The sequence below is a fragment of the Haemaphysalis longicornis genome, unplaced genomic scaffold (genome assembly GCF_048455015.1).
Source record: "Haemaphysalis longicornis isolate Haplotype H1 unplaced genomic scaffold, Haemaphysalis longicornis Haplotype H1 scaffold_1, whole genome shotgun sequence".
Lineage (NCBI taxonomy): Eukaryota > Metazoa > Arthropoda > Arachnida > Ixodida > Ixodidae > Haemaphysalis > Haemaphysalis longicornis.
Window position 1 is genome coordinate 102,197,116 of NW_027526203.1, and position 285,630 is coordinate 102,482,745.

At 48.1% G+C, this 285,630-nt stretch overlaps 1 protein-coding gene and 1 non-coding gene across 4 annotated transcripts; one reads left to right on the plus strand and one right to left on the minus strand.

Annotated features, from left to right (window-relative positions):
• The first annotated feature begins 24,144 nt into the window (after nt 1-24,144).
• LOC144165157 (kunitz-type serine protease inhibitor bitisilin-3-like) lies at nt 24,145-193,835 on the plus strand. Of its 3 annotated transcripts, none has more exons than XM_077695265.1 (6): nt 24,145-24,265; nt 72,423-72,489; nt 73,260-73,424; nt 123,455-123,619; nt 139,847-140,086; nt 193,722-193,835. In XM_077695265.1, exons 1-5 carry the CDS (start codon nt 24,263-24,265, stop codon nt 140,083-140,085), a joined length of 639 nt encoding a protein of 212 aa, XP_077551391.1. In that variant the 5' UTR covers nt 24,145-24,262; the 3' UTR covers nt 140,086; nt 193,722-193,835. The 3 variants fall into 3 exon arrangements, 2 of the variants coding, with proteins under 2 accessions (XP_077551391.1, XP_077551396.1); XM_077695270.1 differs by having other exon boundaries at nt 73,260-73,415; XR_013321394.1 differs by lacking the exon at nt 24,145-24,265 and adding an exon at nt 51,995-52,266 and having other exon boundaries at nt 73,260-73,415.
• Nucleotides 189,436-189,508, minus strand: Trnat-agu (transfer RNA threonine (anticodon AGU)). The gene has a single exon. It is a non-coding gene; the product is annotated as a tRNA-Thr (tRNA).
• Nucleotides 193,836-285,630: the final 91,795 nt, after the last annotated feature.

Genomic DNA, 285,630 nt, shown 5'->3' on the forward strand with positions numbered 1-285,630 from the left:
TTCTGAAGGGGCCAGAGTGCAGCCTTGGGGAGTGATTCCTTCTTCTGTGGGGCCCATATGCAGTCCGCGCGGCCTGTGTTCTGTCCACCCGCTGAAGCTGGGTAGCTAGAGAGGGCCTGGATAGCAGCATCTCCCATTGCTCTTGTTGGCTAGTTGACGGAAAGAGAGGAGGGTGCTCAGGGCTAAAGTCGCACACCCCGATTACGGGGCGGAGTGTTCCTACTTCTGAGAAAAATTTACATTACGTGAAGACGCGTAGGCTGTGGAAAGGAGCCCGGATTGTATGAGCCGTAGGGTAGTTTGTGGTTCTCTGGAAAGGTCAGGGTAACGCGAAGGTACGGTCTGTCTCAGAAGGCGATAATACTGGATTATCTCCCTGGACGTGACACGCGGGTGACTGCCCTCCATTGAAGCGTGTGGGGGTTCCAGATGAGCTGAATAGAACCGTTTGGGGAGGGGTTTTTGAGCACGCGCCGTACAGGTCAGGACACCCAACGCGACTGGTAATTCCAGCAGGCTTGCTGGGAATCGGGGACTACCCTCCGAACCCCTGGTTGAGTAAGAGCCAAGGTGATGGCTGCCTCTTCTGCTGCCGTCATTTGTTGGGTCCTAAGCGAGGTACACGCAAAGAGGTTGGTTCTGGAGGTAGCCACGATGATGGCGTGTTTCTGCCCTCGATGTTAGAAGTCTGTGTAGATAACTGCATGAGCCCCACCGAGGGTGGTGTTTAGCGCTTGAGCCCGTGATTTTCGTTGACTCTCGTCATGTGAGGGGTTCATATTTCTAAGCAAAGGGAGCATCTTTAGTTTTAGTCGTCAAGAGTCTGGGAGTACGTCAAGCTGAGTGACATTCTGGGCTGCCCAGCCAATCTGGTGAAGCATTCGGTTACCCACCGCAGTTCTGAGTCGGACCTTGTGGTTAGAAAGATGGCCTTCTATCAGCTCTTCCACGTGTTGTGGAGCCCGTGCTAAGCAGCCTCAGTGTGGACGCACTCATGAGAAGACCAATGGCCTGCTCGACCGCCTTTCTAATCATTATAAAAAACATCTTAGTCCTCCTCGTCGAGAAGAAGATAGGGGTTTATCGTAAGTAACTCTCGAGAGAACAAAAGCTTCAAATACTCGAAAGGTACCGGATTCTTTTAGGCCTCGCTTCTTGGTGGCAACTCGCCTGATCATGATTAGATAAATGCTGTTTTTGAGGCGCTGCAAGGAGACGTCACTCTTGGTGTTGGCCTGGAAATGTAGGCCCAGGATCTTGATGCTGGGGTTTGGAGTGATGGTCTGGTCATCAAGGAGTATTTGAATGTATTCCTTGATTTGGCGTGAGGGCGGACGACAAGGAGCTGTGATTTTTTACGTGAGCACTGGAGGCCACAGGCTTTAGCACATTGGCGTACTAAAAGTGAGATTCCATGGATTGGTGTGAGCTTCCTTTAATTTTTGTAACTCTTAGCACATGAGCAAGGGGCGCACAGGGCCGCTAGATGGGCGTGAGTGGTCATGTGACGCTTTCACGTGGCATTCAGCGAGAAGGCAGGGGGTAAACCCGTAGATGTGCTTGGTGAGTACACCATTTGTCTTCTCGTGTTCGCGTGGGCTCGTAGCTGAATCGGTAAGACAACGGGCTCTCGCTTTGTTAGTCTATTAGTTCCAGGTTCGATTCCCGGCGGTGCGAGTAAATTCTTTTAGTTGTTCGCTGGAGTTTTCTGGTGACACCAACGGTCGCGAAAGAACCCTTGGGGGGTAGAGGTAGAAAGCTTTGCTTTAAAAACTCTCGTAGTCGGGCAGTCCCATATAAAATTGCCCATCCTCATCGCTATGTCAGAATGTTTCAATGCCGAATGGCTCGTCCTCGTCCTTGGGCAGTAACGAGCTCATCTTGAAGCATGCTGAGCTCCAGATTCTTTGCTTTGAGGGTGTCCCTCACTACAGCTAGCTCTGTCTGAGCAATAGTGAGTTCAGCACGAGCCTGGCTTAGGAGGATGGCCTTTGCTGCCAGTGCCTGCTCAGTACCTGCTACCTCCGCCCTCAGCTTCGACTCTCTGTCTCTGGTTGCGGCGAGCTGAGCCTCAAGTTCAGCGATTATTTTTCTGCACTCGCAGTGGCTGTCAGAAGTGTGTGACTGAGACAGGTTCTCGTCTTCAACAACAACCTCTTGTAGCGGAAGCTGGTTCTCATCAGGAGTGCTGAACAACTCCCGACATTCGACGTCGATTGGCGGCTGGCCGTCTGCTTGTGCATGAACCCGTTTCTTTGGCTTGGGGGAAGGAATAGTTGAGTCTGCTCGCTGGCGAGGCAATTTTCTTGGAGGCTTGGTCTTCTGGAAGGGAAAAATCGACAGCACGGCTGACTCTAGCAGTAGGCGATGGCCACTTCCCACATTTGTACAAAAGTCTGTGGCTAGGAAATGCAAGGAGCACACTTTGGTTGCCTTGGAGGCTCGAAACAGCGGCCCCTCATCCCTCTTGATGGCTGCAATCCATTTTTTCTTGAGGCCCACTTTGCTTGGAAACCTGTGGTATGACACATGAAAATAAAGAGCACTTATCACGATTAGTCTTGTTTTTTGTGCCGCAAGGCGCCCTGCCAACACAACTTTTGCCTAAGAAAGCTTCCTCCAAATGAACTACTGCAAGGTAGCATAAATAAAACATTACAATCTTCAATCTTAACAGCGCACGACAGCGGCCCGTGAAAGCTGCTGAAAAGCAGTAAACGTTCGCCGCATTGATGGGTAAATCTGACGCTCGTCTAGGCTCGTTGGTTATTCCCCAGCTAGATTAACTTGCGGGAACAGTGAAATAACGAGCGGAAATACAGAACTTGTGAAGCAAATGACTGCGCGCTCGGGACATCGTGCAATGTATGCCGACTGGCCACGGATGCACTGAACGTCCGCCAAGCAACACCAAAGGGCAAACGCGCGATAAAATACTGCAATCGAGAATACCTCCAAGCCAACATATATTAAACCCGCGAATAAACCGCTTGCGACAATCGTGCGAAATGCGCCGTCTGATGTACTGCACGTACGTACCTTTTGTCCGGATTTGTCAGTGCATCCGTACAGCTTGCAGACGGGAACACACAGTGCGTTGGCATATTCACTCACTCGTCTCGAGCGCATGTATGGTTGTAAAAACGCCGATGAAAGTTGTACCGACCAGCGCACAGCTTTCACAACCAGGAGCGGCGAGCTTTTCCTGCGTGGCTTATATTCTAGATTGATTGCTACTCTAGCAGGAAACCCAATAAAAGCCTCTAGAACCTCGGATGCCGTTCCATTAGTAAGCGACGACGACGCAGCGTTCTAGCAGCTCTAGGTTCTAGCACGCTGTACTGCACGGCAGCGGCGTTCTTTCCTTCACCATGGCCGCCACACAAAACTCGGCGGCGATGGCGATGGCGATAGCCAGGCGGAGCGCAGTGTTGCCTGTGTTTTTGCAAGGGGTCTATTGTACCGACAATCTTGATTACGGCATTTAAGGCAATTTCATGGTCTATGGTAGAAATACAGCTGGCGTGGGGTTGTGGGCGCCGTAATTTTAGGGTTTTTTCTGAGGCCGCAACCGCATGCAACGTATTTTCGGCGCTTTCACACGTCGACATCATCCCGCGTTGACGGCCTCGGCAAAATGCATGGCGACGTTAGCTGGCGCGCGAGCTACGCCGATGTCTATGCCCGCCAGATATCAGCGTCGACGCAGCGCCAGAAAGCATCCGAAAGCAGGCTGCATCGTCCGGATTCCGTTCCGTCTCCTGGTTTGGGGTCATTACTTTTGCAGAAAACAATCAATTTCTTTGTAACCTGCGGTAATCGGGTGCCTTGAGGCAAATCACAAGCTATTTCTGCTCAAAAGTGCGCATTCCTTCGTGGCTAGCTTGGCTTTCATCGGGGAGATCGGGGGTTTGGGATAGGTTTTTTTAGTTAAATACGGGAGCTCTGGCTACATCGCTTGTAGTGTTAGCATTATGGGCTTGTCTGCAAGATGGGTGCGTAACGAACAAAGTTTATCAACGCCAGAAGTTTAGCGGCGCATTCAATTTCATTCGCTGCTACCGTGCTTGCATAGGGGGATCGATAATGCGCGATAGCTTTTCTCGACTCAAATAAGGGAGCTTTGGTTGCATCACTTGCAGTATTAGCACAATTGGCCTCGCCTTCAAGATCAGTGCGGAAGAAACAAGCGTTATCACTGCCCAAATTTGTTAAATACGCAAAAAAAACCTTACAATGCTCGTTGGCAACCTCGCTTAGTATACCAAGTTCTGCACTAACTCCTTTCCTCCTTCCGTGGCCGAGAGGTTCGGTATTCGACTACTGTTTTGAAGGTCAATAGTTTGAATCTTCACACAAAATCCCTGTTTTTTTCGGTGATAGTTAGATCACCCTTTTTTTAACGGGTGTAAACAAAGGGTACCAGGACACATTTCCTTTAATTCTACAAGCGAAGTCCGACTCTAATCTCAGTAGCAAGGTAGCGCTGAAAATTTGTTTTGCTCACGCTTTGAATTCATGAAGCAGTCCGTACATTACACCAAGGTAGAACATCAAGTTGTGAGAAAATAAGTTGCTTGAAGTGCGTTTTACTGCAAAGCAATATATGTCTAACCCCCCCAGTTTTCATTCCGGTGTCATCGAATTTACTCGACGCCGCTACGGGGCTCTTCCTCACCACCGCTGACAACTCTTTCAGAACTGTTTTACCCCTCGCCTCCCCCGATGCCCGTTTGGCAAGTTGCGCAGTCGGCAGCTAACGGCGGTAGTGCCGTTATCAGATCATTGCGAAAAATAAAAAGAAGCACGGATCGGCCAAACAAAAAAATCGCGCCAATCCACCCCGTGAATGTGGTTGGAAAGCAAAGCTGTAAACGGCACCCAGAACGGTTACTCATGAGACGTCACTTAAAATCACTCACATCGCTCTACAAATAGTAAAACCAGAGAGAAGTGAAATGCTCTTAACCACACCATTTATTACTTCAAAGAGATATTCTTGGTAAGGTTAAATTAATGCATCATGCATGAACGGTGCTTGGTTGAGTTGTATTGGTGTAGCAAGAGTGGAAACTTTTTTTTATAAAATCAAAGTAAGCTCCAACCCGGTGTTAGACGATCTGACTTCTCCATCTCTGCGGCGCCGCGGACGGAGGCGACGAGACTTGCGGCTGAGAAGGAGGAGGAAGAAATACTACTGTTCAGATTTCTGAAGGGGCCAGAGTGCAGCCTTGGGGAGTGATTCCTTCTTCTGTGGGGCCCATATGCAGTCCGCGCGGCCTGTGTTCTGTCCACCCGCTGAAGCTGGGTAGCTAGAGAGGGCCTGGATAGCAGCATCTCCCATTGCTCTTGTTGGCTAGTTGACGGAAAGAGAGGAGGGTGCTCAGGGCTAAAGTCGCACACCCCGATTACGGGGCGGAGTGTTCCTACTTCTGAGAAAAATTTACATTACGTGAAGACGCGTAGGCTGTGGAAAGGAGCCCGGATTGTATGAGCCGTAGGGTAGTTTGTGGTTCTCTGGAAAGGTCAGGGTAACGCGAAGGTACGGTCTGTCTCAGAAGGCGATAATACTGGATTATCTCCCTGGACGTGACACGCGGGTGACTGCCCTCCATTGAAGCGTGTGGGGGTTCCAGATGAGCTGAATAGAACCGTTTGGGGAGGGGTTTTTGAGCACGCGCCGTACAGGTCAGGACACCCAACGCGACTGGTAATTCCAGCAGGCTTGCTGGGAATCGGGGACTACCCTCCGAACCCCTGGTTGAGTAAGAGCCAAGGTGATGGCTGCCTCTTCTGCTGCCGTCATTTGTTGGGTCCTAAGCGAGGTACACGCAAAGAGGTTGGTTCTGGAGGTAGCCACGATGATGGCGTGTTTCTGCCCTCGATGTTAGAAGTCTGTGTAGATAACTGCATGAGCCCCACCGAGGGTGGTGTTTAGCGCTTGAGCCCGTGATTTTCGTTGACTCTCGTCATGTGAGGGGTTCATATTTCTAAGCAAAGGGAGCATCTTTAGTTTTAGTCGTCAAGAGTCTGGGAGTACGTCAAGCTGAGTGACATTCTGGGCTGCCCAGCCAATCTGGTGAAGCATTCGGTTACCCACCGCAGTTCTGAGTCGGACCTTGTGGTTAGAAAGATGGCCTTCTATCAGCTCTTCCACGTGTTGTGGAGCCCGTGCTAAGCAGCCTCAGTGTGGACGCACTCATGAGAAGACCAATGGCCTGCTCGACCGCCTTTCTAATCATTATAAAAAACATCTTAGTCCTCCTCGTCGAGAAGAAGATAGGGGTTTATCGTAAGTAACTCTCGAGAGAACAAAAGCTTCAAATACTCGAAAGGTACCGGATTCTTTTAGGCCTCGCTTCTTGGTGGCAACTCGCCTGATCATGATTAGATAAATGCTGTTTTTGAGGCGCTGCAAGGAGACGTCACTCTTGGTGTTGGCCTGGAAATGTAGGCCCAGGATCTTGATGCTGGGGTTTGGAGTGATGGTCTGGTCATCAAGGAGTATTTGAATGTATTCCTTGATTTGGCGTGAGGGCGGACGACAAGGAGCTGTGATTTTTTACGTGAGCACTGGAGGCCACAGGCTTTAGCACATTGGCGTACTAAAAGTGAGATTCCATGGATTGGTGTGAGCTTCCTTTAATTTTTGTAACTCTTAGCACATGAGCAAGGGGCGCACAGGGCCGCTAGATGGGCGTGAGTGGTCATGTGACGCTTTCACGTGGCATTCAGCGAGAAGGCAGGGGGTAAACCCGTAGATGTGCTTGGTGAGTACACCATTTGTCTTCTCGTGTTCGCGTGGGCTCGTAGCTGAATCGGTAAGACAACGGGCTCTCGCTTTGTTAGTCTATTAGTTCCAGGTTCGATTCCCGGCGGTGCGAGTAAATTCTTTTAGTTGTTCGCTGGAGTTTTCTGGTGACACCAACGGTCGCGAAAGAACCCTTGGAGGGTAGAGGTAGAAAGCTTTGCTTTAAAAATCCACTGACGATTGCTACAGTCCCTAATATAAAATTTGTGCGCAGCGCGAGCTGCAGTCTTTTCGGTCACGGCGCATTTCTGCTGCGTCTCAGAAAGTGTTCGCGTGATCAGCGAACGCACGGCGGCCTCCGCTACTCTGCTGCTACCTCGCAGTGCGCTTCCGCCGCCGGCCAGCATGTTGCAAATCGTGTTTGAACCACCCGCGCAAACGTCACGTGGTTTGGATTAGCGGAAAATGAAACAGCGTCTGGGGAAAGTGTCAGAAGGAGGGCGCTCCTTGGTGGCGACACATAAAACGCGTGTTGGCAAGGATGAATCAGAGATGGCGCTGCAGCCGCACGTGCCGTACCATCGCCTCCTGTATTTTTACAGGAGGCGATGGTCGTACTCCACTTCACCCTTCGCTAGACGCTGCTCTCCGTTTTTTTCTTTCGTCGCTGCTGCGTTCGCTCACTCAGTTCGGTCTATGAACGGGCGTCAAAAAATGCCATATCATGCCGTTCGGTTGGGTGAGACGTGAAATGAGGTTATTCTTTAAAGTATTATGACAGTTGCGGCTTTACACAAACAGTGAGATGCTTACGACGCGGGAGGGACACAGGCAGTACCATGTATATCGACAAGAACAAAGCTTGGAACCGCCAGATAGTTGGCTAGGAAATAGTTGGCAAATAGTTGGCTAGGAAATATGCCGCATCGCCAATTACGATAAACGTGTTTTGTTTTGTGCACTCCGTGGACTGCATCCAGCTTTGCAGGTCATCCTGCTTCACAGAGTGGAAGGGCAATAATTTTTTGTTCATGAGCTGCGTTGTTTTGTTCAGATTTGACTGTGATAACTTGAAATATATTTTGCAGCATTTCAAAAGTGGCCCGTAAGCATAATTACCAATGAGTAGCGTAAGGCAAGTGCATTTTGTATGGCAAATCTAGAGTGCTAACTACGGCATATAAACAATCAAAAATAACTGCTCATCAACGATCAAAAATACTTAAAAATGGTGGCAGACGAGTTCATTGAAACGTGCCCAGCCAACGCTCGTCGACGCAGCAGTTGACGCGTGACTTCGCCTGTTCCATGCGTTTGCATGGGGTTGCGGCTTCTCGCCTCTCCTGCGTGATGGTGCGGCGCCGCCGAACAACGCCGACGCTCGCGCGACGCGTGAATCGCGTGTATGTGTGTGCGCGCACGTGTATCGTATTGCCTGGATGGAAGGACGGCCGCTGGTACACACATGAGTTATGGTGGGAAACGGTAGAAGTTCTGTGGAGCTGGCTTGTAATTGAGTTAAAGATCACAGAGTTTCTATGGAGAACTAACTGTAGAAATTCTATAGTCTTTTTGTAGGCTTTGATCAGTGGAAGCCTAACGAACCTTTATGGTGAAGTCACAATAAAAATTCTAAAGAGCCTTCATAGAGGCCTTGAGTTGTTTAGGTTCAAAGAGCTTCTATGTAGAAGTGACGGTAGAAATTCTACAGAACATTTATAGAGATGATGAAGAGTTCGCTGTTAAGTAACTTTTATGGTGAAGCCACAACAAAAATTCTACAGTGTTTATAGAGCCTTTGAGTTGTTTAAGTTCACAGAGTTTCTATGGAGAAGTGACGGTAGAGATTCTACAGAATACTTATTGAGGTGTTGAAGAGTTAGCTCTTAATGAATTTCTGTGGTGAAGTATCTATAAAAATTTTGTAGATTTTTTATGGGGCAACTTCATAAGCTCAGAGTTCCTGATGAGTTTCTGTCGTGTTTCCTGTGGCTCCATCATAAGATCTCCATAAAACTCCTCAGAAATTCGCAATCCATTTTTGTGAGGGATACGCGCCTCTTACAATACCATCTCAAAGGTACTAGTCCTTTTGGAATTCTAAAACGCAAACTTTGGCGCACCTTGCAATGGCGCTGCAAGGCTGGAGAAACAGCATAGCTAAGGGTCGACCTCGCTTGTTTCCCCCTCCCGCTGTAAGTGTGGGGGCACACTGGAGCAGCCGTGTAAAATCTGGTTAATCTTGGCCTCACCCCTCAGCGCTTATCCTAGCTTACCAAGAACAACGCAAATCTTTGCAAACGTAGCGGAACTTAGCAACACAGGAAGACACTCATTGGACCCACAACTGCGCTGTTTTTTTTTTGCAACGGAACAACTATTTCACGCCGTTTCAAGACCCTACACAAAGCAAAGCATGTTGCAGTCATTCAACGCCGCCCTTTTCGCCACACTATATATATATATATATATATATATATATATATATATATAGCGAATCAGAAAATGGGAAATGAGGGGCTCCGTGAAATAAGACAGAAAATAAGGGTTGGCAGTCAAGAAAACCTCGGAAAGCAAAGGGGAGGTTATGGTGGGTCATAGAAAGAGATGAAGAATTTTTTGAGTCGAAAAGAAAGTGGTGAAAAAATGCCCGCCGGGTGGGATCCGAACCCACGACCTCCAGAATACCGGTCTGGTGCGATAACCACTACGCTACCGGCGGGGCTGTTTCCCCACCACTTTCTCGGGTATTTATGTTAAGGTATTTTTGTTTCCTGCACTTGGGGGTGGTAGCCGGTTCCACTCGGACTACTCGGGGTGAAGGTAAGGTTAGTAGAGACAGAGACACACGAGAAGGACATTAAAAATAAAAATAAAAGTTTACTGACGTTTCACAGTGACGTTTCAGGGAGTCCTCTCCCTGAAACGTCAGTAAACTTTTATTTTTATTTTTAATGCCCTTCTCGTGTGTCTCTGTCTCTACTAACCTTATTTTTTCGCGCTCTGTGTGAGTTTTTGTTTCCAGACTATATATGTATATATATATATATATATATATATATATATATATATATATATATATATATATATATATATATATATATATATAAAAAGTTCACAATGATATTTCACGCGCCAACCCTGAACTTGGGACATGGGGCATGCCGCACATGCAAACGAGTGATCATTGCAGACGAACACTTTTGTTGCTTTCGAGCATTTCTTACGAGTAGAGCAGGCTATGAGGGGATGTCTTGTTCTTTGTTGTCTTGTTCTTTGCAGTGCAATTACACGTGCATGCATGGACTTATTCAATGAGTAGCTGAACACCTTTCCAACACCCTTTCAACACTCTAAGAAAAAACAAGGGTGTTGAAGTTCATCAACACCCCTTTTTTCGCACAAAAATGGTGTAGAGCTAGGAAAAGGGTGTTTAGATTCAATAAAAAAGGGTGTAATGAGCCCGCAACACCCTTTTTCTGCTTATGGTACACCATTTTTTGCCTAAAATGGTGTAACAAAATTTAGTGTGTACCATCATATGCGCAGGTTGTTAACATCAACCCCTGATTTGTATTATGTATTTTTTATCGGGAAAAGATGTCTGTTGATGCACTAGATTCCATTGCACAGTCTCTTAAGATGCTCATTACACTGGGCTGTGTATTTTCGCCTCGCTTGACGGATTTTAGTGGGCAGTTCCAATCATGCGCCCATTACGCGGCCTGACCACTTCAGAAGGAATTAAACATAATTTTTTACTGTAACCCCGTTTATTTTAGAAGCAGACAGGCAAGAAGTTCCTGAAGGCAGCGTCCGTTTTAATTAGAAAGGGTTATTATTTTCCAAGGAATGCCTACATGGGCATGCAGGCCCGAGTGGGCCTGTAAGCGGTTAATCGCATGCGCTCTCTCTATAGCCTCCGTGGTGCTTCACATGTTACTTAGCGTCGCGACGCACAAAATACGCTACATACTGGGGGACTTTACACTGAAGGGGAACGCAGTAGTTTCCGGCCAAACGTTCCCACAGGAGACGGAGAGCAATAGGGCTTCTTACGGGCTCCATGGGTAAACCAACGCAACGGGCAATATATAACTTGCTGCAGCAGGGGCGACCATAGCGACTCTTTTAGAAGTGGCTTTCAATAAGTTACTAAGGGCGGTGCGGTAGTTGTTGCCGTCCTTGATACCTTAACAGTATCCTGTAAACTCGTATCTCTTTTAGGTTCCACCGCTCAGCCACATCCTAGTAATCACCAGGTCCGCGCGCTTCTCGGTTGCAGCAGTTTCTGATGTGCGCTGCTAATTGAAGACGTTCTCGCTCATGGCAGGACATTGGACACCACAAACACTGAAACAGGAAGTGTCTCACGGCACCCAGAATACATCGTCTGGGTGCCGTGAACACAGAAAAAGTACATCGTCTCGAAATATCCCACATTTGTAGGAGTGGAGCCGGAATGAAAGTATAAAGCAACGACAGGATACGCGGCCGAAAGAAATTCAGCAGAAGAAAAAAAACTACCCTTCCTGTAGCATTAAAAATGGCCAATTACTTGCATTCTTGCCTATTCACCCTGGAATCTACCGAGGTTGCATGTGGATTATGAGGCGTTCGGCGACTACGCACGACTTCATGAGTGCATTCCCCACATGCCTGAGGGTGTTGATAGTAGTACACCTCTGTGCTGGAGAGTTTCGTTAATGTAAAACTGCCCTGTGGTGAGTTATAAAACAGCGCGGGAAACAGGACAACAGAAAGGGGACACAGACAGGGCGATGACTAACTGAGTTTATCGTCGCTGAACGGGCCAGAAATACGAAAAGAAAGAGACACGCGAAGAAAGAAATAACAACTAAACAATACAAAAAAATCAGTACAGTAATCTTCATTACGAACACAATCGTAGCAACTAGCACGCCTTGTACCACCGCCCAACTTATCTACAGTATCACCAAGAAAATAAATTTCTTTCCCCCTGAGAGCAACAGAGGGAGCGCTGACGCAATCATGTTTCCGGGGATGCATTTTCCAGGCTTCTCTAATCTCTCGTCGCATCCGGTCCCGGTATCGCGCCAGCACGTGGCTTTTCTCAAACATACGCGAGCAGCCTGGGCATTTCGCAACGTGTACAGCGACTGTGCTACCTGTGGCGTTTCTTACATCGCACGCGTGCTCCCGAAGACGATCGTTGAGGCAGCGCCCCGTTTGTCCCACGTATGACCGCTTACAAGACAGTGGTATCTCTATTATACCCTCCCCCTGGCATTGGACGTAGGGCTTCGCATGTTTCTTCGCGCATTTTTTTCGTCGCTGGTCTCTCACTGTTCACTTTTCGGCAAAGGCTACTTAATTTGTCAGGAGCAGAAAACACGAGATCAACACCCGACCGCCCTACTATTTTCTGGAGCCTGTGGCTCACCATGTGAATGTAAGGGATCACGGCTATCTTCTTTCTCTCCCTGGATGGAGGCTCCTGTTCTTGGGGTGGTTTTTTCAGCCCTTTCAAGATTTTGTAGCCCACGCCCCAAAGTAGCGAATCAGGAAAGCCAGCCCTACGCAGACGGCTTGTTTGCGGGTCAAGGCTGCTCTGGACTCTATGTAGGCAGGACCTTGACAGCGAGTTTTGTAATGCTGAAGTAGCAACTCCTCGCTTTACAAGCTTCGAGTGCGCCGACGTGAATGGCATGAAACCCTTTTCATTTCGCGGTGCATAGCTCCGACAAAGGTGGTTTGCATTCAGGAACAACCTCATATCTAAAAACCGAAGTTCGTCATCAGTGGGCACCTCCTTTGTTAGCACAGGACGTTTCCACATTCCTAGAAATGGAGCAACCAAAAGCGGTGAGCGCCTTTTCAGTTGATCTAAAGGATCTATACTAATCGCTGCCGCACGCCTCCTTTGTCAAGCTGTTGAAGAAGGCATAGACTGCGTAGGTGCCACTCGATTCCAAAATGAATGCGGCATTAGTGTGGGCAGCTTCATTGAGTTGCTTTCTTTTTACCTCAACTCCCCGTTCGTAGAATGCGAGGACCACCTGTACATTCAGAAAAATGGTGTGTGCATCGGCACTCTTACCGCTCCTACACTGAGTGACCTTGTGCACGCCCAAGGCTTTGGATGCGGCTTTGGAAAAGGCTTAGGATGCGACTTTGAAGGACAGCGGGGCACTAAACGTGTTTCTCTTTGTCTACGACTTCCTCATCCTGTACAGGGTGTCTGCGAAAGAACAGGCCAGCGATGCTGTTGCCATTATGAGATTGTTTGCCCACAACCTTAGCCACTTCGTGCTAACAAAGGAGGTGCCCAGTGGTGACGAACTTCTGTTTCTAGATATGAGGTTGCTAAAAATACAGGAGGCGATGGGCTGTTCCTGAATGCAAGCCACCTTTCTTGGAGCTATGCACCGCGAAATCAAAAGGGTTTCTTGCCATTCACGTTGGCGCACTCGAAGCTTGTAAAGCGAGGAGTTGCTACTTCAGCATTACAAAACTCGCTGTCAAGGTCTTGCCTTACATAGAGTCCAGAGCAGCCTTGACGCGCAAACAAGCCGTCTGCGTAGGGCTGGCTTTCCTCATTCGCTACTTTGGGGCGTGGGCTACAAAATCTTGAAAGGACTGAAAAAACCACCCCAGGAACAGGAGCCTTCATTCAGGGAGAGAAAGAAGTTAGCCGTGATCTCTTACATTCACGGGGTGAGCCACAGGCTCAAGAAAATAGTAGGGCGGTCGGGTGTTGATCTCGTGTTTTCTGCTCCTGACAAATTAAGTAGCCTTTGCCGCAAAGTGAACAGTGGGAGACCAGCGACGAAAAAAATGCGCGAAGAAACATGCGAAGCCCTACGTCCAATGCCAGGGGGAGGTTATCATAGAGATACCACTGTCTTGTAAGCGGTCATACGTGGGGCAAACGGGGCGTTGCCTCAACGATCGTCTTCGGGAGCACGCGTGCGACGTACACGTTGCCAAATGCCCTGGCTGCGCGCCTCTGTTTGAGAAAAGGCACGTGCTGGCGTGATACCGGGACCGGATGCGACGAGAAATTAGAGAAGCCTCGAAAATGGACACCCGGAAACCGGATTCTCCCTCCGTTGCTCTCACGGGGAAAGAGAGAGAGAAATAACTTTATTGCGTGGTAGCCAGCTATCCCAGACGTCGGCCAAGAGCCCTTGGGCTCTGGCAGCGTCTTCGGCCAGCTGAATGGCCCAGACTTGATCCGCTGGGTCCGAGCTGAGCTATACGGTCTCCTATTGCTCTACACTAGCGATTTTTCAACCTAACGTTGAAGCCTGTGGACAGGCCCAAAACATGTGTGCTAGGTCTGCCGTCTCCTTACACTGGTGACACTTTTCAGAATATTGCCCGGGGTAGCAGTGTCTGTACGCTACCGGGTTGGGTTACGAGTTTGTTTGCAAATATCGCCACGCCACGGATTGAAATTTGCTGAGTGTAGGGTGAACTGAGGGGGAAGCGAGCCCGCTCTAGCCTCTAGTGATGAGTGATGTCTCTAAAGGACACGAGCCAATCCCTGCCCGAACAGCGAAGCGAATGAGCGCTGTGGTCATCACCAGCTCGGATTGAAAATCCTCGAGCGGCGTCGTGCGCGTATTAGTCTCCGGCCAAGCCGGAGTGTGCACGTGCCCATATTAGATATATCTTGCCGGACCGCTGAACATTGTGAAGTCCAGTCCTGAGTATTGCGGACGCCTCTGGGGAGATGCGCCCCTTTGTGTAATTTATAATAGCAGACTTTGAGTCGCTCACCACGTATTTGATTTTTGCGGAGGCCGTCATTGCCAAGGCAAAGGCCGCCTCTTCGCCCACCTCCGGTTCGCTCGTGCGGACCGACCCGGAGATTAAGGAATTACCCTGCCGATTGACTACCCCTAGGGTCATGGCATCGCGACCAGGGTAATCGGCGGCGTCCACATACATCATATCCTCCAAATTGCCGTAACGTTTGTGTAGGGCTTCCGCCCTTGCCTGTCTGCGCTCCAGGATGTGGACCGGGAGCATATTTTTCGAGATTGGTGGAATGTGAATTTCTTCCCTCACTTCAGGAGCCAAAAGTACCTTGTGTGTGCCGGTTTGAGGGTACGTGATCCCCAGGGAGCCGAGAATATGCCGACCCGTCTGGCTGTAACTGAGCCGCTCCCGTTGAGCTAGCCTTTGTGCCTCTATTAGTTCACTGAGGGTGTTGTGAATCCTCAGTGCCTCGAAACGTTCTGTCGACGCAGTGATCGGGATTCCTTGGGCCTGCTTGTAGGCCCGTCTAATGAGGGCGTCAATTCTGACTTCTTCGTCTTTTTTTAGGTGTAGGAAAGCGGTGACGTACGTTATCCTACTGAGGACGAAGGTTTCAACTAATCGCAAGAGATTGCGCTCCTTCATACCGTGATATCGGCCAGCGATTTGCGATATGAGTCGGATAGTCTGATAGAGGCTTTTTTCTAGTGCGAGGATGGTCTCCGAGTTATACCCATTGGCCTGTATTCGGAGACCGAGAACCCGTGTACTAGACACCGTGGGGATGGGTTGCGTTCCATTCGCGAAGATCTTCACAGCAGGAGGGTTTGGGTCTGTTCGTCTCCCCCTAGCAGTAGGCCTGTATAGCAACAGTTACGATTTTTGCGAGTAGCAGCTGAGGCCCCGGGGACCTCACTGCCCCGTTGCAAGATTTCCTGAATGTGCCCGTCACTGCCTCCGCTGACCCAAAGCGTGACATCGTCCGCATAGAGGCTGTGTTGCAGACCATGGATCCGTTCTAGTATTTCTGGAAGCCCCATCATGCCTACATTAAACAGAAATGGGGACAGGACTGAACCCTGCGGAGTCCCCCTCCTCCCAAGCTCGATCACATGCGAGTGGAGTCCCCCTGCGGCCAGAGTAGCTGTGCGTTCACAGAGAAAGTTACTGACGTAGTTGTATACGCGTTTACCAAGGCCAAGCCGGCCCAGTTTGTCGAGGATTTCCGAGTGCTTAACGTTGTTAAATGCCTTAGTTAAATCAAATCCTACTATGGCTCTGGTATCTAAGGTAGAGCAGCGTTCCCCATCGATGACGTCATGTTAGAGACGGACCATGATGTCCTGTGTTGAGAGTTTTGGGCGGAACCCGGTCATGGAGTCAGTAAAGAGACCATTTTCTTCCATTTAGTTGGTGATTCGATTTAGGATAACGTGTTCTAATAGTTTCCCTAGGCATTAAGTGAGGAAAATACGTCTAAGGTTTTCGATCTGTAGTTTTTTGCCTGGCTTAGGTATCATAACCACCTTGGTTGTTTTCCACTGAGCCGGTAGTCGCCCAGTCTCCCAGCATACCTTCATGTATCGTGTGAGGGCTTCAACGGACTCGTCATCTAGGTTTCTCAGCATTTTATTTGTAATACCGTCCGGTCTAGGAGCAGAGCGAGTGCGCAGTGCCAAGATAGCACCCCTAACTTCACTTACAGGGATGGGTTGGTCAAGGAGAGCATTGTAATTACCCACGTAGGAAGGAAGTGTCTCGCGGGTGCAGTCGCCAATGTATATGTCCTGAATGGCTTTGAGAAATTCCGTGTTTGTTCCCTGAAATTTGTGGAGAAGTATGCTGCGGTTGTTTCTTTGTGCAGTTTTATTATTTTCAGGGTCAATGAGACAGCGCAGAATGTTCCAGGTCTTGGGAAGACCTATTTCGTAGTCCATGCGATCGCATGTGCTATGCCAATTTTGACGCGTTAGTTGGTGGGCGTACGTTTCTATATCGCGGTTGAGGCCTGCTAGTCGTCGCCGAAGGTTTCGGTTAAGCTTTTGCTTTTGAAGTCATGTGTGCAAGCTGTGTTTAGCTTCCCACGTGTGTAGAAACTTTGCGTCGGCCTGTTGGAGCGCAGCTTCTTCCGCTACAACCCTAGTGGCCCGTTTAGCGTCTGCGCGAAGTTGTTCTGCACAGCTTTCAATGTTGGTAATGTCGGCCCCAGAAGTACCGTCCTCCGCGCTTACTGGGCCTCGTTCTTCGGCTCTAAGCGTGCGGAATACATCCCAGTCAATTAGATGTAGTTTTTTCCCGGACTTTCGTTTGGCTACGTCTGATTCGAGCCCAATAGCGACGATGTAGTGGTCGCTGCCAAGGTTTTCCTGAGTGTTTAGCCATGTTACTTCCGTACGCGTGTTTTTTGCAAAGGTCAAGTCAGGGGTCGTGTCCCCAGTGACACTGTTTCCAATACGGGTGGGCTGCTGCGGATCATTCAGCAAACTGAGACACTCTCTTTACGCATCAAGCCAGAGATTGCGTCCCTTTATTGTGCCCCGCTTGTAGCCCCATTCCGTGTGGTGCGCGTTAATATCTCCGATAATAAGCAACGACCTCCCTCTCGCTATCTCGGCCGTTTTTCGGAGTAGTTTACTGAATTTATGCGTATTTCTTAGAGAACTGTAAACATTGAGTATAAACGTGCTCTGGGCCTTGAGTTTCTTGTTCTGGAATATTTCTACAAGGACGTGAGCCGCGGACGCAGCGTTTACCCCGGTTTCGCGCGCCACAGGACCGGGAGGTTTCGCCTAATCAGGGTGGTGTCTGCGGGTTTTTGTTTATTTGCTACACCCGAGGCGTCACCTTCGAGGTCCCTGAACGATCTGTAGTTAGACAAGCGAGCAAAAACCCCTGTCTCTTGCAGACAGACCACATCGGGTATTTCGTCCGAATTTTTGTTTTTGATAAACTGTTCTAGGTGAGCTCGTTTTCTTTTGAATCTTCGACAATTCCATTGCAATACTTTCAAAGTGTTGACTTTGCTTTTTCGGTTGGATGAGCTAATAGACGTCGTTCGCAATTTTGGGGCTGTCCGCCGTCGGAGGGCGGGAGTAAGGTTTAATGGACTTGATGGGGCCTGGTCCCACTTCCCGTCCTGCTCGTGGGACTTCATTTTCTAGCACTGTTACTCGGGCGTTGAGGCTGGCAATTTGGGCATTGTTACGATCGGCGTATTGGCAATTTCCACGACCGTCTGCAAAATTATCGGGTTCAATCACCCAACTCTCCCGTCGTCTGGTTTTCGCCGGTTCCTCCCCCCCCCCCTCATCAACGGGGAGCGACCAGGCTTTGTGCGCAAGGATGCGAAGCGACTAATTCTGCTACTGAACACAAGCCGCTTTTCGCGGCTTCACGGGAACCCAAGCGCCCGCCGGCAAGGCAAGTCACAATAAGCGATAATGGTGCAGGGAGGGATGAACAATGGCGCGCTGCGTTGCTCCTCCGGCGGCAATCGTCAGCTGCGAGCCGAGCATCGTGGGGCCGCTTTGTAGTGGATCCGAGATGGCAATTTCAAGGAATGTTGCACCACCGAAGCCAACCGACTGACCTGTGAGAGAGAAAGTGCCTTCTTTTTGTGAGTGTGTGGACATCCGTTTCAGTGCCCCGGATTGGTGCGTCCTGACGTCAGCCGAGAAAAAGGGGAAAAAGGGGGCGGACCCAACATGGTTATTTAATCTCGTGCGCGCAGGAGCGCAGCCGCAGAACCCTGTTCACTCAATCAAACGCCATGTAAATATCTGTACATAAAGTCTCTTTCTTCGCCCTACGCGGCCCCAATGTTTGCCCCAACTCCGGATCAACGAACACCATCACCGGTCACGCTACCAGATCGTCTCCACCACGGCGAGATCATCTCCACTGCGGACGGGATCGTCTCCATGAGGCATGAGTCGACTCCAGAACATCGGAACCGACTTCACGGAAGCATGACTGCAAAGTTTGGTGAGTGCGAGGCCATTCTGTTTGAGGGATTACCAGGCTCTGCTTACAGAGTGTAGCGAGTGAGGTAAAGTGTATTACTCTTTTGACGCGAAGTTTCTTTGGTGCGTCGGGGTAAGGGATTTTTTGTGTGTATTACTCTTTTGATGCGAGGTTTCTTTGGTGCTTGGGGGTAAAGGATTTTTTTGTTGTAACAGTTGCCAGAACTCGATACAGACATGAACCTGAAGTCGCTATAAAAGCCGCAACTCCTAGAGTTGGCAAAAATGTTGGGGTTAAGCTTGGGCGAAGAGAAAAGAAAGCCAGAAATCATCGAGGCTATCGCAGCAGTGGGGGCAGACGACGATGAGCTCTCAGAGTGGCTGGTGCTTATGAAAGAACAGAAGCAAGATGAGAAAAAGAAAGCAGAGGAGGAGCTAGAGAGAAAAAAAGCGGAAGCAGAAGCACAGCGTCGTGCAAATGAGCTAGAGATGAAGCCGCTCGAAGTTGAAATACTGAACGCCGGATGCGGCAGTGGTCTTGGCGAGGCCTGTAGTGGAGGAGGAGTAAAGCTGTTCAAAATGAAGGACCTCATGCAACCGTTTAAGGTGGGAGAGGACATGGGTTTATTTTTGGTAAATTTTAAACGCACATGAGAGAAAGTAGATTTCCCTAGAGACACTTGGCCGCAACGTCGGCTGACTTTCTTACCGTGTGAAGCCGCGGATGTGGTAGCCCGCTTGACTAGGCAAGAGGCAGAAGATTACAACAATGTGAAAGCATGTCGTCTAAAGAAGTACAGGTTGTCAGCGGAGGCCTAAAGGCAGCGGCTTCGGGAAGGTGAAAGAGGGAGAAATGAGTCTTACTCGGAGTTCGCGTATAAATTAATGGCGAATTTCCAGGAGTGGCTAAAGGAGGAGGGCGCGTTTGGCGACCACGATAAAGTGGTGCAACGCCTAGGTTTGGAGCAGTTCTACCACCTGCTCCCCGCAAGCATGCGTAGATGGGTAGTGGACAAATCAGGTGTCACAACGGCGACACGAGCCGCCGAGCTCGGGGACGAGTTCTTGTCGCGTCATGCTAGTGAAATGAGGAAGGGTCCGAAGCGGGAGTTCAAACCCAAATGGCAAAAAGACAGCGTCTCCCGAGATGCCGAGGGCGCTAGCGACAAAGGTTTGAAGCACCGTGACGGTGAGAAAGCGGAGACAAAAGAGGACCAGGCAAAGCATCAGAAAAGGGTTTTCGAAAAGAGACAACCACTGATTTGCTTCAATTGTCAGCAGCCAGGTTCACGTGGCAGCCGGGTGTAGGAATTGCAGGGTAGCTTTTCTGGCGGCCGGTGAAGGCGATGTAAATAGGAAGCTGCTGGAACCGTACATTCAGGAGATTACGGTGAACGGTAAATGCTGCCGAGTACTCCGTGATTCCGCGTCAACGATGGATGTGGTGCATCCATCCTACGTAGCACCACAGCAGATTTCCGGCGAGTGTGCATGGATCAGGCAGGTGGTTCAGGCAAACAGCGTGCGTCTTCCGATCGGGTGAATACGTATCGAGGGTCCATTCGGGAGACTTGACACGGAGGCTGCGTTGCCGCCTAGTTTGCCGCCCGAATATCCGTACCTATTTTCAAACCGTTCGGATGAAATATTGCGTCAAAGTGGCTTGACATTTGGTGTAGTCGTTCCAGCAGTGACATTCTCAAAAGCCGAGGAGTTGGCGGCAAGAGCGCCTAGTTCAGACGAAGTGGCACCCCATAGTCAGTGCGTGGGAGAGAGCAGCACTCCAAGCGTAGAGGTGCCCCCGCGTGCTACGGGAATTGGGGTGACATCGCAAGACTCTAAACTCGAGGAAAACCCCGGAGACGAAGATGAGTTTTCAGACTTAGGTCAGGTGTTTGTCCCACCCACTTCCGAGTTTGCCCCAACTCCGGATAAACGAACGCCATCACCGGTCACGCTACCAGATCCGCAACAGCATCGATGTTTTCGCGGAACTTATCCAGCATAGCTCCGAACTTGACGCTTAGGGTTTCCGTTAGTGTTCGGGTGACGGTTTCTCCGAAATGGCGGAGCATGTCGTCATCAAAGTGTTTTACCGAGTTTGTGGCTGCGGCCTGACTAGGGCTGTCAGAGTTTATCGCCTGGGCTCGACGTTTCGAAGGAGGGGAATCCTGCTGCGAAGTCTGCATCTCTGCTGCAGAGTCACACGCATGCGGCGTTTGGGAGTAGGCAGCAGTGAGCTGCGCTGCCAGGCTGACCGGGCCCGTCGTTTCGGCACCGGGACGTGTGCTACTCTGATCTGCAGAACTGTTCTTTGTTTCTTCAAATTCAGCGAGTTTGGCTTTCAGCATGGCATTTTCAGCCATTAGCACTTCGAGCATCTGCTTGATTTTCGCTGTCCCGGAAGAATGATCAGACTGCTCGGATTTTAAGGTATGCGGTGTGGGAGCACTACGTTTCTGATTGTGTTTGCTTTTGGCGACCGTATTCGCCCAGCTCACCTTGTTTAATGTAGAATGGCCGGTTGCTTGACGTCGGTTTCGCGACGTTGATCGCGACAGTCATCCTTGGTTGTTGAGCCCCAGGTGTCTGGGGGTCCTCCGCCGTGATGTGGATCGGGAGCGGTGTCGGCTGCTGGAAGAGTCACTGCAGTATCCTGTCCCACAGTTCCGTCCCGTCGGCTCTGATGCTGACGGTGCGGCAGTTCAGGGCAAGAGTCAGCGTGACCGCATTTATGAGCTGCGCTCCCGTTCTTGAGTATGGACGACGAAGTAGAGTTGAAGAGCTGCTGTTGTCGGTGACGGTGGGGTTTCTGGTCTTGCTGCATTTGGTGCTGTTGCCTTTTCTCCCATTTTCGTTTCTTTAGAAGGTATGCGGTTTGGAAACACAGGCGGCCCGTCTTATCTCCCGTAAGATGATCGCGGCCACACAGTGCACACTTAGGTACACAATGGTATTGGTCCGTCGGGGCTTCGGTGCCGCAGAATTTGCACACTTTGTTGTCAGTGGCTGGGCAAACGTCCTATCGATACCCAACCGGCCACAGCTGTCACATAGTTCGTGTTTCTCCTTATGAATGAAGCAACGGTATCCCGCACCTCTATAGTAGACATAGTGCGGTACCTTGGAGCCTTGGAAGACGATGAGGACCGAGTGAGTACGGCCCATGCGTCTCGCATGGAGAATCGTAGGTTTTTTCTTGTAGAGTAAGCTGCGGGAGATGTCTTCAGCGCCGTCATATTCGGCGATGTTTTGGATGACCCCTTTGACGGTGTCCTCCGGCGGCGCTGCGTAAGCGCTGCCTTTGTAGGTGTTGTCTGTGAAGCGGAGCTCTTGTATGGCCGTGTACTTTCTGGCCCGTGCCATACTTGGAGTACTGGCGACAATGACATTCTTTACGGTGTTGGTGCGAAGTATATCGTCCGCTGCCTCGTCGTAACTAATTCCTGCGGCACGTAGGACTCCGTCACGAAGGCTGGCATGGCTTATCTGTGTGATATCCAGCCCTTCTAGAGGCCGCAGCCCGATTTTAATGTCCTCGCTACGTAGCGGCGGCTGGCGAAGCAAGCGCTGCAACCGGCGGGCTTGCGTATTTAGGCGCGCGGCGTCTTGCTGCTTGGTTGGGAGTCATTGGTGGGCTTGCCGGGGAAGACACCCGAAGTTAGGCCTAGCGTGGCTAGGGCACGGGCGCTCCGTCTCCGGTGACTCGTAAGCCACCCAGCCTCTTCATTTATGTCTTCCGGCGAGATCGACTCACCGTCCACCTCGATTCGTTGCATTTCGCAGCTCCGAGCGAAGTTGGAAGGCGCCGAGAGCCGCAAGGAGTGCCGAGGGCGGAGTTAGAAGGGTTAGGCTTAGGCCAGGTCGGCCCCGCCTGTGAAGGGTTCCCCGTCCACTGCAAGCCGGACGAGGTCCAGACTCCCAAAAAGCGAAGTCCACCGAAAGCGGGATTCGGTGGACACTTGATGCCGTGGTTATCTCCAAGGAATTATAGGAAATTGCGCCACAAGAGCCGTGGAAAGTCAGAGCTAACGTGGAACACGTCCATTCGGCTCGGCCCCCTCTTAGAAAAAAGAAATTCATTATCTTGGTGATACTGCAGATAAGTAGGGCTGTGGTACACGGCGTGCTAGTTGCTACGATTGTGTTCGTAATGAATATTACTGCACTGATTTTTTGCTGTATTCTAATTGTTATTTCTTTTTTCACGTGTCTCTTCCTTTTCGTATTTATTGCCCGTTCAGCGACAATAAACTCACTTGTGAGTCAGCGTGCCCTTTAGTCTGTGTGCCATTTCTGTAGTCCTGTTTTCCGCGCTGTTTCATAACTCAGTTATGTACCTACTGGCCCGCCGTCAATCTGTGTTGCCCTATGGTATAAAAACTTCCGTCTTCTACTGCTACACATTCCATGGCGGGAATGCATTTGTGTGGGTGTGAATCAGCATTACAATCGCGGTAATGGATGTTTCTTCGCCGCCGTAGGTGCTCAAATAGCGTGTCCAAGGATGTCGACTTGGGATTCTTCTGAAGATGTTTCGACCCAGTCTGTGTAAGCGGTGCACAGCATTAGAAAGAGTGCATTTCAAGTTTCTTCTGCCTGGCCACTGAAACCTCTCAAGACATCAGTGACAGCGGAGTGCGCGTCGCCCCGTACGAGAAAAATAACCCTGCAGTATTTTACGAGACTGACTGACAACTGGCGGAAATCGTCTCCAACTTCAAAACATCGATGTCTGTCCGGCCGCCCCTTCCCCGTTCATATGCTCTGGGCTACTAAGGTAGCTCCTTTCGCAGCGAAGTCAAAAACGAGAGAATAAAGAGAACCTCATGAGGAGGTCATTGCCACAACGCCCAATTTTTCAAAATAACGACAGCATTCAAGGCTTTCTCAAGGCATACAATGCAGCCGCGGCCCGACATGTCTGGCATTAAAAAAAACCGTGGGAGCTTAGGTGTGGGTGAGTAAAGGTGTTTTCAACACTACTTTCATCATAGGCTCTCACTTTATTTTTGCAGAGGACTACACATGTTAGCGCTCTCGTAGAAATTTATTTTTGTGTCTTTTTAACCGTTGGAGATTTAAGCCTTGTTCATCGCGCATGAATCAAAGAGCCAAATGATCTTGCGAAATGAGCAGTGATCCATTGTCACTAATCTTTATTTTGTCCTATTCAAACCGTAACTCCTATGTTCTCAACAAAAAATAGTACGTATGTTGCACGTGTATTCTGCATCGTAACTATTCCGCATCGCCAACTATTATTATAACAACTTTCGCAGCGGAACTGACTTTCCGGTTGCTTTGGAGCGGCCCTCAAATCTATGAATGTGAATTTTATTCATTATTTGTATCCGACACCTTCAAACAAAACGGAGTGTTGTGTTGGTTGTTGCTTCCTCAAGTTTAAAATATATGAATTGGCGACCTGCCCACATGGAGCATTGGTATTGCAGTTCTACGACGCGAGTATCAATACAAGACGATTTCTAGGGACGCGCCGGCAAAGGATCCCGGATGGAAACGGGATGCGACGCCCTGTTGTATTTACTTTCTGTAAAGAGCTCAGTTCCTTGTTGAGCCCCCGGCCACGTGCCGGAAGCTGGCGCGCCTTCGACCTCTGGAGAAACTGGCAAAGATAAAGTCGCTGAGGACAAAATTGCAAGACAAAAAGGAACATGCCCACAATTACGTTCGAGGAAACCCCGCCTGGTGTCAGCAGATATAGCACTGCTTCTAGGCAAGCTAGGTGGCCGTTGCCCTATTCGTTTTCAGTCAAGTAAACTCAGGCCCGCTTGAAATGGTGAGTACCTTTATTGAACCTCTTCACACACTTCTGAAGTTTAAAATGGGGCACAAAGTAAAAAGCCTCGATTGTGACGCGTGCCGTTGAGTATGGCTTCGGATTAAATTTTATTGTGTTCTGTTTTCAATACGAGCCCTAACTGAGTACGCACATGCCCAGGAGCGTTCCATCCCCATTGAGAAATGAAACCTTCGCATTGCGGTGTCCATTCCATAAATTCTTCTGTATACCAAAGACGCACTACAGCGGCTTCGGTTCGAGATAGCACCAACAGATGTTTATAGCGGAAAGTTTCAGACGAAAAACTGGGCTTTGTGTCTAAAAAAAATTGGGGCTGTGAAAAATTTAATTTTGCGTATTGGTTCGTCAGGTTAGCCTTCCGTTCAATCCCCGGTCGTGGCGGCCGCTTTTTTGATGGAGGAAAAAGCAAAAACGCCCGTGTGTTCGAGCTTCTGGCGTTCATTAAAGACCCAAGGTGACCAAAAGTAGGCCGACGCCCTCCACCACGACGAAACTCATCACCCGTGCGCGGCGCATTAAACCTCATATATCCATCAAATCAATCTGTTTGCCCTTCCGGTTGAAGCATTATGTATCGGTTGGTTTTAAGGTGGTAAAATATGTCTACACGTATATACTCTGTTTTATCTAAATGTGTCAATTTATTCTGCGTGCGTTACAAATTCATCATGTCGAATAACGGCAAATATCCCGATTGCCTAGTTGGCGCTCGTGGTAGTCTTACCGCATTATTAAACAGTGCGGAAATACCAAAACGAACACGGGAATATCTTTATTTTGATTACCCTGCCCACTTGCAAAGTTTAAGGGAATTCAGATATGCAAGTCAGCTTAACATTAGAGGTTAATTCCGAGCACAGGGAAAGCGTCAACAAACTTTTTGAAGCGTGGAAAGTAGTGTTTTTAATTATAAGGCGTCAGGCTCGAACAACCTGCCGGCAAGGGAACAGGAAGCGTCGAGTAAAAGTATTCGGGGTGGCTAGTTCGTTGATTGCTCACCTCTAAGCGGCACCGGGAAACTGACTAGAAGAAACCTATGTACATATACGCAGCGGGTGTCCTGCATACCTTTCTGCTATTAAGCATTGCGCTACAACTTCGAATTAACAGCGAACGTTTGTCAGACCAAAACTGACTTTTGATAATGCCGCAAGGGGGAGGTGTAATGGCGATACACTTTGGCTACCTTTATCATTATGCACACCTCTCCACACTCTTAGGCAGAATGGACTAAAAGTTCGTCTTCTGACCTTTGAACAGCCTTTACGACAATCATTGCTCGCTTTGGGGACTAAACGTGAGCGGCCGAACGGTTTTTCCGCCACCCGATTGCTCCCTTCCGATACTCCCCAAGGACGAACTGCTGAAAGGGAGCCGCGGAACAACCTGCCGCGGTGGATCAGTGGCCAAGGCGTTGCGCTGTTCAGTACGAGGACGCGGGTTCGATTCCCGGCCGCGGTGTCCGCTTTTCTGATGGAGGCGAAAAGCAAAAACGGCCGTGTGTTCCAGATTTCGGCGCACGTTAAAGGTCCCCAGGTTGTCAAAATTAATCCCGAGCCCTCCACTACGGCGCGCCTCATTGCCTGCGTTGCGTCGGCGCGTTAAACCCTACAATCAATCATCATTCGAGTAGCGGAAAAGAAAAAAACTTGCGCCAGCAGGGATCGAGCTACCGACACACGCAAGAGTACCCAAAGAATCTATAATGCTACTACTAGGCCGCGCCGCCGGACGGGCGTTTTTGTAGAAAATATTTATTGAAGTATACAGCGTGCAGTACTGTGCACAATGCGACAGATTCATTGCAACTGGTGTCCGAAATTCTATCCGTGCGAGCGAACGTGACCGCTCTTTGCGCTTTGCTAACGGTAGGGATTACTGCTGACTGCGGTTTAAGTAGAGCCTCACAACCATAGTTTTGTCTGGTAAAGAGCAATCAACTCTTCGTCTAGTTGAGACAAGTGTCTGGGTGATCGGACGACTTTTCTGTTTCCGCAAAAAATTAGCGCCAAGTAGTTATATTCTTAGTGTTCGCTACATATGTTAAGTGCTCTAGGTATCGTATGTGAAAGCGTGCGTCTGTGTGAGTGTCAGAATAGGGGAACAGACCGTATTATCCCGCATAGGCGAAACCAAATTCGGTGTTGCTAAGTTATGGGTTCATGCGCGTTGCTAGACGATCGGGAGTGGGAATTGCAGCCGGGTGTTACAGCCGTTGCAGCATTTTCATAGCTTTGGTGCACAAGATAATGACGTAGCGAATGTGATAGATAACTTCAAGACGTTAAAGGAGCCATGAAGAGAAAACAAAAAGTTTGTTTTATTCCAAATATTAGGTGTTTCATAGTACCCTAAGCGCTTTCCCGGAAGCAAATGATGCTTTTTTCACTGAGAAATAAGCCAATTTAAGCCAAAATTTTATATATCCCGCTAAATTGCACATTTCGTGACTTGAGCAATGCCGTCATACGAGCCGGTCCATGAAACAGATAATTAGTATGTCGACTTCATATAGCACCGATACGCGGGAATCAAACAGGAACCGGAACTCGTGCCGACACCGAGACGGCGGCCATTTTAAAAATACTAGTAAAACCTAGTGCACCCGCAGCCCTAGTTATGGAATCGCCTGATCCGGAGAACAAAACTATCGCCGAGAAGCTCGGGCTTGCATTTAACAACCTCACACCACTTGAACGCTCAATGCTTCTAAGTGCACGAGCGCCAGGAGTTGTGGGATACGCGGATGGACCGGAAAGCGACCATTCCGTGATAGCCACAACATACGAACGCCCAGCCGTCGGCACCGCTGCCTCGTCCGCCCCGTCGCGACGGACGAATACAGACTGGTACGTATGTGCCGTAATCCCTGCCGTAATCACTTCCTCGGAAATGAAGCGAGCACACTCGTACTTCCTTTAGCTCTCTTTCTCCTCCGTTTGCAATGTTCACAAAACGTAGGCACTTGCTTCGCCGAGGTTCGTCGTTGGGCAGCACATTTATTTTATTTATTTATTTCTGATACCCTCAGGGCCAAAGGCATTACAGAGGGGAGTGGTGTGAGAGCAAAGAAATAAAAAACAACAAAAAAAAACAGCACAAAGACGTTAAGATACAACATACAATGAAATAATTAAGACAATGTAATCAAAAATTGCAACTGCGACTCATCAAAAGCAAACATTAGAAGAACTGATTATACAATGTTAGCTAAAACATTTCGAAACTGGTGGACGTCATTAATAGATGCAGTGTCAAAAGGAAGGCGATTCCAGTCACGACTTGTCCGGGGCAAGAAGGAATGATAACAATGCATTGTTTTGCATATATCAATTCCAACAGGCGGGGATGTCGCACTCCCTCGACGATTTGCCCGTACTACATGGGCATTCCAAAACGCAGCAACGAAATTTCACTGTAAAGTACTCGAACAAACTGAAGTTTTCAGTGGTTGTAAACTGTAAACGAGCTCGTAACGACAGCAGCAAGCCAACACCCTTCCGAAACTTCTGCGACAAGTGGCACTATCTCGTGGCTGCTTGCTGTTCCTTACTCCCCTCGTTTCTATTTTTACCTTTGATGGTTGGCGATATGACGGCCAACCTTCTGTCAAGGGATTACGATACCAAGCAAGGTCGCGGCTGTACGTGCTGGTTGGGTTCGTTAGCTTCGAAGAGCTTCGAACCCGAAAATTCGTCTGCGCGACGGCGAGATGTCGAGATCGGCCGGCGGCAGTTTCGCACGCATTGGCGTACACGTTTGCGTGCTTGTTCGGAACTTCAACCGTTTACTCCACCGTTCGTTGTGTCATAAAAGGAATATGCAGTATGCTTAACGGGCATATATCTCACTATGCAAACTGGTAAGCCCTGCCTAACTGCGTTTGCTTTTGCCGGCCTCCGCCAATCGCAGAGCATTCAGTGTGACATCATAGGTTCTGTTGCGGGAAATGAGCTGGTGGGTCGCATGGTCATTCCCTTTTTTCCTAATTATGTAGCTCATGTGAGCGAAGTTTGTGTTAAAAGTGGTGTCAGTATGGTTCTAACGAGGCAATCTTTCGAATGAACCAAACCTGTGTTTTCTCTTCATGGCTCCTTTAAGCTGTAGCGAGCATTTTTAATTTGCAGTTGTGTCATCAGCAACTAATGCGTTTTCCTCGTGTGCTAAACATATACATATTCGTTACGCTTAGGGATCAACAGTTGATATTGCCACTACTATTTGTGTTATTGTTAACGCGTTTGAAATATTTTATTGGTCGCTATTACCTTGCACGAATCGTGTGCAACACAGCGTGTTAACATAACCTCACCGAGAAGCGTATGTCCATCGTGCTTCGCCACTCCTTGCCATTACCGGCAGTTCGATTAACCCTAGGCGCTTTTCTTAGAACTAGCATCCATATTTTCTCCCCTGACACTGTGCTTTGGAAATCTAAAATTGTCCACAGACATATGCACGAAATTGCAACGACAACGTCATTACCTTCATCATTCACGACGCAGCAAAAAGGCGTAATGCAGGCGTTTCGTCTTCCCGTTACTCGGAGGCACTGTTCTGTAAGTTACTGTGTGCTCCTCGCCCAATTTTTGTTGGCTGTGTTTATCTCAGTCCCTTAACCGACCGTGATACCCTGCGATCTCTTTACGCCTATATGCACCAGCACGCTCTCGGGGCGAAACTTGTGCTACTTGGGGATTTTAATCTAGCTGATTTAAATTGACAGACCATGCAGCACCACTCCACGTGTTCCGACAGAGTTATCGACACGATGTTAACGTTTAATATTTCGTAAATTGTCACTCAACCTGCCCACGTACAAAAAAGCTGTTCAAGCACCCTTGATCTGGTATTTTTAAGTGAACATTTTGACAGTTGACAATTTGGATGGGATGTCAGATCACAGTATTATTTTGTGCACTGTTCCTATGTCAGACACCCATACCCAACTCAAATCTTTTGTTACTTATCGTAATTTTAACTATGCTGACGATACCAGCGTAACAGACCACCTTTCTTTTGAGCTTAGCGCTTTCTTTGAACACCTAGGCAACGACATAAACACAGATATAGAAACACTGTGGAAAAAAGTTAAGGCTATCGTATCACATTGCATTGATAACTATGTGCCGCCTAAAAAAATTGGCCGCGTATCTGCTCCTTTCGTTGCAAATGCCGTCAAAAGACGATAGTCTTTATCGGCTTTTGCGAAGTAAATGCCTCCTTTCGCTTTCCCGCTCACCTCTCATGTTGTTCCTCTTCCTTCGCGCTCCTCCCAAGGTAAAGACGCCAAAGGTTTGCTTAAATCATTTTACATTTCCCGCGTTCCACTGGACCAAACCGGGTGTCTCGATGCGAACGCTGCCGTACGGCGAAGACGCGCGTTAATCGAGGCGCCCTACTTCAACGTTTATAGAACCGCGTTTCCCTACTCAACGTGCGTTGCAAGCAGAACGTGGAACCTATCTAGTGGAACCTTGCGTAACTGTTGCCGGTTAATTTCTTAAAATGGCGCCAGAAGCTATAGTGGCGCGGGCGACAGCAGGCGACGGCGGAGTGAATTCTTTTTCTGGAGTTGATGAAGTATTTAATTTCCGAAAAGTCAAGCATGTTTGATTTCTTTATAAAGGAACACTGCAAATATCACTTCTGTATTGATTTGTTGTCTCATATTTGCGTAAATTCTTGTTCTACTTCAACAATGTTGACAAGTATGAACATTACACCGGACATAGACGGGTAGATTTAGCTGTGACTATATAAGACTATTGCGCAGGCATTGTTTTGCTTTGGCCGGGTGGCTGAATCAAGTCACAGACAGACGGACAGACGGACAGACAGACAGACAGACAGACATACAGACAGACCAAAATTTCTGGGTTTAAGTAGCCCAAGAAAGACTATCGTCTTTAAAAAAAACTGAAAAGCAGAATCCATGGATAACACGAGACATTATTCATGCGAAACGCAAAGTGAAGAGGCTTAGAAAACAGCTTAAGGCTAAACGTGACCCTGAACTTAGAAACAATATTAGCTTAGCGCTAACGAGTATCAAAATAAAAATAAAATCAGCGAATCAGCCAAATCAAAAATTTTGGAATTACCTTAATCCTAAAAAATGTGAGTCCAACATTTTTTCCCGTGATGATAATAAAATCAAAGCAAACTTGTTTAACGGCTATTTAAAGTCAGTCTTTACTGAAGATAACGGCATCTGTCCTGACATAAGCATTCCTTTGAACCGGCGAGTTCACCCACTTACAGTATCCGACGCCGGTGTTCTCAACCTTTTGTTAATGCTTGATACTAAAAAAGGGACTGGACCTGACAATATACCTAAAAGATACGCTGAATGGATGGCCAAGTATTTGTGCATAATTTTTACTAAATCTTTGTCAAGTAGCTCGCTACCCGCCGAATGGAAAATGGCAAAAGTAATCCACGCACACAAAAGCGGCAGCGAAGCAGATGCCTCCAACTTCAGACCGATTTCCCTGACAAGCACAGCCTTTAAACTGCTTGAACACATTATCCTGAAACACCTAACAACTTTTCCGGCCCATGAGCGCGTTTTATCACCACGTCAGCACGGTTTTCGTCAAGGTATGTCATCCATCACCCAACTTCTTGAATTGATTCGTGACGGCTCCTTAAGCGTTGACCACCAGAAACAGACGGACCTTATGCTCGATTTTTCGAAAGCCTTCGACCGGGTACCTCACACAAAACTATTGAAGAAACTAGAAGCAACCATAGGAAAAGGCCCAATCAGTGACTGGATTAAGGACTACTGCTCTAACCGATCACAATACGTTCACATTCATCAAGAAAGGTCCTCCATAGTCAAAGTCACATCGGGTGAACCCAAAGCTAGTGTTTTGGCACCTATTTTATATTTATTTTCATCAATGTCTTTCCTAAAAATATCCCAGTTGACATAAGACTATTTGCGGATGATTGTAATATTTACCAAGAAAGCAATCCCCCCCCCCCCCCCCCAAGACCATCTATTGCTTAATAGTGCTTTACAATCAGTGTCCGATTGGTGCTCCGACTGGCAAATGACCCTCAACACAACAAAGTCAGCTCTTCTAAGAATAACCAGAAAACATCAGATATAAAATTTTTCTATACCGTTAACAACATTCTCTTGACAGTCGTGCCTGAACAGAAATATCTGGGCGTAACTTTAACACATGACCTTAGATGGGACTCGCATGTCGCCAATGTAAAATCAGCTGCCTTACGCTGACTCTTTTTTCTGAGAAGAGGACTAAAGCAGGCACCACCAGAAACAACAATACTCGCCTATAATACATTCGTAAAACCAACTTTGGAATACGCAAATATCACCTGGTTTTCTTACACTAACACACTTATACAAAGACTTGAAAGGGTGCAGAGGAAGGCTGTTAGGTTTATTTATAACAAATACAGGACAAATGATTCGCCCACAGAACTTGTAAAAGAGCAGGAATATTAACTATTAAACAGCGAGCAAAACTTGCTGGGCCAAAAATATTATACCAATTAGTAAGCATGCAGTTAAACATAGATAGCTCCATGTATATATCAAAAGCAGAAACCAGATCAACACGACACACGCATTCACTAACACTTGGAGAATACCAATGCCGCACCGACTGTGCCGCACCGACTCCTTCTTTCCACTTGGCATACAGGAATGGAACAACTTGCCTCCCTCCGTAACAAGCAGTCCTACTTATGAAACTTTTTCGTGTTTGCTTGAAAATCACCTGCGCACATCGATGTAATTCAGTCATGGTAGCTGCTACTTATAACGCATCACGTTGTATTTTTGTGTGTTTTTTTTTTGTTTTGTTTTGTTTTTGGTATGTCAGACGCTGTATTCTTCTGCCCTTCCTGCAATAATCCCTTATGGGATTGGCAGTATGAATAAATAAATAAATAAATAAATAAATAAATAAATAAATAAATAAATCGGCGGGGACGAACATTTAGTACGCATTTGTGCACACGGCCCACACTCTGCTGCAGTTACTTCACTTAAAGACGAACAGTATCCGGCGAAGACTAACGGCTGTATTTTAGTCTCTACTTTGTTCCCGTTTGCCTAAGAGCGTACGATCTGAACCTGCGCGTCTGATTACAAATTTGTTTTTGCTTAATGAAATTGCTTTTGTAGTTTTATTTACTTCAGTGCGAAATATGCGTTAGTAAACGTCAGCCCCAGATTTTGCTAATTCCTCCCCGTGGTGGTACAATCAGCAAGGCGTGGCGCTGTGAGGTCAAGAACGAGGAATGATACCGCCCACATTGGCCATTCTCTTTGGGGAGGAGAAAAGCGACAACGCTCGTGTGTTGATACTTGGGCGGACGCTAATGATCTTATTAGGTTCAAACTAGCCTTTAGTGCTTCAACAGGGACACCTGGTTGCTCGTGTGTAGCGTGGGGGGAAGTCTTTTTTCTCGTTAATAATTTTAGTGTGTACGGCACGACTGATCTGCCAGGATAGAACTCAGTGGTAGCTTGGACAGCATGACACTGACTACGGTGAAGATGTTCATTGGAGCACAGACTTCCGGGTTTTCATTGCCATCTTTACAGTCGATATACCCCAATAAATGGGCAACTAATGTTATTCCGGTACTCTTCCTATGAAATTGTCTAAATTGTCCTTGATTACCTTTAGGAATTGTCCAGAGGTTTATGCTGAATTCATGTTACGTATAGGGACCCCAGATTTCGCTCCATCTCTCAGGTGTCATTTGAAAAACAAGAAAAAGCGCCCACACGAATTGTTAGATTAACTTTACGTGTGGTTTTGAGATTTTACGTGTGGTGCAAGAAATCAGGCGAATCACGAAAACCAGAAAGCTTAAAAGTCGTCTCTGCAGAAAATGTATGTAAACAAACAGGTATATTACGACGAAATATTTCATGTGTCCGACACCCCTGGTATAAACTTTACCGCAACCTAAATTGTAAATGGCAAAAGATGTTCATTGCATGATGATAGGGTAAGAGTTCATCGTCCGGGACAAATTGGAAAACATAAAAGAATTTATTCCACATTTAAAGGGAAGGTGAAGAGGTTTCAAAATTAAAAGAAACGTTTACTGGCAGCCAGTACACATTGAATAGTTCCAGTGTACGAAATATTTTCGCAATTCATGCAATAGAAGCGGCGCAATGCGCGAACAAAAGTGGCCCGATGCCCCGCCCCCATCTCGGCGCGCGATGCCGGAAGACCGAAGAGCGCAGGCGAAATCCGGCCGGAAAACGTCGTGCCTGGACTTCCCGCCGGATCGGCCGCCTCTGTCGGGCTCTTTTCGCCGTGCTTCCTGCAGATGCTCACACAGGAAGAACAATACTTGTTGTTGTTATTGTTGATAGCACTTAACTGTACAATTTTCGTGTTCAAAAAGTATGCGCGAAAGCCAAACGAGGCATGCGTTACCATGCCGTATTCCTAAGCAGGATAATACCACGCCGGGATGTTTTATAACATACGGAAGCGACAGCCGAGGTGGCTGTGCTTGATGACAGAGAATATACTACACTGCGTTCATACTTTGTAAAACGCTCCAATGCGTTTTTTCCTATTTTTCTTTCTTTCTTTGATGCGACGGACATGAATGTTCACATTAGACGCTAGATTTAAGAAGGATGGTAAATACTGCTGTACTTTGGCCCGGGATGTTTCGTTCCGTTCCAGAAACAAAGCCACATTTCTTCAGGAAATCCCTGTCACGTTAAACGCGTCGGTTTTCTTTCACTATGGGCTGAGAATAGTATTCAAAAACCAAATTTTTGGCAAAACTAAAACAAGGGTCCAATCCTGATAGAAGTTCTCTCCCGGATAATAGATAAAGAGTATTCCTACAAAGTAAAAGAACCAAGACCACCACATTACTTATTTTGCAAGTATACATGCCGCGATAAGGTAATATTTGTCTGGAATGAAAGAAACACCGCTTCGAATCACCGCCGTACCATAATTTGTGTAGACTGCGGGGGACTAATTCTTTGCCCAAGATTCCGTGTCCCTGCGTATTATAACCTGGCAAACACTTGTTGCCGCTGAACCTCAACTGTGCGCCACCGATAGTCGTTGATATTTGAAACGATGATACCAAAAAAAGTAGGAGCGAAGAGTAAATATACGGCCTTTGTCCGACTAGCGCGGTAAATGCTTCAATCGAGAAATGCTGAAACAGGCCAATGATTAATTATCACAAACGTTTGGTGATTGTTACCTAAAGTAACGTAACTACAACATAACTGCCTTGTCCGATTGGTCTGTTAATTATAACGAGGTGGCCGTAATATTGTAGCAGAATGCGCAACGCACACGCGAAAATCAAGCTCTACTAGAGCCGATAATGCTGCGGAGGCACCAGTATGCTACAGTATTTTAAGAATAAATGCAAGTCAAGCAGTAAGACGCCACTCATCGAAGTGCAGCTAGCGATCCCGGAGGCGCCTTAGCGCCGCTGCCCAAATGGCGCGCGCGCGCGCGTGTGGGTGTGTGTGTATGGGGATGGGTAAGGGGGGGGGGGGGGGGGGGGTCGACAACGAACAAAGGAAATTCGGAAGCAGAGTCCGCTTGTTGGTTTATGCGTTTACCGGCAACATATGTCTCACATATACGTTTACAGCGCATGAACGCTATATTTTCGCGCAGTGCACGTACGTGCTTTTCGCTGGTAGATTGTTTATTAAACGCCGCTTAATCTTGGGAATAAATGGTTTCGTATATAGTAACAAACATTTCAGGCAGTACCTAATATTAACATAAGGAATAGAAACCCCCTATGCTGGTTGCCTAATTCAGAAATATTTTGACGGAACCCTCTAGCCGACGTGACAGTCACTGCTTTGGGGTTCTCGGTCGTGTAAAGCAAATTCAAGCTCTAAGATACTTGAACCAACATCATGGAAAGTTGGAAAATAAACCGGCAGTCATGTGCGAACCCTAAACTGCAAGCCAAATTGCCGAAAATGCAAGCACCGCTGCCATGTGATCGTTCCCAATGCTTCTGCCAACGCGCGCGGCCGAAGGGTGTCCTCCTTTGACGTCATGACGGGCGCAACCAATCAGAGGCGTAAAAGACGAAAAGCGCGCGTCTTTCAACTGGGACCACGCGTTTTGCAATATAAATGCCGGTTGGACTTATGTACGATAAAATTGTGATATTCGGAGTCAGCGCGCCAGAAACTATTTAAACGTGCCTCTAACTCAATTTTTTTGGAAAGCGCTTCAGCTTCCCTTTAAGCTGCTTTTAAGGCTGTCTGCGAAGAACACTTGTAATTGGAGGGTGCCCGTTTCAGTGAGAGATTTGTAATTTTCAACTGCATTTTCCACTGCAAGTGAGGAGGAATGAAGTTTGTGGGTAGGTGAATTCCGCCCGCAAGGAAAGCGGCAACCGCGCTTTCTTCTGCCCCCAACGCCTGGTCCACTGCAAGCGAGGAGGAACGGCGCTTTGTGGCATGTGGATCCAGCGTGGAAGGAGAGCAGCAACGCTGCCCCTGCGCTTACTCTGCTCTTCCGAAGCGCAGCGCTTGGAGAGCGCTGCGGAGCAGAAGAAAGCGCGGGGGAGGCCGTTCACCTTGCGCGCTGTATGCACCTTCCGTGCCACGCCTCTAGAGCGTTGTACCAGGTTCGGAATGCTGCCTGGTCCGGTATATAACGCTGCCGGATACCAGGGGAGGCTGTATTAGTAGCTTCGACCATGGTAGGTGAGGCTCCCTGGGACACAAACCGCATTTCCTCACCAGACAAGGATTTAGCGGAGCTGGTTGAGTACATTTGCTAAAAAACCTCCCAATTATTATAAAATCACACTATCGGCCTTAAGGCACTCTGTGGAGGCAGGTCTTTGGGAGATGCCTTAATCCTGCAGTGGACATATCCAGGCTTAAGATAAAGTTAAAGATAATATGCTCATGCCATTGCAGATTCGTGCTAATGCGAACTCCAAGCTACTTATAAGGACCGACGGAAGATAACTGCACATATCAAGTTCGTACGAAAACATGAGTCGGCGTAATCACTCATGAGTACACTCATTTCAGCTCAAACTCACGAGTGAGTATGACGAGTGAGAACACGCACAGATTTAAAAAGTGAGTGCGATGACGGGTCAGCACAAACGTGAGCACATATTCGGATGTACAGTACTTATGAGTACTATTGAGTCATTGAGGTATTGTAGGGTTTAGCGCGCCGACGCAACGCAGACGATGAGGCGCGGCCGTAGTGGAGGGCTCCATATTGGTTTTCACCACCTGGAGATCTTTCACGTGCGCCGAAATATCGTACACACCGGCGTTTTCGGTTTTACCCTCCATCACAAAAGTGGCTGCCATGGCCGGGAATCGAACCCGCGACCTTGTGCTCAGCAGCGCAACGCCCTAGCCGCTGAGCTACCGCTTTTTTTTTCTTTTATTGCCGGGTTTGGACATAAAAAAAGGCATGAACAACAAGGGTAAAACCGCTAACGCTATGGTCGCTAGCGTAGCTCAAATTAAAAACGCGGGATGTTCAATACTTTTTCCACCTCCAAGAGCCAGTCCGGTACACACGGCTGTACCTTCCACACTTCTACTATCCGTCTGACGTTCTCGCAGAAGTACTGCCTCACTGGCCTGGCATCGATATCACTGTTGCGGAAAGCCATGCGAGACCTTCATATGCCGTGCAAGACCAAAAGCATTAACAAATCATAAGGTACACCATTACAGTCTTCTACACAAAGGAACCGTATACCGTGACAATCAAGAGGGGAATCCTTTTTCAGGGTACTCTGTAGCACATCCCACAGAAAGACCGCGTCGCAGCAATCCAGGAGCACATGTTCGATTGTTTCGGGCTTCTTACACAGGGTACAGTCCACACCCCACGGGACAAAGAGGCCCTTCTCCTGCATCCACGATTTCACAGGTGAAACACCGGCGTGCATTTTAAAGAAAAAGGATTTGACACCAGCTGGAACCGCCATTAGTTTGACCCGTTTCAGTATATCTTGGCCAGTTCCTGCACGCTACAACGTTCTATACATTGGAACTGGCAAACAAACATCAAGGAGATCTCTATACAACTTTTTCCTCGGTACATCGCCCAAGTATTCCATGAAAAATCGTGCCCACAAAAATTGAGCCGCTTGGACAACCTCACGCAAATAACCATGCATACCGCCGGCTAATGGTGGGGTTGAAATAACAACATACTGTGGTAAGACCCTGCCCAAGCGTACCGGAATAACGGTGCGTAAGAAAGGATCTTGCACCTCGCGCAGAAAAAAAAGGCGGTTTACAACTTGACGCAGAAAAAGTGTGCCAGTGACAGCCCCCCGACGGCTGAGCCACCGCGGCGGGTACTCATTAGTACTCACACGTGTTAGCTGAGTACTAATGAGTAATGTACTCGTAAGAAATATACCCATGAGTTCTGTGATCGCGAAAACAGCACTCGCGAGTACATCCACTCGTGCATAAAACAGTTCAAACAAGTTTGATCATAAACTCGAGTAGGGATGCGCATGTAGAGTCGTATAAATTTAGCCGTGCCGCTGCGCCACCTAACTCTCAAGGACCGTGAAATCAAGCAGAGAAAACGGCGGATCTCTCCGTTTTTGATTAGGTGGTGTTACCCTCTTTCGGCGGTCACCTGCTATGGTGTTGCAGCTGGAAAAAGGGAAAAAACTGCCGTTGATTCCTCTGTCACAGGAATCACTAAAACATGACAGTGAAATGTGCAGCGAAATCTGCAGCTGAGCATGATTTGCGGGTCGGCGGCGGTGGTGTGGGTGTCCTTGGCGAGCGACGTCCTGCTGGCGGGTCGCTTCGGTACTGGCGTCATTGCCGTGACGGACATGACTTCAAAGTAATCTTGGGATATCGCTACATAAAACACTTTCGTGTTAAAATATAAAAATCGAAAACGAACAACCCTAGGTATAACGTACTCTGTGCAATTACTTCCCCGAAAGAAGAACATTTGTGAAGGAGTGCAACCTTTACAGGCCGCTTGATTCGTTGTACTGGCGTCACTTCCGTGACGGATATGACGTCAGCGAAATATTCGTGTATCCGGGAATAAAACACTTCTGCGTTAAAACGGGGGGTGAGGGCAGGGCGGGCAACGTGAATCCCGGTGCTCTGCTCATAGAGGAATCTGGCTCTAGCATCTATGCGCAGAAGCGCCAACTACGGGGGGGGGCAGTGGCGCTCGTGCCCCCCCCCCCCCCCCCCGGACGTCTTTACGGAGGGGCAGAGCCCCCTCCGGCCCCGGCTGAAGATTTTTTGAAGGGCTTGGCTCGCCTCTGCGCCCGTCGACATCGTACTGTTGGCCGTCCTGTCTGCCAACTATTGTTTACAATAGGGGTTGGGATCTTGAAAGACAGTTCCGTCCTCCCGATGGGCAGGGGGAAACGCAGGGCCGTGTCGCTTTTCTTCACGGTGAGTTAGACGTGCTCAGTGTGCGGATTGTTGACAACAATGTAGCGCTGCGCTTGGCTATGGTGGCTAGAAGGGTGGCCCTTCTAGCCACCATAGCTTGGCTTCAGCAGCACGCCAGCAAAGCGACATTTAGTCGGGAGCATAGGTCGGCGCACTCACTCGCGAGTACACTCATGTGTACTAATTTGTACTCATTTGTACTCAAACTCACGAGTGAGCACGATGATGAATGAGTACACACCCAGATTAAAACGTGAGTATGATAACGATTGAGTACAGGGGTAAGTCCACTACTCGTGAGTACAGAACTCATGAGTACGCTACTCATGAGTATGAGTGCTCATGAGAATGAGTACTGGTGAGTATGGTACTCATGCGTACACAGTACTCATGATTACAATACTCATGAATACTGTTTTTTCGAGTGCTTGCACTCGTGAGTACATGCACTCGTGAGTACAGCAGTGCAAACAAGTTCTATCACAAGCTCAAGTCTGGACGCACGTGTACGAGTTTCAGACATTTAGCGGTGGCGCTGCGCTGCTTTACTCTCAAGGATGGTATAATCAGGCAACGAAAACTGCCCCTCCCTCCTTTGTCTGTCCTTGTTTGGCGCTGTTAGCGTTTTTCGGCGGTCGCTCGCTAAGGGGTCGCGGTGAAAAGGGAAAAACGAGGGGGTTGGGTCCCGGTGGGAGGCGCGGCCACAGTTGCTCTGTTTCTACGGCACCTGTTGATTGGAGCAGTTATTTTTGTTCACAAATGCGCGGCCTGGGAACGCGCAGCTGCTTCGCTCTGCTTGCTTCATTCAAATTGTTTTAGGAGAAGCGGTGGGGGCTGCTCACAATGCATGCACTACGTGCACCGAAGTCGCTCTTTTCGGGGCTTAAGCAGTTTCCATAGATGCATGTCATGCTCTGGAGTCGTTTCGTGAGCGGAACCGCTCATTTAAACAGTCGCAGTTAGTTTACGTGATTCGCGTCCAATTGACTGCATGGTTTGTGTCAACCACATGGTTTTATTAGGCTCCCGTTTTGAAACTTTTTGCTCAGGTTTGGTAGGACTATGTCCGCGTGCTGTCCATTTACAAGTGAGCATATAGCGCCACCGTGCAGGTTGTGGGTTGTTAATCGGACATCATAATGCCCAGTCGAACACGTGTGACGCCTTGTTTCGCCTCGCATATTTTGTCGAACAGCACTGGCATCTTGCTGCTGGAGGAGCGTTTTGCTTTCGAATGGCAACCCGATGCGCTGCTTCTTGTTTATGCCACCGTGTAATGATGAAGCTGACGACGACGGTGAATTTCGGTGGTTGTTCTTCCCCTACCTTCATCTGCTGTTTACTGGCGGGGCGACCACTCCTCGCTAGCAACTTGTGTCGAGTTTAAGCTCGCACTGTGGAAGGCCTCGTGAAAGGGCCGTTTTATATGATGAACGCCAACGCCAGTCGCTGGGTTTTTACCTTTAGCTCGCGTCTTGGAACGTCTCGTAAAATATGTTGCTTGCCCATAACGACGCCACCGCACTTTTTTATCGATAGCTCTCAGCTTCATCAGCGCTTTTCAAACCAAGAGCTGCAGATTTACACTGTGCAACCAACGCACCAACACGGGAATACAGTGACGTCAGTGCAAGCTATCAGCCTCCGAAAAGCCTGTGTGCAAACATTGTTTTCGAGGTCACAAAGCACGCCAGAGCAGTTGGACAGTGCTGTAACGGCTGCCAAGCACCGGCAGCAACTGGGTGCACTGCGGCCGTCGACTGCGAAAGATACCCGCTCCAAGCCTCCAAAACACATACACATGTATACACTGTTGGGACTGGGCCATACCAGCTCAGTCACTACTGTTGCGACGTTGCCCTGCCCAGTCCGCTATCGACGCGGCGCAGACCATAGCGACGAAGTAGCCGAGCTGACGGTTATTTGAAGCAGCATTTATATACAATATATACAAAGGTAGCAAGAGCGTTACATGGCTAAGACAAGCGGCACTTCTCAACTCAGGGCCTGCGATGAGATGCCGCCGCACCACCGCTGCTTCCGGGCTCGTTTTATACCCCCAGGGTTCCGTTGCAGTCGCGTGCAGTTCCAATGCCTCCAGTCGGAGCTATCACTGGCCGCATTATGAATCTGGCGAATGGAGGCGAAGCGATTGCGTCAGCAGAGCCGCCACGACCGGGAGAGGGAAGGCGACTCTGCTGCGGCGTCTTCAGGCGCTACTTGCTGCGTGTCTGCGGGGATTAGTTCGTCCCAAGCATGATTTGGTCCAGCCGTCACGATTAGAAAGGGAGAGCAGACTCGGCTGCGCCTTTCCCGCCAAGTCGCGGCACGTCTGACGCGGGCGGTTTGACCTAGGCGCGAATCAACCCCGCCATCGGCACGTCGCCAGGTGCAGCGAATTTGTGTGTGTCGGGCTTTCTGGCACAACCCACACACGGATACAAAAATGAGTGGTAAAAGTCAGATCCGTTTCGGGGGCTCTTAACGGAAATGAACATAGCAGCGCGTAGCGCCCCTGTCGTGTCCCTTTCTCGTGTCCCTTTCTTTATACCCCCGAACTTCCCATTAAAAACAAAAAAACAAATCGACTCGTTTTTTTGTGCTGATGGTTCAGTCATGCAATATTTTTGAATGAATGGGACCAGTAAAACACGTATTCAAAGAAATTTCTGCTGGATGCGTCAAACCGCTGAAGTTCACGGTTCATAGATTTGCGGGACGTCTTATTTGGGGACACATCGTAGTTAGCCGACACAGTGTAAAAGGCCCTCACTGCTGCAGGTGCCCCTTATGATGATGATGATTATTATTAGTGGTAGCCTCTTTGTAGCGGGGTGATGACGTGTCATCTCATTGGGACCCCTCACCCGCTTCCTCCCCCCCTCCCTTCGCCGCTTCGAGGCGCACTCCAGGTCTGCCCCCCCCCCCCCCCCCCCGGAAAAATAAGGTCTACGCCACTGTCTATGCGGCTCACAAAAAGGCCGTCTCTGTCGTCATGAACCGCCATTACGTCATGCGTTCGCCTAAATTTCAACATTGGCTTCGATTGAAACGTTTTAGTGACCGGAAATTTAAACAAACTTCAACAAAGCCGCAAAAAATAGTGTGCAATTATGTGAGTCGAAAATATAACAGGCTGTTATAAAACTGAGAAAAAAGGAGATAAAGCGTATTTTTTCCGTAACGTTTGTTCCCGATATTTTTCAGGCCAAGGTGGTAGTTACGAACAATGTTAATATTTGGGGGTAAACTCGTTAGAGACTCGGATTTTAGTAAGTTTACTATTATTTCAAATAATAAGTTGTTTGAAGAGTTTTGAAAGTTTCTTGAGCGTGCCTATGAAAACGTTGCCTTCGCGGTGAACCAGTACAACGACCGTCAGCTGCAGTTTAACAAGAAAAAAAAACTCCCAAGCATTTCCCCGAGGGTGAACATGGTTAAGTGCGAATGCACGCGGTGATGCTATGAGGGGGAGTACAGTTAAAATCCGTTGGCATTCGCCCGCGAGCGCGCGCGAGCCGCCCCACGGAGGTCTGGCAGTTTATCGCTGCATATATAGGGGGGTACGCCGCGCCGAGCGCGCCGAGCCAGGTGGCTGAGAGAGGAGGCGAGCGCAAGGGGAGAGGGACAGCGGCGCACGGCAGCTGCAGCCGAGCGAGGGGGAGAGGAGAGAGTGTGACGTCACGGTGGAGAGAGAGGCGCGCGACAGCTGCTGGGGAGAGGAGGCGCGCTGTGACGTCATACGATGACGTCACGGCGCGAGGAGCGGTGCGGGTAGCGGCGCGCACCCGCGCAGCCACGGCGAGGAGGCGGAGCGAGCGCGGTCACGTGGTGAAGTGACGTCACCGCGCCGTTGCTACCGACGCTCCTCTCCGCTCCACGCCGTTGCTAGGGAGAGGAGGACTGCGGACGCCGCCGCCGCCGCCGGCGGTGGAAGGTTTGGGGTCGCTTATAAAGTGCATTCGCACTTAAAAGAAAACGTGGCGTTAAACAGTCGTGGACGATGAAAAGATAGGACGCATACCGGCGCCCGTATCTGTCGTGTCTTCGTCGTGTCTTCGCCCGTGTCTTCGTCGAAGTACGTTTTGTTTCTCCTTTTCGTCGGTTACAAATTTCGCTGCGGCGATATAATGCTTCACAGTAAAATGAGAGAGCGAAACGTCGAAAAGGCGCTTTTTTAGATGCGAGGCAGCTTATGGCCGAGCTTGTTCCCTCCGCCGCTGTGTGGGCGCCGTTGTGCGGCGTCCACACCCCCACTGCGCATGCCTGGCCAGGCATCGCTGATGATGATTGTGGCGGGATGCCCCTAGGGATTAGCCAAATAAAGAATCCATCACGCGATACCTTCGCGTTCAACCACCGTCGTCATCTTCCCGTAGAGGAACCCTGAGAAGTATGCGAGGCATTACTCCTCTCCTCTCCGACGCTCCTCTCCTCGCCGGCATTCCACCTCTTCTCTCCGAAGCTCCTCTCCTCTCCGGGATTGCGCAACGAATGGCAACACTGCATACTCCGCTGGGGGCGCCACTGTAGCTCCGCAGTAAAAATGGCGCGCACGCGCGCTCCGCTCCCCTCATTCTCCTCCTGCAACGCCGCGATCGAACTGAAAATTAATGGGAACTTGACTCGACCCCATGGCTGCTTCGCATACTACTCAGGGTTCTCCTACGGAAAGATGGTGAAAATTTTTCGTTTTGCTGCACCGCCTTATTGCCACGCCGGCCCCGGAGCGCGAAAGCAAAAACAAAATCTACGACAACCGCCGGCCCAATGCACCAAATATGCGCTTGTTTCCTGGCGTCGACTAAAGGACGCATATTGCTGTTTGCCGTCACCGCCTATCCTAGCACCGTGCTAGCAGGGCACCAATGCTGGACAGAGAGAAAGGAGACGCGATGCTAGCCAACGCCGTGAAACTCAGAAGTTCGCACTGGGCCGGCGCGCCACGCGCGGTGTAGAACGGCAGTGCCAGCCAGCCCTTCCTCCCGCAATAAAACATCCTAAGCGTTAAGGTAGCGCCATCCAGAGAAGAAAGCCATTTTAGCGATTAAATGATAAAACAGCGCATTTTACATTGACTAGTGCGCGTTTCAAACCCAGCGCAGGAATCCCACCCATTAATAACGCACCGTAATTGTCTGAACCTTTCTTAATAATCCACTTCTTAGCGCAGCGAGTGCGCAATTTGTAGTCTTCGCACTTGTGTTTATTAGTAGGCACACTTTTGAATACAAGTAATTGTGAGCGCAGATTGAGCTTGAATGCTAGTGAGTACAGATTGAGTACGAGTAGTACTCGTGAGTACAGACAGAGTATGAGTATGAGTGAGTACAGATGAGCCAATTTAACCCGCCGCGGTGGCTCAGTGGCTGAGGCGTTGCGCTGCTGAGCACGAGGTCGCGGGTTCGATTCCCGACCGCGGCGGCCGCTTTTCTGATGGAGGCGAAAAGCAAAAACACCCGTGTGCACGAGATTTCGGCGCACGTTAAAGATCCCCAGGTGGTCAAAATTAATCCGGAGCCCTCCACTACGGCTCGCCTCATCGCCTGCGTTGCGTCGGCGCGTTAAACCCTACAATAAATCAATCAATCAATGAACCAATTTAAGCCCCCTTAAGACGAAGGCTTGTGTTCATTGTGTTACCGTGGAGATCCAGCGGTTTTCACTTCGGCTCACGGTAAAAATTGAGAGGTTAAGGGCTGCCTTAAATGCTGTCCTTGGTCATCATTTATTTGGTCATCTTCGGTGCTGGTCAGTTGGTGGTACTGTAGGCCTTGTTATATCCGGCTCACCATCAGTGACCGTGTGAGTCTAATCGTTACTTTTTCTCTCATTTCTGTTATGCTCTTGGTTAAGTGCTTTATATCATCAAATATTTCATTTTTTGGCGATCATGAATTCGGCTGATCCACTTGACTCCAGAGCCGCGCCGAGCATTCGCACGTGACTGTTCTTTGAGGGTACCTATTTTTAAGGTGATTTTAATGCGCAGAATTCTTTGCCGAGTACGCCCGCAGCCAGGACCGTGTAACGCCCTGCATTTCCACAAAAATGCTGATTTCGCAATAGTTTCACCTGGAATCGTTATAATAGCGTAAATGGTTGTATTTGATGGTATAAAATTTCGCAAACGTAATTTATTTATTTATTTATTTATTTATTTATTTATTTATTTATTTATTTAATATTTATTTAGGGCACGAATGGAGCTAAGCAGGAGTGCTGCTGTTACATAGTGTTAGGACTAACTACAAAATTTCTAGCGGGTAAAAATCGCGTGAACAAGGCAGTAGAAACTTATTTGGAACATGTCAACAAAATGTTTTTCCGAAATCGAAGCGCCAGCCGCCGGCGAGACAGGAGCAACAGCGCGAGGCGGGGAAGGAGCGCCAGCCGTCGGAGACGATCGCCGTCCCAGCCCCGGGAGAAGGTCGCGTGGGCCGACGCGGTCAAGATGGCGCCCACGACGAGACTCCAGTCCCAGAGGCAACAACAAGCTAAGACCAAGACCCAGGAGGAAAGCGGTGCCGTTACGGCTCTGCGCGCAGAAAACGAGAAGCTTAAGCAAAAGATCGTCGAGCAAGACGCCACCATCAAGGAGATCAACGAGAAGCTCGCCATGCTGATCTCGATGCACCAACAGCTGCAGCAGCAGGCCGTGCAGCCAACAACGCCGCAACCACAACCCCAACCGACACTAGCGCGACACCAAGAAATAATGAACGAAGACGAACCAGAGCCGGAAACTGACCCTAGGGCGGCCCGCCCGTCGGAGCCGAACCCCAAACGACGGGCGGTGGAGAGCGCCAGAGACCGCAGGATCAACGCAAGACTCGACAAGCAAGACGAGCGGCTGGATCGCCTAGAAGCCAATGCAAAGATCACCAACGAGCGACTCACGGCCCTCGAGCAAACGACTCACGCAACGAACGAGCGCCTCACGGCCCTCGAGCATGCAGTGCAGGGACTACAGAACGCGTTCACGCAATTACAAGCACACATTCAAGCCCAGATACAGGGACTGGAGAACGAGATCATTGCCAAACTGCAGCAACTATGGATGGGACAACCCGCCGTAGCGCAGCAACTTCCGCAATCGCAGCCCCAGTGCCAATAAAGGACCTCCTGGTCTGGCACTGGAACTGCAACGGGTTCTCACGACGAAAAGCGGTGCTACAACAACACTTAAGGCAGCTCAAGCGCAAGCCCGACGCAATACTACTGCAAGAAACCCACTGCGAAGGTCCCCCGCCGAAATTACAGGGGTACCGTACCCACGCAGAACCAACTACGGGACACAGCGTGGTGCTCAACGGCAAACGGCGCAGACACAGAGGTACGTGCATTCTGGTTCGGAGGGGGATCACCTTCGTCGAGCACACGCTTCTGACAAACAGCACGGCGGAGCACTGCATGGTCGAGCTCGTTACGGGTAAAAGGAAGAAGGAAAGCGCATTCGTGGTGAACGTATACAGTAACCCGCTCCACCACCAGCAGCGCTTCAAGGCCCTCATGCACAAGGCGGCCCGGCTAGGCGGCGGGAACACAGTAGTAGTATGCGGCGACTTCAACGCCCCAAACCAGGCTTGGGGACACGCCAGAACGACGGTCAAGGGAAGAGAACTACTACAGGATGCCATAGACGCGGGCTTCAACCTGGTGACGGACCCGTCGCAACCCACAAGAACCGGTACGTCGGTGGCGAGGGATACCACCCCGGACCTGACGTTCGTCAAGATGGGGACGCGTGCTCGCGTGAAGCGCAATGGCGCAACACGGGAGCAGACCTTGGCAGCGACCACATGATAGTGGAGGTCCGAATCCCGCTCGCCGGCCGCAACAACTACGGCAAGAAAACGCACAAGCTCACGGACTGGGAAGCGTTTCGCCGGGCGCTACCCGAAACGCACGACGACATACAAGACATAGAAGAGTGGACCACCGCCATCATGAAGACGGTGGACGACGCTACTCAAGAAATAGAAACGGACGAGGGCATCGACAAGATGGACAGCCGCTTGGCGCACCTTCTGGAAGCCAAGAGCTCACTGAAGGCCCGCTGGCTAAAACAACGCACCAACCGTCGGCTGAGGAAACGGATCGCCGAACTCAACAAACAGATCGAAAAGCACTGCAGGGTGCTGTGCGCCCAGCAATGGAACCAGGCGTGTAACGAGGCGGACGGCATGATGCACACGGGAAAGACGTGGAACATGCTACGACACCTCCTGGACGAGACCACGACCAAGAGTACCCAACACAACAACCTTGCCCGCACGCTCCATAGGGCCATCATGGAACTGGGAGAGGACGAGGTCAAGAAAGCACTGGATGCCAAGTACCTCCCGACCACCCCCACCGAGGACCATCCGGGTTACCTCGGAGAGGAGAATGCGGAGCTAGACAAGGACATAGAACCATGGGAAGTGCGCGACGCGCTGCAGAATCTCAACAGAAGATCGGCGGCGGGACCTGACAGGGTCACCAACAAGGCGCTCAGGAACCTAAACGACGCGGCAGTGGAGGCGCTGACGCGCTACTTCAACAAGTGCTGGCGCGCAGGCCAACTCCCCAAGCAGTGGAAGGCGGCCAAAACGATCCTTATCCCAAAACCCGGCAGGCCCCCGAGCATAGAGAACCTTCGACCAATTTCACTCACGTCGTGCGTGGGGAAGGTGCTGGAGCACGTCCTCATGAACCGGTGGCAACGCTACCTAGAAGACGCAGAGCTCTACCCCAACTCCCTCATAGGATTCAGAAATAAGCTGAGCACGCAGGACGCCATGATCCTGCTAAAACACGAGATCCTGGACGACGACACAATGACCAGAGACAATAGAGCGGTGCTTGGCCTGGATCTGCAGAGTGCGTTCGACAAGGTCCGACACTCGGCAATCCTAGGACAAGTCTCTAAACTCAACATGGGAGGGCGGACGTACTACTACATCAGGGACTTTTTGACGAACAGAACGACCAAGATCTGCGCGGGAGACCTGCAGCTGCCCGAAAAGAAGCTTGGCAGCGTCGCCACGCCGCAGGGTTCAGTCATTTCCCCGCTGCTGTTCAACCTGGTGATGATCGGCGTGGCAAATCGGTTGGAAAGGGTGGCGGCCGTCCGCCACACCATCTACGCCGACGACGTCACGCTGTGGGTCCCAGGAGGCAGCGACGGACATATCGAGACCACTTTGCAAGAAGCTATAGACGCAATCGAAGAACAGCTCGACGGATCGGGCCTCGTCTGCTCTCCGACCAAGTCGCAGTTGCTGATACTCCCACCGAAGGGCGTTAGGAAACGCAAAAGAGACGACCGGTCAAGCATCGTCTTACACACGGCAAACAGACAGGTCATCCCGGAGGTCGACCAAATCAGGGTGCTGGGCATGCTTCTCGAACGAACGAGGGTCAACGGCGCCACAGTAACCAAGCTGACCACGAAAGCCGACGCGGCCATGCGCCTTGTCCGCCGAGTCTCCAACAGAAGGGGGGGCATGAAGGAGGAGAACCTGATGAGGCTTGTACAGTCCTTCGTCATAAGCCACGTCGCGTACGTCGCCGCGTTTCACAACTGGAGGGCGTGCGAGAAAGCCAAGATCGAGGCGACAATACGTAAGGCGTACAAGACGGCTCTCGGCCTCATCAGAAGTACGAACACTGACAAACTCGCGGCGTTGGGGGTGCACAACACCCTCGACGAAATCGCGGAAGCACAGAAGACGGCGCAGTTTGAGCGCCTGTCGGGCACCAGAACGGGACGGTACATCCTCCGACGCCTGGGGTACGTGCCCAAGGATGGAGGACAACCAGCAGGGGAACCGCTGCCAGAGGGAACGCGGGCACGGCTCGTCGTCTGTCCTATCCCTCGCAATATGAACCCAGAACATAACAAGGAACGAAGGACCGCTCGGGCCAAGGCCCTGGTAGACCTATACGCAAGCGACAACGGGGCAGTGTATGTGGATGCTGCGAGACACCAAGATGAAGAAGACGTCTACGCGGCGGTGGTGGTGACAGCCATGACGGGAGACACGAAGACGGCGGCGAGCGTTCACGCCAAGAAAACACATCAGGCCGAGGAGGTAGCGGTGGCACTCGCCCTAGCAGACCCCGGGTGCACGACGGTCCTTTGCGACTCGAAAACGGCGATCCGCAACTATGCCAAGAACAGTGTGTGCGGTGAGGCCGCGCGCATTCTGCGCAAGGCCGAAGCCAACGGCTGCGTCAGTAGAGGCAGTGTGGTGCTCAAGTGGTTCCCGGCCCACATGGGTAGAACCGTGGCGGGCCAGGTGGGCAACGCGAACCACAACGAGACGGCCAACGCAGTCGCGCGAGGACTTGCACGCCGCGCGACGAACAGCGCCCAGGCCGCCTCGGACGACGTGGACGCAGGCGCCGAAGATTACGACGGAACCAAGGATACGATGACCAGCTACAACGACGTTGTGCGGTGGTACAGACTGTGTCGACGAACGATGCCGCCTCCCCACCCGAGGTTGACTCGGGAGGAGGCCGTATTATACAGACAATTACAGACGGACTCCGTGATCACCCCGGTGCTCGCGAAGTACATGTGCCCAATGGTGTACGACAGTGATGTGTGCAAACTCTGTGAGTGTGAGCGGGCCACGCTGACCCATATCATGTGGGACTGCAGAATCAGCGCGACGAAGGCAGCAGAAGAAACGACGCTTCCACCACCCTTAGAGGCGGCGAAGTGGACTTATGACTACGACGTGCAACTCCAGGCAGTCCAGCAGGTCTCGGCGGCCCTAGGTTTGCAGCGACCGAGCGACCCCACAGAGGGGAGGGGGAGTGGTGGCTCTCTCCGACCCGAGCGGGGAAGCAAGGGCGCAGGTCCTAGGGTCAAGCCGGGACGACGTCCAGGCCGCGTCACGGCTAGGATGAACCTCTCGTGAAAGGGTCGTCCGAAACCGCTCTGCAGGCGACTAAATAAAGTTGCTCTCTCTCTCTCTCTCTCCGAAATCAAACATTTCATCTATACATTTCAACATACTACTGCATGAAAAAATTCAGGGGGGGAGATAATTGATACAAATGAATACCTAAATGTTTTAGTGGGCACTGAGATAGGCGTGAGCTTATCGGAATGATAGTGTCTCGTGGGACGCAATGATAACGAGTGAGGAAGGCCGATGCGTCAAGTCGTAAATTCCTTGTGCTAAATAAGAAATAAAAAAGAAATACCGAAAATGGCGAACCATGTAACGCCCGCCATTCCCTCAATGACGCGTATTTCACGGATGTTTCATCTGTAATCGTTATAATAGCGTAAATGGGCCGGATTACTCGAACAAAAGTTTGAAAAGCTAAAAAATACGATAACGGTAAAAAAATTAAGGAAAATGTTGAATGGTGTAATGCGCCGCATTTACAAAATATTGCAGATTTTGCAAATGTTCCACCTGTAATCGGCATTAAAGCGTAAATGAAGAGAATTGGTCCAAAAGTCTGAAAATGTAAAAAAAGGCGAAAAAGAACAAAAGTCGCAAAATGGTGGAGCGTGTAACGCCTTTCCTTTCTACAGTAATGCATATTTCGCTCAAGTTCCACGTTTAATCGTTATAATAGCGCTAATTGAGATAATTGCTCGGAGAGGATGTAGACAAACCGAAAAAAAATTGCTGGAAAGAATTCACACTCTAAACAAGCGACATAAGAATGCCAGGCATTCGTAGACAATTCTCTAAATTTCTGTACATTTTTAACTCGGCTACTTGGCGCTATCTGTCGTTTGCGAAAAACAACGTACGGCGGATACAATCCCGCGGCAATTTTGAAAAGTAGTCCGCAAATTCGTGTAATTACGCTTCATTCCGAATTTTATTTTAGTTCGGTTGTGGTCATAATCTATGCCTTTCTACATTTTTGACACAACGGCGTTACCCCTTTGCCCTCTGTTTTAGATAGATGGGCAAATGGAGGTGCCGGCATCACTTCCAGTGTGGGTCAGGCTTTGAGCTGCTGAGCCCAAGAGCACGGGTTAGATTTCGGGCAGCGGCGATCGTATTTCTAATGGAAGCGGTAAACAAAAATTACGCCCACCTCCCCTCGCGGGAACCCGGGCCTCGTGTGATGCGACGCTAAAGGGGGTTCCATTGTGTGTTTCCGTTGGGTCGATTACTCGAATTGCGTGAGCAATCGTCGAGTAATGCGAGAGAGAGAGAGAGAGAGAGAGAGAGAGAGAGAGAGAGAGAGAGAGAGAGAGAGAGAGAGAGAGAGAGAGAGAGCAAGCATAGCGCGGAAGACCGTCGACTGAGAGACTTACCGGAGCGCGGCACTCCGGCAGCGCAGCGCGCTGCCGAGTGCAGCGCGCCCGAAGGAGAGGAGACCGCGGAGAGAGAGGGCGCTGCACATGCGCACAGCGCGCTTGCGCAGCGCGCAGCGCCACGCGCATCGCCGCGCGCATCGCCGCGCGCAGTTGTTGGGAGGGAGTGTTCGCTATCGGCGCTATCGGAGAGAGCAGAGGAGGCGAGCGGAGGGGAGACGCAGCTGTGCGGACGCGGATGACAACGACGCAGGAAGGACAGGGCCGCCGGCAAGAGCTGCTCCTCTCAGTGTCGCATCTAAAAATGACCCTGTGTCGAGATTTAACCCGGAACCCTCCACTACGGCGCACCTGATGGCCCAGACGGGTTTTGGCGCGTGATGTTACGGAAATTTTAATGTCTTTAACTATCGGTGGACGGGCGCTTGGGTGGAATGGCTTCAGTTGCGCGCACGGCTGGCGACGTTGTCGCCGAAAATGCGGCCACCGACAGGGCATGCAACGTACTTCACTGCGCAAGCGCGGGACCTGCTAAAAATGCCTATCCTTTCTGTCGTCTCCGCAGTAGTATCATCATTGTCCTTTCCTCGTTGCAGTTGCCACTGCATGATATTCCAAATACAGGCCAGCCCACGTATCTCGCTGCCTCAGTCGTAGCTTCCCGGCGGCAGCGATGACGTATTTCCGCGGACGCTTGATGAGCACGGCTGATAGCAGCCACGGGAAAATCGAAAAATCAGTCTAACAACGCTATCGCGTTCAAAATCTAAAGAATGCAAATTAACCGCCTTCAACCGATTCTGGTGGTTTGGGCGCCTCATCTTAAAAAAGATAAAAACGGTTTGAAATCTGACAAAAACAAGAAAAGACTATGTGTTCATTCTTAATCGCCACAATCGAGACTTATCACCATCTTCACATGTTCTTCGTTGTCACTTCGTGCACTAGAACAGCACCGTGCGCCGGAGTGCTATCTTGTTGCACAGGGCAGTACACTAAACTACCCACATTTACACGCCCTTAATTTGGCCACGCTTAAGTTCGAACAACATGTAGGGCAGATGCTTTGAGCATTGTGCCGTTCCCGGGTGCTATACCAGAAGGCCCGAGATTGAGTGGAACTCGGGAAACAGGAGCTGTCGCGACGCCAACGAAACGTATTGGAAATATTGGAAGGCGGAGTTCAAACGGTTTAAGGGCCCTATTCTCGACTGCACAAATTCCCAGGGAAACTAGGAATTTGCCGTAAGTATTTTCTGATTGAATTTCAGTTTTGGTCACGTGCTTCCGGTTGACTAAACGGTTGTTTGTGACTTCGTCATTTTGACGTTTTATGACGTTTACGGGCACCAGTTCTAAAGATTGATTGATTGCAGGATTTAACGCGCCAACGCAACGCAGGTGATGAGGCGCGCCGTAGAGGAGGGCTCCGGATGAACTTTGACCCCATGGGGATCTTTAACGTGCGCAGAAATCTCGAACACAAGGGCGTTTTTGCTTTTCGCCTCCATCAGAAAAGCAGCCACCGCAGCCGGGAATCGAACCCGCGTCCTCGTGCTCAGCCGCACAGCGCCTTAGCCACTGAGCCACCGCGGCGGGTAGTTCCAAAGTTTGGCTTACTTCTCTTTACTGAAAGCGCATAATTCTTGGCCGGCAATGAAAAGCTAGACTACATGCACCGGACATGACAACGTAGGCCTGTCTTTGCTATTCAACAACAATACAGCTTGTAATACACGCCCTATCTGTGATTTACTGAGAAGGCGTGACATAATTTAAACAAAACAGTTGGCGGCAACGATCACGTCACACTATGGCAACTTCAGCCCACGCTTCAGCCTGCGTAAAAGTGACGTAATGTTACGTAATAGCTTGAAAATGGCGGCTGCTTTTACCGCGAAATAGGGCAAAAAATTTCCCAGACCTTCGGCGCCGCGAAATATCGGTTAATTTGCAGCAGCCGCAGTTTCGCATGACGCGCGGTTTAAAGCATGTTTTCTAATAAAGAAATAACAGTTTCAACTGCTTCCATGTCTGCGATCACGGAGCATACAAATAACGGGCAGAAGTTTGCTTTCATGCTTGGCAATAAGCTAAAAATTATTTGTTTGGGTTAACTGGAACATAAGAGGGGAGTACAAGCCTAAAGAGAACCCAATGCATTGCATTTGTTCACACTCGTCCTAGTAAGCTGCTGGGCCACATGATCGAACTCAAGAGAAAAATAACAAATAAAAGTTACTTTTTTTTGTTCATTACAGCGGTACCCGCCGCGGTGGCTCAGTGGCTAAGGCGTTGCGCTGCTGAGCACGAGGTCGCGGGTTCGATTCGCGGTCGCGGCGGCCGCTTTTCTGATGGAGGCGAACAGCAAAAACGCCCGCGTGTACGAGATTTCGGCGCACGATAAAGATCCCCAGGTGGTCAAAATTAATCCGGAGCCCTCCACTACGGCGCGCCTCATCGCCTGCGTTGCGTCGGCGCGTTAAACCCTACAATCAAAATCAAATCTGTTCATTACAGCGCTGATTGAAGTTGAGCTTGACGAATGAACGAATCGGCGACATCGGTACGCTCGACGGTTATCAGGCGTAGCGCTTCGCTGCTCTTATGTGTCATACAAGTGATTGTCGCGGCCGTCTTTTAATATGATCCCGCCATAAACGTGTAACATGGCAGCACGCGATAGCGTGGCGGCGGTGGCGGTCCGGGAAGGTGATAACGCAACAAAGCTTGCATTGAAGAAGAGAGCATAACTATGTTACTAAAAGCATTTGATTGATTGTAGGGTTTAACGCGCCGACGCAACGCAGGCGATGAGGCGTGCCGTAGTGGAGGGCTCCGGATTAATTTTGACCACCTGGGGATCTTTATCGTGCGCCGAAATCTCGTACACACGGGCGTTTTTGCTTTTCGCCTCCATCAGAAAAGCGGCCGCCGCGGCCGGGAATCGAACCCGCGACCTTGTGCTCAGCAGCGCAACGCCTTAGCCACTGAGCCACCGCGGCGGGTACTAAAAGCATTTGAAATAAATAAATAGATACGGCAGAAAAGATTGCGTGATGTTCTTTAGCTCAACATCCCCGTTTCGCTCGATTTTGGATCAACGTTACTCGATCGCCTAGTGGTGTTGACGCCAATCTTGACCTGCAGACTTGTTTCCCTTGCCAACCTCAGCTACCGTCTAAATTTTTACAATACATGCCAAGGGTTTTTATATCTCTTATGGGTAATATCTGATGCCTTAGTTGTGATCTTTATAAGTGAAACGTCAAATTACACTGCATATTGTCAGATCTACACGTGTATGACGTCACGAATTGTATATGCTGTGCTCAAGCAAAAAACATGGCCAATTGCCTGGGAACTTGTGAAGTCGAGAATAGGGCCCTAAAAACGCGATTCATGCTATTTGCTGATTAGGTGACGTACCGGTCCAGGGCAGCGCGCTGCAAGGAGGAGTGATTGGGACTGGCGCGTTTTTCAGGGCGTTCTCTCGCTCCACTTCTGCACTGGTGGCTACTGGGGCCAAGCAAATCTAACTACTTTACTTTATCGAGCTTTTATTTTATTAGCGTGCAGTGTACTACAAAGTTAGCATGTTAGCGCATTTTAAAGCAAAGCTTTCTACCTCTACTCCCCAAGGGTTCTTTCGCGACCGTTGGTGTCACCAGAAAACTCCAGCCAACAAATAAAAGAATTTACTGGCACCGCCGGGAATGGAACCTGGAACTAATAGACTAACAAAGCGAGAGCCCGTTGTCTTACCGATTTAGCTACGAGCCCACGCGAACACGGGAATACAAATGGTGGACTCACCAAGCACATCTACGGGTTTACCCCCTGCCTTCTCGCTGAATGCCACGTGAAAGCGTCACACGACCACTCACGCCCGTCTAGCGGCCCTGTGCGCACCTTGGTCATGTGCTAAGAGTTACAAAAATTAAAGGAAACTCACACCAATCCATGGAATCTCACTTTTAGTACGCCAATGTGCTAAAGCCTGTGGCCTTCAGTGTTCACATAAAAAATCAGAGCTCCTTGTCGTCCGCCCTCACGCCAAATCAAGGAATACATTCAAATACTACTTGATGACCAGACCATCACTCCGAACCCCAGCATCAAGATCCTGGGCCTACATTTCCAGGCCAACACGAAGAGTGACGTCTCCTTGCAGCGCCTCAAAAACAGCATTAATCTAATCATACACATGATCAGGCTAGTTGCCACCAAGAAGCGAGGCCAGAAAGAATCCGGTACCTTTCGAATAATTGAAGCTTTTGTCCTCTCGAGAGTTACTTACGACAAACCCCTATCTTCTTCTCGACGAGGAAGACACACAGATGCTTTATATAATGATTAGAAAGGCGGTTGAGCAGGCCATTGGTCTTCTCATGAGTGCGTCCACACTGAGGCTGCTGAGCACGGGCTCCACAACACGGTGGAAGAGCTGATAGAAGGCCATCTTTCTAACCAGAAGGTCCGACTCAGAACTGCGGTGGGTAACCGCATGCTTCACCAGATTGGCTGGGCAGCCCAGCATGTCACTCGGCTTGACATACTCCCAGACTCTTGGCGACTAAAACTAAAGATGCTCCCTTTGCTTAGAAATATGAACCCGTCACATGACGAGGATCAACGAAAAGAACGGGCTCAAGCGCTAAACACCACCCTCGGTGGGGCTCATGCAGTTATCTACACAGACTTCTCCAAACATCGAGGGCAGCAACACGCCATCATCGTGGCTACCTCCAGAACCAACCTCCTTGCGTGTACCTCGCTTAGGACCCAACAAATGACGGCAGCAGAAGAGGCAGCCTTAACCTTGGCTCTCACTCAACCAGGGATTCAGAGGGTAGTCACCGATTCCCAGCAAGCCTACTGGAATTACCAGTCGGGTTGGGTGTCCTGACCGGCACTGTGCGTGCTAAAAAACCACTCCCCAAACGGTTCCATTCAGCTCATCTGGACACCGCCTCACGCTTCAATGGAGGGCAACAAATACGCCCACCCAACAAGTCTGCGCTTTTACCTCCCGTGCTATGGAGCTACATGAGGACAGTCACCCGCTTGTCACGTCCAGGGAGATAATCCAGCATTATCGCCTTCTGAGACAGACCGTACCTTCGCTTTACCCTGACCTTTCCAGAGAACAACAAACTACCCTACGGCTCATACATCCGGGCTCCTTCCCGCAGCATACGCGTCTTCACGTAATGCATCCGAATCGCTACGACGCTGGACGTAAATTTTTCTCAGAAGTAGGAATACTCCACCCCGTAATCGGGGTGTGCGACTTTAGCCCTGAGCACCCTCCTCTCTTTCCGTCAACTACCCAACACGAGCAATGGGAGATGCTGCTGTCCAGGCCTTCTCTACCTACCCAGCTTCAGCGGGTGGACAGAACACATGCCGCGCGGGACTGCATATGGGCCCCACAGAAGAAGGAATCGCTCCCCATGGCTGCACTCTGGGCCGTTCAGAAATCTGAACAGAAGTATTTCTTCCTCCTCCTTCTCAGCCGCAAGTCTCGTCGCCTTCGTGCGCGGCGCAGAGACGGAGAAGTCAGACCGTTTAACACCGGGTTGGAGCTTACTTTGATTTTATAAAAAAAAGTTTCCACTCTTGTGCTACACCAATGTAACTCAACCAAACACCGTTCATGCATCATGCATTGAGTTAACCTTACCAAGAATATCTCTTTGAAGTAATAAATGGTGTGGTTAAGTGCATTTCACTTCTCTCTGGTTTTACTATTTATAGAGCGATGTGAGTGATTTTAAGTGACGTCGCATGATTAATCGTTATGGGTGCCGTTTACAGCTTTCCTTTCCAACCACATTCACGGGGTGGATTGGCGCGATTTTTTTCCCTCGTGCATTCTTTGTCCTTCGTCTTTTTTAAAGCAAAGCTTTCTACCTCTACCCCCCAAGGGTTCTTTCGCGACCGTTGGTGTCACCAGAAAACTCCAGCGAACAAATAAAAGAATTTACTGGCACCACCGGGAATCGAACCTGGAACTAATAGCCTAACAAAGCGAGAGCCCGTTGTCTGACCGATTCAGCTACGAGCCCACGCGAACACGGGAAGACAAATGGTGTACTCACCAAGCACATCTACGGGTTTACCCCCTGCCTGCTCGTTGAATGCCACGTGAAAGCGTCACACGACCACTCACGCCCGTCTAGCGGCCCTGTGCGCACCTTGCTCATGTGCTAAGAGTTATAAAAATTAAAGGAAGCTCACACCAATCCAACGAATCTCACTTTTAGTACGCCAATGTGCTAAAGCCTGTGGCCTCCAGTGTTCACGTAAAAAATCGCAGCTCCTTGTCGTCCGCCCTAACGCCAAATCAAGGAATACATTCAAATACTCCTTGATGACCAGACCATCACTCCAAACCCCAGCATCAAGATCCTGGGCCTACATTTCCAGGCCAACACCAAGAGTGACGTCTCCTTGCAGCGCCTCAAAAACAGCAATAATGTAATATACACATGATCAGGCGAGTTGCCACCAAGAAGCGAGGCCTAAAAGAATCCCGTACCTTTCGGTTAATTGAAGCTTTTGTCCTCTCGAGAGTTCCTTACAACAAACCCCTATCTTCTTCTCGACGAGGAAGACATAGAGATGCTTTATATAATGATTAGAAAGGCGGTTGAGGAGGCCATTGGTCTTCTCATGAGTGCGTCCACACTGAGGCTGCTTAGCACGGGCTCCACAACACGGTGGAAGAGCTGATAGAAGGCTATCTTTCTAACCAGAAGGTCCGACTCAGAACTGCGGTGGGTAAACGCATGCTTCGCCAGATTGGCTGGGCAGCCCAGAATGTCACTCTGCTTGACGTACTGCCAGACTCTTGGCGACTAAAACTAAAGATGCTCCCTTTGCTTAGAAATATGAACCCCTCACATGACGAGCGTCAACGAAAAGCACGCTCTCAAGCGCTAAACACCACCCTCGGTGGGGCTCATGCAGTTATCTACACAGACTTCTCCTAACATCGAGGGCAGCAACACGCCATCATCGTGGATACCTCCAGAACCAACCTCCTTGCGTTTACCTCGCTTAGGACCCAACAAATGACGGCAGCAGAAGAGGCAGCCATCACCTTGGCTCTCACTCAACCAGAGGTTCGGAGGGTAGTCACCGATTCCCAGCAAGCCTACTGGAATTACCAGTCGGGTTGGGTGTCCTGGCCTGCACTGTGCGTGCTAAAAAACCACTCCCCAAACGGTTCCATTCAGCTCATCTGGACACCGCCTCACGCTTCAATGGAGGGCAACAAATACGCCCACCCAACAAGCCTGCGCTTTTACCTCCCGTGCTATGGAGCTGCACGAGGACAGTCACCCGCTTGTCACGTCCAGGGAGATAATCCAGCATTATCGCCTTCAGAGACAGACCGTACCTTCGCCTTACGCTGACCTTTCCAGAGAGAACCCTACGGCTCATACAATCCGGGCTACCCGCCGCGGTGGCTCAGTGGCTAGGGCGTTGCGCTGCTGAGCACGAGGTCGCGGGTTCGATTCCGGGCCGCGGCGGCCGCTTTTCTGATGGAGGCGAAAAGCAAAAACGCCCGTGTGTACGAGATTTCGGCGGACGTTAAAGATCCCCAGGTGGTCAAAATTAAACCGGAGCCCTCCACTACGGCGCGCCTCATCGCCTGCATTGCGTCGGCGCGTTAAACCCTACAATCAATCAATACAATCCGGGCTCTTTCCCACAGCCTACGCGTCTACACGTAATGCATCCGAATCGCTACGACGCTCAATGTAAACTTTTCTCAGAAGTAGGAATACTCCGCCCCGTAATCGTGGTGTGCGACTTTAGCCCTGAGCACCCTCCTCTCTTTCCGTCAACTACCCAACAAGAGCAATGGGAGATGCTGCTGTCCAGGCCCTCCCTACCTACCCAGCTTCAGCGGGTGGACAGAACACAGGCCGCGCGGACTGCATATGGGCCCCACAGAAGAAGGAATCATTCCCCAAGGCTGCATTCTGGGCCGTTCAGAAATCTAAACAGAAGTATTTCTTCCTCCTCCTTCTCAGCCGCAAGTCTCGTCGCCTCCGTCCGCGGCGCAGAGACGGAGAAGTCAGATCGTCTAACACCGGGTTGGCGCTTACTTTTATTTTATAACAAAAAGTTTCCACTCTTTCTACACCAATACAACTCAACAAAATACCGTTCATGCATCATGCATTGATGTAACATTACCAAGAATATCTCTTTGAAGTAATAAATGGTGTGGTTAAGTGCATTTCACCTCTCTCTGGTTTTACTATTTGTAGAGCGATGTGAGTGATTTTAAGTAACGCCGCATGAGTAATCGTTATGGGTGCCGTTTACAGCTTTGCTTTCCAACCACTTCACGGGGTGGATTGGCACGATTTTTTTGCGCTATACACCTCTTAAATATTATCGACCAACTATCCCAACAACGTACTTTACTAGAGTTTAGTGTACTATGAAGTTCATTTATTTTTTGTTTCAGGCGTTCATTTGAGCCTTTTTGTTTGAAATTTGTCGTACTAAGAAGCACTTTCTCCAATTTCTGCCGTCGGTGGCAGCCAGTGCAATCACGTGACTATGGCTGACTGGCAAACACAAGTGATGAAAATTCGCCACACTCAAAATATTTTCTGCTTGGTGTTACGTTATCGAAACCCTCTGTCCGCTTTTCGCTGCCCGTTTTTGGCTACGTTTGTGTAACCGCTGTTGTGCCTCAGGCGAAGCTTGGCGATACTTATTAACAACTTCTTTACTGACACATCGTACGTACGGCCTTTTCTTTGTCTGTTTTCATTTCGTTGTCTTTTGGCATGAATTACTTCGACCGGCTTCTTTTCTTTTATACGGTATTTGCGTCTGTTTCTTCTGATTCATATCATGGTGAAATAGGTCAGCAAGACAGGCACGCTTCACAGCCTCCCTAGAGTCTGGGTTCGGCACGGCTGGTGTGCACCTGTCCTTTTCACGTGTCATCACGTTCACGTGTGACGCGGTACGCAGTATTCTACAACTTTTACTCTCTCAAATCACAGTTTTGTGAATTTTAGCAACGGGGCCTGATCTCCTAAAAGCTCACAATTTTGGGCAAATCGCCAAAGTAGGCATGTGCTAAGAAGAAAGAAATAGCCTCTACCACAAGTTTTCAAAATTATTTGCTTTATTTCCCTTTACTCCTCACCGCTGTTGATCAACCAAGATGTCTACAGTCGTTAGTGTTTTATACACCTGAATCCCCTCCCCCCCTCCCTTCCTTCGCTTTCTTTCTGCTCTCACTCACACTCCTCCTCGCGCCGCTTTGTTTCTTTGGGCGCAAACTATCCCCTTCTCTTGGGTGGCCTTCGACAGGCCGGGGAGTATTCTGCATTTCTCCGCAACGTGGATGGGTCTGTTTCCCCTCTGATGCAACAAAAAGCAAGGGTACCTACCTCCTGGGTTATGCGCACTCAGGCAGGTGGGGCGTTTTCGAAGCATTCAACGTTTGTTGTCGAGCGGTCTGGTTGAAAGGGAAGTATTGAGGTGGTCACTCAAACTCCCCGCACACTAAAAAAATCGCGCCAATCCACCCCGTGAATGTGGTTGGAAAGCAAAGCTGTAAACGGCACCCATAACGATTACTCATGCGACGTCACTTAAAATCACTCACACCGCTCTACAAATAGTAAAACCAGAGAGAAGTGAAATGCACTTAACCACACCATTTATTACTTCAAAGAGATATTCTTGGTAAGGTTAAATCAATGCATGATGCATGAACGGTGTTTGGTTGAGTTGTATTGGTGTAGCACAAGAGTGGAAACTTTTTTTTTATATCAAAGTAAGCTCCAACCCGGTGTTAAACGGTCTGACTTCTCCGTCTCTGCGCCGCGCACGGAGGCGACGAGACTTGCGGCTGAGAAGGAGGAGGAAGAAATACTTCTGTTCAGATTTCTGAACGGCCCAGAGTGCAGCCATGGGGAGCGATTCCTTCTTCTGTGGGGCCCATATGCAGTCCCGCGCGGCATGTGTTCTGTCCACCCGCTGAAGCTGGGTAGGTAGAGAAGGCCTGGACAGCAGCATCTCCCATTGCTCGTGTTGGGTAGTTGACGGAAAGAGAGGAGGGTGCTCAGGGCTAAAGTCGCACACCCCGATTACGGGGTGGAGTATTCCTACTTCTGAGAAAAATTTACGTCCAGCGTCGTAGCGATTCGGATGCATTACGTGAAGACGCGTATGCCGCGGGAAGGAGCCCGGATTGTATGAGAGGTAGGGTAGTTTGTTGTTTTCTGGAAAGGTCAGGGTAAGGCGAAGGTACGGTCTGTCTCAGAGGGCGATAATGCTGGATTATCTCCCTGAACGTGACAAGCGGGTGTCTGTCCTCGTGCAGCTCCATAGCACGGGAGGTAAAAGCGCAGGCTTGTTGGGTGGGCGTATTTGTTGCCCTCCATTGAAGCGTGAGGGGGTGTCCAGATGAGCTGAACGGAACAGTTTGGGGAGTGGTTTTTTAGCACGCGCAGTGCAGGTCAGGACACACAACCCGACTGGTAATTCCAGTAGGCTTGCTGGGAATCGGTGACTACCCTCCGAACCCGTGGTTGAGTGAGAGCCAAGGTGATGGCTGCCTCTTCTGCTGCCGTCATTTGTTGGGTCCTAAGCGAGGTATACGCAAGGAGGTTGGTTCTGATGGTAGCCACGATGATGGCGTGTTGCTGTCCTCGATCTTTGGAGAAGTCTGTGTAGATAACTGCATGAGCCGCACCGAGGGTGGTGTTTAGCGCTTGAGCCCGTGCTTTTCGTTGACCCTCGTCATGTGAGGGGTTCATATTTCTATGCAAAGGGAGCATCTTTAGTTTTAGTCGCCAATAGTCTGGGAGTACGTCAAGCGGAGTGACATTCTGGGCTGCCCAGCCAATTTGGTGAAGCATGCGGTTACCCACGGCAGTTCTGAGTCGGACCTTCTGGTTAGAAAGATGGCCTTCTATCAGCTCTTCCACCGTGTTGTGGAGCCCGTGCTCAGCAGCCTCAGTGTGAACGCACTCATGAGAAGACCAATGGCCTGCTCAACCGCCTTTCTAATCATTATATAAAGCATCTGTGTGTCTTCCTCGTCGAGAAGAAGATAGGGGTTTGTCGTAACTCCCGAGAGGACAAAAGCTTCAATTATTCGAAAGGTACCGGATTCTTTCTGGCCTCGCTTCTTGGTGGCAACTAGCCTGATCATGTGTATGATTAGATTAATGCTGTTTTTGAGGCGCTGCAAGGAGACGTCACTCTTCGTGTTGGCCTGGAAATGTAGGCCCAGGATCTTGATGCTGGGGTTTGGAGTGATGGCCTGGTCCTCAAGGAGTATTTGAATGTATTCCTTGATTTGGCGTGAGGGCGGACGACAAGGAGCTGTGATTTTTTACGTGAACACTGAAGGCCACAGGCTTTAGCACATTGGCGTACTAAAAGTGAGATTCCATGGATTGGTGTGAGTTTCCTTTAATTTTTGTAACTCTTAGCACATGACCAAGGTGCGCATAGGGCCGCTAGACGGGCGTGAGTGGTCGTGTGACGCTTTCACGTGGCATTCAGCGAGAAGGCAGGGGGTAAACCCGTAGATGTGCTTGGTGAGTCCACCATTTGTATTCCCGTGTTCGCGTGGGCTCGTAGCTAAATCGGTAAGACAACGGGCTCTCGCTTTGTTAGTCTATTAGTTCCAGGTTCCATTCCCGGCGGTGCCAGTAAATTCTTTTATTTGTTGGCTGGAGTTTTGTGGTGACACCAACGGTCGCGAAAGAACCCTTGGGGGGTAGAGGTAGAAAGCTTTGCTTTAAAACACAAAAAGAACGCCAAAACAATGCGTACAGGCTGAGGCATAGAAGAGGTTGGTACACAGCGCAGACGACGACAGATCTTCACAGGAAATGCGAGAAATAAGCTGTGAAGTTGACCAGCCACAGCCAATAGGACAGGAACGACGTCATTTCGGCCGTGCCAGTGGTGCATAATGAGGAAAATTGGAGAGCGCGATTGCTTTTTCCGCGTCGTTCACAGCGATTAGCGCTCTCACCGCTTCACATGCACGTGTAATATTTGGCTCAGGTATTCCTGGCAGTTTTATCTAAACGTCGCGCAGGTTTATTTGCGCTGCTAAAAGAGTGTTGCAGGGTTGTTTCATTGTACTTTGCGTATTTGGGAACAATGCGTGCAGGCTCAGTCATAGAAGAGGTTGGACACAGCGCAGACGACGGCGGATCGTCACAAAAAATGCGAGAAATTTGGGTTTTATTGTACTTTGCGAATTTGGGAAGAATTTTGTGTTAGCCACAAGCTATCCTGCACTGTTGTTTGCTTTTGTGTTTATGTTTGATTTTCCTGTAGCCCCCTTTTCATTGTTTGAGTCATGGGATATTATTAATTGTAAATAAATAAATAAATAAATAAATAAATAAACATGCTCGTTGCCTTAAACGAAAATAAGGATGGTGCTCTTACTTTTTGAGGCATGACACTTCATCGTAATAAAACCGTATTCACCCGCACCACCGAAAATATTCCCCCCTTGAGTGTCAGTGTGCCAATTATTGCTCACCTGCTAATCGAAAGTCTTTAGTAGCTCAATTTAACAATTACAAGAAGCCCAATATGGCGGAATCATATATTTAACTTAGAGCTTCCGCTCGAAGAAGACCACAAATATCAACTTCACATTAGCTAAATTTAAAATTCCGCTTTGTATTAGCAATACATGAAACTTGTTTATATATGCAAAAACATAATTAGCACAAAATGCCGTTCATGTAGCAGTCTAACAAGGTCTGGCTCTCAATACGTTTCCATTGTCCGAAGTGCACAAGACATTAATCAGATTCAAAGGCAGGCTGTTCGGTTCATACATGCTGGCTATGAGACGTTGGCCTGGCCACCACCGAAATATAAATTCAACAACCCTGTAAGGCTCTGTAGAGTTGCGGATAAAAATCCACAGGAAGGAATGCGGATGGAGGAAAGTGTCAAAGAAAAATCATGGTTCGAGGTTCAACAAATTTAATTCGTGGAGAGCGTTTCGAAGTTTATGGTTCCGTGGAAATATAGTTTGTAGATTTCGTGAAGAGTCAGGTGCTCAAGAACGTTTTGGGCAGCATTCGGTTTAGGTTATCAGACCAGCTTGTATATACCACAGGCTAGTGAATATTCAAATATTTTCTCTTAAACCGAGGTGTCTGCTCGAACGCATTGTGAATTCGCTTCATCTGCAGGTCGAGAACGAAGTTCCAATAGCGGCTCGCGACCAGTCGTGAAGTGTGCACAGTGCCATATCAAATAATATAGCTTGGGCAGGCATGTATCGTCACAAAATGGGCAGCGTTGGATGTGTTAGTTGGCTTCGTGGAACCATCTGTGTACTACATGAGGAGTTAGTGTACTGTTGCCAAATATCTTATTAGTTTTTGCCTCCCCCGAGCGTGCGAACCTCTTGAGCGGGGCTAGTACACCAACTAGGGTGGAATCTTGCAGCCTCTTGCGGATCTCTGCCTTGAATTTCCTGTTGTAGAGTTGCCAGTCTGGTCGTGGTGGCTGTTGCAGTGGTACACTGGGAAGCACTGGAGGTATGTCAAGTCCCTCCCTGGTGGTGTTGTGACCCATGTGGTTGTCGTGTGCCCCAGGCGTGTGTCCAGGTGACCGAACGATGCGGATGGCGATACCTTCAAGTTTAAGGTCTCCGATGGCAAAAAGTATTTTTGTGCCCGTATAATTAGGCGTTCACTTTTTTAAGGGTGTCGGGAGAGTCCGTAATGATGCAAAATTTCCGAGAAATTGTCGCTGGTGGAGTGGACTGGGCCCAGGACAACCATGCGTTCGGCTTCTTTAGCAAGGCCATATGTATAAAACCATTTGTGTTAATTTTCAAGGGCTTTCTAACATAGCCAACATTGAACGAACGCTATACCTCAAACAAATTAAGCAATATCTGATTAGGAAAATGACAGTGTAGCCTACATTCCCCTAGCCTTGTACACATAAACAAAATGGTGCCATTCGTCACTTCACCACTCGAAGATGGCCCTGTGAATCGTCTGCACGTATGGGCTTCACCCAGATGTGTCAGTCACAGCCCTAGGGGATTAAGAGCTCATCGCTACAACATGCTAGAAGGTTTCGGAATGGATAAGTGACCGTGATGACATCAGTCCGGTGTAAGAACCGGCAGTTATGTCGCTTTGTGTAGGCAATTCACTTCCGGTTTTGATGACGTGATTAGTCCTTATTTCAGTGCGGTGCACTAAAGCAACTCTGAGCCCTGCCTTTATAAAGGGATGACACGTTCCGCGTAAGCTATATTGGCGCTAATTTGCAATGGCTGTCCCAAATGTGTTGCCTAGTGCTTCGAAAATAGGCAAACACCATATGTACTCTTATACACCCAGGACATATGGTGCAAATACAGTCAATTAATATAGGCCCTGCGGGGAAAAGCTACCTTCTGCCCTGAAGATGCAAGGTAACCGTGCTGCATCTAGATGGCTAGTTTAATTTGCCCTAACACAATAACAGACTCAAAACACGCTCCTCCTCTCTTCATAAACCATTGAATAGGCAACTTCTTATAGAAGTTACCATATTTGCACGCTTCTAACTCCCCCCCCCTTCCCCCCCGATTGTAACGCGCAGCGTTGTGATTTGTCGATTCTTTCGCTAGTGTCCGTGTTTAAGTGCGCTACCTTCAAGATGTCCCATATGCATTACCAACTAGCCCAGTTGTCACTTCTTCTACAGTAGAATTCAGCACCCGTAAAGCACAAAAACAACTTGGCGCCGATTCTACCGAGCACACTAAATAATGCCATTAGCAGATGCCACAAAATTGCCCAGAATAGTAAATTGAATATTAATCGGCACGTACGGCGAGCAGCTAAGCACTTCCGTGAAGCTTTGCACTTAAAAATGCTGTCCCTTTGTTTCCGCCCATCACGACCCAACGACTCCGGTTCTTTCACGTTTCTGCCAAGATTATTCACTTGCGTCCAAACGAAGCCCTGTCATTTATTGAGCAAATGAATACGCGTTTAAATACGAGAGGTATACGTTTTTAAAGCAAAGCTTTCTACCTCTACCCCCCCAAGGGTTCTTTCGCGACCGTTGGTGTCACCAGAAAACTCCAGCTAACAAATAAAAGAATTTATGGGCACCGCCGGGATTCGAACCTGGAACTAACAGACTAACAAAGCGAAAGCCCGTTATCTTACCGATTTAGCTACGTGCCCACACGAACACGAGAAGACAAATGGTGTACTGACCTTGCACATCTACGGGTTTACCCCCTGCCTTCTCGCTGAATGCCACGTGAAAGCGTCACACGACCACTCACGCCCGTCTAGCGGCCCTGTGCTCACCTTGCTCATGTGCTAAGAGTTACAAAAATTAAAGGAAGCTCACACCAATCCATGGAATGTCACTTTTAGTACGCCAATGAGCTAAAGCCTGTGGCCTCCAGCGTTCACGTAAAAAATCACAGCTCCTTGCCGTCCGCCCTCACGCCAAATCAAGGAATACATTAAAATAGTCCTTGATGACAAGGCCATCACTCCAAACCCCAGCATCAAGATTCTGGGCCTACATTTCCAGACCAACACCAAGAGTGACGTCTCCTTGCACCGCCTCAAAAACAATATTAATCTAATCATAGACATGGTCAGGCGAGTTGCCACCAAGAAGCGAGGCCTAAAAGAATCCGGTACCTTTCGATTAATTGAAGCTTTTGTCCTCTCGAGAGTTACTTACGACAAACCCCTATCTTCTTCTCGACGAGGAAGACATAGAGATGCTCTATATAATGATTAGAAAGGCGGTTGAGCAGGCCATTGGTGTTCTCATGAGTGCGTCCACACTGAGGCTGCTTATCACGGGCTCCACAACACGGTGGAAGAGCTGATAGAAGGCCATCTTTCTAACCAGGAGGTCCGACTCAGAACTGCCGTGGGTAACCGCATGCTTCACCAGATTGGCTGGGCAGCCCAGAATGTCACTCCGCTTGACGTACTCCCAGACTATCGGCGACTAAAACTAAAGATGCTCCCTTTGCATAGAAATATGAACCCCTCACATGACGAGGGTCAACGAAAAGCACGGTCTCAAGCGCTAAACACCACCCTCGGTGCGGCTCATGCAGTTATCTACACAGACTTCTCCAAAGATCGAGGACAGCAACACGCCATCATCGTGGCTACCATCAGAACCAACCTCCTTGCGTATACCTCGCTTAGGACCCAACAAATGACGGCAGCAGAAGAGGCAGCCATCACCTTGGCTCTCACTCAACCAGGGGTTCGGAGGGTAGTCACCGATTCCCAGCAAGCCTACTGGAATTACCAGTCGGGTTGGGTGTCCTGACATGCACTGTGCGTGCTAAAAAACCACTCCCCAAACGGTTCCCTTCAGCTCATCTGGACACCACCTCACGCTTCAATGGAGGGCAACAAATACGCCCACCCAACAAGCCTGCGCTTTTACCTCCCGTGCTATGGAGCTGCACGAGGACAGTCACCCGCTTGTCACGTCCAGGGAGATAATCCAGCATTATCGCCCTCTGAAACAGACCGTACCTTCGCCTTACCCTGACCTTTCCGTCTCGTCGCCTCCGTCCGTGGTGCAGAGACGGAGAAGTCAGATCGTCTAACACCGGGTTGGAGCTTACTTTGATTTTATAAAAAAAAGTTTCCACTGTTGTGCTATACCAATACAACTCAACCAAACACCGTTCATGCATCATGCATTGATTTAACCTCACCAAGAATACCTCTTTGAAGTAATAAATGGTGTGGTTAAGTGCATTTCACTTCTCTCTGGTTTTACTATTTGTAGAGCGATGTGAGTGATTTTAAGTGACGTCGCATGAGTAATCGTTATGGGTGCCGTTTACAGCTTTGCTTTCCAACCACATTCACGGGGTGGATTGGCGCGATTTTTTTCATCAGTTGTAGCATAAAATAAATCCTACGGCGGCTACTTAAACGCTACCCGTGAATTCGATTGTTTGGCCACCTCGGATAATTTGTTAGCAGTCTCGTTCTCGAGGATGTGAAAAGTTAGCTGTAGTTAACGGTCCGTCACTGTATATGTCTGTGATCAGTGGAATGGAATTTGAGTTGCTGGCGTCACCATGAATACGTCTCCGTTCCAGACCACCACCATATTTCCGTCTCTAAATTGTGGAGTCTTACAAACGATTATGCGATTGCCAGCTGGAAGGGTGAATATACGCGCGAATCACTAGATATAACTCTTTCGGGAAGGCGCTCTTTACCCCCACCTCTGCGGAACGACTAGCAGGAGCAATACAGTAGTGAAAATGCTTCTTCTAGAAATGAAGCAGCGGTGAAAGATACGCAAAAGCGGAACAAGCAGAAAGGATGAGCGCTGGACGAGTGGGACAGCACGGGAGGGGCCTGCCTGTGCGCATGTGTCCTCTACTTTTGTGCTGTTTTTTTCTTCCACAGCGCTCGCTTCCTCCGCAGTGATGACACGTTTGCTTCTGAATGGTCGGTCAAAATACGTAGTGCCTGCAACTTATGGGGAATACATTTCTTCCAGAATGATGAGGTGCCTTCGATACGCGAACAGTTTTCTGTGGTATATGTATGATGATTATTTGGATACGTAAAAAGGGAACGTTTCCGCTCCACGAGTCCTGAAACATTGACGATTATACCACACACCACAGCGCTCGCTGCTTCCGCAGTGATGACACGTTTGTTTCTGAAAGGTCGGACAAAGGAAGGAACGCCTAGAGTGAAATCTGTCTTTTGGTGTCTTGCTTATCCGATGGACGAATGCCGCAACAAGGAGTAGAAACATATCGCGTGGAAACTAGGCACGTAAAAATTCAAAACCATGTAGTGGGCCGTCTTTACTCTTTCCTCGTAGAAGCGCACTTCCCAAAAAATATTGGTGTTTTTGATGCCCGGAAGCTGCTTAGGACTCTACTATGAAGCACACAGCATTATGCCGGCCGATGTTACAATTAAAGCACCTGGGGATCTTTAACGTGCGTCAAAATCTCGACACAATGAAGTTTTTCTTTTTCGTGTACATCAGAAAAACGGCAGATTGGTGCCGTGACCGAACGCACGCCCTTGTGGTCAGCAACCAAAAACTCAGCCACCCAACAGTTATTGAGGGTAACACTTAACAAGTATTTACACTTGCCAGCCTCTTTAACATCCTTCACAGCTGGCTTGCCTTTTTGTGTTCACTAAACTAGGCCCTCATACTGCAATTATTTTGAGCTGTATGCACAATGGCGCTCCGGTTCTGGAAGTCTTGGCACCGCAGCTAACACAAAAGGGTTACCACTTATTCTACTCTCCCGACAGCTGTTAGACGCTTGAGCAACGGCCTGGGAGTCTGCAAATGTCACATTCCTCCTGAGTCGCCATACCGGCGGTGGCTTTTAAAGCTGGGCGCAGGATACCAGAACACACACTGAACTAAAGCAGAAATGGAAGAATACAGCCGCCCCGGCAGCTGTACTGGTACAGCATCGTAAACATTTTTGGAGAGTAGCGTGTTAAGGAACGAACTGCAGTGAGCTGTGCGTTTGTGTCCCTTTTATTTTGTCTCCAGCGTTTCGAAGTACCAATTTTTACACAAAGAATGGGACCAACTACTGTCTGTATGGCTTCCATGGCATTGTCCACAGGTTGTTTCATGTGTAATCCCTGTTAATTCTACCAGCATTTCAGATGGGTCCGTGCGTACGTGTGTGCATGCTGTGTGTGTGTGCGTGTGCCTGTGTGCGTGCGTGCGTGTGTGCGTGCGTGTGTGCCTGTGCATGTGTGTGTGTGCATGTGCGTGCGTGCGTGCGTGCGTGCGTGCGTGTGTGCGTGTGTGTGTGCGTGCGTGCATGCGTGTGCGTGTGCGTGCGCGTGCGCGTGTGTGCGTGTGTACGTGTGCGTGTGCGTGCTTGCATGTGCGTGCGCGTGTGTGCGTGCTTGCGTGCATGTTCGTGTGCGTGTGTGCGCGCAGGTGTGTGCGTGTGTGTGTGCGTGTGCGTGTCCGTGTGTGTGCTTGTGTGCGTGTGTTCGTGTGGGCGCGCGTGCGTGTGTGCGTGTGCGTGTGCGTGTGTTTGTTCGTGAGCGTGTGCGTATTTGTGTTTGCGTGTGCGTGTGCGTGCGTGCGCGCGTGTGTGTGTGCGCATTTGTACGTGTGCGTGCGTGTCTGTGTACCCGTGTGTGCGTGTGTGCGTGGGTGTGTGCGTGTGCGTGTACGTGTGCGTTTGCGTGTGTATGTGCGTGTGTGTGTGCGTGTGCGTGTGTGCGTATGTGCGCGCGTGTGCGTGTGTGCGTGTGCGTGTGCGTTTGCGTGTGTGTGTGTGCGGGTGCATGTGTGTGCATGTGCGTGTGTGTGTGTGTTCGAGAGCGTGTGCGTGACGCAACAGACTTGTTTATCAGCATTCGGAGCTTCCATGACACACATTCAAGTTCAATAAGAAGTAGTTGCCGTGGCAGCTTAGTTTATTTGATTTTACAATTTTATTTTTTCCCTAGTTTCAGTCCTGATTTTCCGCTGGCTAGCGTTTCGCATTTCTCGAGTGCTGGCCATTACGCATGTTGAGTAAGGCTGAGTGGGTTCATAATGCCTGCCCTGGGCAGACCGCTTATTTCACTCGGTGTTCAGCGTAGTTGCACGATTCTAACGCCCACATTTTTTCGATAAAAGTGGCCTTCAAATTTGTGTGCGTGTTGCAATCGGGCTGAAAACTGAAACCCTCTCAAAAGCGTCCAGCAGCATTGCCATGGACCACAACTCATTGCGAAATTTAACTCAATCCAATCAGTCGTGAACATGTGATCCCGAATTTCACAAATATCAATGCAGGTGGTGCACACAGCGAGTCAACCTCACTCTTATGATTTCGTCTTGTGAAGCTCTGCCATGAACTCTACTTTAACACTTCCGTATTACCAGCGCGGAGCACTGGGAGACGTGTTTGCTTAGCTCCGACCCCAACATTTAGATCAAGGTCGTCCAACTGGCCGAAGAGGCACCTCGCGCCCAAGGTGTACAGGCCGCTTATCTGAGGGGGAGGTATCCAGCAAGACCCCCACTTCTTTTTCTTCCCTTCATCCAGTTTTGGGCAAAATAAAGCTTTTATCATCATCACTACATCTCCCCGCACCCGTTTCTGGATGGTTGCACCTTTTTTTTTAGGCGAGGTATCCTTTATTTCAGTGCATCGTTAGTATATCGCAAGGCTGACGATAAAAGCTGCATAGAGCAGCTTGACAAGCCCGTCAGCCCAATTCAAAGGTCAAGTAGCAGACGGCAATATGCATGCTGTATATCTTCTACAGTAATCAATACAAAACACACCAAAGTATCGCAATCATACTGCGATAACAAAAATATTCAAAGGAAAAATATATGCACGCTAACATCTTAACAAAAAAAAAGATATTGCATTATAAAAATGTGAGAACGCTACACGAGAATCATGTTTTGCTGAGGGGAAAAAAGACAAAAAACGACAAAAAAACCACGAGGCACATACTGGAACGTACAAAATACGAATAGTGTCAGTTTACAAAGATGCACTCGCAAAAAAAAGTGATAATAAAAACGTATACATATGAGCTACTGCATACAACAGAGCAGAACCAAGCCCTTGAAACCCTTAGTGACATGTTGTGCATATTGCTGCTCTGAAATCAGCACGTTGTTTGAGTCGCTATGACTTCGAAGAGCGTTCTTCAAGCGCAAGGTAATTTCACTTGACCAGAGCAAGGGAAGCGAGCGACTTCACCGACACAGGATGTGCAGCAGACAGGAGTTGGCGTTGTGTGTAAGCAAAGCTGAGCCTTAATTTAAGGCACGCTCCACCAGCGCGAAAACGGCTGTTTTCAGGAACTTGACTCCTTGTCGGAATTCATAAAAAAGCAGCGGATGTACTAATAGCCCGTCACGTGGGAAGTTAAATTGTCACTTGAAGTAGCAAATGCCTTTAGTGTTCTGCGCTCCAGTCGTAATGACAGCGCAAACAGGATAAGGAAATTTACAAATTAGCGGCAGCAGTTGCGAGCGGCTAATCAAATGCCTTCTGCCAGGTACGTGGTGCCATGTCTTTTACAGGGTTGGGGTAGAATAGGCAACCATTTGTTTTTTTTCAAATTTTGTCAACTAAATTTACCTTCGCGTTACAATCGGAGGCGCGCAGGTATTGTGAAAATACCCTAGTCTACTTCTACCAATACGTTTCGCCCAACAAAAGATTCGTTAGTTTAGCGTTCCGTCTTAAATGCCCATATTTCACTGGGCTTCGTTGGCGCCGGAAAACGATAGTCAATATCCAGCTAGTGTTTTTGTGTACTGAAAACTTCTCTGCATCACAGTTGATACCCCTGCCCTTTCGAACTTTTTTTTTCTCCATGCAGGAAAAGTACGTCATCTGGCCGCTTTTTCTTCTGGCCTGCTCGGCGTGGGGTGGGATTCTAGGCTCCGGTACGTTTGCGGCGCGTAACACGAAACTATAGACAAACCTATAGCTTGAAACCAGCGTGAGCCAATTTGTGTATGCGGCACCTTGCTCCGATCATTCAGATCACTATTCAACCACTGGTTTTACAGCCGCCGTGCCAAAGTGGTTCATGGAACGAAACTTCTCTAATATGACCTTTTCAGATTTCTCTAGAGTCGCAGTTCTTAGAAAATCTAGTAATCGCTGAGCAAGGCGTTGTGCGGCTGTGCGCATGGTCTAAGCTTTAATCTGAATCATAATGCCACAGTTTTGCTGACAAAATTTACACTCCAGCATCCAACATTGTTTCGCGCATGGAACAAAGACCCTGGTATACTATAAAATTTACAGTATTTGCGAAACCGCTGCCATCCTTAGACACACATACTCCAAGATCTTGGAACGGCGCACTGCACGCAGCAGCTTCGGTAGCTGAGCTCATAAAGCGTTATGACGCGTTATGTGACTGTGAATATCTATCAAACTCGCTGTGTGCTTCACATTGTTATCTGCCTATTTCGATAACTGCTTTGTGTTGCTAGCATCTGCAAAATAATCCGCTTTCATGATGTCAGTCATAGCGCCCATTAAAAACGTGAAAAATAAATGTTTTGCTGACGCGAATTCTTGTGCAGCTCATACGTTTACACTGCCTTAGAAAATCTCCGTGAAGCGCTTCAAAGATGCGCCTGTCACTTTTGCTGTTGGTTTAATAGTTTTATTTGTGATGATACCTCAATATTTTTCTCTGCAGGGGTTTGCAGGCTTCCACTGAAAATGGTGCCCTGTGGCGATAACACGCGGCGTTACTTCTTCAATTTCACTTCCGGCTTTTGCGAAGGTTTCAATGGCTGCGCAGGCAACGAAAATAACTTCGCGGACTCTCGTGAATGTATCGACGAGTGCGAAGGTAAGAGAGGTAATAGGTCTGTTTAAATTATCCTGCATTAGAGCCTAACGCAAGCCTGCGCAAAGAATTTTGCCAAAACCGACACTGAGGAAAGATAGGGTGCCAGCCCTGTCTTTCATTGAAGGGGTTAGGGGTGGAAGGGAAGGAGAAAGAGCGGGCAACAGACGGTTACCTCGGGAAAGTTTAATAAGTAAAAATGACTATGCCTGTCTATTACGACCTTAGCAAACCCCACACAAACATGAGCAATAAAGTGATGCTGTCGGTCCTATCTATTTTATTGAAAAGGGTGGTGTTGACCTTTCTTTGCCGTCAACCTGTAAATTCAATCACAACGAAGAAACGTGTTCGTACAAGATACCTTCCAAAGCGCAATTCAAAAACGAATAAAAGTTTGGCGAACTAGTCATGACTAGTTAAAAAGGAATATGTGCATCGTTTAAAACTTTTTGTAACAAAGTAAACATTCTTGGATGAGAACGTACCGGTTTTTCGTTCGACATTTCCAGCGCTGAATTTTGAGTTCATTGACAAATCTGGTGTCAATCAAAGCAGCAAGTGTTAGCCAAAATTCGTTTAGCCAAAATTCAGGATTTTAAACATTTCTTTTCCCCATTTCGTATTTCTCGCGCATTTCCGTAAAGTCCTTCATTTACCATGCACAAACGTATATATGAGTGTACCTAAGTACGTGTGTTTGTATGTATATGCAAAAAGAGAGATTAACATTACAAAGCAATAGCATAAAGAAGTAAATTTGTCATACTGTGAAGTAAGACTCAAGTTGCAAGTGTATAGAAAAAATGCTGGACAAAATGTAGCGCCTGAGCTGGTGAGGATGCGGATAGCGGGGATGCAATCCAGCGTAGCCTCAGTGCAACAATCTCCGGATTATAGAGAAGAACGAGCATTAACCGGCTGCAGGCAGACTGTCTCACAGCAAACAGCAAGGAAGATAAAGTGAAGGAAGCTAAAATATGCTGTAGTAGCCTGGACGTATGCTACAGGGCACTTTAGAAGAGCAAGTTGCTCATTTACACTGATGGCTTGCGTTATGAATTGCAATTAGCTGTTGGCCTCTGTTATTAACGCGATAGTGTTATTAGGCTCATTCCTCCATTTTTCCGTGCCTGCCAGCCGCCTGCTATCAGCGGTGCTTATCAAGCGTGCGCGGAAGTACATAATCGATGCTATCACGAAACTAGAACTCAGACAGAAGTAGAATATTTAAATTGTGGCCCAAGCGGCACCGGCACGCCGAAGGCAGAAATCTAGAAATCCGCTAGGGGCGCTAGTGTGGAACACTGGAGGGGACGGGGGGTAGTGGAGATTGCTTTAGCTGCAAATCCCCGGAGACGATAGGCCATGTTTTTTTTTTTCATTGTTGCGAGGGCGTATATTTTTGGGATGTTTACTGCGGACACTTTGCAAAGACTTCCCGCTATCCACGGTATTCAATGGCGTGGAATGCATGCTGGCAACCATGCGAGTGCACCGCCATATCTGTGGCCAAGCGTCTGTTGCTAGGCGACGTTGTGCGCACAGCCCGAAGATCAGGCACCCCTCTTCTCCTCCATGCAACCCTGTGAGTGCGCCGTCACTCGTTACATCGGGCTCCGCGGGATGGCGGCACTTGTCTGTGCTAAGCACGACTGTGAAACACATGACTGTGTTTCACGTTACGAACTCTTCACCGAACACAAAGTATTGCGTCGAGTTCACTGTGAGTGCGATTAATAACATCTCTGTTGGCTCCACAGTTTAGAATTGGATTGGAACGGAGCAGATGACGCACGCCGGTGTCTTTTTTTTCTTCGGCGTGCGGCTGCAGTGGCCCAGGCTGCGCCGTGTCCGTGGCGCATCGGCAATGTCTGTGGCCGTTTCCGGTGTTGCCAAGCGAAGACATTGACCGCTAAACTTTTCAACGAGTACCGTCTATACCCTCATATCATAAGGTATCTCTCCGTAGACAACAAGGGTGGAGTGCCCTATGACTTAGTCATGGTGCTGGGCCTCCACAGCATACGGCGCTCACGCACAGCAAGGCTGTACAGCGACGTACATGCCCGTTTTGCAAAGCAGTATTAAAGAGAAAGTGTAGGTCGTTTTGTGGAGGTTATTAAATCTCAAGACGCCTCGCCTGTGTGGCTGCCAAAAATAGAGCAGCTGACGTCATTGAAGGAATTTAAAAGGACATCGCTAGCCCTCAGTCGGGTGGCCTCAACACGTTTTTGTTGTATGATCATTTACACTGTTAATCCGTGATGTGTTCTATATTGTCGAATCCAGGAAAGGCGTAGCGTAGTAACAAAACAAAGAAAAGATGTAGCGTAGTGCATAAAGTGTGCGTCATCCAATCGACAGTCGAGGGTTCGAATCTCGGCGCAGAAACTTTTTGTAATGCATGGAGCGAACGTAAAATTAGTTTTTAAACATACTCGATGTCAGTATAATACTATTGTGTTAGCTGTATTAAGCTAGGATTTCATACATTCTTTGATTCCCTTACATCAGAAAGCCTTGCCGCAAAGCCAACTTATCGGCGTCTTTTTAAAGTGCGAGGGGTCAAATAGAGCAAGGTTTTCGCGGCTGTGCGTTTATTTTTTGCTCGCGTGCGTGTTTAAACAGCTCCAGATGCACAAAATGCGTTTCAAGCACAGACAGTTTTAAAACACGTGCTTTAACCCGGCATTTTCAAGAAAAAAGAAGCGGTGTAAGGTGTAGGAGACTGAGCCGAATGCATTTGTAGGCGTAAGGCGGAAGGGGGATCTGGAAGCAAATTTCTAGAACTCGGGGTGGAAGAAATGTGGCCCATATAAAAGGGGATTTTGTATATGAGAAGAAATAGTAAACGAACATAAAACACAGAACTGAGCAAGAAATCAATTCGAAAGTGAAAAAAAAATTCAGTACGCAGTCGGCGTGCCCTTGAAGTCATCTAATCGCTTTACTTGTTGTTTTTCTTAACGAGCATTCTTTGAGAGCAGATGTCTTTGCACCGCTAACACGAACCCATTGTACAATGGCGCCCCGAATTGTGGTGAAATTAGAAGTCGAAGGCGTCGAAGCTTTTTGCATCGCTCTCGGAAGAAAAAAGTTGCAGAGACATCTATGTTTTGATCCTAAGATGTGATGTACGATAGCGATACTTCGACTCCCACGGAGTGTTTTCGTACTCAGTTGCTGCATTTCCTATCCACGTTCACTAGCACTAATGGTAATAGAAAAGAGAAATACTAGCAGCGAGGGATTTTAATCGCCGTCACCTAGGAGGAGCGAAGGCTTCCTGCGATTCTGTGGCTTAAAATGAGAGAGTAAAAGATTGCGGATGCGAGGTGTTGGTAAGTTTTAGCGAGGAGGCGTCAGTGTCAGTGTATCAAAATGTTGATTGTGTGATGTATAGCCCGGGCTGAACAGTTTTACTTTCTTTCGAAGAGAGAGAGAGAGAGAGAGAGAGAGAGAGAGAGAGAGAGAGAGAGAGAGAGAAGGTGTTTGTTCTGGAAGAAATAGTTGTAGTAGAAAAATGGGGCGAAGAGACGATTTGGAGCTCATAGGTGTAACCTGGGCTTACGGCACCAGATGCAGCAACTCCTTCCCCTGCTCTCCCCATCAGCTCGCGCTGATCTTGAGGAATAACGAGCTGGTCAAAGCTGCTTCCCATGTCTCGAAGTGGAATATATTATTTGCTTGAGTTGTTCTCCCTTACTTATAACCTTGGACACGGCTAGGTTGCGTCGAAAGGGTGGATATTTCCCCTATTTTAGCACAGTTTTAAGGCAATGTCTGATGTTCCCGAAGAACACATTAACGCACAGTGATTTTTAGATACTTGTGCTGGTTTTTCGTCCACAGAGTTCGTGATCCTTTGGCATTGGACCTCGGTTTTGCAAGGGGAAATATCGTGTTCCTAGCCATCGCATGAGGATTCGTTCTTAATGTTTTTCGAGTAGGGCAATGTCGTAGTCGTAGTCACAAGGAGCACGGTATGTGAGCTCATCAGGCTTTTGGTCAGTGCGTTGTTCTGTTCCATTCAATTGGGTCCGGGTGTCCAGGTGACGTTGTCAACTTTTCCTGTTGTGGGTGGGAACATGTTAGGCAGGCACTTAGGTATTCTGCCAGCAGGAAGCAGTATAATGTCCTTTGAGAGTCTGTAATGCTGTTACACTTCTATTTGGTACTTCCGCTATTAGGCTTGCCAAGAGGATGGCTTCAACTTCAACTTCTTTGTTCAAGTATGTCGGAGGGTCATACAGTCACAATGATTGCCAGATTAGACAACTACCATGATTGGGGCCTCGTGCTGTTTTACATGCCGTGGTCGGTGGATACAGTGGCCACATGATATTGGAACTTTCCCCGAATGAACTTGGTCCTGTCATATCGCCTATTCTTGTGTAGGATTGAACACATATTATTGGATCGGTGCCGCATATGTCTGTGATGGCGTGCAGTAGTTTCTTTTCAAATGGGGAAGGGGGTGTCGGTCAAAAGGTACAATGGCCCCTCCCAATTTCGTTTTTCCATCCGCTTTGTTGGTGCTCGGAGAGTGGTTTCTTCACCTTCTTGAAATGCGTTAGGAAGACACAAATTGAGGGCATATTCGCCGTCATTAGTAGCAACATCCTAGTTAGGAGGACTCCATGGCGAAAGACTCTCCCCTTGACCTTCACCCGCTCGTTTCCTGCGCTTCCCGAGTATATTCTTTGCTCCCAATATTGTAATTTTACCACTGCATCGAGAGTATGACATTACTCTTCTACTAGACCCGTATATGCCTGTCTGTTCTGTTAGCCTGGTGGTCCACCCTTTGTTAGTTCGTCTCACGGTCAAAATTGCGAGGCTGAGGAGTGCCTTATTATTTGCTGCCCCGATGATGGCGTTCCTAACCTTTTGTTTGGTGCGGGTAAATTTGGGGTATGGTAGGCGCTGCAGTATTAGGGTCATGATCAGTGGTTGCATTAGTCTTATCATTTCTTTTTATCTTTTTCTTGCTCTGCTCTCGGTTAGGCGTTTTGTTCGTGGGCAGTTGATTAAAGATTTTGCGTTTTTGGCGATTGTGAGTTTGGGCCTACCGCTTGTCTCTAGAGCAAGGCCGAGCCTTCTTACGCGACTGTTCTCTGGGAGGAACTAGCTTGCAGCGGACACGGAACCGTGGATATATTGAAAAATATTTAACAGAATGCCAAGTTTTCAAGATGGAAAGTATTTTAAAAACTTACGTGATTAGACGCTCGCTATAAAGTGGGCTTTATGCTTAGTTCTTTTATGCTTCGAATCTATGCCTTCCTTGATTTCTGAGAGACCGGCGTTAATAGAGAGTTTTACTATAGCGGAAGCTAGCGATTAGCGCGCGCTATTCCTTGTGCGCACGCGCCGTCCGCGAAAGGAGGGTTTGCGTTCTGCGGGCGCACGCAATTTTCCGGAGTTTGCGGGCGGTGCGTTGCGGGATTGCGTGCGGCGCGCGGCTGCCGCCAGTCACGCGAAACGTGTTTTCAGGAGAAGGCCAGTCCTCGCTTGCCGCTGCCGGCCGGAACGGTTCTGTGCGCGCGCGCCTCTCCTTAGAGGCCTATAAACGGTACCTCCAGCAAGGTCGTTACGTTCCGGCCAAAATAATTCTGGCGTGCGGAGAGGCCGCAATATGGAGTTACACGGACTTCAGTGGTATGAGAGCAGTCTGGCAAAACTAACCTGACCTGGGCAATGGCGGTGCTTGCGCCAGAAACGCGCAGCGCCCCGCGTAGTATGTTGCAACTGGGTGTCAATATTTGTGGAAAGCATAAAGCTAGATAACAAGCTTCCGGCCGTCCCCGCGCGACTGCACAAAGACAATCGTAGGTAAAAATTGTCGGCAGCTGATTTTAAGCAACGCACGTACATACCGCGGTTTCCTAGTGCAAGGGCATGTTTATGCCCTGTGTTTAGATAGTCTTATTTATCATCCCTAGGTAGCTACTCCAGGATACTGATTATTAAAACGAAACAAGCCGCGAATCTCGTTAGGGGCAAACGAAACTGATAGTACAGTGAAGCTAGAATAGTTCATATCGTAGTATCCCCCCGCTCCTCCGCCGACCTCCCGCCGGTCATATTCGACCTCCAGCCGTAGGACACCGCCGGACGCTGCCGTTTTCCATCATTTATTTAGGTTCCGCAGAAATTTCAATCAAGGGTCATAATATAGTTTTAAACCTCGAATTTAACTACCGAACAGCACTTGCGCGAGTTTATTCAGTTTAGATTTTAAGTGACCCCAGTTTGCGAACTGTAGTGAAGCATTCAGTCAACTGGGGTGGGCCGATCGCCATATCCTCCTCCCCCCCCTTACTAAGAACAAGAACCCATCTTCCAGCCTCTCCTCCACACAAACCCCTAGCAACTCCAGAATTCTGTAAATGTTTTTAATTTTTTTTATTTATTTCAAAATACTGCAGGCCAGAATGGCCCTAGCAGGAGGGGCAAGTCAAGAATACCAAGGTCACTACTCGGTATCAGCAGCAACAACAACAAAAAAACGCAACACTACCTGGAAACAACATAAAACAAAACAGCACATGAACAATATACACCATAAAGCCGGTCAGAATGCAATATCAATCGTACCAACACACTGATACACCATCACTGTATTGCGTCAATACCATCGGTTCAACATGACAAGTGCTGCTCCAATGTTCTAGCAAAATTGTCAGCTGCTAGAATTGACTCAGGAAGTAAATTCCAGTCTTCTATGGTACGCGGGAAAAAGCTATTTTTAAATGAACTAGTCCTTGCGAAAATAGGCTCTAGAGCATGCTCTCGTGTGTGACGCGTTCTTCTCGTGGTTAAGGGCTTAAAGGAGCCATGAAGAGAAAACACAAGTTTGGTTCATTCAAAAGATTGTCTCGTTAGAATCATACTGACACCACTTTTAACGTAAACTTCGCTCAAATAAGCTACATAATTAGGAAAAACGGAAATGGTCATGCGACCCACCAGCTCATTTCCCGCAACAGAACCTGTGATGTCACATGGGCTAAGCTCTGCGATTGGCGGAGGCTGGCAGAAGCAGACGCAAATTAGGTAGAGCTTACAAACTAGACGAACGAGCGATTTGCGCTTAAATTTAGGGCACATTCTTTACAAAGCAATAGGAATGATGGGACAAACAGTGGAAGTTACGAAAGCACATGTAAACATAGAAGTACTGATGCGTTCTGCTGTTCGTACTGCGCACAGCATGCTTTGGTTTAGCTGCACAGCACTACGGGGCTTGGGGTTGTCTCAGACGACACTGGCCGATTGACGCAAGCAACGGTGTCTTACGTGACCCCATTTGTCGAGCGAGCACTGTTTCAGGGAACGAATATTTTCTCCCAGAACAAAAACAAGCCAGGTTTAAATGCGGGCAAAAACAAACCAAACGCTTGCCACGGTATGGTGGCGCCATCTAGGTTACGGAACGTAAAGAAACGCGGACAAACCAACATCGCTATAGGGTGGAGACAACCTTTGAACGGTCCCGTGCCGCCGCAATTGGGCCAACGGGCTCAACGCGTTATTCTTTTCGTTTCCCACGAGACCTAGCAACGCGAAACAGACAATATGATTCAAACTTCTTCAGTAAACCGCGTTGCGGCGATAATTTTAGCACGGTTTTGACACAATGACTTGCTTCGGCGGCGAGCGAGCAACCGAACATGGCGGCGCCAGCGTTACGTGTCTCTACCCTGTACGGCGGATGCGTGAATGAAGGTATTCTAGGCTGCAGAGCGGTCGGTTCCCGTGATGTCACTTGGGACCACGAAAACGCACGATTGAGCGGGAAAATCAAAATTTTAACCTAAATTGTTTAATTTCTCAGTGAATAAAGCACCGTTTGTATCCGGACAAGCGCTGGGGGCACTATGAAACACGAAATCTTTCGAATAAAACCAACTTGCATTTTCTCTTCATGGCTCCTTTAAGGAATGTAGGTATAGGCAACGAAACTTTCTAGGTCAGTATATTGTGAAGAAGCAGTAGACGGTTTAGTTTCCTTCTTGTTTCTAGTGTCGGGATATTATTGTTGGTCATGAGCTGCAAGGGGGAGTCTTGTCGGCTGTATTTGCCATAAGTGAAACGAACGCATTTTCTTTGGAGCATCTCAAGTTGGTTGACATCTTTTTTAGTTTGCGGGTCCCACAGAACAGACGCATATTCAAGTTTTGACCTGATGAAAGTCTGATAGGCTAAGAGTTTAACATTACAAGGAGAATGCTGAAGCTTTCACCTTAACAAACATAGCTTTTTAAAGGCTGATGCGCATATGTCGGAAATATGTTGGGACCATGTCAAATTTTTAGTAAAAGTGACGCCTAAATACTTATAAGATAAAACTTCTGAAATTGCGAAGCCATAATGTTTGTACTGGAAAACGCTGGAATACTTTTTACGCGTTATTTTTAAAAAGACTGTTTTTTGTGAGTTAATTTCCATATCCCAACCTTTGCACCATTGTTCAACACTGTCAATAGCTTCCTGTAGTATAGCCTGATCACTTGCAGAACGAACGTTCATAAACAAATCACAATCATCAGCGAACAATTTCGAAGAAACAGGACCAGAAACCACTTCAGTCAAATCATTGACGTAAATTAGAAAAAGAAGAGGCCCCAGCACACTGCCCTGAGGCACTCCAGATGAGACAGACAGAGCATCAGAAACGCATTCCCCAACATCAACAAATTGCATCCTATTTTTTAAGTATTCACGAACCCAGTTAACCAAATACGCGGGAAGAGCGATCGCCGTAAGCTTAGACAGCAGCTTGGTATGGGACACCTTGTCAAACGCTTTACAAAAGTCAAGGAACACAGCATCTACTTGCCCAGCGTTGTCAATTACCTTAGAAAATTCATGAACAACTGTTACCAATTGAGTGATAGTAGAGAGACCTTTCCGAAAGCCATGTTGGAGGGAAGATAAGACGTTATTTTCGGCTACAAAGTTTTGAATGTAACCGGCTACTATATGCTCCAATAGCTTGCAACAGGCGCACGTAATGGATACTGGACGATAATTGGACACTTTTAACTTGTCTCCTTTCTTATAAACTGGCTTTATCCGCGCGCATTTCCATACTTCGGGAATTTGACTAGATAACAAGGAAGCCTGAAAAATCCTAGTTAAGAACTCGGCTAGCTGTAGCGCAAAGCGTCGTAAAAAGGCATTAGGAATGACGCCTGGCCCAGGGCTTTTTCTGATGTTAAGCTTACGAAGCATGGTTAACACTCCAGAGACGGGAATTTCTGGGACTGTGGTAATGTCAAAATCGTAAACAAGGTTCGTCGGAGTAGAAGCAAGAGTAAATACACTTTGAAAATACTGATTGAATTTTCGCGCTATTTGTTCACCCTCCGTAATAACAACGTCGTTCTTTTTAATTTTTCCAACCTTTTTCTTTTTCTCCTTAAGATGTTGCCAAAATCTAGAAGGATCGCTCCTTATAAACCCAGGGAGTGTTACATCAAAATAATGTGTCCTTGCTGCACTAACCATGTCAGCTAGAGATTGCTTTAATTAACACCCGAAACACCTGCGTGTTTGCACGATGTTGGCTTCTGAGTCGCTTCAACTTCCGTTTCATATGCAAAATTTCACGACTGATTCAAGGATTTTTTCAATTCGACGTCTTTTTGTTGAGGGGACACAATTTGTCACACAACATTTGATTGAAGTTTCAAATCTTGCCCACAAACAGGGTACGTTTTCACTAATTGGTTTAGCTAGTTCAATCTCTAGGTAGACTGTAATAGACACATCGTCAGCACGGTCGAAGTCTTTAACAGTAGAAGCAGACAGCGAAGTTCGACTTTGCACACTGCTCAAGTCGCAACAAAAATACAAGAGGCGATGATCCGATATACCAGTTTCAACAGTGAGCTCACCATTCGAAAGTTCTTGACTGGTAAAAAACAAGTCAAGAATACTATTCTCATGGGTTGGCTCAGGAACTAATTGGGTAAGGGTGAAAGCAAAAAGAATATTCAGAATGCCATTATTCGGCTGATATTGTTCATATAAAAGTATTTGCCAATTTATTGTGGGCAAGATAAAATGACCAGTGAGTATAATATTGCGGTCACGATAAGGAAGCATATAATCATACACTTGGGTAAGAAATGAATCAACTGCATCAGGAGGACGATAAACAGCACAAAGCAAAGGTGAATGGCCATTTAAAGAAACATTTAAAAATAAACTTTCATGATCCGGAATTTGATCAGCCATTGTCGCTTATAACATCCTTCACGACGACGGCTACTCCGCCACCCCTTGATCCTCGATCTGCTCTGAACAGGTTGTAGCCAGGTGGCAAAATTTCATCGTCAGTTCTGCGTCGTAAGAAAGAAGGAGTGCCTCTAATTTATCAATCTTGTTTACTATACTTCTGGCGTTCAGTGATATTATACGCAAGCACTGACCATTAATCGGCGATTGCTATGCAGTCGGTTCAGCGTTTATCTTCTGCGAAGCGATGCGCGATTTAGTTCCATCGTCCCATACATAATATCTTTTATCAACACACAGTTTATCGCTGACAAGGAAAACCTTCTTTCCACCGTCTCTTTCTGCCTTGGCACTTTCCCAAAGTAATTTTCGCTTTCTCAGCGTTTCGGAAGAATAGTCATTATCTAGAAAAATATCTGTTCCCTTCAGTTTTAACTTATTGCTAAGCACAGCTTGCTTCTCCAAGTAATCCTGAAAATACAAAATGACAGGACGGTTCTGGGACGATTTACCCAGGCGATGGATACGGCCAACGGATTTGCAGTCAATGCGGAGCTTATCCTTAAACACTTCCTGGATAAATTTGTGCCGCAGTTGCTCTTCCGTTTCGCCAGGTGCTTCCGGAATGCCGAATACAATTAAATTTGACCTTCGGCTCCTATCTTCAAGTTCGACTATTTTTTCTTGACACTTTTTCAGAGCATCATGAACGCTGATAACATCGCCACCAAGAGATACGAAAGAATACATTTTGACAGTCAGCTCCCTGACATTGTCCTCAAGTTTAATTAACTTTACGTTGAAGTCTTGTACCGCCGTCTCAGTTTTGGAAAGCCTCTCTTTAACTTCAGCCAAGTCGCCCCGTGTAGCCTGCTGGCCTGCCAGTAGCGACTGAAGCATTTCTTCAACAGTTGGGCCTGGATTAAGTTCAGTCGCCGCAAAGCAACAGTTTGCAAGCATGAAAGCAGTCACAGACTATTGCCATCAACGTACGTGGGCTCGGAACAACAACAAGACATCTTTCATCGCTCCTATAACAATAAACATGGCTAACCTGCAACAAGAAGACAGGCCTCATGTTGAGCATCCCGTTCGTTGCACTTTCGCCGAGCCCACTGACGATCCGATGTGCAGGGTACGAAGATATAGCAGTCTGGAAGCTTGACGTCACACCTCGGAAGGGGGGCGTCGCTCGCTCCGTGATTATCGCTGTTTCATACTGGGTTACACACGGAAACCAGCAAGTCCGTTCTTCGATAGTCGCTGACAATTCCAACACAGCGGCGGAAGGCAAAAGCAGGATCTGCAACAAGAAGACAGGCCTCATGTTGAGCATCCCGTTCGTTGCACTTTCGCCGAGCCCAAGACTCCAAACCAAGCAGCCTCATCAAAAAATGAGCATGACGAAGCCCTAAGAATACCCATGTACGCTCCAAACGAAAACTACGACGGGTTGGGTGCGCGCAACACTTTAGAAGAACTAATGAAGGCGCAAGCCGTGCAACACACTGCGCACCTAGAGCACCTCACCAAGATGGCCGCCGGCAGACACCTATTAGACAGCCTGCGCATTTTATATGAGAAGACCATCGGCGACAAGATCTCCACCCCTGCGGAGAGAGCTGTGAGTCCAGGAACTTGAGGAAATCCGCATGTTGTTTGCTTTGACAGTCACGTGAGCTATGGTTTCAGCCGCCACCGACTGCTCGAGCAAAGTTCTTGACCCCTGCTCCACCAAAACCAAATACCCAAGGAGGACAAAAACTGACCTTTGCCCTAGCCCTATATAGCAGCTACCCAAGTGCGGAAAATGATTAGCGATTCCCACCAAGCGATCTGCAAAAGGAAGAACTTCCATCGCAAGGCGCATGGTCTTTACCCACCACGACACTAACCAAAACACCAGAACGCCCTTCATGTGGACCCCCACACATGTGGCACTACAAGGCAACAAATGGGCCAACGAGGCTGCTCGAGATCTCACCCACCGAGAGCACCAGCGCACATTCCACAAACAACTCCAAAGATCGCGTCTGTACTTGCCGAGACGTGCTTGTTCACTACAAAGAGGAAATACGAAGCCACCTGGCGGCTGACCCCTCGCTCACCAAGAAGCAAGAAGTGGCGTGTAGACGTCTCCAGATGATCACTTATCCCAACCCTATTGGCCCTTCCATTTGGAAATACACAACGCTGGATGTAAACAGTGCCCTAAGCTTGCGACCTGGGCTCACGTGCTATGCGAACGCCCCAGTATACAGAGACATGGGTTCGAAAATTCCAAAGGAACATTTATTATCACTAGTAAGGAGCAATGGGAAACCGTGCCGTACAGTGAAAAGCCTGGAATCCAACAGTGGGCCATCCAAAGGCAGGCATCGCCAGGAGCCAAGGAATCTTGGCTGTCGTCTATAACGCTACAGGCCTCAATAGGCCTCCCCTTTTAACAGAATAGAGTTATTTTCTCCTCCTCCAGACCGACTGCAGTTCTAAATTTTCTAAACTAGGCACGGGATTTACTTGAAGTGTATTTAGTACTTAAAAATATAATGAGATAATTGATAATTGGGCATATTTCTGAAAACTTCAGTGGCAGAGAAGGATAATAGAACACTCGAAATATTCACCAAGAGAGAATCTACAAAACCCAAACTTAATGTCCATATGTGCCCAAATGCCCAGCTGTCAGTTGTACCACTGATGACGGCCTTTGAAGATAGGAATTCTACAAATGCACTTAGCATTGTTTGCGAAATAGGGACCAGAAGTTTATAGTGGTATGGGAGCACAAAGGGAAAGACACGCGAGCGTGGGGTTGCAAAAAGAAAACCTCTCTTGCTGAGGCATCATCCGCCCACCAGTTACGTATTTAGGATTTTATTTCTGTGGAGTATTGGGGCCAAAAAAGGTAATGGAAGAGCATGAAAGGATGAAAGTGCGGAAAAAATACAAGCCACAGCAAGGAATTCATTCCAAAGAAAAACGCCTTTGTTATCTAACTCAACACCCCGCACAAGCACCCTTTGAATTGCGTGCACAGGGGACGAGCAGATATCACCCCCATACAGAAGATCCACAAAATTCTAAGGACTACGACTGTGCTCCTTCTGTTGGCAAAATATTTGAACACGTGGTACATACACAAATCACCACGCACCTTGAACAAGCGGACAGTATTCCTATGCCATGTTTGGCTTTTGTACCGGACTGTTCACTCAACACGCGCTGTTAAAGCCAAAAAAAGGGGAAGAAAAAATTCTGGAGGCTCTGTTATATCACTTCTCTTTTGCACTCCACTCACCCATACGACTTCACCTAATCTTAGACCTTCATTGCACTTTCTATGCCGACAACATCATACTGTGGAAAAATCAAGTTCAGTTAGAGCCAACACGACACCCCACAGCAAGCTATAGATACTATCAACACATATCTCATTGCAAAAGGGCTACGCTGTCAAACCGAGAAGTCTGCACTACTGATACTTCGCTTACGCACGCGAGATAGACCTGCCGAAACCCCATCAAATTCTACTCTGGCGATTCAAGACACGCCTATCTCACAAGTTTCTGATCTGTGTAATCTTGGCGTCCCTTTGCATCATGATGGCCGGAGTGCTAGAGCAACTCACTAGAGCATGTTCGCAACTTACTTGTCTCACTCAACGTCTATGACACCAACACGCAGTACTCAGAGAGGATGAATCTTGCAAGCTAACACAGGCCCTCCTGCTTAGTCGCGTCACCTACGGGACGACTTATACTCCAGTCGAACCCCCTGAATTAAGAAAATTTGATACGCTAAGGGGGCACATGGGTCTTTGGGACCAAAAAAATGCCCAAAAAAGCATTTTTAGGTATCACTTTCGCTTAACTTCCACAGTTTTTCCTCCGAAAATATCGTATGTAGAACAGTGCCACGTACTTACAAAAGCCATATGGGCCTGATTTTAACAAAGAAATAATCATTTTCTTATAATTCCCCACTTTTAAGCCTCGAGGGGTATCGCAGTGATACAAAATTCTCGAGAGGTACATCACAGCATGTAGTGCAGGTAGATGTGATCATTTCTTTTCTACTGTGAAGCTTAATGTGTAAGCCATGCGATATGGGAAGCATATCTTGCATTTTGTGTTTCAGTAGTTGTTTAATTAGTAGTATTTTTAATTGGTTAGCAGGAGTACTTCGAACCTAGAAGTTAGAATTGGTGTTAGCTTGTCTGTGATTTAAAAAAAAAACTGCTTCTCATGTTTCAGTCTCCACAACTTCTGGTATCTATTCATGTCTTGCTGGTAATCTTTTGTTGAATAGTTTTTCTTCTACTGTTCTCAAAATCAAGGAATCTTTTTAATTAACACAGAAACTGGTTACCTCACATCAAACCTAATTAGATATTTGAAATCAGCTAGAAAAACTGAACAACCCTATGAAGTTTTATCAGCATTGGTTGGAAAGCAAAAAAATGAAGAGAAAATACAACTTCGTTAAATTTGAAAGAACTAGGATTCAGTGGACTCAGTGTAATGAGGATTCAGTGTAATGAGGACTCAGCCTCATTACAGCCACAAAAGATGTTTTTTAACGGAAAAAAAGCAAAAAGTATTTAAAAACTCAAATTTTGCGCCACAGTGACGTGTTATGAGCAAGAATGACGTCATACGGGCCAACAATAAAACATAATTTTCAGTGCGTTAACTGCACGTTAGCATTCAAGTGATGCGGTCAAATTGAACTAGAGGCCCCATTACAGACGTCCAGTCATGTGTCGTCGCCACAGGTCAGTTAGGCGGCCGCCAATCGCACAAACAAGGTTCCGTGACGTCATATAAAAGTTGCGGCAAATCGGCTAGGGGGTCGCGACTGCTTCCCACGTTTTCTTTAACATCTACGTTATTTTTCGTAGATTGCGATGATATTGGTATCATTGTTATCGGGACTAAGCAGTCTTTCTAATAAACCCAACTTGTATTTTGTCTTCATGGCTCCTTTAAATTGAAAGCCAACAGAACGGCCCTTCACCTGCCCACCTATACACCCTCACAAAAACTCTTTGGCACCCACAACACAAACTCACTTAAGTTCACCTTCAACTTGCTACTTAACATAATCAGAAGTTCCAAGCGGGAAAAATGACCCAGAATGCTATACTGCACCGGCTTAGGAAATAATTACACACATGGTAAAGGGACGTGTTGGCTATTGATATAAACTTTACATGAAGTTTTGTTCACAACGCATAAAATTAAAGGTAGAAACTAGCAGGAGGAGCCAAACCACTGTTCAAGACAACAATCAGTGTAAGTTCTACTGCTTTTCATTCAACTTAACAATTTTAGGCTTTCATATTTCCCAACATTTTAACATCTGAAGGTAGCAGGCAGACAAATGTTGATTTTCCTTGCACTTAAACTCCACATTAAATGCACATCTGTAGGTCTGTACATGCTTTAGGCCAGATTAAATTCTACCTATCACCCGAGACAAACTATGTTACTGCGATCGCTAATCAGCTATAGTGTCAGCTCTCAGATTTTTTAATTAAAATTTGAGATTGGATGGGAATAATAAACAAGTGTCTTGAATGTGATCCCATGTGCATCCCCGTCGCCACTGTGTTTTATGGTTCCAGGTGAAGGTGGGCCTTGTGAATGCGTTGGGGCTTTTTACTTAGAAAGTGTGGACTTGGCTGCAGCTTCACATACCCACCCACAATTGTCACGAACCCATTGACAGATGCAGAAGCACAGCATACACACCACAATGGAACTCTCTTGGCTATACCCATCACCTGGCAAGATGCTAACGCGGTACTCTACCGAGCACGTATACAAGACGCAGCCTTGCATTCGTCTGACCCGCAGAATCGACATGAACGGCTTCACAGGCTCGATTCAGAGCAAAAGTTCTAGCTCGCTTATGCTCCTCAGCTTCGTAGAAGTCAAGAGACATTGCTTCACCGGCAGCGTCTTGGAGTAGCATTGACCTGGAAGTATCTCCACACAATCGGACTCGAACTCAAGCACATGACATGCTTCATTCGAACAAGGCCAGTGTATGCATTATTTTACTCTTGAGTCCCAGATTGTATAGGAAGTGCAACGATGACAGAAGACGGAGTAACAATAAAGTACAGAAACACAGATGACAATTAATGCGCACACATATAGCAACTGCAAATTCAGCCACTCACTTGGGCCACGTTTGAAAAGAGGCACAACATGTGCAGCTGAAGCAACACTGTTCAGTCACTCTGCTTACCAACACTGCATCAACTCATAGGTGCAAGCTATGATGCGTGCAGTTAAAAGAAGCAACACTCTATTTATCTCGCCAGCAACCGCCTTTCCGCAAGGTGGCACTGCAGTTTGTTTTGGTTGGTGCTTGCGTAGAATGCAGACTTTGGCTCCCGACAGTACACATTTGGCCATGTAAAATGGTTATCGATTGATTTCAAAGACTGAGTCAGTTTCACACAAACACCAGTATACTCAGCAGGTGACGAGCCTATTGCATACAGTGGGTGTACCCTAGAAGCGACACAGAACAGTATATCTGCTTTACCCCAACACTCCTGACACAAAGAAGAGCACACTCAATCAGCCTAGCACACACCCAACCCAGACAAATGAGTAAACTGGGTCCCTCACTAATGCTTCAATATACGGCTCTCGAAGCTACTATTGTCAGCTGTTAAGAGAGGTTTTGTGTCTACTACAAAGCATACACCTGCCTATGAAAAGCACTGCACCACCAGCGCCCGCATGCAAACAGAACCCCACGTAGCGTCAAAAAAAGACTTCGGCGCAAGCGTGCTGTCGAGCACTGTTGCGCAGTGTACATGGCGCTGTCGGCGTAAATAAATGCTGCCGGCTGCTGTCTGCAGCAATCTTCGTGGATGTATAGCTTACTGCAATAAAATCTAAAATCTTGAGCGGGCTTACACAAATTGCCGCGGTCAATGCGGTGAACAGCATCACGGCAACACATCACATACTACGTCTCGCCGCAATGATTTCTTTGGCTCGCTTCAAGGTGTATCACGGTCGGAGCTTTTAGAAACCAATGGCACACAAAAGTCGCCCGTACACAGCACATCGGTGCGAGACCCTGGCCGTAGTCGTTGCTGCACCGTGAACTCTCACGGACGCACACAGAACTGTCCGCTTGCTGGTTTGTCACTCCTTTGTCTATTTTGGAAGATGGCGATCACAAATAACGCTGTCAATTTCTTCCAACACACTCACACACACTCAAAAACAACGACAGGCCAGCCGTCACTAACGTAAACATCGGGGTATGCTTGCTGCCGTAATATCGCGGAACTGCGGATCTCAAACTAAGCGCCGTGCAGGTATGCTTCGGTGGGCACAAACCAATGCTTCGTGGATTTATATATCGATTCAAACCGTCACAAAATAGTCGCGAGGTAATACAAGCCGGTGCGACTATTTTCCTCCGCATCGCTCCGCTTGAGCAACGCCGCCATGTTGTTTAGCCTGAAACCTTCTCATAACCATCTTGATTGGCAAGTAGGAGGTCGGTAGGAACCAGTCAGGGCGTCGAATGATGGCTGGCGAACACGTCATCCTCGCAGACCGGCAAAAAGGTGAAGTTGGCCAACTTCTGGCGGAAAGCAATTTTTTTGTAGGAAGGCGCCGCGTTCCGACCGCCGGAATGATTTTGGCCGGAACGGAACGACCTTACCCAACGTTACTAGATAGGTTCAGTTGTAAAACTCTCCCCACGCGCCGTGCATCGCCGGCGTCTCCGTTTCTCGGCGTGCCGCGAGAGGGCGCGACCGCCGCATTTTGCTCTACTCGGCCGCTGCTCGTCGCGTGCAACGGCGCCTCTGCCAACGCCCCTTCGGCCTTCTCATGACGTTAGCGCGCGTTAATATTAAAGACTACCCGCTACCCGTCAAGTTGTCCGCGTCCAGACTACATCTAGGCCAGAGTACTTTCCAGTAGCTTGGCAGGATCACCAAATGTGTGGCGTAAAAGCCGTTCGTTACGGCTCATTACTTTGCTTTCTTTAACAGGTCAGCCGAAGCGCATCGTACACGCTTGCATCCGCTGCTCGCTGGCAGTCAACCACGAGCGTGAACGGTCGGCAGCGAGTGGGTAGCATAGAAAAACCCTCCGTTAAAGCTTATTAGATGCGACGCTGAGAGCTTCTCTTGTCGGCGGCCCTGTCCTTCCTGCGTGCGTCCGTCGTCGTCGTCGGCATCCACACTCTCTTCCGCTCGCCCCCTCTCCTCTCCGATAGCGAATGCTCTCTCGCGAGGGGCATTGGATTGGATTCGATTTGATTGGCTTGGCTTGGCTTGGCTTGGATTGGATTGGATTGGATTAAAGTGGCTTGTGTTGGATTGTGTTGCGTCATAGCCGCGGCAGACGCACTGGCGCCGGCGCGTGCCCAGGTGAGAGCGAACACTCTCTCTCAACATCTGCGGGTGTGCGGCCCAGCGCGCTCTCACTCCGCCGGTTGGTGGCGCTGCGCGCGGTGCTGCGCATGTGCAGTACTCTCTCTCTCCGCAGTCTCCTTTCCTTCGGGCGCGCTGCGCATATAACCGGTGTGCCGCTCTCCGGCGGCCTTTCGGTCGACGGTTACTCTTCGCTTGCGTTTGAACCCCCTTCAGCGTCGCATCACACCAGGCTTCCCGCGAGGGGAGGTGGGCGTATTATTTTTGGTTGACTCGGCCGAATTTTATAAAAAATGATAAAACCGCGCATCTTCTTTCCAGCCAAAGGAGCAAGGTCACCATTGCAGCTGCGTCACTTAGTGGCTCTAGTAAAATCCACTCGAAGAAGAAACTTCCCACTGTTCTCGACGTCCTTTTCAGAATAGTATCTTTTCCATGTTTTGCCCTGACAACAGTTAGCTTTACCAAACGTCACTAAGAAGCGATTTTCTGCAAAAGGCTCCAATATCTCTAATTGAAAGAACTATTGAATCAATTACTGACGAAGTTAAGCCAGCTTACATGTCAATAAGCATAAAGTTCTTTTCAGCAATTTATTGGTTTTCACAGCGACACTTTACAGCAGACAGAAAGTTAAAAAATATATGCAACATTTTTCTATTTACAATCAACTCCGCATCTTTTTCGCTTAAGGTGAATAAGGCTACAATAAACCCTTTGCAAAAAAACGGACAACACTGAGAATTCAGCGGTGGTAACACTGGTGGTGAACGCGACGACGCCATTAGAAAGGAAGCAGGTCGTAGCAACGCCGTTGCGGTTGCACGTTTTCGCCCACGGCTTGACGAGTCTGTTGCCCCACGACGCGTATGCAATTCCGTGGACGGTGGACGGTAGCTACCCCATAGAAAATCTGTGCTCGCAGCCTTTTCGCTTCCTTTCTAATGGCGGCGCAGCGGGTGCACAGTGTTGCCAGAGTGGCTTGCTGCTTTTCCGCCAACGATTTGGCCATTTTGCAAAGGGTCTATATGGCCGGTATTCAATGGCGTGGAATGCATGCAGGCAACCATGCGAGTGCGCCGCCATATCTGTGGCCAAGCGTTTGTTGCTAGGCGACGCTGTGCGCACGGCCCCCAGACCACGTACCCCTCTTCTCCTCCGTACAACCGTGTGAGTGCGCCCGTGGCCTCCGCGATCGACTACCGGCGGCGCGCCGTTGCTCCGGCCGTTCCAATCGCCCGGAGAGAGCGTAATTCCGAAGAGGCTGTTCCGCCGTTTTCGGCCGCACCGCGGCGCGCGTAGCCTAAGGTAGTTTTCTCTGGCACGGGCGGGTGCAGAGGACGAAAACTCGGCCTTCGCAGCCTGTGTGTGACGTTTAATAAAAAAGTTACCGCACACCAATGCAGGTGAAAGGTAGAAGTAGTTACTGGTGCCATTAGGGTAGTTACTGGTGCTTTGAAATTTTGACGTAGACTGTGCCCGGGGTGATGCATAAGTGAATTCATTGCACAGCAGTATTCTTTTTTGTAGTCACGCATGGTTCCAAAACACAACACGTTTTCCGGTTTTGTTTCTAAATATCTCGTACATGTTGTTTGGAACGCACGGAACGCATATTCCGTGCGTTCGAAGCAAGAACCAAATTATGGGAATTCAACCGACCGAAATCCAACCGTTAGTAAACACGAAAATACCCACTATGTCGTTTTCGTTTTTCTCCTTTAAACGTGCGGTCTTTGACAGATAAAGTGGATGACATGGCAACACTACTTGAAACGTTTGGCGTAACTTTTACCGCGATACTATTAACAGAGACATCGTATACTTCAGCATCTGAAGTGCATACTGTCCAAATGGCTATCGGTATTTCTTCCGCAACAGGCAGGGTAAACGTGCTGCTGCTGTTTATTGGCATGCATGCTTGCATATACAAACGTACAGAGAGACTTCCAGTCTACCATAAATGGACGTGGTCTAAGTAATGTAATAAAAATCTTTACCCGAGTTAAGATTGGTATAGTTCTCAACTTGATGTGTTTATTCACTAATATCCCGAACGACTTACTTACAGCCGACGTTGTGCATATAGATATTAGTGATCAGCTGAACTGCTCACCGCAAAAAATAATGTCCTTAATATGTCATGACAACAAATTAGCAAATCTAGAAATTCAGAAACAGACTATCGAAAAAATACATATGTACAGTCTATAGCGATATGAAAGGCATCGCGGAATATCATGACTTTTTCACTCACTGCAAATCATTTGGTAGCGTGATTGCAGTAGGTACTTGAAATCCCTAAGCATATTAAATAAAACGCAAAAATATAATTGATTCGTACCCGTGGAAGCCTAACAGATTATTTGACTATCGTAGTCGCCTGCCTATAAACAATACACGAGAGCTTATCGGTATTACGTTGTTTTCACGCACGCACGCACACACGCACGCACACACGCACGCACACACGCACACACGCACACACCCACACAACAGATACCCAGAGCATTCGAAACAACTTAAAAGGCAAAAAAGGATATTTTCGCGCAGCGGTATCGTGCGAAAATGATGTAACAGCGAAAAACGAATTTAGCACGCTGGCATTCACTCTGCCCGAGATGACAGAACTCTTCTCGGTATTCGCTTTTCAAGCAAACGACCACTAAAGCTGCGTGCGAAGGCAATCGTGGGTGTTAAACAACGTACGTTAAACAACTTTGTACTTGTATGATCGAGTCAAAATACATAAACCATATATTCAAGTTTTCTATCCCGAAGACGCGACAACGAAGGCTGATTTACAACTCATAGCGCAGGCAGCGTCGGCCAGACGAGCCTCGCTTCAACCTTAGGCTCACGGCGCCACCTCGCGGCGTGTGTCGCAGTTAGCAAAATTACACCGCTCCCGTTGCTTCCGCGCCGAATGGGACGGCCGGAGCAACGGCGCGCCGCCGGCAGCAAATAGCGGAGGCCACGGTGCGCCGTCACTCGTTACGTCGGGCTCCGCGGGATGGCGGCACTTGTCCATGTCCGTAGCGCATCGGCCATGTTTGTGGCCGTTTCTAGAGTTGCCAAGCGAAGAAATTGACCGCTAAACTTTACAACTAATACCGTCTATACCAAAGCACATTAAGAGCAGGTTTTTATTTACAATCAACTCCACATCTTTTTTGATTAAAGGTGAATATGGCTACAAAATACCAAAACACGTTGAAAGAAAAAAAGTAATAAATATATACATGAAAGGTTTTTTTTTTTCATTTACAACAAACTCCACAACTTTTCCAACGTGCTTACAGTAGCTTAGCACGTTTGCGCGCCGACTTGCACATTCAAGGCACGTTCTCGCTGAAGGAATCTAGAATAGAAATGCATGCGCGCCATCAAATACAATTTGATTACGCCCGCAGAGAATTCCTGAGAGTTAACGTCGCACCCCACCCGCACGAGGGACCTTTTGCTCAGGTCTTCCAAAATGGACCAAAACGAATCCCCAAAGACCTGCGTTGCCTCTGTCTGCTCTTCGGTAACTCGCTGGATCAGTCCCCGAGAGCATGCAGGTTAGAGCATATCATGGGTGCTGAAGGGCACCTGGTACAAAACACCTCAATTCTGTGAAGATAGCTGCTGCTGGTACTACCGAGAACTACCGCGCGATCAAGAAATGCCGGAGACCGGGGCACTGAATGAGCTGGCTACTGCGAGTACTGCTCTTCGGCAAAAAAAGGACCCGGAAGAACCACACAAGAAGCTCTTTGTGTCTACTGTTTATTGTAGCTATTTTCTCTCGAGAATGTAAATATTTACCAGATGTGTGCGCCCACCCACGCGCCCGCGCACGCACGAGAAACGTACGCGCCGAACACTGAACTCGGAACGCGAACGGAGAAGAATAACCGAAACCGCCTGCAAGCGCCCCGGCTATCGAGTCGGTTGCGACTGTAGGGCCACAGACAGAAGGATCGGGGGTGGTTCCGTGCAGCGCTGCGCAGTTTTACCACTGAAAATAATCTAGTAACGTAACGTTGGACCTTACCGGAGCTACCGTTTATAGGCCTTAACCGACGATGTCGCGTTGGTGACAGTGACAGGTACCCGCAGTCGCACAGGATACTAGACTTACTTCACTGTATCGTTGTGCAAAGCCTTGCCGAACACAGTCGATGCGAGGGGTACCGCCGTTTACCTTGGCTGGCATTCGTATGGGCTGGTTGGCTTGCACGGTGGAGGAATATGAAAGGTGGCTCAACTGCGCCGCCGAAGCATACCGGTTTAGCATGCGCATCGAGCAGCTTCCGAAGGATGGCGCGCGCGCATGGGGGCCATTGGTTCAGCACAACACATAGGGCCCAACTCTGTGAATACTGCCTCCGTTAAGCAATGTAAGCTCATAAAATAATCTTCACATGCATTATTGCACGTCGTTTATAAATTTTAGTAACGTTTTTCTGTGCGCAAGCGTTCCAATTACTCATCTTTAGTGGCTTTGGTGACTTTGGGAGCCGACGCAACTATTACAGCAGCCGGCCGGTGCAATTCTAGACACGTCCACCTGTTGTAATTACTTTGAAATTTGATATCGAGAACCCCGTGTCGCATAATGAAAAAGCCTGTAGCGTATTAAACGACACCTCGACACTAGTGGACGGCACCTCTTGCTAGTGTTTACTTCGCTCCATGTATATAAAACAGCCCTTTTCTTGCACTGATTGACTTCGGCTGAAAGCAAGTCAGGTGGCTATTTGCTAGTTAATTGAAGTTTCAATTGGTCGCGTCTGCATTCCACCACTCAGTAAAGCAATGTAGCCACGAAATTCGTAGAATGAGTTTTCTTGTCGAGGAGCAATTTTACGGTTTGTCACTTATTGAGCGGCGCTTATTGATAGCTGCGTCGTAGTTATGGAATCCGCCAGATATAAATAGCTAATTGCCCCAGCTTCGTATACGCAGCATTGCAGGCACTCTTTGAGAGCAAGCAAAACTAGTCTCTCGCCTCCTGCCTCCCCCACCCTCCCCAAAGAAAAAAAAGCAGATCTGTTTCATCGAAAACTGTGTAGTAGAATGGTAAAGCGCAAACGTGATTCTGTGTGTCGCACCACAAAATAGCCGCGCATCTTTTTGCACACACCATGGTTAAAGCTGCAAATAATGTATAGGTAACTCGTACTGCCATACAACAAAGAAAATGGTCAAAGTTGAAAGGGTCACTTCACAATCGCAAGCAACAAAACTTGCACTTGACAATTTATTTGAAAAAAGTCACACACTGGCATGTAATATTAACAAAATGAAAATATCTCAACAAAATTAGACACAGACATGTAATAATAACACAATGACAACAGCCGCTTCCATCGATGCTCGGTTAGACAAGATCTGCAAGCTTCTTGAGCTCCTGCGTTCTGCTTTTCATTTGATTTTTCTTTTGCTTGCAGAGCTGCCTCATGCGCATTGATCAGTAATTGTGCAGGAGGCTGGCCATTACTTCCTCTTTGTGCTCCTGACAATGAAACTGGAATGTGTATTTTTCCAGAATTCTTTCCAATGCAAGCTCGTATGCATTTCTGCGCGTTGAGTGCTCCTGAAATTCTGACTCTGCTGCCCTCAACAACCTAAACGTGGCCCGTTTATAAGGGGTGCAGTAAGCCGCCTTTGTTTTCACTCTACAAGGGCACTTTAAACTTGCTGGTGAACTTGAGTTTCCTCCACTAGGCTCTCTCGACACTTCAAACATGTTGTGTTTTTAGCAGTTTTGCGGCCAACAAACCCGCACAAGTAATATATGATGCAGTGGGCAGCCTCGGGCATTCCGTATGCATGGTCGGAAACATCATCACATTCAATGTCAGCAGAAACAAGACCATCTAGTTTGTTCTTTAACTGCTGGAGCAATGTTTCTGCCTTGTCACCTTCCGTAAACACGAGCTTGAAGTCACTCAATGTAAGCACAGGTGGGCTTTCGGAGGCTTCAACTTCGCAGTTACCAAACCTCGGAGGCTTTATCAAGCTATACACCGACAACATGTTGTACAACTGTAAAAACATTGGCATTGAAGGGTGGTTGTTCTGGCCTCCTGCCTGTCGGATGATTCCAAGGAAACATTCGAGGACATCTTGCTTGAACTTGTAAGAGAGAACGTACTTAAAGTTGCACTCCTTCAAGAGGAACCTGCATAGTTCAAGTGTCGGCAACATTGTCACACGAAGGTCCGCTGCAGTTTGGGTCGTCAAAAAGTTGGAAGGAGAAATGGCTCCTGTAGTCACCTCTTTCTCCCACTTGTTGAGACAGTGCAACGATGACGCTAGAACCCTCAAGTCTCTGCTTCCCAGACGGATACCTTCCTTTGGGACTCTCCGATTGAGGGCACCAAACAGCTCATTAAATCTGAGGCTAAACGCCACTGTGGCCTAGACGTTCTCGAGTCCCTTTGTGCCTGTTTTGGAATAGAACTCGAGCCCTTTGGCAACACCATGGCTGAGCAACTGAGTAGCCAGTTTAACACGCATCCTTTCTGTGGGGGAAGGATTGACATGCGCAAATGTTATTTTTGGGCAAACACGCAAGTTCCCAGCCCGTTTCCTATCTTCAACAGACAACTTGTCGAAGTGTGCCCAGTGGACCCATTCACCGCCTACTCGCAACACTTTCTGTGCATGCAGTCGGTTTCGGACGCACTTATCAGATGCGGCGCATCACAAAAAAACGAACACGTTGCGCTTATCGTCAGCACGATGCTTGAAAAAGTACTTCGTATTCTGCAACGCTCCCATCACACCAAATTCTTTCCACGTGAGAGATTGGTGCTAGCCCCATCACACACAATCGCATCAACGAAATCACCAGCCTCCTCAAGCAGCAAAATAGCCTGTGGGATAAGCCACGCTAGGATTATTCCCTTCGTGGGCCGTTTGCTTGCAAAAACAGCAATAGGCTGAGAATAACGGTCGCCGAAGGAGCGGAAACTGAAAACCAGCCCGTGGTATGCAAGGTCATCAATCGCAGCTGCAGTGTCCCCAAAGTCAGCGAACCCGCTGTAAGTAATCGACTGGCCATGGACCCTCGTTTCTTTTCTCACTTTCATCTCATCGAAAACGAGCATGCCACGTCGCTGGAACTTATCTTTGTTGCCATATTTTTCTTGAAGGCTGAGAAGAACCTTGTGTCGAAGCCGCAGTTCACGCGCACCATGCTTAGGTTCTTTCGCAGAGTTGCAGCAAAAAGAGGGAGAACATTGTTGTCCCTAAGGAAGCAGTTCGCTGACGGGCTGCGTATATGTGGGAGAAGACACGTCAGAAGCCATTCTTCTGTGTACCGCCGGCCTTTTTTGTTCGCCACTTTGGCAGCGGCAATACACTTTTTGACAACAGTCAGCTCTGCGGCAGGGAAGTCAGCCCTGTTCAGAATTGTCTCAATTCCCTCTTCCGACACTTGCCGCAGCTTATCACGTGCTTGTTAAACCTCCTTTGAAAGTTCGCTGAATCGCTTCAGAAGGCGATTTTTGAATCGCTTCAGATCATTATTTGCATAATTAGTGCATAATTTGTTTTCGTCCGCAAGGTGTTTGCCAGGTTGACGCACTTTTCACATGATGGGGAATCCTCGCTGATAATCATGCAGCGCATTTTGTGGCGCCATTTGTGGCAAATATCAGTATAAGCACTTTCAGGCTCAACATGTAGGAATTCGAGAGGGCTGGGCCCGCCATTCCAGATGTTGACTTCATTCACGTAAAAGATGCTACAGCGCTAAATAAAACACGGACACAGAAAGACGACGGGACGAGCGCTGACTTCCAACTAAATTTAATACGATGAACCTTGCACATTTTATACACAATCTTCATGTCAACATAACTACACAAAATTCTAATCTCTAGTATTACGCAAGCTTGCAGTATCCACAAGATTTGCAATGCATGGCCAAGAACACATCGATCCTTTTTGACATTGTTGTCGTGCTCCCTCAATCGGTCGTTAAGGCATCTGCCAGTTTGACCAACGTACACAGACCCACATTTCCTCAGGGGAATGCGATACACCACACGATCCACGCAAGGGACGTACTGTGTACGATGCTTTACATGACACCCACGGTTGTTCGCACCTGTTTTTGTCGTTTCTTTGGCGAATGTCACCAGTTTGTGGGGAGCGCTAAGCGCTACGTTCACGTCTACATGGTTGGTGATTTTCTTTAAACCGTGAGACAAGCCGTGAATGTACGGGACAACGGCAACCTTTTTCCTCTCACTGTCGGGAGCAGGCCCGTCATGCGCATCCTTACGATGGCAAGATTTCAGGTTCCTGAGACGGCCTTCTGTCACCGATACGACCAGGTGGAGTGGGTAGCCAGCCACTTGAATCCGACTGACCTGCTCGTCAAAGGCAGTTTGCACGGCATGGGGGGCACGACTTACGTAAGGCGTCCGAGACGCACAGCCTAACTATTCCCCTTTTTACCAGTTTGGAATGTGCAGAATCATACGGTAGCAGCGGCTTATTGGCGCGAGGATTTTACCGCCAACACACATGTTTCGCATCTACTGCTAGAGTCAAATCCAAAAACCTTATTGCACCATTCTCTCCGGAACCTCAGGAGTAATAACCAGAGGGGCTAGGCCTACCTTAAAAATATTAAGTGTTTCAGCGATGCATGTATCAAATCTTTCCTTCCACACTCGTGAAACACAAGAAAATCGTCCACATAAGGAAACACCTTCGCACCCTTGCAGATTCCAAACGCGCCGACAACACCGTATCACACTTTGCAAGCACCATGGTACTGACTATAGGGGCTATATAGGATCCAATGCAAATGCCTTGTTTTTGTAAAAGACCTTGCCATTCCAGGTAGCAAAGGTGGACGTTATATACAAAGCTAAAAGTTCCAAAAAATTGCTAACACTCAACCCTCTGAAACGCAATAGCACCAAACTGGTCTATGCGCTCTTCAACACTACAAGGGATCAACTCATGTGGCAGCGAGTAGTACAAGTACTTGACATCTACTGAAAAGGCCTGGAAGCTTCGGTTGTCATTGGATTTAAGATAGGAAATAATTTGCTCAGAATTTTTTATTTGAAACGGATCCTCAAAACTCAGTTCATTTAAGTACTTCTGCAGAAAACAGCCTACTGCCTTTTTCCACGTGCCTTGTTCTGTGACTATCACACGAAGGGGACTTTCCGGCTTATGCGTTTTCACAGCAAAGAACATGGAAAGACTCAAACTCTTGCTGTTTCCAACGATCTTGGACAGCTGCCTCAGCTCAAGTTTCTCACACAATTTCACTGCTGCCAACTTTACTTTTGACAGCGTAACTTCATTCCGTTCATTACAGCAAGACAAAATCGCATCCCTCACCATGCTAATAAGCATTGCCCTGGGCATTACACAAAACCCACCTTCTTGGTCTGCAGCTAAGACGGACAAATCTTTCTCTTGTAAGTACGAAGATACACGGTTCAAGTGTAGCCCACTACTAGAAGACTTATAACGCCTAAGTAAATCAACTCCCTCAGACACGCAACGTTCATCTTCACCCTCAGGTGCCAGTCTTGACACTTGCCTGACGTATGTTAGCAACTCAGGGGCAGAACGTCGTGGCGGCACCGCAAACTTCGAACCCAGGTCCAAGACCTGGCGTAGACCAGGTCCAGAATTTATTGTAGTTATGTTAACATGAAGATTGTGTATAAAAGGTGCAAGGTTCATGGTATTAAATTTAGTTGGAAGTCAGCGTTCGTCCCCTCGTCTTTCGGTTTCCGTGTTTTATTTCACGCTGTAGAATCTTTTACCATGAACTACCAACTCGCCCAACAGTACACTTTCTTAATTTTTATTAACGTGTTTGAGAAGAGCTCTGACCTTAGTGGTCAAAAAACTGCTGTACTGCAGCTTTGTCAAGGGAATAAACTGGCCCATTAGAACATCATTCTCCTTCATTTCATCAATTTCGACGATCCATGGGTTGACAAACGTCGTAATGGCACGTGTTGTGGAAGGTTTTTCTGACGAGAAACAATGAAGTTTCTTCACGCGTTTCATTTGAGAAAACACAACGCTCTTCACACCATCAAGCTCAAGTTTATGGTGCCCCCATGAATCAAAAGGCAGAAATGACTGCGGTATTTCGCCACACAAGCTTTCGAACGGCAAACAACGAGCTTCCTCTGATCCTGATTGCGTTTTCGGAGATTCCATTTCGATGCCGGCCGGGACGGCAGACGTCTCATCGCAACTCAGGTAACGGTTCAGCGGGTTGTCGTTGCTGCTGACATTACACGGGGCGCCTTTCCGTTTCGCTGGTGCCAAAAGCTGCCTTACAGCGGGCCGCTTCCAAGTCGTTGATCTCTTCGAGAGGTAGGGCGGGCAATCTGGAAATATCGTGGGAACAGCGTCACACTCCAGTGATGCTCGTCGTGGCACGCTCATCAGTACATTACCGTTGTACTGAGCAGTCCATGTTTTTGTCACGAGATGAGGCTCGAAATGTTAGTCGCAAACATGGAGAAAGAAAAGGTTAGGAGAGGCCCTGACGTCACGTTTGTGAAGCCGCAGCCGCCATGACATGAGCCCATTGAGCCCCGCACTTGTTCCCACTGTCCTCTACTGTTTCCGGTTTCATTTGACTAACATGGCGTCGCCCTGCCCTCCCGCTTCGCAGCGAAAACAGCTTCGTCGCTAATTCCTCGGTGCGATATCATGTTCAAAGCTGTTGATTTCGCCTCCAATTTGCCCATTCTAACCCTCACCCAAAGGTTCAATCTAAAAACGGCCTTCGTTTTTGAGATAGAAGGACGATTTTTCAGCTCTTAGGCCTGGCAAAGTAGCGTTTGTCGTCGTCATAGCAACAGGCTCGCGGGATCAAAAGTGGCTACTGCAGTGTCTGTTCGTAGATGGCGCTACCATTCCAGGCACCCTACGCGCGGTGAGCGTCGCGCACGAGTTGCAAACTACATGCGCGTGGACTACGTACTCTTTTCACGTTTGCGTACATGAACTCTGTACACTTGTGAAACTAAAACTGTCTAACCTCACTTCACGTGAATAACTTCCTTTTTTGAATGCGAGAACAGAGGCAAGTTAGGCATATCCGGGAAAGTGTAGGAAATGACGAATGACAAGTGTCAGACGAGGTCTTCATGGCATTTCCCCCCCTGCGCAACTTTGAGAAGCAAAAGCATTCTGAATGCTGCTCGGGTACATTAAACTGAAATATTACATTTCACTCTTACAGGTACGCGGCTTTTGTTAGGAAAACAGAGGGATTGGTTATTGGGACAGCGTAAAACCGTCATACCTCGCATACGCCCCATTTTTCTGCTTTGCCGAAAGCAAGACCTACGCGACGTTCTATGTGGAAAATGTTTGCTGCCAATAACCATAGAACGCATTCAATATGACTGTGTTTGAAACACAGCAGTTGCTTTTATTCATGTTCATGTGCTTGCAAAAAAATGGAAAAAACGGTATACGTCATGATTAGAACACCGGGACAAAGAGTGCCAGGCGGTGACTGTATCCGCTACACTATTTCCCCTCTAGTACTCCACAGCAGTGCCTTTCGCGGATTTTCGTTTTTCTGGATTCAGTGCCTGCAATGAAAAATGCCTTTGCTTTTGCCAATAATACCATATTCTAGTTCACTCTAACTCAGGCATTCAGATACGATTGTTTTCACAAATCGGAAGTGCAGAGAGCAGCAACTAGATAGTGGAAAGGAGAACAATGATAAAAAGATCGCGCCAATCCACCCCGTGAATGTGGTTGGAAAGCAAAGCTGTAAACGGCACCCATAACGATTACTCATGCGACGTCACTTAAAATCTCACATCGCTCTACAAATAGTAAAACCAGAGAGAAGTGAAATGCACTTAACCACACCATTTATTACTTCACAGAGATATTCTTGGTAAGGTTAAATCAATGCATGATGCATGAACGGTGTTTGGTTCAGTAGTATTGGTGTAGCAAGAGTGGAAACTTTTTTTTTATAAAATCAAAGTAAGCTCCAACCCGGTGTTAGACGATCTGACTTCTCCGTCTCTAACTACTTCTTAAGCGCCAAAAACTACAGTGACATAGAATGAGATAGGGACACCGGATAGCGCGTGTCCCTGTCTCATTCTATGTCCCTGTAGTTTTTGGCGCTTAAGAAGTAGTTATGGAACACCAACTAGCCCGAACGCAAGCCCTTCTTCTCCGTCTCTGCGCCGCGGACGGAGGCGACGAGACTTGCGACTGAGAAGGAGGAGGAAGAAATACTTCTGTTCAGATTTCTGAACGGCCCAGAGTGAAGCCTTGGGGAGTGGTTCCTTCTTCTGTGGAGCCCATATGCAGTCCGCGCAGCCTGTGTTCTGTCCACCCGCTGAAGCTGGGTATGTAGAGAGGGCCTGGACAGCAGCATCTCCCATTGCTCTTGTTGCGTAGTTGACGGAAAGAGAGGAGAGTGCTCAGGGCTAAAGTCGCACACCCCGATTACGGGGCGGAGTATTCCTACTTCTGAGAAAAATTTACATTCAGCGTCGTAGCAATTCGGATGCATTACGTGAAGACACGTAGGCTGTGGGAAGGAGCCCCGATTGTATGAGCCGTAGGGTAGTTTGTTGTTCTGTGGAAAGGTCAGGGTAAGGCGAAGGTACGGTCTGTCTCAGAAGGCGATAATGCTGGATTATCTCCCTGGACGTGACAAGCGGGTGACTGCCCTCGTGCAGCTCCATAGCACGGGAGGTAAAAGCGCAGGCTTGTTGGGTGGGCGTATTTGTTGCCCTCCATTGAAGCGTGAGGCGGTGTCCAGATGAGCTGAATGGAACCGTTTGGGGAGTGGTTTTTTACCACGCACAGTGCAGGTCAGGACACCCAACCCGACTGGTAATTCCAGTAGGCTTGCTGGGAATCGGTGACTATCATCTGAACACCTGGTTGAGTAAGAGCCAAGGTGATGGCTGCCTCTTCTGCTGCCGTAATTTGTTGGGTCCTAAGCGAGGTACACGCAAGGAGGTTGGTTCTGGAGGTAGCCACGATGATGGCGTGTTGCTGCCCTCGATCTTAGGAGAAGTCTGTGTAGATAACTGCATGAGCCCCACCGAGGGTGGTGTTTAGCGCTTGAGCCCATGCTTTTTGTTGACCCTCGTCATGTGAGGGGTTCATATTTCTAAGCAAAGGGAGCATCTTTAGTTTTAGTCGCCAAGAATCTGGGAGTACGTCAAGTGGAGTGACATTTTGGGCTGCCCAGCCAATCTGGTGAAGCATGCGGTTACCCACCGCAGTTCTGAGTCGGACCTTCTGGTTAGAAAGATGGCCTTCTATCAGCTCTTCCACCGTGTTGTGGAGCCCGTGCTAAGCAGCCTCAGTGAGGACGCACTCATGAGAAGACCAATGGCCTGCTCAACCGCCTTTCTAATCATTATATAAAGCATCTCTATGTCCTCCTCGTCGAGAAGAAGATAGGGGTTTGTCGTAAGTAACTCTCGAGAGAACAAAAGCTTCAATTAATCGAAAGGTACGGGATTCTTTTAGGCCTCGCTTCTTGGTGGCAACTCGCCTGATCATGTGTATGATTAGATTATTGCTGTTTTTGAGGCGCTGCAAGGAGACGTCACTCTTGGTGTTGGCCTGGAAATGTAGGCCCAGGATCTTGATGCTGGTGTTTGGAGTGATGGCCTGGTCATCAAGAAGTATTTGAATGTATTCCTTGATTTGGCGTGAGGGCGGACGACAAGGAGCTGTCATTTTTTACGTGAACACTGAAGGCCACAGGCTTTAGCACATTGGCGTACTAAAAGTGAGATTTCATAAATTGGTGTGACCTTCCTTTAATTTTTGTAACTCTTAGCACATGAGCAAGGTGCGCACAGGGCCGCGAGGTGGGCGTGAGTGGTCGTGTGACGCTTTCACGTGGCATTCAGCGAGAAGGCAAGGGGTAAACCCGTAGATGCGCTTGGTCAGTACCCCATTTGTCTTTTCGTGTTCCCGTGGGCTCGTAGCTGAATCGGTAAGTCAACGGGCTCTCGCTTTGTTAGTATATTAGTTCCAGGTTCGATTCCCGGCGGTTCCGGTATATTCTTTTACTTGTTCGCTGGAGTTTTCTGGTGACACCAACGGTCGCGAAAGAACCCTTGGGGGGTAGAGGTAGAAAGCTTTGCTTTAAAAGCAGTGCAAAAAGACACGTGATATAAGAGGCACCGCGTCTGCGCAATGAAGTTCGTCCAACGCGCCCTTGGCAGTCGAATGCTCGGCAGACACGGTCGCCAGCCGTTCCCTCAACTTACGCCGCCATTAAAGCGCTTCTCCAAAGGATACTAAGCACCGCGCGAGCTAATATTGGGCCACCTACATAAAAATGGTGCACGAAATGAAGAACAGGCCCTCTAAAATCTGGACTAAAACTAGAAAGAAAATAAGATGTGTCCTACTAAAAATAATACGCCGTGCTACATGGATTTAAGTTTAAAATGATTTTTCGCATTTTTAGCGGCCCTGTCACCGCCGCAAGCTCCATCCAGCAAACAGTAAATGGCGCCCGATGCCAATTTAGAAAACCTAAAAATACGTCAGCATGTAATTTCAGAAAACCGTCCCCTATGAATCATTGGGAGGTGCCTACAGACAAACGGCGGATTCAATTACAGCACTACCAAAATATTGGGAATATTTGAACATTTCAGCCACATTGTAACCATAGAGATATTATACTGACTCTAGAGTGAAAGCGATGCAGTGGCTAACGCGATACAAGGATTTGAAGGCTGCCAGCTGAGTTTTTGCTCACTAAAAACGGCGAAAGCGATGGGTATTAATCTTGCAACGGGCTGCTGTAGCGTTTCCTCATCCGGCTAGCGAAGCATGCCGGGATAAATTGTAACATGGCGGCCCGCTGCCCAAGCGGAGTTTGTGTTGGCGGCGTTGACAGCATTGGGTAGTTTATTTCCTGTGGGTAGCCAAACAACGTGCTTTCGGTTTAGTGTGGGACATATGTAGTGGGACTATTTGAGCAACACGAGGCAACGCTCACACAACACTTGCGCGCCGGCTCGAGTGCTACTGGTCGCATGCGCAAGGACGCCAAAGGATCAGCTGATCCGTACCGATGCGCACAGAAAATGCACCTCCGTCATGATCTAAGGGCATTTTTGCACCGAGTCACTTTATTTGCCATTCTGTGACATGCGATGCGCTCAATGCTTTTCAAACGAAGCAAAGTGATCTGTGGCTTTATCTGAATGTGAAACCTTTATTAACACCAACAAAACGTTATCGCATGGGCTAACGCTGTTAAATGGCGGTGAGTCGCGGTCCCTTTGAAGCAAAGTACGACAGAGCATGGTCGTTCGCAGGCCAACTGAGTTGCAGAATGCATGCCGAGGACAGTATGCAAAATACAGTCAGTGGCGGGTCCCGTTTTCTTTTGTGTGTATATTCGTCAAGTTCTAGCTGCTTTCCTCCACTTCCAATGAAAAGCTTGTGGTACTGAAAGGGGGAGTAATTTGCCGCACAAAGCGAGTAGACAACATTCTTTTATTGTCACTGATGAAAAAAAAGAAACCGCATTTTGTTATATATTTTTTCGTTGTAGCTTCACGAACCTTTCACGAACCTTTCTAAGTTCTAAGCACGCAGACCTGTACGAAGTTCCCTGCATAAAACAACCTAAACGGAACGATTATGAAGCTGCCTTTATTTCTTTTCCAACGGGGACGATGGCTGGCTGCCCCTTCATAGGCTGTAGTGAACTTACGGTAGTCAAGTTGAGATCGTAATCGCTGTTCTCGAGTCAGTTCAGGGGAAATAGATAAGGTGCTTAACGTGAAGAAACAAATGACGGCCTCGAAAGTACCCAGGGAGGCAGTTGCTAAGCGCGTGCAGCCGAGTTGCCCACGTTTTTCATGCCACGTACATCTGAACTGGAGACTGCACACACGCACTGTGCAAGCCAGGCGCAAGAGCATTGCCACTTGCTAGGGCACTTAACGGAAATAGAAACCAAAACTGAACTACACATTTACTCTTTGTTCAGTAATTAGAGCTTCATTGTACTGAAAGTTGATAAAGAGCTAGTATTAGTTACTCAGGCAAATATTTTTAACTATTTTTCTTCTGTTTTTTCTTTTAGTTAAATAATTGCTGAAGACCTTTTTACCGGGATGAATGCAATTGCTCTGGCAACGATGGGAATTGTCTCATTTCTGCGCCCACGTTTGTACGGTCTCAGAGCTCACTTTACTGCCCTGACTGTAACACGCCTACACGAGGGAAGAGCATGAATAAAAGAGCGAACGACCAAACGTATGAGGCACTGATCATGACCCAGATATCGGTACCAGAAAGTAAGCCGCACAAAAGACAGCCAAGTATGCACCGTTATTGCAACACCATATAGGGCAACCCTACCTCCAAATTTCGGCATCACCCTGCAGGTCCTAAATTTTGTTTTACAATATCTTTGAATATATCTACAAGCTACTCTCCTAGCTCAAAAGGAGTCTCAAGGGCAAAAAATGGGACCGGCCATACTATGGAATATATGCGGCACCTCCAGAGAGAAAACGTCTGGACGCCATGAAAAGGAACAAAAAAGCCGAAATCATACGTCTAGCGGAACTATCAAATAGATGCCTAAACATCGTTACACGAGCTCAATAGGTCATTAGTCTCTTGGCTGGAGGCCTAAACGCTTGATGAGGGTTGTTAAAATCCGCAATGATGCAAGTGCACATTACATCAACACCCGGAGAAAAGGGTCTGAAAGGGAACGACGCAGCCAATGAAGATTCACGAAAACTCGCAAACCATGCTCTCTTCCACAACGACTGCCCCACTTCCATACCCAAAAAATATTGAGAACGTCTAGCATACCTACGAACACCATTGCTAGCAGCACCATTACTCCCCGCGCCACACGGGGATCTTAACGCAGAAGAATCGCCAATCCTGCGCGGGATACAAACCATTACATATATTCACAAGTCTAGATGAGCGAAGATGTTAAAAAGGAAACGTGCGACATTAACCTTAAACTGTACTGAAAAGAGGGAAGCACCAATTTTCTTTAGCAACCTCGTCATATTGAGGGACGTGCTCGGGGGTGAACAATTCAAATATCCCCTTTACACTTGCATCGATACATATGAGAGTGTCCTTACCCATACAGTTTCATACAATAATAAGCATTATTCTATGAATCTCTATGTCCCGGCCAGCTTTTAACCTCAAGATTAGCATCAGCTGGTTATGGGGCCCTGGACTTCAAGTTCCTGACCTGGAGTCAACCTTGTCTTTACCCCCTGCTCCTAAACGTGCATAAAATCTTGCTCAATAAAGATCTTCCGCTCAATATATCTCTCTCTGTGCATGTGTGTTATAAAGAACAAAATGTTGAGTCGGGCCACGACGCTATAGAATAAACACTTCGAAACACTGGCACTGACAACTTCTTGCTCAAACTGACCAATACTCCACAGCGACAAGCTTTCGCGCCCACATCTTAAGTTCGTTCATTGTAGGGTTTAACGAGCGGACGCAACGCAGGCGATGAGGCGCGCCGTAGTTGAGGGCTCCGGATTAATTTCAACCACCTGAGGACCTTTAACGTGCGCCGAAATCTCGTACATACGGGCGTTTTGCTTTTCGCCTCCATCAGAAAAGCGGCCGCCGCGGCCGGGAATCAAACCCGTGACCTCGTGCTCAGCAGCACAACGCCTTAGCCACTGAGTCACCGCGGCGGATCCACATCTCAAGTCATGAAAGCGTAAATGGCCTCTGTCTTTCTTGTGCCGCAGTGATTAAAGATCGTTGCAGCTGCTCTAGCTCTCGTCATTAAAGTGCAGTTTATGGAAATCATCAATAGTAAATTCACGAAGTACAATCCAGAACGCTCCCTCCAAGCCGAAGTAACGCTATCGCGCCCCACATCTCCAAGAACTAAACGTAGGTGTCACCTGCAATTTTTAATTTTCTCGGTTCAAGTTTTTTTTTTCATTTAGATTGGCGGATTACACTCCCATACGTTAGGCAGAACTTGTAGCCATCCATGGCTGTGGCCATAAAAAAATCCTAATCTGTACTGCATGTAATTTTGTAACTGACTCATCGCTTTCAATTCGTTTGGCAGATCTGAAGATTCTATTTATCTAAAAATACTTCGGCACTTCTTCCCAAATCACACCCTATCTGTACATGTTGTATGGGTGCCTGGACATGCAGCTAGCCGGCTCAATGAGAGCGGGTACTCTTTAGCGGGTTTTGCCTTAAGTGGCCCTGTACTACATAAATTCGACAAGCATAACTGTGACCCGTCTTCGGAGATATCTCTTACTCTGGGGGTGATTTAACTTTATCCGGAACCTATCACATTGTTCACACTTAAAAATTCATATCAATTTCATTGTTTTGTGTTTCGCGCCAACGTGAAGTGACCCTAACAGCCATGAGGTGCAGCGTCCCAAAATTAAACTTATATTTGAGCCGGTGAGGATTCCTTATCAGACATATGCCCGTTTTGTATTAAACACGAATCTCATGTTTTAATGTCCCGGTTTCTCAAAGCAAAAAAAAAAAAAAATAAACCTAACTGTCCCCTTTGAACGCCTTCGACTTGAGCTTAAACTTCTGTAGCCTAGGCAAAGCAAGGAGAGATTTATTCCCCCCTTCATAAATAAACCATGGCCATCGGAAGAGTCATATGCTGATTCGTACAATCATTGGCCGTCCCGCGCCCCTGCGGAGCGTATATGCGTTTTTTTAACAATGATCGTTTTTCCAATTGTAAAAACACACGTTTTAAATAATTACACCAATGGCAAACATTGACCCCCCCCAGTGGGTATGTACCCTACAGGAGTAGAGGAAGTAGTTGTATGTAAGCAACCTTAGGCCGGGAAACACCTCTGGCAGCACTCTAGGTAAAATTGTAGAAGTGTCAAAGGATGATGTCGTAATGTTCTGCAGGGCATGAAAACAGGCTTTGGGATACAATAAAAAATCTGCAGAAATTCAATGAATTGCCTACTACTGCATAACATTCCTATGACGCTTGGGATGAGTGGAATTTCTTTGCGGCCAAATGTTTTTGTTTTTCTAGATCCTGTTCGGCCAAGTATCTCCATTTGCGCTATTATAAGGCTTAAACGTGGAAGTTTTTTTGTTCAAATTCAGGCCGTTACACAGTTCGCCATTTTCGCTATTTTTTTAAATCTTCCTTATTTTTGGCTTTTCCCAATTCTGTTCGACCATGTATTTCCTCTTACAACGATTACAACGATTACAAGTGGAACGTCCGCCAAATCTGTAATGTTGTGAAAATGCAGGGCGTTAAACGGTCTTGGCTGCGGGCGAGGAATGCTACGCATTAAATACCACGGGTGTTTCACACACAATATTGTGCTCGTCGTGCTTGCACATTCTACTGATGATTACCCAGGACCTTACAGCTACCACTATTCCGAAAAATAGGTCGTCGTTATTCTATCTAAACTAAGGACGAGATAGAAAGATTAGCGGGTACCATACACCAGTGGGAATCCACCTAAAGCGCGGCGTTATACTTATGATTTACACTGGCATCATGACCTGAGTGGTTTTACGTCAGAGGTACATTTCCTCGTCTTCGTGACTGTTGCGAGGAGGGCCGTAACCACGTGGTTCACCTCGATCGTTCCGTTTACATTCGCGGTTTCGAAGGCGTTGTTGCTGACCAGCACGCTTTTCAGACGACACCAGCTGTCAGCGCAGACAAAGTGATGAATGCATGTACTGGGACTTCCTCGCCACCAGTCGCTTCCCGGCCCCGCGGGCGTGATACAGGGTGGCTAGCCTTATCTCGCTACCCGAATTCCGCTCCGACACAGCCATTCCCTCGGCTGCACCGGCGTGATTCTCAGAGGCCAGTGTTATCTGGGGAAAGATAAAACCCAGAGGGGATGAAGTTTACTGTTTACACATTGTTCCCAGTCTATTACACGTATTTCGAGTAGTAAATAGCTGAGCTCAACTAACGCCGCCTGTATAAACATTGCCTAACGCGTCGCCCGCTTTCCAATGGGAGTGGTAAGGACGCTTAGTTCAGGCACTCATACGGTATGTGGCGCGCGCCGGCGGACGTCCCGCCTTACGTCACTGCTCCCAAATCGCGAACAATGCACCCACTTCTACAGCGTGTGTCTGCCAGCTCGCCTCGAAAGCGTCGGAGCGCCGCCTGGGGAGAGCTAGAGAAACTGTCAACTATTTTGCATAGATTCCGAGAAGCGGCGCTGGCTGGCGGACATGAAAGCACGTACGAAGGCTACGGAGAGGGAAAGGGTAGCAGAGAGCAACAGGAGAGTGGCTGTTTGGCCATTTTTCGCTCACGCGTTAGGCAAGGATTATACAGGCGGCGCTGGCTCAACTGTGGCTGCACACAGCTGTTAAAAAGTACATCATGACTAGAGACCGGAACTTTCGTCACGAAAAATCCAGGTTTTAGGCGCCTATAATAGACACTTAGAAATGTCATTCAGGCATATATAGGCACCAAATACTCTCGATTAGGCATATATAGGCTCAATTCCTATTTACTTCAGAAGCCTACTTTGCACAAATTTTTGACTTGCAGTGAAACCGCCGACAAATAATGTGCAGCGGGAAAGTAGTTTTATTTTCTTCCGGTAAATTAGCAGAACAAAAGTTCATATTTAAAAATTTACGCAAAATTTATGGTGATTCAGCACCAAAAAACAAGATTGAAAGCCAAGGAAAACCACACCTATTTCAATGGTTTGCATTTTGAAGTTGTACCCCCTTTCCGTCAATAATTTTGTGTGAAAAAACAATGCTCAACGTCCATTGAAGTTGGCGGAGCGTTCTTGTACTTCGGGACGCTCCATGATCTAATTCCATCTGGAATATCACAATTTCGGCTGCTCAGAACATTCGGAAGTTATTTAAGCACGTGGAATCCAGAAATGTTTTATGTCAGGCAGATTTATTCAACCGATCCTTCGGGGATGGTGGCAGATCTGCCCTGAACCTTTCAAAAGAACTTAGCAGTCTTAGAGTGGCGCCAATTCTCTCTGCTTCTTAAATGCTTTCTGCTAAGAGTGCGAAATAAGCACACGAATGTGCCCTGTCACGTTGAACTGTAGCGTGGGGCAAATACTTTAGGCTGCGACGGTTTTGTCCGTTGCAAAGCTATTGATAGGGACTGGAGTGTTTTCGGTGTAGTTTTCTGCCCTCAGCCGAGTAACTGGAGGTGTAACAACGAGCTCTGGTGGAAGAGGCACAATCGGTAACTGCCCCATGAAGACATAACTGTGAAGACAAAGAAAGATCTTTACTGGAACTTATTATTCACTGACGGAGTAGAACGACCTCCTAAGCTCTTCACAACATCGATTTATCCCATGGATAGTACAGGGAAGTGCAATAATTTTGCTTAAATTACTGAGCTATTCTGTTCCGCAGAAGCGTATTACTAGCAAAGCTGCCGGAATAACACCATTCAGTAACTATGCACTTATACACCGATTATCATATTAGACAGCGCGCAAGATTCTTCGGAACTAACTCTCGGAAAACTAGGTTTTCAGAACCCCGTAAAGATTACCCGGCCGCGGCAGATGACGGTTGTCACGACTAGACTACTTGTAAAGTGTTGAGATCTCCTTCCTTAGATCCGTTTCGCTTTCCTTCTTTGTGATACGCGTAGTGCATCTTGCCAGCCGTCCGGGCACACATTATCGGCGGCTGACAGTGCACGTGTTCGTGGCATTACCTTAAAACTTTAGTGTCTAATATTTGTACGTGCTTTCCCCAAGCAGGTGTCTTTGAGCTTCAGCAGCATGTACGCGGCTGTGTCGCGTTCATTTTTTGTTTGCTGTCTTTTTATTCTCGTTACTATAAATAGGGCACGCCGGCAGAAGTTTTCCCTGTTAGGTTACGTTAGTCCGTGGACACAGCACGTCCGAGGGACATAGAACAAAACAGGTCACGCGCACCGGGGTGTCGTCGGAAAGCTTGGCTCCGGTGTCGCGGCGCACGGGTTTCTGGCGGCTCGGCCAAGGTGGCAAGTTCCAGGTGGTGGTGGCTTGGGTACGTTTTGAGCTTTTTGCGTGTTTGGCACGGTGCGTGAATTTTTCTTACAAATGGCGTGAAGCAAACCCCTCGTTTCGGGCTGCTGAAGCGAGAGCAGTCTCTGCAGAACATCGACTCAAAAAATAAAAAAAGGCCATATATAACACAAAAAATGAATTTTTTAGGCTCCAAAAAGCCCACATAGTCAAAATAGGCACGATAAAGCCTATATAGTCAAAATAGGCACTATAGGCACAATAAAATATTGCTTAAAATGCTCCCCTTCCCTTAGGTCATGCTTATATCTTAAATAGAAAGATCCGGTCTCTAATCATGACATAAGCGGGACATGAAAACAAAAGACAACTTTGGGTCAATAAAGACCCTGCTTTTTCATGAAAACTATGACAACAATTTTGTCGCAAGTTGCAGATAAATAATCGAGATACAACTTTTGGTGATTTCTCAATGACGTCACAGAATCTTGCTCGTGTGATCGGTGGGCGCGGACGTAAGTCACCGCTAAAAAAACGTGACAGGGTGATTGTAGCGCGGCCACTAGTTCCATTTCATCGTAAAACTTCAATGCTGAATTAACACACCGATAACTATGTTCTATTAGCGGTGCTGTGTAAGCATTTACTTCCACCACGGAGCGTTACCAGAAAACTATAATCATCGGTTAAGAGGAGAGGGTGAAAATGCTAGGCCAAGAGGTGCGAGGGAAAGTGGTTAGAATGCAAGGAGACAACGAACAGGTATTGAGAGCGCCTCAAGAGAAAGAAATGTTAGGGAGGTCCGTAGGATCGAACCTGGGACGTTTGCGACTTGAAACCGGCATCGTAACCACCGGGCCACCGCTAATTCGTTTTCTTTGTTGCCTGAGAGAAACACCAGAACAAACCTCTGACAATGATACGTTAACAACCACTGACCATGCTTTGGTTGGCGGAAGGATTTAAAATGAATATCAAAAGTGCACAAATCCTCCAGAATGGGTGACCATTCAAGTTCGAAACCCTGGGTTGTAGCAAAATCGAACATCGAAGTTATGCTCTGTGCGAAATTCTTGCTCACGGTTTGGACGTCTACGTCAGCATGGCGTACAGCCATTCCTGACATCCCACTTGAATGCAATGCTACCGCCATTATGAGATCATACGGCAAAACATCAGAACTCTCAACGGGAAGATACTGTATGACCTGCGGTGTTACACGCAATTCCTCTTTCGGGGCTCTTTGACGGATATCCCAAAAGAAGATTGCACCCCAGCCCTCTATGAAAACATGCTCCACGGTCTCCTGTTTATTGCATAAAGAACACGTGCTAGACCAATGGGCCACCCTTCAGGCCCGAGGGGTACGCTGGTAGCAGTGGCGGTTGTAGCGGAAGCCGCTCGGCAGCGCCGCGCAAGCGGCGTCCCCCGACGCGGACTTTTCCTTTCTCTCCGGTCTGCCCCCGGATTGTCGACAGTACGCCTTTTGTGGAAGACGCGTATTGGCGACGACGCCGCCTTCTTACTACGGGGGTCATTCGCCAGTCCTCTTCAGCGGTCGCCTTTCGGGGGAAAGCTTAACTTGTTGTCGGGCCGACTCCTGGCATTATTCCTGGCGCCGTTGCCGTCCGCTCGCTTGGGGGCCTTTTTCCTCTATCTTTTGAAGGACGCCGGGGTTCCCCTTCTTTCCTTCGTCGGGGGACGCTCTCGGCGTACGCGATTTAGAAAATAAACAGTCTTGTCTTGAAACTGCAAACCAGCTCTCCGTCCACTTTGTCGCCTCCTTCCGGAGCCGACATTCCGGGCTGCTACAAAATTGGTGACCCGAGCAACGCTCCGACGAGAACACTGCTGCCTCCGCGCCCGCAGTCTTCGCCCCAGAACTGAAGCCACCAAATTTTTGGCCTAAAAATCCAAGAGCTTGGTTCAGCCAAGTGGAGGCCCGTTTTCAGGTCCGGCACATCACCTCGCAGTCGACGAAATACGTTCACGTCATTGCAGCCCTGTCCCCCGAAATCGCCCACGCTATCGACAACATTTTGGTTTCACCCCCAACACAACTAAAAAAGACGGTGCCGGACCGCCTCGAGGCGCCTGAAGAAAGCAGACTGCAGCAGCTCTAATGTCGGGAAGAGCTGGGCGACCATTGACTTTCCCAACTGCTGCACCGGATGCGGCAACTATTAGGTGCGCACGCCCGTCAGGACGGCCAGCTCCCGCGTCTTCGTGAACTTTTTCTGCAACGGCTGCCCTAGTCGGTGCGCGTGGTTCTCGCAGATTCAGATGAGACGTCCCTTGATCGACTGGCGTAACTTGCCGATCGCATCACAGAATACTCTACTCCAAACTTCGCGCCCATAGCTGCTGCAAGAACACATGAACAACCAGATCATCTGTCACGCCTTGAGGAAAAAGTGCAACGACTTACCGAGACCATGCAGCAACGTTTGCTGTCTGGCGCTCCCAAACAAGGGTGAGCCACGACGCAACCGATCCCCTTCAAGACAGCCAAGCTCTTCCCAGAGATGCTAGTCAAGAGATAGACAGGACGGAGTTTGCTGGCACCACCGTCGTTTCGGCACGGGTGCCAGCCGTTGCACACAACCTTACTCATTTCCGGGAAACGCAACGGCCAGTCGTTAATGGTGGCTTACGACATCGGCCCTCCAACTAGCCGCCTGTTCTTCGTAGTCGACCGTGTAAGCAACTCGCGCCTGCTAGTCGGCACGGGAGACGAAGTCTCTATTGTCCCGGCAACCCCCGAGACTCACCGACGTAGCAAGAACATATCGTCGCTGCAGGCGGTGAACAACACTGTCATCGCTACGCACGGCTTTCGCTCGCTGACAATAGACGTCGGGCTCAGGCGCCGGTTTTGCTGGGTCTTCGTGGTAGCGAACGTTAATCGCCGTACTCGGAGCAGACTTTCTGAGCCACTTCAACCTGGATGTGAGCGTACGTGATTGTTGCCTGAAGGATAACAACACATCCCTCAAAGTACGTGGTTTGGAATCAAACATGTGCTCATCTCGTATCTGCGCCTTCCAGCCAGTATCTCCCTACCACCACGTCCTTGCCGAATTCCCTTCTCTCACCAAGCCCCGCAATACGGAACAGCCAGTGAAACATAACGTGACTCACCAAATCGTCACGGTTGCTGCAACCGTCGTGGTCACTCACCACCTGGCCACGACGGTTGTCCAGCAACAGGCTTCAAGCTGCACGCAGTCAGTTTGCCCATATGCTGCAGCTGGGAATTATTCGCCCTTCGTCAGGCAACCATTCATCGCCGCTGCACATGCTGCCTAAAGACAATGGGGACGACTGGCGCCCGTGGGGTGACTACAGAGCCTTGAACGCATCGACAACGCCGGACCAGTATCCCCTGCCACACATTCACGATTTTAGTGCTCGGCTGGCCGGTACAAAAATATACAGCAAGTATATATATACTTGGTATATATAAAATATATACCACCTAATCCCTGTCGAATAGAGGACATACCAAAAATAGTCATGACAACTCCATTCGGCCTGTTTGAGTTTGTCCGTATGCCCTACGTCTTGAAAATGCAGCACAGACCTTTCAAAGGTTCATGGGTGAGGTAAACCGGGGTCTTCCTTTCGTCTTTGTCTACCGGGATGGCATTTTGGTGGCCAGCAGAACTCCTACCGAGCTCGAACAGCGCCTTCGCCAGCTCTTTCAGGATCTCGATGAGCACGGTGTGGTGTTGAAACCTCCAATGTGCGTGTGTGGTGTCGAGGCTCTCAACTTCCTCGGCCACCACATCACCGCTGAAGGCATTACGCCATTGAATCGAGCGTGGAATCCGTCACGAAGTTTCCTGCTCCAACATCTTTCCGCAAGCTGAGAAAGTTCCTCGGGCTCTTAAACTTCCACCGGCGGTTCATTCCGTTTTATGCTCGAGTACTCCAGCCATTGGCTGACCTGCTGCGCCGAGACGACCAAAAGGCACCAGAATTTTGTAGGTCTGACGAACACAACAACGCTTTCCAAAAAGCTCAGGACGAGCTGGCCGCGGCTACTCTTCTCATTCATCCACTGCCTGACGCTCCTACACGCCTCATGGTGGACGCCTCCTCCACATTGGTCGGGGCCGTGCTGCAGCAGGAGGAGAGTGCACAATGGAAGCCACTGTGCTTCTTTTCGAAACTCCTGAAGCCTGCAGAAGTACGGTACAGCACGTTTGGAAGGGAGATGCTCGCAATGTATTGTTTCATTAAGCATTTCCGCTACTTCCTCGAATGTCCTAAGTTCTACATCTTGACAGACCACAAGCCCCTCACCTACGAATTCAACAACAGTTCCTCCTACTTAGTAAGGGAAATCGGTCAGCTCTCATTCATCTCTGAGTTTTCTACAGACATCCGCCACGTTCCCGGGGTCGAAACGAAGCAGCCGACGCCTTGTCTCGCGTCAACGCTTCCGGCACAAAATTCCTGGATTTCGAGGCGATGGCCGGGGCTCAGCGGGAGGACACTGAGGTGACGAGACTGAAGGGTGGGGGATCTTCACTCGTGTTTTCGGATGTTGCACTTCCCTACGTCCAGGGCACGATAACCTGCGACACCTTCCAGGCAACCCCACGACCTTTCGTGTCTCTGAATTTTCGCCGAGTGGTATTCAACACTTTCCACTCCATCAGCCACCCAGGTGTCCGCGCCACCCAGCGGCTGATAACAGAACCGTTCGTTTGGCACGGAGTCAACGCTGACGTGCGACTTTGGGCTAGGACATGTGAAACGTGTCAGCAATTAAAGGTGACTCACCACACTCGGGCTGCATTACAGAAATTTGGGACTCCTGAGTCGCGGTTTGACCACGTTCACCTCGACCTGGTTGGACCGCTACCGCTCTGCCAAGGTTTCAGGTACCTGCTCACATGCGTCGACAAATACAGCCGTTGGCCGGAAGCTATACCAATTGCGGACATATCACCCGAGACCGTCGAGCAGGCCGTTATTCAGACATGGGTGTCCCGCTTTGGCTGCCCTGCCCGCATAACAACTGACCGGGGACGGCGATTCCAGAGCAACCTTTTTTTCCGCACTTCCACCCTCCTCGGCATGAGGCTGCAGCATACAACCGTCTACCACCCCGCCAGCAGTGGAATGTTTGAGAAATGGCAAAGGCAACTCAAAGCTGCACTCACAGCGAAACTCGTTCGCCAACACTGGGTGGAAAAGCTCCCGCTCGAAAAGCTCGAAAAACTCAAGACTGGCGCCCCCAGTCTTGGATTTTTTGGCTTGGATACGCTTGGGCTAATTCCTTTAGAATGGCGGCTTGTTTCACTCGGCCGAATGCCTTGCGGATGTTGACGGCTAAAACGTAGTCTGGTAAGCCACGACTCCTAGCTGAGCGATTGATAACACGTCTAAGAAGCTACAGTGAGTCGTGTGTACAGAGATGAGGGCTAACGCCGGTTTGGGATGGGTCAAACCAGGGTTGTGCGTATTGAAGATAGTAATTAGTCCGGTATAGATCACACAAAATAGGACAAAGTGAAATTGGCCGCAAGTTAGTAATGACATTTGGGTCTTTGTTGGATTTGGGAATGCGGCAGATGAGGGTGGGTTTCAGGTAATCAGGGACCTCGATATTTCCGATAGTTTGTTCACGTGGGATAGTAGTCAAGACAGGGCAAGGTAGTCCATGTTGTAAATGTGTTTCCAGGTAATGCCGTCATGGCCAGGTGCAGAATGTAGTTTTCTCTGCTTTATGGCCACCCCGAGCTTTGCCAGTGTGAGCGGATAGTCTAGGTTCTCGCGTAAATCGCGGACCTGGATCATCGGTAGTGCCGGGGTCTGGGTTAGTGATACCGTGGGGAAGAAGGTAGTGATAATTTGGTGCTCTACTGTGGCTGAATCGTGCGTCAGTGCAAGGATAGAGAGGAATGGTTGGCGCTTTTCCGACACCTCTGTAAATTCGCCACAGCTTAGAGAGGCCATGTGACTTGCTAAGTAATGAGCACAAGTCATTCTAATGGTCATTCATTATATGCTTCCTATACGAGTTAATCAGTTTGTACTGATGGCTGATCCAGATCAGGCCCCGGCGGCGATGATCACTATAATGGTGCCGTTGGGTGAGCTGCTCGATTTGCTTCCACAAATTAGGTCAATGGCAGTGACATCCTCATGACCTCATACTTAGCCGTTTTGTTCGTAATGTAATAGATATAGGATAGTGGTCCCTAGCCCACGTTGTGCTACACGTAGACCAAATACGGATGAGGCCTACAGTGCCCAAAGTAAGATCAGGGATGGTGTCTCGTTGAGTCGGAGAGGGCCCATTCTTGATGCATAGGCGAGGTGGTTAAGGAGTTGTACATTGCAAAGTTCACCAGCTTCCTCAATATCCGCCCCTCCCATGTCTGTATTGGAATAGCCCCAAGTGTCGCTTTTTGCATTAAAGTCGCCCTTAATAACCATATTTGTGCAGGGAAATTCAGAAGTCAGGTGACTTGATAAAACTAACATGGCAGAGAGACCCTGTAGTTGGTCAAGTAGGCCGACACAACCACTTTGGGCTTCCCACCAGGTAGTCTGGCATGCGAGACCCCGACTTCATGCTAAATAGACTCCAGGGCCGCACAATTACTTACTTGTCGGCTACCGAGGGCTCCACGGGCCAGTACGGCCGCATAGCCTGGTCTGACGGTCGGTCCGTTTAAGTTACGGTTCGGTTTTCAGGTAATGCCAGGGCTGGTGTATGTCGCGCCGCCGCGAACGCTAGGAGTTGTGCGAGTTACTTGGAACGGTATAAATAGCAGTTGCATTTGTTGGATGCGCTGTAACAATGTGGAGTGACTCTGGTGGTAACTGCCGCAATTACTGTGTAGAATAGTGGAAGTGGCCATTAATGCTGAATGAGGACTTCACGCGGGGGTTCCTCCGCAGCCTCTGGCAGGGTTAACCCCAAGGAAAAACGTTGGAGTAAGGCCGTTGTTTGTTGCACGTGACTTTCCTGAAGACTTCGGAATTTACCGATGTCATCGTGCCATATGTTGTATGTTCCCTCGGGATGTCGGTTCGGATAGCGTGGAGAGCCTGAGTGAGTTCCAAAAAGGTTGTGTGGGCACGCAGTGCGCAACACCTACAAGGAAAAAAGGCAGGATGGGAGTTTTAAGCAGCAATATATTCAAATGGGTTGATTTTGAAGCGAAAAAGAAACACCTAGAGACATATTTAGCGGCCCATTGCGTGCAAAAGCCGTTCCATCTGGCCTCCCCAGGTCACCCCGTTCTGAGACGGCAAGGCAGATGCAAACATGCGTTCGGGAGGTTGGAAATAAATAATAAAAGCACAAAAAAGAGATAACCAAGCCCCCCAAAGTCGGCACAACAGAAAAAATTAAAAGGCCGCCGCCTCACGAAGCAAAAATTTGGCCGCACCGCACATCTGCTACTTCATTGCAAATGTCGTATAAGGAGTATACCCCGTTTGCCGCCCCTGCCACGTAAATACATTCAATTTTACCGCGTACTACCCCACGCCAAGCCACTTGCGCGCAATGTATGCAGTAAGGGGACGACTGAATATAATTTGAGCACAATACGACTACAATGCGAACCGCGGAACGCTCCCGCGAACACTGGCGACGGCCTGGTGGCGAAACTGGCATTTGCCATGGGAAACACACTATCTTGCGTACCCAGGGCCACTGCCAGTGTGCGCCAGCTGTGCCGCAGCGGTGCGCTCGGTGCTGCGTTTCTTTTGCACGGGCAACTCCAGGGGCGATTTTAAAGACGGTAGTCTTTCTTGGGCTACTTAAACCAGGAAAGTTTGGTACGTCTGTCTGTCTGTGATTCGATTCAGCCACCAGGCCAGAGTAAAAAAATGCGTGCGCAATAGTCTTATATAGTCACAGCTAAATCTACCCGTCTAAGTCGGGTGTAATGTTCATACTTGTCAACATTGTTGAACAGCAACAAGACATTACGCAAACATGAGACAACAAATAATTACAGAAGTGATATTTGCAGTGTTCCTTTATACAAAATCATACATGCTTGACTTTTCCGAAATTAAATACTTCCTCAACTGCAGAAAAAAAAATCACTCCGCCGTCGCCTGCTGCCGCCCGCGCCACTATAGCTTCTGGCGCCATTTTAAAAAATCAACCGGCAACAGTAACGAAAAGTTCCACTAGATACGTTCCACGTTCTGCTTGCAACGCCGTGGAGTAGGGAAACGCGGTTCTATAAACGTTGAAGTAGGGCGCCTCGATTCACGCGCGTCTTCGCCGTACGGCAGCGTTGTCTTCGAGACACCCGGTTTGGAGCAGTGGAACGCGGGAAATTTAAAATGATTTAAGCAAACCTTTGGCGGCCTTACCTTGGGAGGAGCGCGACGCAAGAGGACCAACATGAGAGGTGAGCGGGAAAGCGAAGGGGGGCATTTACTTCGCAAAAGTCGATAAAGACTATCGCCTTTTGACATTTGCAACGAAAGGAGCAGATATGTGGCCAAATTTTTTGTGCAGTAGCTGTATTGGTTAATTTGCAAACATCAGGCGTCAGTGTTTTTTTATTAAGTAACGCTGCCAATGACACTTTTGTGTTGGTGTTTGCCTCAAATATTCGTAATGTTTTGTTTTTCTCAACAGTGTTGACAAGTACGAACATTGCCAATAAACGTAGGTGTTTAGAAATGGCTGTGGCAATATAATCGTATCGCCCAACCTCTACAATAACTTCGGCGGCGTGGATGAATCGAGGGACAGAGAGACAGACATACAGACGGACCAAACTTTCCGCGTCAAAGTAGCCCAAGAAGACACTATCGTCTTAAATGGTAGAAACGAGGCGGAAAAACCCTTCCCGGGGTCAGAATTTAACCTGGGTGCGTCGCGCTGTGCAACCGGCTTCTATGCGTATACTCGTGTAAGAGAAGCAGAGATGGGATGACATTAGGAGCACCGCAGTAAAAAAACAAACAAAAAAAACGGACCTCCTGATGCCTACTCCGAGTTGCACTGGTGACAGCCGAATAAAATTTTCTCATTTATTCACGGAAGAAACGAGCGTGAGGGATCTAGAGCAGAGCAAAGAGGTGACACTCACTAATTATCATCGTGGCCTTTGTTATCGTTATCTCCATCACCTCGTTGTCACTTGCTGAGGTAGACGCCGATGTCAGCTCTAAACTCTGTCTTGTATGGGGTTGCCGTGTGGAAGAGCCACTCTGCCTTGCATTTTTTGCGGTCAGAATGATTACCATATCATTTATCGGTAGATGCTACGGGTTTTGTTGCCCGAAATATACTGGCAAATTGACAATTCACAAGGGCCACAATTCTACAGATCCTTGCCGAATTCCATTCGACCTCGGACAATGCGACAACGGAGCAGAACAACGTTACCGGTACAGCACAGACACAGGCCGCTGCGAGAGGACCGGATACCATTCCTGCATCGGAAGCTGGGACACTTTCATCCGTCTGAACGAGTGCAAGAAGCGCTGTGAAGGTGGGTGGTACTTTGTAGCGCAAAACCTTCTTATTAGATGCTGTGCTGCGTTTATCTCTGCGTGTGGCATTCGCCACAAACAACACTGCGAGGAAGTGTAGTAGATACCGAACACTGATTTTGAAAGCAGAGCCACTAATATTCGCCTGTTGCGGGCGCCAAAACCAAAATACGGTGAATGTAGATTTATAGCGAACGCTAACTTTGGAGGTAAACCCCCTAATTGCCGCGGAAGTAGATAATTTTGTAAGCGACCGCCGTAGTCGAACCCATCTTTTTCCTTTTCCCTTCATCGAATCATCCATCGCTTAACACAACTGAAGTTATGCGGCCTCCCTGATTTTGCTCGAACCCTCATGTTGTCGCCAAGAGGATTGCTTTATTAAGCAATATTTTGGTATTTACCCGTGGCTGTTAGCTCTCCGCTATCAGCCATGTTCATTAAGCGGGAATGCGTCATGAGAAATACGTCATCGCTGCCAACCGGAAGCTATGAATGAGGTAGGCAGATCCTCGGGATGGCAGCCACCCTTTGCGAGGTTGTCACATGGCATCACGTCATCTTTACGAAGTCTGAACTTACCAATGTCTGACGCATGCCTTCTCGCCAAGTGTTAATACTACGTCCCGTCTTTTCCGCCAATCACAGGGAGAAGGTGGGCTGCAAGCCATATTGTTGTTATGTAGCAACAACAGCCCTACGCTGTATTTTATTTACATATGCCGGCCAAGAATCATTTACCTTCAGAAGCGCGAGAAAGCCAAACTTTAGAACTGGTGCCACTAAGCAAGATAAAACGTATAATGGGGAAAAACACACACAACCACTTTGTCATCTGGAAGCACCTGAGAAAAATGAAAGCAAGTCATACCAAGTTTTCGGCTAATTACGAAGAATTCCCGGAGTTAAAAGTAGGGCACCATGGTAGTACGGCCGAGACGAAGGAAAAGATACGAGAATTCAGCTGGACCCCGCCTGCTCCGCTAAGGGCCTTCTAACGTATCCTGGTGGTAGAATGCGCACCAGGCCATTACCAGCAGTGCCGGCATCTGACGCCATCACACCGAAGCGGCTCTCGCATCGTAACCAATGCCGAACCAAAACTGTGTCGCTTCACTAAGAAAGGGGGCACACTATAATCGCCAGTGTCTCAAAAAACATGGTTAGTCTCAATTATGATCAGAAACAACTAAAATGTCTCCTAGTAAGACATAAATCCCAGTACAAGCGCTTAATTGCGGTATATTTAATTTAGTTCTGGAATTCTCCGCGGCTTTGTCACCGCTGCAAGGTGTGTGGATGGGGAAAAGAAGTGGTGCCACCAGGCTTCCAATTTAAAACAACCATCCCCGAAATTCCTATGGAGATCATCAAAGGGAACGCTCACACAAGAATATTTAGGGAGGACATACTGAGAAGTGGCACAGCCGTTCTCACAATCACCAAAATACAGAAAACGTTTAACGGATCAGGCCACATTGTTAAACGCCTAAACAGGGGACCAGCAACACTAAAATAGTAACAAAAAAGTCACAGTGACATATACGCTTAGGTCTTTAGATGTACGCCGCTACAGTGTTGCAGCGACGCCGAAGGATCATTCTAGGATAGAGTTGCTTCATTTGGGAATTCTGGTTTCTATCCACCGAATGTCACCAAAGAGAGAAAGACAAGCCTCAACAGGTTTAAATTGCCTTGAACAAACGCCATCCACGCTTTCTGGTTTAAGATGCGGGCGTGAAGATTGCGGATGCTTTGTGTTGGCCAGTTTCAGCGAGAAGCTTGCGATTGTCAGTGGTTTAAAGGGCTTATTCCCTCACGTCATGGCCGCTCTGAACATTTTGAGTTTTGCTTAGAAAGGGATGGACCGAGAATACCAGTGATTACACCATCAAAATTACGCCATTACACAACCAAATTACACAACAAAAATTACACCATCTTCACGTAGGTGAACCCTGAGTAGTATGCGAAGCAGGCATGAGGTCGATTCAAGTGCCCATTAGTCTTCAGTTCGTCGTTTCCGTGAGGTTGAGGTACGTAGCTACCGTTATATTTACCGTTTGGTTTCCATGGTAACTACCACACTTTGCACTTACCGGAACTACGAAATGGGAAATTGCGTTGACCCCATGGCTGTTTCGCATACTACTCCGGGTTCCCCTACGCGAAGATGGTGTTATTTTATTGGAGGGGTGTGGCAGGTGTTAGACTGGAGAGGCATTAAAGAGAGAGAGAGAGAGAGAGAGAGAGAGAGAGAGATAGAGAGAGAGAGAGAGAGAGAGAGAGAGAGAGAGAGAGAGAGATAGAGAGAGAGAGAGAGAGAGAGAGAGAGAGAGAGAGAGAGAGAGAGACGTTGTACGTGGCATGAGTTTCTTTATTTAAGCATTATCATTGGTTGGCGTTCCGCTTTGATTATGACCGCCTTATGGTCTGTGAAATGTAAAGTCAAGGGCTGTTGTAGTGGATGAACCCTAAAGTTGCTGAAGATGCGGTCGATGCACGTTCTCCGGATGGTTGTGCGCTGCTTCTAATCACGGCCCGACGAGACTCGCCGACGCACGCCGCTGCCGACGACAATGAAACGCCGAAGGCGCGGGAAGCGTGCTCGTCTCGTGCCGGCCCAGGAAGACACCGGGAACGCTGTCGCTCCAGGAGCCATAGAAGGGACCGGGCGTTCAGCAAGCCGAGCATCAGTGGGGGTGTGGATAGCGCAACAACAACGACAACGACAAGGGAGGGACATAGCCCCGACCATGAGATGCTTCGCATCTAAAATAGTGTGAGCTCGGGCCGAGGGGGGCCCGAAGCACAGAGCCACGGATACAGCAGCTGGTTTCCTGCACCCTAAATCGGCTCACCCCCATCTTAAGGTGATTAGCTGGTCAAACCTGGGTCCCATTTCTCCATGGAAGGGAAATATGTCATGTTTAAATTGTTCTTTGTTGAGCTTACCTTTGGACATCGGTAGGGTGCGTGAAAGAGGGTGCCTATTCTTCGCATGTCTCGCATGTAACTTCGCATGTCTCTTCGGATGTCTTATCTTCAGCTATTTAGATTGGTGACTATACGGATTGGTTTGCACCTTGCGCCGAGATTGTGATTCTGCCTTTCGAGCTCCTTGTTTCACGCGAAAGATTGTGTTCCTAGTGGTAAAACAAAGGAGACGTTCTCCTTATATTTTGGGGAGTAGTGTGTGGTAGTAGTGGTCGTAAGGAGCATGGTATGTGAGTTCGCGGGCGTTTTGGTGAGCAGCCTCGATCCCTTCCAGAGCCTCGTGTCTGGATGTCTATGTAATTTGAACTTCCGTCATTGTGGATGGGAGGATCTTTCGAAAGCGTTCAGGTACTCTGATTGTTGATTGATTGTGGGGTTTAACGCGCCGACGCAACGCAGGCGATGAGGCGCGCCGTAGTGGAGGGCTCGGTATTAATTTTGACCACCTGGGGATTTTTAACGTGCGCCGAAATCTCGGACGCACGGGCGTTTTTGCTTTTCGCCTCCATCAAAAAAGCGGCAGCCGCGCCGGCAATCGAACCCGCGTCCTCGTGCTCAGAAGCGCAACGCCTTATCTACTGAGCCACTGCGGCGAGTCGTTCGGGTACTCTGTCTGTAAGGAGGTTTGAAATGCTGTAATGGGAATCCCTGATGATGTTCGAATTGAACTACCCTCAAGGTATTTGATACCTTCGCTAGTTGTATTACAAATAGAATGGATCCAATTTCCAGGCAGGGTCATTTCGTCGCAAAGATTTACGTGGTAGTGCATTTTGACGATTTTTGCCTATAAATGTGTTCCTACCTTCCGGCGTCGGAGAATACTTTGGTGGGACTTCGTACTGAAATCAAAAGAACTTAATCCTGGCTTCTCCGCGGTCCTTGAGTAGGTTCCCATTTAATAATTCGCTGTGTCTAAAGGTACGTCGGACGTACCCGCAGTATTTCTTAAAGATGCGTCGGACGTACCCGCAAAATTTCTTAAAGATACGTAGGACGTACCCGAAAAGCCTTTTTAAAGATACGTCGGATGTACCCGCAAGATTTCTTAAAGATACGTCGGACGTACCCGCAAGATTTTTTAAAGATACTTCGGACGTATCCGCGAAACTTTAAGTACGTCGGTGTATTCGGTTTCACTCGGCCAAACCACATGCAGCGTACTTTCAGCGTTTTCTCGCGTCGACGTCGTCCCGCGTGGACGCGCGTCAGCGCACGTCGCCAGAGAGAGAGAGAGAGAGAGAACAAAACTTTATTTAAAAAAAGAAAACCGGGTTAGCGAGGGGGGTCGAGGAGGACCAGAGGTCCGCCGCGACCGCCAGAGCTCGGCAGGTGACCAGCACTTGGCTGGACTCCTCGGAGCTGCCCCGGGCCTGCTCCCAGTGGAATGAGGAGGGGAGTGGGGAATATGGGTCAGCAGGACATTCGCAAAGTGAGTGATACAGAGTATCCAGCTGACCGCACTTAGGGCAGTGGGGTGTGTGGAATTGATGTGGATGTGTATGTATTAGTTGAGTACGATGATGTAACGTGTGCGTTTGTAGTATCCGTCACATGTGGGCAGCCTCGGGGGATAGGTGTGGATGGGGGGGTGGGAGAGTACGGCGGAGGAGGCGGTAATAAGGGTAATTGGCGACGCGAGCTGACGCCGAAGCGACGCCGATGTCTACGCTCGCCAGATATCGGCGTCGACGCAGCGCGAGAGAGCATCGGAAAGCGGGCGGCAGCGCCCGTCTTCGGGTGGTTCGGGGTCGTTCCTTTCAGCAGAAAACAATCAATTTCTTTTTAACTTACGGTAATCGGTTGCCTTGAGACAAATTGCAAGCTATTTCTGTTCGCAAGCGCTCATTCATTTGTGCCTTGTTCGGCTTTCATCGGGGAGATCGGGGATCTGCGATAGCTTTGCGTGAGTTAAATAAAGGAGCTGTGGTTACATCGCATACAGTATTAGCATAATGTGGCTTGTCTGCAAGATCGGTGCGTGACGAGCAAGCGTTATCAACGCCAGAATTCTAGCGACGCATTCCATTCCATTAGTAGCTCCAGTGGCTTGCGCAGGGGAGACCGGATATGTGCGATAGCTTTTTTTTACTCAAATAAAGGAGCTGTGGTTACATCGCTTGTAGCACTAGCATTATTGTCCTCGGCTCCAAGATCGGTGCGCAAGAAACAAGCGTTACCACTGCTCCAATCTCTCAAATACGACCAAAAGAAAGCACACCTGACACTATTCGTGGGCAGCCTCGGTTGATACACCGAATTCTTCGAGGCTCCTCGTCTCCTCGTGTGGTCGAGCGGTTGTTACCAAAAAAAAAAAAAAAGGTGTGGTCGAGCGGTTGAGAGCCGGACTTCTGTTCTGAAAGTTCATGGTTCGAATCCTGGCAGAGCCCCGTTTTTTTTTTCGGCGAGGGTTTGATCTTTTTTTTTTACGGGGTACAGACAGGGTGCCAGGGTACTTTGCCTTTCAACCTACAAATGACGTTCGACGGTAACCTCAGTATCAAGGCAGCGCTGAAATTTGTTTTGCTTAAAATTTGAATTCATGAGCGTGCAGTCGCTACGCAACATGAAGGTTAAATCAAGTATCAAGTAAAGCAGTTGTGCGAGGTGCGCCTTCGTTTATCATTCCATCTTTTTTTGTTCTAATTTGACCGTGATGGCTCGAGATACATTTCGCAGCATTTCAATATTTGCACGCCAACATACTTAGCAATAAATAGACGGTGATTTTATTTTGGGGGTGGGGGGGGGGGGTGGCTAAAGCTAGGGACTCGATAATTGCAGTTCAAGAAGCGACAATAACTGCTCATGAGTCATAAACGACTTCAACAGGATGGCATACGTGTCCAGCAACGCCCGCCGACGCAGCAGCTGGCGCGCGACTTCGCCAGTCTCATGCGGTTACTCGCCCTCTCCTGCGGGCCCGCGCGTTGACGCCGAACGACGCCGACGCTCGCGCGACGCGTGATTTCGCGTCCATGTGGTTAGGGTCAAACAGAAACATATGAGGGGGGGAAAAAGAAAGAAATACTCGCGTCGCACATGATTTTGTTTCCCTCTTGCCGTAACCCGTTGTGGTCCGCATTCGACCTCTGACCTCAGCGAAGGCTCTAACCGCGCCTTCAAATAAGGTCCAACTATAATAGAGAACACGAGGGAAAAAAATACATTCTGCTTCAGGTTAGGCATCGTTAAATTCTTGGCTTATACAGCAGACGCGTGATCGTTTTGCCGTCGATGGTTCGACATAACCGCGCTCGTTTCGAGCAACGCCGCTTTCGAGCCACTCTGGACACTGTACGTTCGACGCATCTAGAAATCTTGCGGATACGTCTGACGTATGATTAATGAATAAAGCTCCGTACAGGTTTTTTTTTTTTGCAATCAAAACCGGCATGCATGAAGCCATCTGATCAGACGCCATTTGCTGTTGTGTAAAGGTAACTTACGAATGTTGTATTCGCGGGTTCAGATCTCATGATGTAGTAGTTTTTTTTTATGTTGCTGGAGTGTTTTAATAGCTATACTTCACGCCCGTTGTACAATTCACGCGGTGAGAGCAGTCGGTATTGATTTTTACTCAAACGGCCGAACCGCTACCGTTCACTCAATACAAGGGCCAAGGTAGCCGTCATTAAAGTTACGTACGATCATCTGCAATCGTTAATAATGATTAACAACTAACAGTGACTCTGGCCAGTCAGTGGTCGGAAGCGGTTTGGCCGGTTGGGTGAAAATCAAAAAAGACTGCTGTCACCACGCATCAGTTGTATTTCCTCTGGACGGAACTTTAGTGACAGTTGACATTAAAGCGCCCGGATAAGCTCTAAGGTGGCTCAGAGGTCCGAGTGAAACCGAATACACCGACGTACTTTAAAAACTTTCGCGGATACGTCCGAAGTACCTTTAATAAATCTTGCGGGCACGTCCGACGTATCTTTAAGAAATTTTGAGAGTACGTCCGACGTATCTTTAAGAAATTTTGCGGGTACGTCCGACGTACCTTTAGACACAGCGTTAATAATTTCGGTTGGGAAGACATTTTCTGGGGAGTCACCGCATCGGCAACATGTCCATCATGAGATCCAGATTCTTTTTCAGGAGGGGTGGTGCCTATCTTGCATAAGATAATCCGTCCCGATTTCTTTTTTTTTCCCACGCTACCTTTGCGGTATGATAGTGGCTTCTGTGAGTGTTTAAAATGGCTTATAAAGACACAACTTGAGGACCTTTTCCGCGACCGAGAATATTACGAGGTTGAAGGTTGCCTTATAGGCTGTCATGATTAAGGCGTTTAATTGGTTTTCATCTGTGAGGGTAAAAAAGTTCCTTCGTTTTTGCAGCTGCCCCTTTCAATAGGGGCGATTTCCCGTGGAAGCCGTCTGAACTTCCCAAACGTTGTAGCCCCAAACAAGGGCCGAGCGCCATGCCGGGGAGTCGCTTGTACCTATATTACCGATAGGTGCCCGGCGCCACCAAGGCACACGAATGCACATGGTGCCTTACACAGCCACGGTGGACGCTCAACTCGCAACCGCCTGTGGCAGGACATGCCGCCAGACTCTTTCACCCCCGTCAATGGCGCAACGCGGCATGATGGCCGGGGGCCCCACCAGATGGACACGGGTCAGCGGCCCCTGGCAAGGGTAAAGCCAGCTTTCCAGTCGTTGATTGCCCTTTTAAGTGTCCGCACGCTACTAGACACACCTGTACACATTAAAAAAACCGATGGGTCACCGGTGGTACGCGGATTCGAACCCGGTACCTCCCGCATACGAGGCAAGTGCTGTACCTCTGAGCCATCGATGCTATCATCGTGTGCTATCGCACCTTGCCGCAGAGACATAGCCAAAAAAATTCGGGACGTAAATAAAATGTAGTATAATTACTCGGTATATAGCGGATTTATGCTATTGAGAAATATTTTATGTCTGTTTCTCTTCGTAGTCGACGCCTTCCATTGTTTTTCAGACACGGGATATTCTTCTGCCTCTTTTTTCAGTTGGGCCCTGCAATGTCATCGCCGGAGTTGGTTACGATAGGAGAGTCGCTTCGGTGCGATGGCATCTGTTGCAGCCAAGGCTGGGGACGTTTTTCCGTACTGCCTACCTCCAAGAGACTGTATAATGAGTTTCGCTGCGGAGGCGCGACGTGCCTGAATTTGTTCATCTTTCCTTTGGTATCGGCCAGGCTATCATTGTTCTTATTTTCACATCTCAATTGATGCTGCGCGTATTCCGCCTACCTGCATCAGTCGTATATCTCCCGGTTGGCCGAGATAATGTATTTGCGCGGACGCTTGATGAGAACGGCTGATAACGGACGGCTAACGGTGACGGCATAATTGAAAAGTCAGCATAATAACGCTATCGCCATTATGAGACTCATGCAGGCACTGATTATGAGCCGAATATCCTACAGCCGGCCCTATCTTTGTCGGTGAGTGTACGTCAACAGAGATAAAAATAAACACAACTGACGCCATAATGGACATGTCGCCAATCCAGCGATTCCTCATAAAAACTCTTTCAAAACCTATTCAAGGACAGGCCAGAAGCCAGGATCATATTCCTTCCATTAAGGTACCAAGACCATACAAACATAGTATACCCCGACGCTGGAATGTACAAACGTACTGAGGCAACAATAATCCAGCTGAACTACCTTAGCAATCTTTGGAACTGCGTGACCCTTCGTTAAAGTTGGAGCCATCCTCTTGGTAATCCCACCAACAAAAGTGTCAAATCGAAGCACAAACACCGAAGACACTCTCATTACAGCGTTTTAAACATCATTATAGACAGACTACCTGAAAGCTTCGGGAAGAGCCCCCTACCCACAATGAAGTAAGTTCAAATTACCCTGACACCGAAACGGAGGGTCTTGAAGGAATCGAAAATAAACGCCGGAAACATCCCACCTTAATTGAAGACTGTACTAACCTCGGAAAACCTGCGCCCGCTCTCACGCAACCTAGCGATGTTCAAGGGTGTTCTCAGCAAAGAAAAACTAGAACATTACATACTCCTCTTCCATGGAGAAATGGGAGCCAGCATTCACCAGTTCGTCACCTCAAGTTGTCTTGATCTGATAGAGAGGGCAGGGAACGAGCTGCTGAATCCGGCGGCCCTGGAAACGTCGCGCCCCCGTCTGTTAAAACTCTCACGATTTTACGAACGAAGATAATGTCTTTGGACCCCTCTCTGAGCAAGCACCAAAACTTTAAGAGCGGCCATAATACATGGAAATCAGAACTCTGAACCACTGACAGCGTTGCCTTCTCGCTGAAACGGGCCAACACCAAGCAGCCGCAACCTTTCATGGCAACACCTTGAGCCACACATGCGTAGAAGACGTTTCCTGTGCCACGACAATTTAAAACCGTTGGGGCTAGTCTTACCCTGTTGGCTGCCATGCAGTGCTTGGAATCCCAAAATCGCAAACGCAGCAACTCAGTTCTAAAACACTCCTTCGGCGTCCAAGTAACGCCACCGCGACGTACATCTTAAGACACCTAAACGTACAGGTCAGTGCAATGTTTTTGGTGTCACAGCACCCCGCTGAGCATAAGGCGCAAAAGGCGGGAGTCGTTCAGTAGAATGACGCTTGGACGGGGACACACCTTTGCTTCCGAGGGCCGTCGTGAGAGCCCGCATTCGTCAACACGCGCAAAGCAATTCTACCTTCGATACTCAGTTATTTGTCGTGTGAAGCCCTGGCGTTATCCCGCAACGAGAAGAAAGAGTCGTGGGCATCACCAATTGTTACAGGAATGGAGAAAGCGAAGCAGCGTGATCCTTCTGAACATTAAAGATGTTTTTGTGTGGAGTTTTAAAATTGAGATAAACACTTGGTGTGTTTTCTCTCAAGTACGTTTTCGCTCGCAGAATAAAATAATTTACGTGAAATAGAACCGAACCGTATGCCGCAAACCAGAAGAACCTGACTCGGAGATATAGAATAAAATTTCCAACACACCTTTTACATGTAAGAATCGTGAGTTGGGCCTGTCGGAATAGGTTCATGATGGGTACAGCGCAAAATAAAACTCGGATAAGGAAGGACACAGGACAGTGAAAGAACACAGAATGTGTTCCATCCTGTGTCCTTTCTTGTCCGAGTTTGGTTTGCGCTGTACTATTATGAGTAATATAAAAGAGAACACAGGAACGCCTAGAAAACACCCTCAGACCCAGCTATGAGTGATACGCAGCGGCCGCCGCCGGAAACAAAGCTGAAAGGGGGAGGCTGTTCTAACAACTGTTCCCATTCCCGCCGTGCGCCTTATCGGCTTTTGGACGATCCTGTATTATCCACGAAACGACGAAAGCTGCTTCTTTGTAGAAATGCCAGCATGGTGGGAGTGCCAGCAGTTAGTGGAAGACGCCCTCCTTTCCCCATTTGTTTTTGTATCGCTCAGAGTCCGTTTCGAGGCTGTTTGCCACGCGTTCCTGTGTTCCCTTTCATATTGCTCATAATAGTTCCCATCACGAGCCATTGACATGCACTCGCGGTTGGTGCAAATTGTTGTTAGTAATATATAGTACTTCCACCACGTTTCAAGTACGCAATTTTAATTTTGATAGACGAAATTTGGATATGTGAAATCAGGTTGTAAATTTTAACTGTGTGTTTTTGTGTGTGTTTCTGGAACCCAAATATCCCACCATACGACATGTTGGGAAAAACGCACTAATCCTAATATCAATGTTTTAGTTATCGTATTAGATTGCAACACTCGATAGAACAGTTGAAATAAGCAGTAGCGGACACCTGGGGCGCCAAACGTGACATCAGCGATTTTAGTGTGAGATGACTGACTATTTCAAAGGTGAATAAAGTATTTCTTGGGTACACTCAAAGTAAAAATGTTGGTGTTGTCTAGTACGCAAAACAGCAAGATCTAAAATCAATCCCGAAGAAAAGAAATCAAACTTACAATAATAGCTTTCACATTCCATTATTGAAAATAAATAAAACTGAAGACTGTAGTAAGAGTGATATAGTGAGAGCATTTTATTTGTTATAATGACACTAGGAGCCGTATTCTGAGTTCCTCCTCCACTCCATTTGCTCCCTTCAGTCGTCGGAGGGGAGGATTCTTGAATGCTATGCATGGGGAAATCGCATACCCAGCTTTCTTGCTCGAAATTACAACCTCTCGGTAACCTAGAAAAACCACTTTAGGAAAATGGTATGTGGCATAAAGCTAGAAGTCAACGTGAGGATTAAAAGGCTAGAAGAACACTTCAGGTTTCTGAATATTGCTTTGTGTAATTCCCTGTCAAATCTAACTCCCCATGCATTTCTATGGGATACTTCCCATGGCTCAGTAACCCAGTCGTGCAACGTGCGCGACTTGAAACTGTGCACAAAGCAAGTATTCACCCCAACTATTAGCTGTGCAAAAGAACTTCTCATTTCGCTAAAAAATTGCAGAGTAATCACTGTTCAAAGGACTGCCATGAGCGGGAAAGCTGCACATGGGTTTCAGGGATGTCATCCGCTATTACAACTGTTCAGCGTTTTCTTCCCCAACATTTCCTCTCGTTGGTTTTGTATAAAAAATGTTCCGCTTGCCGCTTTTTTTTTCGTTGCTCTTGTATCGAAATGTTGCGTATGATAACTGTGTTGTTGTAAGTGCAGAGCACTTTATGGGCTCGCCTTCTCCGCTTAACTCGCTAACGGTCGATGCGACTGCCGTAATCAGGCGGCGCAGTGAGATAACGGACCCAAGTACAGCCTTCTATGCCGGGGTCAAAGAGTCACGCTGAGGCTTCGAAAAACACGCTGTTTAAATAGTCGTAACCGTTCAAACCTCGTGAAACCTTGGCGCTTGTCATACATCTCCCCATTATTTAGCGCAAAGACAACTGCAGGTACATGTGGTGGTGTGGTGGTTGTTGTTTGGGATCAGGCGGGGTTAGTCTGCCTGGATAGGCCGGCAATTGCTCCGCCCAAGCTCCCCCTAGTTTATCAATGGTAGTGTCCTTTCACCACGAGTTGGCCAGTTCCGTCTCCTGAAGGAAGCTCAGTAGAAGGCGCGACACGTCTCTGCGCAGCATCCAATGTCCCCTTGGAAAGACGATCTGGACCAGAGTTCTGTGTGGGGCTGCCAGCTTTCGAATCGCTAAGAGCATTGCAGTCCGCTCGACATCATGCTCTGGGCAACGCATTACATAGTGATGTGCATCCCCTATCATTGCACATGACCAACACACAGGCGGTAGAACGAGGCCCACCTTGAATAATCATGCTGTGGTCTTCGCTGAGACCGTTCTGATGCGGTACAGCCATGTTTCCTTCGATCTAGTAAGTCTGTTTTTAACGCAAGACTGGTGATAGGGATTTCCGAAGAACGTGACTGTTCGCCTGAAGTCGTTCAAGTGATTGGCGGAAACTTTAACAGTCGGTGTAAATGGCAGCGCATTCCGTGCCATCTGATCAGAGGTCTCTGCCTTGACGCCAACATGGGATGGAACCCATTGAAACAGCAGATGAACGTCCTTGCTGCTGGGTTCTTGCCCAAGCCGTAAGGAACACTGACAGTACCTTTTTGTGGGGAACCCACGCTGAAAAAGTTGTGCTGCTTTTGAGACAGTCAGAATTACACCTTCCTGCGGCTTACATATCTTAAGTTTCCTCAAAGCAGACGCAACGACAATGCACTCGGAGTCGGTGGAGAACATCACATGATCGAGGGGTGCTGCCCAGGAAACCTGGGCATCAGGAATGACATACGCAGCTACACTAACCCCTATGTGCGGATTGACTGAGCCATCCGTAAAAATCGGAAGGTGATTGGGATAAGGGTTCTCTAAATGTTGAAGAACCAAAACTCTGGCTCCTTCCACTGGCGTCTTTCGCTTGACTCTCATGTGAGGAAAAAAGTAGCTGACACTGAAGGCTCTCGTAAGACCATGGCGGCATTGAGATGGGAAGTTTCCCCGGTTACTGATGGCACAATAGTCTCAGAGTGTTAAGAGCAGTGGGCGCATGAGAAGCCGTCGTTGTTAAAAGCCGCCTTATTATTCCTCTTCCAGCACTGGTTTCCCCTAGACGCATTACCTGCGTCAGTAACCTCTGTGACGCCATCAAGCAGAGTGTAGCAGACTGTCTCTCCCGTATGGCCTTCTCGTTTGCCGCTCCGTGAGGAACTCCAACTGCTATCCTGAGCCCTTTCCTATGCAACGCTTCGAGGTGCTCATACTGGGATTCTGAAGGGTAGATCAGAGGCAATTGGTAAAGAATGCGACTCACAATCCGGGCTGACTGCAGCTTAATCATGGACGCCGGGTGATTCCTCCACTTAGCTCCAGCAATCCTCCTCAAAATGTTCACACGGAGGAGCAGAGCCGAAACAGTCATGTCTAATGGCCGTCGCCCATACAGTCTGTTGTCCAGGGTTACACCATGGAACCGCACGCGAGTGGCTTGACGAATACACCGGCTGCTCAATGTTAAATTAACACGGGTGGACCATCCCCGGTTCCCATGGAAAAGAACAAAGGAGGACTACTCGCCCCAGAGCGCCAGTCCGACGGAGGACAAATATATCTGTATGGTGTGAACACTACGTTGAGCCATCACGGCCAGTCGCTTATGTTGATATCCGGACAACCAGATGCAAACATCGTCAGCGTACACGGACACTTGAGCTCGTTGTCGAACTTCTTTTAGTGCTGCAGGTAGGCCAGCCATAGCCACATTGAAAAGAATAAGGGACAAAACACTACCGTGGGAAACCTCCCTCGAGACGCTTCTTTTTTCGCTTAGCACACTCCCCAACCGTACTTGCATGTACCGGTCTGTGAGAAAGCCGTGAACGAAGCGAAGAAGGTTTCCTGACACCCCCATTGCATGTAGTCTGTCAAGTATCGCTTGTCTCAGGACGCAGTCATAAGCCGTTGAAACATAAAAAACAGGGCTATAGTTCAAAGTTCATGCACTCGGTTATGTTCGACATGGCTGATAAAGTCCAGAACCCTATCCTGGGCGCTTAAGCGACGTAGAAACCCAGTCATGCATTATAGCAGTATTTTATAACCATCTAGCCACCAGGTTAGTCTCGCACAAACCAGTTTCTCCATAAACTTCTCCACACACGTTGTGAGGGAAACAGGCTGGTATGACGACACCGCGTTCGGTTCTTTCGAGGTGTAAGAACCGGCATCATCCAGGCGAGTTTCGAAGAAGGAATGACACCAGTCTCCCAAATGTGGTTTAAGAACCACAAGAGATCGTTTCTGCGTTCTGCAGGCAAATTAAGCAGCATTTGATTAGTGATTTCGTCAGGCCGTGGTGAACATCGCCTGCGTAAGGAACTTAGCCCGCCCTCAAACTCCCGAAGCGTGAATGGGGCATCCAACGCTGAGGAGGACATGGAGGCTAATGGGGAGGGGAGTCCGCAACTTCCTCGGCCAGTTGGGACATCGTCGCATCTTTCCGTAGTGCCAAGGCCCCAAATGGCCTTATCGAACGTGACTGTCCAGACGTGTTAATGATGCTCGAAATTCGAGGCAATAGTGTGAATACGCTTAAGGAAGAGAAACCCGTAGCCGAATGGGAGCGCCTTAATCTGATTGTATAGCGCCGGATAGCGGAGTTTAGTCTGTTGAAGGTGGTCTTCAGTGTTGGATCACCCTGTGTTCGCCTAACCTGCCGGTCGGCTCTTCGCCTGGCAGCACACAGGTTCTTCAACTTCAAATCTGGCGCTAGGGTGTGACATGGGAGCTTACAGTGGCATGGGAGCTTTACTCGCTGACATATCCTAGATCAGGTCATTTGATACGGTACTCAGCTCCTCTCTATACGGGTCCCAATTGGCCACTTCAGGCAAAATCTGTGCATACAACCAGCAGCCCCAGCGTTCCTTCAGTTAGGAACGCTCGTTGGGTTGGTTTTCACGATAGTCAGCGAAAAAAGTGGCCGCGCAAGAAAGAAATGGCGCGTTCGCAACGACGCAGAATGGCTCCAGCCGTGCAAGAAAAAAAAATGGCGAGTTCGAAATGCCACAGAAAGGCTCCAGCCGCGCAAGAAAAAAACGGGTGCGTTCGAAATGCCGCAGAAGGGCTCCAGCCGCGCAAGCAAAAAATTGGCGCATTCGAAATGCCGCAGAATAGCGCCAGCCGCGCGAGAAAAGAATCACGCGTTCAAATGACGCAAAAAAGCACCAGCATACGAAATTAAAGCAAGCGCCAAAAGAACCCAACTCCCGCTGGCAGTTTCAAGCAGGGGGCGCGCAAGCACTGCGAAAGCGGGAAATTTGAAATGCAGCAGTGAGCGGATAACGGCGTTGCAGCCCATTATGGCGAATCACTGCTGTGCACTTCCAACAGCTGTTACATTGAGTGGGACGGCTCTAATTTTATCCCCTCCTGCTTTGGCCTCTCGCCAGAAGTATTTGTAAGTAAATAAATAAATAAATAAATAAATAAATAAATAAATGAACAAACAAATGAAAAATAAATAAATAAATAAATAATGAATAAATAAATAAATAAATAAATAAATACATAAATAAATACGAAAGGTGGAAAGTGAAAGGACATCAAATTCTTCAGAATTAGAGCTTTTTTACTCGCTTTTTAATTCAAAACTTTCAATCTCGTATCCCTGCTATATTTTAGCATGCAGTTTGAAGGCCCTCACACCACGTCTTCTGATTTCTTGAATGGTCTCGAACACGTGGCACAAACTTATCGCGCCGTTTTTAACTCTCTGATTACTAAGTCTCTTAGGCAAGCACAACGACTGCGCAAAATCCCAAGAACTTTGATCATTATAGGAGTTAGAACAGTGTTCTGAGCTAGTTCCTGTGAAAAACTAGCTAGTTTGTGTGACCAACTAGCTCGCGGTTTCAAAGTGCTATAATCATCAAAATAGATACTTCTTTTATTAGTAACCCACTGGGGCATCGGAGTTGGTACTGTGGATTTGGTCGACTTTTTTTAGTTCTAGAAATCAAAGAACTGGATAGCTGCTTATAAAATAGCCATACAAAAGGGAGCCAACGACAACAAAAACGGCTGAATATCAGGTGTGATTGTCCAATCCCAAATTAGCGCCCCAGCTGACCGCCGCAGTAGGCTTCAGACTTCTGGCTATAAAACACAGAGGCATCGCTTGAATGACTGTCCTCCCATTTCTATTACCTGACTTGCCGAGGAGCCGCTGTCTTCCTTTTTGTTTATTTTGCCGCATGCCACCTGTGTCTTCTTCTGTGACAGATGTGTGCTCACAGCCACTGGACCTTGGCAACAGTATCTGTCATTACCGCCACCGACGCTTCTACTACAACGGGCAGCTCAACCGTTGCCTTCCCTTCGTATTTTCCGGATGTCTGGGGAACGGTAACCGGTTCCACAGCGAAGCTGGGTGCAGCCGCCGGTGCAGCAGAAAGCCTGCCGACACAGCATGTCATGTTGCCCAGGATGAAGGGGACACTGTGCCGCCGACTACCCCTTAAGGTGACACACTATGCTTTGAAGGTTTTACGCTGCAGCAAAACTGGGGCAATCTAAGCCGTTTTTTATCTCCAAACAGGAAGGTCTTAGGGTCATGACCTCGGGGATGGCCCTAATCTTAGCCGTTTTTTGGCGGTTACACAATGTAAAAGCAGTTATGCACGAACTGTCGTTTTTTTATAAAACAAACACCCGCTTCTAAAGGAAGAACCTAGTTTCTTAAAGCTATCATGGCACGTGCGTCATAATCAGGTTCTGGCGTACCTCTGGTATAGGAAGTGCAACAAGCAAAGCGAACAGAAACGACGATGAGATATATCTGCTGCTAACAGTGAGGTCTAGCAAACAGAGGGTTGTCACAAAACAATACCTCTCGGCATACCTATGCAGAAAAAATGCGGGTAAAACAATATAGGTAAAATTTAATAAAGAACGAAACGAACGAGAGGAAGAACCACTGCGTCTTTATACATATATTCGTAAATAGGCAAAGCCTACTTAGAAAAAGGTATGAGGGATAGAAATCGGAGACGCATTCAGAGCAGCCTGCTTTCTAATTCCTAATATTATTCTGCATGTTCTCAATTTATTGTAGCCAGGGGAAGAGCGGGAAAGCCAGCAGTTATGTTTGGAGAATTAGTTACTACGTCATATGCGAACGTCAAGTCCAGCTTGGTGTCAAGAAGCTTGCCGGCTGGGCAGACAAGAATGGGTTTAAATTGAATCCTGCAAAAAGCTCCTGCGTTGTGTTCTCCAGGAAGCGCGGGGTCCATCCGGACCCAGACATTACTCTGAATGGCGTGTCGCTTCCTGTGAACAAGGAGCACAAGTTCTTAGGTGTTGTGTTTGACCAGAAACTCACATTCATTCCACACATCAAGAAACTTAAACATAAATGTCTGAAAACAATGAATATACTTAAGGTTCTCTCCCATCAATCGTATGGTTCCGACAAAGAACTACTACTACGGCTCTACACTGCTTTGGTTGGATCTCGTTTAGACTATGGCAGTGTGGTATATGGGTCGGCGACTAAAACAGCGTTGCGAATGCTTGACCCAGTGCTACACTTGGGGCTACGGCTTGCGTCGGGTGCTTTTCGCACTAGCCCTGTCGAGAGTCTGTATGCCGAGTGTAATAAGTGGAGCCTTGAGAACCAACGGACATACATGGACTTACTGTATGCTTTTAAAATTTCATCGCTGAATAACCATCCTTTTTATCCTGTCTTTAACGACACATCCACATCTGTGCTTTTTGTAAATCGCCCATCCGTTCCTCTGCCCTTTTCACTTAGAGTGAGAGAGCGAGCCTCGGACCTGAGCGCTTCGTTTTTAGATGTGTACAGATCATCCTTTTCAGACATTTTACCTCCTTGGAAAGTTCGTCCTGTGTCCTCCGACCTTTCTTTTATGAAACTTGACAAAAATCGGGTAGCGCGAGCTGCAATACTGCAGCACTTTCTGTCTCTGCAGTTTAAATACCCACTTGCAGAATTTTACAGTGACGTGTCTAAAACCTCGACTATGGTCTCTTGCGCTGCTCATGGTCCGAATTTCAGTGCAGTGCATGTGGACCATGAGCGTCCACACGACAATTTTTTCAGCAGAAGCATATGGAATTTTACTGATTGTACGACACATACTTGAAAATCAAATTCCGAAGTCTATCATTCACACAGATTTCTTGAGTGTTGTTCGCGCACTGTCATCGCATACACCCCCCAAAAACCACATAGTTAATCTTGTATTTAACACTATCATGTCTGTGTATGCACAGAAGCATCAGCTGCTCCTCTGCTGGGTCCCAGGAGACGCTGGGATCGCTGGGAACGAGTTGGCAGACGAGAGGCCCGCTGCTGCTGCACTCAGGAACACTATCGACATTACAATGATACCCTACACAGACCTCAAGCCACACATAAGACAACACCTGAGCAGAACATGGCAAACACACTGGGACGAACAGACAGACAACAAACTACATGTAATAAAGCCACACTTGGGACGGTACACAGCTGACTCACACAACAGACACACGGAAGTCGCCTTGGGTAGGCTGCGGATAGGGCACACCCATGCGACGCACTCGTATCTGCTGACGGGATCTTCTAGACCCCAGTGCAGCAGGTGCGGAGAGGCCCTATCCGTAGTGCACATACTAATCACATGCAGGGCACTTCACACAACACGACACAAACACTTCAGAGAACTCTACAGACAACATATTCCCCTACATCCATCTCTGTTTCTGGGTGACGATGCCATGTTTTCCGTTAAACGTGTGTTTGAGTACTTGTCAGATGTGAATTTTTTAAACCTCATTTCCTATCACGCATAATCAAATCTGGCCCTATACACCAGCCATCACCATGGTCGTTAATTGATTTTATTGTTGTTTTGGCTTTAGTAGCCACTATTTTATTTTAGAAACTTTTGTTTGGCGCTCTTTGCCCCAGCGGGCCTTGCGCCAAAAAACTCTAACCATCATCATCATCAGTTACTACGTCATCGTCGTCTTTTACTGGTTCAAGATGCACTCACTTGAAAGCAGGCTCCACTGAAGAACAGCAGTGAAACATGGCCTAGAGTGTTCAGTGTTTGTGTTCAGTACCCCTTTGTGTTCAGTACCCATTTGTGTTCAGTACCCCTTGATTGAAAATAAATTAAGGTGCGCAACAGCATATTATACATCATATAAAGCCCTACTAAATAAGGAAGTCCAAATTCAAGGTGTTGGTGGACCTGCTATAAGGAAATTTAATTTGATACACAGGGAGTCTTTATTTTAACCTGGACGTTCCGCACCAGTGAACAATCAAACTATCGAGGGGGAAACGTTTTTGAGGGAAACGTGCAGTGATATAATTGCAACAGTACGAAATAAACTCCTGCCTGAGTTAGTTCAGCGGAGTCCAAAACTGCTGGCTGGCAAACAGTTCCGCTCTTACAGTTCCACCACTAGCCCCGCCGGCAGCGTAGTGATAATCGCACGAGACCGGTATTCTGGAGGTCGTGGGTTCGGATCCCACCCGGCGGGCATTTTTTCACACTTTCTTTCTGACTCCAAAAATTCTTCATCTGTTTCTATGACCTAACGCATTCCCCCCTTGGCTTTCCGAGGTTTTCTTGACCCTTATTCTGTCATATATATATATATATATTTATATTACCCCGTGGCCACTATCCCATACCTCATCTTCCTCTGATAGTCATCCTCATCCATCACTTCCATCTCGGGGGCTCGTGTTCTCTTCGCCGTCAGCTGAGTGTGTGTTCCGCGAGGGCTGCTACACCTACTAAACGTCCTGTAGCGGCTGTCCTTGAAGGCCCTTACAATATATATATATATATATATATATATATATATATATATATATATAAGACAGAAATACAGTTTGGCAGTCACGAAAACCTCGGAAAGCAAAGGGGAGGATATAGTAGGTCATAGAAACAGATAAAGAATTTGGAAATAAAGAAAGTGGAGAAAAAATGTCCGCCAGGTGGGATCCGAACCCACGACCTCCAGAATACCGGTATGGTGCGATAACCACTATGCTACCGGCGGGGCTATTTTTCCCCTCCACTTTCTGGGGTATTTATGTCAATGTAATTTTTTCCTGTGCTTGATGGTGGTAGCCAGCGCCACTCCGACTTCTCGGGGTGAAGGGGACCTTCTTTTTAGCCTCCGGGCTGTGACTCGAGTGTCTACGACATGTCGAGAGTGGTCGACCAGCGTTGAACCCTCTTAAGCTTCCTATGGCACCAAGACTGCCAGAACAGAGGCCCTCGATATGCATGTAGCGAATCAGAATAGGAAATGAGGGGCTCGTTGAAAATAATACAGAAATAAAGCTTGGCAGTCAAAAAAACCTCGGAAAGCAAAGGGGAGGATATATTAGGTCATAGAAAGAGATAAAGAATTTGGAAAGAAAGAAAGTGGAGAAAAAATGCCCGCCAGGTGGGATATATATATATATATATATATATATATATATATATATATATATATATATATATATATATATATATATATATATATATATATATATATATATATATATATATATATATATATATATATATGTAGCGCTGGCTACCACCCTCAAGCGTCAGATACACTTCTAGTAAATATAAATAGCCCAGAAAGTGAAGGAGAACACATTCGCCCAGATAGCCGAATTGGTAAGGCATTCGAGATCTAATCGAAAGGCGTGGGTTCGGTCCCCACTCTGGGCGCGTGTTTTTCTTTCTTTCTTTCTTCCTTATATTAAAAAAAATCTTAACTGCATTAACCATAGTAAAAAATAGAGCCTAACCACACCCCTATGCCCCCTTTGGTGTTTTAGACTGCCGACCTATGTTTCTATATATATATACATAAATATTGTAAGCGCGAATCTTAAACGTCCCGTCATCAGGCCATAGCTCAGTATTATGACGGGCCAATACCGCCTTCGTGTTGCGTCGTCGTCGCTGCATTGGGTGCGTCCATCATCATCTCATCGCTCGTCGTCTTTCTCGGACGCGCAATCATCGCCATCGTGGTTGATCCTGTTCCGGCCAGGGTACCGCTCGTCGAATAAACGTCGTCCTCCAAGTCTCCTAGCATTGCCTCTCAAGTGGTGGAGCGTGCGGTTTGATCCCTTGCCTTCCATCTCTGAGTGCACCCCTGGAGCTCCGTTCGGGTCGTCGCTTACCGCAAGACACCATGCCTATGACAGCGGAACCTTCCAGCGGAACCGGCAGCCGAACCGGCGGTGCGGGTTCAGCCGCCTTCCCACCTTACTTCGTAACCAGCCACCAGCGGGATCCGCCGATGTTCAATGGCCTTCCGGGTGAGGACGTCGAGGAGTGGCTTGATACCTTCGCACGCGTCAGCGTTTTTAACAGGTGGGACGACCACGCGAAGCTTCAAAACGTCTCGTGGTCCCTGGACAAAGCAGCCAAGACATTATTTTTGAACAATAAGCGCCGTATCAGTGACTGGCCGGACTTCACGACGCAACTGCGCCAGAGTTTCGGCTCTTCCGCTGCTCGCTCTGAAGCCGCAAAGAAACTGGAAAGCCGTGTCCAGCGGCTCACGAGACTTACACCTCGTACATTCAGGATGTTCTTGCGTTGTGCCGCCGCGTTAACAGCGACATGTCGGAGGGAGACCGCGTTCGTCACATCATGAAGGGCATCAATCAATTTGCGTTCACGGCTCTCGCTCTTCAAAACCCGCCGACTGTCGCTGATGTAACCACGACCTGCCAAAGGCTGGACGAACTGCAGTCTATCCGTCTGCAGCAGGAGGGCATCACGCCGCAGTACCCCAGAGATGACAACCTGCGGGCGCTGATACGGGCTATCATCCGTGAAGAGCTCCGTGATTACCATTCTCCTTGTGCTCCTGGTGCCTATGTTCAGCCTTCTGCAACCGGCCTACGGGAAATTGTTAAAGAGAAACTTGCCGCTATGCCAGGCCAAACTCCTCCCGACCCTCCGACTCCTCTGGCGGTTCCATCTTACTCAGAGGTTGCTCGGCGACCATCCATGCCGCTGACCCCGATCCTGGCTCAACCTGCGACCAACTATGTGGCGGCCATTCCTACGGCTCTGGGTCCCCGTTCTCCCTACCAAGCATGGCGACCACCCCGACAAGACATAGCTGTGGGCCGACCGGTGTGTTATTACTGCGGTATACGTGGCCACATCTCCCGGTTTTGCCGCCGGCGTCAACAGGACGAGCGACGTGGCTACGACACCTACGAGCGCGATAACATGCGTTTTAGCTACGGCTTCCGCCAACAGCGGTATACGTCGCCGCCACGTCGTTCTCCCTCTCCACCTGGCCCCGCTGACTTTCCTCGCAACTCCCGAAACGAACGACGCCGGTCACCATCACCACACCGTCGGGCTGTGTCGCCTCTGCGACCAGTCTTGCGTGATACCAGTCATGCGCCGGAAAACTAGGTCCTGCAATTTTGGGGGGCGAAAATGCAACACAAAGGGAAAGTGTAAGACCCCCGGACCGGCCATGGAACACATTGACCGTCATTGTTGAGGGAATTCCTGTTGACGCATTGGTAGACACGGGTGCCAGCATATCTTTCATTCATGAACGTTTGTGCTCTCGACTAAAAAAGGTGAGGACTCCTTATTCGGGCCCAGCTCTGCGTAGTGCGAACGGGGATATGATTCGGCCTTCAGGATATTGTACTGCGCGCATACTCATCAATGACAGTCGTCACCACGTTCAGTTTGCAGTCCTCTCTTCGTGCGTCTATCAAGTAATTCTGGGTTGGGACTTTTTACGTTCGGCATCTGCTATCATCTCCTGTGGTCAGCCAATGATTGATATCGCAAGAACAGAGCTCGCAAGTGTCGATAGCGCGTCAGATCTACGTTTGGTGACGACCTCTGACTGTACACTTTTCCCTGGCCAAGAAGCTGTTCTTTCTGTGTCATCAGACCAAATTGTTGACGGCGACGTGTTGATTACACCAACGGGAAAATTCTTTGTTAAAGGACTGTTAATACCGCCGTGCCTTGTCCGTTTTTCTCGTGGATCTGCCTATCTCGCCGCTATCAATTTGACGTCGGAGACCCTCTTGGTATCCCAACACGCCGCTATTGCTTCTGTGCCCCCCGATGATGCCATAGACGTTTGTGCTCTTGAGTCTTTTGCAACAGTGGATAATTCTGCTGATCTTAAACCACCGGCTGTCCCTATTGGTGCGAATATCAATCCCGACCTTTCAACTGAGCAAACGAACACCCTATTGACCCTACTGGAAAAGCACAAAGCTTTATTTGACACAAACTCTTCTGTTCTGGGGCAGACTTCTCTGGCCACTCATCGTATCGAAACGGATGGTTCCTGTGTCGTCCGTCGGCGCCCGTACCGCGTTTTACCTAAAGAACGGAAAATTATTCAAGAAAACGTGGACGACATGTTGAAGAGAAATATTATTCGTCCCTCGGCTAGCTCCTGGTCATCACCTGTGGTGCTAGTTCAGAAGAAAGACGGTTCCGTGAGGTTTTGTGTGGATTACAGGGCCGTCAACAAGATCACTCGCAAGGATGTTTATCCGATGCCGCGCATCGACGACGCGCTCGACCCCTTGCAAGGGGCAGAATTCTTTTCTAGTCTCGACCTTCGATCGGGATACTGGCAGATCCCCATGCACGAAGCTGTCAAAGAGAAGACAGCTTTCGCAACACCGGATGGCCTCTACGAATTTAATGTAATGCCATTCGGCCTTTGCAATGCTCCCCCTACATTTGAAAGAATGATAGACAATGTCCTTCGTGGCTTTAAATGGAAAACGTGTCTCTGTTACCTGGACGACATTGTTATCTTTTGGTCCTCATTTGCCGAGCACCTTCAACGCCTGGACCAAGTATTAACTTGCCTGAGCGAGGCCGGTCTCCAACTCAATGCAAAAAAATGCCACTTTGCAACCACATGCATCAAAGTATTGGGGCACGTTGTGAGCAAAGATGGCATTCGCCCCGATCCGGATAAAACGAGAGCCGTAATAAATTTTCCGCGACCCCTTCGTCAGAAAGAACTTCGAAGTTTTCTTGGATTGGCTTCATACTTCCGTCCATTCATTCGGAACTTTTCTGCAATAGCTTCACCCTTAAACAAGCTCTTAGCTACTGGCACACCGTTTACCTGGTCTAACGAATGTGAATCAGCGTTCCTGGAGCTCAAAAAGGCTCTTACTTCTGCACCCGTACTTAGCCATTTTAATGACAACGCTCCGACGATACTCCACACCGACGCCAGTGGACATGGTATTGGTGCTGTGCTCCTGCAACGCAGTGCAACATCTTTGGAGCAGGTGGTTGCCTACGCCAGCCGGACGTTGACGCCAGCCGAGCGGAACTACGCAATAACCGAGCAGGAGTGCCTGGCTGTAGTTTGGTCCGTTCAAAAGTTTCGACCATACTTGTATGGTCGTCACTTCACCGTTGTAACGGATCACCATGCACTCTGCTGGCTATCCTCTCTCAAGAATGTAACCGGACGCCTTGGCCGCGGGATACTTAAGCTGCAAGAGTACGATTTTGACGTGGTGTACAAATCCGGCAAAAAGCACTCCGATGCCGATGCACTTTCACGCTGTCCGCTGTTGTCAACAGAGGAAAGTTGTCAAGCGCCACCTCCGTCAGAGCCAGCTATTACTATTGCCTCCACCGAGCCCGTCAGCTCGGCGTTACCTTTTAATCTTCTCTCCTTACAACGAGCTGACACGTACTGCCGCAAATTTATCGACCTTCTAGACGGTTCAACCCAACCTCTCAACAGCCGTTCACGTCGACAACTGAAAAAATTTAAACTCATCAATGGCGGCTGCCTTTACCACGTCAACTATCATCCTACTGGCGACAAATGGGTCCCTGTGGTTCCGCGTTCCCTCCGGCAAGAGATATTACGAACTTTTCACGATGATGCTACCGCTGGTCATCTTGCCTACATAAAGACATACGATCGCATAAAAGGTCGCTTCTTTTGGCCTGGGCTTTCAACAAGTGTTGCCAAATACGTTTCATCCTGTGAACCGTGTCAACGCCGTAAACAACCAACCTCGAGTCCAGCTGGGACGCTACAACCCCTTCCCTGTCCTTCGACTCCATTCGAAGTTGTAGGGATCGATCTGTACGGACCCCTTCCAGCCACCCCAGCCGGTAATCGGTGGGTTGTCACCGCGGTTGACCACCTGACCCGCTATGCAGAAACAGCGGCTATTCGCACGGGTTGCGTTTCAGAGGTTGCGGAATTCTTCTTGCAAGCAATCTTCCTGCGCCATGGTCCACCTCGCGTTCTGCTTAGTGACCGCGGAAGAACGTTTCTTTCTACTCTTCTTTCCGAAGTTCTTCGTGCCGCTGAAACCGTTCACAAGACTACGTCCAGTTACCACCCGCAGACAAATGGCATCCCTGAGCGCTTCCACCGTACTCTTTCCGACATGATTTCCTTTTACATTCGACCGGACCACACCAACTGGGACACCATCTTACCTTTTGTCACCTACGCCTACAACACCGCTGTACAACAAACCACAGGATTCTCTCCTTTCTTCCTTGTCTACGGCCGCTCCCCTTCTTCGGTACTTGACACATCGTTCCTCTCTGCACCCGGATCTTCTACGGCAAGCCTACCCGACCAGTTTGTTTCCCGACTTGCGCACTGCCGCAGCCTTGCCCGTATGAACACAGCAGCCTGCCAAAACAGCCGCAAGTCCCGCTACGATGAGAGCCATCGTTCTGTCTCCTACCAACCTGGGGAAGAAGTCCTACTGTGCACCCCTCTTCGTGCCCCTGGGTTATGCGAGAAGTTCCTTCCCCGCTTCATTGGCCCCTACACAATCCTCGCGCAGACCTCACCAGTTAACTACCGCGTAACCCCTACTTCCGGTGTCAGTGACCGCCGGTGCCGTGGAACTGAGATCGTTCATGTTTCCCGAATCAAGCCTTTTATTCGACGGGCTTCCTCTACCTGACTGTGACGGCCAGGATGGCCGCTTCCGCGGAGGGGGGATAATATTGTAAGCGCGAATCTAAAACGTCCCGTCATCAGGCCATAGCTCAGTATTATGACGGGCCAATACCGCCTTCGTGTTTCGTCGTCGTCGCTGCATTGGGTGCGTCCATCATCATCTCATCGCTCGTCGTCTTTCTCGGACGCGCAATCATCGCCATCGTGGTTGATCCTGTTCTGGCCAGGGTACCGCTCGTCGAATAAACGTCGTCCTCCAAGTCTCCTAGCATTGTCTCTCAATATATATATATATATATATATATATATATATATATATATATATATATATATATATATATATATATATATACCGTAAAAACCCGCGTATAATACGAGGTTTTTTTCCCAATTTTACTATGTACAATTTGTGCCTCGTATTATATGTGGATCCCAAAGTTTTCAGACGAAAATTTGCACTTTCGGTTTTGGTTTCAGCGGAGGGTGGGCCATCTTGCAGTTGCGGTGAGCTGGCTGCTGCTTCTCTCAGCCAGCGCCATTTTGATTGTTTTGACCACGCGAAGGATCGGCACGTTCACCGCAGGTCTATCACGATATGTTGGGTGCACGAAGGCAGCATTCAGCGGCAATTAAAAGAAAAGTTATTTTATGTGCCAAGACCATCAGGAATTGCGCCGCAGGACGGCAGTTCGGCGTCACCGAAGGCAGCATTCGCGGGTGGAGAAAGCAACTGGTGCTTGACTGGATAAAGTCTGTGTGGTGTCGGCGGCCTGGAGCACTGTTAGGGGTTCCCGTCAGTGGTCGTGTTGGACGCCTTTCGCTGCCACCTGGCTGATTCAGTGAAGAAGTTGTTGCGCGAACCCCGCACCGAACTCATTGTCATTCCAGGAGGAATGACATCCCAGCTGCAACCGCTAGACGTTTGCATCAACAAGCCTTTCAAAGACTGCATCAGGTCCTGCTACCAAGAGTGGATGAGGTCAGGAGACCCGTAAGTGACAGCTACCGAATGGCTGACGCGGGCCTCTCCAGCGGAGCTTTGTGGCTGGATCGCGGATGCGTGGGCCAGCATCCCAGAGGAGCTCGTCAGTCGCTCTTTTAAGAAATGGGCATCTCGAACGCCCTTGATGGCACTGAGGACCCCTTTCTGTGGGAAGACATTTCCAACAAGGCGACTTCCGGAGACAGCGGCAGCGAACTTGACGATGTCTGAACGGACGTCGGGAGACAGTGCCAGCGAAAACTGACAATGACTGAAGGGTTGAAGGGTAACTGCAGTGCAAATAAATGTTTTCTGTGCTCTTTACCTCGTATTATATGCGGATGAAAACTTTTTTTCTGATTTTGCTGTCCCCGAATTACACCTCGTATTATACGCGGGTTCGTATTATACGTGGGTTTTTACGGTATATATATATAAGAGAAGACTAAAGGGTAACGAAGAAACATGTATTAACGTTTCGGCTTGGGGCAAGCCTTCGTCAGAAATCTGACGCAGGCTTGCCGAATTGGTAAGGCATTCGAGATCTAATCGAAAGGCGTGGGTTCGGTCCCCACTCTGGGCGCGTGTTTTTCTTTCTTTATTCCGTATATTTAAAAAAAATATTAACTTCATTAACCGTACTAAAAAAAAAAGAGAGAGAGAGAGCCTAACCACACCCCTATGCATCCTTTGGCTTTATCGACTGCCGACTTATCTTTCTGTATATATATATATATATATATATATATATAAGAGAAGAAAAACTTCGAACAAGGTAAAAGCACGATTGTGGCCTACGTTTCAGCAAAGAGAACTTGCTTTCCTCAGGGCCCTGAGGAAAGCAAGTTCTCTTTGCTGAAACGTAGGCCACAATCGTGCTTTTACCTTGTTCGAAGTTTTTCTTCTCTTGTGTTCTCTACCATCTTCAAAGTTCTACTATATATATATATATATATATATATATACAGAAAGATAAGTCGGCAGTCGATAACGCCAAAGGATGCATAGGGGTGTGGTTAGGCTCTCTCTCTCTCTTTTTTTTTTAGTACGGTTAATGAAGTTAATATTTTTTTTAAATATACGGAATAAAGAAAGAAAAACACGCGCCCAGAGTGGGGACCGAACCCACGCCTTTCGATTAGATCTCGAATGCCTTACCAATTCGGCTATCTGGACGACTGTGTTCTCCTTGACTTTCTGGGCTATTTATATTTACTAGAAGTGTATCTGACGCTTGAGGGTGGTAGCCAGTGCCACTCAGACTGGGTTCGGTCCCCACTCTGGGCGCGTGTTTTTCTTTTTTCTTTCTTCCGTATATTAAAAAAAAATATTCACTTCATTAACCGTACTAAAAAAAAAGAGAGAGCCTAACCACACCCCTATGCCTCCTTTGGCGTTGTCGACTGCCGACTTATCTTTCTGTATTTCCCCAACGAGCCCCTCATTACCTTACTATATTATTCTGCGACAGCCTAGCGAGGGTCTCGATTCTGGCAGCCTTGATGCCTAGGTAGCATAAGAGGGCTTCCCGCCAGTTACCCGCTCATGACAGGCTGTAGACGTTCTAGTCACGCCCCGGGGGTTGAAAAGAAGGTCCCCTTCTCCCCGTGTAGTCTGAGTGGCGCTGGCTACCACCCTCAAGCGTCAGATACACTTCTAGTAAATATAAATAGCCCAGAAAGTGAAGGAGAACACAGTCGCCCAGATAGCCGAATTGGTAAGGCATTCGAGATCTAATCGAAAGGCGTGGGTTCGGTCCCCACTCTGGGCGCGTTTTTCTTTCTTTCTTCCTTCCGTATATTTAAAAAAAATATTAACTTCATTAACCGTACTAAAAAAAAAAGAGAGAGAGAGCCTAACCACACCCCTATGCCTCCTTTGGCGTTGTCGACTGCCGACTTATCTTTCTGTATTTCCCCAACGAGCCCCTCATTTCCTTACTATATTATTCTGCGAAAGCCTAGCGAGGGTCTCGATTCTGGCAGCCTTAATGCCTAGGTAGCATAAGAGGGCTTCCCGCCAGTTACCCGCTCATGACAGGCTGTAGACGTTCTAGTCACGCCCCGGGGGTTGAAAAGAAGGTCCCCTTCTCCCCGTGTAGTCTGAGTGGCGCTGGCTAGCACCTTCAAGCGTCAGATACACTTCTAGTAAATATAAATAGCCCAGAAAGTGAAGGAGAACACAGTCGCCCAGATAGCCGAATTGGTAAGGCATTCGAGATCTAATCGAAAGGCGTGGGTTCGGTCCCCACTCTGGGCGCGTGTTTTTCTTTCTTTCTTTCTTCCGTATATTTTAAAAAAATATTAACTTCATTAACCGTGCAAAAAAAGAGAGAGAGAGCCTAACCACACCCCTATGCCTCCTTTGGCGTTGTCGACTGCCGACTTATCTTTCTGTATTTCCCCAACGAGCCCCTCATTTCCTTACTATATATATATATATATATATATATATATATATATATATATATATATATATATATAGTTATAGCATGTGTGTGTGTGTGTGTGTGTTTGTGTGTGCCGAGCCGAAAAAATACCGGTTCGGTTACGGCTCTGGTCCAGGCAAATTCATTTCGTTCTGGTTCAGTTCCGGTTCGACAAAATCACGTACCGAACTGGTTCGCAAACCGGTTCCGGAGCTTGAACCGGTTCGATGAGTTGAATTATCACTGAAATTAGAAAAAAAAAACATTTAGTAGTTAAAAACGACAGTCAAATCAAAATAGAAACAAAAATTCAAAATGCTGCTGTTTCCCAAGGGCAGTGGCGCAATTGCAACGCACAGTTTAAACAATTACGAGATATTAGAAAAACAGATGAAGTAGCGACGATTTACCACCTACTTTCTCACCCAGACTTTATGTTGTCCTAGCGACTATTCATAAAGCCACCGCCAAGAGATATGACGGTGGGATATATTTTCTGCCCTTTCCTTTTTTGTTGAAATAGCAATCGTCGTTAGGGAATCGCCCATCACGCTAACCTGGAAGCCTTAAATTTAGGCCTGCGTACTGGCGCGTTCAAATACCAGCGCTTAATACCAATGGCGCACATTTTTTATATTTGTAACAAAACAGAAAAATCCTACAACAGGCACATAAATACTACCAATGACACCATAATATTCTAAAAAGTAGGGAAGACATCTATTGGCCATCTTCTGAAAAGCTTGTTCAGACTGCTAGTGAAAAAAGTCGCACGGAAGCTTGTAGCAGAAGATGCACATTTTAAGTAAAAAACATGTCGTTTCTTTTATGCACGCGGAATATGTCCAGTGCTCTCTATCGTATTGTACACGAAGGAAAGAGTAGCCCGAAAGTCTACGTGGAGGTGTTCAATCAATGCGTTTGTTAGTTCATAGGCTCGTGGCGTTGAAGTACTGCAATAGGCATAAAGCTACTTGAGGTTCCTCAGCGCAAACTGGACAGTTATACATGTTATTAGATTCCTCACTGTCGCGAATGTGCTTTCTTTATTTGGTCATGAATAATTTGTTAGCTGTCACCTTATCGAATGTGTTAGAACAAAAAGAAGAAGAAGTTTATTGACTCTTGTAAAAGAGGAAGGTTACATGTGACGATATATCCAGACGAGGGTCCCGTAGTTGATACTGCACCGGGACCCTCGATATATAATTGCATAGAAAAAATACAATGAAAGCAGCTAAAGACAATTTAAATAATCACAAGTCTCAGAGTTACACTTACAGAGCAAAAGTAACAACAGAGCAATGCAAACCAAGAACTCATGTCTTAACATTACCACACAGACTAAATTAAAAGAAAGGAACGAAAAGAAAAGAAAAAAAACACGACAAAGGATGGAACGAAGAAAAAAAATAAAGAGAAAAGAAAGGGAAAAAAAGAAAAATAGGAAAAACTGGACACACTACACTGTATTGTATGTCAAATCAGAATTTAAAGCAAAATAACAATTCAAAATGTGCAGGAAAAACGAATAGAAGAAACAGTGCATTTAAGCGAAATCTCTAAAGAATTTATGCCAAGAGAGGACAAAAACTAACGCAGTTCACGGGGCGAATATTGCGCACGTTGAAAAGAAAGTGGAAATGAAATGAGCAAAGTGAATTGGAATGGAGCTGACACTGAAGCAAAAAATTGTATCCCAGTAGCAATACAAAACAACAAACACACACATATTCAATAAAACCGCGAACAAACAACCATGCAACAACAACAAAAAAGATAAACACACGCAAAATTACACATTCGTACAACTACTGTGAACGAACCAAAACTGCAAAAGAAATTCTTTAAGATGCTTTTTAAATGGCGATAAAGAAGAAAGTGACTTAATTGCATCTGGCAGACTATTCCAGCTTGAAATAGCGGAAAAATGCGAAGTCATTTTGCCATAATTTGTTGAAACTGAAGGAAGCAAGCAATTGTAGTTTGCAGCGAATCTGGTTGCGTTGGTATTAGTGAGACAACTTAACTCAATAAAGTGGAAAAGAAGTTGAATAGTCAGCAGTTTGAACAATAAAGTAATAATGTTACATTGGAATAGTTTGCGAACTGACAACACGTTATTTTGAGCAAGAAGTGTGCTAGCGCTGGAATAGAAGGAGCTATTTGTGATTATGCGGATGGCTTGGTTCAGGACATGTTGGACGTATGAAATGTGAGAATTATGCGTATTACCCCATGCAACAATTCCATATGTCAAATGACTGTGAATAAATGCAAAATACAAAGATAGAAGCGCGTGACGTGCAAAAAACTGACGAGCCTTAATGAGGGCTCTAATGCCATATGCAGTTTTTCGTCTTAAGTAATTGAAGTGAATGCGAAATTTGAGATGAGAATCAAGGTGAACGCCAAGAAAAATGACGTGGTCAGAGACATGAATAGTGTCGGTACTCGGTACCCAGATTTATCGCCGGTTTAAAGGAGACGCGCTTCTGTTCCGATCTAAATAACATAAATTTAGTTTTTGAGAGATTGATAATTAGGTGATTCTTGTGACACCAATCCATGGCTTTCGTTAAAACATCATTTAGCAATGAAACAAGGGGCGGTAGCGATTTGTGGGCACAACATAATATGCTGTCGTCGGCATAACGAACACAATGATCTGATTGAAGATGATTCACGATATCATTAATATAAATTATAAACAATAAGGGGCCAATATTTGACCCTTGAGGGACCTCTTGATTAATAATTTTGGTATCAGAAGAATGTTCGCCATTATAAACCTTGCCTTCCCCATTAATTAAATAGCTCTTCAAAAAAGAAAGTGCAGGGCCCCTTATGCCGTACATGTCAAGTTTATGAAATAAAATATTATGATTAATTGTGTCGAAAGCCTTCGTGACATCTATAAACACTGAGCCCACTAGCAAGCCGGAGTCTATTGATTTTTAATATAATCTGTTAGGGACAGGAGTGCGAGATTAGTCGAGCTACCAGCGCGAAAACCAAATTGATTGGGCTTAAGGAGGTCAAATTTCGCGAGGAAATCATCCAAACGCTGTAAAAATAACCGCTCAATAACCTTACTGACACTTGATAGAATAGAGATCGGCCTGTAGTTGGAAATTAGTAACCTATCTCCCTTTTTGAACACAGGAATAATTTTCGCCTTTTTTTAAATTTGCGGGAAAACTCCACCTTCAAAAATGCGATTGATTATTATGCATAGCGTACTAGAAATAACATCAGCAACAGCTTTTAAATGACTTGCACGGATATTGTCTAGTCCTGCACTAGTATCTTTCAATCCCAAGATTGTTAAGTATACCTCTTCAGATGACACCGGAGAAAGGTAAAATGTATGACCAGAACGGTATATATCGCAATATGACGAAGAAAGCTGTGGTTTCGGAAGGGAGAAAACGTATTCACAAAATGCATTGGCAACGTCACCAGATTTGTGAATGACGCCATTGTAGTTTACTTCCGATACAGGCGCATTGCACGCGGACCTGTGTAGAATATTATTGAACAACTTCCATTGTTTTTTAGGATTATTTTTATTTTTATCAAATTCACCTACGTAGTAACGTCCTTAGCTGCCCTCAACAAATTATTCCAAACCTTGGAATAATTCTGGTAGCGCGTAACAAGTGATAAATTAATCGGTTTCTTTCTAGTTTTGCGGTATAAATTTTCTTTCTTGCGCATGCTTCGTAGTAGCCCCTGTGTAACCCAAGGGTTTCCAGGGTACTTGTACCTTTTTTTACATTTCACTATAAAGGTGCTAGCTGATATGGCAATATGAATAATGTTACAAAATTCTTCTATAGCTTTATCTCCATTCTGTAGGGTGTCGATACGGGACCAGTCAGTGGAGGTAACGATTTCTACAAATTTATCTCTGTTGAACACAGAAGTTGAAAAACACGGGATGCTTTCTGCCGCTGCAGCGCTAAACGTAAGAAATATAGGATAATGGTCGGTGATGTCTGCACTTACCACTCCAGATGCCGGTGCAGGTGATATGTTTGATATGGCATGATAAAGTAGAGTTTCAGGGCCAAGGAACGTACATCTAGTAGGATGTTGAATTAACGATTCATAGCCGAACCCACTGAAAAAGGCAATGTGGTCTGCGGGTGTTTTAGAATCAATATCCAAGAGGTTGATGTTAATATCTCCTACAAGAACAACGTTCTTGTTTTCCAACGACAGTTTTTCAAATACTGCGTCAAGGCTAGGCAAAAATTCAGGAACGGATGACGACGGCGAACGATAGATGCATCCCAGAATAAAGTTTTTGTTCGCACCCTCAATAAAAGATTTGTCAAGTTCGATAAATACAGATTCGCAATGAGTGACGTTTATTGCGATATCAAGTCGGCGTGAATATGAGATTAGTTGTGAGATGAAGATAGGAGCACCCCCATGGCTACTAGATGGACGATGGCAAAACTCGGACTGATAATGTGGAAAGCCGTATAAGAGAGCATCGTCATTGCAAAGCCAAGTTTCCGACAGGCAAATAAAAGAAAAGGGATGTCTAGCGATCTAAGAAATGTGCTGATATAATCATAGTTTTTGCGGATGCTTCGTGCGTGAAAGTGAATGAGGGACCTATTTTTGCGCTGGAGAGCTAGTTTAAATTGGTCCGGTGAAAACAGAGCCATACCGGCGTTGAGCAGGTGATGTGCTGTGAACTGCATAACGGGGAACCATTAGGCGAATACTTTCAGGTCGGACTCTGTTGCTATGCGGAAGACCTTGCTTTCTTCGTTCCAGCGCGCCTTGATCTGACAGTTTTCTGTGCACAAGAACTGCCACTTCTTCTCTTTCTTGAGAGCAAGCGCCTTGGCGAAACGTTTCTTGTTGGCCATCGTCAAGTGGTCGTTTATATACACTGGGCTGTCGCATTCCTCAGAGAAGCCAATCTGGTTAGCACGCAATCGGGCTTTGCGGGCCCTTCGGATGAATTCATTTTTCTTATCCCGGGAGCAGAAGCGAGCTCTAATGTTCTTTTCTCCAGAAAAGGCGGGAACGCGGTGAATAGTGTCAATGTCTGACGCTTCAATGGGGCACTCGAGTGCTTCAGCCACAGATTTCAAAATGGCTACACAGTCTTCACCTTTCGTTACCGGCACACCTTTAGTTTCGATGTTATTTAGGCGAGAGTATTGTTCAAGGTCAGCCATTCTCTCTTCGAGAGCTTTGTTGCGGGCTGTTAATATCTTATTAGCTTCGACTACTTCCGCATACTTCTCCTTCAATGAGTCGTAATCATCGCTAACGAACTCAAGAGATTTTGCCAGCTGCAAGGAATCAGGTGCTCCTAAGTCGTCCATTTTCTGTTTAAGCTTAGCGACAGGTTCCTCGACAATTGCATCTATGCTACTTTTTAGCTTTGACTCAATTGCATCAATTCTTTTGGCGAGTTCAGCACACGAAACCATTGCACGTACCGAAAACAAGCAGAAACAATAGCAAACGATTCAGCAACAGTTGCGGCAGGAAATGGCCAAAAGAAGCGCAAAAGACACCGGACCAACCTGCGTGAATTAGTACAGTCTTTAGTGGTCGAGCATTCCGCCGCAACCGCTGCTCCAAAGTGCCTTCACGTTGCTTGGGGAGTCCTTTTATACTTCGACGAAAGCAGCGATTCGTGGGTGCAGTCGCAGGATGATCTTCAGAGGTGGTCAGCTGAGAGAGGGTCCAGTGCACGCAGGCGCGAGATACACCCGCACGTGCCGTCAGCTCCGGGATCGCTGATATAGGCTGGAAACTGCGCCGGTCGTACCGCTGCCAAAGCAACCTGCGTGAATTAGTACAGTCTTTAGTGGTCGAGCATTCCGCCGCAACCGCTGCTCCAAAGTTAGCCACGCTTTTGTAAAAGTAAGCTTTAGTTAACACTCAGTCGTGTACGAGATTTCGGCGCACGTTAAAGATCCCCAGCTGGTCAAAATTAATCCGGAGCCGTCCACTACGGCGTGCCTCAACGCCTGCGTTGCGTCGGCGCGTTAAACCCTATAATCAATCAGTTAACACGCACTCACTGCATTATTGCCCTGACCACTGCAATTCCTTTTGCGATAGCTATACGGGATGTGTGCATTACAATCAGTATGTCATCGTACCGCCTGACCCCTGGCCACCGTAACGTGTGCTACATTGCGGAATCTAATTACAGATTATGCTCTTACAAAATGAAAGGGAAATTTGACTTGCGGAGCATGAGATGGGTCTTTTTTGGGTAGAGGCTCTTTAATTCGCCCACAGCACTATTGTCCTCCTGAACGAGTAGCAGTAGAAGTAATGTAGCGAGTTGGGCAGTCAGTACAAGTGCACCTTCGAAAAAAAGCAAATTTGAAACAGACAAAACTGCATCAGCAGCAAATGGCCTACCCACTGAGAAGCTCCTGCGGTCACGCTTGTCTAGTATTACCAATTTGCAGGTGTCGGACCTTTTAAACAAATTCGGAAGTGCAAAACGTTTGCACACATCGGGTGTGGGCTTTCGCTGTTGCGCAGTGGAGCACCCCTGCAGCCTGATTGCTACGATAGGGTCGTAGCTACGGAAGGGCAAAGTCATTTTATATTCCCCGCAAGCTGCCGAGAATGACATTTTGTTTGGTCAGGGTGCACTACGCTTGCGCTTCCAGCAGGAGCAGACCATTGCTACATTGGGGCTCACTCATTTCCCCTGTTGTTATATAGAGCGTGATAGTGTTCAATTGTCTGGAGGGGAAAGTGTGCGCGCAGGGGCGAAGTTGATTGTACGTGAAAGAAAAAAAAAGGCCTGAATTGCATTGAGTGCGCAATATCAACAATGGAGGGTCGAACCGTTTCGGCATGAACCGGTAACCGTTATTTATTTTTTCGGTTCAGTTCTGGTTCGACACCGTGATATATATATATATATATATATATATATATATATATATATATATATATATATATATATGATTGCGAGAAGGACTGTCTTTGGTTGCCGTAGCAAATAGTAAAAAATGGGTATAGCTTCTAACAAAACTGTTTATTGGTCGACGTTTCGATCGGATGCCGATCTTTCTCAAGACAACATTTCGTATTTCTGTGCACGTATTTATAAGCTCGTCGTCCAACGACGCCGAAAAAAGAGAGAGGGGGGATTTGGGGAGAGAGGTAGCAACAAACACGCTCTCGGCGAGGTGAGGTGAAGGTTTGCAAAAAAGAGAGAGAAAAAAAAAAAAAAAAGAGAGAGAAAAAAAAAAAAGAGAAAACGCAAAACCAAAAACAAACCTAAACATGCAGAAAAGGGAGAGAAGTACACAACTCTTTCAAAAACACTGTCCTCCATCGTTCGTCAGCTTGTAGAACGAGTGACAGGTAGCGCCCACTTCAGAGGGGGGGGGGGGTAGCGCCCCCAGGTAGCGCCCCCCTCTGAAGTGGGCGCTACCTGTCACTCGTTCTACAAGCTGACGAACGATGGAGGACAGTGTTTTTGAAAGAGTTGTGTACTTCTCTCCCTTTTCTGCATGTTTAGGTTTGTTTTTGGTTTTGCGTTTTCTCTTTTTTTTTTTTCTCTCTCTTTTTTTTTTTTTTTTCTCTCTCTTTTTTGCAAACCTTCACCTCACCTCGCCGAGAGCGTGTTTGTTGCTACCTCTCTCCCCAAATCCCCCCTCTCTCTTTTTTCGGCGTCGTTGGACGACGAGCTTATAAATACGTGCACAGAAATACGAAATGTTGTCTTGAGAAAGATCGGCATCCGATCGAAACGTCGACCAATAAACAGTTTTGTTAGAAGCTATACCCATTTTTTACTATATATATATATATATATATATATATATATATATATATATATATAGTTGAGAAAATTTCTCAACTCCTTACGAAATAGCAATTTGGAATTCCCTACCCAATGACAGAGCTTCATGCCCTAACCAAAAAATATTTCTCAACAAACTTGAAACGGCGAACCTTTCAGCCTTCACGTGATACCCCTGCCGAATCGATTGTGAAAATTCCGTTGTCACGTTCTCTTTTTTTCTCTCTCTCTCTCTCTCCAGTAATTATGTTTATAATAGTTTCGCTATTCCTAACTGATGTTGTTTTTTATTGTAGTCTTGTTGTTGTTGTTATTTTCGGTGTATGTATTCTTATACCTTGGCGCAAGCCCCCCCCCCTCTTATGTGATGCCTTCGGGCCTTTAAGGAGCAAATAAATGAAATGAAATGAAATGAAAAATGGTGGACGCACGATTAAAAACAAAAACAGTGGTTTACTGACGTTTCGATTGGAGGATCGTGCGTCTACCATTTTCTGAACAATTTTTCTGGCTCCTCCAGAAGTTTGTTCTGCTGCTTATTCATATATATATATATATATATATATATATATATATATATATATATATATATATATATATATATATATATATATATATATATATATATATATATATAGAGAGAGAGAGAGAGAGAGAGAGAGAGATCATGAGGTTCGATGGGCCAGTATAAAATAGTGAAAGCAAAAAAAATCCTCCGTCGCATGCCCCCGCGCGAGGGACACGAGTAAATGCAGAGCATTGGGGTTGTTTACGTGGCGTAGGGTTGGTGGTGGTGGTGGTGGTAGTTGTTGGTGGTAGTTGTTGGTTGTGGTAGTTGGGTTTGAGAGAGAGAGAGAGAGAGATATAGGAGAGAGACGTAAGTAGGTAACATCAACTTCTTGTTATTTATTGCCATCACTTGCACCCCCCCCCCAATCGGTGGGATCTTTATAGTTTCTCTTCTTCTTTTATCTCTCTAGGGGGACACGTGGTGCTATCACGTGTACACCACGCAGCTATCACGCCGCTAGCACGCCGCTGAGTCGATAACGCACGCCGCTGACGACGTAGTTTCAATGAGTCAAGGATATAAGGCGCGTTCGTAGCCTTTGATTCTGTGTCGTTTTGTGGCGCAGTGGGTAGAGCACCATGTACCTTGCGTTCCGCCCGCAGGGTCGTGGGATCGAAACCAGGCGCCGGTAACTGTTATTTCTTTTTCTTTTTATAGTGTAGGGGGAGGCTGGCTGCTGCGGACGCCGACACACGGGTGACATCCTGAGTTATACAAATGCTCTGCATTTAAAACGGGAAACGTGTCGGTGGACTTCTTTCACCATATATACATATATATATATATTGCCGCGAACCATGTATGGGGTTGTTTATTTTTGGTTTGTTTCTACTGCCGGGGCACGCCCGGCTGTGTTATCTGCGTTCCAAACGAAGAGCGTCTTATATACTTTACTTTTATGCCGCACGGGCTATCACATTCAGATAAGCAGACTGTTTCGCGCCAACGTCACTAGCCCAGAATAATCTTCTGTGATCTACAATGTTCTGGATGTGAATCGACGTTTCCAGAAACACTTGCACCGAAAGATAAAATCCTGCAGAGCAGACGCCGCGGGATACATTCCACGACACTCGCCTGTGCTAGTCACTTTGTTGAGCGCTGCTTCGCCGCCTCTGTATTCTTTTGAGTTGAAGGGGAGCACAGGTTCGCTCAAATAAACTTGTTTCTCCTTCAAGACAACTGCGTCGTCCTTGGCTTCGTGACATCTGGTGGAGGTGCGGGGTACTAAGCCTTTATGCTCTATACGACATCTGGAAGCCGCCAAGCCAGTCCAACCAGAGAAAGCCGCCGACTGCAAGGATTGCTACCCGAGTTCGGTCTTCTGCCAGAAGGGCCCAAGAGAAGGAACGCTGCAACCAACATTATGGTGCAAGAAACAACGTCGCCAAACATCCTGCAGTAGCCCCGAGAACCACCATAGTTCCGGGGAGCTTCCGCTGAAGACCCCGAAGAATGGTTGGAGAAGCTGGAGCACGTCCGTATCTTCAACAGGTGGGACGACGAAGAAACTTTCCGGCATGTCTTCTTTTACTTAGAAGATGCTGCTCGAACTTTGTTCGAGAACCATGAGAGCACTTTGACCGACTGGACTCAATTCAAAACGGAGTTCCTTAAGACCTTCACTACCGTGGTGAGAAAAGAGCGAGCTGCGCTTTTGCTTGAAACTCGAACGCAGCACCCCAACGAACGAGTCGTGATTTTCGTTGAGGAGATGAAGCGACTTTTTCGTCGTGCGGACCCTGAAATGACCGAGGAAAAGAAGCTCAGGTTTCTAATGCGAGGCGTGAAGCAAGAGCTTTTTGCTTGTCTAGTCCGTAATCCTCCGAAGACAGTGGCGGAATTCGCGTTGGAGGCGGCCGCGATGGAGAAGACGCTAGAAATTCGAACGAGGCAGTACGACCGCCCTGTCAACGCGCTGTTCTCGGAGACCATCGGTGCCGCAAATGGAAGCTCCGATACATTGCGAGAGACGATCCGAGCAGTGGTCAGGGAGGAGCTTCGGAAGCTTTTTCCAACGACGCCGCAACCTCAAGTGGCTTCCCTGACCGACGAAATCCCAGAAGAAGTCCAAAACGCACTGGGAACTTCTACGCCGTCGGAAGCACCCCGCGAACCACAAGCCATGACCTACTCCTCGGCTGTTCTTCAACCCCGCCCTGCTCCAACCCGTCGTCAAGAGGCCGAGCCATACCGCCGTCCAATGCCGCCCGCCCGACGCCCTGTAGACCCATACCAGACGCCAAGGAAGACCGACGTGTGGCGAAAGCCCGATAATCGCCCGCTGTGCTACCACTGCGGAGAGGCCGATCACATCTACCGTCGCTGTCCCTACAAGAGGCTCGGTTTGCGAGGGTTCTCCGTCGACGCCCACGCGCCCGATACGGCCAGCGCCCTGCTGAGACCGAAGAATACCTCTCCAACACCAACCGAGGACCAGCCCGCTTCAACCGTTCACCATCGCCCTACCCGTATCAGTCACCGAAATTCCGCAGCACTGCTGACTTCTCACGTGGAAGGTCCCCCAGCCCACGCGGGGGAAACTAAAAGCAGCAACTTCGGGAGGTAAAGTTGCACAACGGTGGAAAATGAAAACCCTCCAACGACGCAGCGACTCGCTGAAGACCATGATTCAAGACATGCCCCGACGCCGACGACCCCATCTAACCCTGACGTGACTCCCGACCACGACGACAGCAAAACGGCGCGACGTGTACCCGACATGACCGAACCTGCCGATGAGAATACAACGAAGACCATGACGCACAGTGCCCAACCGTCAACACGCAGAAGCGGAGATACGACGCCACGACGCACCCGGAACTCGAAGAAGGCAGCGTCCGACGTTCAGCTGTCCATCGACGGCTTTGAAGTAGTCGCCCTCATAGACACGGGCGCCGACTACTCGGTCATGAGCGGACCTTTTGCGTCTAAGCTGAAGAAAGTTATGACCAGATGGGACGGTCCGCACATTCGCACAGCAGGAGGCCACCTTGTGACGCCAACTGGAACGTGCACATCGCGCGTCACCATAGACGGCACAACATACCCTGCGACGTTCGACATTTTGCCTAACAGCTCCCGCGACGTAATTCTTGGAATGGACTTTTTGACAGACAGCGGTGCAAGAATTGATCTACAGACCAAGTCCATAACTTTTTCCTCCGATCACTCCATGACGCCAGAACCGAACCCCGAACACCATGCTGCTTTAAGGGTCGCCGATGATCATGTCACACTGCCAATCCGCGCAAGCTTGATGATCACCGTCTACTGTGAAAATGCTGTTCCTGACGTCGACGTTATCGTGGGGAGTGACCAAACGTTGCTCCTCGACCGCGGTGTCTCCGTTGCAAGAGGCATTGCGCGCTTTACGCAACGCCAATCCCAAGTTTTGGTCACTAATTTCAGCGGGGAATACCAGCATTTAAACAGGGGCGCTGCAATTGCGTACCTCGAAGAAACGCAAGAAGCAAGTTACGTGATCGCGGTTGCCGACTTTGAACGCACACCCAAAGAGACCTTCGAGCTTCCGAATCCCTTCGACGTGAATCCGGCGTTACCGCAAAAAGAACGGAAGAAATTATTGGATTTGCTGCAACGCTACAGAGAGTGTTTTTTGTCGAACTCAAAACTACGTCAGACACCTCTGGAGAAGCACCAAATAATAACCAAAAATGGAGCCCGACCTACCCGACAATCACCGTACCGCGTCTCTTCACACGAGCGGGAAGCCATACGGACTCAAGTCGACGACATGCTCAGCGACGACATTATACAGCCGTCAAAAAGCCCCTGGGCTGCCCCGGTCGTACTCCTGAAGGAAAAAGACGGCACATTAAGGTTTTGCGTTGACTACCGGAGGCTGAACAAAATCACCAAAAAGGACGTGAACCCCCTCCCCCGAATCGACGACGCCCTCGACCACCTCTTCCAGGCGAAATACTTCTCATCGATGGATCTGAAGACCGGCTACTGGCAAATTGAAGTGGACGAGAGAGACCGAGAGAAGACTGCATTTATAAGCCCGGACGGCCTATACGAGTTCAAGGTGATGCCGTTAAATTTGTGCACGGCGCCAGCAACGTTTCAACAAGTCATGGACACGGTGCTAGCTGGCCTGAAGTAGCACACCTGCCTCGTATACCTCGACGATGTTGTGATATTCTCCCGGACTTTCCACGAACACCTTGCCAGGTTGCAGTCTGTACTCGAGGCCATCCGTACGTCGGGGTTAACGCTGAAGCCTGAAAAGTGCCGCTCCGCGTACGAGGAACTCAAATGTTTGGGCCATGTCGTCAACGCCGCGGGAGTCCGGCCTGATCCGGCGAAAACTTCCGCCATAGCGAACTTCCCAAGACCGAAAGATAAGAAGGGCGTGCGGAGATTTCTCGGATTATGCGCATACTACAGGCGCTTCGTTGCAAACTTCGCCCGCATTGCAGAGCCACTCAACCACTTGACAAAAGATAGCACCTCTTTCAGCTGGGAAAAGGCCCAAGAAACAGCCTTCTGCGAGCTGCAACAATGCCTGCAAAGCCCGCCTCTGCTCGCGCATTTCGACAAAAATGCCGAAACGGAAATGCACACGGACGCCAGAGATATAGGCTTGGGTGCCATCCTCGTACAAAAGCAAAGCGTGTGCAAGAAAGTAATCGCCTAAGACAGCCTTGGTCTGTCCAAGGAAGGAGGAAACTACTCAGCCTCTGAGGAAGAGTGCCTCGCGAGTGTATGGGCCATTTCAAAATTTCGCCCATACGTGTATGGAAGACCATTTAAGGTTGTGACAGACCACCATGCGCTGTGTTGGCTAGCCAATTTGAAGGACCCCTCTGGCCGTCTTGGTAGGTGGAGCTTGCGCCTGCAAGAATTGGATGTTACAGTAGTCTATAAATCCGGGAGGACGCCGACTGCCTGTCCCGTGCCCCCATCGACCCACCACCACAAGACTCCGATGAAGACAGTGCGTTCTTCGGAGTCGTGACTGAGAGCGACCTGGCCGCCCAGCAGCGTGCCGACCCCGATCTACGCGTCATGATCGACTACCTCCAAGGATGCAACGTCGCCGTGCCCAGGGCCTTCAAACGCAACTTACCTGCATTCAGCCTGAATAACTCCGTCCTCGTGAAGAATTTCAGCCCTGAAACGAGAGCAAATTATCTTCTTGTGATCCCGGCGGATCTTCGTGACGAAATTTTGGAAGCGTGCCAAGACGACCCGTCTTCCGGACATTTCGGCACAGCTCGCACAATTGGGAAAATCAAGGCGAAGTACTATTGGCCCCGCCTTGCATCCGACGTCACCCACTACGTCCGGAGCTGCCGTGACTGCAAGCGATCAAAAACGCCACCAAAGAGACCCGCCGGACTTCTGCAACCGATTGGCGTCCCAACTAGGCCCTTCCAACAGATTGGAATGGACCTTCTGGGCCCGTTCCCTACAACCCGATCCGAGAACAAGTGGATTGTTGTAGCGACAGACTACATGACGCGCTACGCAGAGACCGCCGCACTTCCGAGGGGGACTGCACAAGAAGTCGCAAAGTTCTTCATAAGCCAAGTTGTGCTGCGACATGGAGCCCCGGAAGCCCTAATCACGGACCGCGGAACGGCCTCTACTGCGGAGCTGATGCAAGGGATATTACGGCACAGCAACACGGATAACGGAAGAACGACCGCGTACCACCCCCAAACGAACGGACTAACGGAACGCCGGAACAAGACAATCGCGGATATGCTGTCAATGTACGTCGACGTTGAACATAGGACTTGGGACGAAGTGCTACCGTACGTCACCTTTGCGTACAACAAGGCTATCCAGGAAACAACGCAGATGACGCCGTTCGAGCTTGTCTACGGAAGACGGCCGACTACGATGCTCGACGCCATGCTTCCGCACGTGGAAGACGACGACATCAACGCCGACGTCCAAGGATACCTTCAGCGTGCGTCGGAGGCCCGCCAGCTGGCTCGAGTTCGTACAACGGACCAGCAGCTGGTGGATGCCGGGTGGTACAACCTCCGACGCTGAGACGCCGAGTACCACCCTGGAGATTGTTTGTGGGTTTGGACTCCCATCCCTCGACGCGGACTAAGTGAGATGCTTCTGCGACGGTATTTCGGACACTACCAGATTCTACGACGTGTCGGCCAACTTACCTACGAGGTGAACCCCGATGGTGATTCCGGAACATCACGGCGACGCACGCGGCCCGAAGTCGTCCACGTAGTTCGCTTGAAACCTTACTATGCAAGATTACAGGCTTTTTTTGTTGTTCGTTCGGACTGTGTTTTATTTTAGCATCGGGTCCATGAACTCTTAGAGGGGGGTAATGCCGCGAACCATGTATGGGTTTGTTTATTTATTGTTTGTGTCTACTGCCGGGCCACGCCCGGCTTTGTTATCTGCGTTCCAAACGAGGCGCGTCTTACATTTTCTACTTTTATGCCGCACGGGCTATCCCATTCAGATAAGCAGACTGTTTCGCGCCAACGTCACTAGCCCAGAATAATCTTCTGTGATCTACAATGTTCTGGATGTGAATCGACGTTTCCAGAAACACTTGCGCCGAAAGATAAAAGCCTGCAGAGCAGACGCCGCGGGATTCATTCGACGACACTCGCCTGTGCTAGTCACTTTGTTGACCGCTGCTTCGCCGCCTCTGTATTCTTTTGAGTTGTTAGGGGAACACAAGTTTGCTCCAATAAAGTTGTTTTTCCTTCAAGACAACTGCGTCGTCCTTGGCTTCGTGACAATATATATATATATATATACATATATAGTCCGAGTGGCGCTCGCTACCACCCCCACGCAGAGGAAACATAAATACCCCAGAAAGTGTAGGGGAAAATCGTCCCGCCGGTAGCGTAGTATTTATCGCACCAGACCGGTATTCTGGAAGTCGTGGGTTCGGATCCCACCTGGCGGGCATCTTTTCTCCGCTTTCTTTCTTTCTCTCCAAATTCGTTTTCTGTTTCAATGACCTACCACAACCTCCCCTTTGCATTCCGATGTTTTCTTGACTGCCAACACTTATTTCTGTGTTATTTCTACGAGCCCCTCATTTCCTATTCTGATTCGCTATATATATATATATATATATATATATTATCCAGAAAGTCTCACACAGTATCACCTAAAGCGCATATTTTATAACACATATTGATGAGGATCTATATAAAAAACACGCTACATACATAATTACACAAGCCTTGAATATTATTGAGCGAAGCTTAACTAACACATGGACTCAGAGGGTGACAGGCACCATGTAATACCACACACGTTTATTGCAACAACATCATCTGTGGGGTAGAATTCTAAATCGTGCACAATATGCGTTGCTGAGCCCTCAGTAGCCTCATAGTGATAATAAACCACATTAAATAAACGTTATATTAGATATATACAATAATGTGCGCCTACACACACACACACACACACACACACACACACACACACACACACACACATATATATATATATATATATATATATATATATATATATATAGATGACAGAGAAGTAAAACTGAAAAACATAACAACATTTATTCTAACGTTTCGACCGGGGACCGGTCTTTTTCAAAGATACAAATAGTGCAGATCAGTTGTGTTTAAATTTTAATTACATTTGAGTTGTGGGCGGAGAAAGCAGATGTATCAAGCAAAACGCGACACAGAAGTATGCGAGTCCCCAGATCGCAAGGGGGGGGGGAAGCGTTGAAGTAGTGCCGGGGAACAGAGGGGAAAGGGGGGCTTAATCAAGGCAGGCGAGGCTATAGGATAAGAGGAAGACGCTGCATGGCCCTGAAGTCACCACGGGAAAGCAAGAAAGTGAGGGACTAAGGAGGGGACGTTTCCTGCTCGTTTCTTAACTGGAAATTGACTGGTTAGGAGAAAAAGGGTGGGGGAGACCAGAATTAATTACGGACTCCTAGTGCAAGCGTTCACACACTCACACACACAAACACACACGCAAAAAAAGGAGGAGGAGGAAGGAAGGAAGAGGGGATTGAGACAAGAGATGGGGTATGCGTGGTCGGCGGAAAAGAGACAAACTATGCGGCACATAGTGTTAGAATGTTGGGGTATCCATCCAAATCTATATGAAGGGAATATTGGGCTTCCAGAAGCCCTAGGATTGAAGGGTATCACAGGGGAAGTTAACTTCAAGGCTGTCGAGGGGACGAAAAGAAGATTAGAATGCTAGTGGACGAAAAGCAGAGAGGGGAATATTGCCTAGGGCAGTTACCACCTGTAACAGGGGAAAAAAAGTATTTCGTGCCTAATAAGCTTTAGTGACTGCCCTAAGCAGCGCTAGTATTAAACCAAGAGTGTAAAACATGGTTATATTAGTCCTTTTTGGTGAGATGACATGTTATCACCCCGCTTCAAAGAGGAAACCAATAGGAATCATAATCATCATCAGGGGGGTTTAGCGGGAGGGGTGCGAGAACCGCAGCGGGGGAAGGCGGGGATGAAAGAGGTTCGACGAAAGCCCCAAAATGGCACGTGGTTTCACATGGGGTGAAAACGCGGAAGCGATTTCCTGCGTAAAACGTGGTGGCGGAATACGGGGATGAAAGAGGTTCAAAGAAAGCCCCAAAACGGCACGTGGTTTCACAAGGGGTGAAAACGCGGAAGCGATTTCCTGTGTAAAACGTGACCGCCGTCCACAAGGCGGACGCAGAAAGGCAAGGTCGTGAACCAAAACCGAAGGAACTGACTAGAATCAGGTGACTCTTGTGGTCAGAACAGACAAACCGTGTCAAAAAACTTTTTGAAGGCTACGAAAATTGTCGAAAAGTGAGTACGATATCAGTGCCATCTCAGTACCCTCATTCTCTATCGCAGATGTGATGTTGTTCCGAAAGGGCTGCGGATTTGCGTTAAAGCCGCCACCTCCGACATGTCTCCAGAGCTTCAGGCTAGGTGGGCGCTATTCATAGAGGAAGCATCCAAGGAACTTTTGAATATTGTTATTGACCACGATAACTCACAACTAGAGCACATCCTCAGTGAGGAACGAAAACTCACTGACCAGGTGGACTTGACGCCCCATGAAATTAACTTTTTAAAAGTGCTTGCAGAAAACAAAGAGAGCCAAGTAATTCTAACAAAACAGAAAAAGCTGCTTCGGGACGGCATAACTTCCCCTCTTGAAAAAGTAGGCACGTCTTTTTTTCCTTCACCTGCAACCCCCGAAAATATTCCTGACCTGAACCCCTCACAGCTCACAGAGTGCCATATACTAAATCTTTCCGACACCCCCCTCACTGATGACGAAGAACGAGTGCTATCAAGACGCTTGAGTTTTTGCCCTGCAAGAGGCAGACTAGACGAATTCCAACTCTATAAGGATCTAGAGAACTTCTCCCGAACGCTTAGGCTCAGCGAATATTACTATGGCAAATCACAAGACCCTAATATGGACACTAGGCTGCCATCACTACGCCATTGGACTCCTCCCCCACAGAGACAAATGCTTAGACATCTACATCAAGGGGGTACAACGTGACATTCTAGCTCAATGTAAAAATCGATCACCGAATCACACATATCTCTCACAGAAAGAGCAAGATGCATTAAAAGGTTTAAGCGAGCGCTCCGACATTACAATCAAACTCGCCGACAAAGGTGGCGCAATTGTTATTATGAATAAACAGGACTACATCACTGAGGCAGAAAGACAGCTCAGCGATACTTGTTTCTATAAACCAACCGACACCGATCAGACTTCGCAATTTAAGAACAAGGTAAGCCAGACACTGATGGCACTCGTCAAGGACAAAAAAATTCCGGAAAAAACTACAGCCTCACTTCAAGTTTTAAGTCCAGATCCAGGACGATTTTATATGTTGCCTAAAATACATAAAGCAGGAAATCCAGGCAGACCAGTCATCTCTGGTATAGGGACGGTAAGAGAAATGATCTCTAGTTTTATTGATAGCTTAATCAAAGACATTCCTCCCACACTACCTTCGTATGTTAAGGATACAAACCATTTTCTGGCTGATATTATGGATCTAGTTATACCGGAAGATAGCCTGCTAGTCACTCTCGACGTTGCCTCGCTTTATACAAATATTCCATACCCGGACGGCATCCGATCTGTCATCCGTGCGTACGATGATGCTTCTTCAAGAGAATTCAATTGATGGTGAAACTCTCGGCGTGCTTTTAAAGCTTGTCTTGGAGCTGAACAACTTTGAGTTCGACAATAAGCACTATGTGCAAATCGACGGGAACTCGATGGGAACAAAAATAGGACCGAGCTATGCTAATATTTTGATGGGCACATTGGAGTCCGAATTTCTAAGCAACGCACAGCTTCAGCCTCTCGTCTATCGAAGGTTCATTGACCATATTTTTCTTATTTGGTGCCATGGGGAAGAGGCAATTCTACAATTTATGACCGCTTTCAACAACGCCCACGAGAACATTTCATTCTCCCACTCATATTCCGCATCTGCCATTAATTTTCTCTATGTTTCAGTGAGAATATCAGACAACAAGCTTGTGACCCCAGTGTACAGGAAGCCAACAGACCGACATCAATACTTGCATTTCAAAAGCAACCACGTTAAACACTGTAAACTCGGCATACCATACAGTCGGCCTCTGCGTTTTAGAAGGATATGCTCTGACCCAGCTGATTTTGCCTCTAACTGTTAACAACAAAGTAATGACCTAACACGACAACAATACCCACCGTCTGTCATCAGTGATGCCACTAGGAAGTCTCAAAAACAGGACCGCCGCCACCTGATAACCAACTGAAAAGCCAAATCTTTGAATATGACCCTCAACCTTATTCTCTGACATATGCCGCTTCGTCCTCCAACGTAAGCGGCATACTCAGAAAACACCACAACATTTTGCTTCAAAGCGAAAGGTTGCGAAGTGTTTCCCCTGAGCCTCCCCGCGTCGTGTACTGACGTGCGAGGAACATCAGAGATATTGTAACGTCATCTAAGGTCAACACACCCCGTTTCACAGGCGGCGGACCCTGCAATAAGCCTAGGTGCAAACTGTGCCCCATGATAACTAAAGCCTGTGTCGCCGCCAGCACCACGTCTTCATTCTCTTTCCAGATAAGAGAAAACTTTGACTGTGACAGCGCAAACATTATCTACCTTCTTGAATGCACCATATGCCAGGCCCAGTACGTTGGTCAAACTGAGAATCCGTTTAGAATGAGAATCAACAACCACCGAGCACACTTAAAGTCCCTACCACTCCTTCCCCTATCTAAACATGTAGGTAATCTAGGCCACCCCTTCCACCCGTTCACAGCCACGGTGCATCAGTCCAATTTCAAAACGCATTATGACCGTGAAGCCCGTGAATCGTACCTTATATACAAGTTTAACACTGTCTTGAGCGGCATAAATGGAAACACAGGCCGATTGTCTTGCTTGCCCAATCAGGCACCGGAGAAGGCTGATGCAACGAACAACTGAGAAACTTTGTTCTTAAAGAGAAGCTTTTTACTTCTTTTCTCTCTTTTTTCAAATCTTTGTATAGTGTACTGTGTCAGGGTACTGCTTGTGTATTGTTGGCGCACCGTATAGGCACGAATGTACATAGATTTCACCATTGTACCCTTTGTTTTATTTTTTTTTTTGTTATTATCATTCTGTGTCCTTTCGCACTGAACAATTGCTATTGGTAATATTGCTACGTAACACCCGCAACATTTCACATAGCATTGAACTGGACCACGAGGTGGTCAACCCATCGTACAGTTCACCCAGGGGTATGTGCCTCATCAGTGGGCGCGTACAGCAAGCCGAGAGACGAAGAAGAGATCGCGCAGAAACGGGCTGCACGAGCTGCATTGAATTCCTTGGCTTTGGTCTCTTGGTCTTCAGCTGTAATTATCTGTAAATAGACAGCTTATTCGCATCTGCCTCGTAACATCTTTTGGTGGAGGTTGCGGACTTCCCTCCCTGTGCCTGTCACCAGCGCAGCTACACCCTACCACGGAGCTTCGGAGTGGGCGACACATTCGTCGAGGAACGATGCCTCCTCCCCCCGAGACATCAGCCACCGCGCCACTCGTCATCGTTTCCCAGCTGCGTGACCCAGGCTTTTTTACCGGTGAGGATGGTGCCGACGTGGAAGAATGGATCCGCTTGTTTGAACGTGCCAGCGCCCTTAAAAGGTGGGATGACACAATCATGCTGGCTAATCTGCCTTATCTTCTGAAAAAAAACGGTCACCACCTGGTTTGAGACAAATGAGCACACATTGACCAGCTGGGACGCGTGCAAAGAGAAGTTGTGCGAAGTATTCGGCTGACCCGTCGAACTCCAGCTCGCCGCAAAGCAACAGCTCCCATCCCGTGCCCAGTCGACAACCGAATCCTACATCACGTACATACAAGATGTTTTGGGCCTCTGTTCAAAGGTAGATTCGCAAATGTCCGAAGCCGATAAGGTGAGCCACGTACTCAAAGGCATTGCAGATGACGCCTTCCATCTGCTGAACTGTAAGGATTGCACTACCGTTGATGCCATCCTTAAGGAATGCCGACGGTTTGAAGAGGCAAAATGTCCTCGCATTGACTACCATTTTGCTCGACTGCCTCACACGGCGGCAACCTCGTCTTGTCGAGATGTGACGCTGCCACCCCGCATACCGCTGACGCCAAGCACGGTGGCTGAGATTGAGAGCCTGACCAAAATAGTGCGACGGGAGATCGAGGCTATGACCCCAGCCGCTGCTTCTCCTTACACGCATGACCGGACCCCCCCACGATTTCCCTCATTCAAGCCGTCGTTAGAGACGAGATCGCTGCCCTGGGCCTTCAATTGGTTTGTGCCTTGGGACGCTACGATCCCTGCGACGGGATCCGCGCACCCTCTACTCGTAGTGATGTCCCGCCGCGCTACGATGTTCCATCACGGTTCTGACGGCGCAGCCCTGGCGAATGGAGAACAGCCGTTGACCGTCCCATCTGTTTCAAATGCCATCGCGTTGGCCTTGTCGCCTGTTACTGCCGTAGCAGCTGGTCGTCATCTCCACGTCCACGGTTCTTCGACAACGGATACTCCGAATACCCCCCTCGACGATTTCCTCCCGGTCCTCAGCAGCCCTCCTTCGCCGCCGACAACACAAGACGCAACCGCACTAGCCGCTCGCCTTCACCTCAGCGTCGCCAGTCGCGTTCGCCGCAGCCCCACCGCCAAACCCCGCCGCCTACTTTCTCAACCTCTATCTCGGAAAACTAGCCAGTGCAGCTCCCGGAGGTGATGCTGCATTAACGACCCGGCCTGAAAATCCTCTGTTGACTACGATTACGAAACCCAATTTGATAGACGTTCACGCTGACGGTGTTCTTGTTAGCGCGCTAGTCGACACAGGCGCCAATATTTCGGTAATGAGTTGGAACCTTCGCCGCACTCTTCGCAAACTTATGACGCCTGCTGTATGCCGCACCGTACGAGTCGCCGATGGAGGAACGACCACCGTAGCCGGAATGTGCACCGCCTGCGTCGTAATTGCCGGAAAAGACATCCCTGTCTTGTTCACCGTCTTGGACACATGCCCGTACGACATTATAATCGGACTAGACTTTCTGACTGACACGCCGCCCTCATTGATTGCGCCGCGGGGTTTTACGTCTTGAGCTGCCCACCATGCCCCTTGATGAGACCAAGCCTGTTTACCGGCTTTGCTGCACCGAGCATACTCGATTAACACCGAAGACCATGACCTACGTTCCTTTATCGTCGCGCCCACCAGTCCCAGATGGTGAATACCTTGTCTCTCCCGTCACCGATAAACTCCTCGAACGTAACGTGACGCTTCCTTACACAGTTGTGACGGTCGAGACGAACGAAATAGGCCTCCCATTTCCGAACTTCGGTTTCGCCACCCAAGTTCTTCCCCGGGGAATGTCGCTGGCTACACTCATCCCCCTGGCCGAATGCGAGCTTTCCGCTGTGACCACTGACGCCTCTGAGGGTGAACGGGACGGCCGACGCGGCAGTTCACCGACTACCAGTAGTTTTATGAAGATGATGGCGTCGGACCTTCCACATCCGCAAGCCCATGAGCTCCGATGTCTTTTAGCGTCCTATCGGGACATTTTCGACTTGGACAACCGTCCTTTGGGCCAGACGTCTAGTGTGACACATCGCATTAACACTGGTGACGCGACCCCTATTCGCCGCCGCCCATATCGTGTGTCCCACGCCGAACGTACCGTCATACAGCAGGAAGTAGAGAAGATGTTGAAAAAGATGTTATTGAGCCATCTTCCAGTCCGTGGGCGTCACTAGTCGTGTTGATTAAAAAGAAAGACGGCTCATGCCGATTTTGTGTCGATTACAGACATTTGAACGAAATAACTAAAAAGGACGTTTACCCACTTCCTCGCATTGACGGCGCCCTCGATTGCCTGTATGGCGCGTCGTAGTTATCGTCCATTGACCTTAGATCCGGATACTGGCAAATCGCAGTTGACGCCATGGACCGAGAAAAGACCGCTTTTGTGACACCAGACGGACTGTACCAATTTAATGTCATGCCATTTGGTCTGTGCAATGCGTCAGCCACATTCCAAAGAATGATGGACTCGCTTCTTCATGGATTTAAATGGCCGACATGCTTATGCTATCTGGACGACGTTCTCTTTTCTCCCACGTTTGAGACCCACCTACATTGCCTCTCTGACGTCCTGGCAGTTTTTCGCAGAGCTGGACTTCAGCTCAATTTGTCAAAATGCCACTTCGGCTGCCGTTAAATCAAGATCCTTGGGCACCTCGTCGACGCTACCGCAGTTCAACCTGATCCAGACAAAATCCGCGCAGTAAAATAATTCCCTGTTCCTCGATCTGTGAAAGACATTCGCAGCTTTGTAGGGCTCTGCTCCTACTTTCGCCGCGTCGTCAAGAACTTCGCTGCAATTGCCAGGCCACTCACGGATTTGCTTAAGCACGATACCCTGTTTTTTTTGGCCCTGAGCAAGCTTCCGCTTTTTCAACCCTCGTCGACCGTCTCACAAATCCACCTATTCTGGCGCACTTTGACGGTTCCGCTCCGACCAAAGTCCACATAGACGCGAGTGGCCACGGCATCGGTGTCGTACTGGTTCAGAAGCACGCTGGCCTTGAACGAGTAATAGCGTACGCCAGTCGCCTTTTGTCACCTTCCGAGTGAAACTATTCATTTACCGAACGGGAATGCCTGGCTCTTGCATGGGCCGTCAACAAATTTCGCCCATATTTATACAGACGTCCTTTTTCCGCGGTCACTGACCACCATGCCCTATGCTGGCTCGCTTCCTTAAAAGATCCTACAGGCCGTCTTGGTCGCTGGGCTTTGCGCCTTCAGGAGTATGACTACTCCGTGGCCTACAAGTCTGGCAGGCTCCACAGCGACGCCGACTGCCTGTCACGTCAACCAGTCGACCAACCGGACACAGCTGACCACGACATCGATTCTTGCGTCCTTGCACTATCTGACTTTATGAACATCGCCGACCACCAGCGCCGCGACAAACCATTGCGGTCGATCATTGACCGTCTCACTAACATGCCGTCAGACCCTGCATTAAACGCATTTTTGCTCCGTGACGGCGTACTATTCCGGCGGAACTTTCGCGCAGACGGCCCTGCCGAGCTTCTCCTTGTTCCTGAGCACCTCCAGCCTGACATCCTTCACCAGCTGCACGACGACCCGACGGCTGGCCACCTTGGCATCGCTCGAACTTATGACCGTGTGCGTAAGCGCTTTTATTGGCCTGCACTCAACCGCTCAGTCCGCCGCCATGTCACGACATGTGACCTGTGCCAGCGCCGGAAACGCCCTTCCTTGTGCCCAGCCTGACCGCTTCAACCCATAGATTCCTTCCGAACCTTTCTTTCGTGTGGGTTTGGACCTACTCGGTCCTTTTCCTCTGTCCCGTTCAGGAAATCGCTGGATTGCTGTCGCGACCGATTATGCGACCCGCTACGCTATTACGCGTGCCCTTCCCACCAGTTGTGCCACAGACATTGCTGATTTCTTGCTTCACGACGTTATCCTACACCACGGTGCTCCCCGTCAGCTCCTCACCGACCGTGGCCGGTACTGCCTGTCTCGGGTTGTTGACGACCTCCTCCGCTCTTGTCGCACAAAGCACAAGCTAACCACCGCCTACCATCCTCAGACTAATGGATTGACTGAAAGATTGAACAATACCATCACCGACATGCTCGCAATGTACGTCTCCGCGGATCATCTGGATTGGGACGTCACTTTGCCATATGTTTACGTTCGCGTTTAACTCATCCCGCCATGACACCACCGGCTATTCTCCATTCTTTCTTCTCTACGGCTGCGAACCCACTCTTCCATTGGATACCCTGCTTCCTGATGCTACACCTCTAGCTACAGAATATGCTCGTGATGCTGTCGCTCACGCTTATGTAGCCCGCCAGGTTGCCCGTGCCAAGCTCTCGGCTTCCCAGTCCGCTCAGAAGCACCGCTATGACCAGCAACATCGCACCGCCCATTTTACGCCCGGCTCCTTGGTCCTGGTCAGTACGCCATGCCGCCGAATTGGAGTTTCCGAAAAGCTGCTGCCTTGCTTCAAAGGCCCCTACCGCATTAAGCGCATGGTCACACCGGTCACATAGGAAATCGTTCCCGTTGCTTCGTCCTCACCGTCACTGGACCCTGCAGCTCAACTAGTCCACATCGGCCGCCTCAAGCCCTATTTCTCAATGGCCCCACCTGCTCCCTAAGCCTAATTCCAAATGTGCACCGAGACGGTGCTTACCCCGCCAGAGGGGGGGTCATGCTACTTAACACCCGCGACATTTCAATTTCCGCCCGGGATCCTTCGTCCATACCGGCCAGGCTTCAGTATCAGCGCCTTATCGCTGCTGCCAGACGGCGCGAAAAAAGACTGTCGAGGCAGCGCTGGCTTGACTGGTGCGCCTCTCTAGGCCCATCTTCCTAAACGGCGTCTGTCTGGCGCACGTTTCGCCAGTCGCCCTCCGGATGCAGCTGCCAGCGCTTGTATTGCGTCAAACAAGGTTCCGGCACAATTCGCCCCCGACGTTGCTCGGGCCTTGTTTCCTGCATTTGATGTTGTCCCAGTGGCCATGCCGTCTCCGTTGCCCCTGCCGAACGATGTTGGATTACGGCCTACTCATGAAGCCGTTTTTGGAATTCAGGCACCGTTCACAGTGGCTGAATTCCTGGCAGCGATCGATCACGCTAAACAGCGGACTGCTGCGGGTCCCGACGACATAACTTACGAGGTGTACAAGAACATCGACGACCCAGCCCTCGTGCCGCTTTTGGACTCGGTTAATCAGGTGTGGCTCTCCGGTCAACTACCTGACTCTTGGCTTCAGGCGGATATTGTTCCCATTCCAAAGCCCGGGAAACCACCACATGTACTTCAGAACTTGCGCCCCATCGCCCTGACATCGACGCTGTGCAAGTTCTTAGAGCGAATGCTTGCAACACGGCTTCAGTGGTGGCTTGATACCTTCCAATGGTATCACCCGGCGCAAATTGGATTCAGGCCCTATCTCGGTACTGAGGATGGGTTGGAATACCTCTAATCTATGGTTTTAGTTGGAGGCCGATGCCGCCGTGTGAGATCTGTGCTAGCCATGGACATATGCAAGGCGTATGACAACGTTAGTCACGCTGCCATCCTACAAGTTCTCAATGGCCTCCACCTTCCAGACAAAGTCTGCGATTTCATCCGATACTTCCTTCAACACCGTTCTTTTTCCATCCGCATCAACGGAGCAAGTTCCGGTCACTTTACACCAGTCCGAGGCGTACCACAAGGGTCTGTTCTGTCTCCGCTTCTTTTCAACATCGTGATGTTGCCGCTAGCTTGGCACCTTTCTTCAATCCGAGATCTATATTTCCTCATGTACGCGGATGACATTACGGTGTGGTCAGTGCATCCAGACCTGTCACGACAAGCCGAGTGCCTCCAGCAAGCACTAACAGACTGCCAGAGGTGGTGCGAGTATGCGGGGCCTCACTCTCTCGCAAGAGAAGACTGCTTTACTTCCCGTGGCCAACGCTTGGGGCCGCCGCCTCCTTGCTGTGTCTCCCATTTCACTGCAACTGAATGGGAACGACATCCCCGCGGTTGACCGTCTTCGGGTCCTCGGACAAGAAATATCGTCATCAGGGTCAGCAGCTCAGTGACTACGATCTGCTCGACAGAAAGCCGGACAGATGCTCCACCTCGTTCGCCGCATCTCGCAGAAGTCTGGCGGGGCCTGCTGGACGATTGCCCGTCTCCTAGTGCGCGCCGTACTACAGCCACGGCTTGTGTATCAGGCACAGTTCCAGCACATGACGCAAGCGGACTGGGCTCGGCTTGAGGCCATCAACAGGGCCACCATGCGCACCATTACTGGCCTCCCTCGCATAACACCAATTCCACCGCTACAAGCCGAAGCCCAGCTAAACACGCTTGATGAAGTCATTCATCAGCGTCGTTCCGCACGCCTGCTGAAACGTGGGCTGGTTCCAAAGGCGGCAGCTCTGGCCGCGTACATGGGCCAGCCGCCGAATACGATGCCAGCCTTTTCCGTCGCAAGGCCGCCCTGGCTCTACCATCAGGTGACGGACAACAAACCTCTGGCAAGGCTACATGTCTGAATATCTGGCCTTCATCAACCTCCGGATGCAGCCCTACTTCATGTCGGTCACTGGGCGCCTGCGCCCGGGCACGAGTCATGCAGGCTTTTGTGGACGCCGGGGCACACGACTCCCTCTTAACCACAGCCTTGGCTTGTCCTTCTCACCCAATATTAAACCAGAGCTGCGCCTACGAGACCCTCCGACCTCTACCAAGCCTGTTGGCAGAACTTACTGCTATTAGGGATTGTCTCCAAGCACTTGCATCGACAGTAACTACCGGCGTGAAACTGGAAATTTACACGGACTCAATGACAGCGATACGTGATTTACGTCGCGTTGCGCGTAGCACCAGCATGTCGGCACGTATTCACGCGATCCTGGACACATACCCATGCCCTGTGCGTGTTTTGTGCGTTCGCCGGGACATGCTTCCTGCCCACATAGCGGCGGATCGCGCCTGTCGCCGTATAGACCTTTCACGGCCGCTACTACTTCTTCCAGTGTCCACCCTAGAAGAACTGCTGGTGGAGAAGGAGAGCCTCCGCCGCGCCACGCGTGCTTTACTTCCACCGCGTGGAACTGACCTCCCCAGTGGGCTCGCTCGCTGGGAGGAGGTGCTGCTGCGGACGCTTCGAGTTGCGGTGGGCTTATCCCCAGCAGTAACCCATGCTTGGCCTGCCCGCTATCATTCACCGTTTGCGGACACCTGTCCCTTTTGTACGGTCCCTGCGTCCGAAGCCGACACGAGCCACCTTCTATGGACATGCCCTGCCCTGCAAACCTCTCGCCTGCAACACCTCCGAGGCACAGGGCTCCATCCTGGGAGACCCCCTGATCTACAGCGGTGGATCTGGGGCCCGCAGTACCGGTCTCTGCTTACGTTTCTGCGTGACACAAATGTGATGTTGTATATATGACTGTTATGCCGTAAGGCAAACTCTCGCAAAAAAAACATAGCATTGGACTGGACCACCAGGTGGTCACCCATCGTACACTTCACCTGTGGGTATGTCCCTCCTCAGTGGGCGCGTACAGCAAGCCGAGAGACGAAGTAGAGATCACGCAGAAACTGACTGGCACGAGCTGCTTTGGATTCCTTGGCTTTGGTCTCTTGGCCGTCAGCTGTAATTATCTGTAAATAGACAGCTTATTCTTATCTGCCTTGTAACAATATGATCTTGCATGAACGCTCTTCGAGAACTTCATGTGGCACTGTATATCTCCCTCTTTGTATGTGTTATATAGCCTTATGTCGACTTATATTTCGGTATTTATGTGATCTAGCTTAAATTAGCGTTAGTTTGCATTGCATTGCCCTTGCATTGCATGACCTTGCCTTTGTGCGTCCGCCTCGTGGACGGCCGTCACTTTTTACGCAGGAAATCGCTTCCGCGTTTTCACCCCATGTGAAACCACGTGCCGTTTTGAGGCTTTCTTTGAACCTCTTTCATCCCCGCCTTCCTCCGCTGCGGTTCTCGCACCCCTCCCGCTAAAGCCCCCCATCTCTTGTCTCAATCCCCCTCTTGCTTCCTTCCTCCTCCTTCTTTTTTGTGTGTGTGTGTGTGTTTGTGTGTGTGAGTGTGTTAACGCTTGCACTAGGCGTCCGTAATTAACTGTGGTCTCCCCCACTCTTTTTCTCCCAACCGGTCAATTTCCAGTTATGAAACGAGCAGGAAACGAGCAGGAAACGACCCCTCCTTAGTCCCTCACTTTCTTGCTTTCCCCTGGTGACTTCAGTGCCATATCCTATAACCTCGCCTGCCTTGATTACGCCCCCCTTTCCCCTCTGTTCCCCGCACTACTTCAACGCTTCCCCCCCCCCTTGCGTTCTGGGGACTCACATACTTCTGTGTCGCGTAGAGCCTACGTTTCGGTTGATACATAAGCTTGCTCCACCCACCACTCAAATGTATTTAAACCCAACTGATCTGCACTATTTGTGTCTTTGAGAAAGATCGGTCCCCGGTCGAAACGTTATAACAAATGTTGTTACGATTTTCAGTTTGACTTCTCTATCGCACAGCTAATCTCATAGCCAGGAACCTTTTCTCTTAACTATATATATATATATATATATATATATATATATATATATATATATATATATATATATATATATAATCAGAAAACGAAAACTTCTCGAGGAGCCAGAAAAAATACTTGAGGAAATGGTAGACGCACGATTAAAAACAAAAACAGTGGTTTACTCACGTTTCGACTGCGGGACCAATCTTCATCTTGAGTAACATACAACGTTGGAGCACGCACGCTTATATAGGTGCAGAGGGTGTGCTGCAGTGTACCCTTTTTTTTAACAACATTGGCGGGTTTGGGACGAGGGAACAGGGAAGGGAGGGCATTATACATGTGGCACTATACATGATGACAAACTCTTTTCTAAAAAGCCCAGCAATATTCAACTTCATCCATTAAAAAAAAAACAGGGTAGGGAGCTGTTCAAATACACTTTTCATACGGATTACACGAATAAATGGATGGTGCAGGGAACGTCTCGACACACGAAATGCAACGTACACGAACAACAAATAAATACAGAACAGAAGCCGCCGGTGACGCATCCATTCCTGAAAACACCAATTACCGGCGGCGTGGGGAATGTCAGGGCACTTTACAAGTTCAAAGAAGTCACAGAAGAGCGCACGTGCCAGCAACGCAACCAATTATTTAGCCAGGTAGGAAGTAACTAGGTGTGTCCTGCGTGGAAGCAACTATTGAATCGGTAGCCAGTAAGGGTCAACAAGTTTCTGTGTATACAATAAAAGCATGTCACAGCATGATGGAGGCATGCAAAGAAGTGAGTAATGATTGACAGTCCAAGAAGCGGAGGGGTGGGGATCCGCGCAACATGGAACAAGATGGTGAGTGACCGCGCGGACGGCGCGTTCGCAATAGCGAATTTAACCCCCCAAAGGGGGCTGCCAACCACGGGAGCGGAGGCGTACTGGGAATGCAGCTTCTATTCTACGAAAAAAAGGGGAGACAGACAAGGGTGGGGAGCGGGGGGGGGGGGGGGAAACGTGTGGTGGGTGACAGTGTTCGGTAGGGCGAATGAAACAAACAAAAAAAAACGGTGAAAGGAAAGCAGTGAAAATGGCTTAGGTACCCACCAAAGACGATAATTTCCCCAAACTATCATTAATGCCTGAAGATGCGGATTTGAACTTATAAATGAGATACGATTCGCGGATTAGTCGATCATGGTGAGAGCGAAACCCAGATTCTAATATCGTGGCTCTCAGGTGGTCAAAAGAGTGCCCAGGAGGGTTAACGTGTTTTGACAACGGGAGAGATGGCAGAGTTTTGGAATGTGACTTGTGATTAATAAACCTAGATATGAACGACTTTTTTGTTTGCCCGATGTATTGTAGGTGGCACACCGTACACTCGAGCAAATATACCACATTGGAACTATCACAGTTCAGGTTTCCTTTGATTTTTAGACGAAAGTCAGAGGCTGAACTGACCGCGGTATCCGTTGTGGACATGTGCGTGCATATTTGACATCGAGGCTTCCCGCAAGGACTGCATCCGCCGGTCGTTTGAGTCCTTATTTTGGATGAGGTCAGGACATCCCTAATGTTTTTGTTTCTCCTGTACACAACCCGTGGGGGTTCGGTAAAAATATGTTTTAGGCGCTCACTTTGAGTAAGAATGTGATAGTGCTTTTTTAGTATAGACGAGACTTTGGGAACAGATGCGCAATGTGTTAAGACCAAGTTCGTTTGTGGTTTGTCGTGGGAGGTTTTGGGGCCTCTGAGAATGTCTAAGCGATTCAGGTTTCGTGCTCTGTCTATAGCGTTGTCAATTATTTCAACGGGATATTTTTGCTTCAAAAGTGCACTGCGTAGCTCCTTACAATTATCATTGAAGTCCTCTTCCTTTGAGCAAATTCGACGAAAACGATGAGCTTGGCTATAGGGAATTCCGGTTTTGCAGTGTTTGACGTGACTGCTTTGAAAATGTAGGTACTGTTGCTTGTCGGTCGGTTTTCGGTACAGTTTAGTGATCAGTTTGCCCTCTGACACGGTGACGTTTACGTCAAGAAAATTAACAGTAGACGGGGAGTATTGGTAAGAAAAAGAAATGGAGGGACGCGCAGAGTTGAACGCGTCTATGAAGGTTATCAGGTTCGTCTGCCCGTGGGTCCAAATCAGGAATACATCATCAATGAAACGCTTATAATAGAGTGGCTTTAAGCTCTGGCTATTCAGAAATTCACCCTCTAGGACACCCATAAAAATATTGGCATAGTTTGGCCCTACGCGTGTTCCCATAGATGTGCCACTTATTTGGACGTAGTGTTTTCCATCGAACTCAAAATTGTTAAGCTCTAGAATTAGCCGAAGAAGAGTGCTTAGTGTAGAGCCATCAACAAGTTTGTCAAAGGTTGCTTCTCTGTAAGCGTGAGTTACTGCTCGGATTCCATCGTCGTGCGGAATATTTGTGTAGAGTGACGCAACATCCATTGTAACCAGGAGGAAATTGCTGGGAATATCCAAATCTAAAACGTCCGAAAGGAAGTGGTTAGTATCTTTAATGTAGGAAGGAAAACTAGGCGGTATGATGCTAATAATCGAGTCCACGTACCGCGAAAGGTGTTCCGTGACGGTGCCTATCCCCGCGACGATTGGGCGGCCGCGATTATCTTTTTTATGAAGAAGCACGAACCGCCGCCTCAGGATCCGAAACTACCGGTTTGTTGGACGGTGCAACAGAGAGGCGTCGTTCTTCAATCGGCTTCTCCGGAACTACTGCCGACGATCAAGAACGCTGTTCTACATTGACCACGAGCTGCAGTTCCATCCTGCGGCACGAGTTCTTGCAGCAGACGGCCTTCCCCCCAGCTTCGAAGGCGTCGCTCTCATGGCCAGCCACCTCCATGGCATGTGCCTCAGCAGGAGGGGCCCGTCTACAACCTGGTCTTCGGCCTGGCCGACCAACTCCGCGCCGGCGGAGCCGTCCCTTCAGGCCTCAACATCACCGCCGCGCAGCTACGCCGCCTCGGCCGCTGCCCCTGCGGTGCCTTCCACTGCAGCTTGTTCGAGCCGGCTCGAACAAGCCGGCAGTTCGAGCCGGCTTGTTCGAGCCGGCCGCAAGGATTGACTGTGCCCTACTGATGCCGGTAACGCAACCAACCATAATGTCTCTAGGAAATTTTTAGATGCCAGAAAACTAACCGACAAACGTGTCCGATATGAGATGCATGCCTGCACTCTTAAACAGTACCTCAATTCCTCCATTGTGCCCAAAGGTCTTGCAATAGAATTAAAACCAGCCACATCTGAGTTGTCGCCTGCAAATAAGGAAAAGTGGGACAGTGTGCTCAAATCCGCTTCATTGGACTTGATACGCATAATTATCGATCACTACCAGACAAATTTTGAACTTTTGGTAAGGAACGAAAAACTTCTCTTTCCCCATCTCAACAAACATGAGATCGAGTCATTGGCCTCGCACGAATTAAAGGTTCGAAATAAGCTGTCTCATGTCAAGGCGAAAAAATTCTCGCGTGATAATGTTATCACTAAACCAGACGGGTCCCCTGTTAGCACCTTACCAGTCACACAGCAAGAAGATGTCGAGAGTAGTAACATAGTCAACTTGTCAGATGCGGTTTTGTCCAACGCCGATTTAGCATACTTTCTAGGGGTTTGAGTTTTTGCCCAACAACAGGGGGTTTTTCCGAATACCTGCTTTTTAAAGATCTGGAAAATTTTGCCCGTACCATGAGGTTGAAGGAATACTTTCATGACCGCGAAACATGTAGTGACACTGATAAATTGCTTCCAAGCCCTCAACACTGGACACCACCCCCCCCAGCGGGACGGGTGCTTAGATATGTATATCAAAGCTGTGCAACAAGACATCATTGAAGCTTACAAAAAGCAGTCTACCTTCCGCCATAACCTCTCCATCAGTGAAAAAAGTTCATTAGAAACCCTCTCTCACCGCGCTGATATTGTAATTAAACCAGCTGACAAAGGTGGTGCAATAGTAATACTTAACCAGGTTGACTACGTTAAAGAAGCACAAAGGCAGCTATCAGACTCGTCATTCTACAAACCACTCGAAAATGATCCTACAGCCGACTTTAAAGAAACCGTTAAAGAACATCTCACTCAATTGGTGAAGGATGGAGTAATGGCAGAAAGAACCGCCCATTCACTTGTTCCGCTTAATCCTGTAGATGGCAGGTTTTACCTGCTGCCAAAAATCCACAAAAAAGATAATCGCGGCCGCCCAATCGTAGCGGGGATAGGAACCGTCACGGAACACCATTCGCGGTACGTGGACTCGATAATTAGCATCATACCGCCTAGTTTTCCTTCCTACATTAAAGATACTAACTACTTTCTTTCGGACGTTTTAGATTTGGATATTCCCAGCAATTCCCTCCTGGTTACAATGGATGTTGCGTCACTCTACACAAATATTCCGCACGACGATGGAATCCGAGCAGTAACTCACGCTTACAGAGAAGCAACCTTTGACAAACTTGTTGATGGCTCTACATTAAGCACTCTTCTTCGGCTAATTCTAGAGCTTAACAATTTTGAGTTCGATGGAAAACACTACGTCCAAATAAGTGGCACATCTATGGCAACACGCGTAGGGCCAAACTATGCATTTATTTTTATGGGCGTCCTAGAGGGTGAATTTCTGAATAGCCAGAGCTTAAAGCCACTCTATTATAAGCGTTTCATTGATGATGTATTCCTGATTTGGACCCACGGGCAGACGAACCTGATAACCTTCATAGACGCGTTCAACTCTGCGCATCCCTCCATTTCTTTTTCTTACCAATACTCCCCGTCTACTGTTAGTTTTCTTGACGTAAACGTCACCGTGTCAGAGGGCAAACTGATCACTAAACTGTACCGAAAACCGACCGACAAGCAACAGTACCTACATTTTCAAAGCAGTCACGTCAAACACTGCAAAACCGGAATTCCCTATAGCCAAGCTCATCGTTTTCGTTGAATTTGCTCAAAGGAAGAGGACTTCAATGATAATTGTAAGGAGCTACGCAGTGCACTTTTGAAGCAAAAATATCCCGTTGAAATAATTGACAACGCTATAGACAGAGCACGAAACCTGAATCGCTTAGACATTCTCAGAGGCACCAAAACCTCCCACGACAAACCACAAACGAACTTGGTCTTAACATATTCCGCATCTGTTCCCAAAGTCTCGTCTATACTAAAAAAGCATTATAACATTCTTACCCAAAGTGAGCGCCTAAAACATATTTTTACCGAACCCCCACGGGTTGTGTACAGGAGAAACAAAAACATTAGGGATGTCCTGACCTCATCCAAAATAAGGACTCAAACGACCGGCGGATGCAGTCCTTGCGGGAAGCCTCGATGTCAAATATGCACGCACATGTCCACAACGGATACCGCGGTCAGTTCAGCCTCTGACTTTCGTCTAAAAATCAAAGGAAACCTGAACTGTGATAGTTCCAATGTGGTATATTTGCTCGAGTGTACGGTGTGCCACCTACAATACATCGGGCAAACACAAAAGTCGTTCATATCTAGGTTTATTAATCACAAGTCACATTCCAAAACTCTGCCATCTCTCCCGTTGTCAAAACACGTTAACCCTCCTGGGCACTCTTTTGACCACCTGAGAGCCACGATATTAGAATCTGGGTTTCGCTCTCACCATGATCGACTAATCCGCGAATCGTATCTCATTTATAAGTTCAAATCCGCATCTTCAGGCATTAATGATAGTTTGGGGAAATTATCGTCTTTGGTGGGTACCTAAGCCATTTTCACTGCTTTCCTTTCACCGTTTTTTTTTTGTTTGTTTCATTCGCCCTACCGAACACTGTCACCCACCACACGTTTCCCCCCCCCCCCCCCGCTCCCCACCCTTGTCTGTCTCCCCTTTTTTTCGTAGAATAGAAGCTGCATTCCCAGTACGCCTCCGCTCCCGTGGTTGGCAGCCCCCTTTGGGGGGTTAAATTCGCTATTGCGAACGCGCCGTCCGCGCGGTCACTCACCATCTTGTTCCATGTTGCGCGGATCCCCACCCCTCCGCTTCTTGGACTGTCAATCATTACTCACTTCTTTGCATGCCTCCATCATGCTGTGACATGCTTTTATTGTATACACAGAAACTTGTTGACCCTTACTGGCTACCGATTCAATAGTTGCTTCCACGCAGGACACACCTAGTTACTTCCTACCTGGCTAAATAATTGGTTGCGTTGCTGGCACGTGCGCTCTTCTGTGACTTCTGTGAACTTGTAAAGTGCCCTGACATTCCCCACGCCGCCGGTAATTGGTGTTTTCAGGAATGGATGCGTCACCGGCGGCTCCTGTTCTGTATTTATTTGTTGTTCGTGTACGTTGCATTTCGTGTGTCGAGACGTTCCCTGCACCATCCATTTATTCGTGTAATCCGTATGAAAAGTGTATTTGAACAGCTCCCTACCCTGTTTTTTTTTCTTTTTTTTAATGGATGAAGTTGAATATTGCTGGGCTTTTTAGAAAAGAGTTTGTCATCATGTATAGTGCCACATGTATAATGCCCTCCCTTCCCGGTTCCCTCGCCCCAAACCCGCCAATGTTGTTAAAAAAAGGGTACACTGCAGCACACCCTCTGCACCTATATAAGCGTGCGTGCTCCAACGTTGTGTGTTACTCAAGATGAAGACTGGTCCCGCAGTCGAAACGTCAGTAAACCACTGTTTTTGTTTTTAATCGTGCGTCTACCATTTCCTCAAGTATATATATATATATATATATATATATATATATATATATATATATATATATATATATATATATATATATATACACGTAGCGAATCAGAATAGGAAATGAGGGGATCGTTGAAATAACACAGAAATAAGAGTTGGCAGTCAAGAAAACCTCGGAATGCAAAGGGGAGGATGTGGTAGGTCATTGAAACAGATAAACAATTTGGAAAGAAAGAAAGGAAGCGGAGAAAAAATGCCCGCCAAGTGGGATCCGAACCCACGACCTCCAGAATACCGGTCTGGTGGGATCACCACTACGCTACCGGCGGGGCGATTTCCCCCTCCACTTTCTGGGGTATTTATGTTTAGGTATTTTTGTTTTCTGTGCTTGGGGGTGGTAGCCAGCGCCACTCGGACTACTCGGGGTGAAGGGGACCTTCTTTTTAACCCCCGGGCCGTGACTCGAGTGTCTACTACATGTCGAGAGTGGTCGACCAGCGTTGAACCCTTTTAAGCTCCCTATGGCACCAAGACTGCCTGAACAGAGGCCCTCGCTATGCATGTAGCGAATCAGAATAGGAAATGAGGGGCTCGTTGAAAATAACACAGAAATAAGAGTTGGCAGTCAAGAAAACCTCCTACAGGAAAGGGGGGGATGTGGTAGGTCATTGAAACAGATAAAGAACTTGAAAAGAAAGTGGAGAAAAAATGCCCTCCAGGTGGGATCCGAACCCACGACCTCCAGAATACTGGTCTGGTGCGATAACCACTACGCTACCGGCATGGTGATTTTCCCCTACACTTTCTGGGGTACTTATGTTTAGGTATTTTTGTTTCCTGTGCTTGGGGGTGGTAGCCAGCGCCACTCGGACTACTCGCGGTGAAGGGGACCTGGTATTTTTGTTTCCTGTGCTTGGGGGTAGTAGCCAGCGCCAGTAGGACTACTCGGGGTGAAGGGGACCTTAGAGGTCCCCTTCACCCCGAGTAGTCCGAGTGGCTATGGATACCACCCCAAGCACAGGAAACAAAAATACCTAAACGTAAGTACTCCAGAAAGTGGAGGGGCAAATCGCCCCGCCGGTGGCGTAAGGTCCCCTTCACCCCGAGTAGTCCGAGTGGCGCTGTCTACAACACCCAAACACAGGAAACAAAAATACCTACACATAAATACCCCAGAAAGTGGAGGGGAAAATCGCCCCGCCGGTAGCGTAGTGGTGATCGCACCAGACCGGTATTCTGGAGGTCGTGGGTTCGGATCCAAAAGAAGGTCCCCTTCACCCCGAGTAGTCCGAGTGGCGGTGGCTACCACCCCCAAGCACAGGAAACAAAAATACCTAAACATAAATACCCCAGAAAGTGGAGGCGAAAATCACCCCGCCGGTAGCGTAGTGGTGATCGCACCAGACCGGTATTGTGGAGATCGTGGGTTCGCATTTCACCTGGCGGGCATTTTTTCTCCACTTTCTTTCTTCCAAATTCTTTATCTGTTTCAATGACCTACCACATCCTCCCCTTTCTTTTCCGAGGTTTTCTTGACTGCCAAATCCTATTTCAGTATATATATACGTACGCACATTCACAATAATGTCTTCAGCAGTCACGTTTGTTTAGGCGATATGTTCGGAAATCGAAGCATGGATTAACACTCTAGCGCCATTCATAGAGACTACTTGAGCGTCGTTCGGCCATTTATTCAAGTAAAATTGCAAATCCGCTAGTTTTTTTTTGCCGTAGGTGGTGTAAACTTTTGGAATTTTATACAGTTGAGTTTTGCAAATGTTTCGGATTTTCATATTCTTTACTTTAAAGTCATTTGAGAAATTTTTTTGTAATTTTTACTGACAAAAATAGCTGCTGTCCGCTGAAAACTGAGTGCGCTGCCATAAGCTTCGTTGTGTCATCAGAGAATTCTCTTGTGCAATATGTTATATTTTTGGTATTTTGTTGCATATGCTTAGTTTATAAGGAGAAGCTAATATTTATACGGAGAAGCTGCGGAGAAGCTAATATTGAGACACCACACCGCAATATCGATTCCCGCAATGTTTAGTATATAATTTTACGCAATTTCCCGTCACATACAGACCTTATTTTATATACTAACGCACAAACGTGCCTTTTTCGAGCAGCGAGGTGTTCAATACGGCTGGTCCTTGAAACTGTATCATCGAATGTTAGGCCCTGGTACATTACTTTTGTCGAACAATTCATACTACCCATTTGCATTTTCTACATAGATTATTATGTAAACACAAAGGGACACAGACTTCCACTTTTCGATGCGGACTGTGAAAACAAATAAGCTGGTTTCGTCTTTGTTAATGTAGATGTGTTTGTCTTCAAACTAGGCCACATAGTTTATTTATAACTTCTTCAATGATGCCGCTCCCTCGGATACGTTTTTTCCCGCTATTACAAGGGCTGCATCATCAGGGTATTGATAGATCTTAGAATGCAGCTTAACTTCTGAGATATCATTCACGTACACCTTAAAATGTAATGTTCCCAGGATAGAGTCGTGAGGTACGCCGTATCGGAGATGTAAACCATTACTATTAGTATTGTTGATGCTAAGAGGTCGGTAACGGTCTTCAAGTTATCTTTAAGCAAATTTGTATGTATGCCGCGAAATCCGATCAATGATAATGATAATACTGAGGTGTATGGTCTCGAATGCTTTCTTAAGGTCTATAAATAATCCAAAGGCTATATTATTACTATAAATTACTTCGTTTACACAATCTGCAAATTCCTCTATTAATGTAATGATACTGCTCCCTGTACGAAAGCCATGTTGTGCATGCTACAGAAGCTGAAATTCCTCGCTAAAGGAGATCATGCGCTCATAAATAGCTCTCTCCACTATACAGGCCACGCAGTACAATATAGCAATGGGCCCAGTTTGAAGACAGGTTTAATCAATGAAATTTTCATTCCTTTCGGAATTTTCCCTGGTTCTAGTATTTAAAAAAAATGTACACAAGCAATGCTTTCAGCTTTTTGAAACGCACAACCAGGTCTCAAATTCGGATTCAATCATAACCTGGCATTCTGTTAGTACGAAATGTTCTAGTGACCTGCCATATTTCGTGCTCCGTTATTTCATGTAGATATGCTGAACGCATGTTACATTTAGGACTGTATACCTGTGAGTGTTTTATGACACTGTGACTTCCTAATTGTCTGGCCGTGTCCCCAAAACAATTGTTGAATTCATTGGCGAATTCGTCAGCTTGTCTTTCGGGGAAGTTGATCGTAAGAACCTCGTCTGCGCCAGTTTTTTTGCTTTCTGTCCGTTAAGGAATTCACTAATTGCCATGATTTTCTTATATCCTTTTGGGAGCTAGTTAGTTCGTTTTTATATTAATTGTTATTGGCCAGCCTTATTTTGGCAGTAAGTGTATTTCTCATTTGCCTCGATTCTTGTTTTAAAATCTCATCAGCTGTGTTAGCCTTACTTCAGTGGTACAAATGTTTCTTAAGAAATCTTAACTCCATTATTTCTTTAGTTAACCATGGTTTATCTTTCTTTCTTTGTTTAATCGTTACCATTCTTGGGCTTGACTTATATATGCGCTGTAATTTTGTAGCGAGTTCATTATACGCCTTCGTATGGTCCAAACCTATGCAATTGTTCCAGTGTTACTCAGCTATGAGCTTGTCAACCTTTACATTACTCACAAGTGCAATTTCTTTAATTTTCTTTTCGTCAGAATTATCGCCATAGTCCATGCGTACCGTAAGCGTCACAAAGTAATGGTCAGCGTCTTTTCGTTTTATAATACTGGCTGATGTCTACCCATCGCCTAGTCGGGTTATAATATGGTCAAAGCCTCATCTAGTTAATTTCTATCATAAAGTAGTTATTTTGTTGGTAATAAAATTTCAGTCATTAGAATCTGCATCGTGACTTCCTGGTTTCACGTGCCATTAAGCAGAATAATGTTAGTGAACATAGAATCCAATTTGTACACAGAAAAAATAAAACGAACGGCCCTTCACTGATTTTTGTTAAAGCATCAGTATTACATTTAGTGTTAAGGTTCCACACAATGCACGCATATTGTAATTCAGGAAGTATCAGGCAAATATTTCACTTTTGAGGGATCATCTTGAAGCTTGTGCCTTGCAACCCTAAGCAACTGCTTTTTATATAACCGGTTATTTCGGCACGTGCAAGACAGCCGATACGTAAGATTTGTATGATGGAATCCATCATAAAATATCACTGAGGGTTAAATAAAGTCATAGAACCCGTGCTTTAAAAATAAAATGGAGCAGTAATAGTAGTTAGGTACGAAACGTAATTCAATTCGTGAGTATATTCGGTGTGTGGAAAATTACAAATAAAGTAATTAAAAGGGGAAAGAAATATGGCGATATTCCTTGAAAATAGGACATAGTGACTAAAATTATGAATGCGTTACAAATTGCTCGGCTTTCCAAGGTTCAAAAGAAGCACACTTTCCCCATGTGAAATGCACCAGCGCAATACTCAGCTTCGGTTGATTTAGAGTGACATATGCACATAGCGCCAGTAAGGAGGTTACAAGGCACCAAAACACGAGCGCAAGTTGCTTGTGCTATCCACGTCGTTAGTGCGTCCTCTGTATGTTTCTGTGCCATGTGCCCTAAAGCGAAATCGAATAAAATATAAATAGCGGCAGCACGTCCAGGAATATAGCGCGCATATTGTTCCCACTGAAGATCGATATCTTGACGTGAAAAAGAGCTTGTGGCACTAAGTAAACATAAATTAAATTCTTCGTCATCACTGGCAATCAGCAGCAAATCGCATTGCATGGGTGACGTGTGTGCAGCGGTGACGAGGTAATTAGCGAGCATTTGAGCTTCCAGGTACTGACGAACTTGCTTTAAAATTCGTGATATTCTGTGTTTCCTATCCTTTAACGAGTCGGGGTACTTTTAAGTCCCACACTATGTCGTCCTCAGTTCAAAAGTGGGATGAACCTCTCGCTCGTTTTTCATTTCCAGGGTTCCATTCTTCTCCAGGAGCATGCCGAATTCGTCTCACACAAACGGAGGCCTTCGAATATGAGGACATATTTCTTTGAGACAATAAAAACTGCACATCCGAAGGAACACAAAGAAACGTAGGGTAACGCCATCGATGATGGTGGCCGGCATACCAATGATAGCCATGGTGACCGTCAACGACAATCCCTCACTATTGTTGTCAGCAATTATTCTTGTCAACAATTATTGTTGTTTAATATTGCTGTCATTATTGCTTTCAGATAATTCAGCCACTTTAACAAAGCTTAGACTTACCTAATTACAAGCAAAACAAATTATTACAAATTGGTTGTTGATTTGATGCCACTGAAAGGTGCAGGAGATGCGTCCTAACTCTTTGCGCGATTATCCGCAAGGTGAGCAGAGTTGGAAAACAAAACTTCCCCTTTGTACAAGACATCAGCATTCTGCAAGAATATTAGAGATGAATTCACTCAAAGCGATGTTCCGCAACGCGGCATTACGTTATTCCCCTTCAAACTACGGTGTTTACTACCCTGATAACATCCTCAAAAGTACTGTGACGTTCAGCAATAGCCACTGGCGATAGCTTGAACCTAAAGCAAAATTGCAACTATTGGCCCGGCCCCTGGGAGAGGTAACGGAATCTCGGCTGTCACAAAATTGTCAATGGCACGTGCGCTAACCGCACGAAGTGAAACGTGTGCTTTTTCACAGGCTCGCATGTGCAAATAATGCAGCATTAGAAAAAAACGGAAACAAATATTCCTGTCAGTCACGTAACTTTTAGTTTGCCGCTGGGCATGAGAACAAAGGAATGACAAGATAACATTGTCTAAAGAACTAAACAACTGAAACCAAATTGAAAAACCACCTTGGTCGAAATGACAACCATGTTGGAACGAAAGCTTGTTTTGCTCGTCCACGGACCGCGCGCCGAATACAAACTCTTCAACTGTTCTCGGAACAGCGCAAAGGGACGAGGACGAGGCGTAGACGGGACACAGCGCAGTTGTGTCCCGTCTACTCCTCGTCTTCTCCCGCTGTCCCGCTCTGTCCCACTGTGTCCGTGTCCTACGCCTGTCCCGCTGTGAGCAAGCTGAGGTCTTGTCGGCGCAACGGATAGGCAAAACGAATCGTGCTGTTCTAACCTTCGCCTCTCCAACGATTCCACACGTCGTCAACTACTATATGGCTATTGTTAAAATATCTACTTATGAGCCCAAGAGAATGGTTTGCTTTTGCATGCCACAGTATCTGGAACATGGCGAAGTACTGCCCGCATCAATCTGTGTGTCGTAAATGTGGGCGCGTACATGCCGAAGCTGAACCATGCGCGCGCACACTTTATTGTGTGGCATGTAAAAAAGGATGGGCATCTGGCAGCGGACCCCACGTGTCCGGCACGCACTGCCTCCTCTCCTCGCAGCAATTCGAAAGTGGAAGACGGCGTATCCTAGCCTGATCCTGTTCGTAATCATGGCACCCGAAGTACCAATGCCGTCGGCGCAGTGTTGTGACCTGCTGTAGCTACAGTTGACTGTACGCTCCACGTCCTCAATCAAGCGACCACATTCTGCAGACAGTATTGTCCGAACTTGCCAGCCTCCAAACTGAACTCTACTAGCTTCGTGAGGAGAACGCGCAGCTCAAGGCTGAACTTGCAGCATCCAAGGTGGGTTCTCGTACTACGCCCACCCTCCAGCTTCCTCGACCGCAACCAGGCCCAAAAAAATGGCTGATCCCCGCTCTACTTACATTATTTTACCTGCAAAGTCGGCCCTCCGCAGTCCCCTTCTCTCCACGCCCAATGAACGAAAAAGCCGCAGTACTAGCGTCAAGCTTACCCCCATTTCGCAAAAAGCGACCAACACGAACGATATTATGGAGATTCTAAAATACCTAAAAACAACCCCCCACCTCTGTTCAAACTACAGCTTGAATATGATCCCACCGAAATCTCTGTCTCTCAACATCTGGCAATGAAACTGTCTTTCTTACCGCAAAAAACGCCCCTCCTTCCTAGCATATGCACATAATTCCCCAGGATACGGCACCAATCACCCTTCAGTGTTACAAATCTCACCAGACTGAACCCACCTCCCCTACCACCATCCTCATTCGTACTGTGAAAGCGGTACAGACCCATTCCTTACCGACGGACCTTGGTTGCACATTTGTGGAAGTTTTACCTCCGAAGAAAACGCAACCCAGCTGATACATACTAAATATCTACAGCACCCCCTATAACTCCTTCGTGGAATCCAAGCCCTACTACAAACAGTACGGCAACGCACCCGTGGCCACCGGCTTATTCTTCTTGGTGATTTTAATGCCCCTCACACGGCGTGGGGGTACCGCTACAACACTCCTAAGGGCCAACGTCTTTTCCACGCCCTCCAACAACAGCATTTTAACCTGTGCAATATACCTGTGCAATATGCAATATACCTGTGCAATATACCCACCCGTATTGGCACAAGTGTTACCAGGGACACTACTCCGGACCTCACGCTCACCCACAACATCCCGCATGCAGTATGGTCCCGCCTCGACAAAACCCTGGGCAGCGACCTTGACATCCTTCAATTCACGATATCGCACTACCGCCCCAAAGCACCCTCAATCGGCACGGCCCGCATCACCAATTGCAAAGAGTCCCGTCAACAAAAACCGGCTCTGAAAATTGATTGTATCGACACATGGACAACTAAATTACTGGACTTCTGTCGGCAACACACTACCACTGTCAACCTCACGCAAGAAACTCCTGCGGCAGACTGCCACCTCCTCCACACATGGGAAGCTCGCCACAGCCTCACCAAACGGTGGAAGCGCAACCGCACTAACCGTAAGCTTAGGCTCCGCATCGCAAAGCTGATGGAAGAGGCAGAGAACTACGCTCGCCAACTCAGCCAGCAGAACATGGCAGAATTCTGTGTGAGACTTCAAGGTACCTTGGGCACCTGCCGTACCTGGCAGCTGCTTCGCTCCCTTATTTGCAAGACGGAAACGAAGGCTACCACACACCATAACATCTTGGGGACTGCTTGCCCCTTATCGCGGTTTTCTTGGTCGCGATAATACAAAACAAGCTCTTCCCGTGCAGTAAGGTATTACCGCATAAACGACCGGAATCTTACTTGAATTTTGATTTAGAATTCTAGGTAAAAGTACAGTATTACACAAGATATCGAAAATTTATACTCTTGTTACTTTAGCGCTCGTTTTGTGTTCATGTAAAATGCTCGCAAATTCGCAGCAAGGCCAATGCCGAGAAATACAGTATTTACACGCATAGGTCTCCCGTTCCTCATTGGAAAGCGAATAGGGCCATGACAGCGTTGTGATAGATGTTAGCGTAAAAGTGCGTGGCCGCGTAATTGATGGTCCCCCCCAAAATTGATAACGGATGATCAAACTGCTTCCTCGGGAATCGATAACTATTATTTGTTTTACCGCTTTAGTTTTGGTTCGAGGTCAGCGTGCACAAAAATAACCGTTCTGGTTAGGGCTTAGTCGCGACAGAAATTCCGGCACTGCTCTGGTTTTCGGTTCGGCTGAGGTTCCCGTCCGAGATCCAGGTGATATCTGTAGCAGAATTTCCGTATCACTACCTATAGATAAACCCTATCTTGTTATCTTTAATTCTACCGCGTAATTTCATGAAGCAGGATATTACATTCCCCGTTATAATTGGAGGAACGCATGCAGTTGGTAACAGCTAGTTAGAGAGTCAAGTGGCCCGGAGCCAGAACAGAAAAAAAAAATGCTCACAAAGACCGTATACAGACGCATGTATTATTGAGAAAATAATTGAGAAACCACAGCTACATGTCGTCATTTCCCGCAAATAATAATAGTGGCTTTTCTACCAAATGCCTTTAACTGTACGCATGTTGTACGTATCCGGCTACACAGTTTCGCCGAAGCTTTAGGGCTCACATTAGGAAGAAAATCTTTATTGTCGATGGAGGACCGTACGAAAGAATCAGGGAAAGTGATTTATTTTGGGACGGCAGATGTTTGAGTCTTAGTTGTGAGGCGTACGCATAAATTAAGAATTACATTGCGTTTTTATCATAAATGCATAGCATAGCACAAGCAATGCATAGCATAAATTTGAAAATTTGTAAATCTCAATGAGTGGAACCTTGAGCTGTTAGTAAGCGCTCGTTACACTCCGGGCATTGCATCGAAAATATGTTAAAAAACCTAGTTTGGTTTACTTTTGTATGAAACATATTCACACGAGTTACGCTGACCCAATGGGACACGTGAACAAGCGGGAATGATCACGTTTTCCTACACCTGCGCAAAAAAAAGGGGGCATACCAACCGTTCGGGTGAAAGTAAGAAGGCCTCCTCAAACACACTTTTCGTGCCACTGCTGTCCCTGGCAGTATCATTGGTTAGGAACCCAAACAAACTGCTGCCAAAAAGGACAATGAGGACACTGCCCCTTTTTTGGACAGACCACAGAAAAACGAAACTCCGTAAAACTTACTGCAAAAAGTGGTATCGAACTTTCATAGAGTAAAAGTGGTAAGAAAATAAATTCGATACCCGAACGCTTCCATGTCAAAGGGCAAAGAAGGTATACGCGTTTTGGTAACACCTAAACCGGTGCTGAAAACATGACTCTATCCTAGTGATAAACCCGATAATGGTACTACAGTACCCTTCTGTTGAGAAACGATGTTGAAAGGGGTCAGACATTCTGAGACAACCAGGAAATGATTTACTCAGATTCAGGTTACTTATAATGCGATCCGGGATTTGACTCCGACGAGGCTCTGACGACGTTGATAGCCGTTTCCGCATAGATTTCCCGTACGTGCGGAAACGGTGAGCAAGCTTCAGACAATCTGCGCCGGTTGGTCTTGACAGCTCCCGAAATTGATGATGCTCTGGCAGGGTTCCCAGCAGTGACTGAATAACTACAGCGATCTACCCTGAGGCATCCGTTTCACAGAATACGTGGTCATCGTTTCGAACCATTTCTGGGGGAATGAAGCGAGTTCCAGATGAAATGGTATCACCTTGAAAAACACCGTTGGCCAGGCCCTTGCTTTCGACATCAAAATTTCAGGAATAAGCAAAAACAAACAAAAAATGCCTTATAACTCCAGATCAACAAACCGTTGCAGCAATTGGCGCTATATATTATAAAAATCGCAAAATAGTACAACGCACCAAGGTTGCGCGTCCTAGATACACGCGGATAGACATTTTTTGACGCATGGCAATGCTTGCCACTGTTTCATAAACGCCGTGAAAAATCAGTGCTCATGCTTCTTCCTGCGGCTGACAGACATCAAGCGCCTCATCCACTCCTACTCCGGTACGGAAGACCAGCTGTTGAGTAATCTCCAGCAGTCCCTCCAGGAAGACCCGACGAGACCCCCAGCCAGCTACCCGCCCTACAAGGGACCCCCTAATCCGTCTCTCGACGCCCCATTCACGCTTCACGAGCTGGAGGCTGCACTCCTGAAGCTCACCCGCAACACCACCCCAGGCAGCGACCAAATTCCGAACAAGCTTCCCCTGAACCTTGATCACGTGGAGATTGACCATCTCTTAGATTACTATAACCACCATTGGGCGGCTGGCACCCTCCCCCAGCAGTGGCGACATGCGGACATTACGCTGATCCCTAAAACAAACAAACCCATTACCACGCCCACCTTCGTCCCATCTCTCTCACGTCCTGTGTTGGCACGCTTTTAGAACACATGGTGGTTAACCGCCTCACTCCTTTCCATCGATGACAACGGCTACCTCCACACTACCATGCTTGGATTCCGCCGGCACCTTTCTACACAGGACATCCTCCTAAAATCGAAGAGGACATCACCGATCACCTCCCCACCTCGAGCAAGAAGTCTATCCTTGCCCTTGACATTAAAGGTGCATTCGACAACGTCACACTTGAGGCCACAACGACAAACTGCGGTCCGCGAATGCACGCGTATTTCACTGCAGTTCTCCAAACCCGCACGGCCACTATCCGCCTCGGGCATCTCCGATCCACAAATTCAACTCTCCGCTCCAGGGGGAACCGGCAAGGATTAGTGGTGTCACAACTACTATTCAACCTAGCGGTGCGAGAGTTGCCACCATTACTTAGCGCAATCCCCACAGTCAATGATTCTCTGTATGCCGACGACCTCACACTGTGGATTGCACAGGGCCCCACCGGCCAGGAGCACGATTAACACCAAACTGCTATTGATGTCATTCAGGGGCACCTGCAGGAGACGGGCCTCAAATGTGCCCCAGAAAAATCTGCGCTCATCACAACGTGCGCTCGCTCGTACAAGAATAGCACCGACCCAAACCCAGATCCTGACCTCTTCATCGACAACCACGCAGTCCCCAATGTCCTCACTAAGAATACTCGAACTAAACATCTCTAAGAACATAGCGGCTCTAGCACCAGTAGCGGCTCTAACTCCGCTAGTGGGGTAGTGGAGTAGCGGCTCTAACTCCAGCGGATGCTCACCCAACTCGCCCAACTTCCGCCTTGTTGCCCACGGTCGGTTCGGCCTTCAAGAACACGGTGCCGTTCGCATCATTCAGGCATTACTGACCAGCCGCCTTATGTATGGGACCCCATAACTGGCCACCAAACCTGCTCAGCAAGAAAAGCTCAGCGTGATCATTCGCCAGGCTTATGAGACCGCGCTCGCCCTTCCGCCCACTACATCCACCCGCACGTTGCTCCAATTAGGAATCCACAACACCTGGGAAGAACTTCTTGAAGCGCACAAGCTGTCACAGCAAGGATGCCTTCTCCTTACATATACGGGGCGCTGCACTCTTCAACGCTTGGGCTATGCCACTCCCCCACCGGACGACTGCCCGGTTGGCATACCGCCTGATATTCGGAATCAAATAACGGTGGCTCCTATCCCCAGAGATATGCATCCGGAATACAACGTCGCCCGCCGAGTCACTCGTGCGGCCGCGTTGTACCTGCTACATTCCACTAGCTCTATCACTAGGTACACGGACGCTGCGCGCTACTCCACCCAGCGAGATTACGCCGTTGCTGTTGTCGACCACCTCTTTCAAAAGCTTTCCGCAGCCACTATTCGCACAACCACTGCCGCAACGGCCGAAGAAGCAGCCATTGGGCCAGCAGGCACTACAGCCAAAGTCCACGTCACCGTACTTAGTGACTCGCAAGAAGCATGCCGCTCATATCTTCGCGGCCGCATTACTCCCACAGCTGTCCGCATCCTTCAGGCTGGTTCCGGACTACCCGACATCCAACTCATCTGGGCACCTTCCCACACTGACCTCCCCGGAAAAGATGCAGCCCCCGCCACTGCCGGCGAATATGCAGGCCAGGCCGTCTCCGACCGGCAGCCTCCTTGCCCACATACCCCTCTCACCCCACTGATCTCCTCGCCCAGTACCGCCTCAGCCACGCAGATATCCTGCTCCTCCCCCTCACCCTAAGTCGTCACGAAGCCACTACCCTCCGAAGGTTAGAAACTAACTCTTACCCCCACCTTACCTTCCTCTAGAAAATGTACCCTACCCAATACTACACGACTTGTGCCTACTGCCCATTCCCTGGCACCCTATACCACCTGCTATGGGAACGCCAGCAATCCCCATCTTTATCTCCAATCCCTAAGCCTACTTGCGAGTAGTGGGTGGACCGGCTGACCAGCTCAGACCTTGCGGCGCAACAAGAAGTGGTCGCTAGAGGCCGGGCAGCCAGCCAGGACCAGGGCATCCCGGACTAAGGTCGCCCCCACCCCCACCAGGGTTGGTGCCCCTGCCATCTAGCACCAAATTTGCTCGTTTTCATTCAACATTTATTTCTCTCTCTATAAAATTGATTCGCGCTGACATCCAGTAAGAACGGCGCGCTCGAATGCCTGACATGGACAAGCTTCGCACCTTCACAGAAAAATATGCTGAACAAAATACGGCCATGATGAATTACCTCCAAACCCTACCCGGTCGACCAAATGAAGGAGATGAACAGCCTAGAAAGATAACCCTCTGTGCTAGTCTTGGACAATGAAGCCGTCCCTTCGCGTTTTACAGTGGAACTGCCGTAGATACAATCAATCGGCTTCTATTCTGTCCAGTCGAGTATCAAAAATTCTTCCTGTTTTTATTCTCCTTCAAGAAACCCGATCCATACCCAAACACGCAGGATACACCAGTTATTCAAAACCATCAAAAATTCCCCGTGGCAAGACCACACCATTTGCTCAGCCTTTAGTGGTCGAACAACGAGCTGTTTTGGTACGATCGGACCTAGGTTGCTGCAAGCTGTCCGTAACAGGCCCTCTTAGGATCACGAGGGGGTTATCGTACACGTGGGCCTCCCTGACGGGAAACCAATAATTGCAGCATCCATATACTGCCGTCCAGTCACCGGCTCTCAAAAATCCATCAACTATAATTGGCTACACCACCTCATTATGCACTACACCCGCACTCTCATTATCACAGGCGGCGACTTTAATGCGAAAAGCACCACATGGGGATATGCCTCTACCGATAGCCGAGGCTCCTGCCTTCAGGCGGCCATTGACGACTGTGGTATCTGCCTTCTCAATGACGCTACGTTACCCACAGGGTCTTCATCCCAAGCAAAATAACAATTCACCTGACCTCACCATTTCCACTACTGGGGTGATTCGCGCGTGGAGCACTTATACCACCACTTGGGGAATAGATTATTACCCGATCCCTGAAGATGCTACCCTGTCGTAATTCACTGCGGCTGTACAGAGCAAATTATATGCGACTGTTCAGCACCCACCCTGGACGCACATCTAACTAACCTCTGGAAGCGCGTGCAATCTCTCACCCCTCGTTACCTCACCAACGGCAAACGTCAGCAAGACCTGATCCGGATTCGTCGCCAATACCAAATCATCCGAGATTACCAACAATGCCTCTCCAGCGAGCATTAGCATAGCCTTTGTGAGAACCTTGGTAAAGAACGGGGGCTTTACAAACAAAGAAGCACATTTCGGAGCTTGTCAGGTGAGCGCAAGCAAAATCCCACGTTGTTTGCTTCCCTCACTCTTGCAGACCCGCCAGAGGACGTTGACAATCGCCTTATTACGACGTTTTTCCCTCACGCCTCTCTCAGTCCCCACCCTCCGCTGCTGACCATAATGGTTCCAGACGTGGGTAGAGATCTCGATGCCCTATTCACCATGGAAGAGTTTAAAGTGGGTCTTCACCAGGGCAAACTAAATTCTGCACCTGGTAATGATGGTGTGATATGGCAGCACCTGCGCAACTTGGATGAGTTTGCACACTTAATACTTCTTGATTTAATTATTACATACTGGGACCTCACAGTGTTGGCTGAAGCCGTCGACTACAAATCCAGTGAAGACATGGCTACAGAATTCCAGGCGGCAGCAAACAGCCTCTCAACCACTCTCCCAAACCTCGGCCTTGAGCTGGCACCAGAGAAGACAGAATTTCTTCTGGTCCACGGTCATCACCAACCTCCCTCCAACATGCATCATACTGCCGCGAACCATGTATGGATTTGTTTACTTATTGTTTGTTTTTACTGCCGGGCCACGCCCGGCTGTGTTATCTGCGTTATAAACTAAGCTCGTCTTCCATTCTTTACTTTTATGCCGCACGGGCTATCACATTCAGATAAGCAGACTGTTTCGCCCTAGCGGCAGTAGCATAGAATAATCTTCTGTGATCTACAATGTTCGGGATGTGAATCGACGGTTCCAGAAACACTTGCGCCGAAAGATATAAGCCTGCAGTGCAGACGCCGCAGCATTCGATCTCCGACGTTCGCTTGCGTACGTCACTTTGCTGACTGCTGCTTCGCCGCACGTGTATTATTTAAGTTGTTAGGGCAGCACAAGTGCGCTCCAATAAACTCGTTTTTCTTGAAGACAACTGCGTCGTATTTGGCAACGTAATATCTGGTGGAGGTGCGGGGTACATAAACCCTCAACCGTCTTCAAGTCGTCAAGCAAGCCCAACTCGTTCCAGCCGCCGACAGCAAGACCTAGAGCCGGAGTTTGGACTACTGCCAGATAAATTGAAGGCCGAAGACGTCACGATCGTTACCATGAACAACGCATCTACGATGGCCAACGCATCGAGCCATCCTGTAGTTCTGCAGCAACCCCGGGAACCACCATCATTTCATGGATCACCCACGGAAGATCCTAAGAACTCGTTGGAGGAAGTGGAGCGTGTTCGGATCTTTAACAGTTGGGATGACGAAGAAACGTTTCGGCATATCTTCTTCTATTTGGAGGACGCAGGTCGAACTTTGTTTGAGAACCATGAAAGCTCTTTGACGGATTGAAATCTCTTCAAGAGCGAGTTCCTTAAAATGTTCGCCACCATCGTGCGAAAGGAACGAGCCGCACTTTTGCTAGAAACACGCACGCAACACCCCAATGAAGGGGTAGTGATCTTTGTTGAGGAGATGAAGAGGTTGTTTCGACATGCGGATACGGCGATGACACAAGCAAAGAAACTAAGGTTTCTCATGCGAGGGGTAAAGCAGGAGCGTTTTGCTTGCCTTGTTCGAAAGCCTCCGAAGACGGTGGCCGAATTCGCGTCTGAGGCGGCCGCGATGGCGAATACGCTGGAAGTTCGAACGAGGCAGTACGAACGCCCGGTCAACGCACTGGTTTCCGACACGATGGGTGCCGAGGCTAGACGCACCGACACACTGCGCGAGACCATCCGAGCAGTTGCCAGGGAGGAGATTCGGAAGCTTTTAAGTGCGAATGCACTTTATAAGCGACCCCAAACCATCCGCAGTGCTCCTCTATGCTCCCAAACCATCAGTGCTCCCAAACCATCCGCAGTGCTCCGCAGGGCGTCCGCAGTGCTCCTCTATATTTAAAAAAGAAACAGCATCCGGCGCCAGGTTTCGATCCGAGGACTTTGCGGCCGCAGCGCGACGCTCTACCGACCAAGCCACGGACGCGACGGTGATGTCACTGGTAGTGACGCGCCTTATATCTTTAACGCATTCAAACTACGTCGTCAGCGGCGTGCGTTGGCGACTCAGCGGCGTTATAGCGGCTTGATAACTGCCTGGTGTACACGTGATACTACAAACCCGATGGAAGAGATGGAAGAGAAGGCGGCGAGGCGGTGGGCTGCGGGGGCCGAGCGCAAGCGCTGCAAGCGGGCCGACAACCGTGCATTCGCACTTTCACATTCTCCCCCTCTGGGAAATGCGGGGGAATTTTTTTCCGACGACGCCGCAACCTGACGTTATCCGCGAAAAGGTTCAACACGCTTTGGGCCCTTCTATGCCCTGCGAGGCAGCCTGCGAGCCAGAGGCGATGACCTAATCCGCAGCTGTTCGTCGACCCCGTCCGGCTCCAACACGTCTACAAAAAACCCCGCCGTACCGCCATCCACTCTCGCCGCCGTCCCCACTGTCGCCGCCGTCCACTGTACCCAAACCAGCCCAAAACCAGACGCCGAGGAAGACCGACGTTTGGTGAACCGCCGATAACCGTCCGCTGTGCTACCACTGCGGAGAGGCCGATCACATCTATCGTCGTTGCCCGTAGAAGAGACTCGGACTGCGTGATTTCTCCATCGACGCACCTCGCCCTGGGCACCGCCCCCGTGACATCGACGACAACCTATCTCAAACCAGCCGTGGCACAGCCCGTTTCAACCATTCGCCGTCGCCCTACCCATAACAATCGCCGAGCCGCCGTAGCAATGCTGACTTCTCACGTGGAGGGTCCTCCAGCCCACGCAGGGAAAAATAAAAGCAGCAACTTCGAAAGGTAAAGTTGCACAACGGTGGAAAAATGAAAACCCTCCAACGACGCAGCGACTCGCTGAAGACCATGATTCACGACATGCCCCGACCACGACGACCATATCTAGTTCTGACGTGACTCCCGACCACCACGACAGCAAAACGGCGCGACACGTACCCGACATGACCGAACCTGCCGATGAGAGTACAACGCAGACCACGACGCACAGTGCCCGACCGTCAACACGCAGAAGCCGAGATACGACGCCACGACGCACCCGGAACTTGAGGAAGGCGGCGTCCGACGGTAAGTTGAGCATCGATGGCTTTGATATAGTCCCCCTCATAGACACGGGAACCGACTACTCAATAATGAGCGGATGCATTCCGTCTAAGCTGAAGAATGTTAGGACCAGATGGCACTGCCCGCACAGCAGGAGGCCATCTCGTAAAGCCAAGTGGAACGTGTACATCACGCGTCACCATAGACGGCACCACGTACAATGCCGCGTTCGTCATTTTGCCTAACTGCTCCTGCGACTTAATTCTTGGAATGGACTTTTTGATGGACAACGGTTCAATAATTGATCTACAGACAAAGTCCATAACTTTTTCCTCCGATCAATCCATGACGCCGGTACCGAACCCAGAACACCATGCTGCTTTAAGGATCGCCGATGATCATGTAACACTGCCACCCCCCGCAAGCTTGATGATCACCGTCTACTGTGAAGATGCTGTTCCGGACGTCGACGCTATCGTAGACACTGACCAAAGGTTGCTCCTGGACCGCGGTGTTTCCGTTGCAAGAGGCATTGCGCGATTTACGCAATGCCAATCACAAGTTTGGTCACTAATGTCAGCGAGGAATACCAGAATTTAAACAGGGGCGCTGCAATTGCGTTCGTCGAAGAAACGCAAGAAGCAAGTGACGTGATCGCGGTTGCCGAATTTGAACACGCACCCGAAGATACCTTCAAGCTTTCGATCCCTTCGACGTGAATCCGGCGTTACCGCAAGATGAACGGAAGAAATTTTTGGATTTGCTTCATCGCTACAGAGAGTATTTTTCATCGAACTGAAAACTACGTCAGGCACCTCTAGCGAACCACCGAATAATAACCAAAGATGGAACCCGACCTACCGGACAGCCACCGTACCGCGTCTCTTCACACGAGCGGGAAGCCATCCGGACTCAAGTCGACGACATTATACAGCCATCGAAAAGCCCCTGGGCTGCGCTGGTCGTACTCGCGAAGAAAAAGACGGCCCATTAAGGTTTTACGTTGACTACCAGCGACTGAACAAAATCACCAAAAAGGACGTGTACCTCCTCCCCCGAATCGACGACGCCCTCGACCACCTCTGCCACGCGAACTACTTCTCATCGATGGATCTGAAGACCGGCTACTGGCAAATTGAAGTGGACGAGAGAGACCGAGAGAAGACTATATTTATAAACCCGGACGGCCTATACGAGTTCAAGGTGATGCCGTTTGGGCTATGCACGGTGCCAGCAACGTTTGAACGAGTCATGGACACGGTGCTAGCTGGCCTGAAGGACACACCTGCTTCGTATACCTCGACGATGTTGTGGTATTCTCCCAGACATTCGACGAACGCCTTGCAAGGTTGAAGTCTGTGCACGAGGACATCCGTACGTCGGGGTTAATGCTGAAGCCTGAAAAGAGCCACATCGCGTACGGGGAACTCAAGGCCATGTCGTCAACGGCCCGGGAGTCCGGCCTGATCCGGCGAAAACTTCCGCCATAGAGAACTTGACAAGACCGAAAGATAAGAAGGGCGTGCGGAGATTTCTCGGACTATGCGCATACTACAGCAGCTTCGTCGCAAACGTCGCCCGCATTGCAGAGCCACTCACCCGCTTGACGAAAGATAACACCCCTTTCAGCTGGGAAAATGCCCAAAAAAACTTCAGCCATTGCGAACTTCCCAAGGCCGAAAGACAAGAAGGGCGTGCGGAGATTTCTCGGGCTGTGCGCATACTACCGGCGCTTCGTCGCAAACTTCGCACGCATTGCAGAGCCACTCACGCGCTTGACGAAAGATAGCACCCCTTTCAGCTGGGAAAACGACAAAGAAAATTCCCCCGCATTTCCCCGAGGGGGAGAATGTGAAAGTGCGAATGCACGGTTGTCGGCCCGCTTGCGGCGCTTGCGCTCGGCCCCCGCAGCCCACCGCCTCGCCGCCTTCTCTTCCATCTCTTCCATCGGGTTTGTAGTATCACGTGTACACCACGCAGTTATCAAGCCGCTATAACGCCGCTGAGTCGCCAACGCACGCCGCTGACGACGTAGTTTGAATGCGTTAAAGATATAAGGCGCGTTACTCACACTGATATCAGCGTGGCTTCCGTGGCTTAGTCGGTAGCGCGTCGCGCTGCGGCCGCAAAGTCCTCGGATCGAAACCTGGCGTCGGATGCTGTGTCTTTTTTAAATATAGAGGAGCACTGCGGACGCCGGCGACGCCGCCGCCGCAGCCGCCGCCGGCGGTGGATGGTTTGGGGTCGCTTATAAAGTGCATTCGCACTTAAAACAGCCTTCTGCGAGCTGCAACAATGCCTGCAAAGCCCGCCTGTGCTCCCGCATTTCGACGAAAACGCCGAAACGGAAATGCACACGTACGCCAGTAATATAGGCTTGGGTGCCGTCCTCGTAGAAAAGCGAAGCGGGTGCGAGAAGTAATCGTCTATACCAGCCATGGTCTGTCCAAGGAACTAATCAGCCTTTGAGAAAGAGTGACGTGCGATTGTATGGGCCATGACGAAATTTCGCCCATACGTGTATGGTAGACCATTCAAGGTTGTGACAGACCACCACGCGCTGTGTTGGCTCGCCAGTTTGAAGGACCCCTCTGGCCGTCTTGGTAGGTGGAGCATGCGCCTGCAAGAATTCGACGTTACAGTAGTCTATAAATCCGGGAGGAAACACTCCGACGCCGACTGCCTGTCCGGTGCCCCCGACGACCCACCACCACAAGACTCCGATGAAGACAGCGGATTCTTCGGAGTCATGACTGAGATCGAGCTGGCCGCCCAGCAGCGTGCCGACTCCGATCTACGCGTCACGATCGACAACCTCCAAGGATGCAACGTCGCTGTTCCCAGGGCCTTCAAACACAACTCACCTGCAAACTCCGTCCTCGTGAAGAAGAATTTCAGCCCCGGAACGAGAGCGAACTATCTTCTTGTCATCCCGGCAGATCTTCGTGACGAAATTTCGGAAGCGTGCCACGACGACCCGTCTTCCGGACATCTCGGCATAGCTCGCACAATTGGGAAAATCAAGATGAAGTACTACTGGCCCCGCTTGCATTCGACGTCACCCACTACGTCCGGAGCTGCCGTGACTGCCAGCGACCAAAGACGGCACCGACGAGAACCGCCGGGCGTCTGCAGCCGATCGGCGTCCCATCTACGCCCTTCCGACAGATTGGAATGGACCTTCTGGGCCCGTTCCCTACATCCTTATCCGAGAACAAGTGGATTGTTGTAGCGACACACTACATGACGCGCTACGCAGAGACCACCGCTCTTCCGAGGGGGACTGCACAAGAAGTCGCAAAGTTCTTCATAAGCCAAGTTGTGCTGCGACATGGACCCCCGGAAGTCCTAATCAGGCACCGCGGAACGGCCTTTACTGCGGAGCTGGTGCAAGGGATATTACGTTACAGCAACACGGATCACCGAAGAGCGACGGCGTACCACCCCCAAACGAACGGACCAACGGAACGCCTTAACAAGACAATCGCGGATATGCCGTGAATGTATGTCGACTTTGAACATAAGACTTGGGACGTACCTTTGCGTACAACACGGCTATCCAGGAAACAACGCAGATGACGCCGTTCGAGCTTGTCTACGGAAGACGGCCGACTACGATGCTCGACGCCATGCTTCCGCACGTAGAAGACGACGGCCTCAAAGCCGACGTCCGAGGATACCTGCAGCGTGCGGACGAGACCCGCCTGCTCAATCGAGTTCGTAAAACGGACCAGTAGCTGGTGGGTGCCGGGCGCTACAACCTCCGACGCCGAGACGCCGAGTACCACCCTGGGGATCGTGTGTGGGTTTGGATTCCCATCCGTCGACGCGGACTAAGTGAGAAGCTTCTGCGACGGTATTTCGGACCCTACTAGATTCTACGACGTGTCGGCCAACTTGCCTACGAAGTGATCCCGGATGGTGATTCCGGAACATCATGACGACGCACGCGGCCCGAAGTCGTCCACGTGGTTCGCTTGAAACATTACTATGCAATATGATGGACATATTTTGGTTGTTATTTCGGTCTGTCTTTTATTTTAGCATAGGTTCGATGCAGTCTTAGAGGGGGGCAATACCGAGAAACATGTATGGGTTTGTTTATTTATTGTTTGTTTTTACTGACGGGCCACGCCCTAGTGTGTTATCTGGGTTACAAACGAAGCGCGTCTTCCATTCTTTACTTTTATGCCATACGCGCTATCACATTCAAATAAGCTGACTGTTTCGCCCTAACGTCTCTAGCCCATAATAATCTTCTGTGATCTACAATGTTCTGGATGTGAATGGACGGTTCCAGAAACACTTGCGCCGAAAGATAAAAGCCTGCAGAGCAGACGCCGAGGAATTCGATATCCGGCGCTCGCTTTCATACGTCCCTTTGCTGCCTGCTGCTTCGCCGCCCGTGTATTATTTGAATTATTAGAGGAGCAAAAGTTCGCTCCAATAAACTTGGTTTTCTTGAAGACAACTGCGTCGTCTTTGCCAACGTGACAATACTATCTACGTCTACGACACACCCATTGCCTCACACTCTGGTCATATCCGTCTACTAGGTGTTCCCCTCGCCAGCAACAACAGTGTTCGGCAATGGATAACGCAGCTGCGCAGAAATTGGAAACCGATGCTGCGCCAAACATCTCGCCTTAACAACAAATTTAGCGGCGCTCACAAATCGGCGTGTCTCACGCTCTCAAGGGCAGTAGCCGTCGGTCGTCTGACTTATGGCGCTCCGGCTTATGACCTCTCTTCGACTCAAAAGAAGCACTTAGCGGTACTTTACCAGGCCATGCTGGGTACGATCACCGGACTTCCGAGGCATACTCGTATTGACGCCCTTGAACGGGCTGCCCCGGTCCCTCCGATGGAAGAGCTCCTTGCGGAAGCCGTACAACGTCGGCTTCGGTGGACACTAACAAAACGGGGTACTGCACTCTGTGCGTGGGACAAGCGTGTACATCCAGTACTTCCATAGGCTTCTCCTTCCTCTCCCCCTTGGTTAAGCCCGCCAGTCACAGTTGCTCACCCACGAACCGAAATTCCGCGTTCCCGGTCATACTGCTCTTGAAACGGCCGTTCACAGTGTTCTGGCAGAGAAATTACCGGACGAGGTCGATATTTTTACGGATGCTAGCCTCTGCCCTTCCCATATTGGTCTGGCCTGGCGCTGCCCAGCTCTGCCGTACCTGGACGGCTTCCTCACACGTCACGCTTTTAACTCGCCCCCCCCTCCCCCTGGAAGCGGCACTCAAGAACATACTTAGTGCACTGGAACATTTGGCCTTCACTTTTGCCAACCCGTCACCTCCACGCATCCGCATTCTCACAGATTCTCACCAAGTCGCCCAAGAGCTGCGCAAGCCCTTCACCGATCATCCAACAGTGCACCGAATCCAACACATGACCACCATTCTGGCGCGTAATGGGATCACTACCCGTTTGGCACGGGTGCCGGGTCACACAGATCCTGATTGGAGCAACCAGGCTGCACATGATGCAGTACAGGACCGTGTTGATAGTACACCTCCCCTGGTTGACAACGTGTCGCCCTCCTCCGCTGCCCTCGCCTTCAACTTGATCAGGCACGCCAGGAACGGGAGTGCCGTCTTCCGTTACCCTCCAGGCTGTCTCCCCCGATGCCTGGCTCTGCGGAAGTATTCGTCAACAAAGCTAGGTCCAACGCAGCTCTCACACCCCCTATCGCTAGAAAATGAATTTACCCAACGGAATCTCCATCTCCTTACTGTCCCCACTGCCGGATGACCGTATTCGCCACCCGTGATCACCTAATCTGGCGCTGCTCCGCATTTTCACTGTACCGGCCTAACATCACCAATGCTATGCCTCCCGATGCCTATGATCCTCCATTTGAAGATCCAAATTTTATCAGAGCCCTTGGGCTGTTCGGCGTAGAGAGGGCTCTGTCAAGATTAGTGTAGACTGGGGCCTACTCCGCTCGTGAAAATCCCCTAATCTATATCTTCCCCTTAGCCTGACCTCCGCGGTCTGAAGGGAACCCCTGTGTGGTCTTCATGGACGCATCATCTTTCTAACTGGGCTACTCCTCTCCTCCCCTACTTTCCATACCCCTATTTTGGCCGCATAGCCTTCTCTCTGTTAATAAAGGACTACAACAACAGCAACAATTAAACGAAAAATATTTACAATGCGAAGTTTTGACTCTCCACAGAGGGCACAGGTCTCGCCGGGAGAGAAAAGAGCATTGAAAAAAAAGGGCAGTGAAAGGGCAATGGAATATTGCCGCAAACCGTGCATTGGGTTTGATTATTTCTGCTTTGTTTTTGCCGACCGGCTGCACCGGGCTTGTTATCTCTGTTATCCGTGGGCCAATTGAACCGCGTGTTCCAAAGTATTTCGAACTAACGTCACCGGCCTAGAATAACCTTCTTTGATCTACAGTTTTTTGCGTGTAATTTGACGGTTCGAGAAACACTGGCGCCGAGATATAAATACCCGCAGAGCAGACACCGCATGTTGACAGCAGCTTCGCCGCCTGTGTATTGTTTCAGTTGTTAGGGGAGCACAAGTTCGATCCAATAAACTTGTTTCTTCCTTGAAGACAACTGCGTCGTCTTTGGCTTCGTGACATCTGGTACAGGTGCGGAGTACACATCCTTTATGCTCCATACGACCGCTGGAAGCCGCCAAGCCAGTCTAACTAGAGGCAGCCGCCGACTGCCAGGTTTGCCGTCTGAGTTTGACCTCCTGTCAGAAAGACCCAATAGAATGACCTCTGCAGCCACCCCCATGGTGTAAGATAAACGTCACCAATTGTGCTGCAACATCCCCGGGAACCGCCATCGTTCCGCGTTGCCCCCGCAGAAGATCCATAGAACTGGTTGGAGAAGCTGGAGCGCGTCCGGATCTTCAACAGGTGGGACGATGAAGATACTTCCTGGCATGTTTTGTTTTACTTGCAAGATGCAGCGCGAACTAGGTTCGAGAACCACGATAGCTCCTTGACCAACTGGAGTCAATTGAAATGCGGGTTCCTTGAAGCGACTATTTCGATTGAATGAGTGATTGTTCGGTTGAACGCGCCGACGCACCGCAGGCGATGAAGCGCGCCGTAGTAGAGGGCTGCGGATAAATTTTGACCACCTGGGAATCTCTAAAGTGCGCCGAAATCTCGTGCACATGGGCGTTTTTCCTTTTCGCCTCACCAGAAAAGCAGTCGTCACGGCCAGGAATCGAACCCGCGACCTCGTGTTCAGCAGCACAATGGACTGTTTTGTTGTGCGGACAAGGAAATGACGGAACAAAAAAAAACTGATGTTTCTGATGCGAGGAGATATGCAAGAACTTTTTGGTTGCATTATCCACAACCACCCTGAAACAGTGGCCGAATTGGCGTCTGATTCCGCCGCCATGGAGAAGACGTTAGAACACGTCAATGCGATAGTTGCGGATATGATCGATTCCCTGGCTATTACCTCAGATACACTACGCGAGACAACCCATGCAGTGAGAAGGGGAGGACTGCGGAAACTTCCCAACACCGCCGCAACCCCAAGTCGCCTCTACAGCTACGTGATCCGGGAAGAAATTCAACTCGCTCTGGGGACACCTACGCCATCCGAAGTACCCCGCGAACCACAAGCCATGACCTACTCAGTGGCTGTTCGTCGACCCCGCCCTGCTCCAACCAGGCGTCAAGAAGTCCCGCCGTACCGCCTTCGACTGTCCCCCGCCCGCCACCCTGCAGCCCAAAACCAGACGGCGACGAAGACCGACGTATGGCGCAGATAATCGTCCGCTGTGTAACCACTGCGGAGAGACCGACCACATCTGCCGTCACTGCCTCTAGAAGAGGCTTGGTTTGCGAGGGTTGTCCGCCGACGCACCGCTCCCCCGACCCGGCCAGCGCCCATCTGAGATCTAAGTATACCTGTAAAACACCAGCCGTGGACCAGCTCGTTTCAACCGTTCGCCGCCGACATAAGCATAACATTCGTAGATCCACCGCAGCAATGCTGACTTCGCACGTGGAATGTCCTCCAGCTCACGCGGGGAAAGTAAAAGCAGCCACTTCTGGAATAAAAACCCTCCAACGACCCAAGGACGCACCGAACACCGTGATTCACGACATGCCCTCAGCCCGACCACCCGATATGACCCTGACGCCACTCCCGAACACGACGACAGCAAAACAGTGCGAAGCATACCCGACATGACCAGGCCTGCTGGTGCTAAGACGACGACAACGATGACGCATAGATACCGACTGTCAACACGGACAGGCCGAGATACGACGCACCCGGAACTTGAGGAAGGCAGCGTCCGACGTCAAGTTGTCCATCGACGGTTTTGATATAGTCGCCCTCATAGACACGGGAACCGACTACTCAGTAATGAGCGGATGTATTCCGTCTAGCTGAAGAATGTTAGGACCAGATGGGACTGTCCGCTCAGCAGGAGGCCATCTCGTAACGCCAAGTTGGAACGTGTATATCACGCGTCACCATAGACGGCACCACGTATACTGCCGCGTTCATCATTTTGCCTAACTGCTCCCCCGACGTAATTCATGAAAGATACTTTTTGACGGGCAACGGTGGTGCAATAATTGATCTACAGATCCAGTCGATAACGTTTTCCTGCTATCACTCCATGACGCTGGAACGTAACGCCAAATGCCGTGCTGCTGTGAGGATCGCCGATGATCATGACACCCACCACCCCGCGCTAGCTTCATGATCACCGTCTACTGTGTAGATGCTGCTCCTGACGTCGACGCTATCATAAAGAGTGAGCAAATGTTGCATCTCGACTGCGGTGTCGTTGACGCAAGAGGCATTGCGCGCTTTAGGCAACACGAATCCCACGTTTTGTCACTAATTTCACCAAGGAGTACCAGCAATTAAACAAGGGCGCTGCAATTGCGTTTCTCGAAGAAACGCAAGAAGCAAGTTACGTGATCGCGATCGCCGACTTTGAACCAGCATCCGAAGATACCTTCAAGCTGCCGCATCCCTTCGACGTGAATCTGGCGCTACCGCAAGAAAAATGGAACAAATTATTGGCTTTGCAGCGTTGCTACAGCGAGTGTTTTTCGTCAAACTCAAGATTACGCCATACACCTGTAGCGGAGCACCGAATTATAACCGAAGGTCGAGCCCGACATATCCGTCAGTCACCGTACCGCGTGTCTTCACAGGAGCGGGAAACCATCCGAATCCAAGAGGGAGACATGCTCAGCAACGACATGATACACCATCGAAAAGCCCCTGGGCTGCGCCGGTCGTACCCGTGAAGAAAAAAGACGGCAAATAAAGGTTCTGCGTTGCCTACCGGAGACTCAAGAAAATGACCAAAAATTACGTGTACCCCCTCCAACGAATCGATGACGCCCTCGACCACCTCTGCAACCCGAAGTACTTCTCTTCGGTGGGTCTAAGGACAGGCTACTGGCAAATAGAAGTGGACGAGAGAGACCGAGAGAAGACTGAATTCATACCCACGGACGTCCTGTACGAGTTCAAGGTGCACGGCGTGTGCACGGCGCCAGCAACGTTTAAAATTGATTGATTGATTGTGGGGTTTAACGCGCCGACGCAACGCAGGCGATGAGGCGCGCCGTAGTGGAGGGCTCCGGATTAATTTTGACCACCTGGGGGTCTTTATCGTGCGCCGAAATCTCGTACACACGGGCGTTTTTGCTTTTCGCCTCCATCAGAAAAGCGACCGCCGCGGCCGGGAATCGAACCCGCGACCTCGTGCTCAGCAGCGCAACGCCTTAGCCACTGAGCCACCGCGGCGGGTAACGTTTAAAATAGTCATGGACACCATACTCGCTGGGTTGAAGTGGCACACCTGTCTCGTATACCTAGATGACGTTGTGCTATTCCCCCGAACTTTCCACGGAAACCTTGCAAGGTTCAAGTCTGTACTCGGCACTATTCCCTCTCTGAAGCCTGAAAAGTTCCGCTTAGATTCGAGGAACTGAAATGTTTCGGCTATTTAGTAGACGCAGCGGGAGTCCTACCTGACACGGCGAAAACTTTAGCCTTAGGAAACTTCGTAAGACCCAAAGAGAAGAAGGGCCGCCGAAGATTTCTCGGACTTTCCGCATACTACCGGCGCTTCGCACTCATACAGCGCCACTCCCGCGCTTGCAGAACTATAGCTACCCTTGCAGACGGGAAAACGCCCAAGAAAAAGCATTCTCCGAGCTGCAACAACGCCTGAAGAAGCCGCCCGTGCTCCCTCATTTCGACGAAAACGCCGAAACAGAAATGCACACGGACGCCAGTGATATACGCTTTGGTGCCATCCTCGTCCAAAAGCAAACCGGTTGTGAAAAAGTAATCACCTTTGCCAGGCGTGGTCTGTCGAAGCAGGAGAAAAACTAATCCGTGTCTGAGAAAGAGTGCCTCCATATTATATGGGCGATTTCAAAATTTCGCCCATACCTGTATGGTAGACAATTGAAGACAGTGGCAGGCCACCATGCGCTGTGTTGGCTCGTGAATTTGATGGACCTCTCTGGCCGTCGTGGGCGGTGGAGCTTGCGCCTGCAAGAGTTCAACGTTAGAATCGTCTATGAATCCGGCAGAAAACACTCCGACGCCGACTGGCTGGCCCGCGCCCCGTCGACCCAACACCACTAGACTCTGATGAAGAGAGCCGGTTCTTCGGTGTTCACAGCACATTCACAGCATGGATTGCCGGGAATTTAAAAACCAACGCCTCGGCAACCTCACGTGCAGTTACATCTCTGCTGCTTTCGATTATTTTTGTTTTTTTCCAAGTCGGGTTTACAATTACAATCGCAATCATTACAATGCTACGGAAAGTACGAAGAAGTTTCATTTTTTATCGACATGGCTTCTTCTCTTGGGCCGTCATTGCATCGGCCGGTTTGGCCGATATAGACTTTACCACAAATCAAACGAATCTCATACACAACACCTATCGCACACTTGATAAAAGGTTTGGCATGCTTCTTTGCTCTTCCCTGGTCCCGTTTTTTGTGCGCAGTTCCAGTCATGAACCCTTTTCAACTTGCCCGGCTATCCTTTCTATCTTCACGGTTGCGAACAAAGCTTAGGCAACAAAAACAGAAAAACGGAAATATTGCAAGGAAAACTTACAAATTCATGATGTCTTCCACACAAAAGTTTTGGCGTCACTTTTCACAAACCTCCCAAAGCCAATTGTGGATTACGGCGAAATCATAACCGACTGTTCGAAAAGTGCTTCTTAGCCTAATAAGTTCTTCGAGTCTGTCTTTTGAAATGTTTCCAAATGGAGTGCTCCAATTGCAGCAACATCATCCTCCCATATGTCGGACATGCCAGAAGTACGAATTAGCCACGAAGGAATACTGCCGCTCCTGCTAAACATTAAATAACATAAATCTGTGGGTCCGGATCAAATTCGAAATGCCTCCTTGCGTATGTACACTGAATGGGTTCCTGGATACTTAGAAATAATCTTCAATACCTCCTTGCAACAAAAACGGGTCCCAAACGACTGGCTTGTAGCAAATGGGACCCCGGTACACAAAACCGAAGACAAGCAGCATATTGAAAACCGGCCATTCTCCTTAACCTGCGTCTTCTGCAAACTCCTCGAACATGTTATATCCAAAGCAATGTATCAGTACCCAGAAAATACAGAAATACTACATCCTAACAAACATGGCTTCCGGCGAAAGGTATCAACCGTAACGCAGCTCCTTGAGGCCATACAATACTGTTCACTATGCATAGATAGTGGGAAAAAAACAGGTTGATGCAATATGTCCAACTTTCTCAAAAGCTTTCAACAGGGCTCCTCATCTCGAAATAATTAGGAAATTGAAGCAGCTTTCTTTAAATGACAATATAGTGGAATGGATCAGGTCATATCCGGCATGTACGGCGCAGTACGTCGACATAAACGGCTACCAGTCCGAGCATTTACTCGTAACATCAGGACTGCCTCAAGGGCCCGTTCGCGGACCCGTGTTATTTCTTGTTTACATCAACGATATTAGTTCTGATATTAATCAAGACATTACTGTTCGACATTTTGCCGAAGATTGTGAAATCGTGAAATATGCAACCATAACGGTCGAAAAATCCTTAGCGACACATTGGCGTGTATTTATTAATAGTGTGAAACTTGGGAAATGCACATAAATAAAGAAAAGATGGTCGTTTTGTAAGGGAATCCAAAATTTTGAGTATCGACCGAGTTCACTGCCCTTATCCTGACCGCCTATAGGTGGCGATCCCCTAGCGGCGCCACCTATAGGAAGATCTCCTGGCCAATAGTGCCTAGCATATACTCCGTATATTCTACGCACTATACATAAAATGCTGCCGCGGCTGCCGCTTTGTCTGCTTCATCTTTCACCTACGCCGTCGTGGAGGCGTGTGTAGGCAGTTTGGGCTCTGATGGGTGAGAAATTTATGGCGGCGGTTTGCTGTTTTTACGCTATTTTGAGGCAGTGCACTTCGCTTGGAAACGAGATGCGCGCGTCGGGAGCGGCGCGCCAAGATGGGTGCGTCTATGATGCTCCAGCTACGTCGTGCTGAGGGAGCCTGACAACGCATCCTCGATTTCCCAGTCTGTTGACCCGCGTCCAGTCCGCACACTGCATAGGGAACAAAGGTCCCTCAGGAAGGCATGAGAACATCGACCGCTGGATTTTGTGCCGGGCTGTATGGAGGGAGTCGAGAATATGGCATCGGCTTATATTCTAGTTGGACCTATATTCGAAAATAGGAAGGGGTGCGACCATGCTGGAGTTTTCAAAACTTGCAAAGCAGTCACATTTACAGAAGCTTTTCTCAACGGGCGAATGAAAATTACTAGCACGAATTTGATAATATTATAAGCTCCTTTTCCGTGGGCAACTTTGATTTAACCCGGAGTTTCAATCAGCAGATTGAGGTAACGATTCGTGGTTGAAGCTAAAGTCGCCCCATTCTGCTTTCGCCGGCCTCCTGGAAAATCAGCCACGAACGCTATGGATGGGGATCTAGTTGAAGGTGTAACGATAGAGCTACGTGCGACGCTTCATAGTTTGCGCTAGCACCGTTTTGATAAGCTAGCCGGGAGCGTGAGTGGAATCAGCAGCCAACACTGCCCGTTTTCCCGTCCAATTAAGGCTTTATGCTTCCAGGTTTTATATATTCTTCAAATCGGCGGGTAAAGATCGGGTGTTATGTTTGGAACCGGTAATCAGGGAGAAATCGAGTTATATTTAAATCCTTTCTGAAATTGTTTTGTTTTCGGGTTAAATCGATAGATGTACTAAATATTACTCAGTTTAGTTTATCAGAAGGTATCACGAGGTTCTTAACTCTGACGTGTTGGAATTGGTGTTTGTCTCAAGCTGGTAATCGCGGGGACACCAGGCTTTTGTACCAAGTACCCTGCGAAATTAGGCGTTTGTCTGGAAATGAATGATCAAAGTAAATGACCTTTCTTTGGAAATAATAAAAGTAAAGAGCATTGATAACTTTATGAAATGAAAGATTGTGTTTACGAAAGGCTGGTCATCGACTTTTTACGCGTCGTTATTTAGAGACATCATCATCTGCATGCCGAAAATATCCGACTGTTGAACGTATCTCAGCCAAAAGAAAGTTCTCTTGACATCACAGCCTCCATTAGCTAGTCACAACAATGTCAGTGCCGAATTGGCCAGCCTGGAATAGGGAGCGGTAGAGTCATGCCAATACACACAGAATGCGTCGGACAGCTGGGTTCATGGGGCATGCTTCCAGCAAGTGCTGGTTGAGAACGGCGGAACGTCAGCGCACGACTTTGCAGGTCGGAGAGGAATCTGTTTAACCCTATCCCCCTGAAACATGTTCGTCGGGTAAAAACCGGGTGTAATTGGGTTTTACGCGAAAACAAAGCACCCTTTTTGTGCTGTTCACACTTACGTTAGCCGACAATTTTATTGTACCGAAAGTTCACTATAACGAAGTAGAAATTTTACAGACTTCATTACATCGACATTTTGCTGTGAGGGGGTGATTTGCGGGACGTGTATGGCCAAAAACGGGGTAAATGACACAACTACTTCCGCCCAGAGGGGAGGAACTTGCTGAGGAACTACATTACCAGGAGTAAAACGGAGTTCAGTGAAGATTACGATGAACTCGAAGGGAAGATATATTTTGTTCGTCTTATCAGACGCCCCCTCAAAAAAGTTATCGGCAGCATGCCTAGGTTCATGCAAATATCTTGCTTCAAGACGGGGAGTGAAGTAGACGTACAATGGGACAAAAGACAACAGACCATTTATTTGAGTGCGCAATTTGACAGAAGACTGTCTTCAAGCGCTTGTGCCTTGTTTTATCCACAGTATATGGCGACGGAGACCGTACACCTGCTACGTCAAGCGACAATGCAGATGAGACAGAGAGGGAAGTCCTCGATTTCTCGGCGGTGACACGGTGGGACTCGCGATGCGAACCGAAGTGAACTCACATGTTCCCGCTGAGAAATGGCGTTGGTCGGGAGAACTGCTACGTTCGGGAACAGAAAGTCTCCGTAGTCGCTTCTTTTTTTTACTTTTGTTATCCTCCCAGTTTTGCGCCTCTCTTCTCCAGGGCAGTGTGCTCGCAAAACTCGCCCTCGCTCTTTTTTTTCTTGCTTTGCCGCTGTCTGCGTGGGTTGAAGGGTAGGAGAAGCGGTGGCTTTATCCACGTGTCTTTTCTTCTCGCTCCCTCCTTTCCTCCGTGGCGCGAATCAGCTTCGCGCTGTGGTTTGCTTTCACTTTCCTTTCTCTCTGGTAGCGTGAATGCCCCGCCTCACCCCGAAAAGGCTGCCAAACCAATCACTCGTTGCCACGTTGTTCGGCGTAAGTGAGAATCAGTCTTAACGTGTTCGGCCCAACGGGAGTTAACTGTATTTATCCATTAGCTTATTTTTTCGACAATGAATGGCACGGTCGATACCTTTCGGTTCAAATGAATTTGGTTCCATCGAACACCACTTTTTGGACTAAAAGCTGCTTTTCTATCGGGACAGATGCCATGAAACTATCGCAAGGCGTAGAAGACAGTGCGAACAAATTGTCTTGAATGGTCATTTACAAAAAAAAACCCCGCACGAAGCATCACTGCCGTTACTGCAATGATTACTTGCAGCAATAAAACAGGCACCATTACGGAAACATTGGAACAGAAACTTGCGGGTGACACCTACGAATGGTTCTTAATCTATAAGATGCGATAGCTTGCTCAGACTGCCATGGAGCGTTTCCGAACGCAGTTGCTGTATTTACGACCTATGATTCACAAGCACTGAATGTCAGCGAAGAGACAAAGACTATCAGGGAGGTTTTGCATCACCGTGGGCCAGGAGAGACAAAATCCCTCTGCGCTGATGGTGCTGAAGATGTAAGTGTAACAGGTTGCGGATGCGGATTGATTGATGGTCAGTTTGACCAAGAAGGCGCCAGTGCCAGTGTTTGAAATTGTTTATTCTCTGTTCCTTAAGCAACTCCGAACTTTTTTCCTTTTTGCGAGAAGAGAGGGAGCGTGTGTGTATCAAGATCTTTGTTACGAAAGTGGCACAACCCCCGTTGCCCGCTCGCGCAAACAATGAAGATGTGACAACAGTTATTTATATTTGCAGGGTGGCCGGCCCGTGCGTGTGTGCCAAAGTTGCTGAAGTTACTGAGAGTTCACGTGGGTGCACGAGTACGTTTTAAACTAAATATGTTTACTGAATGAACAAGATGAGATTACATGGGTACAGACACCGCTTGACAAAAACTGAAAAAAAAACCTGCACGCGGACATCGACTTTGTGCGCGCAGGCACTAAGTGGGGTATGCCGTACAATAGATAGTTTAGATAGATAGATAGATAGTTTAATGTGCGCACTTGCGCGCTGGGCGGCTAACGGACGGCGTTAACTGGGCAAGCAACAACTAAAAAAAACCAAATACGGAATGGGGGAATACAGAGACGAAGTCTCTGATAAGGCTTACATTTTAACAATAAGCAACAACAACAACGAAAAAAAAAACGTAGCAGGTACGAAAGCTGCACGCGACACAGGAAAAACTAGGAGGAGGCATACGTCTTAACCCTAGGATTGGCTATGGGTAACCGTGACCTCAATGACGGAAAGTCGCGGTGAAGTCGAGCCGGCTTCCCCGGGCAGCCGTTTACGTTTTTTCTGCGATCCGGGGTGCGGAGTCTGGTCGGCCTTGAGAGCCGCGACCACGAGGCGAACTGCATCCCGTAGATGAGGCGCTGGTCATTCCACCGCGGGCCCACCGACGGACTTCGCTAAAGCCGCGTCACCCCCGGACCCTTCCCAGCGTCTTGCACGTTGAAAAATCTCCAGTCGACTGCCCCTAGCCCCCGCTCTCACACCCTTAAATAAACTTCGCCCGATCGCCCGACTGTGCCGCACATTCGCACCTCCGCCGTCCCCATTGGTCCCTTCTTTCCGCGGGCCCCCGCCACCTCGTCGCATCAGCGAGTGCGGGGCTGCTCGCTTGATTGTGACGTCGCTTTCCCGGAATCGGAGACACCCGAGCTGGACTATACTGGTCCCCCCTGGCGCACAGACCTTGCCTCCCAAGAAATCGGGATAGCGGCCAGCGAGCCGAACTGCCACGACCCTACCATGTGCCCTCTTTGGAGCAGTGACAACGAAAGGCATGAGAAAAAAAAAACGCGGGAAAAGTGGAAGCGGTGACTCAGGTGCCGAAGCGCGACCCACAATGGCCGTCCCCTAAGAAAAAGGGGTAAAGAGATGGTAGTGAGCTCAAGGGAGGAATCTGAAGTATAGAACGCCAGATGCAGCAGCTGTCTCATGAGCTCGTGGTGATCTTGAGGTTAAAAGCTGCACAAAACTGCCTCCCACGTCTTTATAAAAGGGGAATATGTAATGTTTGAATTGTTCTGACTAGGTTATGTGGAATAGGATGGATGTTTCTCTGATTTTAGCAGATTTAGGTTAATGTGTGATGTTCCCACCAAACATCTTCGCCCACATAATTCTGTAGATACTTGTGTTGGTGTATCCTCCACATTGTTTGCGATTCTTCGGCATTGACATCCCCTTGTAGCGAGGGAAAAATTTGTTTTCCTAGGCGTTGGATGAGGAGACATCCTTCGCATTTTTTTCTTGGAGGAAAGCGCGGTAGTCGTGGTCGCAAGGAGTCTGGTATGTGAGTTTGCTCGCCTCTTGGTTTGTGCGTCGTTCTCTTCCAGACCCTTGAGTCTAAGCGTCGAGGTGACGTTGTTAATTTTGTGAATTGTGGGAGGGAGTATCTTACAGAAGCGTTTAGAGTATTCTGCCTTCAGAAAACAGTCTAATGACCCTTGAGAGCCTGTAATGATGTTTGAGCTGCTATTCGATACTTCCGCTAGTCGGCTTGCCAAGGGGATGTCTCCAACTTCCGTTTCTTTGTTTCTGTACGTAGAAGGGCCATGCAGTCACAGAGTGCCTAAGGCCGGGTTCAGACTGTTGCCGACACTGCCGGAATAATTTTGAAGAATTACGTCATTTCACGTCTCAGCCAACCGAACTGCGTGACACGCCGTTTTTTACGTCTATAGATCCCGATATGGCTTTTGCGTCGGTAGTCTGAACATAGCAAAAATAGTTAACTTCAACTGCTGCCTCGTTCTTTCGTACATGCCGCAGTCGTGTATAGTGTATACGTAGTCTCATGAGTTCCACAGCTTCCTCAAATGAACTTGATCCTTCCATATGCCTGTTCTTGTGTAGGTTTGGAGCCACGTCTTTGGCAGAGGAGAGTTTTTATGCGGAGTGGCTGAATCGGTGACCTGCCTATCAAGGCACGCAGTCGTTCCTTTTCAGAGGGGTACCCTGTGTTCCATACGATGGCCCGTCCGGATTTTGTTTTCCCAGCCGCTTCCTTCGTGCTAAGACAGTGGTTTCTCTGATTTCTTCAAGAGCGTTATGAAGACACAATTCGAGGGCCGTCATCATCATCGACATCCTATTTCGGTCGACTGCAGCACGAGGGCCTCTCCAACTGACGTTCACCGCTGCTCGAGTCCATTCTTTGCCTCCTCCGAATGTTGCTATTTCTTCCCTCTGGCTGCCCATTCTGTTGCACCGGTTGTCCGTTCGTCTCATAGTCAGAATTGCAAAGTTGAGGACTTCATTATTTCCTGTCCTGATGATGGTGTTTTTGACGTGATAGCGTTAATAGGCTCATTTCTTGATTCTCCCGTAGCTTCTGGCCGTTCACTATCAGCTGTGCTCCTCAGGCTTCCACCAAAATACGTCACTGCTGCCACCGGGAAGCTACGACTGGGGAAGCAAGATTTGAGCGCTCCGCTGAATCTGTTCTGTGGCGCAATGGCAACAGAAGTTTAGAAAGGAGACCAGTGATAGAACGTCGGATACGAAAGGAAGAATACGCGTTTTCAGCAAGTGCCGCGCCTGCAGGGTGAAACTTGTAATATGCCCAGTCGGTGGTATCATGCTGGCAGACACGGTGACCAGCCGTGCCCGCAAATTAAGCCATCACTCCAAAGCGTGTTTCAACCAGAAGATCAAAGAATATAAATTTCGCCCAATTCATGCCCCGAAGCCACAGCATGTGGGCTACGAGGCACGCCGTAATCCGGAAGAATTTATACACTTTAGGGTCTTTAACGTGCGCCGAAATCCCGGCGCACTGGCGTTTTTGTTGTCCGATTTCATCAGGGAAACGACCGCCGCGGCCAACAATTAAACCACTGAAATTTGGGCTCAGCAGCACAAAGCCGTCAACCAATTGAGCCTCCCCGGGGTGTTTCCCACCGGGACGTATGCCGGCACCAACATTTAGTGACCTAACTAAAACAAAGGGCAAAGGATTAACGCCGGTCTCTCAGAAATCTAGGAAGGCTTACAGAAGAGAACTAAAATATACTTTTAATATTCCCACGGTTCCGTCTCCGCTGCAAGCTCGGTTGGGCAAATGACATATGGCGCCACGCGGCAAAGTTAAAAAATCACCCTAAATAAGGTGCGGATGTCTCCCCAGAGAAGAGTCACGTAATAACGCTCACCTTGGCTCTAAAGACAAGCGATACTGTTACAATATCAGTCAACAAAAGCAGGAAATAGTTAACAAATTGCCCACAATCCAAATGCCCAACCAAGGGCAGAGCAAGAAAAAGAGAAAAGAAACAGTAAGACTCATGCTACCACTGGTCATGACTCGAATATTGCAGAGCCTACCGTACCACAAATTTACCCGCATCAAAGAAAGTGAAAGAAGAACCATCATCAGGACAGCATACAAGATGGTCCTCAACCTCGAAATCTTGACAGTGAGATGAACTAACAAAGGGTGGGCCGCCAGGGTAACAGAATGGACAGGCATAGAAGGGTCTAAGAAAAGGAGGGCCAGTTACTCGATGGAGGGATGAAATAACAATATTCGAAGCAAAGAATGTAACGAGGAAGCGCAGGACAAGAGCGGGTGAACGCCGATGGGCGTTCACGGCCTTCACCGTGTAGTCCTAAATAGGATGGTGATGATGATCACAATAAATAGGCCCTCAAATTTAGTCTTCCTAACGCATTTCAAGAAATTGAAGAAACCACTCTCCTAGCACCAAAAAGTCGACGGAAAAACAAGCTCTGAGGGGGGGGGGGGCATCGACAGGCACCCCTACCCCCTTTGAAAAGAAAGTAGTGCACGTCATGATAAACATGGCCCCAATCCAGCGACCCCGCTTAAAAACTCTCCTTACCAAAAATACGGATACAATCCTACACAAGAAGAGGCTACAGGGCCGGCTCAAGTTCATTCGGGGAATATTCCAAAATCATGACACCAAAGCGTACACCGACTCCGGGATGTACGGAAGCGCGAGACCCCAGTTCTCGTAATTCACAACTTTGGCAATCTTTGTCACTGCATGACCCTTCAACATACATGGACGAAGAATTGGGAGTTAGGGCCATCCTTTTGGCAAACCGAACAGCGGAAGTATGACATAGAAGCTTAATATCATTACCGACTCTCAAAGGACATTATACTATTTTCTGCAGGTAGAATACCTCAGCTATTCGGTAGATTATTCCCATCCGCAAAGGAAAAAGTTAAAAACGTCAGCTGGAGACCCGGACCCAATGGAACACACGACGCGCTCACAAAAAGGCATATGAACGCATATACCGTGTTCCTTGTGACCACGACTTCCGCACTGTGCTCCTCGAAAAATGTTGGGAACGAATTCTCATTTGTTCTACTTAGCCGTCGACACTTTACGCATGGATAAAAAAAATCTGCGCCAATCCACCCCGTGAATGTGGTTGGAAAGCAAAGATGTAAACGGCACCCATAACGATTACTCATGCGACGTAACTTAAAATCACTCACATCGCCCTACAAATAGTAAAACCAGAGAGAAGTGAAATGCACTTAACCACACCATTTATTACTTCGAAGAGATATTCTTGGTAAGGTTAAATCAATGCATGATGCATGAACGGTGTTGGGTTGAGTTGTATTGGTGTAGCACCAGAGTGGAAACTTTTTTATAAAATCAAAGTAAGCTCCAACCCGGTGTTACACGATCTGACTTCTCCGTCTCTGCGCCGCGGATGGAGGCGACGAGACTTGCGGCTGAGAAGGAGGAGGAAGAAATACTTCTGTTCAGATTTCTGAATGGCCCAGAGTGCAGCCCTGGGGAGTGATTCCTTCTTCTGTGGGGCCCATATGCAGTCCGCGCGGCCTGTGTACTGTGCACCCGCTGAAGCTCGGTAGGTAGAGAGGGCCTGGACGGCAGCATCTCCCATTGCTCTTGTTGGGTAGTTGACGGAAAGAGAGGAGGGTGCTCAGGGCTAAAGTCGCACACCCCGATGACGGGGCGGAGTATTCCTACTTCTGAGAAAAATTTACATTCAGCGTGGTAGCGATTCTGATGCATTACGTGAAGACGCGTAGGCTGTGGGAAGGAGCCCGGATTGTATGAGCCGCAGGGTAGTCTGTTGTTCTCTGGAAAGGTCAGGGTAAGGCGAAGATGCGGTCCGTCTCAGAAGGCGATAATGCTGGGTTATCTCCCTCAACGTGACAAGCGGGTGACTGTCCTCGTGCAGCTCCATAGCACGGGAGGTAAACGCGCGGGCTTGTTGGGTGGGCGTATTTGTTGCCCTCCTGGGAATCGGTGACTACTCTCCGAGCCCCTGGTTGAGTGAGAGCCAAGGTAATGGCTGCCTCTTCTGCTGCCGTCATTTGTTGGGTCCTAAGCGAGGTACACGCAAGGAGGTTAGTTCTGGAGGTAGCCACGCTGATGGCGTGTTGCTGCCCTCGATGTTTGGAGAAGTCTGTTTAGATAACTGCATGAGCCCCACCGAGGGTGGTGTTTAGCGCTTGAGCCCGTGCTTTTCGTTGACCCTCGTCATGTGAGGGGTTCATTATTCTAAGCAAAGGGAGCGTCTTTAGTTTTAGTCGCCAAGAGTCTGGGAGTACGTCAAGCCGAGTGACATTCTGGGCTACCCAGCCAATCTGGTGAAGCATGCGGTTACCCACCGCAGTTCTGAGTCGGACCTTCTGGTTAGAAAGATGGCCTTCTACCAGCTCTTCCACCATGTTGTGGAGCCCCGTGCTAAGCAGCCTCTGTGTGGACGCACTCATGAGAAGACATATGGCCTGCTCCACCACGTTTCTAATCATTATATAAAGCATCTCCATGTCTTCCTTGTCGAGAAGAAGATAGGGGTTTGTCGTAAGTAACTCTCGAGAGGACAAACGCTTCAATTAATCGAAAGGTACCGGATTCTTTTAGGCCTCGCTTCTTGGTGGCAACTCGCCAGATCATGTGTATGATTAGATTAATGCTGTTTTTGAGGCGCTGCAAGGAGACGTCACTCTTGGTGTTGGCCTGGAAATGTAGGCCCAGGATCTTGATGCTGGGGTTTGGAGTGATGGCCTGGTCATCAAGGAGTATTTCAATGTATTCCTTGATTTGGCGTGAGGGCGGACGACAAGGAGCTGTGATTTTTTACGTGAACACTGGAGGCCACAGGCTTTAGCACATTGGCGTACTAAAAGTGAAATTCCATGGATTGGTGTGAGCTTCCTTTAATTTTTGTAACTCTTAGCACATGAGCAAGGTGCGCACAGGGCCGCTAGATGGGCGTGAGTGGTCATGTGACGCTTTCACGCGGCATTCAGAGAGAACGCAGGGGGTAAACCCGTAGATGTGCTTGGCCAGTACACCATTTGTCTTCCCGTGTTCGCGTGGGCTCGTAGCTAAATCGGTAAGACAACGGGCTCTCGCTTTGTTAGTTTATTATTTCCAGGTTCGATTCCCGGCGGTGCCAGTAAATTCTTTTATTTGTTCGCTGGAGTTTTCTGGTGACACCAACGGTCGCGAAAGAACCCTTGGGGGTAGAGGTAGAAAGCTTTGCTTTAAAAACACGTAGTTGATAGTGTCACAAACGAAGTTGTACTGTCGACAAGATAGCTCTTCCATCCCCCGCCTCTTACGAAGCGCAGTACCAAAAGCCGCAGCAACACGTGCGCTGAAGAGCGTCCCCAAGATAACCCCCTTTCTAAGAAAACTTTATTACCATTTATGCTTACAAACGTACGTAGCCTACTGCCTAAAAAAGAAGAAATAGTTTCCCTGCCAGATGACAGCGAATCTGACGTCCGGCACGTGGCTGCACCCCGATATTAACGATAACGAGACTGCCAAATTTTAACACCTTTAATAACTACCGTAAAGACCGCACTGACAGAAGAAGTGGTGGTGTTCTTTTGTGTATTAGGAAAACAGTTTGTTTTTACGTTGTAGACACAAAATCGGCACTTGAGATAATTTGCGTCACTTGCAAAACAAGCCCTACTAACGTTGTTCTTATAGGAAACTGTTACCACCCTCCTGATTCCAATAGTTGTTTCATAACTGAGTTGAGGATAAGCATGACTGATGCCATGAATTTGTGCCCACACTAAAAATGTATTCATTTTTGGAGACTTTAACCTTCCGCAGATTGATTGGAACCTTCTATTCTCCCCTTGTAACACATCAGCCGAGTTTATCGGCCTAACTCTTGACTTTAATCTTGTACAGGTCGTCAATAAACCCAACCGTGGAAACAATATCTTAGAAATTATACTGACCTCAGCCCCTGATACAGTCGTGCAAGTCCTTCACCTACAAGTTCTTAGCGATCACAAACTTCTTGGAGTAAGCCTTGATCTATGTTTCCCGTCAAAACTACCAAAAAACGTCTTGACTATAATAAAGCTAACTATGCCGAAATCAACAATGAACTTGAAATATTCTTTAGCCAGGTATTTTTGCCCTCGTTTAATAATCGTTCTGTCCGCGACAACTGGGTACTTTTCCGTGACAAAATAACCGTCATGATTAATAAATACATTATTGCTTTCGATATCCAATGACAAATGCAACGCCTGGCTGGCTAAGTCACTCAGCCAGTTAAGAAATCAAAAGAAACGTCTGCACCGAAATGCTAAACGCTTGCTAAATGCTAAACCGAAATGCTAAACACCGAAATGCTAAACCCTTCTAAAAACTAATCGAAAAAAATTTTGGCGTGAAATATCTCGGAATCGTGATGATAACCAGATTACCTTGCATGATGGGAATCACGAACCTCTTTCTAACAGTCATCGTTGTTCTGATTTTAATACGTTTTTGCCTGAATGTTTACTCGGGTAGACCAATCTACATTACCTAACGTGCCGGATTATAGTTACCAGTACACGAAACCTATTGAAATTGCGGCCGAAGGTATAGAATCTGTGATAACCAAGCTGAAGGTGTCCAGCTCCGCTGGCGCTGATAATATTAACTCGAAAGTACTAAAAAAACACTATTTCGACTGCAAGTAAAATTCTGTGCTATATTTTTCAACAATCTTTAGAGTCTGGGAAGATACCTGACGACTGGAAAATTGCCAAAGTTACCCCATTGTTTAAATCTGGAGAAAAACATCTACCCCAAAATTCCCGTCCAATCTCACTTACTTCCATTTGCAGCAAACTATCTGCAGTCGAACATGAATAATAACCTCCATACTCAGCAAACCACTAACATCTCTGCGACGTCCCAAAAAGATCCGAACGTCTATGTCCCTATTAGACATCCGTACAACGTGCAATATTTTAATGAAAATTTTTGGATGTTGAGATAACGTTGCTGGTACTTTAATGTCGGACATTCTTTCAACTTTGCTAAAGACATACTCTCGATGTTCCTGCTGCTTCATTTGGGGACGGTATTTAGACATATTTTGCTGACGTTGTTCAGATGTTGCTGGTATGTCCGTTTTTTACTTCGAACATGTCTATCGCAGTTACATTTATTTTAGCTATATCTGCTATACTTTATTTTCAAACTCTCTGCAGGCGTACTGTATTGAAGTTACCGAGGGGTTTTGTCTGTGTTTTGTAAGGGTTTTGTACCGAGGGGTTTTGTGCAAGTATTGTAATCCACAACTATTGCTTTGAACCTTTGGCCTTAAAAAAAACTCCCACCTCCCCTCGCGGGAAATCCTGTGTAGATGCGACGCATAGGGGGTTCCGTTGTTGTTTCCATTAGGTTGATTCTCCCATCGCGTAAAACGTGCCGTGAACCCCCTGCCGCGGCTATGACGCAACGTGCCGCGGCTGTGACACAACACAATCCAACACAATCCACTTTAATCCAATCCAATCCAAATACAATCCGATCCAAGCCAAGCCATTCTAATCCAATCCAATCCAATCCAATCGAATCCAATCCAATGCCCCTCGCAAGAGAGTGTTCGCTATCGGAGAGGAGAGCCGCGGCTATGACGCAACACAATCCACTTTAATCCAATGCAATCCAAATCCAATCCAATCCAATCCAAGTAAATCCAAGCCAAGCCCAGCCAATCCAATCCAATCCAATCCAAGCCAATCCAATCCAATCCAATGCCCCTCGCGAGAGAGTGTTCGCTATCGGAGAGGAGAGGGGGTGAGCGGCGGAGAGCGCAGCTGGCGCGGCGAGGAGAATGGGGGAGGGGCGGACAACGCCGACGACGACGACGCCGGAGGGACAAGGCGAGTGAATCAGATGCTCTGCATCTAAAACAGTAGCCCAATACCGAACCTCACGGAAAGAGCTCAAGGACTTAGTGCAGAATTCGTTTACAAGCGACGTTGCCAACGAGCCTTGTAAGGTTTTTTTGGTGGGGAGGGAGGGGCGGGCGGGGGTCATTGCCGTCAAATCTGAACAAAATAAGATAGGATGAAGAACGAAGACGCAATTAGCACAACTTTACTTGCTACTTGATTTAACCTTCATGTTACGTACCGACTGCAGCTTCATGAATTCAAAGTGTGAGCAAAGCAATTTCGGGGCTGCCTTGATACTGACATTACCGTCAAACGTCACTTGTAGGTTAAACGGCAAGGTACTCTGCCTTTATTTGCCTTGAAAAAAATTTCGATGACATCCTCATTGCAAAAAAAAAATACTAAAAAACTCCGTGAGGTTTGCCAAAATTCGAACCATAGACTTTCAAAACACAACACCAACACCTAAGCTCCAATCCACTAGACCACGCCGGAAAACAATGCGTGGACTCAAGAATTTGGTACCCTAACAAAGGCTGCCAGCGAATATTGTCGGGTGATTCGTTTTGGTCGTATTTGACAAATTTCGGCGGTGCTAACGCTCGTTTCTTCCGCACCAATCTTGGAGGCGAGGTCAATAATGCTAATACTGCAAGTGATGTAACCAAAGCTCCCTTATTTAAGCCAAGAAAAGCTATCGCGTTTCATCGTTCCCCCTATGCAAGCTACGGTAGTCGCGAATGAAATTGAATGCACCGCTAGATTTCTGGCGTTGATAAACTTTGTTCGTTACGCACCGATCTTGCAGACAAGCCCATCATGCTAACACTACAAGCGATGTAGCCAGAGCTCCCGTATGCAACTCGCAAAAAGCTCTCCCAAACCCCCTATCTTCCCGATGAAAGCCAAGCTATCCACGGAGGAATGCGCACTTTCGAACAGAAATAGCTTGTTTTGCCTCAAGGCACCAAATTACCGCACGTTAAAAAAATGATTGTTTTCTGCGATCGTAATGACCCCAAACCAGGAGATGGACATGGAATCCGGACGATGTCACCTGCTTTCGGATGCTTTCTGGCGCTGCGTCGACGCTGCTATCTGGCGAACAGCATAGACATCGGCGTAGCTACATAGGAGCAGTGGGAGGGTGAACTTGCCAGCTTGGGTCTAAGTAAGCAGCTTGGGCTCGCTGAAAGGGCAAAGACGGCAGGCCGCACCAACGGATCCTGGACTGAGGACCCCGCCCACTCCGAAGCTCGATCTACCTGTTCAATACAGTTTTTTCCTCCTCCTCCTCCTCCTCCCGCGTCAGCTCACGTCGCCGTGCATTTTGCCGACGCCGTCAACGCGGGGCGATGTCGACGCGCGAAAGCGCGGAAAATACGCTGCAAGTGGTTGTGGCCTCAGAACAAACCGTAAAATTGCGGCGCCCACAACACCACGACAGCTGTATTTCCACCGCAGACCCTGAAATTGCCGTAATCTAGATTGTCGGCACAATTACTGTTTTCTTTAAAAATACCCACGCTCAAGCTCTTCTTGTATATAATTGGCAACTAATATCTGTATTTACAAATAACTTGGGCATCTATTTCCAACAGGTTTTATCAAGGTGGGTGTCTTTCAGGAACTAGTTTTTCTCTCAGACGGACACGAGACAGGAAGTCGCTGCGCGGCGAGTCCGATCGTCCGACAGTTGTATCTGCACTCGGTATCGATACGCGTGCCACAGGCCGGTGACGGCACGGGTGTGCACGCCTTCAACTTTCGTTATTTCGGTGATTTGACTACCATGGATTTATCTACCGGACAAAGAAATACTGCCAAGTAGTGGAGGTAGGTGAGTACTAGTGAACCTTGTTTTCTTGTCATATGTATTTGTCATACGAGAGCAACGTAGCAGAGTTGCTCTCGAACTTCGCTACGCGTAAGCGGTTAGCCATTACGATTTGAGGGACTCGCTTTGTGCGTTGCGGAGATTTGTCGGTAGACCTTTGTACCTGGCTGCTGCGTTTGTAAACAGAATCAATTCTCGCGCAATTTGTAGCCCTGTGTTTGGTGAAGTGGTTGTGTTCTGTCCTGTTTTGTTAGGCGAATATATTTATATGAAATGAATTAGGGGAAGCTGAAGAGTGCGAATATAAGTGCGTGTGCGAATATGAGCGCGTGTGCGAATATAAGCGTGTATAGGTTACACGCACATCGTGTACTTTTACCGTGATATTGGTTTTTGTTTCCTTTCTGCAGATGCCGTTTTTTTTCGTCATAATAGTTTTCGGTTAAAAAACGTGCACAATAAAATGAATGATTGCCGTGCGTGTAGCATTAAAATAAAATAATAAATCGAGTGAATTCCGAGAGTACAGCATTAGATTAAAATGCCATCTGGATGCTTTTTTCGCGTTTCGACTGAGTGTTCAATCTTTTCGAACGCTCAGTTTGGTCGTGAAATGTTGGAATGAACAATGTGTATGCAACCCAAATTTATTTGTAACGTCAGAACTACAGGCATGTCGTAACTGGTACAGTAGTATGAGCAGCGCTGGTTGTGCTTCGTACTCTTACTGCAGCATCGCAAACGTAAATTAACCTTTCAGAACCTAGTAAAAATATTCAAAAATGGCTGTTAAATTACTGTCACTTATGTAATTTTCAGCTTACTGAATTTAGTGTGTAACAAACCTTGGTGATCAGAGTAATACAGCATTTGGGATTTCGCAGGTTTAAGGCAGAGTATGATTTTGGTGTCTGGCCTGTCGTTTGCTAATAACTTACATGTTGCAGGCTGCTGACTGGTGCAACTTAGACTATGTGTGAATGTGATTGTGCTGTAAAAATTTCTTGCACTACTTTGATGCTTCCTGCTGTAGAACGTATACTTCAACGAAAAATGTAGGCCTAGCAAGACAAGCGAACAGGAAAACATGACGACTTTTTCAGTGATGTGCTTTTTGAAGGTTTAGTTATGCATATATACCCACTAGCCCACCTCGCCATTCTGCTGCAGGAAGTATACGTCCATGGCAGTGACGCTGTCCGGGATGCGCATGTTTCCTTTTGCCGCATTTTGTGGACATGGCTTCATCCATGTATATATTGTCACTTCAATCCACCAAGCGGTTAATATAGACGCAGAAAAATATTTGGCTAGTTCAGATGGGACTTGTAGCTGGGCTGAACTGTCCTCAGAGTCCCCATTCACGATATATAGTTCTTATATATAGTGATACCTCACATTAGCTGTCATAGTTAGTGTTTAGGTTGCCTTAGTAGTGCCAGTTATATATTGTATCCACTCCGCTCTCTTGATGTCCCTTAATGTTACACCCATCTTCTAGCGTTCTATTGCCTGCTAAGTCGTCCTTTTAGTTTAGTTTAGGGAGGTTTAGGGCGAATCAACCCGTTTAGTTGGCCTGGAAGTTTCTGCCCCGTAGGCGAGTACCGGTAGGATGCAGCTGTCATACACTGTGTTTTTCAGGGACAATGGTAGGCGGCCATTCTGTATTATACCAGTCTTAAAAAGCTGTATTAACAACACAGATTTTCCTGTACCCATGCCTAGATTGATGAACTGGCTTGCCAGGGAGGTGCTACTACAACAGTCTGCACAAGGCGCCTGCTCACGCTACTGTTGACGGTCAACTTGGCGCACGACTTCTCCTGGTTTGGGAAACAGGAAACACGCTTTTTTCCACCGGCGAGTGGCATCCTGCATTGTGTGTAACAATCTTCGTGTAGTTACAGACATCAAATTCTTTCACCAGACAATGTATAGGGCCCAGATTTTTACTGTCAGTCACATCCTGCGCAAATATCAGCTTTGTCAACAACCTGCAGCTTAGTTTTTATTGCTAGAAGCGGTATTAAATTTCTTTCAGCCTTTGGGCCACGAAATGTTTACTCGCTTTCCAACCAATCCGGTCTGCAACTAATTTGGCAGTTTCTGGCACCGCAACGAAGAACGCAAACTGTTCAAGAATCCCTACCATATCTGATCATGTAGGCATGCACCATTGAACCACCATTGAATCATTTCCGTGCTTCCATGCGTTTTTATTTTGTGTTATTGTTCTTTGAGCGTATCACTTGGTGTGAATCACGTAGTCATGTAAGTCTGTCTACTTGTAACTAATATTCAATCATTTCCGTGTTCCCCGTTTTTAAATGCGAATGCATTTATTAGCCGGGGGTTGCCTTGCTCCGTTGGCCGGCGTGCGCCTGCATTCCTCCAGCGCGAGCGCACGTGAGCGCGCGCCTCGTAGTTCTGCCTTCGTCGTCGTCGTCGTCGTAAATGCGAATTCATTTCTTAGTCGGGGGTTGTCGTGCTCCGTCGGCGTGCGCCCGCAGGTGTTATCTCTCCGCGCTCCTCCTCGCCCCTAGCAACAGCTGCGGAGCGCCTAGCAACCGGAGCAGGTGGTAGCTCGGGCGGGAGTAGCGGACGGCAAGGGGAGAGGAGGAGCGCGCTCGGGCGTGTGAGGGCGCTCGCATCGCGGAGCTCGGCCGGCGGGAGAGAGAGCTCGCGCGCGGGGCGGGCGTGTTGCGCGGGTCTCTCTCTCCTCTCCGCGTATCCTCTCTCCACTCGCTGCGCTTGGAAAATGTATATAAATGCAGTGGAGCGCACGCCTCTCTCCGTTACTGCTTGCCGCATCGCACTGATCGGTGCACCCAATGCATTCGCATTTCCGCACGATCCCCTTCGGGGAGGTGGGGGGAGTTTGTTTCGTTTGTTCCCAAATGATATCACTTTGTGTGAAATATTGAAGTAGTGTACCTTTTCGTTTTCTTAACCACAATTCAATAAGTTGTTTCTAAAGTTTTTTATTGTTTTATTGTTGTCCTGCCATTTGACTAAGTGTGAATCATTTCATCACGTAATTTCTACTGCTCTTGTAACCGCTGTACAGTCATTTTTTTATACACACCTTTTCTATAGATCATAACCATTTCCCTAGATGTTGGTTTGTTTAAGGTAGCTTAAATTTGTATGGCACTCACAACCACCACTCAACACCACTTCTGTGTTTCCTAGGTGCTTTTGTTTTATTGGTCGACAAACTTTTCACTACATGTGAACTATTTAGTTTCCTAAATTTTGCTGTTTTATAACCACCATTCAATTATTTCTTTGTTTTCACACCTTTCTTGCGTTGTTTTTCACCCAATTATTTTAATGTGCGATATTTCAAGTTGCATAACTAACTTGGGCTTGTACCCTGGGTTTACATGTTTGCTTTTCTTCCTATTTTTTACCAACCCTTCTGCTGTGTGTGACTTATTTATAGTCATGAATATTTGTACTATTCTTGTAATTGTAGAATGTGTACCTTGTGGGCCAGGGCAGATAGGAATGAAAATTAAAGTGGTTGTTTTGCGAAAGCACATTACATAATTTGGAAGTCAATATTAACTGTTTTAACTGAACTCTTTTGTTTTATGTGTACTTTGAAAGCGTTGTTACTACCCAGCTGCAGGTACTTACAGATAGGATGGGAGCCTGTCATTGTAATTAGTCTAATTTTTAAATTGTTTCTGTGATAGTTTATTTGCAGAAAGCCTGTACAGCCGTGCTGTATGGTACAATTCGATGACGCTACTGTGGTTGCCTTAGTGTCCAGGGCGCTTGTGCTGATCAGGACTGGTTTGCTGTTACTTACTGCCTCTTGTTTTCGATGCGACATTTCTTGTTTAGAGCTGTGCTTCGTGTGCTTCTGCGAGAGTGTGTGGTCAGCTTGGCACTTCACATATGAGACTTCATGCAGTATGCAGCACTTCAAAAGTGGAAACACATTAATCTAGAAACCAGGTGACAAGTAACAGCAAACAGTGCTGAATAGCTAGTAAGACATCTATTTGAAGTATAAATGCCCACAACACGTAGGCAACCTTGGAAAGGGGGCTGGCGAAACTTCCAAATAATATATAAAGAATGTAAATTTCAGGCATGCAGGTTCATCTCAACAATATACTAACGTACACAAGTCATGACTATAACCAACTAATGATTGTGTCAAAGACAGAAAACCAATGTAGAACAGACATCCATATTCGTCTTGCATGCGTACCACTACAATATCCATAAGACGTACCACTAAGGTAACGTCCCGTAAACAGCATATAAAAGTACCATGAGACGTCTATTGTACGTTATCCTTCGTGCGATTTAGACAGGTTTTTTCAGTTGTAGCAACGTTGAATATATGTAACTTCGACACCAAAGGTACGTCTCCTGTACACCTGCAATGTCGATTGCTGACGTCTCCGGGATATCTGCACGACGTAACGTGATTTGCTGGGTATAGACTGCATTTTGCGCGACTTTTCGAAAGCGTTTGACCATGTGCCCTACTGCCGCCTAATCTCGAAACTTTCTATTCTTCAATTACACCTACTAACCTTATTCTGGCTTCGAAATCTTCTTTCTCTCCGGCAACGGTTCACTGTCATCAATAATGATTAGTCGTCAATGTGTGATGTAACTTCTGGGGTGCCACAAGGCAGCGTGCTAGCCCCGCTGCTATTTCTCATCTTTATTAACGACTTGACTGATGACGTTACATCATTCATACGAATATATGACGACGACGGCCTAATCTACCATCCAATCAAAAATGTTAACGATCATTACGCACTACAGAAAAATCTTGACGTAATTGTCAAATGGTGTGAGACGTGGCAAATGGTTCCAAACGCATCGAAATGCAAAGCCATCTCATTTATTCGTAAGCAAGACCCCTCCATTTTTTCATACCGTATAAATTATTCACTGGTCTCGCATGTTTCCACATACAAATATTTGGGCGTACACTTCACACAAAATCCTTCAAGGTCCTCTCACATCACTAATATCTGCGCAAATCTCTCGAGATCACTGGGATACCTACGCTGTAACCTAGATTCCTCCCACGCTAACGTCCGAAAACTAGCTTATGAAACTTTCGTTTGTCCTCAACTCGAATTTCCCTCACCGATCTGGCCCCCCACCAAAATTGCTTAACCAACATGATGGAGGCAGTTCAAAATAGGGCAGCCCAATCCATTTCTCCTAATTATAATTTCGCCTGCAGCGTAACACAACTTAAAATGGATTATTTACTTCAATTATTATCCACTCGCCCAACATTTCTCTTTTATGCCTCTTTCATAAATACGTCACTAGCACTAAAATGACCAGACTTCCAATTCAACGACCCTCCGACTTATCAAATAGACTACATAACCGGCTTAGTTTCTCGCGTATGTACGGTAAAACGAACTCTCGAGCCATCACGTTGTGGAATGATCTTCCCGATAACTTAGTATCTGACACTAACGCAGTTGCCTTCCGCAACAAATTACTCTTACATTTCGGTTGATAATTTTATGATCACTGCTTCGTTCTTGTATGTTTATGGCATTTATAGTGCTCTCCAAAAATAATTTTTGCAAATCCAATTGCCCACTTATTTTTTGTGCTTTATTTTTGTTTGTTTAGACCTATCTGAACGAACTGTTAACACTTCCTGCAAGCGCTGTCATAACTTTCTCTGTTTATTATACCACAATCTGTGCTAATGTAAGTTGCACATGTTGCACTTTCCTAACTGCTGTGTGCCATGAACAGCATCTTTTTATTTTTTCGGTGATAATTTGTGATGCCAATTTACACGTAGTTCTTGTTTCTTTGTTACTCATGTTTCGCGCTTACGTTTTGGCACCTTTCGCACATTTACTTGTTGTACATGTCTTTGTTAGCCCCCTTTACTCAATGCCCTAACCAAGGGTCTGTAAGGTACTTGTAAATATATAAGAATAAATACTCCCAGGAACACGTCCTTTTTCCTTGCTACAACGAGGTCTCAATGCCAAAGAAGCGCAAACTCTGTACCAAAAGACCCACACAAGTATCTGAAAATCTATATGCGTTAAGGTGTTCGGTGGGAACATCAGACGTTAACTAAAACTCCGCTAAAATCAGGAAAACATTCACCCTCTTGCACAAAACCTAACCATGTCCAAGGGTATACTCAGGGGAGAACAACTCATGTTCTACTTCTGTCGACACATGGGAGGCAGCTTTGACCAGCTCGTTTCTTCAAGATCAGCGCGATCAGATTGAGAGGGCAAGGGAAGGCGCTATCTGTAGTATCTGGTGCCGTACACTCAGGTTCCACCTTTGAGCTCCCTGACATGTCTTTGCCCCATTTACCTACCACAACTATTTCTTCCTGAACAAAGATCTCCCATTTTTCTCTCTCTCTTTGAACAAAGCTAAATTGTTTAGCCTGGCCTAGACAACACAGAATACACATTTTGATACACTGACACTGACGCCTCCTCGCTAAAGCTTACCAACACCTCGCATCCGCTATCTTTCACGCTCACATTTTCATCCACAGAATCGGAGAGAGCCTTTCTCTTGGGCCACGGCGACCAAAAACCCTCGTTGCTACTCTTTCTGTTTTCGATTTTCTTTAGTGCTGCTGAAGCATAGCTCGGAAATGCAGCAACTGCTTACGAAGGCGCTTCGTGGGGGTCGCAGTATAGCTATCGCGGCTTGCATCTTAGGATACAAACGTAGATGTCTCTCCAACTTTTTTTAAATTTCTTCGGTGCGGGAAAATTTGTGGTACAGTAGGCTTTGCAATACCCTACTCATGATTAGTGGCTGAATGAGTGGTACCGCTTCTTTTTTCTTGCCTGCCTTCTCTTAGGCGTTTCGTAACGTGGGTTTGTATTTACGGTTTGTTTCTAATCATCGTCAATGCCTTGCATGACTTCTGAGAGACGGGCGTTAATCTTTTGCCCCTTGTTTTAGTTATGTGACCCAATTCTGGTGCCGGCATCAGTTTTGGTGAAAACACGCCGGGGTGCCCAGTGGGTAAGCCGTCGCACTGCTGAGCCCGAGGACGTAGGACAGAAGGACTCTGGTCTGCTGAGCTGGTTGATAGGTCTTCGACGGGAATCGGCCCGAATAAAGAGGAACACAAAGGGAGATCGAGATACATGACACACTGCTGTATCTCCCTCTTCCTTTGCGTTCGTTTTTATTCACGCTGATTCCCATCCAAGGACGTAGGCTGGATTCCCGGCCCATGCGGCCGTCTTTCTGATGGAAGCAGAAAACTCAAACGCCCGTGCATCGACACTTCGACGCAGTTTAAAGATCGGCGGGGGGTCGAAAGTATTTGGGAATCTTCCGCTACGGCGGGCTTCGTAGCCCAGGGGTAGCTTGGGCTCATGAATTACCAGTATTTTATTTTTATCTTTCAGTGGAAAGATATTCTGCGTGGTGCGTCAGTTGGGGGCATGGCTGGTCACCGTGTCTGCCGAGTATGCTACCAGCGACTTCGCGTTGAACGAACTTCACTGCGCAGGCGCGGCACCTGCTAAAAAGGCGTGCCATTCCTTTCGTCTCTGCCGTTGTATCATGGCCCTCTTTTCCACACGGCCAGCCCTCGAATCTTTCTGCTTCAATCGTCGCTTCCCGCTGGCAGCGATGACGTATTTCCGTTGACAATTGATTGAGCACGGCTGATGGCGGACGGCTAGCAGCCACGACTAAATCGAAACATGAGCCTATTTATGCTATCGCGTTAATAAGGATAGCGACCTTAGTGCTTGGAAAGCATAAATCATAATAAAGTGTGAAGCGGGGCTGGTTTGTGCATGCTTGCCAGCAAACAGCTCTAAAAGAAGGACGTAGGGAATTTGAATAAAAATCACGTGCTTATTGTTTTTACCGCCCTTACGTCCTATTCTTGGCTCTGTGTTTTTGTAAGTATAAATCGTAAATGCAGGAACTACATTTCAAAACGCTTCCTCGGCGTCGAACTAACGCTATCGCGTCGCATGTTTTAAGACATGAACGTAATGTCATCTGGAAGTTTTTTGTCAGTCTCGTTGCGTAGACGAATTGTATAAAATATTTACATCTTTTGTCACCGATGCCGCACGCCTATCCACTCGGCAGTATACGGGAGTGGTGCGACAAAACCACAAAATGCTGTGGACACCAAGAAACAAAGCCAAAGAAAGCCAAAAACCAGCAGACCATGGCATGCTGGTGTCTTCTTAAGGCACCCAACGCAAAAAAACCTATTAAAATGTAAAAAAGAAATTAGGTAAAGGCCCATAAATTAGGCGCAATGCGGGAAAGTTTCATGGCAAATTAAATCCTGTCTATTGCAGCTCGGTCACATCAAAAACGGTTGGAGCAGATTCCAAAGCTAAATGGCACATAGTACCATTTCACAGTTCCCCTTCTAACATAACCTGGCGAACAACATGGCTAGAATAACAAACGCATATAATGGGCGAGCATTACTCTCGAGTTTCAAGTTCTTCAAACTAAACAAAATGTTTGCTAATACTTCAAAAACACAGCAGGCAAATACTTCTAACGTGTGATGGCACAACAAGACAAGAATTAAAGTAAGCTCTACCTTCCCGTAAATAAACTGCACTTAGCCCTCATCATGCACCCTGGCCAACATCCATGATTGGGCGAGAGCGCCTGTATCTGTCGCTCCCCCTCTCAGCCTCATTTTTTGTTATTTGCGCTGTGAATTCAAGAATCAAGGATACACCCAGATTTTCGCTCTCGCTCAACAAAAAACTTCTGAATTTTTTTTTTTAATTTTGGGTACTCCGAATATGCCAGAAGAATGGAAAAAAGCATTATGGTACCATTCCTGAAAGTGACAGCTGCAAGCAAGTATTTCCGGCCGAGATGCAGTAGGTAATTAAGCGCGTTGATATGCCGCGTTCCAGCACTAAACCGACCTAAAAGATAGTCAAACACGCTGAGAATACGTTGAGCTGTGCCAAAAGGGCAATTCATAGTCAAAAATTGTGACACCCGCAGGGATCGAACCCAGGTGGTTATTGCTAAATCTGCGATCTCCGCCTAGGCTACCGAGGAGGAACAGTGGGCTTCTTTTAGGAATTGCCGAAAACAATCGAAGCAGTGTTGCTGTTGGATTCGTACAGAATGTGGTGGGTTTGTTCCTACAAGGAAACAAAATTGCGTTACTTAAAACCCGGAAAGCCGCCCACCTCTACCAGTAGTTATAGACCCATAGCCCTTTTCTAGGCAAAACTTTTAAACTTGTCTTGAATATGAGGCTTACGCGTTGTCCTAGAACAACGAGTTATACATAAGGAAAACTGCTTTGCGGTTTATTTTTTATTTAGAGAAAGCTTTGGACCAACGTGGAGGTTGGAACTTGTGCCGTCTAGAGCAGGACAGCTGAACAATGCTGAATTGCCTCAACGACGTCCAGGCGAACCGTTCATTCAAATGCGGCCAAGCTCAACGCTCTCGAGGAACTTTTCACGGGAGAATGGGGTACCTGGGGGGTGTATCCGCAGCAAAACAATTTTCGTAGAAAACAGGAACTGCATATCTAAAATAATTCAAAAGTCTGCTACGTATTCAGTTCATGACGACTTTCCTAAAATAGCTTGCACATCCTCCAATGCATCGGCATGCGAGAGACAAGTAGGGTTGACCATAAATAGGCAACAACATGGGTAGAAAAAAAGGTTTGCGGTTTTCGTCGCACAAAACAACGGCTATTCTTTTCTCTCTCCAATGAGGCTTACGGACAGACCCCACCCTGCACCTAAATGAAATTATATTGCATGTAAAAATCAATGCAAATTTATGGGCATATCCTTTGAAAAAAAGTAGTGCCCCTTCACATCTATGAAGCATAAAGAGCTGAGAGTGCGCAGTTCACGGATGGCACGAAACAAAGCACGTTTGTTTGTAGTTTGCAATTGACCATATTGCCGCGAATTATACATTGGATTTGTTTTGTAGGTGGCCGACGAGGTGGTGAGGCCGAGCCCACGTTTATTGCAGTTGCGTTGGCTTCGCCATGGACAGGACGAGGCGCGTAGAACTAGGGTGCCGTTCCCGAGGTGTGCCCAATCTGTTCTAGGCGCGAGCTGGCTGATAGTGCTGATGATGATCGTGACGCTGGTGAAGATGATGATGATGGCGTCGCTACAGGGCTCCCCCCTGGCGTGCAGAGCGATAAAAATAAACTGAAGGACATTTTAGCCGGCGAGGGAAAGGAGCGCGACAGTTTGGTGGGTTATAGAAATGCCGAACGTACATAGTGGCATGCAACTGCGGAGAGGGCTGTGCTGATCGCCATGAGTAATATCGACAGCTATGTACAATTTGTCCGTAGTCGGGAAGAGTCCGTGCGCAGTCAGTAGTCAGTGGCAGAGGTTGACTAAACGGCATGGTCCTGGTCGTCGGCGAGGTAGCGTCCGGGATGTGGGAAACCTCTGGGTGACGAGGCTGGGAGTGCGACCGCGGACGCATAGCGGGATGTGGGGCCACGGCTACAATGGATGGCGGAGCGAACAGCAGAGGTAACTCGAAGGACAACGACGAGATGAAGCGCGATGCTGAACACTGACGGCCAAAGTGCAGGCTTGGCTGCGCTGCGGTGTGAGCTCTGGGAATGCGTCACTGGCTGGTCAACTTGCGCACGCGCCGTGAGAGATGCAGCAGCGGAGGGCGCGAAGGACAAGCGTCTCTCGAACTACCGGTGTGTCGGGTTCCTGTCGTGCAGTGCACTTGTGCTGGTTTCATCCGGGGTCGGACAGCAGAGTGCCTGTGACACTGTATACCGAATACTCTCCTGTAGCAGGGAATCGGTGAAGGTGGGGTGACCAGTTTGTGGCGCCTCTGATTGCATAGGGACAAGAAATTCTTCTTTCGGCGACGCTTGTTGGGAGGTTTGTCCTGCAATCGTTTCTCTGGTGTTTCCATCGTAGCGAGGGTGTCAGTACTGTCGGGGGCAGTGCAATCAGCTTCGAGTGTATGTTGCACTTCCGAGGATCTCGAGCTCTTGATGACTGCTGGAAGCTGTTCCACCGGTGACGGGGGAGAGGGCTCGCGTGTGCGGGGAGGAGAAAGGTCTGAAAGATGCTTCTCACCCGTGCCGTGAGGAGATGGGGGTGAAGTTTTCCAGTTATTAGCGGCAAAGCTTCCTATACAAAGACTAAGACAAAGGCGTTCCTATACCGTAGTGCCCTCTTGAAAAGTTTCGTATATACGGATATATGGGAATACGGAGTACTTTCATAGAAGGGCACAAAGCCGCAACAAAACGCGGAATATTTTTGAGAAACACACGTGAAAGAAATAGTGCATACTCATCCAAAAATTTGACACCGATTTTATGTCTGTAAGTGTACTAGAACCGCGAAATCATTGCCCGTATGAATTCTGTATATACGGAGTATACGGAAAACATACGGAGCATCATTTTGCGTATTATTGGAGATAAAAAACACGAAACCTGTGCCAAAAGTTTTTATTGCACACACTGTTGTGATTTCCTGTTTTTTATACTAACATCTACTTTCGGTGTGCTTGGGGGCGGCATAATCCGTATGAACTCCGTATTCCCATAATTCCATATATACGGAACGTTTCAGCAGGGTGGTTTAGGACAGCGCTTTTATGCACTTGGGCCAGGGGCCGGCAGCTGGATGCGCTCAGTGAGGTCCGCAGGTAAGTTCTCTATAGTGACGAGGTACCTGGCTTCCTGAGACTGGATGTCGTTGACATAGAAATGACTCTCCAGGATCACGAACCACGTGGTGTGGTGGCGACAAATTGATCCAAGCGGAATCAGCCCAGGTAGCTCTGGGATGGCGATGGATGTTCGGTCGCGTGCCGTTGTCCGCATTGTGGCTGGGGAAGCAGCGGTGTGATGCCCTGGCGAAGCCGCTTGTCCGGGGCACCAAATTGTAGGCGGCCGACGAGGTGGTCAGGCCGAGCCCACGTTTATTGCAATTGCATTGGTTGTGCCATGAACAGGACGAGGCGCGTAGAACGAGGGTGCCGTTCCCGAGGTGTGCCGAATCTGTTCTAGGCGCGAGCTGGCTGATAGTGCTGCTGATGATTGCCACTCTGGTGAAGATGATGATGATGACGTCACTACAGTTTGCTTATGTTTTGTTTTTACTGCCCGGCCGTGACCGGCCTGTTATCTGTGTCCGAAGCGAAGCGCGTGTTTCATTCTTTATTTTTATGCAGCACGGGTTATCTCATTCTGATAAGGCGAGCGTTTCGGCCTAACGTCACTAGCCCAGAATAAGCTTCTTTGATCTACAATGATCTAGATGTCAATCGACGGTTCCAGAAATACTGGCGCCGAAAGATAAAAGCCTGCAGAGCAGACGCCGCGGCATTCGATTCACCGACGCCCGCCTACGTCCTTCACTTTCTTGAGTGCTGCTTCGCCGCCTGTCCATTCTTTGAGTTTTCAGGGGAGCACAAGTTCGCTCCAATAAACGTGCTTTCCTTGAAGACACCTGCGTCGTCTTTGGCTTCGTTACAATATACTTTCTAGCCAATTAGCTGGATGGAGCTTAGAAGGACCCGAGGAACCTGTCTGAGTCTAGGGGACAAACATGGGGCTGTCTGTTTCCCTCCCGAGTCGTAGGCATCTTACTGTCTGTGTAACACACCAACCGCTCGACCACTCCAGACACAAGAAAAATCGCATTGGGCCGTTTGACGTCCACGTTTAAACCTTCCGCCAGCTGAACGGACATGTCATTAGTTAGCGGTTGAAACAGAGCTGCGCGTGCGCGCACCCTCTCTCCACGCCCCACCGGTGCACCCATAAACCGGTAAACAGGTATGTGCGCATGCTTAGACGTGAAAGGCACATGCGAAAACGTCGCTCTCAAAGAACTTGGGAGGGGGCGTAGCCATTTACGTCAAAGAAAATGGACATTTTACTGTTGTCAGAGAATTTTCTACTGTTAATCCTCACTACGAATCTATCATGATCAAATGCTTGAACACTATATTTTTGGTTGTGTACAGACCCCCTTCTGGTACATTGACTGTGTTTTTGGAATTCTTAGAAAATGTTTTGCAATACTGTGAATCTCTCCGTACGCCGGTAATCGTAACTGGGGATTTTAATGTCGATTTATTATCCCGAGACTCTTCTTCACAAAATCTTCTGGACATCTTTCTTCCCTGTGGGTATGAAAACGTCATTGATATCGCGACGCGAGTGACGGCGGTATCTCAGACATTGATTGATTTATGTTTCACGAATTACGAAACAAGCAGTTTGCAAGCAGGTGTAATAATTTCAGATGTTAGTGATCATATGCCAATCTTCATTTTTTTCACACCATTTCCAAGTCGATACAAACAAACTGCAACAAATACACCCACCATGCAAAGATTAATAAATGATGATAATATCACGATATTTCAGAGATTAATGGCCGTGACCGAATGGGACCCAGTTTTGCTTGCAACCAATCCTGAAGATGCTTACAACATGTTCGCAGACAAAATTCGTTACAATTATAACTTAGCATTTCCAAATGTAGACTTAAAGAGAAACAAAAAACAAAGGAAACCATGGATTGACCGCATTCTCCTTAAGAGAATCAAAGAAAAAAATAAACTATTTGCTTCGTTTATAAAAACTAGAAATCATGATGTTTTTATTCAGTTTAAAAAAGTGAGGAACAAATTAAATTCCGACATTAAAAACGCGCGTAATGCATACTTTGAAAATAAATTTGCAGCTTTTTATAACGACCCCAGGAAAATCTGGAACAATATTAATAACCTCATGGCGAAAGGCGAGAGACGAGTTATTTCCGAGATTATTATTGACGGAGAACAGTGCACGGGAAGTTTGCTTGCAGATAAGTTTAACAATCATTTTTTACAATAGGGTGCTGCTACGGCCACACACACAGCTAATTCTAGTAAAAAACATTGTATTCCATCTAGTACTGCAGGCTCAATATTTTTGTTTCCCGTTACTGAATCAGAAACTCTGGGCTTAATTAAAAAACTAAACAACAGCCGGGCATGTGGGATTGATGAATTTAAAATACAGCCGATAAAAGCAGTCGCGCAATATATATGTCAGCCACTTTCACATATAGGCAACCTGATACTCAATTCTGGTGATTTTCCTGATGTTTTGAAAACTGCCAAAGTTTCCGTAATTTTCAAAAGTGGGGATCCAAATGACATGAACAATTACCCACCGATTTGAGTTCTACCTATTTTTTCAAAAGTAATAGAACAGGTAATCAATACTCGAATCTTCAGCTTCTGTAAAACTAACCATGTCATCGCCGAACAACAGTACGGCTTCCAAAAACAAAAATCAACTGAAATGGCAATACTAAATATAAAAGAGAAAATTATTGATAACATTGAACAAAAATTATTTACTATTGGAGTGTTTCTAGATTTTAAAAAGGCTTTGGATTCTATTAAACACGATATTTTGTTTCAGAAGCTTGAGACATACGGAATCAGGGGAACCTGTCTGAGTCTAATCAAGAGTTACTTACATAATCGCCTTCAATACACCGAAATTGATCACGCCAGGTCCAACTTTGGACAAATTAAGTACGGTGTTTCACAAGGATCTATTCTCGGCCCGCTATTATTTTTATTATATAGAAATGACATTGTTAACTTGCCTTTCACACCGGATATAATACTGTATGCAGATGATATAAACGTCTTTTTTTCTGGCAGAGACCTGGCTCTGCTAGAAAAACAAACAAATTTATGGCTTGAAAATTTGTCAATTTGGCTTAGTACAAATAAACTGAATTTAAACACAAGAAAAACAAAATATATGATTTTTCGAGCTTACAACAAACGTTTAGGGCAACAGGTTTTCCTCAATTTCAGAGGCGAATGTATTGAACAAGTTAGTTCACACAAATTTCTTTGCACTGTGTTCAATGAAAATTTGAGTTGGTCTCCACATATTGACAAACTTAGAACGGATATATCCCGGTGCATTGGTATTATTTATAAGATGAAATATTTACTACCAGCTTGGTTAAAAAGGCAACTGTACTACAGTCTAGTACATTCTCGCCTTAACTACTGCCTTCTGGTGTGGGGTTCAACAGGAAAAACAAACATAGAAAACCTATACCGGCTCCAAAAAAAAGTCTTACGCATAATTGAAAACGCACCTTACTTCAGCCACAGTTCTCCATTATTTAAGAAGCATCAGGTATTGACAATTATGAACATTCTAAATAAAAAACTCTCTTTAACTATTTATCACCAGATAAAGACAGACTCTAATGACTTTTACAGAAAATACACGTCACGAACACATGAATACGGGTTTAGGCAGGTAATATACACAAAGCCAAAAACTCGCACAAACTACGGGCACCAGAAATTGAGCTACCAGATTCCTAACGTTTTAAACAGTCACCCCGCAATTTTAACCATGGCACAAGATGCTAAATCTGAACAAGGATTTAAAAAGAAATTAGACATGTACCTTTTGGAATTACAGTAAAAAACGTGTATTTTAACTTCTTGTTTCTTTTAGAAACTTCGAGGTATTTTTTTCCGCTCTATGAAATCTTGTACTGTAATATTGTTTGTTTATGAAAACAGATTTTTTTCCGCTTTATGAAATCTTGTACTGTAATTATTGTTTGTTTATGAAAACTGAGAACTGTTTTTTGTTCTTTCTTGCTGTGAATTCTTGAATTCTACTCATTGTTTCCTGAAATGCGAGAGATGATGTGTATGTTTTAAAGCAAAGCTTTCTACCTCTACCCCCCAAGGGTTCTTTCGCGACCGTTGGTGTCACCAGAAAACTCCAGCGAACAAGTAAAAGAATTTACCGGAACCGCTGGGAATCGAACCTGGAACTAATAGACTAACAAAGCGAGAGCCCGTTGTCTTACCGATTCAGCTACGAGCCCACGCTAACACGGGAAGACAAATGGTGTACTCACCAAGCACATCTACGGGTTTACCCCCTGCCTTCTCGCTGAATGCCATACGAAAGCGTCCCACGACCACTCACGCCCGTCTAGCGGCCCTGTGCGCACCTTGCTCATGTGCTAAGAGTTACAAAAATTAAAGGAAGCTCACACCAATTCATGGCATCTCACTTTTAGTGCGCCAATGTGCTAAAGCCTGTGGCCTCCAGTGTTCACGTAAAAAATCACAGCTCCTTGTCGTCCGCCCTCACGCCAAATCAAGGAATACATTCAAATACTCCTTGATTGTCAGGCCATCTCTCCAAGCCCCAGTATCAAGATCCTGGGCCTACGTCTCCAGACTAACACCAAGAGTGACGTCTCCTTGCAGCGCCTCAAAAACAGCATTAACCAAATCATACACATGATCAGGCGAGTTGCCACCAAGAAGCGAGGCCTAAAAGAATCTGGTACCTTTCGATTAATTGAAGCTTTTGTTCTCTCGAGAGTTACTTACGACAAACCCCTTTCTTCTTCTCGACGAGGAAGACATAGAGATGCTTTATAAAATGATTAGAAAGGCGGTTGAGCAGGCCATTGGTCTTCTCATGAGTGCGTCCACACTGAGGCTGCTTAGCACGGGCTCCACAACACGCTGGAAGAGCTGATAGAAGGCCATCTTTCTAACCAGAAGGTCCGACTCAGAACTGCGGTGGGTAACCGCATGCTTCACCAGATTGGCTGGGCAGCCCAAAATGTCACTCCACTTGACGTACTCCCAGATTCTTGGCGACTAAAACTAAAGATGCTCCCTTTGCTTAGAAATATGAACCCCTCACATGACGAGGGTCAACGAAAAGCACGGGCTCAAGCGCTAAACACCACCCTCGGTGGGGCTCATGCAGTAATCTACACAGACGTCTCCTAACATCGAGGGCAGCAACACGCCATCATCGTGGCTACCTCCAGAACCAACCTCCTTGCGTGTACCTCGCTTAGGACCCAACAAATTACGGCAGCAGAAGAGGCAGCCATCACCTTGGCTCTTACTCAACCAGGGGTTCAGATGATAGTCACCGATTCCCAGCAAGCCTACTGGAATTACCAGTCGGGTTGGGTATCCTGACCTGCACTGTGCGTGCTAAAAAACCACTCCCCAAACGGTTCCATTCAGCTCATCTGGACACCGCCTCACGCTTCAATGGAGGGCAACAAATACGCCCACCCAACAAGCCTGCGCTTTTACCTCCCGTGCTATGGAGCTGCACGAGGACAGTCAGCCGCTTGTCACGTCCAGGGAGGTAATCCAGCATTATCGCCTTCTGAGACAGACCGTACCTTCGCCTTACCCTGAGCTTTCCACAGAACAACAAACTACCCTACGGCTCATACAATCGGGGCTCCTTCCCACAGCCTACGTGTCTTCACGTAATGCATCCGAATTGCTACGACGCTGAATGTAAATTTTTCTCAGAAGTAGGAATACTCCGCCCCGTAATCAGAGTGTGCGACTTTAGCCCTGAGCAGCCTCCTCTCTTTCCGTCAACCACGCAACAAGAGCAATTGGAGATGCTGCTGTCCAGGCCGTCTCTACATACCCAGCTTCAGCGGGTGGACAGAACACAGGCTGCGCGGACTGCATATGGGCTCCACAGAAGAAGGAACCACTCCCCAAGGCTGCACTCTGGGCCGTTCAGAAATCTGAACAGAAGTATTTCTTCCTCCTCCTTCTCAGTCGCAAGTCTCGCCGCCTCCGTCCGCGGCGCAGAGACGGAGAAGAAGGGCTTGCGTTCGGGCTAGTTGGTGTTCCATAACTACTTCTTAAGCGCCAAAAACTACAGGGACATAGAATGAGACAGGGAAACGCGCTATCCCGTGTCCCTATCTCATTCTATGTCACTGTAGTTTTTGGCGCTTAAGAAGTAGTTAGAGACGGAGAAGTCAGATCGTCTAACACCGGGTTGGAGCTTACTCTTGCTACACCAATACAACTGAACCAAACACCGTTCATGCATCATGCATTGATTTAACCTTACCAAGAATACCTCTTTGAAGTAATAAATGGTGTGGTTAAGTGGATTTCACTTCTCTCTGGTTTTACTATTTGTAGAGCGATGTGAGTGATTTTAAGTGACGTCGCATGAGTAATCGTTATGGGTGTTGTTTACAGCTTTGCTTTCCCACCACATTCACGGGGTGGATTGGCGCAATCTTTTTTTCCTAGTGGAATTTTTATTGTAATTATTGCGTGTTTTTGTAAACTGAAAGCTGATCTTCTATGTGTTAATTGTGTGCATTCTTTTGTTATTTTTTTATTGTCACAAAGTACGTGCCATTTCCCGCAGAGTCGTGCGAAAACGGGAGGGTGGAGGGGGACGTCACCTTGTCAGGCTTTTTTTTTTTTTCGTGTAGCCTTTTTGACTGTCCCCCTCGACAACTGTATAGCCAGTCTTGTACATGTTGTCGCAATAAAACTTTCAAACTTCAAACTTCAAACAAACGTCGGTGCTCCAAGAGGACAAGTTGCTTTTCCCTCGGGAAGGAGTCACCGCTACTCGATGAGCTGTAGCTTCAGCCGGCAATGGCAGCGGCAGTGGCTTTTCGCTGTTTTCGCGCCGATTCCCGCTTCTGTTTGCGCCGACGCTCCTTCAATTCCCGCTCATTTTTTCTCTCCGCGAACGGCATGCATCCGCTACATAGAAAGTTAAAATCTGAAAGGACTCCAGCTTTTTCTTGCGGACAAGCATGTGGGCATCTTTCATATCTTAGTGTCTGTCTAAAACACCAGCCCAAATCCAAACTGCTCGACCACGGTGGACAGCTGACAGGTCGCATTGAGCCGCGAGACTTGTACGTTTAAATCTAGTGCCAGCACAACGGGCATCAAAGGTAGTGGCATGACGCCTACCTATGCGTTCACGTCCCTGAACTTCCACCCCCAAGCCGCGCAAGCATAAACCTCCAACTGGTTATTGGCGGGTACTTAAGCGTGAAAGAACTCGAAATGCCTTTCTAAATTGGGACAAATTATGGGCTCATGTCGGAGTTCCAAGTGGACAAGTTGCCCTTTATCCGGAGGGGATGCGCTGCTACTCGACGAGGTGGAATATGTGGCGACAACGGCGTCGTCAACGTATCAAGTTTTACTTACATAGCATGAAAACCAACAACTTGCAAGTAGTAAAGTTTTTTTGCTTTTTCCGGAAGTCCGGCGTTGATCAGGAACCCAATGGCCCGGCTCCGGCTGATTTGCAGGAAGCTCATCGGCAAGCAGATGCTGAAATGTTCGGAGATAGTGGCCCAAATGTGAACTTGCGATGTTGTTGATATGATGAAGGGAAAAGAAGAATTTGTGTACAACTATACATGTTAACAAAGCCGAGTACATAAGTAATAAAAGAAAACTTCAAACTTGCAGTTAGACTATATAATAATAATAATAGTAATAATAATAATAATAATAATAATAATAATAATAATAATAATAATAATAATACTAATCAATCAATCAATCAATCAATCATGTTTATTTACGTGCCCAGGAACAGCCAGAGGCCTGAGTGCTGGCGCACGGATAGTTATATGAAAACAAAATACAAGAAACATATTGCAAGAAACAAACAAGCGACAAGACACACACATATTGAAGCAGCGAAAATTACAAAAATAAAGCACAGGCGGAGCCTGGGTACAGGTAAAAAAGAAGAAAGAAGATGCCTTTGTGGCTCAGCTTATTGTAATGAATACACAACAAGCAGAGAACAAAGTTTGACAGTAAGACGACAAAAACAATGACAAGAGTATAGAGACAAATGATAAGACAAGCATGATAAGTAAACAGTTTCAAAAACAGGCAACTATATTGGTTAAACAGAACCGCAGAGAAACCAAATTTCAGCAATAAAAAAAAAAGAAAAAACGAACGACAGAGATATCATAGATGTTTAACATACTGTGTTCAACAGCGCAGTACGGTAAATTGTAAAGGAGCTTTGAAAGATGTCAAGGCGTTCAGAGAAGCGGTTGTAGCAATTCTGTATTCTGCGCACTGGAGAATGATTGGAGTTGCGCGCAGCGGTCAAGAAAGGGCGATGCGACCTGGTGGGCCTCTGTGGAACACTAAACTCTAAACAGTTAAGCAGGTCCGCGCAAGAAAGGTCACCATGAACAACTTTGTGAAGAAATGTAAGGTCTGCACGCATACGTCTGCAGGTCAACGAAGGAATGGAAGGAACTATGGGTAAGTCAGAATCAGGACCCGGACTGTGATTGTGATGACGGTGCTTAAATATGGATAAAAACTTCTTCTGCACACGTTCTATTAATTCACTACTAGATTTGGAGATGCCGTTCCAGGCAACAGAAGCATATTCTAACTGGGGGATACATATTGCATTGTATAGCATTAGAAATGGATCTGGAGAAGAGAATTCCTTTGTAATCCGACACACATTTCCAAGACTTCGGAGCGCTCGCCGGGTGATGAGCCTAATATGAGAAGAAAAAGAGAGGGTACTGTCGAAAAGAACTCCGAGGTCCCTAATCTCCTCAACCCTTTGCAAAGGAGCTCCCTCTATACTGTAGGAAAACAGTAGACGATGGGTTTTCCGGCTGTACGTGACAACCTTTGTTTTAGCTGGATTTAAAATTAGACAGTTTTTGCTGCACCAGACCGATAATTCCGACACATCCCTCTGCAAGGCACAGCAGTCCTGAAAACTGCTAATGTGCCTAAATAGTTTTACATCATCAGCATAGAGAAGAAATGAAGATTTTGTTAACACTGTTGACACATCATTGATAAAGATAGAAAACAATAGTGGACCCAGCACAGAACCCTGAGGTACACCACTCGTTGCAGTGTAAACACTAGACCTTTTGAAGTTTACATCTACGTAAAAGGACCGGTCAAGGAGATAGTTGGACAACAAGGCAACAAGGCTTGCATCAACACCGGACATAGTAAGCTTGTTAATTAATAATTTATGGTTCACTACATCAAACGCCTTACTGAGGTCAAAATAGATAACATCCAACTGGCCGTTTTCACAAACTGCCGCCGAAGCCTGAGTCATGAAGCTTGCAAGATTTGTAACCGTCGATCGACCCGAGAAAAAGCCGTGCTGATTTGGTATCAGAACGTTCTTGACGCAGGCAGCAAGAACGTTGTGCAGAGCTGACTCAAAGAGTTTTGAGGCGACACAAAGGAGTGAGATTGGGCGATAGTTGGTAACGGCTGACTTATCACCAGACTTAAATATTGGAAAAATTCGAGCAATCTTCCATGCACCAGGAAATTTGCCGAAAAGTAAACAGTTATTATAAATGGAAGTTAAGACAGGCACAAAAATGTTGCCGTAAACCTTCATGAGGGCTGCTGGAATTCCGTCTGCACCACAGGAAAATGACGGTTTCATCCGTTTAAGGCTATCATTGACAAGTTTTTCATCGAACATAAGTGCACTAAAATTAGACATATTATTAAACGATAGGCGTTCGTCGTGACCATCTGGCAGTTGAAAGACAGAATGAAAGTACTGAGCAAAGCTAGTGGCGACATCCTCAACCTGTTCCCCATCGGAATTAAGCAGGCTAATGTGTTCTTTAGACTCCTTAGAACGACCGCGTACATACCTCCAGAAGTCAGCCGGTTTCTGAGACGCAGAAGCCTCTAACGACTCTATATAGAGCTGGTGGTCACGCCGGTAGAGGCTTTTACAAAGTGAGCTATACCGACTAAACTCCGCTTTCCACTTGTCGAGCCCAGAACGCTTGGCCTTTTTGTGGGCGCTGTCCTTAAGTTTAAGCGAACTTCGAAGTTCTTTAGAGAACCAATGGGGAAATTTGGAATGAACAGGCATATAACAAGGGATGTACTTTTCCATGCCACTCCTGACAATTTCGGTAAAACGTCGAACCTGTTCGTCAACATCATTGACATCAAAAACACTAGACCATTCAGCAGATGAATAAAAGTGATAGAGCCCAACATAATCTCCACGCTTGAAAGCATATCGCGGGACTGCACAATCGTCAACACCACCATAGCAATGCTGGGCAGCGACAGAGATAGAGACAATAAGAGGGGGGTGAAACTTGTCGGGGCGTACAAGAGATATTTCGGAGGCACACACTTGTACGTTTTTCAAGTTCGAGAAGCACACATCTAGGACATTACCACAGAAGTTTTCTATGTGGCAGAACTGCTGCAAGGAGGTGAATGATTGAAAATCTAATAACATGGTGCATTTCTGCGCTGCATAATGGTTTTTATGCTGAAATGAAAGACTGTTCCAGTGAATACCTGGGGTGTTGAAGTCCCCAAGTATAATTAGCTTATGGTTGGAGTGTGAATTGGAAACATTTTCAATAGATGTGAGCTTTAGATTATATTCAGCAGGTAAAATATCCGGGGTTATATAGAATAATAATAATAGAATAGAATAATAGAATAATAATAATAATAATAATAATAATAATAATAATAAAACTTTATATCTATTCAATAAACACAGATACAGAAAAAGGCACCACGGAAAAAAGCTGTCAGACAGCTTGACGAGGCCACAGCCCTCTTTTTGCTCAACAGCAGCATCGCGACAAAAGAAAACACACAGTTATAAAGGAAACCGAAAAAAGTAACAATAAAAGCTAACAATAAGACAATGCTTTTTGTTGCCCGTAATACCCGTTATTTTGAGAAGATATAAAAAGAACCGTTCAGCAAAAAGCCAAATGAGAGACATAGAAAGGTTAACACATTTTAGTACACAAGACACGTGATTGTCGCTTCGAACATTTATAGATATCAAGATCGGTGCACTCATATACATCTACCGGGATGTATCTATCGGGTACTCGGAACAAGCAGTCAGCGTAACAGTGTTTCCTACCCGATTTTTATACGACCGCGATGTCGTATTCTTGTAGCCGTAAGCTTGATCGAGCAGGCCGTGCGGACGGGTCCTTGAGGTTTTCGAGGCAGTAGAGGGAATGGTGGTCGCTAACAGCACGGAACGGCCTACCGTACAAGTACGGGCGGAACTTGCTGATAGCCCGGACTACTGCTAGGCATTCTTTCTCTGTCACGGAATAGTTACTTTCCGCTTTGGAAAGAGCGTGGCCAGCGTATGCTATTACTTTCTCTACACCGTTCTGCCACTGTACAAGGATGGCACCGATGTCAACGTTGCTGGCGTCAGAATAAATTTCGGTGTCCGAAGCGTCGTCGAAGCGGGCCAGTACGGGTGCAGTTTGCAAGCGCTCACGGAGACCGTCAAACGCATTCGGCTGTTCTTCCCTCCATTCGATGTCTACGCTATCTTTCATAAGTCGCGTGAGGGGCTCCGCTATGTGAGAAAAGCCTTCCACGAGGCGTCTGTAGTATGCGCAAAGTCCCAAGAAGCGGCTGACGGCCTTCTTATCACTGGGTCGGGGAAACGAGGCTACAGCAGTAATTTTTTCGGGGTCTGGTCGAACGCCATTACCACTCGCCCAGAAATTTCAGCCCTTGGAAACCCAGGTGACATTTCTCCGGCTTGATAGTTAACTGTGCTGCACAAATGGCTTCGAGGACACTTCTCCGGAGGGACAAATGTTCTGCGAACGTGCTAGGAAACACAACCACGTCATCCAAATACACCAGGCACGTCTGCCATTTAAGTCCAGCCAGAACAGTGCCCATCATGCGCTGGAATGTAGCCGGCGCAGAGCATAGGCGGAAGGGACCTTGAATTTGTACTGGTCGTCCGGTGTCACGAACGGCGTCTTTTCGCGATCTCGCTCGTCGACTTCGATTTGCCAATAGCCAGATTTCAGGTCCAATGAAGAAAAGAATTTAGCATCACGCAGGCGGTCTAATGTGTCATCAATTCTGGGCAGAGGATAGACGTCTCGCTTTGTGAGACTGTTCAATCTGCGGTAATCAACGCAGAAATGGAGGGTGTGCCTTTTTTCCTTACTAGCGCGGCAGGTGAGGACCATGCGCTTCTCGAGGGTTGGATAACATCATCTGCCAGCATCTCTTCAGCTTGCATCTTGATTGCCTCCCGTTCCTTACGCGACACCCTGTGCGGGTGCTGCCGCACAGGCCTGGCGGACTCATCCGTAATTCGGTGATTCGCGACCGGCGTACGGCGCACTTCAGAAGTCGTGGCAAAGCAGTCGGAGAATTCTCGCACAAGGCGTATTAAAGCACCCTTCTCTGTGGTGGAGAGTTTCCGGACGATTTCCACAGTATGTGTATGTCAGCTGTCGGCGACTTATCCGAAGTTGTCCCCAATGTGGTTAAATGATTCACTTCGGCGACTTTCTCGATCAATGTAACGGTGGTACCTTTCGCGAGATGGAGGCGCTCACTGATGAAGTTGGTAAGCAAGAAGGGTGTGCACCCATTCTGCAGGTGTACAACCCTTCTTGCTATACAGATGCTTTTAGATATTTTAGTAGCAACTAGATATTAGACGCGAAGCATCTCATGCTCAGCGTTTGGGCTTTAGCGCTTCAGCGTTAGCGCTTCAGCGTTAGCGCTTGTCCCGTTCACTCCTCGTCCTGTGTTTTTTATTTAGCGCTTGTTTTCCGTCTGAAGTCAGCGCAGCCCACTATAAAAATAGTTAGGCTGCGCCCAGTTTTGATCCCACGACTCTCTGGCCGCAATGGGAGGTACGTGGCGCCCTTCCCACTGCGCTACAAACCGAAACGGGAGCATGTGCTACGAACGCGCCTTATGTCCTTCACTCATTCCAACTACGTCAAGAAGCTACTGATACAACGAAGTCACTCGAAGCTGAACGTCAACGGAAACGACGAACTGGAAACTTTAGAGGAGGATGTGGAATTTCCCGCGGGAAAGCTGTGGCGAGAAGCGCCACACGGCTTGCAACTCAATCAGAGAAGAGGACGAAGAGGGCGGGCAGCGGGGTAGGAGCATGAGCACGTAATAAAGAAAGACGAGAACCAGGAGGTGTCCGATCAGGTAACGCGGGTGTCGGTCTCTTCGCTGTCTACATTTTTCTACATTTCTCTACATTTCTCTGTCTCTACACGGGGGTTCACCCTACGTTCCTATTCGTGCTCCGGTAAATGAAACAACATAACGGCAACAGAAAAGAGCCTACACGGAACCCCCTGATGCTTCGCATCCGCCTCATGGTTCCCCACGGGAAGATGGTGTAATTTGTTCCCATCGGCTATACCTTGGTACTCGACGAATGCGTCCATTCTAACGTCAACAAGCACGCTTTTGCGGGCGGGAAGCGTTAAGTGGTCGTCGACAATGCGAAGGGCCGTGTCGTGTCGGTCGGTGATGCTTCCGGCTATAGCTTTCTTTGTGGAGAAGGTGATTGTGGACTTCAGTAAGTCAATAAAGGCCCCATAGAAGTTGAGAAAATTCAAGCCAAGTATCAAATCCCTCGAACAATCGGGAAGTACTACTAAAGTATCGATGTATGTCAAGCCGCGAATCTCGATCGCGAATTAGATAACCCCCATCTCTGCGAATTCGTAGGCCTGTCCAGGGGGTGATAACGTTCTTAAGTGAAATCGCTAGAGTCTTGCTGATAACGGAGTAATCTGCACCCGTGTCGGCCAACACAGTCGTCGTAAAGTCGTCGATTCGTACAAGTAGATCGCAGGAAGCCGGTTGGGTGATGCAGATTTTTTTGTCGCTGAGCGTCTCGTTGTTGGTACCCGGTCGTTCCCGTCGTCGTCGTCGGGATGGAGGATCTTCGAGCGATTCGTCATCAGCGGCCTCACCTCCAGGCGTCGCTGACCCGGCTTTTAGGGCTGCGCGATAGGCGGTTGGTGGAGTTGGGCGCGAAGCGAGGACTGAAGGAGCGGTGTCGGTTCGGAGACGGCGAACGGGACTCAGAGCGTCGGTGGGGGAACATGTCGTGACGTCCGGCGAGGTATCTTGCAATCTGATGCGGCTGTTCTCCGTTTCGTAGACGCGGTGCATTGAGTGCGAATCCACGCAAACTGGCCTGGCGGTATGGGTACGTGTGATACAAATGACCAGAAGCAAAGGTGTGTGCGGTCAGGGGTACGCCAGATATCACTTTTCTGGGGGTTTCTCTCCTCTGAGTACAGTACGGCGGCACGTGGCGCGGCGGGACGCGGCATGAAGTTTACGCCGGTTGGTTGTGGTTCAACAGTGGCGACAGTAGGCGGAGGGCACCAGCGGGACTGACTCAGGGTCTCTGTATACGTAGATATGGACAGCACTGGCCGTGCACACTCGTCAGCTGGTTCGGGCACCCGCACAGCCCTCCTTATTTCGTCCCTATTGAGCTCAGTAACAGACACAGTAGGACGTGGCACCTCACCATTAAGCATTCCCTGCAGCTCCTCCCAGGCAATCCTCCTGACCAGTTCACAAAGGCCGTCAACGTTGCCTTCCAGCGCTGTCAGAACGTTCGTACCAGAGACGGCAGCTTCCCGGCGGCTGTACTGCCATGCCCTTTGTTGAAGCGCCCTCTCTATCACGGTGGCCGCTTCAACAAATCCGGGGACTATTCCTGGAGGACCCCTCATCAGTCCGGCGAAGATCTCTTGGTTAACGCCGCGCATCAAATACCGCCACTTCTTGTCCTCTAGCATGGATGGATCAGCGTGCCGAAATAAGCGGACCATGGCTTCGACGTACATGGCAACGCTCTCATTCGGACGTTGTTTCCTCGCCTGCAGCGCAATCTTAGCCTCCTCTTTGCGGCCGATGCTCACATAGGTAGCGAGTAGCCGCTGGCGAAAAGCCTCGCAGGAGGTCTTGCAGCTTCGTTGCTCTCAAACCAGGTACGCGCGGATTCTTCTAGAGCATAGTAGACATTGTGAAGCTTACGCTGCTCATTCCAACCATTGAATCTGGCGACGCACTCAAACTGGTCGAGCCAGTCATCGGCATCTTCGAAGGATCGCCATAAAAGGGCTTCGAAACCCGTTGCTGCTGAACGAGGTACCCAACTGTCATGGGAGTCTCAGGCGGGACCGGTGCGCTGTTGTGCCGTCCCGTCATCCTGGCTGTGCGATTGGGCAGCGGCCCGTACTCCACCGCCAGACCAAGCACACGGAGGATGGTCCTGTCGTGAACAGCCGTGATCGGCGTGTCCTGGAGCTTACTCGAAGCCCTTGATGAACCGGGTATCATCTACCCAGCACCTCCATCACTTCTGTCCCTGTATAAACAAAACTACTAGCAGAATTGTTTATTTACACAGGCGAACTTGTTCCCACAAGCGAGCAGCCAATGTTTAGCCTTGGCCGCACTCTCGAGCTCTTCTTGCTTCTTTTCTTCTCCGGCTCCTTTTCGTCGTCGTCTTCCTCTCCACAAGCTATCAGCTGCTATCCCCCAAGTTGGGTATGGGGAGAAACAAGAGCGGTTGGTTAATTCCTGCCCAGGGCATGGCGTCAAAGTTCAAACTCATTACCAGCCGTGGTAATATAAATTCTAAGCCTAGCATCAACGGTCGCAACCCCACGTCTCACGGAGAGCTGTCTAGCTCGAATGCCCAGAGAAAAACCTTATTTATGGCGAAGTTCGTCCTTATTTGGTTGTCTCCGCTATGCCCCTCCAGTTCTCCGCGTGCATGGTGGAGAGCTCAAATGCCGCACAGGCAGCAGTCACTCACAGACATCTGCCAAACAATTACCCGCCACGGCTTACGGGCAAAATCCTGCACGTTGCCCACCCAGACGAGAAATCCCGCGGCGGTTACAGCACGCGCCGACTCTAAAGGACATTGGGAAAGGGGGGGGGGGGCTCAGATGTGCCATGCAGTGCAATTTTCCTATCCCAGCACGATTAGTACAAAGACGATAGGCAGACAATGTCACTTTTTGGGCTGGGAAGCAGTCCGTTACGTGGAAGGGATGGTCCGCATGCCCGTCGAGCTTTCAGAAGTGATTAACTCGATTATGTAGCACCGCCCGGGGCTGATTCTTCAACTCGAAGGGAGCCGCTGGGGACGCGCTGGCAGGGGCCAGCCAGGCGGTCTCTACGTCCAGACTGAGTGGCGCCTCGAGATTTCGCGACGAATTGAGTCGCGCGGAGGTGTAGGTTCCCAACGCTTGTTGCTCAGACAGCCTCACGGCTACGCCAGAGAGGTGCGAATTGAAGCCGAACGACCACCTCCCGAGTGGCCTACATATCCTTTATACATTTAGGCAATCATAGAGTGACCATTTCGTCAGGTGCAAGTGCACTCCAGCATGCGAAAACACACAGGTTTTGCGCATATAAAGCACCCAACACCAACGAGAAAATTTCAAGGCGTTTCGCATTGACGAAGATGGCGATGGTTGTGTCAGCACCGATTCCGTTGCATTGCCCCAAACAGAAGTATGGTTCCTGAATCGTAGATTAACGTGCACACGTGTAAGATAATTGAGGCTCCTCCCTCCTTTTCTATTATGTTGCGGGGATATTTGTCTCCTCGGTTTGACGCCTGCACCGCCGTCTTAACGTATGTGTGTTTCTAGTAGCAAACTTTACCAGCCGTTCCTGAAGGAAGTTGAGAGAAGCGCAAAGGCTAACAGTGCGTCCAACTTCCACTGAAGTTGCATTTAATCGATGGTTGAACTTTCAAGAACCCGAATCATGAACGAAGTACACAGCCTTGCGACGAATTTTCTCGCACTAAGTAAACACTTGTGATGTAAATGATACCGATACGCAGTGTACGAGCCGAGGGTATACTATAGGACTCCTTCTTCATGATCGATGCGTGTTTACTGCCTTAGTTTCGACACAATGGAATCCCGGTTTCACGCGTGTGTGTCCAGAGATATTATCAGAGCTTTTCGGCCAACCGACCGTTCTATGGGGACGTGCTTTAGTCTTTTCACAGAACGCCACGGGTTTCACTAAGAAACCTTTCGGTTTATGATGATGATGGTTGGATGTTAATGGCGCAAGGCCAACTGGGGCAAAGAGTGCCAAAACAATGGTTATATATGAAAGGTGAAAGCATAAACACTAAGATAGGTCAGCAAAAACAAAAGTAAAATAAGAAAATGACAATGCGCATGGATGGTGTATAGGGCCCGGAAGTGATCATGCATTGGATGAGATTAGGTCTAAAAATTTAACTTCTAAATATTTAAAAACGCACTTGATAGAAAACATGGGATCATCAGACAGGAAAAACGCTGGGTGTAGTGGGACGTATAGTCTGTGCGAAGTGTTTGTGTCGTGTTGTGTGAAGTGCTTTGCATTGAATGAGCATGTGAACTACGGATAGGGCCTCTCCATACCTGCCACACAGAGGTCTTGAAGACCCTGTGAGGAGATACGAGTGTGTGACATGTGTGTGCCCTATCCGTAACCTAGCAAGGGCAACTTCTGTGTATCTGTTGCGTGTGTTAGTGGTGTATGGTCCCAAGCGTGGTTTTATAACATGTAACTTGTTATCTCTCTGTTCACTCCAGTGTGCTTACCATCTGTTGCGAAGTTGGTGTCTGATGTGTGGCTTCATGTCGGTGTGCGGCACTGTATTCAAGAGTGTAGCAGCAGTGGCCATTCGATCTGCAGTTTTGTTCCCGGCAATTCCAGAGTAGCCTGGAACCCGACAGAAAGTTATTTGAATGTTTGATGTATATGCAGACATGATGTCCCTAAAAACATGATTGAAGAAAAAGTTTCTAGACCGCTTTCTGGGTGCAAGTGCACGTACAACGGTAAGAGAGTCTGTGTACACGATGAATTTTAGGGTTTGGTGTTGGACTATGTGATTTAATACCATTAAAATACCGTATGCTTCCACTGTAAATATACTGCTACAAAGGTTCATTCGTTTTACTGGCATGAAAGTTTGGCCCATGCGCAGCACAAACGACAGCAGTTTTAGTGTTGGACGCATCACTGTAAAACTCTGCACAACGCTACTTATCCTGCACAAACAAGAAGTGCTGCAGAAACGCAATTCTTAGTGACCTGTTCTTGTTAAATTGCATAAAAGACAGGTCACATGACACATGGAGGAGGTGCCATGGGGGAATAGACTCAATGATGGGTGTCTTGTGAATGCCTGAAAACGAGACTGCTAGCTCAGAAGCTTCTTGTCGCACTCTTAGAGGAACTGACATAGAGATTGATGGACGATGTACAAAGAGTTGCTGTTAGGATGCATCATTAATGGTCGGAGTAAAAGGATAATTCGTCATAGACATGAATTTTGAGGCATATAAAACGTCCATATACACCCTCTGGTGATCGAGGGACCATTTATTGAGAACGTTAAGAATATTCATAGTTTTTATGCATTTTTGTTTAAAATATTTCAAGTGTGGAACAAATGTTTGTTTGTTATCGAATATTATGCCTAAAAACTTGTGCTCCTTTTTAACAGGAATCGAAACGACATTAAGTGCATAGGTTGGCAAAACATAAAAAACCCACTCAAACTCTATCACAATTTTTTTCATTGACGCAGTACTCAATCAAACTCAGACTCAAAAAGCTCGTCTCATTTGAATTCGTACTCAGTTGTACTCAAACTCATTTGTCATCACGAGTATTCGTACTGAATCTGTTCTCATGAGTACTCAGTCTCTAATCATGAGTACTCAATCTGTACTCACGAGTACTGAATCTTCTATACTCGTGAGTACTCAATCTATACTCATGAGTACTCATGAGTACTCAATTTGTATTACTCACGAATACTCAACTCAGTACTCCATACCCCCCCGCACAATTAAGTGTCCACTTAGATTGACGTCCGACCCGCCGCGGTGGCTCAGTGGCTAAGGCGTTGCGCTGCTGAGCACAAGGTCGCGGGTTCGATTCTCGGCCGCGGCGGCCGCTTTTCTGATGGAGGCGAAAAGCAAAAACGCTCGTGTGTATGAGATTTCGGCGCACGTTAAAGATCCCCAGGTGGTCAAAATAAATCCGGAGCCCTCCACTACGGCGCGCCTTATCGCCTACGTTGCGTCGGCGCGTTAAACCCCACAATCAATGAATCAGAATGACGTCCGTTCGTATCCAGATCACTATCTGCTTATTCGCAGTTGCTCGATGCTGGCGTTTGTTTTGTAGCGTAAGCTACACGAGGTTGAGCAGTTTCGCGTGGACCTTGAAAGACCGTGCTGCGCACGCTGGATGAGCATTGGATTGGATTGGATTCGCTTGGCTTGGATTAGATGGGCTTGGTTTGGCTTGGATTTGGATTGAATTGTGGATTGGATTAAATTAGAATATATTGGCTTGCATTGGAAATCCAGCCCAATTGGAGTACGGGTGTGTAGGGAATTGGGTCTGCACATTCGCCGGTCTGTGCATTTCAGAGGAGTTCCGTCATATGTTCCGTCATAGCCGCAGCAGACGCATTGGCGCTGGCGCGTGCCAAGCTGTGCGCCTCCGTTGCACAGTAGCCAAGTCCGACGCTGCGCCGGAGCCGTTTGAAAGCCGTTTCGCGTGGCTCCTGGAGAGCCAAGCTGCGCATGTGTGAGGAGCAGTGACTGGGCGGGACTGGACTGGACCGGACTGGACTGGACTGGATTGGATTGGATTGGGTTGTAAATCGTTTTAGCAGCAGTAAGCATGATAATCAGCTAATCCTGGACAACCAGGAACCCCAGGAATAACCAGCTGAACACCTGCTCACGCTACTTATATCCTGGCATAGCGGAGCTAAGCCACTGCTAATTTTTTTGTTGTTGTTCCGGATAGTAAAACTTTGTTACGGGGCGTTTGTCTCGATGAGGTTGGATGAAAATCAAACCGGCTTATTTTTTAAGTGTGTGCCTTGGTATTCCCCTCGTCTGCCCTGGACTTTAAAGAGTTTACGGAGTTCCGTTAGTCGCGTCTCTTCCGTCAGCGATCCTGTTCCTGTAGCTCGTTGCGTGCTTGATGCATGTGGGAGCGTAGACGGCCGTTTTGTCCGCTGGCGAGCTGCGGTGTGCAGGGACATAGTTCGGCGCGTTGAGAACGTTGCTTCGATTGTGGTGTGCGTTGCGTTTGGTGAGGGAGCCGGTTGGCTTTTCGTTTAGCGTAGGGTGGCGTGGTGTTGTCGTAGGGTGGCGTGGCGGATCGGTCAAAATCGTTGCGGTTCCGTGCTCGCTTTCGCCGTGGTTGCTTCGAAAGTGAAACCGCTTTGGTGGGGTAGCGGGCGCAGTTCGTCTCGTCCGTTTGACCCACAAGCCTTTCGTAATAAGCGTCACTTCATCGGTAGGGCGTTCGATGCTTTCGTCTAGATCGGGATAGTTCGTTGGCGTTCTTGCCGTGTGCTTGTCGTCGCTCAAGCTCTCCTCTTTTGCCCGTTGTTTCGAGAATGCTAAAATCGCTACCTCTCCCGTACAAGCAGGTTCGAAAGTGTTCCGTTCATCCCGAGTCCGCTTGCTTGCGGTTGCGTCCTCTTGTACGAAATGGGGTTTGTCGTGTGAGTATCGATCGGAGCAGCGGGTGCCGGTGATCTTGTACGGTCCCGCTATGACGTGCCGCAAGCTCTGGCCGTGTCGTTGCTCGTTGACGGACGTACCTGCACGAGTGTAATGTCGTTCGTTCGCTGGACTCGGGTTGGAGCAACGGGTACCGGAGAGCTTTTACGTTGAATCTTAGGGTTGAATCGCGTGCGCTGTTCTATTTGTTGCTTCTGGCAAGGTTGATTTCTGCAGTTGTGACATTCGCTGGCCACGTCTGGATAGCAGCACAGGGAGTGGAGGATGTCGCATATAGCGGTTTCCTGCGTGTGTGCTGGCTTGGTCGCGTTCCGTGCACTTTGCATTTCGTTCGCCGTGGTCAGCTCCACCGGTCCAAGTTGGATGTCGTTCGTCACCTCTGGTGCGTTTCGTGCGCTCTGCGTCTCGTTTTTCCTGGGAGACTCCTCTAACATTAGTGTGCGGTCATTTGCCACGTATGGTGCATTCCGTGCGCCGTGCGTCTCACTCGTCGTGGCCCATCCCCCAATCCCTATGTGCTGTCGGTCGTTGTGCGGACCGGAGCCGGGACAGGAGGTGCGAAAAATGTACGTACTGGCCCCGTTGTGTTCCGCGCTTTCAGCATTTCTTCCGTGTACGTCTGGACCGGAAGAGCGGGTGCCAGGCACGTGGCGCTTTCTGGCTCGTGCGAGCTGCGTACGTTGCGCTACTCGTTGCTCGTTGCTGGAATTGACCTGCGCGCGGGCGATGTCGCTCGTCGACTGGCCCGGTGTCAGAGCAGCGTGTGTTCGTGAGTTCGCCATTACCTGGGAGAGGTCCAGTTAGCAGGCAATCACAGTTTTGCAAACGTCGTCTCGTTCGTGTGCGTGCCGTGGTGCATGCTGCATGTGTCCGTATCTCGTATCTCATGCAGTTCAGACACTGTGGCAAAAGTGTGGCAAACTCTCGCCAGTTGTCTAAGAAAACTTTCCCGTTCTTGACTCAGCATCCTCCTCACAAACAGCGCTGCTTGCAAGTTCCTCGGACGTTTGTCGTCGTAAGCAGCCTGAAGTTTTGTTTGAAAATTCATTCGTTTGGAGAGCTGGCGACGTTCCTCGTTGTCCACTAGAAGACGCGAGACGATGTCGTCCTTACGGCCAGAGCAGGGCAGCCCTCGTAATCGTCATGCGCTCACGAAATGCTGTTCCGTCGTTGAACATAGGACCTAGCGTTCCGTTGGAGTCAGCAGTGGGTCGACCGCCGTTGACGTGGGGTCTGTCGGTGCCCCACGTCTGCGTGCCGCACTCTCGTAGTTGCCGTGCGGTTCGTCGGTGTCGTTCGTCTGTTCGTCCGTTCATCGTCCCGTCACCTCAAATCTTGATCATGTCGACTGCGCCATGTGAGCTAGGTCCTGGCTCTAATGAAAGGCTAAACAGGCAAAATCTAATCCAACTAATTAAATAAATAAAATCTAACTAATTAGAAATACTGAGGTTACATATACATCAGGACAAAGGAGCACGGAAAGAAAAAGTCTTACACTGTCCACTGTCGTAGGGCCACGCGCACTACGCACGTGAGAGAGCGAAACGAAACGTAAGCACTCGCGTTGCGTCTGGAGTCTCCTCGTTTTCTCAGGAATAAAGCACCGGAGTCTGGTGCGCGTCATGGTCTTGTAGGAATCGGGGCTTCTCGGCGCAGCCGTAGCCGCAAATTGCGGTTTTCTGAGTGTCTACCTGCGGCAGCTTTTCTCGTCCGCTTTCGTTTCTCGGTGGGCTGAAATTCTTCGAATCATCGGAGCTTACTGAAATTACTCACTTCTACTCAATCTGTACTCACCTGTATTTCCTTGTACATAATCTGCACTAACATTTCATCGTATTCAACAATGTTTCTACTAATTTGGTCAATTAGGCAAGGGGGTAAATGTCATCGGTACACAGATATCATCGTTATCATCTCTAAATATCATTGTTACAAATATCACAGTTACCGTTGGTGCAGTGCAAATAAACTTCACCAATGCTTATTTAGACAATGTTAACCTTGAACAGGGGACCAAAGTTTTGAGATATCTTAGCTCTCTCGAGGCACATCGGGTCGCTCAACTTTTGTCAGCGTGTGTTTCTTTCTGCGATTGTCTTTCAATCATTTGATTTCAATATCGTGTAGAAAATTATTTTATAAGTGACAATAAGTTTTCATCGGTCTTGCGAGGCGAAACCAAGCCTGCATGCACGCTGTACGGAATAAATAATAGCAGGACACGATGTTCTGTCGATCGTATCGTCTACATCAAACCAATAGCCTCAGCTACAGTTAACGCAATGTTGCATCATGCGAAGTGGTACAGCTGACGCAATGTTGCATCATCCTCGGTGGCTCTTCGCAATACCTGCTAGGCATTGACTCTTCGCAATACCTTCGCAATACCTGCTTCCGAGTGACTGACTGGCGAGCACTCTTTATCCGACTTCAAAGTTACTCCTGCGACACCCTGTCAAACATGACCACTGATATTAAATGACAGTATTAAAGGCAAAAAACAATAAGTGATCATTTTACTATTAACGTGGCCTTGTGTTCTATTTGTTGTAGTTCGTTTGCGCGGGAGGAGGGGAGGGAATAAATATCCGGAGAAGGAGTTGGAACAAAAACAAGGAAAGAGCGGTCACCGCGGTATAAAAGGCCCAAAATTGGAGGTATGGGCAGTATGCGGATACGGACCATGGAGATCAGTTAAAAAGTGTTGCTCTGACGATTGCTTGCAAGCTGAGCTATGGCTACCTGCAACACGCACTCAGCGGACGACCTAGTGATAGCGCAAGGTTTCAGTATGGCAGAGAGTTTGAAGGACCACTACGATTACATCGCCACAAGGATTTTTGCAACGTGACCTATCGCTGCTAGTACTGCAAGAAAAACGTACGGGGCATGAAGCTGCCATGTATGCAGCGGGGGGGGGGGTATAAGTTGCACTAATAAATTATCTTTATGACAGACACAGAGAGACAGACAGACAGGCCAACGTTGTCGCGCTGTAGTAGCCAATGAAAGACTACATCCTTTAAAATTAGCTGCGAAGAGACGCTGCCGCCACTGTACCGCATGCTGCGAACATTGCGCAACCGTACCCCTCGTCCCCTACCGGCAGCCCGCAAAATAAGAGATAAACACAAAAACGAAAACCGGCTAGCGCTCGAGAAGCCCAAGAGGGAGGTCCCGCCGCGGGAAAGGGACAGGACAGGGGCGCTACGCGTCGCGATGTTTATTTCCGTTAAGAGCCCGGGCAAAGCCCACATGGGTCTGACTTTAACCACTCATTCTTGTATGCGTGTGTGTGTTGTGCCACTGCGCCCGGCACAATTTCGCTGCACACGGCGACGTGCCGACGGCGGAGTTGATTCGCGCCTGGGTCAAACCGCCCGCGGAAAACGTGAGGCAACTTGGCGGGAAAGGCGCCGCCGAGTCTGCTCTCAATTTCCCATCACGACAGCGGGACCAAATCATGCCTGGGAAAAGCGACCCTCGGACGACATGCAGCGAGCAGTGTCTGGAGACGGAGCCGCTGAGTCGTCTTCCCTTTCCCTGTCTGGGCGGTTCGGCCGACGCAACCGCTTCGCCTCCATTCGCCGGATTCAAAATGCGGCCAGTGGTAGTCCCGATTGGAGGGATTCGAACTGCACACACCTGCAACGGAACACCGGGGTTATTACACCAGTCCGGAAGCAGCGGTGGTGTGGCGGCATCTCATCGGAGGCACTGAGTTGAGAAGTGCTATCGCCTTTGTCCTAGCCATGTAACGCTCTTGCTACCTTTGTATATATTGTATATAAATACAGCTTCAAACCACCGTCGAATCGACTACTTCGGCGCTCTACTCTGCGCCGTATCCACCGCGGTGGTTCAGTGGCTAAGGCGTTGTGCTGCTGAGCACGAGGTCGCGGGTTCTATTGCCGCCACGGCGGCCGCTTTTATGATGGAGGCGAAAAGCAAAAACGCCCATGTGTTCGAGATTTCGGCGGGCGTTAAAGATCCCCAGGTGGTCAAAATTAATCCGGAGCCCTCCACTACGGATCGCCTCATCGCCTGCATGCGCCGGCGCGTTAAACCCTACAATCAATTACTCTGCGGCGTCTCTATAGCGGACTGAGTAGGGCAACGTCGCAACAGTGGTGACTGAGCTGGGATATATCAGTCCCAACAGTGTGTGTGTGCGTGCGTGCGTGCGTGCGTGCGTGCGTGCGTGCGTGCGTGCGTGTGTGTGTGTTTGGGGGGGGGGGGGGGGGGGGGGGGGCGGGTGGCGTGCAGCGGGTACCGCTCGCAGTAGAGGGCCGCAGTGTACCCAGTTGCTGCCTGTGCTTGGCGGCCGTTACAGCGCTGTCCAACTGCTCTCCCGTGCTTTGAGAACGCGAAAGGGAAGTGTGCAGACGCGTTTTTCGGAGGCGTGACAGCTTGCACTGACGTTGCTTTATTGTCGTGTTGGTTGGATGGTTGCGCAGTGGAAATCTGCAGCTCTTGTCTCGAGCAGCGCTGACGAAGCTGACAGATATAGATCAAGAAGTGCGATGGCGTCGTTATGGGGAAGCAACATCTTTTACGAGATGTTCGAAGACGTGAGCTTAAGCTAAAACCCCAACGTCTTGCGTAGCCGTTCATCATATAATAACGGCCCCCTCACGAGGCCTTCCACAGTGCAAACTTAAACTCGGCAGTAGTTGCAAGCGAGGGGTGGTCGCCCCGCCAGTAAATAGCAGATGAAGGTAGGGGAAGAACAACCACCAAAATTCACCATCGTCGTCAGCTTCCTCATTACACGGTGGCATAAACTAGAACCGCCGCATCGGGTTGCCATTCGAAAGCGAAGCCATTCGAATGCAAAACGCTCCTCGCGCGGCAAGATGCCAGAGCTCTTTGACAAAATATGCGAGGCGAAGCAAGGCGTCGCACGCGTTCAATTAGGCATTATGATGTCCGATAAACAACCCACGAACGTGCTTCGGTGTACTCGTTTATTTTATTTCCAATGCAGGAGCAAAATACACCGTCGCGCCGGCACGGTAGGGCTGCAGTGGACTGCAAGAGGCCATAGTCCTACCGAACCTGAGCAAAAAGTTTCAAAACGGAGCCTAATAAAACCATATGGGCGCACGTACATCGGCCAAATTATCGCTTGAATGCCCACAGCGGCATGTTGCGGACAATTTTGGTGACACAAACCATGCAGTCGATTTGACGCGAAACCCGTAAATTAACTGCGACTGTTTAAATGAGCGGTTCCGCTCACGAAACGACTACACAGAGTGAAATTCGTCTACGGAAACTGCTGAAGACCGGAAAAGACGGACTTCGGTGCGCGTAGTGCCTGCATTGTTAGCAGCCCCCACCGCCTCCCATAAAGCAACTTTAACGGAGCAAGTGGAACGAAGCAGCTACGTGTTCCCAGGCCGCGTATTTGTAAACAAAAATAACTGCGCCAATCAACACGTGCCGTAGAAACAGTCACTGCGGCTGCACTTCCCGCCGGGACCTCACCCCGTCGTTTTTTTTTTGCTTTTGACCGCGACCCCTTAGCGAGCGACCGCCGGACAACGCTAACAGCGCCGAACAGGGACAGGGAAAGGAGGGAGGCGCAGTTTTGGTTGTCTCATTTTACCATCCTTGAGAGTTAAGCTGCACCGCGGCACTGGTAAATGTTTGCGACTCGTAGACGCGCGTCCAGACTCGAGTTCGTGACAGAACTTGTTTGCACTACTGTACTCACAAGTGCATGTACTCACGAGTGCAAGCACTCGAAAATGCAGTAATCATGAGTATTGTACTAATGAGTACTGTATACTCATGAGTACTACTCATGGGTACTGTGTACTGATGAGTAATCATACTCATGAGTACTCATACTCATGAATACTGTACTCATAGGTACTCACAGTCATGAGTAGTGTACTCATGAGTACTGCACTCAAGAGTAGTCGACTTCTGTACTCACTCGTCATCCTTCTCACTTTTTTAATCTGGGTGTGTACTCACTCATCATCATGCTCACTCGTGAGTTTGAGTACAAATGAGTACAAATGAGTATCCTGACGAGTGAGTACGCCGACCTATGAAATTTCAGTGTAATATGTGGGTCCGGATGGATCCCGCGCTTCCTGGAGAACACAACGCAAGAACTTTTTTCTGGGTTGAGTTTAAAACCGTTCTTGCCTGCCCAGCAGGCAAGTTTTTTGACAGTGACCTGGAATTCACGCTCACAGATGGACATATTGCATGATTTAAAAGATACCTGAACGTCGTCCACATACATTGAATCAGAAATTTTAGTAGGCAATGCCTTCCCAAGGGAGTTCATCTTAACTGCGAGCAGAGTGCAGCTTCGAACTCTACCTTGCGGAACACCGTTTTCTTGCACATGAATCTTTGAGAGTGCGCTACCAACTCTCACACGAAATGCTCTTTCGAACAAATAACTGGCCAGAGTGTTAATCATGTTGCCTGAGACACCAAATGACTTCACGTCACTGAGAATCTCGTAGCGCCAGGCAGTGTCATAGGCTTTCTCAAGGTCAAAAAACACCGTTGCGCAAAACTGTTTATGAATAAACGCATCCTTTATATGACACTCGAGCGCGACAAGTTGATCGTCAGTGGATTGCCGCCAGAAGAGTGTGTGCAGCCATCTCTGTCCTTTGTGTATACCGGTAACTATTCAAAAAGTTCTAATTCCAATGTGTTTCTTGGGCATTACACTTGGCTAATTCGCATGCACCATCTCGTACACATCGTCAAGATTATTCAGAAGGCCTCTGCAGCTCTATTGAACGTTATTTTCTCTTCGCATTATTAAGTGTGAATTCAGAGCTACTGGAGTGTGGCTATTTATGTAACGACTTTCGGGGCTTGGACTCTTGGAAGGGGTTTTTACCTTCTTTGAAGGTTTGGATGAAGGGTCCCGCTCCTTCCGCTGCAAAGCAGACAGGAAAGGTCCAACATCCGTCTCGTCATCAGATTTGTTGGGAGTAGCCGGTGGACCGGACCCCTTGGACTTGGCACCCTTCCCGCTGCCCTTCGTTGGAGCCGCGACCGCCGAAGGCGTCAGGAGCACCCCGGGTGGCAGAGGCGGTGCGGCGGGGGTGGGAACTGTCCCGGGTGCCTCTGTATCCATCTCCTCCGTGCCCTAGCGTGTGCTTAGGGCCGGTGGAGAGGAAGCAGTGGATGTAGCGGCATCCCCAAACGGACATGGTTGCCACCACAGCCGTTGCTGGCTGAGCGAGCGGTGCAGAGGCGGGTTGGGTTGCCCGGGGCAACCCTCATGGGGGGGGGGGGGTTGGAGGGGGGACAAAGTCTGACTCGCGGTAGTGGGTCCCCACCGAAACCAGACGCCGCTCTACCCCCCGGCGAGCCACGTCGGCGTACCTGCCCAGGGGGAAAGAGGCAAACCTCTTTCACGCCTCTGTGAAGGTGATGTTCTGCTTGACTTTTAGGGCAATGATTTGTTTTTCCATCTTGAATATTTCACAGCTCCCAGAATAGGCATCGTGCGGTCCCTGGAAGTTCGCAGAGGTGAAGCTCTCGGATTCGCAGTTGTCGGTTAGGTGATCATGTGCTGCACATTTTGCGCACGTCAGTTTTCCGCGGCAAGAGGTTGTGGCGTGCCCAAACCGCTGACACTTGAAGCAGCGGCGTAGGTGTGGCACGTAGGGACGGACCGGACATCTCATGAAGCCTGCGTTGACCGACCGAGGAAGTGTTGAGCGGCCAAACGTCAATATTATGGGTTTAGTAGCTATTATTTGGTCGGTTCGGCGTATCGTGATTCGCCGCACTGCTTTCACGCCCTGATCGTGAAGGCCCTGGAGCAGATCTGCTTCAGTCTCATTTATTAGATCTCGATCAGAGATCACGCCCTGGCAGCTATTGAGGCTGCGATTGGGCGTGATCTGGATGTCAAAATCGACCAGGCGCGTTTGCTTGAGGGCATTGGAGGATTGTCGTTTGTTTTCTACTTCAATTAGGACTTCTCCCGTTGTGAGCTTCTTAGCCTTGTCGATTTGCCTATAAGTCTTTCGAGAAACTTGGAAATGAGAAAGACAGTCTGAGAGGTGATAGGGTTTCACTTATCCATGGATTCTATTACCAACAAGCGCGAAAAATTATCGGGCTCGGGATTCGGTGCGGCCCCTTTTCTGGGACCGATCATGCTTGGGGGGGTAGAAAATACCATATGCTATAGCATAGAAGCAGAAGACGGGGGTACTTTCTTTACTCGGGTTACTCTCATAACGAGAGAGGTCCCGGAGCTCCCCTGCTTGGTAAACATTCAGCAAGCCAACCCGCCGGAGCTTGACCTGGGCGCCGACGGCCACCGTTTGTGGTTTCTACCCTTCACCATACAACACATACTCACGGTTGGTTCCAGCTTATGTTTGAGGGCTCGGGGTCCGCGGTATCGCCACTACCGTCACCAAGATTGCTCAAGGTGCCCCGTGCGGGAAAAGCTTTCGGTTTAAAATTCATTTGAAGCCTACCGTCCGTCCCGTGCATTTTCTTCAGCGTCCTGTACTACAGCGCCCATACAATGTACCCAGGATCATTTACAAAAATTTCACTTTTCAATAAATGGTTACATTCAACACAATAAGGGAACGAAGACATTTAAGACGAGGACCCAAGAACATTTAAAAAGGAACTGATTTCAAAAGGTGTGTAACAGTGCATGCGCTGGAGTGCTCCCCTTTATTTCAAGAACTTTGAAGGACATTCATCCCGCATTCTTCATTCTGCGATATCCCATTCCCGAAAGATCAGGATCAGTAGGGGAGACATTCAGCCCCGTCCCCTGAAATTTTTGAAGAAAACAGACCATTCTGACCCTTGGGGATTGGCCGTAATAAGTTTTAAAAGGTGTCAAGGGCGAAGCAATTGCCGGCTCACCTCGCAAGGCTAGGTCTGCCCGTTTGCTAACCAACTCACTCACTGGCTCATACACTCAGTCAGTCAGTCAGTCAGTCAGTCAGTCAGTCAGTCAGTCAGTCAGTCAGTCAGTGTTCAGTATAGTAGTTTGTTACACGAAGTGTTGGTTACAAACTAACAGACAGTGGAACCGCTAGCTTTTGCATTATTACTTTCAGCAGACCACTCGCGATTGTGTCTTGGAAACTGCAACTCTCCAAGTAGTGCCAACAAACTGTACCACTTCAGCGAGAAATATCTAGTCGATATCACCCATCCGATTCAACTAGTTCAATAGCTTTATGGAAAGGGTCATCATAACAATGAAGTTCCTTGTCAAGCGATATACGCTGAGGTTTATGACAGGGAACTGTGAAGGCAGATTTCTGAGCCCGTACGGCAGTGTTTAATTAGGTTGTCGATAATTACTTTTAAGGTGTCTCAGGTTTAACAGCTCACAATGTTCTTCAGAAATTAGTTCATTATTCGCATGCCTGAGCCTATCATACTGAAACGTACGTGCACGCACCGAAATGTCCGTGAACTTGGAGGTTCGTGTACCGAAAAGACTATCAAAACGCCCTGTGCCGAAAAAGACAGGAGCCGAGCTTGAGACTTATTTATGTGGCTTCTTGGGCCCCGGCAAGCAATGTACCCGCGGATTTTGATCCAGGACGTCTTCTGAGAAACCTCGGTAAAACAAGGAGAATTAGGAGGCATAACGAAATTGAATTAAAATGGGCTCGAAGGTTGTCAACCATAAGGAGCGGGGCGGCACGCTCCTCCCCACCTGTCACGAGTTAGCTTCGGTGTGAAGTTCAAACTCCTGCCTTCAACTTTCGATGCGGGCAGCAAGCACACTCAAGAACGTTTCCTTCAAATGGTCGAGTGGGGCCTCTAACAGCTGGGGACCCGGGGCTGCTGCCCCGTAGCCCCGACCTTAATCCGGCCCTGCATGGGTGCAGCGGCCCTCTATGGTTTTTCGATCATTGGCGTTTCTGTTATTCTTCCGCAATCATCCGATAACGGCGCTGCCGCCATTATCACCCGATTCGGCAACTTGTGAAAGAGGCATCCGTGGTGGCGAGGGGAGTAATAGTACTAAAAGAGGGGTCAATGAGGAGCGCCGCAGGGACACCGAGTAAAGCGGCTTCACCTGAATGAAAACTCTGGGGGTTAGTCGTATACTGCTTCGCAGTAAAAAAGCGCACTTTGCTCCCTCGTATAAATGTGCTAAAAAGAAACCATCGCGGTCCCTGAATGCACTTGAACTACTTTTACCCAAACACTTAGGGTCCGATAGGGCATCCTTTTTATAAATTTATCGCTCTATTGTAGCCTCTTGCTTAGACTATGACTGCGCTGTGTATCACTCAGTAAGGCAGTCCTACTTGAAACGATGGGACCTTGTACACAATTCAGGTTTGCGTGTCTCTCGTATTATGCATATCAAACATACCCGCCGCTGTGGCTCAGTCGCTAAGGTGTGCTGCTGAGCACGAGGACACGGTTTGGTTCCCGGCCGCGGCGGCCGCTTTCCTGGTGGTCGCCAAAAGCAAAAATGCTCGTGTGTACGATGTTTCGGCGCACGTTAAAGATCCTCATGTGGTCAGCATTAATCCGGAGCCCTCCACTATGGGGCGTATCACAGTGTGCGTTGCGTCTGCGCGTTAAACCGTACAATCAATCAATGAATGTCAAACATCGCCCATAAATAGTCCACCATGAAACCAATGAACCAGCACTTGCAGGCAGAACTATGCTCACACACTCACAGATCCTAAGAACTAATCTCTGCCAAAGGGTCTCTGTTATGCCACAGTTACAATATGTCCAGCTATAATCCTGTTTAATAAAAAAACCCTAAGCAATCAAAGCTTTCTTTCTCCGGTTTGAAGAAAACCGCTAACTCCATATTGTGGTCACATTACATGGAATCGCCCGGAGACCGACAGACTACCACTTATATACTTTTTTTACAGCATGCCGTTTAACACTAACACACCTTCAGGAAGAGCAGACACTGTGTCAACACAAGTTACACAATGGCTTGGCACTAAACAAAAAATATGAAGAATACACGAATTTTGCACAGACTTCGAAAACATTACGCTACACTGGTTTAGTACTGTATCGTGGAAGCTGCGCATGCTCGTACAAACCGGCAATGACTATCAATACAAGCGATTACAGCCACACGTGACTGTGTTCGGCGTAGCTATAAAAGCACGAAGCTACAACCAATAAAGGCTTTTCCCCCGTTCTGTCTTGACTGATACAAGTACGGGGAAATTAGAGATAGTTTAGGGTGCTTTGGTTTTCACGACGGGATATTATGCCCTTGCTGTGGCTGTAGAAGGAATAACGAAGAAAAACACTGCAAACACGGATGATATGAGTGATATCACAACACTACCTTGCGAAATTGCTGCTCTACCCGTCATAGCCAATACGATACACAATGTAGTAACAGCTGAAACACGGGTACACAGATTTAGGCTCTCCTACGATCGTAACCACGTGTCAATCAATAGAAATTACACAGCTGATACATGTGCCACAAGGGCTTGAAACGTAAAACTAAAACAGTGTAAATATTCCTAAGAGTGATTCCACAAAATGTTTACACAACAGATTGACCTCGAAATGGCCGTCCTCATGGGACAAGGAAACTGACAAACTCCACCTGCTTAAACTAACTCTAGCAGAGCGGAAATCATGCCGGACACAGAGCGCGTCAGTGAAGTAATTTTAGGTTGCCTCCGCGTTCGACATACACATCTGAGGCATAACTTTCTTTTTGCGAAACAAGATTAACCGATATCTGAAGAATAAAACCTAGAGATAACAGTAAACCTTATTCGACCCTCGTGCGCTTTCTTTATAATGAGAGAAGAAATATTTAAAACAGTTTTACAGCGCAACCCGTTTCTTTCCATCCCGAAGCGTCTTTGTTTTTTCGTTTTGATAAACGCTGGTTGTCGGTGTCGGCTTGTAATTGTTGTCGTCCCAGTTTATGCATAGCAGACAATGCGCTTGTCAGCATTTTCATAGTTTCAAGCTTTACAAGAGAAGCGGTGCATTCAAAGGAACTTTATTTCATTGATTGATTTATTGCAAAGTTTAACGCGCCGACGCAGCGTAGGCGATGAGGCGCGCCGTAGTGGAGGGCTCAGGATTAATTTTGACCGCCTGGGGATCTTTAACGGGCGCCGAAATCTCGTACACACGGGCTTTTTTGCTTTTCGCCTCCATCAGGAAAGCGACCGCCACGGCCAAGAATCGAACCCGCATCCTCGTGCTCAGCAGCACAACGCCTTAGCCACTGAGCCACCGCGGCGGGTAAAGGAGCTTTACTATTTTAAACTATTTAGTCATTACATAGAAAGCAAGCACACCGTGTTTTGTCGGCTGCTGATGTGCAATAAACTACAACACTACCTAACGCAATAATGCCCAACAGACGTTACAATCAATAGCAGATATATAATAATTACACGGTAATTATTGGCATTCTAGTGCTCAAAAGTTGGTTTCGGTACGAAATACTACGTGTCAGGCTAACATAAATTCAGAATATGACTTAACCTTCCGATGTGCCTCGGCGACCAAGGCGTTTTGGTAATGACCTCTAGGTTTTATCCAGGCCGGGGTAACCATTTATCCCATGCAGGCGGAAAACGCATCTGCTCCTGTGTATAGATTTTGGTGCGACTACAGAAAGCCTCATAACTCGTGTCCAACCTGAAGGGAAATGAGGTCTCTCGTTACGATCCCACTCGTCACCTGAAAGCGTGCCATGGCCACACTTATCTCACTAATTTTTGTCGTTTGGGGAATAGGTATTTTCGATAAGCGTACCTCTTGGCCATTCGCAACTGCGCCGTTATTCTGCGTTGGCTTATCGAAAATCAGGGAAGTCGGCCAGAAGCAGCAAGAAAAGAAGTGTTCCCAATGACACCGTAATGACAAACAGCCACTGTTACAGCTAGAGCGAGAAAAAAGGTGTCCTTGGTATTTCAGCACCCAATTTTTTTTCGAATATCTGGACTAAGGCTGGGGCGCTGTGTACCATTGGCTGGACTAAATAATTGGTTGATTGTAGGGTTTAACGCGCCGACGCAACGCAAGCAATGAGGCACGCCGTAGTGGAGGGCTCCGGATTAATTACGACCACCTGGGGAGCGTTAACGTGCGCCGGGGCTAAATACCTCGTACTACGATATGCATAAAACAGTGTAGTGGTTTACCCGCCGCAGCGACGACAAAATGGATTGGTTGCAAATTTATGAAGCGGTCCTCAATAGCACATGCAGTGCCACAAAAAAGCAACCAGTACGTGTGCTCGTTGCCCTCCGTTGGTCATACATGGAGGCACTTGTCTCTAATCGATCTAATCTGTTTGCGTAGTTAATTTTTGCTCTCTATACACGACCACCCTTTTAAAAAATAACAGAAGGGCCATACGTGAATACTGAGGTGTCTCGGGCTTCTGTATTTTGTTTGTTATAGTTTTTGCAGTTAGATACTTCAGTCAATGTAATTTCAGAGCGAGGAATGCGGACACTGACTTTGAAATGGCGGAGCAAAGCCTTGATACGATATAATAGGTGCCCGACCATTCATCGCGGTGCCCTCTAGACATTGAAGTATTGTCCTGGCAGCACCAAGAACAAGCTCTCTCCTTAAGTATCAGTTACCAAATTCGGGTGTAATGCCAGAAGCGAGGCAGAATTTCAACAACGAGTGGGTAATATTTTTTTGGAGATTGCATGGATTTAGCTTCTTGACTATTCCGGCGTTCAGTTGAACCACAGTGACAATAAGGATCATCATTTTGTAATACCTATACACACACCTCTCAACGCCTTCCTTCTAAAAGCAGCAGCTTTTTAACAGACGCGTTGTAATGCTGGTCGCCGGGATTATTCGCAATCCAGAAACGCCTGTCTATCACAATCGCGACAGAAAAACGTAAGATTAACAATTATTCCAATCTCTAAAATCGCCCAAGTAGGTCAAATAAGAGAACTCAATAACAACATAAGAGACGTTTTTTTTTTCGAAATGAGCCAAATCCAGCTAAAATGAATTTCAGAAATTTGTTAGTGTAAGTTTGTTACTGGACCTAAATGCAAAGCTGTCAACGCTATTATATGATAGGCTTTACTTGTCAGCTAGGGGATTGGTTTTGCTTGCCTGCTATGAGAAGATTATGGCCGCAAGTATTTTAAATTATGCAGTCAATTTCCGCAATATTGAGATAATAAGTTTGGATTGGCACGTATTGAATTGAAACGCTCAAGTTGATGCGGAATTCTTATGAAAACTTTATTTCAATAGGCTTTCAAAAATGTTGCGTTGAAGTTTTGAAGGGAAAGGCATTAAACATATAGAACAGGGCTTTAAAGGGGCTCTGAATGGCGTTTTGAGCACACTGAATGTACTAGCGCAATCGTTAGATTTGTCGTAAACGTCATCTGTACCAAATATTACTCTTTTACGCTCAGCGGAAAGCTCACACTTTTGTTGCACAGTTTGTCGTTCTTTTCTCACCCTTCCCTGCGCGTTTTTGGACGCCGCCATCTTCACATGTCTACGTCATGGATTCCCAGGTCTACATCATGAGGGAGGCATCATGCTATTGGGCTGATTTTTCGCGCATTTCCGGCAAATAGATGTGTCATCTGCACAGCGTCGGCTCGCCGGCTGATCTGCCAGCGGAGTGCCGGAGTGCTTGGACATTTTACGACTATCCAAACAAGTGTAAACAAACGCTTAATCGTTTGTATTGAACGCAACACGGCCATAACACGATATGGATATTCTCTTACCTGAGTACGTGGTATAAAGAAAGCGTTGAAGCCCCGTGGCACTTTTTTCGTGCAAGCCGAATGCCCGGGTTTGACGCATACATTTGATTGAACTTCAAAACAACCCAGAGATGCGTTTCGAACGAACAGAACGTCACAACATGCGTTGAAAGTCTGAAACGCGATTGACAGATAATCGGTTGCCTCCTCCTGCCCGCCGTAAATTCGGCACTCACCTCGCGCGCGGTTTGCGGGGACGAACAGCAAGTCACACTAGCGCGCTAGCCGGGAAGGCTTTAAGCCACGCACACTGCACATACCCCATGCTAGGTTGAGTCGTACGTCGCCCGACAAAGATAATCAAGACCATGGGAAGCACTATCCACCCGCGGAAGCACAACGCCCCATTTCATCGCGAAACAAATGCGTCCCCAAATGCCAAACGCATCGCGCACTTCCCAATGGGAGTGAGTGGAACGCCTTCAGTGCCCACATGTCGCGAGGTGGGGCCCCGAGCTGAACCGGGATCAGGCAAACGTAACTGACTTCGAGAGCGGTTTGTGCCTTGTTGCCAAGGCAACCCATGTTTGAGATTGTCGAAGAAATGGCGCTCGCGCCAGCGCTAGAAAGCTAAGAGCCGCGGCGGGGCATATTTTACCAACGTTGCCGCTCTCCACCGCGCGTCGCCCAAAGCTGAACTGGTCACATGATTGAAGCGCTCGGAAGGCTACCGATTAAGGGAGAGTGGCCAGAGTATAAGGAGAGGGCTTTGTTGGCCGGCCCGGGCTGATGTGCATACAGGAGGCAATGCACACACACACACAGCTTCTGTCGCTGGCTTGGCTTAGCTGCAAGCTTCGTTCTGGAACAGGCGGGTAAAGCTGGCTCTCAAATGTGTCTAAACATAGATGCCGCCATGATGCCACGCTGTAGTTGCCAGATCGGTAGTTGAAGACACGGCTAACAATTTTTTTTTAAAATGAGGAACAAATTTAGGACCCTAATCTAAAATTACTCACCTTTTATGCGAATAACTCCGCATATTTACGAGTCTATATGCTTTTAATAGGTTTTTAAAGCAAAGCTTTTTACCTCTACCCCCCAAGGATTCTTTCGCGACCGTTGGTGTCACCAGAAAACTCCAGCGAACAAATAGAAGAATTTACTGGCACCGCCGGGAATCGAACCTGGAACTACTAGACCAACAAAGCGAGAACCCGTTGTCTTACCGATTTAGCTTCGCGCCCACGCGAAGACAGGGAAGACAGGGGGGTACTCACCAAGCACATCTACGGGTTTACCCCCTGCGTTCCCTTTGAATGCCACGTGAAAGCGTCACGCGACCACTCACGCACATCTACCGGCCCTGTGCGCACCTTCCTCGTGTGCTAAGAGTTACAAAAATTAAAGGAAGCTCACACCAATGCGTGGCATCTCACTTCTAGTACGCCAATGTGCTAAAGCCTGTGGCCTCCAGTGTTCACGTAAAAAATCAGAGCTCCTTGTCGTCCGCCCTCACGCCAAATCAAGGAATACATTCAAATACTCCTTGATGGCCAGGCCATCACTCCAAGCCCCAGCATTCAGAGCCTGGGCCTACATCTCGTGGCTAACACCAAGAGTGACGTCTCCTTGCAGCGCCTCAAAAACAGCATTAATCTAATCATACACGTGATCAGGCGAGTTTCCACCAAGAAGCGAGGCCTAAAAGAATCCGGTACCTTTCGATTAATTGAAGCTTTTGTCCTCTCGAGAGTTACTTACGACAAACCCCTATCTTCTTCTCGACAAGGAAGACATGGAGATGCTTTATATAATGATTAGAAACGTGGTGGAGCAGGCCATATGTCTTCTCATGAGTGCGTCCACACAGAGGCTGCTTAGCACGGGGCTCCACAACACGGTGGAAGAGCTGGTAGAAGGCCATCTTTCTAACCAGAAGGTCCGACTCAGAACTGCGGTGGGTAACCGCATGCTTCACCAGATTGGCTGGGTAGCCCAGAATGTCACTCGGCTTGACGTACTCCCAGACTCTTGGCGACTAAAACTAAAGACGCTCCCGTTGCTTAGAAATATGAACCCCTCACATGACGAGGGTCAACGAAAAGCACTGGCTCAAGCGCTAAACACCACCCTCGGTTGGGCTCATGCAGTTATCTATACAGACGCTCCAAATATTGAGGGCAGCAATACGCCATCATCGTGGCTACCTCCAGAACCAACCTTCTTGCGTGTACCTCGCTTAGGACCCAAGAAATGACGGCAGCAGAAGAGGCAGCCATCACTTTGGCTCTCACTTAACCAGGGGTTCGGTGGGTAGTCACCGATTTCCAGCAAGCCTACTGGAATTACCAGTCGGGTTGTGTGTCCTGACCTGCACTGCGCGTGCTAAAAAACCACTCCCCAAACTGTTCCGTTCAGCTCATCTGGACACCCCCTCACGCTTCAATGGAGGGCAACAACAAATACGCCCACCCAACAAGCCTGCGCTTTTACCTCCCGTGCTGTTGAGCTGCACGAGGACAGACACCCGCTTGTCACATTCAGGGAGATAACCCAGCATTATCGCCTTCTGAGACAGACCGTACCTTCGCCTTACCCTGACCTTTCCAGAGAACATCAAACTACCCTACGACTCATACCATACGGGCTCTTTCCCACAGCCTGCGCGTCTTCACTTCATGCATCCGAATCACTACGACGCTGAATGTAAATTTTGCTCAGAAGTAGGAACACTCCACCCCGTAATCGGGGTGTGCGACTTAAGCCGTGAGCACCCTCCTCTCTTTCCGTCAACTACCCGACAAGAGCAATTGGAGATGCTGCTGTCCAGGCCCTCTCTACCTACTCAGCTTCAGCGGGTGGACAGAACACAGGCCGCTCGAACTGCATATGGGCCCCACAGAACAAGGAATCACTCCCCGGTGCTGCACTCTGGGCCGTTCAGAAATCTGAGCAGAAGTATTTCTTCCTCCTTCTCCTCCTTCTCTGCCGCAAATCTCTTCGCCTCCGCCCGCGGCGCAGAGACGGAGAAGTCAGATCGTCTAACACCGGGTTGGAGCTTACTTTAATTTTATAAAAAAAGGTTCCACTCTTGTGCTACACGAATACAACTCAACCAAACACCGTTCATGCATCATGCATTGATTTAATCTTACCAAGAATGTCTCTTTGAAGTAATAAATGGCGTGGTTAAGTGCATTTCACTTCTCTCTGGTTTTACTATTTGTAGGGCGATGTGAGTGAATTAAACTAACGTCGCATGGGTAATCGTATTGGGTTCCGTTTACAGCTTTGCTTTCTAACCAGATTCACGGGGTGGATTGCGCGATTTTTCAACGCATTTATGTTTGCCGGACATACATAAGTGAAATATGAAGCAAAAAGAGGGGTGCGGGCTGAGGCGCCAAATTCTGTTTCGGTATTTTGTGAGAAGCGTCAGTCACGTGGTGGTAATTTACAAAGATTAACTCTACCACACCTTGGTATCTACTGTCACTTCGTTGCTTGAGAAAACAAGCTTATCTCCCCCCGCGCTACAGCCCGCGCACTGCCGACGATACGGAATAAAGCCGCTGCCGCCGCCTATGTTCAAGGACACCTTCACTACATGTGCGTAGTGGATGCTGCCGATTTTAGCTCGCCGTCATCCGGTCATATCATGTTACGCGAGACATTGCTCGGCAGATCGCCTCCTTTTGAGCGTATGTGATTCGTAAATTAAAACAAACAAATGCCCGAAACATTTTATCACGCCTAGCGTATAACTAGGCTCTTGTTTACTTGTGCTGTTATACTTTCACTGAACGGTGTTTTACTTGAGTGAGAGATAAAACAACCGCCAACTGATAATAATAATGGCAACTTTATTTGCACCATAAGGTGGTTTTTTAGAGGAGGACAAGGCGAAGGAGAAAGTTTTCAATTGATGCGTGCTCCTTCAATCACGGAAACATGCAATCCAAAAATTGTAAGATATAGTGCACTCGTACGCCCTCCTGTTGAGGATTCGTATGACACATTACCGATGCTCGATGGATCAGCGAAGTTACATATTTTTGCGTCTACCTGTACTTCCACTCTTATATCCCCCACGTATATACCTGCACAGAGGAGTAGTCGGAGGAGTAAAATTCATTCATGGGAGCCTGAGGTGCTGATGTCTGGGGGCCATTCTCGTTGGTGTTTTAAAAAAATATTCTGTCCTTTCCTGTGTGCTTTCGCTAAATAAGGAAAACGGCCGCTTCCGTTCGCGCCCGGTTTTTCCTGAAATGACTGCGGTTTTGGCCAGAAATCTCTGTCTATACAAACCACCCTTGAAGCCTCTTGTGCTAACGTACATACGCGCATTCTCAAGTCGCGATGGCCCTGTCGCGTATATGTGCAAGGCAATCCGATCAGGGATATGTCTCCCTTCACAAGTAAATGGATTTTCGTGCACCTATGAATTAGTTATTGCGCCTTATCAGTTATATCATAGGGGTTAATGTTGAAACAGCTGACAAATATTATATATAAGGTGAATCAAATTGCTTAGCTTGGAACAATGATCATTCACCAGGGTAGAGTATTTAGACTTAATATGTATTGCATGTAGCAGTCATTAAGATAGCCGACAATAAATTAAACTGAATTTTTCTACTTGCGACAATTACATCTCCGCGTATCGGTTCAGCCAGGACCACCTCGAGACGTTCTTCAGCTGTATAGATACGTCAGAACGAAGGATTGATAAACCAGCCGCCTCGCAGTCCGATACGCGTAGTACACTCCTTCCTATTTATGCCAACGTCAAACAGGTGACAAACCTTGTCGAATTTCCACGCTTCCTTCCAGCGTGCTCACAGCAACAAGAACGGTGACGAAGTTGCACTGCCAGAGCTGGGTGCCAGTAATGCTGTAGCTGATTATGAAAGTTTCGGCTAACGCTCATTCTGGTTCAAGTCACTAGCATTCTCATTTTCATAAAAAATAATGGGGGCATGATAGGGCCATCAGCCTCTATGTATCATGTACCTAACACCACAGAACATATTCTGGGTTGCAATTCCGGCAACGAAACAAAGACAAATTCGACATTGACAGCCGTGCCCTCTCATTCTTCATCAGGTTATGTTTTACACCTGAGAAGGTATTTGTGCAAGCTGAACCCAATAAAATCCTCTACACATACATCACTACATTACTTTTCATACATACAACACATACAGTAAATTACTCTTTGGCTGAGAGAACAAGCAAAAATAAACCCAGAAAAGGAAACGGGCCCATATCTACGAGAAATTATCATGGAATTTTATGTCCCCATCAGTAACCCCACCAGGGCTTTAGGGAAGCTTGTAATGCTCAGAGCAAATCTAAGGAAGAAACAGTGGAAGAAGGGTGAGGAGGTTACTCAAGGAAAGACTGAGAAGAACTGTCCGGTTGGCTGCGCTACCCATGGATATGGAAATAAGGGGCTTGAAAAAGAAAGAAAGGAGTGATATAAAATAAAGGATAGAAAATTGAGGAGAAAATTTGAAAAACGGGGCGTGGAAATGGCAAGCACAAAGACAGCACCACAAACAAAAAGCAAGACGGCATAAAAATAGGCAGGAAAAACGATAAACTCGCGAAACGAAGAATGCTACTCTGTGTTTTTTCCCTTTTAGCCCTTCAATCTGCTTCTCCAAGATGAGAATGGATTTGATTGCTTCCGCCGCACCGTGTCTACAACTGAAATATGACTGATTTTTTCTGTACATGATGTAAATAGTGTGCATAATTTGTATTTTTTTCTGAGGTGGAGCTGCTCCTTTCTGGCAGGCTCTTGTGCCAAACTGACTCTGGGAATTGCACTTGTTTTGTTCATGCTGCCTCTCTCTTATGCCTCTCGTTCATGCTGCCTCTCATTTCATTTATGCTGCCTCTATTTTTACCAGTTTATCAAGTTCTTCTGCTCTTTTCAACTGCAAAATGTT

Excerpts from the sequence above, each read along its gene's own strand:
- LOC144165157 (XM_077695265.1), top strand. Across the intron at positions 73,425-123,454 it reads CGAGTGCGAAGGTAAGAGAG|ATCCTTGCCGAATTCCATTC; the intron begins GTAATAGGTCTG and ends ACAATTCTACAG. Across the intron at positions 123,620-139,846 it reads GTGCAAGAAGCGCTGTGAAG|ATGTGTGCTCACAGCCACTG; the intron begins GTGGGTGGTACT and ends CTTCTGTGACAG.